Here is a 238,220-nt window from a genome sequence, read left to right as displayed (position 1 = left end):
ACAACTCAAATACACAATCCAATCATGTCTCACAACCAACCATAAACTTCAACAACAACTAACAACTTCAACAACAATTCCAATCTTTCCTCAAAACATAAAATGAGCTTGGTGTGTGGGGGAAAGGATCAACCCACACTAAGAACTCACATACCTTGAAAGGGATCACCCCCGACGAAAATCCACATTGCTCTTTGACGGAAACTTGTTGATCTCCTCTTTCTCCTCTTCTTCTTCTCCTTCTTTTCTTCTTCTTCTCTTCTTCTTTTCAAGCCCTAGCTTTTACTCTTTTAAAGATGGGACAAAATGATCCAAAGATCAGCCCTATACAACAATATAATCCCAAAAGACTTGGCTAGGGAAAAGACTAAAATGCCCTTAATTTTCCGGACAAATTCTCTGCCAACTGCCCAACTTTCAATGGCTATAACTCGCTCATACGAACTCGGAATCGAGCAAACTCAGTGGCGTTGGAAAGATCATTCCACAAGCTTCACAAGCATAACTGGAACTACTCCTAACTCATCCTGAGCTAGGAGTTACGACTACTCAAAGTTGGCCAAAAACTCACTGATTTTCATACTTAGCCAAATTCCAGATTTTCAAATCCTTTCCAAAAATGAAAAATTTCAAATTTCAAGCCTCTTCTTAGCTATTTCAAATTGTCGGATATTACATAAATGATCAATTTACACATATATATTGCATAGACACAAAGTTAAACGATCAATTTTTACATACATACAATATTGCATTCTCGTCTCTAACTATTCGTTTGTGTATATTCTTTGCGAAAATGGTCTGAAATATATTTGAACTTTAACCGAAATTGCTGTAACGATACCAAACTTTAGAAAGGGCATGTTACCCCCCTGCACTATTTAATAGTGTATTTTAAAGGTATATATATGTCCACGTGGACATTATAAATATTGCATAATTATAAATAGTAATGTGTCCACGTGAGCATATATATACCTTTAAAATATACTATTAAATATTGCACGGGGTAAAAGGTCCTCCATAAAGTTTGGTATCGTAACAGGAAATTTGGCCAAAGTTGGAGTATTTTTCAGACCTTTTTCCCAAATTCTTTTAGATACTTTGTCTTATTGATTTTTTTTGGGAAAAAGGTCTGAAATATATTTGAACTTTGACCGAAACTGTTGTAACAATATCGAACTTTGGAAAGGACCTTTTACCCCCTGCACTATTTAATAGTGTATTTTAAATGTATATATGTCCACGTGGACATCATAAATATTGCATCATTATAAATAGTAATGTGTCCTCGTGGACACATATATACATTTAAAATACACTATTAAATAGTGCAGGGGGTAAAATGTCCTCCATAAAGTTTGGTATCGTAACAACAATTTCGGTCAAAGTTAAAATATTTTTCAGACCCTTTTCCCATATTTTAAAAAAAAAAACTAACCAAATTAGTTTTAGGAACTAAACTAATATATTTTAATTAATTAAAAGTAAAATATTTTGAGCCAAATTAAATCATACCAAAAACACTAAAAATGTGTATAACATTTGATTTGATTTTATATATGATTAAATTGGTTAAGTTTGCTTTTGATATCAACTGAAAATCGATTCGAAAAAACATGCATATCCCTATTCTCCAACTCTCTCTATTCTTTTCTATTCTAATTAATGGTAAAAAATACACCTATGTTAATATTTTTTTCCATAAATTTCATACCTCAATTATCTGTTCTTGTCTACATTACCATTCTCCTTTATAATTTGTTTGCATGATTGTTACCTACTACTCCCTCTGTCTTTATGTAAATTACATGTTCACTTTTCATTTTTTAGTTATCCCTAATTTCTTGTCAATTTTGGCAAATCAAGAAAGGACAATTTTTTTTACCTACTATACTCTCAATTAATGATTTTGAAAAATGTAGAACTTCTTAAAACTCTTAAATTTTTAATTCATCTACTTCATAACCAATAGGGGCAAAATGATAAATTCATTATGTCAATTTTTGTTTTTTTAATAGGTGTGTCAATTCAAAAGTGAACAAGTAATTAGGGACAAAATGAGTATAGTGTATTGTGTTGATAGTTTGATTACAAAATTTATTTTAATTATTACTTAAATTTTGTCATAGTGCATCATAAATTCATCAAATAACAATGAAAAATCTCATTTTATGTAACAAACAATATGGTGTGATGACATTGATACCCTTCCCTCATTTTATTTTTAATAATCTCATTTTATTCTTTTAATTATTCATATACAATCTATACAGGCCAAAGTCATTTCCGGCCCCTCAAAGTTATCCTCATTATTAATTTAGACACCTCAACTACACCTAGTACATATTGAACACCTCTACCACCCCAGATTTGAACCGTCTAAGCATTTTTTTTTATCATTTTTCATAAACTGTGTGGACCGTGTATTTAAGCTCCCCACGTGTATCCGACGTGTATAGAATGACCATTTAACAACTACCACGTGTATCCGACGTGTATTTGTATATGTCTTAATTTGGGAAGATTCCTAAATCATTAACTTTGACAGAACACTTCTCTCTCTCTCTTCGCGATTTCTTCCAAATCGAAGTTGTCCATCTTCACGATTTCCTCCAAATTGAAGTTGGATTCGTCTTGTTCGTGTTACGATCTTGAAGATTTCCTTGTGTAAGTTAGGATTGTTAATGATTTTTACATGCTTTGTTAAATGAATTCCAAAAGGCTAGGGTTTTGTAAAAATATAGGGTTTGTGATTTTTGCGAATATTTTGTCCCTTCTTTACTATTACACAGAAAATATGCTTTAAAGCTTTGTTTCTTAATTGTTGTATGGGTTATATGAGTATATTCTGTTATCTTAAGCTAGGGTTTGTTTGATATTTTGTAGGGCTAACAATTGACTATGGAGGAGATTATATTTACAAAGATTTACCATGGTGGAATCTTATCTGAGATATATGTCCCTACTTATGTTGGAAACTGTGTGTCTGCACTCAGGTATATTATTAAGGACCACTTTTCCATTTTGGAACTACTGTATTATACTAAAGAATTGGGGTATGAAACTGTTTGAGGCTTTTATGTAAAGGATTTATTGAATAAAAAATGGGTCCTAATTACAACTGACCAATATCTCCTACACCTAATTAAAGACTTAAAACATGAGGACACTTTTGAAGTATTTGTATGTCATGTATTAAATGAACTCTTACTTGACACTAAGGGACCTAGAGGCTATCTAACTAATGTTGGTGGTGAAGGTGTTGATGTTGACCTTGATGAAGAAGGTGAGACTGTTAACTTAGGTGGAGAAGGTGAGGTTGTTGACCTAAGTGGAGAAGGTGAGGTTGTTAACCTTGGTGGTGAGGGTGTTGATGTTAGCACTGGTGAAGAGGGTGTGGATGATAACTTAGGTGGAAAGGGTATGGATGATAACTTAGGTGGAGAAGGTGAATCCGATTTCTTGAGTAGTGATTCAGATCTAGATATACCTTCAGAAGATAGTTTAGATATTGATGAGGAGTTGAGAGCTTTTAGACAAGAAAGAAGAAATAAAAAACAGAGAAAAAAGGCTACTGAATTTGAAGAAATACCAGTTGGAGAGGCTGGTGGTATAGATAGAGGCTTTGAGGATATTAGGAAAAATAAAACTAACAAATATGCAGGAAAATTAGGTGGAGATGAGGATTATATTGATAGCTCTGACTGTTGGAGTAATGAACAACTAGATGTGGATGTTGTTAGGGGAGTAGATATACCTGCTAGAAGGAGAAGCAAAAAAGTTAGGTATGATAAAGATTGTGAAGTTTCAATATTTGAGCTTGGAATGGTCTTTGAGGGTGCAAATCAGTTCAGGAAAGCAGTGGCAGATTATGCTGTAGAGTACATGAGGCAGATAAAGTTAAGACCTAATGAAAAACATAGAGTGAGGGTGAGTGCAAAAATGTTAACCGTAAGTGGTTGTTATATGCTTTCATTGACATGGACTCGGGTGATTTCATTGTGAAGAACTATCATCTTGTTCACAAGTGTATTCTATTAAACATGAACAAGTTGTGTAATTCAAAGTTAATTGCTAGAAAGTTTAAGGACAGAATTGTATCTCAACCATACATAAGAATTTGGGAAATTCAAGATTTGGTTAGAAAGACATTGGGTCTCTATGTTGGTAAGACTCTTTGTTACAAGGCTAAACAGAGGATTGTGAAAGAAGACATGGGTGATTAAAATGTGAAATTTGCCAGATTATGTGACTATGCAGATATGATCAAACAAACCAATCCTAGAAGCTCTTGTTGGGTAAAAATTGATAAGAAAACTGAACCAGGAAAGAACATTTTTATGTATTTTTATGTGTGCTTTCATGCATTTAAGCAAGGATGGTTGGAGAATTGTAGGAATATAATTGGATTTGATGGTTGTTTTATCTAAGGGTGAGCTATTAGTTGTTGTTGGAAAGAATGAGAACAATCAAATGTATCCCATTGTCTGGGCAGTTGTGGATATAGAAACAAAACATAGTTGGAGCTGATTTATAATATATTTAATTGCTGATCTAAACTTGGGAACTTGTGAAGGTTTGACTGTAATGTCAGATATGCAAAAGGTATTGATAACACAGTTTCTTATATTTTAGTTTTAATTTGATCTTTACTATTTCAATTACTTATTCTGTACATATTTTTTGTTAGGGACTTATTCCTGTCTTGTTAGAGTTATTATCAAATGCTGAGAAAAGAATGTGTGCTAGACATATATGGAGTAGCTGGCATGCGAACTAGAAAAGAGAAAAAAGAAGGAAACAGTTTTGGATATGCTCAAAGGCCTCCTTTGAAGTCAAGTTTGGAGAAGAAGTTCATGTAATGTCCAAGCTAGGTAAGAAGGAAATAACAGAGAACTTGCTACATTATGATCCTAGAAATTGATCTAGGCCTTTTTTCCAAACTCACTCCAAGTGTGATGTTGTAGAAAATAACATGTGTGAGACTTTCAATTCCTGGATCTTAGCTGCTAGACATAAATCAATTATTACCATGTTAGAGGCTATTAGGCATAAAATGATGAACAACCATATAAACATGTTCAAATTTGCTGAAACATGGATATCAGACATTGCACCTATGGCAAGGGCAATACTAGAAAGAAACAAGGAGTATTCAAATATCTGTAATGTCCAATGGAATGGGTTGAATGGTTTTGAGATTAGTGAGGGGGAATATTCATTTGTTGTTGACTTGAAGAAGAAGCATTGTGACTGTAGGTTGTGGATGTTGAGAGGTATTCCTTGCCCTTATATTATCTGTGCTTATTATTACTTGAATCAAGATCCTGATCAACATGTAGAGCACTGGTATAAGAAGGAAATATTTCTCAAGGCTTACAACCATTTCATCCAACCTATTTCCAATATGAGGATATGGCCTGAAACTACAAATCCATCAATAGAGCCTCCAAAACCAAGAAAAATGCCAGGCAGACCTGGCACGAAGAGAAGAAAGAGTAAGGATAAGCCAAAAAAATGGGGGAAACTTTCAAGAAAATGAGTAAAGATGACATGTTCCTTATGCAAGAAAACTGGTCATAACAAAGTTGTGTGTGCAAGAGTAAGTAATACTTCATATTCACATTTGTAAATTGCTTAAAGTTTATATATATTATAATAATATATTTTATTTTGTGGTGACATAGTATGGGAGCGGGAGCACTTCTCAACTTACAAGTCAGGGAAATTCAAGCCAACAAAGTTATTCTCAACAAAGTTCTGTTTGTGCTGATACCACTGTTATGCCAAGAACTACTCAAACAACAGTAAAAATAGATTTAATAATTCATTTGCATTTTCTGATTATTCTACAAATTATTCATATATCCTTATTTATGCTATATAGTCTACAATAGGAGGTGCATCACATTCTACTTTCAGAACCACATATGCAACTACACAAACATCGGTAAGATTAAATTTAATAATTCATTTGCATTTTTTGATTGTTCTACAAGTTATTCATATATCCTTATTTATGCTATATAGTCTACAATGGGAGGTCCATCACATTCTACTTTCAAAACCACATATGCAACTACACAATCAAGTTTTGTTTGTGCTGACACATCATTTGTGCCAAGACCTCCTCAAAATAGGGTTCAAGTTGGGACTGGAAGAGGATTGGGAAGAAAAAAAGCTAATGCAAGAGAGACCCCATTTGTTACTGAAAGAGATAGTTCTTCTAGTCAACTGCCATCTTTATCAGGTCACAAGAGACCATATAATTCTGCCTCATTTGTTGTTGCTACTGGAGGAAACAGAAGGCCTGCAACTGGTTTTGGTGTTTACTTTGATCCTACAACTGGAGCCCAAGTATTTAATGTGTGTTCACTTAATATGTTTACTATGTTTTGGTGTATATTCTGATAGCCATATTATGATCTTACCTTACCTTATCCTACACTTTCTTTATTATATTACAGCCTGGTACATCAAGTGAGAAGATTTTACATGGGCCAACAAAATTGAAGAGTGTTTCACCAACCAATATAGACATTAACTTTAAACCTCGTAGCCTAAAATGGAAGGGAAAAGATGCAGTCGACACCTCACAGTTGCAACAAATGAAAGCAAACAAGAAAAACTGGAAGTAGTTCATTTGGAAAGTTGTTATGATTTTGGCCCATGTTAAAATGGTCTTCAACAAGCTACTCTTTAGTTTATTTTGAACATTCGTGTAATGTATTTTTGAACCATGCCTTTGTGTTAGCAAGACTATGTATTTTTGAACCATGCATGACAATGATTTTTTATTACCTCTCAATGCATTTGTGTTATGTATTTTTCAACCATGACTTTGTGTTATGTATTTTCCAGCCATGCATTTGTGTTATTAGCTCAGTTTTTGAACAACAACTGCACTACCTCTCAATGCATTTGTGTTTTTGTCAATAAGAGTAGTTGATCCCAGAACTAATTTCATAACACAGGGCCAGTTAGAAAACAGAGGCAAGTTACAAAAGAGACATTGATCAATTCACATTAGAAGTTACAAAAGAGACACTAATCCATTCGACACTGATCAATTCACATTCAAACTTCCAATTTGATACAAAATATGAACTTAATAGACCAATTAAGTACAACACTAATTGATCTAGAATAGCCTCTTAATTACTTCAAAATTAAACAATTATGTACAACACTAATTGATCTAGAATAGCCTCCTAACTACTGCAAAACTAAACAATTAAGTACTACAATCTTGAACTACTATGAACTACATAATATTAAAGAACCATTTTATAGTTAGCAGACAAAGAAAAACAATCACAACTCGGTTAAATTTGACATTTTCTCAATCCATTTGGAGTTTAACTTCCTTGAGCTTCTTGTTCAATACCATTATCTTCTCTTCATTTTCATTCAATTGAAATTTCAAAGAATCCCTTTCTTCTTCAAACTCTTTCACTTTTCTCTTTAGTTGATCAATCGAATTTTGACCATCTATGAATCTATGCATTAAAGATGATTCATCAGCATTTTCAAGTGACGGATCAATCCATCTAAAATAGCCACATACACCATTTTCCTACAAACCACATAATAGTAATAAATATACAAACATGTTGATTTTTCAAATAATATAATAACAATAGTTTTTGTTCGAATAATTACAAACTTTTGATGCTTTGCATCCAAAAAATCGACGACTGGGGTTCAATGGAGTCCTCGAAGTTTTCAGTCGACAATAATAACCACACTTACACACATCGACTTCCTCGATATTCACTGAACTTTGCGACATTTGATAAAAGAAAATGGCTTGATTTAGAAGAGAGAAACTTGGATATTTAGAGAAATAAGAGAGAATTGAGGATTTAGGGTTCTAAAATGGATTTGGGGGAAGAAGAATTGGGGATTTTATATCCAATTTAAAATTTTAACGTTGGATGTCTTAAATGCAGGGTAAAAAATGGGAGAAAAAACAATTCACACTCCCTGTATGCGTGAATCACAAACGATTTGCCATGTAGGCAAAAAATGCTTAGACGGTTCAAATCTGGGTGGTAGAGGTGTTCGATAGGTACTAGGTGTAGTTGAGGTGTCTAAATGAATAATGAGGACAACTTTGAGGTGCCGGAGATGACTTTGGCCATCTATATATATTTATATATATATAAAGGAGGACCATAGACAAGGTGATATGACACCTCTCTATGGCCTCCATTTGCATTTAGCTTTTTTCTTCTTTTTTTGGCTTTTTTTTTTATTATTATATTATAAAAATAAATTACTTAAATTTATTACAAATAAATATTTTATTGATGGAGGAACATTTATAACAAAAACTCTTCATATTCTTTTTTTATTTATTTGTCTCACTTGTAATAAAAGGAGAAACATAATTTATCTTTTTTTGACTTTTTTTAAATTCAAATTAATTATTGTATTGTAAAAATATATTACTTAATTTATACAAATAAATATTTTATTAATGTAGGAACATTTACAACAAAAAACTCTCCACATTCTTTTTTCTATTTTTTTTTATCTCACTTCAAATCATGAAATGATAATAATTTTTTTTTACATTTTAAGTATTTTTATCTTTATTTTTTAATTTATTCACAAGGAGTTATTCCCATGACTTGCCCCTCTTTAATTTTTACTTTTAATAATATTGATAACTCTCATAATTTTTATGTCCATGACCTCCAAACTTAAATTTGTAAGTTTATGGTGTCTTATGGTATTCCTTTATTTTGCCTATAAATTCATATTAGTTTTATGAAGATTCACATTCACAATAATCCTTTCTCTTCATCATATTGGTTTGGTTTGTAGCAAAAAAGAAGTACATGAAGGTAAGAAATAATTCATTGAAAATTTTTATTTTTTATTTCCTCTATTTTTGTCTATATAAATTCGTATTTGGTTTGTGAATGAAACTAACATGTAACAAAAAAAAAGTGCACGAAGTTAATAAATCATTCTCAAGTCCTTATTTTTTCATTTCTTCTATTTTGTCTATATTTTCATATTTATTTTCATGAAGATTCACATACAAAGTCATTCTCAAGTCTTTATTTTTATTTTTATGTACTTAGACATGCTTTCTTAATATTTTTTAATGTTTGTATTATCATTCATCAAGCAAGTATGATTAAAAAAAATCTCTGTAATTCTTAATAATGTTTTGTCTGTATGCAATTGCTCTTTCTAATAGTTAGTTTTCCGAATATAATATAGTTTGATTATAATATTTGTTAGATTTCAAGAAATAATAATTATTTAGTATTGTTAGTACTATTGAAAAGATAATATACAAATATATTACATATAGTTTAAATTTCGTTCTTTCTTTTGACATAATTATTTTTAATTGGTATATGATATTTTTTTTTATTCAGTTGGTTGCATATAATGAAGAGTTTGACATATGGATCAAAACATGATGACGGATTTACTTGCAAAGAAAGATGATAGAAGGAAAAAAAAAATGAAGCATAATTAGAGATTATTTTTTTACTTTGAATTGTATTAGCAACTTAGTTACTTTTGCTAGAATTTTCTAAATTTTGATTTGTATAAATAATTTAGCTAAATGTATTATATTGTCAATGCTAATTATTTGATCCTTTATTATTCTACTTTTTCTTTGTTATGAAGCAAAATTAATATAATTATCTCATTTTAACAACAACAAAAAAATTTATGATGATTAGGAGTTTCATTTTTATTATAATTATAAAAAATTAATTGAAAAATGAAATATTATTTTCATGATTGTATTTTTTGTGTATGTAACAATTCTGTTTTCGTCACCGTTCTTTTTGCTTTGAAATGTATTTATAATTTTTATGTAGTCATCAATTTTTATATTTTCTCTGTTCATTTTTTGTATTTTCACCCCTTATTTTTATTTATTTATTTTACAAATAAAATCAATGCATAATTAGTAAATACATTTAATGTCTAATAAAATTATACATTTGAATTATTTATAACTCATGTCTCTTCATCTTACTTGTAACTTTTAATATTAAATATTATTCATAACTTTTGTATGTTTCAGTTTTCATAAATCTTATAAATATTTAATTAATGTTTAAAAATTATAATAAGCAAATATAATAATAATGATATAATAAGAAAATCAATTTTGTTTTCACAAAATTAGAGTTTGAATAGAAAATTAGTACTCCTACAACAGATAGAGGAAATTAAAACATAAAAAATATTTTCAACGTAATACAATATATTGTTATTTCAACATATTATCTCTTATTCCATTTACTTCACCACGGTGAATGTTTTGTTCTACTATATACATATACAAATTTTTTTTATATTTTATATGTTTTAAAAAAATGAAAAAACCTATGATATCACAGATGAAGAGAAATATTAATATTATCTATATATTCGATACTAATGTAAATATTACATATTTCATATTATTATCTTATAAATATTTCATATAGCCGCGCGAAGCGCGAATAGTTTTACTAGTATTATCTAATTTATGAAAACAATACTATTCAAATATTATATTTATTAATATAATATAATAAATTATGAAATAATATGTTATAACCAGTCAAACATAATGTAAGGAATTAATAAAAAGATTAGGTCTTCATAAAGTTCGCAAAATATTTATCACTTCAAAGTTCAAACACTAAAACACACCCCTATTCACATTTTTTTTTTTTTTAATAAATAGAACCAATCCACACGTTATGCCATTAATTGATGACCCAAAAAAAAGAAAAAAAGAACATAGGTTATGTCGAAGGCCATAGGTTAAAATAGAGTCCAAGAGGAGCAGCACGAACCACAGAGGTTCTTCTTATACTCCCAAATAACTTCGTTTTTTTTTCACTTTGGCGCCCTTTCCGCTAAAATCCCTCAAGATTCCTCTCACTGTTAACCCTCTTTCTCGCTTCCAATTTCCATTCCTCTTCTCCCTTTTTCTATGTAGTCAACTCATACTGTTTTCATAAAGCATAACTTATTTCTCTTCAGTATCTATCTCTCTTCTCAAATGGCTTCCGAGGAACAGTTGTCTGCAATTAAGGTATGTATATGTCTTGTCTGCAAGAAAATTGAGTTTTTCTTGATGTTTTGGGTACCCTTTCTTGGATAATCTTGATGGGTTTTGTTAGTTCTTGATGTTCTTTTCTTGTTTTTTATTAGGGTGCTAAAGTGCTCATGGTTGGTGCTGGTGGTATTGGGTGTGAGTTGCTTAAAACCCTTGCTCTTTCTGGGTTCGAAGACATTCACATCGTAAGTAAGATTTGCCTTTTGTTTTGATATTTACTTTTTATATGTAGTTTATGATGATTAAATTTTGGGTCAAGAAAATTTAGGGCTTCTTTGCTAGGGTTTCTTGAATACGTTTAGTTGCCATGTGAGTTAGGGGTTTTGCGGGTTATTCCACTGTGGGCTGTGCATGAGGAGAAATTGTTGTTTTTTGTACTGGGGGTGACATAGTGAAAAGCTTTCGTCTCGGACATTGAATATATGTGAAAATCCATTAGAATTGGTATGTATTAAGAGAACCTGACCGACAACTTCAAGAGAGAAGTTACTGCATTCGACATTTTCTCCTCAAGATTGTTAGTAATTTGAACCCAATGGGACCCTCCCTGGGATTCTATATTTGCACTGTGTAGAGAGATTTACTATGGGGTTAGCAAACATCTCTCTTTGTTGGATTAATGACTAGCACAGTTTTCATGCTTTCTAAGCAAATTGATATAGTAATAAAAGAGAGAAATAAACTTCACATCCAAAGTAAGATTTGCCTTTTCTTTTTTGATATTTACTATTCAAAAGTAGTCTTTGATGATTAAAGTTTTGGTCAAGAAAATTTATGGCAACTTTGCTAGGGTTTCTTGAATACGTTTAGTTTGCCTTGTGATTGTTAGGGCTTTTGCAAGTTATTCCTTTGCGGGCTGTGCATGAGGAGAAAGTGTTGTTTTTGTACTGGGGCTTACCTAGTGAAAAGCTTTGGCTCCGACCTTGTATATATGTGAAAATCCATTAGAATTGGTATGTATTTAGAGAACCTGACCAACTGCTTCAAGAGAGCAGTTGCTGCATTTGACATTTTCTCCTCAAGATTGTTAGAAATTTGAACCCAATTATACCCTCCCTGGGATTCTATATTTGCATAATTCATTGATTATGGTTGTCATGGTTTGGGAATGAAGGGACATGCTTGTGAAAGTTACAGATTAGCCTTGGTTACATGAGCAATCCTGGTGGCACTGTGTAGAGAGATTTACTATGTGGTTAACAAACATTTCTCTTTGTTAGATTATTGACTAGCACAGTTTTCATGCTTTCTAAGCAAATCGATATTACATAAAAATTATATTAAGTGTTGTAGCTGTTACGATGTTTAATATTAATAATAAATATTAAGTGTTGTAGCTGTGCCTATTTTAGCTTGAATATATCTGGCTACAGCTTGCGTTAGATTCCTAGAGTTTTAATAGCTGTTAGAAATATATGCATGCAATCTGATCATCTTTGTTCTGCAAATAGGAAAGAGTTTGTCTTTATGTTTTTTATACATGATTTCCATTGTTAGATGGGTGTTGCCGTTGGAATTTACAAGACTCAAGGCTTGCTTGAGTGAGATTCCACTATGTTGCTTGGTAGGTTGTGGAAGGCTGCTGATTGCAGATTTTCTTGAAAAAAATAGAATCCCTGCATCTCAGGCCAAGAGGGGGGGGGGGTGTTGTAGGTGCTTTGACTTTTAGGGGTAGACTCAACCACTTATCTTTTATCATTCCATTGCTCTCAGGCTATTCAAATGTACATTTTGATTCTGCAAAATGATGAGAGGGCTTCTGCACTGTGTGGTGGGGGGGTCTGCCTCATCTTATTTTGATTCACATTTCACTGTCCTGTTACCTTGTGGATTAATATAAATTTATTTAGTAAATGCTTCTTAAAACAGAGTCTTGCCATTTATATTATGTGAGTCCATTGTATTGCACTATGCTTGCATGGGGCTTTCTAACCTGGTTTTATGTCATTTTGTCTATTTGCAGATTGACATGGATACAATAGAAGTCAGTAACTTGAATAGACAATTCTTGTTTCGACAAAAACATGTTGGTCAATCTAAGGCTAAAGTAAGGAAATCACATCAATATTTTTCCGGTTTCATTTTTCATGCCGATTTTGAATCCTTAATAGCATACTCTCTAAATTTTACCAGGTTGCTAGAGAGGCTGTCCTAAAATTTAGGCCTCATATTAAAATTACACCATACCATGCAAATGTAAAAGATCCAGAGTTCAATGTGGATTTTTTCAAGCAATTCAATGTTGTGCTTAATGGACTTGACAATCTAGATGCTAGGCGACATGTGAATCGCCTTTGTTTGGCATCCGGTGTCCCATTAGTTGAAAGTGGGACTACAGGCTTCCTTGGCCAGGTAAAATTTAGATTTTCAGTTTTATTTGATGGGGATCAGGCAACTAAATTTCATTTGGCATACTTCTGTTTCTATCTTATATATTTGCTAGTCTGTATATGTCTTGACATCTTAAGATCTCTTAGCAACATTCAAACTAGCCGTGACCAGCCTAAAATGTTATAAAGGAAGTTACTTGAAATGCAATTAAAGAAATGTGAAAAATCCATATTTCTTGAATGTGGTATTCTTGGGTCGTAGATTGTTGTGGTTATTTAATTATTATCAATTGGAAGTTGCTACTCAGTACTCACTTTTATTTGCATCTTCTAGTGAAATATTTTGATGTCGAATGTACAATGCGAGACTTAGAAAAGTAGACTGCTAAGTTTGAATGGAAAAGAAACTCTGTTTGTAGTAAGATATATCAAGAGTTTTGTAACTATTTTACAGAAACTTATTGAATATGCATGTTGATCATTGTTACACTTGTTACAGCCAGTAAATTTTGATTCCTTTCTTCCAAGACTTGCTTGGAAAATTGGAATATTCGCTACTTGGGTGGAGTTAGCCAAATTTGATCAGATTATATGTCTTATTCAAAAGAACTCGTGCAAAAACTTGCTCTTCATGCTAACAAGTTTCTCATTCACCTCATTCTTTTGAAGGATGGAGCAATTTTCAGCTTTTATTTTTGATTCAGACCTTCTAGCCAAAAGGTCAACCTGTTTATGCACCCTCAAAGATCATAGGGGAAATACATAGTCCTGTAGCTTTATTTATGTTGTTAAAGGTCAAACGTTCTTGTCTGGCTGCTCTTTTTTTGGGTTTAGGTTCCATAGTGTATTACTGTGTTCTGCTGTTTCTGTTTATCAACTGACTGAATATCCTTTTTGACTCTTACTAGTTCTGTGATTCTCATTGTCGAATCTTTTTTTGTGACAGGTCACGGTACATGTGAAGGGTAAAACAGAATGCTATGAATGTCAGTCTAAACCAGCTCCAAAAACTTACCCTGTCTGTACAATCACAAGTACTCCAACAAAGGTACTGACATGTCCTTAATCCTTTTTTTTTCTTAATGTAAATTTGAGCTGAGCCAATCTGTGTATCTGTATTTATTTAAATATCATTCCTGTACTGCCTCTCTCACAATCTCAAGCGTTTTTGCCTAACATTTTGCTTTGAATTGTTTTCTGCTTTAGTTTGTTCACTGCATCGTGTGGGCAAAAGATCTGCTGTTTGCAAAGCTTTTTGGGAACAAGAATCAGGAAAATGACCTTAATGTGCGTTCTACTGATGCTTCGAGCTCATCAGAACATTCAGAGGATGTTTTTGAACGTAGGGCCGATGAAGATTTTGAGCAATATGGGAGGAGAATATATGATCATGTTTTTGGTTACAACATCGAAGTAGCATTACGTAATGAAGAGACGTGGAAGAACCGTAACAAGCCTAGGCCTGTATACACCAGAGATGTATTGCCACTACGACCAGTTGGACAGAATGGTAACAAGGATAAAGCTTCAACCGGTGACCCCTCTTCAGTCTCTGCAATGGCATCTCTAGGCCTTAAAAATCCTCAGGATTTGTGGAGTCTTAAGGAAAATTCTGAAGTATTTCTCAAGGCATTGAGGCTCTTTTTCTTGAAAAGAGAGAAGGTTTTGATCCCATTCCCACCTTCTGATTATTTTTTGATAAAGTAATCAAATTTTATTAGAAGAAGGAAAAAAATGCCATTTCATTTGATCCCATTCCCACCTCCCGATTCTCTTTTCTTGTATATATGCTTGGATTTCTTTTTCATTTAGTATATGTTCAAATTATTTCTGTCTTTACCACTGTTGCAGGAAATTGGCCAGTTGGGTTTTGATAAGGACGACCAGTTGGCTGTAGAGTTTGTCACTTCTGCAGCAAACATTCGTGCCGCTTCTTTTGGGATTCCGTTACATAGCCTTTTTGAAGCTAAAGGTATTGCTGGCAATATCGTTCATGCCGTTGCAACAACAAATGCCATCATTGCAGGCTTGATTGTGCTTGAGGCAATCAAGGTGTTGCAAAATGATGTAAAAAGCTACAGGTATGGTTGGTTCCATTATCTCTGCTTTAACTGCAGTTCTCTTTATTTCTACGCAGATAATTATATTTTGGAGATCAGTTAAAATGACCAAGATATCAGATACTCTTGCCAGCTGTGAGTGATCTCCACATGCTTTTTATAAAAGCGATCTCGACAATGCTTCCAGTCCTCTTTTCCCACTTCCCACTTCCCACTTCCCACTGCATTTTCCTTTTTATTTTTGATTAAATTTGTGGAAGTGCAGCTTTTTCATCTGATAGAGATCAAGTGAAAAACAATTTAATCAACTCTCCAACAATTAATCATTCAGGGAAGCAATAAATTCAGTGGTTTAATAAGTACTAATTAGGATTACTGAAGTGAGTGACAATCTAATAAAAAAGTTTAAACTGTTAGAAAGGAATGATGACACTTCTATTATCTATTTTATGTTCGCAACATGTCTGCTAATGTGATCATGATTTTTCTGTTTGGTATGGAGATATTTTTGTTAACCAGTGGTGAGACTCGACTTAGGACTTCTGCATGATCTATGAGTACCAAGCTAAAAGTTTTAAGGCTTTAAGCTGTGAAAAAGAGTATTTCTTTTTTAAGTATTTTCGAGGTCTTGAACCATAATTTATTAATTCTTAATAATCTATCAAAACATCTTTCTAGAAATTGGAACTTGGTCTCTTTGATGCAGAACTGATAGGAAAGTGAAAAACAATTTTAAGTTGTAACTGAAATACTCCTTCCGTTTCAAAAAGAATGACCTCCTTTCCTTTTTAGTTTGTTTAAAAAAGAATGACCTCTTTCTTTTTTTTGGTAACATTTTAATTTCAGCTTTCCACGTGGCATGTTTAAGACCACAAGATTAAAAGACAATTTTGTACATTTGACATAACTTTAATTTAGGACCACAAGATTCAAAAGTCTTCTTTATTTTCTTAAACTCCGTGCCAAGTCAAACTAGGTCATTCTTTGTGAAACTGAGGTAGTATGAAATAGTAATGTAGTTTTCTTTCTAAATTTAATGATGAAAGGGGGTTTCAAGAACAATTTGTATATAGTACTAGAAATATTAATTGAAGTACATGAATGCAACGTGATTGGTGAAAACTGTTTATTGTCACTTATGCCAATGTAGAGATAAGTCTGAGAAGTAGAGAATCTATAGTTTTGAAAAATTTGGATGGAATGAAATGGCCCCAAATAGTGCTTGCATATAGAGGATTCATATAGTGGATCCCAACTAATTTGTGATTGAGGATTTGTTAATTAATCATATACTTGATTAATCACTATGGAAAATAGTGCACCAAATCAAATTAATATCTAATAGATTTTTTGCACTAAAGGATGTGACATAATGGTCAATGGAGTCAGTGCAAACTTTGGAGACTAAGATTCATCCTAATAGAGACAAACCACATCAAGTGATTTCTCTCCGCCTGTCTTAGCCTTGGTGAGCAAAGTATTGTGTTGATGGAAGGTAGCATGTACAAATAGAATAGTTGAGGTGTGCACCAGCTGGCCTGAATGCCATGTTAAAAAATAACTAATAGCATTTGCTAAAATATACTAACTAAATAAAACTAATTGCATTTTTTAGCAAATGGTAAAACTGTAGAAAATTTAAAAGGCACCTTTTTGAAGTGTCGTTCAATGCATGCCATCCTATTTTTCCTTATGCCAACCTTCCCCCCTTCCCATTCAGAAAAAGTAAAACTTAGCAACCTTTCAATGCCTTGTAAAAGCTAAAAGAAGGAAAACTATCAAAATACTTGGGAAACAACTTACCATTTATCTGTTACCATTTTTAAGAAAAACAACTTACCATTTACTGCAAGGAGTTGTCAAAAATGGATTTTACCTAATGTTTCTCCAAAGAGTTTACTTAACCCTTCTTTTACTTTATGTTATTGGCTAACAAAATAAAAACAAAATTCCTATCTAAACTAATCTATCAAGTAGTTGAGCTTTGAGAACTTCTTGTGCTGTATAGAAGTGTGGTACATGAAACAATGAGGACTATGTCATTTTGTTTGGTACTGTTTTATAATATCATGTGCACTTCCTTGCAGGATGACTTATTGCCTTGAACATCCCTCGAGAAAGATGCTTCTCATGCCAGTGGAGCCCTTCGAGCCAAACAAGTCTTGTTATGTTTGTTCCGAGGTATGATCTACTGTAATGTACAATAGATTGTGTTCCCGCCTGTGCTACCTTATGGAATTTTATTTTAGCCACTACTTTTTGATTGAATGCAAATCAATGAACAGACACCTTTAACGCTTGAGATTAATACTCATCGTTCGAAGTTGAGGGATTTTGTTGAGAAGATTGTCAAAGCAAAACTTGGCATGAGCCTCCCATTGATCATGCATGGGGTGGCACTTCTTTATGAGGTGGGCGATGATCTTGAGGAAGATGAGGTTGCAAATTATGCAGCAAACCTTGACAAGGTAAGACACTGTCATGTCTTTGTACATATGTGAAGTAACTTTATTGTTATTGGCTGATAAGACACTTGTCTGTGTGAATACAAAACCCTTAGGTTCTATCTGAGCTTCCTTCTCCGGTTACTGGTGGCACAATTCTCACAGTTGAGGATCTTCAGCAAGAGCTTAAGTGCAGCATCAATATTAAGCACAGGTCCTCCTTGTTCTTATTATGTGTTTGTAGACTTATCTTGCTTAATGGAGGAAAGAGAACTGTAGTGTATTTCCTCCAATTTGCCTTCACTTTGATTTCTACTTTTCGTAATGTTATTTGGTATTAGCAATAGAGTTAGCTGATGATCTTTCAGAAGTTAAGCTGTTGGTGAAACTTGACATAATAGGTGATTCAAGCTTAACAGCTTAACTACTGGTCAATAATTGATTGGGCAGGACTCATGTTTTAAGAAAAGTTCAATTTCATTGATATATAAATGGCTGGGCCTCCTAATTCTTAAATAGGACCTTGATACTGGAAATCTCTTTTGGTAGACTTCTTGTATAATGGGCATTGCCCCATATTTTATAAACATATCCTCTTATCTAATTGAATACAGTCAAGGCAGTATGTCTAGTTGTGAAGTTAAACTAATAATTAAAATGGGAAATAGGTTAGATGTTTTATCAAGATGCTACCAAATGAATGGGCCTTTGACATTTTTAATTCACTTATTAAATAAAAATACGTTAACATGTCACTATCCACTAGATTATGATATACTCTACTATGAGCTTTACATATTAGAAAGGAAGCTGGAATTTCCGTCTTGACTCGATTCAGTTTTGATTGACATGTTCATAGCTTATTTAGGGATTTTGTGATCTCGGTTTTCCCTGTAAAGAGATTTCCCATTATTGCCATGAAGAATATTACTCTAGGAAGCTATCGTCAGTGACTTCTTTGATTAGATATTTTTTGTTGCAAATTGCGCTAATCACTGCTGGATTTGTCAAATTTTTTTTCCGTATGTATACATAGGGTAGATGCTTCTTCACCAACTTGGTGCTATGGCCCAAGTCATGTGGTGGTGCTTTGGTGTAATTGTTTGTTCCATTTTCTGCTTTGATGTTTTCATTTTGCTTCCGAAGCTCACCCATTTCATAATATGAGACGTGATGCATTCGGAAGTTGTGTGTAGTGGATGGTTTGATCTCTTTCCTTCTGTATTCCTTTTGGGGGACTTGTCTTGGTGTGTTGTTACATTGCTAATGAACATAATTGAGCGCATTCAGTAGGCAAATACTTGCTTACTGTGTTTATTTCATCCATTGATCTAATATCCTGAAGATTATTTACTTTTCCCATTCTTTTGCTCCACAGCCTCATTTGAACTGTTTTATGATTAATTTTTTGCAGAGAGGAGTTTGATGAAGAGAAAGAACCTGATGGAATGGTTCTCTCAGGATGGACACCAGCTCTTGCAGCAGAAAAGATCAAGACATCGGACAATGGCCCGAGCTCGTCTAATGCATCTCAGACAGTTCCGCTGGAGTCAGAGGATAATGATGAGATAGAAATTATTCTCAAAGACCCTGAAATTCTTGCTGCTGGGAAGAAAAGAAAGTCGGCTGATGTTTCAGTTGCTGTCGATTCAGAGATATTCAGTGTCACTGGTGAAATGCTGACTAAACGGAAGGTGGAAGAGGATGATAGTCATAATGATATTGTGATGGTTGATGGAAATTCAGACCCCAACAAGAAAAAGAGGGTGCAATAACTTTTTCTTACATCTTAATTTTAGCTGTGCATCTGTCTAACTTTGTACAATATAGGGAGAAACATTGATTCTTTGCCCACTTCCTAACTTATGAGTTGTTCTTTAGGTGCAAACTTTATAAAGTTTTGATACTGGCATGATGCCTTCAGTGACTCCAGTTCTAATTTTCTGACTTGGAGCTGTCTTGATTCCAACCTGACAGACATAACCGTCTAAAGAATGTGATTCTCACTATTTTACATGGTACTCTCAAATCAGGTGACTTACTATTGTGTCTCCTGTCTTAAGTTACTGTTAGTCTGCCATGACTGCCTTGCCTTTTCATCTTTTTTCCTCTTCGCATGTTAATGTTTATATTGGCTGTATGAATTATACTAGCAGTAGAAAACCCCATTTGATGGCCTCAAGAAAGTTGCAACAGACCTTGAATAACAAACTGAAAATGGTAGCAAAATGTGATTTTATTTACTCAAGAGCCTTTCAGTGCAAACAGTCACATTCAATGAGCATTAGACCCATCAAAACTGTGAAATGCACAGAGAGTGCAAGAGAAACTATGAAGTTAATAATATATACAATAACACGTTTTTATTCAGTACGCAATTTTTTTTTCATCTACACATCCAGCATTTTAATGTTAGGAATACAAAACAATCAAAAAGATAACCTCTAGCTATTGTAACGCATTCTTGGAAGCAAAACTCCAACAAAAACAGCAGAAAAGTCATCAGTAAAAGAGCTGGCTTCAACTACATATACATATAATTCACCTGGGACATACCAATTGACATTTTTGTAATATCATCTCCGTCAAAGTGATCATGGCTATCATCGCCCGTTAAGTGCACCAAATTGATCAAACATTTTTGTTCCTGAATGATCGTCAATTGTTTGAAGTTCAGCAGGATTTCTTGTCTGCTCAGGTGTAGAAACTGGTCTGTTGTCAGGAGTCGAAGGAGCAGGGACGGGGGCAGGAGTAGGGGTAACTATAGCAGGAGAGACTGGGGAAGAAGATGCTTTGTTTTCTTCTTCAGCCTTCCCTTGTAATGAGGCTTCTTGTAGCTGCAAAGCATATTCCAAGTTCCACAGCACATCACCCATGCTAGGTCTATCAGTACCATATTCTGCCAAACACTTTTCTGCTGCTTCACCAAATTTCTTCATTGACTCTGGGTTAATTTGTCCCACAAGAGTAGGATCAATGATCTTGTCCAACAAACCTTTTTTCTTCCATTGCATTCCCCATTCTGCTAAATTCACTTGCTCTCTTGGAAGTGATGGATTAATGGCAGGACGAGCGCACAAGGCCTCTAGAAGTACCACTCCAAATGAATACACATCAGACTTGTCTGTTAACTGCTGTTTACGGAAGTACTCAGGATCGAGGTACCCAAAACTTCCCTTCACAGCTGTACTTACGTGAGTCTCGTTGGCAAGGCAATCTTTTGACAGCCCAAAGTCAGCCATTTTAGCGACTAAGTTCTCATCAAGAAGAATGTTGGTGGTTTTGACATCTCTGTGGATAATTGCTGTAGATGCACCTGTATGGAGGTAATGAAGCCCACGAGCTGAGCCAATGCAGATTTCTAGCCTCTGCTTCCATGTCAAAGGTGGAAAGTTCTTGCCATAGAGATGATCTCTGAAAGGACCATTTTGCATGAACTCATAAACCAGTATCATCTCTGTGTTTTCATCACAATAACCAATCAACGACACCAGATGGCGATGTCTGAGCTTAGATAACATCTGAATTTCAGTCTGGAACTCATTGATACCTTGCTCAGATTGTGGATTTCCTCTCTTGACAGCTACTTTTGTTCCATCATCGATTTCTCCATAATAGACATTGCCAAAGCCACCAACACCAATTATGGCAGTCGATTCCCAATTGTTGGTGGCGTCTGACAACTCAGCAAATGAAAAATATCGGCCTAGCCCCATGTTTGAAGAGAAAAATTGGCTCTTGCGCGACAATGAAGCCTTGCTTCCCGCCATAAAGCTTGTATCTCCAGCATGAAGTGGAAGCAACCAAGAGGAGAAACTGTTCCTTTTTTGCCAATCTTGAGGCCTCTTTTGCCACTTGAAAACTATAGCACCCAATCCTACAAATGCTCCGAACATCATAGCAAAACCAACATAAGCCACTGTTTTGCTTGGGCCACTACTCTTCGTTCCATCAACACCATATTGCCCATCAAGACTACCCATAGAATTATTCATCCGAAAAACCTCAAGCCCATTCAGGATTGCATTCTTGAATCCTTGGACATCGTTCACCGGTGAAACCTTTACACTAAGAGGATTAGATGCTGAAGAGGCATCTATTACAAAGTCCTTGTAAAAAGCTGTGGACAACCGCTGTGTCAAAGATGACAAGTCTAGCCCGGAAATTGCCATCTTATCATTAATGTACACGTTGAAATACAGTTCATTGAGCGATTTGCTAATGATATCACAGAAGTGAAGGCGAATGAGGTATGTATATGAGGAATCAATATCCATCATCCATGATATGTTGAAATTGGGAATGGTAGTTTCTGAATCAGCCATTTTCACTGCTGAACTGTAAACTGTAGGAGGAGCAATTAAAGGCGACCCTCCTGCCGTTGGATACTGAATCACAGAAGGCTGAACAGTAACCGCCTGTCCTGTGGCACTATTACGGAATGGTTCATCGGATAACCAACTTCTCCCTAAAGTGTCATTTGTTGCATCAAGGTATGCACCTCCAACATTAAGCCTATAGGTTGTTTCAAAATTACTAGTGGAAAGATCAAATTTCTGTGAAACGGGGAAAAGGAGAGGGACAGAATAGTCGAGTAATTTGCCTGGTGCAGTAACAAACTCAATGGCGTTGGCGAATGCAATTGAGCCTTGGGAAGGTGCAAATTTGATGGCATAACGCTCTGTTGTGACATTTACAAGAAACTCTTTCATAACTGGTTCGTTTTTCTCCATTTGGTAGTCTCGGAGGAGAACTAATGTATCCACTGAAACAGAGAATTTGGCTGTTTGGAGATTAAATTCATTGTTTTGTAAAGGGTAAAAATAAAGACGGATCCAATGCAAGCCTGGACTGGTTACATGAAATGTATAAGTAGCTTCACTATCGAAAATATTCGCGCTAAGGTACATAGGTGAAGGTACATTTTTATTGTCAGGTGCAGAAATGTGAAGGTCACGTCCGCTATAGGCTAAATATTTAGCTGTGGTTTCATCTGGTTGAAATGCGCGATTTCCTGGAAGAGTAGTAGGAGAAGTAGATCCACAATTAATAAGGTAGTTATCTGAAGGTGTGAATGCTGGAAAAGATTTCGCAGGTGCAGTAGAATCTGATTGTGCAGAAACTGGAATTACACTCGAGGGGCCGATGAAAATGAGGCAAACAAACGCCACGAGGATATTAGCCATTATTGTAGACGGTGGTGGTGGTGGTGATGGTGATCCTCTTGGCATTTTTTTCATCTCCAGCCCCTCCTGACGAGGATTTGGGGATGAAAATTGAGAAAAAAAAATGTCTAATACTATGGAGGGGGTATGAAAGAGAAAAAAGAAATTGAAATCAGTCTATTTTTGCCAATATTATCGCCATATTTGTGGGGTGTGGAGGTTTTTGGCTTTGGTTTCGAATTTCTGTTACCGTTGGCGCAATTATTTTTCTTTAAGCTTTACAATGTTTTAGTGGTTGAAATGCTTAATCAGCCGGTCTTTTCTCTCCGTTGTTCGTTTTCATTAGCGTCTAAGAAAAGAAGTTCGCAAAATTATAGTAAAATTGGTCAATTATGTTCATGTATTATGATAAAATAAATTGAACAACTTCACTCTGCATTAAATTTTCGATAGGATCTTATTTCACTGCAAAAGTCTTATTTTTACCCTTGATCCATAATGGAGCTCCAATTGAGAATCTTAGTCTAAAATAGTGGTCTTCATGAAGAAATTTAAGATATATAGGGCCTACTTCATTTTAAGTTAGAACTCTTTTAACAGTAAATATAAATTCAAGACAATTTACTATTCCATACAAGAGTTTGAATGGACAAAAGTCTAATAGAGAGCAAAACTTAATCATTCCGAATATAATATGAGCACATTTGATTCCGGCATTTTCTATTACTCTATTAGTAAATCAAAAGTTCAAATTCGAAGCAAATCATGTTACACTTCTCTTTCTATTTTTGGGCAAAATTAAGTTATTTCATAATATAAAAGAAGATTATTTTTTCCCAAATCGACAATATGAGATAACAAAACCCCGTGTGTTGAAAAATAAGTTTAAAATATAAAATATATAAATCAGAGAAACTTTTTTATAATTTTATTTTTGATCACTTCTCTTAACATGTTTTATCTTTCAAATGAGTTAATTTTTAATTTTAATATTTAGAAATTGATCTTATGGTGGGCGAGCGGACATAACTTGTAGAATATTATGAATAAAAAATATAAATTTATGTCCCACACAAAAAATTATTCATCTTGAGGGGCGAAAATTAAAGACGATGACAAAATAAGAGCAAAAGTGCAAATGAGTTCGTTCTTTCCCCTTTATTGGGCTCTGCACTGGGCCTGAATAAAATTGCGCAACCCCACGGCCCAACAAGAAAGCTGATCCGTATTATTTCCTTACGAATAGCATAATTAGAAGATTATATATTTACAAACAACGGCAAATAAATTGGTATTTTCTTAACAGGGATCTATACGTTTCTTGGTCCTCAAGTCGAGAGGTCACTCGGATATCAGAAATCAGTTCAGATCTTTGAGCTTAAGCGCCATGGCGACCGAAGAAGACGCCGTCCGACGCCGTACTGCACTAGCCGATTATCGGAAAAAGCTCCTTCAGCACAAGGAGCTTGATGCTCGGGTTCGGACAGGTGCCGTTCTCAGAAATCTTAAACCCTAGTTCTCTTTTTCTGACATTGATTACGGTGGCTGAAATATTTTTTGTAGGTTTAATATCACTAATTGCTATTATTTACTCCTAAATGTGGTAAATTTCATGGATATTAAAATTCATTATCGATGCTTAGGACTTTTCTTATCATCAATTACTATTATTTGCTCCTAAATGTTGTAAATTCGCGAATATTGAAATTCAGTTCCGATGCTTAGGGTTTTTGTTCTTTCGATGTTCCTTTTATTGTAGGTAAGATTAGATATTGTGTTTTCTGTGGCAAAAGAGTAAACATATTGATTATTGACACACAACTTTTAATGTTTGTAATATAATGCAGGATTATTGACACACAACTTTTATTGTGTTTTGGAAGGGTTAAATTTAGGCTAAGCTTCTCATAATTCAACTTCTCCAAAACTAAAATTAAGATCCTAATCAGTGGGATGATTAGAAGTATTTATAATAATGAGCAAATGGGAATGCTGAAAAAGATCAAAATATCCTTAAACTAGAAGTTCAAGGTCTAGTAGGAACCATCCCACTCCATTTTTGCCCCCCGGCCCAAATCACTTGACCGAACTTTTCTACTTTGTGCAACACATTTTGTGCTGCGGCACAAATACGTGCTATAGTTTCAAGTTTAATGCACTTTAACACTAATTTTGGTTTCTTTGGTCCTTCGTATGACTACCATGTCATCTTCCAATAACATTAGCACATGAAAGTATTTGTAAAGTATTTCCAAGCCTTCTAGGTCATCTTCTATGCATGCTCCCTTGGATGCTATCACGCTACCAGTTTCCAACAATTCAAATGACCAATGATTACACTTTTTACTTGCTTCAGGTAAGTAGATCATAAATGATTAGCATAGGGGTAATTAGTCTGTATTTATCTTTAGGCAAAGCTTTTGGTGATAAAAATTGTGAAAAACCAAATAAGACAAGACAATGCAAGTGAATAAGTCCATTAAACTACATGTAAAGGTGGCCTACTGTAAGAATGATTCATAAAGATTGAATTTAACAAATGTTCATATCTTTTCGTAGTTGTCTAGAATTCTTGTTCGTCGGACAATAGATTCCTTTTCTGATAATTAACGGGATCTTTTTGGGGGAAACCATTCGCTAGATCATGCCAATTTGTTTGGTGTTTCCATTTGTTAGATTTTGTTTCTTCACTATTATGCCTTTCTACTCCACTAAGTACAAGTGCGACTGGGTTGGGTTGTCATACTTCATCAGTCAACCAAGTATAGCCCGATGATCTATTTAAGCATGCTTTGACGTATTTTAATCTAATAAAATCATCTATCCTTTTGTTCAGAAAGGGTGGTGTAGCTATTCTGATACAGATCCCTACTATAGAACCCTCATAAACCAAAGCTTCTTATTTGGAAATGGGAGCGTATGCATGTGCTCGCCCAATATATTCTCCGACTTTGGCCTTTGTTTCTTGGAGTTTGTATAACCTCGATAGTTATACATCAGAGATTGAGATATATGGATCAGTTTTTTGTTATTAGTGATCCGGGGCTAGTGATACATTTTGTAGTACTTCATGACTGTTCCTTGATTTTTTATTGTTTTTCACAGCTTGACTAATTCCACGGGATACCTGCCACCTACCATCAGCAACAGGTGCCAGGTAACTTAGTCCACCAAAGCTAGGACATATGAGAAGAAATCACTTAGTGTTTTTTTTTGTCTTTGCTAGGATTTGACGGTTTTGAACTTGAAACCTCATGGCTCTTAACCCACTTTGTTGACCACTAGGTCACACCCTTGAGTGTTGTTCCTTGCTATTTCTTCCTTCTATTATGTTGTGTTCCATAATCTAATAAGCAACTTAATTCTTGGTCTTCTTGATCTTCTATTACTGATTATAAAGTTACTCTTCTCAGTGAGAGAGAACTTGCGGGCTACCAAAAAGGAATATGCTAAAACAGAAGATGATTTGAAGTCACTTCAGAGTGTTGGACAGATCATAGGAGAAGTGCTCCGACCTCTAGATAATGAGCGTTGTAAGTACCCTTTACCCTGACTAATATTTATTTACTTTCTTGCTCCAAGGAATGCACTATTGATCACAAAGTGCTTATTTTCCTTTTTTTTACATGAAATAAGTTACTAAGAAACTAGCATGAAGCTATGGGACTAATCAGTATCTTCCATTACCTTTTCAGTGATAGTAAAAGCTAGCAGCGGTCCGAGGTATGTGGTTGGCTGTCGCAGTAAAGTTGACAAGGAAAAACTGACTTCAGGCACACGAGTGGTTCTCGATATGACAACACTTACAATCATGCGGGCACTCCCCCGTGAAGTTAGTAGTTCTATTTTGCTTGCAAGCGTTAAACGTCTGGGCCTACATTTAAAATTATTACATTTGTCCATCCCCAATACCTTATGATGAGAAATTAATGGCAGGTTGATCCTGTTGTATACAACATGCTTCATGAAGATCCTGGCAACATCAGTTACTCTGCCGTGGGTGGACTGTCAGATCAGATCAGGGAGCTGAGAGAATCCATTGAGTTACCTCTAATGAACCCTGAGCTTTTCCTCCGGGTTGGGATTAAGCCTCCAAAGGTAAATCATTCAACATAATTTTTCCGCGTTATTATACATTTGTCGGCATGGACAGAAATGCTTTTGCTTGTAATATCACTTCTGAGGCGACCGAGGTTTTTGTCTCAGGGTGTTCTTCTCTATGGGCCACCTGGAACAGGCAAGACATTGTTAGCCAGGGCAATCGCTAGCAACATAGATGCCAATTTCTTAAAGGTCTGTGTACTAGAGTTTTAGTAATATCTCCAGTCTAATAGCATCTCATTATGTGGCCTTTTACAATTGGTGATTGCTGCAGGTTGTATCAAGTGCCATTATTGATAAGTACATTGGTGAGAGTGCAAGATTAATTCGGGAAATGTTTAACTATGCTCGTGATCACCAAGTAAGACTTCAAATAGATTTGCTGCATATATTGGGAGTGTTCGACTTGACGAATGATTCCGGAGTTGCCTTAAAATGTTGACACTTATTATCTTTATTTGTAGCCCTGCATCATATTCATGGATGAGATAGATGCAATTGGTGGACGTCGTTTTAGTGAGGGAACTAGTGCAGACCGTGAAATCCAAAGAACACTCATGGAGTTGCTCAATCAGTTGGATGGATTTGACCAGCTTGGAAAGGTCTGTATTGATCTTAAATGTATATTTCCAAGAAAATGTGTTGTGATTGTCCATGATCTAAGATGTGCATGCTTTCAAGTTTCTCTTTGAACTCTCTTAGTTTGATTTTCCCTGCCGTATCAAAAAGAATTCTTCAAGTTGGGTTTTTTATTAAGGCAGGAGATTAGTCACTTATAAATATACTTTGGAATCTGTGCATAAAATGATACACCATTTAAATGACCCTATGCTTATGTTTTCTTTCTTGGGTTTTTTTCTTCTTTTTTTTTGGTTTTTTGGGGGGCGGGGGTGACATTAGGGCTTAGATTTTTTTTATTTTCAACTCTTGAAATTTCAAGCACAGAATTACACAGTAATTTTTTAACATACTCCTAAAGAAGAGTAGAATGCATGAAACAGGAGGAAGATATTGTTTGTTCACCTGAACCTATTTAATCATTTTTTTTTTTCAGGTAAAAATGATTATGGCAACAAATAGACCTGATGTTTTGGACCCAGCTCTTCTTCGTCCTGGTCGATTAGATAGAAAGATAGAAATACCCTTGCCTAATGAACAATCAAGAATGGAAATCCTCAAGATCCATGCTGCTGGGATTGCCAAACATGGTGAAATTGATTATGAGGCTGCTATTAAGCTCGCTGAGGTTTGCTAATGATGCTAACAAGAAACACTATTGTACTGCTTCTATTGCATCAAAGTTTCTGATGATTGTTTTACCTCAGGGATTTAATGGGGCTGATATGCGGAATGTTTGCACTGAAGCCGGTATGTTTGCAATTCGTGCAGAGCGTGATTATGTCATCCATGAGGATTTCATGAAGGTAATTTTTTCTTTTCTTCTGAAATTTATGTTAGGAAATCGGTAATTTTTTAATTTCACTGACAGACTGTTTTTTGAGTTCCACTCTATTGAGGTCTTCACTCTACCAAAATGTTGGTGGTGTTAATTAAAAGAGAAATTTAGTGATTCATGGTAATTCTATATTCACATGCTATTATGTGAAGCACTCTGGTTTAGATTTTATACAACTACCCTGTGTACCACGCTTAGGGGTCGTTTGGCAGAGTGCATAATTTTAAAGAATAATGCATGCATTAGCTTTGTATAATAGGAGTACCTTGTTTGGTACACTTTGTCAACCTATGTATAACTAATTAGTTACACTTTATTGTGTATTGAGGTGTGTATTTTTCTAATATATGGAAATTCATGGTATTAGTAATGCTTGCATTTAGCATAATTAAAGACCTCATTGCCCCTCAAAGTTTTTTTTACATTTTTTTCACCACAATTGTGGAGGGTATCTTGGTAAATAATTTTTTTATGCAATGCATGCTATTTGAATACACCAAACCAAACAATGCATAAGAAATAATCTATGTATAACTAATGTCTAATACAAGCATTTTACTAACACAAATGTACCAGTATAAACTCTATTTAGCATTATTTTTGTAGACCCTACCAAATGACCCCTTAATTTCTTATTTTAAATAAAGAACGCTTGAAATTCTTTCTCTTAGGAATGTAGATCAGTAAGTCGTATATTTCACATTGGAACTTTGTTTCGGAAGAGATGTTGTTTATACTATGATAGTATTATGAGTTAATTTCTTTTTCCTATTTGTCATTATTTGAACTTTGTTCCAGAGAGATACCTTGTGTTTTCTACTACTTAAATGAGTATTGTTTTTCATCTTCCATTGCCTGAGACAACTTTCTTGTAGGCTGTAAGGAAACTGAATGAAGCAAAGAAACTTGAATCAAGTGCTCACTACAGTGCTGATTTTGGTAAGGAATAAGCATGTGGGTGAATGCCATGGACCAATTTCAATGGTATGATAGCGCTGGATGCGGTCTTTGGTTTGCTGTACCATTTGAGTTTGTTTATTCCGTATTTTAAATTGTGTAATGCAGAAACCTCTTTCTCTGAAAGCAGCTGCATTTATTGTGTTTTCATTCTCATGATGTTTGTTGAAGGATTGGTAGAATAGAATACGGTGGATGTTTATTTACTGTTTTTTCGTTGCTATGTACTGAATTCTGATTGGCATTAGGCCCAAAAAAAAAGTTTTAACAACAACCTAGTGTATACCCCACAAGTGGGTCTGGAAAGGATGGGGTGTATGCATTATCTTTACCTCTTAGCTTTACAAAGGTTGTTCTTGGTACACAGGCTATTCAATAAAAAAAAATATTTTCACTACAGGTTTGAAAAATACAAGAGTAATACAGCAGAGGGATCCAATCAACTCTGTTTAGCTCAGGATCTTTGGTAGTATAATTAAAACTGAGGAAGCACAAGCGATTAATTAATTGTGAAACCCAGTATTGTGTTCTCTTCCAATTTTATATTTTGTTGTAAAATAACAAGTAGTCATTCGGATTTAATAATTAACAACAGAGTACCACCATAATTCAATTCAAAATTTAAAATTGATGTAGAAACTCAGCAGCAAAGTAATCAATAACTATGATATTTGCCAAAGGCAACTTGAGCCAACACAGTGAAACACAGCAGCCTCTAGTGCCACTGCAATGCATCCAAAGCTTGTTGGTGAACTTGTTTATCACCGGCTGCCACTACATTAAAACCTGCTAAGCGAAGTTAGGATACAATTCACATATCAAATTGGAGGGCATATTTTTAGACATCCAAAGGTTAGCTTGTGTATATGAAATGAGAACAGAGCTAAGAATTACTTGTGGCTGGTGAACCAGCAGAAGCTTTCCAATTAAAATGTTGTCCTTTCCAGTCGGTTATTGTTCCTCCAGCACCTTCTATTACTGGTACAAGTGAGAGGAAGTCGTACGGCTGAAATTGTTTTGTTTTTTTTTAATATCAGCATAAGAAAGTTAAAAAAGCAATTTAATGTCACTGCCCACTGGCTGAGGGTCGAGGGATGTAAAACAGCAAAAATTTCACCCTGCATCAATATATTTATCAGGCAGTAGGGATATATTGATATACCGAAACTCTAATCAGTTACCACTCCATTTGGCATGTTCAATGAGAATATGGTTGCTGTCCTCTATAAGGAAGGAAAAAGCTCATACACATATTTGGCAAGTTTAATCATATCTTTATTAATCTAGGCAATAGTGCAGAGAGCAGAGTAGCTGACCTTAAGACCAGACTCTATTACAAGATCCACAAATCCAGAAGCCAATAGGGCATAAGCATAGCAGTCACATCCGTACAGTGGAACTTTCACCTGTAACAGAAATACAGGAAGAGATAAGAATTCATAGTGGAGGAAAGAAAGTGCAACTTATTCATTCTCTTCTTCCTCTTTAGTTTCCTCCTACTCAGATCTTCTCGTTGCCCTTCTTGTTCCTTCCTAAGTTTTTGCCTATCTTGCCATAATATTAAATACCTTGCTTCTAACACGAGCAAAGGCAATCTCAGCATCCCCTTCGAACAAATGTGGGCTAGTAGTGTACCTGAACTTGAAAGAACGAAAATGAGAAAGTAGATGCAGCACATATTGGTATCCCTGATAAGTTGAACTGATACACAGAATACAAGTACTCAAATAATGGTTGGCAGCTAATCTTTAGAAGGGGCCTCAATGATTGGGAAATAGATGAATTTGCTCACAGATGCTTGACAGTGTTAAATTCTAGGGAAACAAGAAAGATTCAATGTTTTGGACTGCAAGCAATGATGGAAAATTCAATGTCAACAGTTGTTACACTATGCTACAGAAACAACACTGGATGTATGAATCAGATTGGCAATGGAAAACAAAAGCAAAGGAACTTGTCTAACACAGGATAATCTACAGAAGGGAGGCATTATTTTAAGTATAGATGCTACACGTGTGAAGAAGAGTTAGAAACAGTCAATAGCCATCTCATTCATTGTGAAGGCAAGGTAGTGTTGGGAGCTACTCAACAGGATTTGTATTAATTGAGTTATGCAACCAAATGTAGGAGCCTACTGGAGAAACATCTGACAATGGCTAAGAGTCAGCAGTCAATACGGAGAAGAATTACCTACATGTCTTTCTTATGGAAAACATGGATGAGTATTTGAATTTCTTAGAAGAGATGGGACACATATAGTTCTTTTTCTGCTTCAGGCAGTAGTTTAGTCTGCTGTATTTTTACCTTCTTGGTACCTTTATTTATAAACATTTACCTTCTCAGAAATAAACGAAGCTGAGTAACAATGTTGTATTTTTGGAGAGAGGGTTCCAAGGAGAAACATACATGTAGGCTTTTGAAAGACTTGAACAGTTGCGTGTGGATATTTCTTGCCCATTCAAGGTAGTTCGTCGCCCACTTAAACCAATCCACCTCTCTCTCAGTACAGGCTGGTCAATAACGCCAAGAATCTAGAAAAGCAGAAATGAAGAGAAGATCATATATAGACCAACTTTCGAAACCACAGATTACCTGCATAGTGAGTCTCACAGTCTTACCGCAGCATAATATAAAAGGAGATTACCTATGGTATCATAGGCTGGAACTCTCATTACATCAAGGGAAAGCTAAATAAAGTGGTTCAAGAGCCAAACACAATATTCCTAACACGAGCGAGCCCAGATGGCAATAGGGAAAAAAAACACCTACACGATATTGCGTTGACAACTACTAAGATATAAAATACAAGAATCTACATGATATTGCTAATTTCTTAAATAAACATCAATATTCTAAATTCAGGACAAGGAAACGTCTATACAATCATACAATACATTCAGGAACTATGCATATACCAAATGATTTAGAACTTTACTATTGTGAGACAAACGAAACGAAGAGGTGATTAAGCATGTTCTAAAAATGGATATTCAGTTGTATTTAGTCCACCAAACACAAAATATCATGTTCTCAATTTTCCTTTCTCTGTTACTTTCTGTTATAAATTATGAGTACCTATCTCCTTTTACTTTTTTACAAGTTAAACATGATTATAGGTTCTACTAAGAGCAAATTTTGTTAGCTACAGTTACAAATCAAAAGTATGCCAACGGAAGCCTTCTTAGTGTAAATACTTGACTAGGCTTCCCACCAACAAATGCTGTCACAATGCCAACAGAATTTGGGAGAAACATTGAAAGTTGACAGGACTTAAAAGCAAGCTTTCATTGATCTAGTAGCGAGCAAGGTTTTTTATTGATATAAATACAATCAACTGGCTGGCGATTCATACCGGTTTACCTTTGTACAACAGAGCAATAAGAGTGCCAAACACAGGTTTCCCTGCAAGTAAAAGGTATCCATATGAATGAATATTTGAACTATAAGTTGAACAGAGTTGATATGAGAAAGACAAGCAGGTACCTGTAATGAAACTCTTAGTACCATCTATTGGATCTAAAACCCAAACATACTCTGCAGTTTCCTCTTGACACCTCCATCCCTTCTCCTCTCCATAACTATCACCAAGCAGTTTAAATACAAGTTTTCAACATACAAACATACATATATGGCTTGATATATGAAATAGAGACGAAATAAATCAAATATAGACAACACACTGGCCATGACACATTGCAAAATATCAAGAACATATACGGATCTATAAGAGTTGCATTGACTCGTATCTGTCAAATTAAGTCGTTTTCCTTAGATTTTAGAACAAATATGTCGGAGTAGGCATCTCTAGCTTGTGGAGCTCCTAGAAGTGTGGAAGGTATGCAACTACTACAAGGATTATCTTATCATCTCGAATGAATGCTCTTTTCTCAATTCTGACCTTCTGTATCGGCATCATACAAGTAAATAGACTGAACTGTACCAGTTAAAACTTAAAACTTACAGAGACCTCACTTGTATTCTACTACAGCCTTATCAAAGTTCAGAGGCAAATGTTTAAAAAGTTCAATTCAGGGGGAGGAAAATGTCAAAGATTATACAAAGCTTTTGGCTTCTTGATATTTGTTGCAAGCCAAAAAGACCTTCAAGTAATTGGTTTCACTGACTAAGATCATATAACTCTACAGTATCTCTACTTTTTCTAGACAACTTTGGTTCTCGGTAGAGACACATAGGCATATCACAAAATAAGTTTACAGCAAGTGCATAACCAAAACGAGATGGTGACCTTTCTCGAATGGCAAATATAAGATTATATTCGCAAATCACAAGTATCGTATGCTAACAGTGATACTAAAGCAACAGCGAGGCCAAGCTGAAAATGCTCATTCCTACCACAGGCCACTTTCAGCTCCGGCAATTGAATTACTAAAATAGGGAAGTTTTAATTTTTACAAACACGCATTAGAAATCAAATACTATCATACTGGCACTATCAAAACTTGTGCGAGCTTAACTAACTCACATTGCATGGGAAGGGAAATTCTCTTGAATTATCTTCACCATGGATTCCTCCGCCGCTTGATCAGCAATTGTCACCGGACCTTAACCACAAATTTATTTATTTTTTAAATTAAAAAAAATCACTGGAAAACTGAACTCCGCAAGCAATTTATCCGCGTAAAATCAAGGAAAAACTCACTTAAATCTTCTTTATCGAGAATATCGAAGCTCTTCCGGAAGTATTTGCGAATGACTTCACCAGCAGCATCAGCAATTTTGTTACTAACAGCTGCGAATTTGTCGAGGTCTGAGTCCTCAACTCCTAAATCAGCAATCTGTGCTTGATTAGGGAGCACACAATTCGAAGTCATCATAGGCGACGCCAATTTGATTCCGTGCGAGATCGGAAACGAATTGATATCGGAATGTGGAAAAGCAAGCGAACCGGAGACGACTTTCCGGCTATTACAGCCGGAGAATGCAGAGATTGATGAGGAAAGAGGTAAAGAGTTGCGGGGAGATAGAGAAAGCATTTGCATCTGCATTTGGAAGGCTTTGTTTAATAGGCGGGAAAAGGACGGGTTCACGAGACAAAGATGGGGTGGGAGTTGAGAGTGAGAAAGAGTACTGGTGGCGTAATGAATAAAGCGGCTTATTGAAAAGGGCAAGTATGGAAGATGATGTGTTTTCCACCGTCCGATGCGTATAACGTTTTTTGTTTATTGTTCTCTTTTTAAGAGATCATCTTATTTGAGTCAAACTAATAATTCGAATCGATAATAAGATTGTTAGGTTAGTGGTTCATATTATTGGTTTGTTGTTTTTATAATTATGCAATATTCTATGATTAATGGGGTTATTGCCTTAGTGGTTCAGGTCCGTAACCCAACAGCGCTGATGTTTTAATAAAGGCATATTCATGTGGAGTTTGAACATCAGAATCAATTACTCTCTCGAATCATTCGTCTACAAGAGGGAAAAGTGGTAAAATCTTTACCTACATTAGTTAATTGCTATTGAATTCAGTGTCGCTATAATTTTAGAGACATTTATAAAGAGTGTTTTTAACAACGACTAAACTATTATTTTTTTATTAATTATCGCTAAAGATCATTTTTGATATAATATAGGCTCAGTATAAATTCACAAGTGAAATTTGTAAAGAACAATATATAATCTTATCTTGTTCATACTTTAAAAAGTAGATACCGTTTTCGATTAATAAAAGGTGAAAAGCAGTAGATCAACTTACAAGTATCTCTGATTGAGGTGCATCTTCATCATCAACTATACACTATAATATTATTTCACACTTCTCATTTTTTCTAAATTTGAATACTTCAGAGAGAATAAAAAATCACTATTTATAGGTGAAAAGGTCTCACTTAATCAATGTATAGAATAAAAAATACTCCATGTTTCACAAAAAATAATTTAGTTTAACTTGACACGAAATTTAAGAAAATAAAGAAGATTTTTGAATCTTGTGATCCTAAATTAAAGTTATGTCAAATGTATAAAATTGTCCTTTAATCTTATTGCCTTAAAAATGTCACGTGAAAAACTGAAAGTAAAATATTATAAAAAAAAAAAATCGTTCTTTTTTAAAGAGACTAAAAAGGACTAAAAAGAAAATGAGATCATTCTTTTTTAAAAGGATGGAGTAGTAATACAATTAGATAAATATAACAGATATTAGAAAAAGAAACTAAAGGTTATATGAGTTGTATAAAATCTAATCACTTTAACCCGACAACCAAAATCTTATCAGGTTTTGCATACTATTAACCATGAATAATCAATAATTTATATAGGCATTCCTCTTTGTTTGGATGATGGAATGAATGTGGTGTCTGAGCCAGATTTTACTCAACTCAACTAACTCCACGAAATACTTACCACCTCCCACTGGAAAGGCCAAATACCAAATAGCAGCAGGTGGAACTGAAACAAACCGTACATTTATGTATATAACATCAATTGAACAACTTACACCACTGCTCTACGAGTACGATAGCATATACTGAACAGAAGTAACTACGACGATATAAAATTAAAGAGTTTGCACATCATAAATACAACATTTCTTATTCCATTTAGGTATTGGTTTTTATCTAGTGATGATTATGATGACCGGGTAATTTCTCCTTGATCTTCTCCATCATACTCTTCTTCTCATGCTCTGGAGCAGTAGTTGACATCCCACTCGTAGTGGTCGTTGTGGCTCCAGTCCCAATACCATGGGCGTGGGCGTGGGGTTCCTCACCCTTGTGCTTACCACCTGTTAATTTCTCCTTTATCTTCTCTTTCAGCCCTTTCTTCTTCCTCCTCCCACCTTGTCCGTCATCCTCCGACTGCACCACAGTAATTTAATAATGTTATAAAGGCAATAAATAGCTTGTGATGATCACTTCAGTAATTAGACTAAAAGGGAAATAAAATTAAGTTTAAATTCTCTCTAATTAGAGTAAAAAAATATAGAATGAGAAGTTGAGAAGGCATGTATGAGATGGATATAAAAAAATGCAAGATATCATACCGAGCTAGAACTTGAACTGCCAGAGCGGTGAAGCTCCGTCTTGTGATGCTGTTGCTCCGATTCTGTTGCTTTCTGGTGCAACTTTTCACCAATTGTCCCAGCACCAACAACTAAGCCGGCACCAGCAGCAGTACCAGCACCTAAGCCAGTTGTGTGGTGCGATTTTTCACCAATTGTAGGAGCACCAGTACCAGTACCAATACCTAAGCCAGCTGTGTGGTGCAATTTTTCACCAATTGTAGGCGCACCAGCACCAGTACCTAGCCCAGTTGTGTGGTGCAATTTTTCACCAATTGTAGGAGCACCAGCACCAGTACCAGTACCTAGCCCAGTTGTGTGGTGCAACTTTTCACCAATAGTTGTCGGAGCAGCATAGCTAGCTGTTTGTGGCAATTTTTCACCAACTGATGCAGCACCAGTGCCGCCGGTAGGAAAAACAGTTGGAGCAGTAGAGCCGGCTGTGGTTGCAACACCAGTAAGGTGCATAGGGTTGCCGTACTCATCGGTCAGCTGCACTGGATGACCGTATTGGTCAGTCAGCTGAATTGGATTTCCATGTTCATCACGTAAGTCCGCCATATCCTTCCTTCACAAAAGCTAGATAATTGAAAACAAAATTTGGAAAATCAGATCTTCTTTTCTTCTCTTCCTTGTTTTTAGATTATGAAAAGCTAACTGGTGATTTTTAAATTTAAAAAGGGAAGAGACGGTGGAGCATCAGCGGCTTCTGCATGAGTGCGTTTAACTGGATAGTTACACGTATGCAGGAACAGCACCGTCTAAGCTGCCACGTAGGAGATTGACGACACGTGTTTCGGTGAAAAACGACAAATGAATATCAGATTGTATCGTTTCGTTAGCAGTAGCTTCATTCTGCTCATCTAATCGACCGGTAAAGGACAATACAATTCTCATGTATAAAGGGTAATTCCAGTACATAAATTATCTTTAGTTCACGCAACATTTAAGAAAAAGACCGCATTTTAAGGAGGCGTAATCAAACTTATGTTAGGAGCTCTGCTCCCTCCCCCTCCTAAAAAAAAAAAAATTGTTATATTCATAGATTTAAATTTGTGACCTATGAATTATATTGAGATAATTATATTTACTTTTTTTCTTAATTATTTTAAATAGGTTTGCGGGATTTAATTAATTATTGCATGTCATTAACATTTTTAAATTATCATTGTGTTTGTTGTTAATAAAGTTATTTTTAGGCTCCTTTAAGTCGTTGCACTAAAATGTTTTGGTTTGTTAAATCCAAAATCCCGATACTCTCCTTCCACTAAATTTAAATTATGGTAAGTCTCCATGATATCATAGTTGAGCGGCACTGTTACATTTCATGTTACGTTTATATGTTTCTTTTTCAATTCAAAAAATTGTTTTGGGATAGAGAAGGGAGAAATAGAGAGGATTATAAGGTGAGAAATCAAATCTTCACCAAAACAAGGTGAAAGTTCAAATAGGATTTGCCGTTAACATTTCAGTCTATTGAAAAGAAAAACTATCCTCAAGATAGACCATTTCAGTTTATTTTCCTTCTGCTGTACTGTTTTTTGGTTAGTGCAATCACATTTCAGGCAGAGACGAGAGAATTTGAGTTACTGCTTTATGCTGGACCCGTCATTTAGAAAAAAATGATGTTCCTGTAACAATAATAATACTAGTAGTTGATAGCATTTTCGTAAAATGGGGATTGTGAAAGGTGTAAGCTCTGACTGATTCTTGAGCACAGCACAAAAGATAAAGAAATGACAAAACTATATATCCCACATACCATGGCTAAAAAATCATTACATCTTCAGGCAGGCATATAAATTGTCAAGTTACCTGCTGCAAGTTTAGAGATAAGTACTTAAAGAGCATACAAAAGTCTTGGGGATAATTTCATGCCCTTGACAAGGAACAACCAAATTTTGAATGTACAACATGATAACTACACTTTTTTTTTCTTTTCCTATATAATGAATTGATCATTCAACTTGTAATCCCAATTTCTTACATTGTATACTTCGGAACCTAACCTAAATTCTGGGAATCCATATCCGCCAGCAAGAACCTGACGCTATTATATGCCTCTCTTACTATCCTTCCAAGGTGAGAGAGCTGACCTGTGCCACCTGTGGAATTGACAACAATGCAATTCAGTAGTCAGAAATGAGAATAGATACATTACTAGAGAAGCATCTTTGTGAGTTATATCTATCAGAACATCCAACTGCATTTCAGAAGAATATAGCATGCAAGAGAACATTTAGGATATTCCCAGATGAAATTTATTCGGTAAGAGCATTTATGTTGTTACCATTATCATCCACCGCATTACTCCTTGCTCGATCTTGTCCAGAAAAAACCTTTTTTCCTAGTAGAAGGGCTCTCGGAAAAGGATTTTGACCCCTTCGAACCAAATGAAAAATGACGCAGCAAGAAAGGCTTTCCTGAAGAGCTCTTCATACTGCTGGAACTCGAGCTCATCTTGAGACGCCTTCCACCATGTACACCACTTTTCTGTCGATCAAATAAAGCAAGATTGCCACTAAAATCACTGTCAACAACCCGATTCCCGAATCTCTTTCGAGCTTTCAAGTCCATCTGACTTTTCAATGCTTTTTCTGACATCTTCAATGCCTGCTTCTCCCCAAAAGTACAAACAGGACAAGCTGGGTCATACTTGTTGAATTCTGGCGTCATACTCTCCAAACACTCAGCATGGAAAACGTGGCCACAAATTAGTACAGAAACAACAGCAAGTTCATTTGAGGACCATGAAGATCTCTCTGTTAACAGTTTTGTACAAATGCCACAGGTTTGGAGATCTATAGAAGGTGAACCAGAACTCCGACCACTAGCTCTGCTCATCTTGTCACGATGGAAACCCATGGATTCACTATCAAATGACCACCTATCTCTACGAGGATTTGCAAGCAGGTCAGAGAAGGCAGGAACAGACCATCCATCTGATGATCCACCATTTGAGCCCCTGGTTGATTCATTACTCCAACCAGGGAGCATGAAGGACGATGATTCTTCAGAAATTGAGAATGTAGGTGACTTTATTCCGGGTATATGACTATCAGAAACTCGTCGTCCCAGCTGGTGTCCGGAAGAATATTGAGGCAAAGGAGTAGAATTGGCAGGAAGCAGTTGACTTTTTGTTGATAAAGGAGATGCAGATAATGACGAAACAGAGGGATCTGATGAAGACAGCTTTAAAGGAGAGGGGCATGGCACTGCTGATGACTCAAATGATTCTTTGACCTAAGTACCAAAAGAAAGGAAATCAGAGATGTCAAAAACATACGAGACATGCCCAGAAAGTATCTTCAGCCAAACTTAAGACTGCCTTGTTATTACCTCTGTGGAATTTCTCACAACCAATGTATCTGCAAGAGCAAGAAAAACTACTGTTAATCTTACAAAGTACAAAAAGCACATTATTGTCAACCAATACCATACGTCAGTTTCTCTTTCATGTTCATATAGAACTCAAGGCCGGGAAACAGAATATCCTATTTTAATGTCCTTGAATCTTACAGGTCACCAGAAGAATAATGCAAATGACATTCCATTTACAGAACTGACAAACTAAAAATCACCAAACTTTGTTCCTTCACAACACATGGTCATACTCAACCTCTGGTCACAATCAGACCTAGAGAGTACAAAAAGAGACGGACATCACTTAGATATGTAAAATAAGACATGTATAATCACACGTCTGGTTTGGTTAAACACCACATCCAACCAACATGTCTGGGGTTCAAATCAACAAAGGAGCAATGACGGGAGAAGGCCACTGTTGATTTCCAGACAAGAGGGCTTTGGAGTTTACCATATACAAAAATTGCAAAGCAATTTTGGAAAACAAAAATTCAGCACTACTTCCTAACAGCTGCAAAGAATGGTCACCAAAAGCAGAATGAAAACCATATCCAAAGAAAGAAATATCAAGCAACTTCGCAGAACACAACCATTTATTGCATAATCTCATTTTTAAGATAAAAGAGGGGGAGGAAGTGAAAAAGTAATCATCTTCTTTCAGTAGTGTATACTTAACTAAAAATTCAAATCAAATTTTTTATTCAAAGAAAACAATAATGCTTGGAGATAAAAGTCAGCAGCACAATAAATCATGAATTAATTTACAAAAAAAAAAAAATGCTTGGGAGATCAAAAGCTTCTACTGGTCCAAGCATTTGAACCCCAACTTCATGGAAACTAATCCAAATCTTTTAAACACCAATTATTTATATTTACACTAACAGAACAATAAGACTCAAGGACCACCTACATCATTTGAGCTAGTGACAAGTCAATAATTTACTTTTCCAGGATGAATGAAGTCCAACTATAGTCGAATGATGTGAACCAGCTCATATCACTCAATGGCAATTAAGTCTAAGGTTGGATTTCTTAGATTAACCTTGAATAGCATCTCACAACATAAAACAAGAATTTAATGATTTTCTCAGAACAGCCTGCAAAAGCAAACCTGTAAACATCTATCCAGTTCAGCTCTCTCCTTATGGAGTGCGAAAACCATGTCAAGAACTAGACTATCCTTCACTCGATCTCATAATGCATACACATAGAATTGAAAATTCATTTTATGCACTTAAGGGGGGGAGGGGGGGGGGGGGACAGCATGCAAATCAGAGAGAAATGAAAAATGGATTGCAAGCTCTTCAATATACAGATTCTCATGTTCCTTTTATCTTCATTTTGGAAAATCATCAGGTATTAGCACCTCCATCAAGTAAGGTAAAGAGAGAGCCATGTTGTGGTTTACCAGATAGAGGAAGCATCGAGTTCCCCGTGTTGCAATCAGAAGCTGGTGACTTCTGCAATGCAAGTGATCGAAAACTATCCAATGGACTACCCTCTTCAGAGGCATAAAGGGTTTCTACAGTTGTTCCAGATTTAAACTCTAATCTATCATTTCCACCAACTCCATCAGAAGACCAATTGACTGATGTCTCCTCTCCAGCAACACGTCCCCGATTATCCCAACGAAAGCTCCATGAAGGCGAGTATCGAACATTGCTCTGTAAAGTTTCGCTGGTTGATCCATTTACGACCGCTCTATCTTTAGCAGCAACACAACAAGCTGAACCCATGTTTTCTTAGGTACAAAATGTGAAATTCATAGGCAGCTAAGAATCACATCAATGATAACACCAGCAAGTTCACTCAACAATGAATACTTGAGAACTTAATTTTCTGAAGCAATAAAGAGAAAATGAAGTCAAAACTCACAAAAACAAAGGATTGACACTCGAAACTTGTATATGTGCTTATGTCTACATTACATAATCCTTTTGGTACACAAAAAATAAGAAAAAGAAATATCAATGAAAACAAATAAAAAATAAAGCAAATGGCTCCAGATATGCTGTTTTAATACATTTTATATTACCTTGACTATCTCAAGGCAATTCAAGATCCCATCCTCACAACAGAACATCTTATAACAATTGGTGGGATTTTAAAGAAAGTTCAAGACCTTACACTCCAAACTCGGACAAATCACTCTGCCCCCAACAAATCCCACATAGAGCACTCACCCAAATATACACCCCTTCCAACACAATACTTGTTGATCTACAGAGGATGCTATGGGCACTACAAAAGCTGGGAATCCAGGCACACTCTTTAAAGAGAGAATGCTTTCTGTAAAATAAAATTTCACATATCCTATATCAATAAGTTGATAATTTTGGAATACGACAGTTCAAATTTCTTTTGCTCAAAATCAGACATCAATATCATGAATCGAATGATGGCTTCATCAAAGAAAAACATGCCCGAGAAAAAAAGCATCATGGTGAAGAATTGCAAATCAGACCAGATGAAACTTCAATTAGCAAATCTGGTAAAATAGTGAGTAGTCTCGAAGACCCTTCTTAATAATTAATATGCACAAAAGCACCATATGCAATAAATACAGCTCACAGGATCCTCATAACACCGCGAAGATTTATTTCACCGGGGAAAACTAATTTTTAAAAAAGGAATGAAAACCTAAGAACATAAAAACAGAAGCTAAAGTCGATTTCATCAGCTAATTTGTGGGAAAAAATATTGCAGTTCAAACCCAGGCATAACAGTCCAGAAAAAAAGCCCTAAAAGTAAGTACCGAACACTATGGAGGTCACAGAGATCCGAAATAGCAGCGGAGAAAAACAGTCATAACAGTCCAGAAAAATGAACACAAATTATCTACGGAAACATCGGAATTTCCATATATATATACTCATCAAACCAATCCTATCTATTCATAAAACTCACACATTTCTACAAATAAATCGATTTATATTCATACAATAAAACACCGACAAATACTTAAATCGCCGTGAGAAAACAAACCGGCGTGATCGAACTTACCGTTTCACCCGTCCGGCGGCCGTCGAGTACGGCGGAGTGAAGATGAGTTTTAGGTGGGAAAGGAGGCGTTATGTGTGAGATATGTAGAGAAAGAAAAAGGTTTTAGAGTGAGAAAAGGTTCTGATTCTTCTTCTGCCGAATTGCAGAGGAGAGAGAAAGACAAAAAGGAGTGAAGTCGTTTTAGACGGCTAATTTGGAACTCCGTCCAACTATCTGTAGCACGTTTCTGCCGTGAAGAATCGTTCTGTTTTCACGGCGTTAAAACGAGACATCTCAGTGGCACTGCTTTGTTTGTTTGTTTGTTTTTTGTTTTTTTTTTACCCTCCCTCTCCTATACCTTTTTCTTTTTTGGTGCCTCGAACTCATAACTTTCGAGTTGGAAGTGATGGGTGCTTACTATTCGAGCAACTCCTTCTCGTGTCTGTAAAAGTTACTCTTTTTAACAAAAAAATAATATATAATAATAATAATAATAAATAAACTATATGTAATTTAATGAGTGAAATCTAGAAAAAATAGAGTAATTTCAGTAATGAAGTCTGAAAATGACGAGGTATACACACGTTACTTCTACTTTAAAAGATAAAAAACTATTTTTAATAAATTTTTGATTAAAAAATAATACAAAGCAAAAGAAAAAAAATTATTAATAAAATACAACAATAATAACATACTGAAGCAAAGAAAGTAAGAAAACATAGCTACTCCTATAAAAATATGAAAATGGAACAGTAGCTACAAAAGTCTAATTAAATAATTAAAAAAATAAAGGGCTTACAATAGAATATTTTTCGAAGGGCAACAACTGTGGCAGAGATTACAGCGGGTGTGTTATTCTTAAGTGAAAAAAAAAATTGTATATAGATATAAGCTGGTGTTGCTAGAAGTGGTACGTTGCGTTTCAGATTTTGTACTTCAGGATTTATGTGCACTATTTCTTTATTTCGAAAATTTGTCAGAATGGGACAGTGAAAAAAAGGGAGCTTTAAGTCTTTAAAGTGATTTCTTATATCGTACGCGGAGTGCGCAGTACGCATTCCATAGCTTACAAGTGACAAGGAAGTATCATAAAATTTGAGAAATTAATTTTGGGATTGATTCCTTAATTTTGTCATGTGAATGGCATATTCATCAATAAATTGCAATTAATTTGGGAGATCTACAAGTTTTTTAACCACTTTAATGCAAGCAGTAGTTATTTTAAATATATATTTAAGCTTCAATGATAAAAAATTTGTTTGAAATATTACACCTAACTATTTATTTATTTTCTTTCACATTCAATATATGCTTTTAAGAGTTTCACTAATTCAAAATTATACTAATTTTTTTTTTATATTTAAGGTAATTAAATCATCCCTTAAATCAATCATATCGTTCTAAATAATTTCATTTCTCAAATCAATATTGCATCACAGAAAAAATTAAATAAAACTACTACAAATTCTTCATACAACATATAAATCCGAGGTAGGATATATTCCAAGTCAGTATAGAACCTAAAGTAAACATTCTAACTCGACTGAAATATAGTTTCAATAAAGGGTAAATTACATAAATCCCGTAGTTTTAATATGAAATTACAATTTATCCCTAATAAGTTTCTAATTACAGTAATTCCTTAAAAATTTAAAAAATCGGATACAATAATTGAAGCTCGGATACATTAATATGTAACTCGAATACATTAAATATTGTCTCAGATACATTAATATGTAGCTCGGATACATAAAATATTGGTTCAGATATATTAATATGTAGCTCGGATACATTAAATACTGACTCGGATACATTAATATGCAGCTCAGATACATTAAAGAAATAACGAATTTTGAAGATTTTTAAAAGTAATAGGGGATAATGGAAATAAGTGAAACAAAAAGTGTGTATTTATGTAATTTGTCCTTCAAAAAATTGATATGTGATTGTTGATTTTTCAATTTTAGCACTTTGGTGTATATAACTTTAAGAGCTAAGTGTTAATTTTTTCCGTAAATTATGAGAAAAAAAAGGTCTAGATTTGACCATTTTGCATATAAATTTTGAGCATATATTATTCTTCTTTCATTATCAAATCTTTAATACATGGCGACAAATTATGTTAATGAGTCAACCAAATATGACTTCTTCTACAATAAGCTATTACAATAATAATAACAACGCAATCAATAATCATAAACAAGGTTTGAATGAGTGAGGATACGTATTATTATTCTTAATTATTCCTAAATTTTAAGGAGGGAAAAATGTTTTTAATAGATTTTCTCCCTCAAAGTAAAATATATTATTAATCAAGTATGAAAAAGAAATTTAAAAAATTATATTGAAAATAATAAGAAAATATAAATTATACTCGCCATCTAACTCTTTACACATAAAAGCGAAATTCACTATTTTCTCTAACTTAAATTATTTTATTCCTATTTTGTCAATTTATTTGATATATTTTTCTTAGTCCGGTTTTTAAAAATGACTATTTTATTTTTAAAACTTCTTTTGACTTTTACATGACATATTTAAAATTACAAGAGTTCACAAAAAAAGTCTCACATACGTAAAGGGATGAGAAATTGGTCTCATTATATGTACTTAGAGAAATTCCTCTTCTTAAGCTAGTTCTTGGGGTTAAGTTATATTTAGATGTCATATCTTTTCAAATTTCATAAAAAAAATTATATATCAAACTAATATAGGTAAAATAAATTGAAACCGAGAAATAGTATTTATATTGAATTATGATGATTTTAGGTGGGGAAAAAGATGTTGAAAGTAAATAGCTCCCTGTCAAATCAAAATGTGAAAAGATCGCACTATAAATTCAAAAACAGAAAAAACGAGATGGAAAAATAAAAGTAATTGGTCAAAAGCAAATACTATGACTCATTGGAAAATGTGACATCCAAAAGTCTATAGTTTCCCAATTTATCTACACGTATGTAAAACAACAATTGCATCAAACCTTATGGTAAAAGTTAAATTCAATAATTTGATTATTTTTCAAATTAATGTGTTTTATTTTCGGAATCTAATTGCAATGTTGGCAAAAATTCATTAAAACATCAAGATGGATTCATTTATTTACCGAGTAATTAATTTAATTATCAGTGAACAATTATTTATAGCTATTATCTCCGTCGCAAATCATACTTTCTCTTAAAAGAATTAGTAAAGAAGTGTTAATATTTTATTTATTACTATCATTTATGTTTTGCGGTATAATTTATTTTTATTAAATATATACTTTATTTATTTGAAATATTTAATTTTTTTAATAATAATTACTAAAATAAATTAATAAATAAATATTTTTTAAAATAATTATAATCTGATTTAATAACAAAAGAAGCTTCACAACGGATACTGCATTTTACCAAACAAAACATTAAGCTCGTGTATATAACATTACCTCAATTTCTTCTTAGATGTCCTGTTGCAATTTTTGAAAGTCAATTTGACTAATTTTCAAAGATAAATTAGATTATTAATTTTTATATTTTAAAATAAAATTTTAGATATTCAAAAATTACATGAAAATACTATTAATTGCAGCTTTTTTCATATCAATATGTTATACCGTTTGACTATAAAAAAACATAACAGCTAAAAGAGAACGGTGAAAGTAATATATATATATATATATATATATATATATTCCACGTTTACAGACTATAAATAGTAATGAGCAATATTCTCGTTAAAGGTTTTGTGTTTCAACCACTTTTATATATGAAGAAATATTTGATAACGATAAATATAAATAATGTGACGTTTACTTGTTTAGGAGATTTGTCAATGTCAGCGAATGAAAGAATAACAAGTTTATGGCTATTTCAATAATACGTGCCACTTTCACCTGTCACCTTCATGCAATTTTGTAATTTTATATACCTTTGAACTTTGTATAACGCAAATTTGTTGTTTAGTGCATAGAGCTGGTGTGTTTGGTAAGATGGATTTTAGTATTTAGCATGTAAGTAAATTTATTATTCAAATAGTATTCATGTTTAGTGAGATCATGTGTGGGGTGGGAATGGAGCTACGGGTTGAAAACAAGGTGTGTTACAAAAATACAATCAATCTAAAGTGTCATTTGTAGAAATTTATTTTAATTATTTTAGTTTGAGAAGTTATTATCTCATTTTTAGGAAATTTATTTTTAATTAGAAAAATATTTTATATACTAGTATTATAACATCTTATACATGTAAATTGTAATCGATCAGAGGTCTTGGGTTTGAACTTTGAGTATGAAAAAATTCTTGGTAGGATGCGCTTCTCCTTGAAACAAGATTAATTTGAGTTTCAATATAAATATATACACTGAATTAAAAAAAATTAATTTTGTGATTGAAATAAAAGTTGGCTTTTTATTCAAAAACTTTGGTCTATCTTAAGAGACAAGAGGATATAATTTACTTCTAGTGCTATGTTGGCTTCTCATACTTTGGTCACCTTTTGCTTTGCATTTGAGCTTTTTTATTTTTTGGTAGTCGATAGTGTTTTAATGTCTCATTAGATGTTGATCAGAAGAAAAAAAGAAATGTCCAAAAAAGTATGACAAATGTAGTATGATGGGTTATTCCATAAAGGCAATGGTGTGAGTGTGACCTAAAAATCTTTGATTCCTATCATGTATGATACATTTGCATACTTATGTTGTTATTTTGAAACGTCCAACAATACTTGTTTACTTTATGAAATCAATGGATAACTATAAACTTAGTTTCTAATTTACCCTTATCATTAATTATAATTTTTTTTAAGAAGTGTGCAAATATTGCTAGACTGAGAAAGTATGTATTTGGGAAAAATGAAATACCTAACAAGTATTAGTCAACTGATCAAATCATTCATCATTCTCTAATTTACGAAATTATAGAGAAAGAAAGAATTAAGTCCTAGGGCCAGATACTTGAAAAGCTTCTACTCAGAAAGAATTTTTTTTCTAAGTATTCACTTAAACAATAAGTTGTTTTAAAAAATGAAATGCTAATTTTAAAATGTACCTTAAATATTTACAAAAACGTACCTATCTCCATCCATCACTTACGTGCCGTGGGGGTTGGTTAATTAAGAGAATTAACAATATAATTTTGAAAATGAGCACGACTTGTATTTATTAATCAATATTATTTGAAAATGATTAGTCCAAATCGTTCAACCAACACTGATGATTGCGTTGGTACGGTTAAGAAAATAATTGTAAGAGTACTTTAAAATACTTTCTATTCTAACACTATAATTTATAAAGGCGAAATGGTCTAATGGACCCTTGTACTTGTATCAGTTTATATTCTGAACCCTTCTACTTACCCTTTTATCATCTGGACCCTTAAATTCAATAAAACACAATTTATCGAACCCCTCTGACCATTGACCACGCTTATGTGTCTTTAAGATGACTGAATTGGCAAAAGTGTGTGACTTCACGCTCATATCAATAATTTGTATATTAGTTGGCAAAAGAGAAATACCTAACAAAACGTAAACAAATATTAAGCCTAATCTTGCACGTAATTCTAATTCCTAATTATTTCCTACAGAATATTCTTGTTCTTATCGATCTGGTGAGAAATGTGGTTGAGCATATCGTCAAACTGATCAACTAGACACGAGCATGACCCATGTACCTTAAAATGTGTAAACAGATGCGAAAAGTTTTGTAAAAGGGTATTTGAAAATTAATATACAAGCATGAAAAATAATTTGTGACCCATGCACTTTAATTTTTCGACGAAGGTGGCCGGGGGGATGGGAGGGGGCTACGCCAGTAGTTGTAACACCACGCGTACGCTTAACCTTCCCTGATTCGTTTGATTGGAACACCTCTTTTTGCTTTGTTTTGAATAGTATACACGGAGATAGTGATAAGGTCTTGTAAATTCTACCCTCTTTTGCCCTATTTTGTGGGATTATACTGAATTTATTGTTGTTGAGTGTTGTTATACACGAAATTGCACATTTTAGAGTAAGCTTTTTCTTTTTTGAAGTACATGCATTCAGGTAAACTCTTTAAATGTAATTATGTGTGTATATATATTATCTCCCTTTTACAGTTTTTTAACCTTTTAATTCATCTTTTTCTTGAATATTTAACACTAACTGAAGCTATTCAATTGTTGTATGATCCATCTAAAGTAATTCTTGGGCCCAAAAGAATAATCTTGTGCGTGTTCCTTATTATTTTTAAGTGCCTTATACACGCTTAAATTGCTGAAATTTCTCATGTAGTCCCTTTTTGGGACAGGTATTTACTAAATGATCCCTTTTAATACTACTCTTGCAATTTATAACGTTTTTAGACCATGGTCGGAACTTGGAAGATTCATTTGAGAAACTTAATTTTATGAGGAAATGTTGGATCGCAATCTGAAATCTTATGAACGTTAGATGATAATCTGATGTTTCGTTAGGACCAAGATCTATATTTGTACAAGTACTGAATATATGGACAAAATCTAAATAATGGCCTACATTTTGAGCCATTAAATTGAAGAGGAGTTTTCACAAATATACAGCCCCAGCACAATATTTTGCTCCTACACAGCTATATATATATATATATATATATATATATATATATATTTAAGTTTGCATCCACATACTCAACATTTTTTTTTGCAACGATGGTGATAAACCCTTTATACATTATTATATTGTACAATATTTAAACACTTATACAATAAATAATGTATCAATCATGTATATAAGTGTGTAATAATTTAAACGATGTATGTTTTGTATACAAGTATATAACATGCATGCCATTAACTACTAGCTTCATATAGACGATCTATAGTGATTTTTAGTTGCTCATGCAGTTTTTGTTCAAAACCAATCCAAATCTCCACCAAACGAGTTCAAGTTTCGTACACATGAACTTTCATAAACTATTTCCAACAAGTTTAAGCAGTATTCACTCCAAATTTCTCATTTTACGACCTAAATCTTACAAAACTAGTACTCTAACTACGATTTGTCGACTAACAATCAAGAGGTGGTTAGGTTAAAGAAAAGAAATAGGGAAATGACCTAGCTTTCAAATTATATACAATATTGACCAATCCAGGTAAGGATTAATTTATATAACCTATTATTAATTAATGGGGAATTTTCGTAAATAGCCACTATAATAAACTTAATTGTGCTCCATAGCTACAATTTACATATTTACGGGATGTAGCTACAATTTAAGTTGTCTCATTTGTATAATTCGCAGGTTTGCATAATTCGCGGGTACATTTGTATAATTCAATTATTTTTGTATAAACCCGAAATAACGAATTTATACAATTACAAACATCATGAGTGTAAACAATTATACAAATTATATGATACAAATTCTGAATTATACAAAAGTTATACAAATTCTGAATTATACAAACGTGCGAACTATACAAAACTAAAAAATTGAGCCACGTAATTATAACTAAAAGTAGGTCGCAAATTGTAATTAAGGCAAACTATAGCTATGTTAACTACTCTCTCTGTCCCAATTTATGTGACTTACTTTCCTTTTTAGTCAGTCCCAAAAAGAATGACACATTTATATATTAAGTAACAATTTAACTATAAATTATCTATTTTATCTTTAATGAAATGATTTACAGTCACATAAATTTCTATCATTCATTTTGGACCACAAGTTTTAAAAATCTTTCTTTCTTTCTTAAACTCCGTGCCGAATCAAACTACATCACATAAAATGGAACGAAGGGAGTAATTAACTAGTATATGTTTGCTTAAACGCGTAATTTTCCTTATTAATTATTTACACTAGCTATTTAGTATTAATCTAGAGTAACATAAAATTTTCCTTATTTTCATATTACTTATTTAATTTTCAATTCACAATTACATGTAACAATCTTTGCAAAATATATAAAGATCATCATTCTAAATTTGGCATGTTTTTATTCAAAATTCCCCTAAACTATTCGTAGTCTTAATTACCCACCCGCAATCTCTTCCTAATAAAGTAAGATATACTCGTCCGCCATGGAGAAACACAAATTTAAACCAAGCATGTATTTTTAGACCTCCTGTCGGAATTCTTGTCTCTAATGCCCGTTAATTAAAAGAACTTATTTCGTTATGCACAATTTGCGAACATATATATAGATAGATTAACCGTTATCTGATATACAAAGACTAGAAGATACTCCCTCCGTTCATTTTTAGTTGTCATGATTTCTTGTTTTCAGAGTCAAACTATAAGAATTTTGACTAATATTCTACGATCATCATATTGATATTCGAAAGATTGCAATTTATAGTACTTTTGGTATAGTTTTTGAATATTAATTATTTTGTTTAAAAATATTGAATTAATGTAATCTAATTTAAATTTAAAAATTAGTCAAATTGACTTTTGAAAAAAACAACATGACAACTAAAAATGGACGAATGAAGTACATAATTCATTTATTTTCTTATATATATATATATAATAAATACACGGATAATTAAGTATATATTACAGACAAGAAGAAAACTACATATCCAGTACTCATGCAAAAATATAAGCAAAGTTTACAAGGATTAGTATATCGATCGATATTAAAGTAGTACTATATATAACTGCAAACATATATAGTAGTAACGTAACACATATGTAGTATTAGGGTAACTCATATTCAACTATCAGACTAATTAGGGTTTCCACAAACCCTAATTATAATATGACCTCGATCATGATTAATTTGGTATGAGTTTGAAAGGAGGTTTGGATAGAGCAGGTGTTGGATCATATCTTCCATAATCCTTTGTGTTCATTTTAAGAACCCTTTCATGCCTTAATTGCTCCTCCTGTTTACATACAAATTACAATTATTATATTTAAAAGTTTTAAAGGAGAAAAATCAAAATATTTTTTAAAAAACTTGTTTTTAAGTAGAGTGAAGGGTCAAAAACAAACCTTTAACTATCCAATTTTTCGAATTTCATGTGTGACCTATCAAGCATGCGACTTTTCTATAACTAACATAACTCAACTATCAATCGTTTCATTTTCCTACCTTAACGATGGTGAGTCCAGGTAGGTAAAAAAGAACAACTAATGGTTCAGGTGTACTGTTAAATAGTTGGTGATAGTTCATGTATGAAAAATGTACACCCAGTGGCTAGAGGCGTATCCAAGATTTCGGGTAGATGGGTGCACGATTACGAAAAAATGTATCTTAAATATAAATTTGATCGATTTGACTTTTAGTTCGTAATATGAACCATTAAATTTTAAAAATTATAGGTCCAAAATATATAATACTACTAGTTTTAAATTTTAATATACACATTTGATTTAATTATATAAAAAATTTACAATGCTAAATTTTTAGGAATTTTCAATGTAACACACTTGAAAATTTTGAAAGATTAAAGGAAAAAAAAAACAAAAGCAAAATTAGTTGAAACGTCAAAAATGTAACTGATAACCACTTGGAAAGGTGTTAATCAAAGAGACAAGATAGATATAAGATTTAAATTTATATCCTCACTTAGAGAGGTGTACCCAATCATCATCGCATTAATATATGATACTTTGAACATGGGTTCACACATCTATATTTAGATATTTTTTAAAAAAGATAACACTACTATATGTGATCTAGAGAGGGGAGCATGGGTTCACGTGAACCCACGGCACCCCCTCTAGATACGCCTCTGCCAGTGGCGGAGCCACATGTAGTTGAGGGACACCCCTCGTCGGAAAATTACTACACACTGTGTAGCTAGAGTAAAAATATTTTTTATGTATATATATTATATATTGACACTCCTTGAATTCTACGCGATTTTACTTCTTTATATTTTGACACCCCTTAGTCGAAGTTCTGGCTCCGCCTCTGTGTACACCTAATATAGTTCAGATATGAAACTCAAAAAATAGGATATTTTAGCTGTGTTTTTGATCGTTAACTTTTTTAAGGTATGCAATTTAAATTTTCTCCAGCTTCATGAAGGGAAAAAAATAAAGAACTCTAATCAAGAAGACCAGAGATCAGTACTGAACTCTTTGGCCATAATACATAGCATTTGATTAATCATGATTACTCAAGAAACTGAAAGTGATTTAACTTACATACAATTTATTAGACTTAATATTCCAAGAAATTGTTAATAAAATGATGATTATATTATATACTAATTAAATACAAACCTCATGAGTTGCACTCAGCTCTTCCTGATCAAAGTTGTTCAAAAAGCTCGACTGTCGACCTGCTGCATCAAAGTAATTGTGCCACATAGTCTTACTTTAATTTGCCTTAGTCTTATTGTTCTTGAAACTCGAACAAGATTAAATATTATAGCTTAAACAAACCAAGTATAAACCTAATTAAACAGCATTTTATAAGTAATTACTATTATAGTACTAAATCAAATTCATCTCTACATGCAGGAGTTTCGCCTAATTTGGCCTATAGTATTAAGTGGCGTAGCCAGAAATTTTAACCAGAAGACCGGGAAAAAATGCAAGAATATGATTGTACTTAGTATATATATCTTGTTGATTCTAAGTAAAGAAACCTAATTATATATGAGTCATTATAGTTAAGTTCATGTACCTGCAAATGAAGTTGAAAAAAGGGATGCAGATATGAGAAGGAAGAAGAGACTAATTTTCTTGATTAGCATGAGACCCCCCATTATCAGAAAATTTTATAAACTATTCTGCAATTCTCTCTTTTTCTCTGGCACTCTCTCTTTTTAAGTATAGAAGCAATGATGCTTTACTTTCTCTATGTTGCACCATACAACATTTAAATATATAGTAGTACTATTGGCATGCTTTTGGATAGAAATTGAACACAAATATTTTATTCTAAAGAATTCAATCATCCTTATTTGCTTTTGGTATTAAATTTGGAAAATTATCAAAAAGGTGAGTGGCACCACTTTTCTTTTTGTTGGGGCACTATTAGTCTAAAGAGTTAGTGGAATTAATTATTTAATATTATATCGTTTAATTAAATCCATAACAGGGAGCATGGACCCCTAATACAAGTTTCATTGTATCCCATTTTGTTTTTAGTGTTAAATTGTGATAATAGACCGAAGAGTCATTAACATTGACAACGTATTTATTTACTAGTTTCTCCATAACGATACATGTCTTGAACGATCATAATATATATAAATAAACAATCATCGAAATTGAGGAAGTTGCTTTAGTAATGATTTAAATAGAGTGATGATGCTTCTCAAAATAATTAATGGGATAATTATGAGTTTGAATCATTTGGATATCTATATATACACACACACTTTATGTATAATATACACAACATATACACTATTAATATATATGCTGTGTATACTTGGATCATATTAGTAAACTAGCTAGTTGACCGAGGGTAAGTTTCTCATAATTAATCCTTATATATGTTTATCAAAAGAGAGAAGATAGTACTATTCAATTACTCCAATGACAATAGTGAGAACAATAATTTGTACTTGTCAAAGGATAGAATGTGTTGATTTGTCTTTTTAGGTCTAGCTATTAGTTATCTATAGATTTGAATATGTACGAGGGAAAGCAAAAGAAACCACCTTGAACTAATATTAGTGCGTAGTAACCACAAAGCTCAATGGGAACAATGCTCGATGAATAGTAGGGTCTTTATAGGATGTGTTTTTGACATGTAAGTGGAGTATTCAGATAATATTATTACAGGTAATATAGCTTTATTGTTATCTCTTGTCTCATCAATGTGGGATTCATTTCATTCATCACTTTCTCGTGTCTAGATCTGGACTTTTTTTTTATTCGGGGCATCAGTATTTAATTATCCGGTGCATGCACATCCCACGATTGTTCAGGACCTGGGGGTGCTGACTAGACCGGACCTGACTCTTATATACCACATCAAATTAGGCTTCAAGTTAAACTTACCTCTAAAAAATTAGTTCAAATGGAACAAAATTGTTCAAGCCTTATTAGAAGATCATGAAATTTCATCCCTCATCCACGTGGAATTCATTCTATTCGTCAATGCGGATACATATATTAAAAATTCTACTTAATATCTACTACCTTCGATTAACATAGAAACTTGATAACTATTTATCGAAAACTTAGGTGAATGGAAATAAATTGTATAGGGAGTATGCATTAGTATCTTTTAGAGGGGAGTAAAGGTGGAGGTTACGAGGTGAAATTCGAAATTGAATCGTAGTCAATAAAATAAAGTTTATCACTTATGATTTTTACTTCACATTATTAACCGGTAAATTAAATTCCATGGAAGCATCCTTTCACTGGTAAATTAGGTAAGCATAAAATAGTTTTTTGGGGATTAGTGCTATCAATTATCCAATACGACAAAGAGAACCTACCAAATGCCATATTGAAAGGACATTCATGGTGGAGGATAAAGTGAAGCTAATTAAGCATATTATTGGTAGATAGTGAATTCTTTCCATTTAATTTATTCATTTAAAGGTACAAATAAAGTTATTTGATATCCCTACCTGTATGTTAATTATTTAGCAACTTGTCAACTGGTTATTGTAAACAATAATAATTCTTGATAAATTAATGGTACTAGAGAAAGTATCACACTTTTTTCCAGTGAACCTTTTTTTCCCTCTAATTTTAAAATGAATTTTTGATACTTTTATAAGTAATTTAAATGCATGAGACAATAATGTTCACTGAGAAAAAGAGAAATATTTCATAGTCCATAGCCAATTCACAAATGCATAGGATCTCTAAATTATTTTTTTGCAATCCTATTTGTCATTGACATGATATTTCTACTAGTCCTATTGGATATAAATACAAGCAAGTGCTTTAGTACTATAGGTAATTATTGACTACATTATTCTCAATATATTCAACGAAAATTTTATAATTATGGCTATCTGGGCCAACATATGCACAAATCGATTAATTTCATGAAATATCTTCAACATCACATTAGTATATGGGATTGGATAATTTTATCCGCTAAAATTTGAACAAATGAAAAGAAATCAATTTTCCTCTTTCCTGCCCATCCAATAATCATACCTTCAATCTTTCTTACCCTCCTTTCTTTTCAATTCTCTATTTCAAATAACAATGCGCAAATTTGACTTTTGACAACAATTAACAGATTGAACAAAAAGATTATGTTTTTTATCCAACTAAAAAAGTTGAAAAGTTAAAATAGTTCTTAGTGCTATGTATTGCAAAAGCACAAGTAATTGAATCAAAGTGTCTCAAATTATCTGTTATGGTTCTCTTTTACACTTCTTAAAAAATGACAAATGATTTAAAATTACTATTTTAAAAAAGAAGGACAAATAATTTGAAACAAAGAGTGAAGACCAAGTCTCAATTGTTATTTCCTTCTTTTGCTTTTTGACTACACCTTCCCAGTTTTTCAAGCTACTCCTATGGATCCCACGTATCATAAAACAAATTATTAAATAAACTAAAGTAATGCAACTATCAGCATCTCATCAAATAATAGATTATTATTTAAAAAATAAACAATATCCAGCAAGAAAGCTTAATTAATATTAAAAAGAAGAAAAAAAATGAATTGTACCACAAGAAAGTCAAAAGAATGCACTCAAGAAAGCAAGATTAGACTAAGATCGAGCAACTAGCTGTTGTACGATTGGATATCGATCTAATCTCATCACGCTCCCTACTCCTATATACCAAACCAGTACACTGAAATGCAAATACGAATCAGAAATGTGGTCAACATCATGAAGAATAAAGAGATACAGTCTACACGAATGTTTTCACAAGAAATATGTCAAAAATTGAGATTTTGGTGACAGAAGGATCAAACTGTTTCTGAAGAAGAGAGAGATACCTAAATGTAATAACAGAGGCGCACAACATTGAACAAATCCCGAGCACAGATACAGCTGTTATAAGTCTCTCTACACCAAAAATTACTTTTCATTTAGAGGATGGACCACTATTAACCATGTCTGCGTTTTCACTGCGCAAACTGCTATCTCTTCTGTACATTGGTTTCGCACCCTGGGAGAACAAAAAGGAACAGTATTTATTTACATACCATGAAAGCATCTTAAAAATTGATACTTTTTAAAACTACTTACTACTCCCTCATCCTAATTCGTATGTCTCTCTCTCCTTTTTGTTTTGTCCCCAAAAGAGTCTTGTTCTATATATTTGGTAAGTTTTTCAATTCCAACATCCTACTGGACAAGTTTAAGACTATACACATCTATCATAAGATTCAAAAGTTTCCCGTTATTTCGTGCCACAGTCAAACAAAGACACTTAAATTGGGAGTATCTTTTATCACCCAAATGATTATTGATTTTTCAGTTATATCTATGTCACTATTGGTCATACATCAAGATATCCAAAGCCGTTACTGAGAAACTACAATTATGATCATCTTTTAGAAACTTCTAATGATATTTTCCAGGGACGAACGATACAAGTTATGAATACAAAGTCTAAAGCTATCTTGTCTTGCTGAAATGCTTAAAAAAATAAAAAAACTTTGATCCACTCACCTGAAAAATTGTCCCCAGCTTTTTCATGGCCCTAGCACGTAGCCTGACAGTATCCTTAGGAACATTGGGCTCTTTAAGGACCTAGGCAAAAAAAAGAGAAGCAAACAAGTGAGCTTGATAATAAACATGAAGAGGCTCTTCAATTTGGAGTTAATATACTTGACTGAACAATCAACTTTATAAGGCAGGAGCATCTGTAGACTGTAGCAAGTCATAAATAAGTACCCTACCGCAATTCGAGCAACAATAGGATCCACCAGAATTGGATAAAGAAGAATTGGCAGTTCTTACCGCTTGGCAAACACGCGATAAAGTTGACTCAATATCCACGACGTTAATTTGCCACAGTGATTTAATCATGATATCTTTCTTTTCTTCCATTGTTTTGATTGCATCCTCTACTTTGTTCTCCTCATGGTACTTCTTTTGCTCTTCTTGTATTTGAAGTAAAGAAACAGCCCCTGGGAAAAAAACAGAAGGCATGTTACTGCTAACTGTATTAATCAGAAAAAAGGGGGAATTTCACTGCTAAATGCATCTATGAGAAGTTGAAAAGAGTAAAGCCTGTTTCGACACCTGAAGCCGCCATTGCTTGTGATTTTATTAGGTGTCCTTTGTCCCTTACCCATTCTGCCAAAAATGGCACCTTCATGAATCTTTTAGTTTTCCCAATTTCTCTGGCTGCTTGCCTTGTGTAGATATAGCCAATAGTATGCAGCATGGCCTCACCAAAAGCTGAAAATATGACCACGCAGAGAAAATATCATTTCAAAAACTGAAGGTCCTTGATAACTGATGGACACATTGTATACTAACACAAACATTAATAACTGATCTTCCATCCCCAAACCTTTACCGCCTCTAATATCTGATCTTGGATTGCAGAATCGCATTACAAAGACTACAATGAAGAAGAAGTCCTCAAAGTACACAAATCTCCTGGTCTCTTAATTTTTTCCGAACCAGCTCATCAAAAGCATTTGAAAAACAGTGCAAGCAATTTAATGAAAAGCTGCTACAAGACAAGAATACAGCACCTACTCTTCCAAGAAGGCCTTCAGGGAAAGTCAGAAGAGAAGGCTTTGAAAACTCGACAGTAATCAGAGAAGAAAGACACAGATTGCTGTTCTAACCGCTGTCAGAGGATGAAAAGTGATGACGTAGTTCTAGAAAATGGAAAAAGCTAATAGGAGATCCAACTCAACTAAAAAGACTTGCAGTCAATGGCAAGGCTGTAGAGAATTTTGGAAGCATCAAGGAAGAAATCTTATAATTTTGTTAGGATCTGTATACTGAAGAGGAGAGTTGGGGATCCTAAGTATATATAATTTCTTATTCACAAATTGGATAGCCACTTGAACTGGTGTTAGAGGATGAAAAACATATGGACTACATAACAACTATGATGATTGAAGGCGTTAAAACAGGAATGAGGTAGACCTAAAACACATGAAACGAAGTCGCCTCAAAATATCAACCTTTTTCTCAAAATTCATGAGAAGCTAAAAGCAGAACATAAGGGCGCAAAAGATCTAAAAAGAGCATACCAGTTAACTTGGATTAATGCTTAGCTATCATTACACTTGCATTAGGTCCATTGTTTGTGGGAGCTTTTAGATAAATTAGAAAAATGTATGCTGATTGCTGATGCAAGAATTGGTATCAGATTTAGAGAACTTCAACCTCCTTTTTTTTTAATCTTTTGCTAAGTAGAGAACTTCTACCTTCAGAGGAACCCTAAATGTCTTAAATGAAAAATTATTATGTAATGGAATTAAATAGGCCTAAAAAGAGTAGCATGCATATAGTGGATGTGTTATGAGGCCAACACTAGTTCAGACTATGGCGCGCATTAATTGATTTAAATTTTAAAAGAAACAAATAAGGGACAAGCAGGTGAAACAATCTAACCAGCTTGAGCAAGATGTTGTGCTTCTGATTGTGCCCATTGTAAGAACTCATCCTTCCGGCCTACTACATATGGCTGAAGATGTTCTTTTAAAATTGTCGTGAGCTTCTCTACCCTTTCCTTTTGCAATTTCTGTAGTTGAAAGAGGATTGCCTCAGTCTATCGCATGAACAATTGAACTTTTATGAAAACCCTGTGAAACAAGAATACCTTCAATTTCTCCTGAATGTTCTGCCTACGAAGCTCAGGAACAACTTCGTCCTCTTCATCTTCAACAGTTTGTATGGAAGCCAATCTAAGCTCCCCGACATAATCAACAAATACATCGCTCCCAAACAGCATCCCAAATACAGTTGCAGGGTGCATCAGATCCCTTACAAAGGAGAGACAAAGTAAACACAAAATAGTTTTTGCTAAGCCTAAATTCTAGAATGGGAAAGTAAATGAGTCACTATTTTACTGATGATCTTCTTAACGTCTACTCCACAAGATCATTAGAAGGATTTTCAGTTTTCTTACCGTTGGGACAAGTTGACTAGGAGCCTGTTACTAGGTTTTCAGAAAATTTTTTAGTATGAAGTATGACAAAAATACAAAAGGGCCAACAACAAACGGATGTAGCTTTAAATTAAAAGGTGGATGAAATAAGTTAATGCAGCACTTCCTATTTCACACTTACTTTGCATCTTCTTTACCATATTTGTCATAAAATTCACGTTTCTCAGGATCACTCAGCACCTGATAAGCCTCCCCAAGGACCTTCAAAAGTGAACAATAAGCAGAAGAACAATGAGACAGAGGCAAAGGAAATGTAAAGAAGTTTTGTGACACCGCTCCACTCACACAAGCATTCCCTCCATCCCAATATATTGTTAAGCATTTTGACTCATCGGATTCTTGGAACATGTTCGAGCACAGTGCTCTGTTTTCAACTCACACACACAGCCAGATGAACGCATGAACCCAAATAGGAGCTTTAAAAGATTGAAACTTCTGTGACGTTGATGCATTCAAAAAATTTAAAGTATGGCAACTCAAGTGTCCAATGGTACCTAGTTGACAAGTAAAACTAAAAGATCTAACAGATCTTAAAGGTTGTACCTGGAAATTACGAGCAGCTTGTGGGTCCCCAGGATTCTTGTCTGGATGTGTAGTCCTTGCCTGAAATAGAACTACTATTAGTGCAAGGAACTATTTGACTCGAATCCAGAGATCTTTGTGCAGATAAATATCAAGGAAAGTTAACTGTCCAAAAGAAAATTTTCAAGGATGACTTAAGGTTCCTTGCAAGTGTAAGCTACATAAAAAAGTAGTTCCAGGCTAACTCTAGGAATCCCCTGATCTTTATGCATCGCATACTTGAAGTGCGGAGAATGTCTTGGAATCAGTCACGTATACTAGTAGCAAATAGTTGTCTTTCCCAACTAACCATTGATTTATTATAGTTACAACGTGTTAGTTTGCAACACAAACTTACTTGGTGCTATCCAGCCTAGAATTTCAAGTGATCCTTTCGTCTTACATCTTCAGCATATAGTTGCAACATTGGGATTAGAAATGAAAAACACTAAGGAGCATGGCTTTAGGAACTGCATCAATGCTGATAGCAGAAACCCAACCTTGTTCAGATGGCGGGAGATTGTGATAAACAGACCGATCAAATGCACATAAACAACAATTACATCTCGATTCCAAGAAAGTGTGGTCAGCTATACGAATCCATGGCCATGTCACTTCATTTAAGCCTCAATTTAATCTCTCTAGCACGAGAGTTCTCTTTATTTTCTACTAGCACATAAATCTCTAACTAGTCTAACAGACTCTTGCAGACATTGGAAATAAAGTAAACTTAAACATGACTAAGAGAAATGCACATCCGAGTAGGAAATAAAAAACGATAACTAAACTAAGTTGAGAGAGAAAGCAAGAAAATTCAATTTCAGGGAATTCTACATGTTTGTCACATCAAAAGGGTAGATGATCATCTAGTAATAAATTCAACAAACGATACGAGTGCATTCTCAAAATTGAAAGTCTCCAGAAAAAGAAAACAATAAGCTAAAATGCTATATCACCTTGAGATAGTAAGCTTTCTTAATTTCAGCAGGAGTCGCGGTTACACCAACCCCCAATATGTCATAGTACTCTGTGTGCTTCACCATATCTAATCAAATGCAAACTTCCAATAGACTTAAACCTGCAATCACTCAACTGAGAACAGAAAGCAAATAACAATTCACTCTCAAAATCAAACACAGACGTAAAAAATCAGTCACAAGGTAACAAAAATTCAACAACCGAACACTAAATATTTAACCCCAAAACATTGCGAAGACATATTCCCTCCTTCCCAATTCAAGTGTCTTACTTTCCTTTTTGGTCTGTCACGAAAACAAAGTCCCTTTCTATATTTAGTAAGTTTTCCAATTTCAACATTCTATTTAGCAAGTCTAATACCACAAGATTTACAAAACTACACAAATCTTTAATTTATGACCACAAGATTCAAGAATTTCCCTTTATATCTTAAACCCCGTGGGCGGCAATCAAACTAAAACACTTTAATTAGGACAGAGGAAGTAAACAAAACATCTTCAAATCCAAAAACAAGAATCTTGATTACTGAACACATAAGTGAGGGGATGATGAAAGAAACAAGATTTAGAATATGGGATTACCACCAAATGGAACATTGAATTATCAAAAGAAAAAAAGAAACAAGATTAGTAATAAATCAAGAAACTCACTGTGTTGCCAATTTGATTGAAGGGTCAAACTGATAGTGATTTTACAGAAATTTGAAACTTGGGTTTTGATATTAATGTATAAATCTTGATGATCTTGAAATAATTAGACGTGTGGCTGTAAACGCGTAAACCAATCGCCGATTCTCAGAAATTCAAGAAACCTTAACCGCGGATTCTGCTAATAACATTTAATTTCATGATTCTTTGTTTACAGATTACGACAAGATAGATTCTTTGATTCGTTAAAAAATCAAAGATTTGTTCTTCGCAGGATTGAGACCGACAACCCGCTTAAGGAATGAGTTGGGCCTGTGATAATGATGAAAAGGCTCACTCAAATTACACAAATATTCCTACCAATATTTACTATGAGCAACTTTCACATATAGCAAACACAAAAATCATCTTTGTATGTTATAGTTATAGTTTGCATAATTGCGCTTACCATAACAAACATAAATATGTATATTTCACTATACATATACAAAAGAAAGCAGTTGTATATAATTTGTTTCTGTTTCGATATACATATATAAAAAATCAATTGAATAATCTGTATTTGTAAAAGCAAGAAAGAGAGAAAGGCAAAAGAGAACTAGGCAGGGGAATATTTGTATTGTATAATTATAAGTGTATAGGACGAAAATATATGTATTTGCATGTGTATATACAATTTTCTCTCGTTTTATACAAACAGAAACACAATTTATACATTTCTGTTTGTATAAGCGAGAGAGGCGAGGGAGAGACTGGCGAGCGAGATCTGGGAGAGGAGAATGAAAATATATGTATATATATAATTTTCTCTCGCTTTATACAAACACAAACGCATTTTATACATTTGTGTTTGTATAAAAGCGAAATAGGCGAGGGAGAGAACGAGAGTGGCGAGTGAGATTCACCAAGAGAGAAGCGAAATAGCAACAGTTTGTTATGGGGTACAATTAAATCAAACTATGTTTATAGCATTTAATTTGAATTAATAGTTTGCTATTATATACAATTTTTCCATTTACTAATCTTCTTTGTAATTTGAAATAACTATACTTTATCTTATTTTGTTAGTAATTTCATGCTAGATTTAAAATCATATACATATATTTAGCGAACTTTGCATGTAACTGACTTGAAATATGCTTTACAAATTATTAAATAGTGAAAATCACACTAGATGCACGCTATATACATGTATCTGGTGTGATTTACATATACTGGGATACCATATTCCGGGGAGAATTGTCTATATGTCCTAGATACAAATAGATTCACTTGGATATAATATATCTAGAACAAACTACACCTAATTTTTCCCACCATGTATCCCAAGATATATGTATCTCGACATTTCTAGACACACCAAGATTTGATAAGATTTGTAATATTGGAAATTAGCATGTATCTAAGTGATTAGCCTCTAAACTAGTGAAATTTCTATAAGTGTTAAATATTTCAATATTTCATCAACATCCAGTTACTAAAATTTAATATTTAAAAGAAAATACCAAAATAAGGAGTATCTGACGTCCTCGTAACAATAGCACCTTCCAATCATGAAATTAATCTAGACCTTTATAGCCCATTATCTGGCCCAACCCAAATAATTTAATCGTGAGCCAGCAAATAATGCTTGATGGGATGACATTCATATGTTTTTGCCTAGAATATGCATTATATACACATATTTTATATGTAATATGCATTATGCATACACTCTGAGTATGTGATTGTTGTATTTTTTACATAACTGTGTGTATCTTTTTTTATATATTTGACTAGAAATATTATTTATTTTTAGCCATCATCGAAATGTATAACTTCCACATAAATATTTTAGTAGGTACAACTTAGATTCAAATGGCATGGAAGACGAAATTATGCAAAGAATAACAATACATTAGTTATATAATTAAAATAGAAGACTGTAACGGGAATGCTATGGGATTTGAAGAAACTCAATAAAATGAAATAAAAATTCCACTAGACTAAAATCTAAACTATATTATGAGATCGAATGTTGGGCATCTAAGTTTCAACAAATTATGCATAAAATAAATCTGCGGAAATGCTAAAATATTAAGATAATGTACATTAATCATACAAAAATAAATCAGATTCAAGATGATCATGACATAAGATGCTAAGTAGTACATACTAAATATAATGTTTGAAATATATTATAATTACAGAAGGTGATAAAACGGGACGAGATAAACCTAAAATCATATGGATGAAAGGTGATAATAAAGTGAAAAATTTTATTATTAGAAATTATGAAATTTATCGATAATTTCCAGCTAATTCATTGTTAAATGGCTCCTAGCTAATTAATTTTTCTTATAATCTGTCACTAATTCATAGCTAAATAGAATTACATTAAATTTTTACTATTTAGCTACGAAATTTTATCAGTTACTACTAAAGAGTAGTGGATGCATGTGACAAGGGACCATATATTGTCCAAAAAAAACAGTTCTTTTCTTGGGGATAGTGTAACTGCATACGGCTTTGCCAAGTAGTAGTCATTAATTAATTATACTTGGAAGATATATAGAGTATACTTTACCTTTTTAAGTCTAGTAGATAAACTGAAAAAGCCTAGCTAGAGAAGTCTTATTGCTCTTCCTTTTCTAAAAGCTAGGATCTTCAGTTTTAAGTCATTTTTGTGCATGCCTATCACTGCATTGTTTATTTTTTTACAAAAAAAAATTGTCCAAATTTTAACCCCCTTTATTACATGAGATATCTTCGTTTACTTTTGATAAAGAAATATATTTTGAGTCCAACACAATTTCAGAACTAGTTGTTCGTGAGAGAAAAATTGATCAAAACAATATAAAAAGTCCATGTTCCAACTATTCATTTATTAAGTTGTATATTAGACCCTGACTGGTCGTTTGGTGCCTAGTTAAGACGTGAACTATTCATTTATTAAATTAAATTCAAACATAATTATATGGGATTTTTTTATATATGATGATTAATTCTGTCAGTAAAAATTTCACACACTTGATAACAAGTTACAAAATTGTATTGATAGTGTGTACCTCCACTCATTAACACTTGAACCACTATGATTCCAAACTTTAACTCAAAATCCCATATTGTAGACAAAAAAAGGCTAAGATCTAAAGTGGAGCCCATATTGTGTTATGTAGGCTTTATCTCTACAAAGGAAATTAAGACAAGTAGAAGGGGACCCTATTAAGAAAGAGAAGCACCTAATTCCTCTGTTGGTGCAAGAAATGGCAGCCTGGGAAATTCTGGTAATATTCTTTTGAAACTTTCTGCAGAATCGAAGAAATGGACTTCATATTTTAGGGAAAATGCTCATTTTGTCTTGTCACTATTCATTACCATCAACACATAACAAACTTTATGACTATGTATTCTTCATTTTTACTAAAAAAAAATTTGGTGCTTTCCACGTCTTAATTTGCTAAATTTTGTACTTTTCTCTAGAGGAGTGATTGTTCTGTGTAAGACATGTTCAGAAAAATCGACCAAAATGAGCTATTTCACTGCCTCACACTGATACTATTCTGGATTTTATGTTACATGGCTATCAAGTCTCGAGTTCGAGTGCTCACTTATTCTTGACTTTTAGTATGTGTATATATTACTATCCTTTTTTTCCTGCACTTTCAGGTGATTAGAAGCAGGGGCGAAGCCAGAGGTCGGGCACAAAGAGGTTCAACATTAGTATATATATAGAAGGTCAACATTAATTTTTATGTATATATAGTACTTGTCGAATTTTCTTAATTTTATTTATTTCTATATTTATTTAGGACTTTAAAAATACATCGTCATTATAATTTTATTTATTTTTTATAATATTAAGATTTAGGTCATCCAAAATCCCAAAGGATATTTATACATGAATATCATATAAAGATGACATGATAATGTAAAAGTTATTTATATTGATGATGTGAATATTACTTAATTCAGTTAGTAAAAATCTTAACTAACCTACTTATAAGAAGTTGAGTAAAACTTATATGTAATTAATTAATTATGGAATTAGGACTTCCATATACTTGTAATTAATTACACAGAGAACCTCTCTGTTTTGGCTTCTTTAGAGGCACAAAAGTCTTCATATTCCCACCAGAACATCATATGATAGATTTATATATATGCCTCTATCAGGCTCTTAATTAATTAATTACTATTTTACTCAATATTAATTTATCACTAATTAGTTATTAAGCAAAACAAAACAAATAGACAGTCTTTTTCTGCATTGATCATGTGAAGACTTTCAAGTGTATGGCTGGCCACATGCTATCACAAACACTTTAATTTGATTTTGTTTTTAAATAATTAATCTTTGCTAATATTTTATGAAATCTTGAATGAAAAAAAAAAAAGACATGACATGAGATTTCATCATCTTTGTCCCTTTTGTAAAAAATCATGGGCCTAATTTAAAAATTAAAAAAAACTGCCATTAACTTCCTGCCACTTCATTATACAGTACACCATTCTCCACCAGTCAACATGAATAAAATTAGAATATTATAGAAAAGTATCCTCGATCGCGGAGATTGAGAATTTAAAGTTTATGCGTCTGAGTTTAAAATTTATTGTAACAAACTATTTGATTACATGATTTAGATCTAGTTTTATACTGTTTTGGTGAGTTTCTTTAAATTCAGAGAAGATTAACTTCATTTGAAGTAATATTGTAACAAACTAGTTATCTTCTGCTACTTGCAAGATCATTTATATTGTTAAAATTATGTGACCATTTTATGGAACAATTTAAATTATTACAGTGCATATTTTTAGCTATTTAATTATAATTTAACACTCAATTTTACGTGTGTATCTTTTTTTTTCATGGACTAAACATGTGAATAATGACTATTTTAATCCCTCGTTTAGTAATAATTCTTACTTTACTCCTTGTAATATTTAACTAAACACATTTAATCTTGAATCAACACTTAAAATATGTGTTTTTGATCCATTTAATTAGGAAATATGTGACACTTAGTCTATTTAAGAATCATATTACTCTCAAATATATATGAGGTAACCATACAAATTTAACATAATGAATCAGTTGGCACTCAATAATCCATAGTCATAGAGGTTATAAGCGCACAATCAATTAATCAAAGGTTAAATATGTTTAACCAAAAACTACAAGGACCAAAATAAGAATTTATCAATATTTAGGGACTAAAAGTGCTAATCTCCCCCCACCCCCCACCCCCATACCCAACCAAAAAATATATCAACGAAGAAAAGAATTTGCAAATATGTACTCTCTTTTGGTGCAATTTTTCTGTACTGCAAGTCTATAAATATTTCTTCAATAGAAAATTATCAATTATAGCCAAACATATAGTTTGAAGCATCAAAGAATTTTTCTTTTTGTGTTTATATATCATTTACATTTTTTTAATGCTAAAAGAAGATGTTTTATCAAAAAAAGATAAAATTACTATGAAAGACCTAAGATTTGCTTAGTGGATAGCCACTTATATAAAATCTTAATTATAAAAAGATAGCAAAGTATTGTTTGTGGCTCAAGTATTTTTATGAAATTAATTTATTGTAAAGAAGAATATTTTGACAAAATTAAAGTTATTATTCTCTAAACAAACAAATAGAGGGAAAAAACGAAACCATTGGATTTCAAATCTTTAATTTTTATGATGCCTATATTCGAGATGATGGAAGAACGGTGCTCTTTAATTCTCTTTAATTTCTAAATATACTTTATTTGTAAAGAAAATTTTAGTTGTACGTCAACTCTATATTTAAAATATTACTACTCCATTAGCTTTTGAATGTGCTTTACTTTAATTTCCTCTTTTCTAATTGCCAAGCTTGTGAAAATTTTCCCAAAAAGGGTATTGATTAAATATGATTGAAAAAATATGGTCTGGTCTGAATCTTCTCTGAGTTTAGCTTTAACACTCATATTGTTTGAATTTTTATAGGATCAGATCATTTAAAACATAACTTAGGGTAGTAACTTATAAAAGTTAAAGTTAGAAAGTTGAACAATTTAAGACTAGTAATATATTGTAACACTAAGAGGTCATTTGATAGTGAGATAATTAGTTCTGATTATAATCTCACTAAAATATCATGATTAGTGAGATTCTTTATCCAATATTTTAATTATAATTTTTTTATTCTGAAATTAGTGTGATGGCTTAAATCACATTTGTTGCAGTATTTTCTAACATATTTTATGTAGTATAACAATTTCGAAATTACAATTTTGAGATAAAATAACAATTTCTCCCTTCTCCAAGGTTTTTAAAGAAAGAGTAAAATTTAAAATAGAAGTTTATCTCTATTAAACCAAATACATATTTGATATTATACCATGTATATTTTATATATTTCGGCATTTTCGCCCAATGAACCAAACATCTATTAATGAAAAAAATAAACTCACTCACTCTCGTCATTATTTAAATCATGACCCATCTTGTTTTTTGTTGCTTTTGACAAAGGTTAATTCGAGTTTGGGAGAGGCACTTTGTAATTAACCTGTCATTTCATGTGTGATTAGACTAATGTAATAGGGATTTATTGAAATAATTCAGCATTATTGAAAGTGATTAAGGAAATAATGGCCGTTAGTTGAGCGTTTAGTTTGTGACTAATAACATGACACCATTAGTCATGTCTTATATTAATTTATTGTTTCTTTCTTTTCTGAAAGGATAGAACTAATAAGAAAGAAGACTTCAAAAAATTTTCTCCTATTACTTTCTATTAGTTTAATAAATTTTATGAAATACCAAGAAATATTTTTTTCATCTTTTAGATATCTCGAATATAAAATTTTCTTTATTAAGTAAGCAATTTAATCTCATAAAAAGACTCGACGTAGATATGAAATTTAATATTGCATCCTTAGTATATCAAACAACGGACGGAAAAAACAAAACAAAATCAAGTTGCAGCCCCATTAATTTGGCATATTCCAACTATGGGCACTTAATTTCTTCACACGAAATGAAAAGTGAAAAGAAAAAAAAAAGTAGTAAAAAATGAAATGAATGCATTTCATTTTCACTTACCTAAGTCAAAGTTCAATCAATTTCTATGGATTACTTGTTCATTTTCCTGTTCAAGAAATATTTGGGGGTATATAAATACTGATTTTTAGTAGAATAAAAATAATTGTCAATTAAAAAAATTAACAAATTCTGTTAAATGGCTATTTTGATCAATTATTTAAATAATGATGAGAAAATAGTTACAACCTAATGTTTTAAGTGTAGGGTTCCAATTACGTAAACTTCCCCTTTAAAATGTTTTTTCATATTTTATAATTTTGTCCAAATATAGGACTTGAGAGTGACAAATACATTTTATTTTATTTTGGTTTTCTCAAAAAGAATGTTTGTAATATATACACTTCATAATAAAAATAATAATCATTTACTCCAAAACAAAAAAAAAAGATCTTCTCCTAATATATTCATCAACTCATCTCGCTTTTAAAAAAAAAATTGGAAAAAGAAACTATTCAATATTTTTTGTTTCATCTAGAAGCATGTAAATTTAACATGTTGTTGTCTTCTAATAATAATAATAATTATTATGTTGTATTAACACCGTATAAAATTTTCATTTTTAATGGGGGGGGGGGGGGGGGGAAGCATCGTATCACGTTGTATTGTTCCTGTAACATGGACTTAATTATGGGCATTATACAAGGATCTAGTGATATTACTTGTATATAACTAGGATTTGTACTTGTCCTGAAAACTTTGTTCCCTGCACGTGCCATTTGTTCTTTACCTTTTTTTTTTATCGTCACAGTTTTCTCTGTTTTTAAATCGATGATTTATTAAAAATAACCTCTCTATTTTTACAAAATAGAGGTAAGGTCATACAATTTACCCTCCTCAATGTTCTCATCACAAAGTACTTATTCGAAGGGTAGAAGTGTGCTTATCGGTTTTATGTTGTCTTTACAAGTTTTCTCTGTATTTGAGTTGATGATCTATTAAAAAGACTTCAATTCGTTCTTTGCAAGATAAAAGTAAAATTAAGTAAAAATTGCGTATGTGAACTCTACTTTTTGGAAATTACAAAATTTTCTCTAACATATCACTTTTGTTGCATTATTTTACTTACCGAATTTATGTTGTCTTTCCTAAATATGTTACAACTCCATTGTAAGTCTAGGTCGATTCTTTAAATCTAATGTACCATATACGATAGCGTTGCTTTATTGCTAAAACGTGACATTATACTTTATATGAAAAAAAATTCAAATAATCTATATTAATTAGTGGTTGTTATAAAAGCAAACAGAAACAACAAGAATTTAACAAATATCGACCAATCGAATACAAAATAATATTAATTGCATCAATTTTTCCAAAACAAAACAAAAAGGCCCTATGATTTGGATGCTTTGCAAAGGAATAGCAAACACATTTCACATGCAATTTCCTTAAGAACGACTAATTAGATTCTATAATTGACACTTCAAGGGTGTGTTCGGTACGAAGTAAAATAGTTTTGAAAAAACTTATTTTTTGTGTGCAAAATATATTATTTCAAAATTGTTTTGTATATAATTTGACTAAATACTATGAATTATGAGATGAAAGATAGGGGTGTGCTGTTGTGGGAATGGGTTGAATTTGATGTGTGTTGAAGGGGTGAGGAGTATATTGAAATGTTATTTGTATAACTTATTTTCTTACATATACTAAGAAATCATTTTCCTAGTCTTAAGCAACTTATTTTTTCTAATAATGTTAAAAATATATACTCTAATAAATAGAACATAAAAAAAAATGAAATAATTTCCTCCATACTGAACACGCCCTTAAGTTTAGAATTAACTCAATTATTGCTAAAAGTGTTCCCAACGTAACTAGGAAAACAAAATTTGTTTGGTTTCTTTTTTGGGTGGCTAGAGACTTGTGTGTAGAAGTAGTCAGTAATTTAAATTTCATCGGTTCGGAATTACATGATGATAACTTCAAGTGTTAATACGTAGACGATAACTTCAAGTGTTAATAAATAAAAATTCTAAAATTTATTCATATGTGGTGGTTACGCTATATATATCAATTCATTGACAAGACGACATCTTCTTTATTTAAACTTGTATCAATCAGCTTTTTAGTTGATTGATAGCTAAATATGCTCGTCTTTATTTGTTTTTAAATAATAATAAAAGTAATGTAATTTGATATAAATGATAATGAAATTCTTTTGTAGATTTTATTTAGTGGGGAGGTGTTTTCAAAAAAAGGAAGGAAAAATGATGGACTGTAACTGCTCAGATCAATTGTAGTTTGTACTTGTCTGAAGTAGGGTTGTATATAGGTCGATTAGTTTTTTTTTTTTAAAAAAAAATCTAAATCAATTATGTCAGTTTATTAAATTGAAAAATCAAATCAAATCACATAAAGTCGAGTTTTTCAGTTTCAGTTTTAGTCGGTTCTTTCGGTTTTTTATAACTATACGGTGTTTGAAAAAAAGATCAAATATATTTTCACTTACCTATGTGATAAGCTAAACTTTAAAAATGTTAAACGAATAGAAATCTTCGAAAAGACGATAAAATTCACATGAGTACAAATTATTTTTTTTTTGAAATATCAACGTTCAATATGTTAAATTAATAAGATCACAGGCTACAATCAAACTGAATACAAAAAGAAATATTTACAAGGTAAATTGTTAACTACGAATTTGAAAAACTATAATAATATTATTGTAATTTTTTATCTTAGTACAAAATAAAATATTTACAAAGTTTTACAAGCCCAAATTTGAAATAATATATATAAACATTGAAAACTATAAACTAACTAAAAATATATTAACAAAGTAGATTATAAATAATATTTTTTATCTATAAATAAAATAAAATTATATGTTTATATTATGTCAGTATGGTTTGGGTTTGATTTGACTTTTTTTCTTTGAATACCAAACCAAGAGTGGTCGTTTTTTTTTTTCAACGCCAAATCAACCAAACCAAATCACAAATTTGTTTTTGTTTTTCGGTTTGAGTTGGTTCGTCAATTCGATTTGACTTTAGAATTTGACTTGTACACCCCTAGTATGAAGAATCAATGATCATCGCAACAAAAGCCAAAAATATCTCAAAAATCATTTGTGGGTGGTGTCTATGAACCACTTTTGTTACATGACTAACTATTTACTAGATTCTGCTAACAATATATTCTTGTTCAAAAAATATGTTCGTAGAGACAACTTTATATCATCCTATCAATCGTTGGTTTGAATACTTTTTTTGTTTTTATTGTTATAGTGAAATATTGTTATAAAAAAATGTAAATGTACAATACATAGATATTTCATATGTTTAACATAACATTGTTTGAAGTTGTATCCATATTTTCATCAAGTCAAATAATTTAATTTTAGAAGTAATGGCGTGGAAAATATTAATCATCTAATCTACATATGTAAAAAAAAAAGATCTTTATATCAGTAACATGACCCTCTAGCTCCATCCTGCTTAGAGGCTAAAAATAAAATAAAAATATGTATCGCGTAATCATAATTAATAAAAAATACTCTAGTTTGTACAAAAATATGTATCTTGTATTCATTTATTGCGAATAAATTTTTATCAAAACAACTCAAAGGAGATAATTTAGTGTGTGTACCAAACTAAACCGTAGAGTAAGTAAAAGAGAAACTTTCACATATAGCAAACACAAAATTCATATTTGTATGTTATAGCAAAGTTTGTATAATTGAGCTCCATAGCAAACATAAATATGTATATTTCGCTATACATATACAAAAGAAAGTAGTTGTACAATTTGCTTTGGTATACATATACAAAAAGATCAGTTGTATAAAGTGAGAGAAGCGAGTGAGCGAGCAAGATCTGGAAGAGTGGCGAGCGAGATCTGGGAGACGGGAGAGAGGGGAACAAAAATATGTATATATATACAATTTTCACACATTTTATACATTTGCGTTTTTGTATTAAGTGAGAGAGGCGAGTGAGAGAGCGAGATCTGGGAGAGTGGTGAGCAAGATCTGGAAGAGGGGAGAGAGAACGAAAATATATGTATATACAATTTTCTCTCGCTTTATATAAACACAAACGCATTTTATACAATTTGCGTTTTTTGTATAAAGTGAGAGAGGCGAGTGAGAGAGCGAGATATGAGAGAGTGACGAGCGAGATCTGGGAGAGGGGAGAGAGGAGAATGAAAATATATGTATATATACAATTTTCTCTCGGTTTATACAAATACAAACGCACTTTATACACTTGTATTTGTATAAAAAACGAGAGAGGCGAGGGAGAGAACGAGAGTGGCGAGCGAGATTCACCAGGAGAGAGGTGAAATAGCAACAGTTTGCTATGAGGTACAATTAAATCAAACTATATTTATAGCATTTAATTTGCATTAATAATTTGCTATTATATAAGTAAAACAAGGAGCAATTCTTGAAATTGTTATTAATATACTACTACGATTACTACAAATCAAGAAAAAGACTTTCCAATTACAACTGCATAATTCAAGGAAACTGAAAATGAGATTACAAACCCCCACATTTACAAGAACACCTATATTCCTCGAGAGGATTTATTCTTAATAAAATAATAATACTACTACTACTTGACAAAAGAGAAATCTTAGCAAGATCACTAATATTTCTACTACTTGATGATAATAATACATAAAAAGAGGATTCTCTCTGTTTGATTTTTTTTTTCCCTCATCAACCATGTGATATCCGAAATTAACTAAATTTTTTTTGAAATTCATTGGCTCGAATAATATTGCCACGTCAGTACTGCAAGACATCGGCAGTCATAATGGGGTGATTGGCAGATAGATAATTCCAAGAATTGGTCACGTTGAACCCATCAAGCATAATGTCATTTTGTGCAAAATTGAAGCTATAAGGCTCATTGTGGTCCATGACGACAAGTCCATTACAATTGTTGTTTGCATCCAAAACTGCAATGATTTCATTAAGTGACTCAAGCCTACGGCTAAGTTCACTTAATTGAGCTCTCAATATTGAATTTTCAGCCTCAACATTAAGATAATGTTGTGTGGTAACATTCATACTGGTCAAAATCTGGTTATTTTCTTTTCTTAAATTTGATACTTGACCCATCAAATCATCCAAATGTTTCTGTTTTCTCATTCTTGATCTTCTTGCTGATTCGCGGTTCGATATCATTCTTTTTCTCTTCCTTTGATCCATTAATTGCTGAAGATCTTCTTCTGAACCCGAGTTTTGAAGAAACGATGAACCTGATGATGTACCACTTGACGAAGCCATGATCCAAATTTTTTCAAGAATAATTTCAATAAAGTTAAAATTAGCAGGACCCAGATGGAGTTTTTGATTTAAAAAAAAAACAGAGCAGAATGAAAAATATTTTTTTTGATTTAAGTTTTTTTATTTTTATAGATTAATAAAATTATATAAAAGTAGTAGCTATTAAGCTGGCGGGGCTATGAAATGAAGTAAAACCAGTAGAGAAAAACAACAGAGAAAGATTGCACCAAATGGGTCCTGCGCCTGTATGTGGAATTTATCATAAACCCCGAAAGAAACAGTTCACTCAGAATTGCAGACATGAATTTCAAAAATTAAAAATAATTGGGGTAGCATTAAGATTAGTTTAAAAGATTTAAAAACAAAAACCCCTTTTATGATTTTGTTTAGTAGAAGAAACAAAAAAACTTTTTTGGGAGATTTTGGGTGGTGGAGATTCCAAGAAAAACTTGAAACCAAAAAAACAGAGGAAAGGAAGAAGAATTAGAGAGAAAAGGAAGGAGAAAAGAGAGGAGGGGTTAAAGAAGGTGTTTTGGCTGGGATTTTATAGCAGAAAAAGTGGGTGTCAACATATTAAAAAAAATTGTTCAAATCGAAAAAGTTACAACTTTACTTTCAAATTTATACGAAATAACTTTTCACTCGTTATATATTAGGATTGTGGTAATAAAATAAAATAAAAAAAATAAATATATATATACACACACAATATAGTCAATAAATTAATAAAACATTTCTCTGATTAAATTTATTTGTCAAATTTTAACTTGTAACACCTATTAAAAAAATAATATTGATATAATGAATTTTCTATTTTACCTCTATTAATTGACAACATATTTATTTACTAAATTTTTCAAAGAGGTTAAGTCAATGTTAATATAAATTATTTTATTAAGAATAAAATAAATTTATAATAAAATAATGTCATATTGAGGATCTTTAATCACATAGGTGAGACTTTGAGAATGTTTTTAACTTGTTCATTTTTATTGGAAAAAAAAAGTGAAATATAAAAAAGGAAGTTTGGAATATAGTGTAAGAAAAGAAAAGTAAGAAGGATGAAAGGGACATGTGGGGTGGGAAGAGAAACCTCCACGACCGTCTAGATCCAGCTGGGGAGCAACAACATTTACTATATTTTCTTCTCTTACCTTGTTAATCCTCCAACTTGCACCAAATTTCAGTTAAGCCCCACATACCTTGATTATTTTTTATTCGGAAAAGGGCCAAAAATACCCCTGTACTATTCAAAAAGGTTTAAAAATACCCCTCATCCACCTATTGGGTTAAAAATACCCTCAGTCAACCTTTTTGGTCCACTAAAACCCTTTAAACTAACAGCCTTATATTTTTTAATTATTATTATTATTAGTTATTATGTGGCGTATTTTTATTGGTTAAAGTAATTCCAACCCACTAAACTTTCTCCTACCCATCCGACCCGACCCATATTGACATCCCTGACCCAAACCCAATTAAAAAGATCCATCAGAAATAAAAAATTTGAATCATCTTCTCTCCCTGAACCTAATATCCTATTTTTCTTCATTTCCTTCTTATTAACCAATTTCAAGATCAATTTCACCTAAAATGGCTTAGATTTTCAGTGCAATACTTTGTTGAAGTTGAGGGATTCAAGTTGGAACATTGATTTTTGAAGTCTTCTCTCTTCTAAGTAGGTCGTTTTTTCATTTTCATGGCTTAGAGTTTCTGAAATTTCCATGTAGTGTTACTCTCGTAGGGATTCAAGTTGGAACATTCATTTTCATTTTCATGGATTATCTCCTCTCCCCCTAAACCTAATATCCTATTTTCTTCTTTTCCCTTTTCTTATTAATCAATTTCACCCAAAATGGGTTAGATTTTCAGTGCAATAATTTATTGAAGTTGAGGGATTCAAGTTGGAGCATTGAATTTTGAAGTCTTCTTCTCTTCATTCAAATATCTGAATCTTCTTTTGTTACTTATTGTGATGTAAGAGAGTCTTGAATGGTTGTCAACTTTTTTACTGCTGCGAAACCTACAAACGATGGTCGTAGGTTTGTTGTCGCTATGAGACAACGAATGGTTGTCGTTATTGAGAATGGCAAGGTAAAAATTATTTTCCATCTCATGTGACAATGTTTATTCACATTAAAAAAAATCATTGGATGTCATTCGTCAAGAACGCAACATGTTAAGGAAGACGTGAATGATATGTCGAAATTGACAAATTTGAATTATGTATCTACCTTGAGGAGAAAGTTTCAAATTTGGAGTTCAAAGACAAGCAAAGGAGGAAGATTGTGCTATGGTCATGGTTTTTTTTTTTCTTTGATGATAATGTCTTGAAGTTGTTGTTTTTGTTACTTTTCTCTAGATAAGTTTGTGATATGAAAAATTGTTGATGGTGTCTAGTTAGTGTAATGTTCTTAATTGTAATTTCTATTATTGTTGGTATGGTAGCAAAATTGTGTTTAGTTCGCAAGCTTCATTGTAATGTATTTCGTTGCTAATGAAGTGAATTAGGATCAATTTTGTGTTCATTTTTAGATCAATTTTTTTATCTCATAATGGTGCATGCACTTTAGTTGAGTTCTTGCTGCTATTTTTTCTTTATAGTTTTTGTGTAGTTTTTGGTAGAATTTAGGTACTGTTTGATCGAGTTTAGGTGTTAGATTTGAAGCTATTTTTATTCTAATTTCATAGATTTGTTATTCTTCAATGCTTTTACAATTTTATAGTTTGGTGAATTTCTCATGTTTAACAACTATAAGAATAGCTTTGAAACTAAAATTTTATTTTTCCGGAAGTGTAAAGTCATTTTGTGGAAGCATTGTGTAGTATCTATTGTGGTGCTTTAGAAGTATTCTTGATCTGGCTGGCATGTTTCAGCAGTCAACTACTCATCTTTTCAAATTAACCAACAAATTGACAAATTCTTATTTGTATCAATGACACAGTAAAATTGACTTATTTTAAGTGTTTTCAAGCTAAAATAACTTTTAAACACTTTTGGAGTACTTGAATAAGTTAATAGAAGTGTTTTAGTTAAACTTATTAAAGTTACACATGTACTAACCAACAAACTATGATATAAGTTATGAGGGGTAGTAAATGATGCACATTAACAATATCTAGCCATTGCAATACATTTCTGAATATTCTGTTCATACAAAAGTAAGCTAAAATATGCAAGATGTAAACCATCCACAAATTCACAATGTTCTTCACCCTATGTTGAGCACAACAAAAATAATTAAGGATGAATCAATACAAAATCATTTAACAAATTAGCAAATTCTTGAATTAGTCACCGCAAAATATGTACGTTTCCTAAATGTTGGTCATTTCGTCTCTAATCTTGCCTTCTTAGTCTTCAATTTACCAACTTTTTTTTCCTTCTCTGCAACCAACTGGTTTGAGGTCATTGCTGCCTTGCCTTTCCAGGTAACTTTCTTTGGTGAATAAGACAGATTGGTAGGCTCCACGACACCAAATTCATCTCCCTTGAAGCTAATTTTTCTAGTACCAATTGGTCTTCGTTGTAATTTTTTTTGTTGAAGCCTAGTCCTTTCTTCAGATATCACCTTCGGCCTCAAAATTGGTTGGCCGTCTTCATCTTCATCTTCCTCTTCACCTTCCCATTCATCATCACCAATGGTTGAATGTTGAGCAAATTGTTGTTCTTGTTCAGAAGTTTGACTTTCGTGTACTGTTGTTAAGGTCACATCTTGCACTTTATGGGAAGATCCTTCACCCATATTCTTTATCTTCTCGTTCACCTGCAACAACAACCATGAATATTTCAACGAATCAAACAAGCAATAAAATTAAGAATATTTCAGTTTATAAGCATTCAAAAGTAACAATATTTTACCAAAGGAAAAGTTCTGATGTTGTGACCTTTGTTACAACAATATCCACATGTCATTAAAAGTCCTTTTCTTGAAGATGACCAAGCCCCTTCTCTTTTCCTTGCCTCGTCCTTCTCTCTCTTTCTTTTCAACTTTGGTCTACCAACCATTTTATGTATTTCTGGTGGTTCCATTGCATGTTCTGGTTTCACTTTCCAGAATTTTTCACCTCTAACTGGTTGTAGTTTATGCATATAAACTAACATGTAAGCTTCCTTTGAATACCACCAATGCACCTCGCTCATCGGATTTTTTTTCTGGTAAATCAGAGCTTTGATGGCATGGGAACATGGTATTCCTGTCAAATCCCATACCCTGCATGTGCACCTCTTTAATTGAAGATTGACGGTATGCTTGTCTTCACCTTCATGCACTTCATATCCAAAGTCTCCATTAAAATGAATTTCACACCCTTGTGCTATTTCTCTGTAATCAGTCAGCAAATCCTTGGCATATGGACTGATTTCATCTCTCCAATTCCAACATTCCTCCTCACGATCTTTTAGTAATTTCATTACCTTTCAAACAACGAAAAATCCATAATTAACATGCATTCGTTAGTATTTTTTATGAGTCCGAGTAACATAGATAAAGTAATGACATAGTATACTTAAAATTTTATACACATCAATGTTATAAATACAGAAAATTGATAGTAATATAAGTGACAAAAATTCTAGTAATGAAAAAAATTATCAAAAACAAAGTAATAGTTAAATACCTTGACTCTTATCTCTTCCAACATCTTGATAATTGGTTTGTGTCTTGCCTCTAAAATCCATTTATTGAATGATTCTGTAAAGTTGTTGTCAACCATTTGATTCTTGCATTTGGTGTCAAAATAAGCTCTACACCATTTTTGGGGTGGGTAGCCTATTAGTTCTTTGGCAGCCATTTCAGAAACAGTCCCTAAAATTGTCAATTGGTCATTGAACTCTTCTCCATAAGTGCTCCAAGCACACCACCACATTAATTGTTTCATTAGTACACCCCTCCAGTTCTTACTCCAGTTAGCTTCTATATGTCTAGCACACCATCTGTGATGTGATTTAGGTAGTACATCATCAACAGCACCAATCAACCCCTATAATATCCAAACAGTTAAGTAAATAAGATAAGATTAGTAATTAAAAAAAACTTAACAACACAAATGTAAATTAAGTTGAGAATCTATAACCTTTTGCATGTCTGATATAAATGTAACTCCTTCACCCTCCCTCAACTCTAAAGAAGATCTCAATAGCTCCATAAACCACTTCCAAGTTCTATTTGTTTCTTTATCCACCACGGCCCAAGCAAGTGGATAAAAGTGTTTTGCTGAATCTTGTGTCATAGCAACCAATAAAATTCCCTTACATTTTCCTTTCAAAAATGTGCCATCCAAACCTATTAGAGGCCTCAATCCTGCTTTCCAACCACTTTTCAAAGCTTGAAAGCACACATACATTCTCAAAAATCTCCTTTTTCCTTCTGTCAAAGCATTTTTTGATATGTTTATAACCACATCTGTACCAGGATTACTATCCCTCAATTCTTGAGCATAGGCCTCTAACCTATTGAAATCATCAATGAAGCTACCCTCTAATTCCTCTAAGACAAGCTTCTTAACTCTCTTCATCTTAGAATAACTAATATTCAGTTTAAATTTCTGATCCACGTCCACCCTCATTTGTTTGATCTTGTACTTGGGATCATTTTGGACTTTGTTCTTGAAATAATGTGCTAAAACATCGGGAGTAGCTCTTCTATTATGAAATGCTGGATCACATTTATGTTTTGTCTCCAAAGTCTTGATTTTAAATCCTTGATCTTTATTATCCTTAGATATCAAGCACACAAAAGGGCATCCAGTATCACATACATATCTAAGTCTAGTAGTGTCCGATTGTTTTACTTTAAGACCAACTTTATTAGCAACTGCATAGAATCCCACGACTCTTTTAGCTTCAAACAAATCTTTAAAACTCATGCCTTTTTCCAAGTGTAAAAACTTGTCAAGCTTTTCATTAACATCTTGAGTTCTTTCCTTTCTAAAGAGTTCTAATTCTTCACTGTCACGATCACTAGAGTTAAGTCCAACATTTTTCTCCTCATCAGATGAATCACAATCTGTTCCAACATCTACCGCAATATTATGACACTCATTTTGATCAATAATGTTAGGAGTAGAGACATGTAGTTCACCTTCATCTATAGCATATAATTGAAGCTCACAGACCTGGTTAGACAATAAAGGTTGCAATGATATAATGCTAGGAGATGGAACAAATAATTCATTCTCATCCACAACATATAGTTGAAGCTCACTGAACTCAGTACACAATAAAGATTGTAGTGCTATAATGCATGCATCATTCTCAATCAGAAAGTATCTACCAGAAGGCCCATTTACTAGTACCTGCTTCACCTTACTGAAACCTAACTTTTCAGTATACTCTGCGCAAATATCTATGTAAGATAGTAAATCCGCATCAAAATCTTGCATAATGTGATTCAACTTTATAAGATACAACACTTCAGGTTTCAACACCCACTTGCCTCCATAGTTAAACACCAAATCGATCTTCTCAATCATTCTTCAAAAAGTGTACATGAAAAAAACAAGAAAACAGGGACCCATCAGCATCATTCAAAGAATAGGTTAAAGAAGTTAATATTTATTACCCTAAAATACAGACAAGAATAAGAGAAAGGGTCCACAACAAACTATAGAAAAATAAACAAAATATTTTTTGAATAAACTATTGCAAAAGAGAAAGAGAATACACCATATCAATAACTAAACACAATATAAAGAAATAATAAAAATCAAAGTTCAGATAATAACAATTGAAAAGGGACCACTAAAAGTCCAGAACTAAGAAAAGAAAGACGTAAAAACATTCAAAATATTCTAGAGTAACACTACATGAAAATTTCAGAAACCCTAAGCCATGAAAATGAAAAGACGACCTACTTAGAAGAGAGAAGACTTCAAAAATCAATGTTCCAACTTGAATCCCTCAACTTCAACAAAGTATTGCACTGAAAATCTAAGCTATTTTAGGTGAAATTGATCTTGAAATTGGTTAATAAGAAGGAAATGAAGAAAAATAGGATATTAGGTTCAGGGAGAGGAGATGATTCAAACTTTTTTATTTATGATGGATCTTTTTAATTGGGTTTGGGTTAGGGATGTCAATATGGGTCGGGTCGGATGGGTAGGAGAAAGTTTAGTGGGTTGGAATTACTTTAACCAATAAAAAGACGCCACGTAATAATTATTAATAATAATAATTAAAAAATATAAGGCTGTTAGTTTAAAGGGTTTTAGTGGACCAAAAAGGTTGACTGAGGGGTATTTTTAACCCAATAGGTGGATGAGGGGTATTTTTAAACCTTTTCGAATAGTTCAGGGGTATTTTTGGCCCTTTTCCGTTTTTTATTTAATAACAACATAGTCAGTGTAATTCTATCAAAAAGAGCAAGGTAAATAAATATTGGATGACCACAAGAATTTTATTTTTATTTTTTTAATTTCCCATTCGATGTCTGAAGCTCACATTGGAGCTCCAATTAAATTCGGATCACGCTCTACATGGCCATTCGGGGGTGACGCTCCCAACATGATTTTCTCCATATCCAGAGCTCGAACACGAGACCTTTGGTTAAGGATGAAACACTCACACCAGTGCACCACAATTCATGTTGGTGGATGACCACGAGAATTATTTCTTCTTTTGTTTCTTTTCTTTTTTTACTAATTTTTAGTTTATTTTAAATTTATTGTTTGATTTTGAATAATTTTAATTAAATTCAATGTTATGTTCTCTATTTTAAAATAAGTAAATTGTTGGGTGTCCTAAATTTTTTTCACATAATAAATATACATTTGTCTTTAACAGTTTACTTATTTAAGGTATATCTTTCTATCATTTCCTAACTTTTACGTGTAAATAGATTATTGTAACACGTGCATCCGTCAATAATAAAAGGAATTGCAGTTCACGTTATTTTATTTTTAAACTTTTTGACTTCTTTTAATAATGATGATAAATAATTATTTATCTCTAATTTAAATTAATAGATATAATGTTTATTCACATAAAAAAAATTTGGAGCAAATACAAGGTGCGTAAAAGCTTTTCACACCCATATTAATCACTTAATGATTAAGTTATGTATATTTAAATTTAATTAATAAATTTAAGTCATTTATTTTAATATAATATATAAATAATAAGTGCAAATAATATTTATAAAAACAAACTATTCAAATAGGGACTTGCTTTATTCTCCCATCTTCCATAAGTATATTGCATCACTAGAACTTTCCCAAAAGTAATTACATAATTTAAAGACACAAAGTGACATTTTCCATTTCGGGAAATAACAAAAAAGAAAAAAAAAAGATGTAATTATCTCCAAGTGTCCAATTCTTTTTTGAGAAATAACTTTATAGTATAAGAAAAAATAATACAATTACAATAAGTTTGATCGATCATTACTATTAACTTTTCCCATTTTGTGTTAAACTTATCGAAAAAAACTTTAGCAAATGTTTGGTTATTAAGGAATTTCATCTAATAAATGTGTCACAAACTTATTCTTATTTTATTTTTGTAAACATTTTTAAGAAATGATTTTATAACGATGGAGAATTAAATTATTACTAAATTTATTCATTTTTTTTACTTCTTGTGTCAACATATTATTGGTGCTGGTAGTTAAAAAGTTTATTTCCGACTATAGTTAGAAAAATAGAACTTTTTTTTTCGTTAAAAATAAATAAACTTACAGTAAACGTTTTCACTTTTCTTCTTTTCATCTTTTTTTTTTTTCCTTTTGAATTAATTTGTATTTTTTTTCCTTTTAATTTATGCTTTTTAAGATTTGACATTATAAAAATACACGTGTCACCTCGATTACTGTGATATCATTGTGAATTGTGATGTAGGTAAGCAGTAGTATTAAAAAAGCTTTGGAATTTGAAAGCAGCATACCCGCATGAGAGGAATTGTCCGAAATAGCCCTATATGATTCAGATTTCCGTACATATTGGGGGTAATTGTGTCATTGAATATTAAGATTCCTTCAACCTTTGAGTCTGTGTTTGATCTGCAGATTTCTGGCGGTGCCACTAGGAATTTCAAGACAGGTTAAATACTCTCACGGAATTATATATTTTGATTATTTTATTTTTATTTAGAATTTTAATATCTTTTTAATAAATTTCTTTCCATTGTTTTTAATAAATAAGATTTTCCTTAATCTTTCTTTAATAGACACTCACTTTTATTAGTTCACTTTACACGTTTTAAGAAACAACGATTGATATGAGTATTTTTACCATATAACCATATTAATTGATATTTAGTATAATTTTTAGATTTTTTTTTTTTTGGAAAATAAGAAACTAATGTTAAGAATAAAACACAAAACTTTGTTTGCTTTTTTAAAAAAAATATGTTAAAGTGACAAATAAAATTAATAATATATACTTAAAATAGGAAAAAATTAAAAGTAAAAGTAAGAGAAATATTAAAAGCATTCCTGAACTTGGAGAAAATTATTAGTTTTGTTTCCGAACTCTTGACAGCCTTAAAACACTCATTTACTTGGCTAACTAAAGTTAGATACACTTTTGATTTGCTAAATGACATAGCAAGTGGTCTCACTTTCTTGTATGAACATGTGACTCTTAATAAAAAATCGAGAGAAGTGATAAAAATACGCCTAAATTTTACCAAAATTAAAGATATATTTTACTCGTATTATAAAATTAGAAATGTATTTAATAAACTCAACGCGAATTATCGGAACGTACAAAGTTCAAATTTTAAATTCATAATAATATTTTATTGCTCTTTATAATTCATTATTTTCACTTTTAATCTCAACCAAAAATGGCTTGAAGATCAACATCATAGTGTGAGTGTAGAAGTGGAATCTTCAACAGTTTAAACTTTAAAAAGCAGTTAAAAAATGAATAAAAAAGAATTGGTGTCCCCTACGAAAATAATGTAAGATGATGGAAATTAAATGAAGAGAAAAAGACAGCAACGGTGGAGCCATTAGTTTTATTACTCGTAAAACAGAAAAAGTACATGGGGTCACTATTGCTGCTGAACTTATTATTCTTTATAAATATAAATATAATCGAAAAAAATTATTGAGTATAAATTAAAACGATGTATCCCTCTGTTTCTAATTACTTGTCCATTTTTAAATTTGCATATCTATAAAGAAAATAATAATTAACATAGTGAGTTTACCATTTTACCCCTATTAATTATGAAGTTAATGAATTAAAAACTTAAGATTTTCAAATAGTTTTACCTTTTTCAAAGTAATTAATTGAGGGTATAATAGGTAAATTTGTTTTGTCTTTTCTTGATTTGTCAAAATGGACAAGTAATTAGGGACAACTAAAAAAAGAAATATGGACAAATAATTAGAGACAGAGGGAGTATTAAAAATGTACACATGTACTATGTATTTAGGATTAATTACAGAAATTTCACATTTTAGTTTACTTATTACCAATATCCCCTATAAGTATTAAATCTCCAAAATCCCTCATTTTCACGCATCAGATTAGTGTATCTCGCACATCAGATTAATGTATCAGCGCATCAAATTAGTGTATCTCGCGCATCAAATTAGTGTATATCGTGCATCAGATTATTGTCATGTATAAAATGTACAACAGATTAGTGTATCATGTATAAAATGTAATGTATCTTACTTAACGATTAATGTATCTCGCGCATCAGATTAATGTATCAGCGCTGATATTATTGTATCCGTTTGAGAAATTTCTGTAATTATAAACTTTTAAGAGATAAATTGTAATTTTGCCTTGAAAATATGTTATTTCTGTAATTTGCCCTAGTATTTATGCCAAGTTTGCTTGAATTTTGGTTATTCTGAATTTTTGAACAATATGTGATACTATATTTACATACAATATTTTCATCTAGGACCATGTACAAGTACAACATTAATGTAAACTAATCATGTTAAGTCACTTAAGTAACATAATCTTATTTTAATTATTATTTTTTTGTGTAGCCAAGAAAGAAGCTGGATGACATAAATTATGACTAAAACAAATTTGGGCACGTATCCAAAAGTGAGAAGACAGTATCTTTAAAAAATCATGGTAGTGAAAAGAAAAAAAACAACAATAAAGTTATTATCTTTTGAAATATCGATGGGGAAGACCTCGTACTCACGACACGTGTCTCAAATCATATTTAAAAAAAATAAAAATATTATAATTTTTTATTATATTAAAAAAAGTTATTTTAAAATATTAATTAAATTATGACAATAAAGAAATAACAGACAAGTAATTTGAGGAAAAGGGAGTAATGTTCTATTTAGTTCCTCTAGGAAGTAAACTTCAAATATATAAAAGATCTTTGTTTTTGCTTCTTACTATTCTCTTAGTTCCTTTATAATCGTCATATATATTAAAAATACTTATTTTATGATAGTTATTAATTTAAACAATCAAGAGAATTAGTTATCTTTTTCTAACTTTGTCCTAAATCATAGATCAAACAAAAGTCAAATCTTATTTTGACAAGTGACAACTAAAAACAAAGGGATGAAGAATTTGTTTGAATTAAAGTCTGTTTGTGATTAGTAGAAAAGCGCCGTCAATTCATTGTGATAAGTTTAGAAATTTTGTTCTCCTAACCAATTAATTTATCTTTTTTTTTGCGTGATTAATTGAAGTGTTTGATATTGATGGAACTCATAGTTTTAATAATTATAAAATTAAATAAGACCGTCCATTTACTTATGTGAGCCGCAAAAGGCAAGTTCCAGTAGCAGAATGACAATCACTGTCTGGAGTGCAATGTGGTACATTTAATACGTTTTCAATTTTAATCATTTTCTATCCATAAAAAGAAGAAACACTGATTAATTATAATTAATCATTCACTCAAAAAATGTTCTGATGCAATGTATAGTACGTACATTTGGTCCTTCCAATCAAATATACTTGTCGACAAAATTATATGGTCGGTCATTATTGTTTCATATGACATTGGTGCTATAACTTATCCCACAATCGAATGAAAAAGACATTGTGATTTTTTTATATGCTTTGAATAAATAATAATCGTACTATTATAACTAAACTTATGAGATTGAGTTGAATTTAGTATTATCATATTTTAAAAAAAAATTATTTAGGGTAAATTTTGATCTTTTATTCATGACTCTGCAAAAGAATTACACCATCTTACACTTCCACGGGCAAAGCCCAATCCTCACTAGCTCATTACTAAAAAAAGAGTAAATTCAAACTAACACACAACGAATAAAATCCAGGCCCAACCCAATTTGAATACGGATATAGATCTATCTATTTCAGAATAGGGTTTTCTAAATACGTCATCTTCACTTCTCTTTGTTCCCTCGCCGCTTTCTCCTTCTCTTCTGTTGCTTTCCATTTCTTCACCTACAATGTTGTCTTCTTGGACTAATTCAGCTCTTTGTCTCTACTTGCTAGGGATTATCAACGTGATGTTGATGTGTTTCCTGGTTGCTGATGAATCAGCTAATAAGAGTAAGTATCTTGTTATCTGAGCTCGTCTTCCTTTTGACTTCATTGTTCTTTTCCAATTGTGCTCTCAGGTTTCATGGGTTGTGCTCTTTGTTTTTTGCTGTCAGATCTTGTCTAAAGGAGAAAAGCCTCTTCTATTGGTAGGTCCTCTCACTTCCGTTCCTCCTTTTCCTTTTCCTCCAATAACTGCTCATTATCTTCCTGCAAATGGTCATGTGACAGAGTGCAAGGGTAGCTCTGCTCCGCCGCCCTTTAGAGTGTTGTTGGCTTCCACCAGGTTTAATAGTTCCATTCCTCCAAATCCACCATTTTGCCGAGTCTTTTTTTGCTGACTGAAATAACATAGGCTAAATAACATTTTCTTTTTGGAAAAATCACCTCATATATTTATTTAAGGCTTAATATTACAGCCTTTAGGTGTACCATTTTTATATTACTACTTATAACAGTTTAATTACAAATATTAACAGATTAGTTTTAATTTATAATTTAATTTAATTAATTAGTTATTATTTTTATAATTACATTATAATTAATAAGTAAGAGAAATAACATTAATATTAGAGAATCAATTTATCTCTTCCACCATTTTAGGGATTTTTTTCCAGTTTTCACATAGCAATCCCCACCTTCCTCTTTTACCCACACGTAAATCCTACATCCCCACCCCCACGTTTCTCTTTTACAGAGAACTAACTTTTTCTCTCTCACCATCTTCAGCGCTCGTCTTCTTCATTCAAAAATAAAATCAGTAGAACTCCCACATTTATATGATTTAATGGTGCGATGAGATCTACACACGAAGAATGTTAAAATTCTTGCAAAGTGTGGTTCCTCTCAGTCGAAGGATCAAAAGGAGAAAAAAAAACGAAGCAAAGAAAATGGTGAGTCCGGCAAATCAAAAGGGAAAGAAGAGGAAGGGGAAAATTGTAGAAACCCCTTTTGATTCGAATTCTGATTTTGTTAGTGAAATAAAAAAGGAAAAAAGCAACAAATGTAGAAATTGTTCAATCTTCAAAACCATCAACAAGAAGAACAACAATAAAGAAGGAATCAGAAATTCGAATATCCAAAAAAGGCAAAAAAAGTTGTTAGGGTAAGTATTATATTTAATTTATTTTCACATTATTCAAATTAGTGATTTTTTTGCTAAAAATATCACATTATGCTTATTGTTGTTTCGAAACTTTTGTTTGGGTGAAACTTGTACGAAATGTGAATAATATTTATATGAATCTCACTTTAATATATGATTTTGGGATATTATATAAAATGTGATATAATATTGGTATGCAAATGGTATGAATTGTGTTTTGACATTGGTATGAAATTGGTTTGATATCAGTAGCCAATAGTATGAGTTGTTAAATTGGTATGCAAATGGTATGAATTGTTAAATTACTCTGTTTTGTATGAATTATGACTACTATTGATATGAAATTGAGATTTTTTCTAATAGGAAAGTTTCTTTTTCAATTTCTTCATTAATGTATTTAAATTTTTAACATTGGTATGAAAATGGTATAAAATGATTTTTCTTTCAAATTTTTTTCAGTGATTGTGGTTCGTACACGTGTCTATTTGCTGAATACATCAGTAATGGAGTTTTTGATATGCGTTCTGTTGATATCGATGCAAAGTGTCATCGTCAAAGGTATGCCACAATCATATGACATTATGGAAAAACAAAGAATGATGATGGCGCGACCAGTGAGAGTGAAGTAACTAGCACTGTTGCTAGCAAATTTGATGGACCCCGCATAACAAAAGAACATGCTCCGAATACCAGCAATTATCCCACACCAAGACCACGGAGATCAAATTTGAGATAGTTGATTGCACCTTAGACTTTTTAGAATTACAAGGTTTTTTTTTAACTTTTAGGCGATATTTTTGTGTTTGTTACAGCTTTAAGTATTTGATATATATAATATCTAATGTTTTATTTCAAAAAGATACCATTACATATGAATTACAGATTGACTATTATAATCACAGGATACTAGTTATATACAGACTGCATTCCAAATAGATACACCATTCTAAAGATAAATTACACATTGATTATAATAATTCTCGGGATAACAGTTATATACAAAATGCATACAAATTGGATTCAACATTTAGAGTTTATGATTTTACAATGTCTTATTAACTAGAAAGAAATCATACTACTAATTTAGAGTTCATGAACTAACTATAACTTATAATTGGTATCCAAAATGTACACCTTTGGCATCCAAATTCATATTCTAACACAAAAAATAAAAAAATAAAAAATAAATGAAGTTGGTATTCAACATGTATAAATATCTTGTATAAACGATTATGCCAATGTAAAATAGTGATAATTGTATTTTGTAACAACCTCAATTACATTTTTGTTTTACATTTTTTTCATCCTGGACAATTTACAACCTAACTGTAAATTATATTGTCTTAACAAGCGTGGATTAAGTATTTTTAAAGATGTATGAAGTTGTATACAATCTGTATAAATACTGGAATAAACGAATTTTACAATTTAAAACAGAGATCATTAAATGTTGCATCAACATCAATTACATCTGGTTTTATTTTGTTTTTTTGAAAATGGATAAAATAAGACTTTTTAATTAATTTTAACAGATTAGAGTGAATTAAGGAAAACAAATATTCCTAATTAGTTTGAATCTCCTAAATTTATGCTAATTAAAAATTATCATCAATCAATTCAAATTTAATTAATACATATATTTCCATTTTTTCAGTTTTTTTCTTTATTATTTCTAATTCCGTTTTTTTTTTTAAATTTTCGTTTATCTTTTTTAAAAAAAAAGTTTTTTCCAATTAATAAAAACATTTCTTTTTTTTTGTTGTAAATTTGTTATAACCTGAAATTTTTAATGCTATAGCTTGAAAATCTAAATCTACTGTTATAACTTGAAAATACTACTATAATATATGTCATATATGAAATTTACACTTTCTTTTTTTTGTTACCTTCTGGGCCTTTAATTATGTTGCTTATGAAAAATTTAGTATTATTATAGCAGACTTCATCGACCCAATTATTATTAACCACTTATATGAGGACATGTGTATATATATATATATATATATTCTACTTTAGTAGAAGCATGGGTGGAATAGTTGGTATCAACATACCTGTTTTTGGTCATTAAAATTTTAGCTACGGGTAATTTTGACTTTTCATTAAATCATTGTGTACGTGTCTTCTATCCAGCACTTGAAAAGCCACGTATTGCTTTTCTATTTTTTTTTATTTTCTATATCTAAAAATCTTCCATAACGTTGTTCCTTAACTAAAGAAAACACCGATCGCCGACCACCGAGATTTTAGGTTTGCTCTTTTCAATTTTTCCCAAATTTGCCTCTCCTCTTCTCTATGTCTATTTTTTGTATTTTCATTCTTTGGTTGTACCTTTCTTTTCCATATGTATGTGCCCATCTTTCATTTGAATTTTATAAGTTATTTTTAAATTTGAACAGTTCGTTGTACTGTAAATCTTAAAAAATGCTTGTATTGTTGTCAGAGTTGGTGGGAAAGGAGATTTGGAAGAAGATGGGTGATTGATTTATGTATACCAAAAATTATGAGGATTTTGCTCGATTTTGAGATCGTCGAGAAGATGCTCAGGGCTGAAAATAAGCTCCTAAAGCACGTACATTGTTGTTGTCTTCTCCTTAGAGTGTTCTACTCAAGTTTTTGTTTCACCTTCAGGTTAGTTGTTCATTCAAATTATTGAAGCTTAAGTTACCAAAAAAATAATTAGTATCATAGTTTTATGATAATTAATGAACTATTCAGAGGCGATAAGAGCAATTTTATTCGCTAGACTGACATTGTTAATCTTTAATTTTGTTACTATATAGACAATTTTAGCATATACATTGATCCTTTTTCATGTGATTTTACATGTGAGTTTTGAATTGGTCAGAGATCTTAATAATATAGATTAATATGAATTTTTCATGGAGAGTATATATTCATTCATGAAGTACCACTAGGGGTGACACTTGAACTTGTCCCGAATTTTTCAAAACTACACTTTAACTATGCAGATGTCTTATTATCCCACTAAACAATCTTGGACTGATATATTACATCATTTTTTGTTCACCTTACATAGAGAGTGAGCAACCTAAAATAACTACTATAATTTTATTTTTACAAGTATTTTATTATAAAATATATTGTCTTATTATTTTTAAAAATTTGTTGTCATCTCCATTAAAGCTTCTCACTTTCAATGTCACCAGTTTTACTACAACGTTATCTTCCTTTTTTTACTACTATTAGTTTTACTCTCTTTAATTTTAAAACTTTATCTACATATTTTCTTACTTTTCGAACAATTTGATTAATCCATTAGATTTCAAGATGATTAGGAGGTATCATATAGTTTTTTTATCCGATTTCAATCAAGTTCTTTCAATTTTCGAGTAATTCATTGATTCTTTTAAAATTATCATTTCTAATTTTGAAGTTATATGAAAAGGAGTAATTGATAATACCTTCAAAATTTAAAATTTTCTTAGATAAATAATTAGTTTTGATAACAATAATTCAACAAAGTCTAAAAAATAGTATGAAAATAAAGAATTTGATTGGAGAAGAAAAAAGAAAAACAAAAGGGGGGACAGGGGATCAATTTGACATGGGGAGGTGGGGTGAGGATGGAAGGTGAAAAACAAAATGGAAGGATTGATCAGCTTGAAGGGGTGGGGTTGGGGGGGGGATGAAGTAGAATTTAAGGTGAAATCAAAATTAAAATAAGTCAAAAACTAAGAGAGAGAGAAAAACTTAAAATTTAAAATAATAAAAAAACTAATTAAATTAACACGTGTCATGTAATGATTTGTGTGTGAACAGACTTGCTTCTTAAAATCTGGGGCTGATCGAAAAATAATATAATAATATCAATTTATAATGTTTAGTGGGGTAATAGGACGATTGCAAAGTTCAGGTGTTTTTTTGAAAATTTGAGACAACTTTAATGGTGATTTTATGTCTTTTCTCTACAAATAACATCATACATAACACATGAACTATCTCTCCTAATACTTCCTACCAAACGACCCTTAAAAGTAAAAAGAGTAAAATCTTTTTTGACCAATATTACTATTTATCTTTATTTTCCTTTTTTGTACTTTCTTTTGCCTCATTTTGACCCTAAAGGGAAATTTCAATCTATTTTTTTTATTATTTTATAGATATTGTATCTCCTCTTTTTGTTGTCCTTCAAATTTGCTCTCGTGACATAAATTGTAAGATTTCATTTCAATCGTGAATTGATTACTGAATTCTAGTACAAGAAAGTGATAAAGATATCACTTTGTAAAGAAAAAAATTAAAGTGTATATATATATAAATATATATATTATGGTATTTTAAAAAATATATTTTTAAGTTTTAATTGATGCATTTTACCTTTGAACCTTTAATCCAAATTCACTAGTCAAACAATTAAATCATAAATTATTACTGAAATCTAGAATAAAAAAGTAAGTAGAGATATAACTTTTTTTAAAAAAATTAATTAATTAATTAAAGTAAATATATTTTTATTGTGATATTTTAATTTTAATGTTTTTTTTGGTCTTAATTAATGCGTTTTACATTTGAATTCTTAGTCAAAAATCAACAATCAAACCGTTACAATTAGGATAAAATTTAGTTTTAATTATAATTTGATCATTGGAATCTAGTACAAGAAAGTGAATAGAGATAATTACTTTTTAAAGAATGAAAATTACAGTAGATATATTTTTATATTGGTATTTTAATATTTTCAGGTCTTAATTAATGGCTTTTACCTTTAAAATCTTAGTCAAAATTGATCAATACAATTAGGATAAAATTTCATTTCAATCATAAATGGATCATTAAAATTTTGTATAATAAAATAAATAGAGATAATCACTTTTTAAAGAAAGAAAATTAAAGTCATGTATTTTTATTGTAATATTTTAATTTTAATATTTTCAGGTCTTAATTAATGCATTTTACCTTTAAATCTTTAGTCAAAATTCAAAAGTTACAATTAAAATAAACTTTTATTCAATCATAAATTGATCATTGAAATTTAGTATAAGAAAGTAAATAGAGATATCAACTTTTTAAAGAAATTTTTTTTTAAGTTATATATATATATAATTGTGGTATTTTAATTTTAATATTTTCAGATTTTAATTAATGCATTTTACCTTTAAATTCTTAGTCAAAATTCAACAATTATAATTAGTCATTTCAATCATAAATGGATCATTGTGATTTTGTACAAGAAAGTAAATATAGATAATCACTTTTTAAAGAAAGAAACTTAAAGTCATATATTTTTATTGTAATATTTAAATTTTAATATTTTCAAGTCTTAATTAATGCATTTTACCTTTATATTTCTAGTCAAAATTCAACAGTTATATCTCTATTTACTTTCTTGTACTAAATTTCAATAATCAATTTATAATTGAATAAAAGTTTATTTTAATTTTTAACTGCTGAATTTTGACTAAAGATATAAAGGTAAAATGCATTAATTAAGACTAGAAAATATTAAAATTTAAATATTACATTAAAAATATATGATTCTAATTTTCTTTCTTTAAAAAGTGATTATCTCTATTTACTTTCTTATACAAAATTTTAATGATCCATTTATGATTGAAATGAATTTTTATCCTAATTGTTTTGTTCAATTTTGACTAAGATTTTAAAGGTAAAAGCCATTAATTAAGACCTGGAAATATTAAAATTAAAATACAACAATAAAAATATACGTACTGTAATTCTTTAAAAAGTAATTATCTCTATTTACTTTCTTGTACTAGATTCCAATGATCAAATTATAATTAAAAATTAAATTTTATCCTAAATGTAACTGTTTGATTGTTGAATTTTGACTAAGAATTCAAATGTAAAATGCATTAATTAAGACAAAAAAAAAATTAAAATTAAAATACCACAATAAAAATATATTTACTTCAATTAATTAATTTATTTATTTAAAAAAGGTTGCATCTCTACTTACTTTCTTATACTAGATTTCAGTAATAATTTATGATTTAATTGTTTGACGGGTGAATTTGAATAAATGACGTATTTAAGAGTTAAGTTACAACTAACGGTGGGAAAACACTATTAGTTTAATTTTTGAGGCATTTTTCATTTTTTAAATTAACTTAATTGTTCAGTTTTCAAGACTACTTTTAGAGTGTTCTTCCAATTTTACCCTTCATTAGTTAGTATTGGAATTAGTGATTAATTAATACTTAGCTATTTTAATCATAAATTTGACAATTATTAATAAGGGTAAAAATGAAAAATTATGTTCAATCTATGTCTTAATTTACTTTTCTTAAAGGGTGTGAAACACCTCAAAAATTAAATTAATATGGAATGGAGAGAGTAGTAGGTTAGTTACGTACATTTGTGAACTTATTGCATTATTACTGTTTTACTCGAAGTCAGTAGCTTTAATTTAGATCCACCAATTTATTACCTCTTTATATCAGGTTACAAATTAGTGCCAATAATGTAAATTTACCTATAGTTACTTTGTAAATGACCCTGTGAATATTTTTTACATGGTCTACCAATATATAGAAAATCTTACTCAATAAAGTAAAGCAAAAGTTTGATACATGCAAATCAAAAAATAAAGCACGTAATTATTTAGCGAGAATAATAAAATAAATGAATATTATATTTAACGATGATAATAAATATGAATATTTATAAATAACACCTTATATAATAACGACTCTAAAATAATTGCTACTAAATATTTTTGCGGCAATAGGGACAAGATCGACTTCTAAAAAACCACTCTAAAATGCAAAGTTCACGGTAGACGTGTGAGAATTTATCAATGCAAGAAACCTTTGAACCTGTTGAAAATTCTTCCCAACAAATCGAACAAGTATCCGATAAATTAGAACCCTTAAATATGCTAGCTTCAAATCTCATCTTCTTCATTCTGACTTCTTCCCGTAGAGCTTCAAACTTCGCGATCCTTGAATACAATTCTATTCGAGCCCTTTTCGACGACTCAAGATTATAATTTATGTCCATATTGTTATATATCTCCATGAATTCGTCATTGTGTATACAAATACTTTTTATAATATCCAAATTTATATACGTATCAAAATTCTTCACGGCTGTCCTACTAAACTCCAATATTTTAGAAATCAATATTTCCTTATTTTCCAACTTATCAACGTCTAAACAGAATGGGACATTCATCAATAATATTATTTTTGATATAATGTTGAAAACATCGTGTTTGATACATGAATACTATCGTAAGAAATCCGAAAGGTGTATTCAGCTTTATGATCTATAATGCAGAAAGTTGAAATTATTTTTGTGGAATGGAGTTTTACGCAAACAGTAACCTTAAGTGGAAAACCATCATTGTTACGGGATTTTTTGTTGACATCCTATTGACACGAATTTAACATTAAATTTGTACCACTACGCTGTGATTGTGAGCATGTAACACATACTTTAATACCTGCATTGAACATGATATTTTGTTCTTGGCTTGGACTTGCGGGTAAATCGACTATAGTTAATATTTTTGACATGATTGCTAAAATTTGTAGAAGGGAAAATCACGAAATTGCTCGTTAACTCTTGCCTGGGCCTAACTATTCCCGTGATCAAACTTACTTACTACCCTTCAACTGTTGGTAGAAGAGGAAGAAGTTGTTGTATATATAATTTACAGCCAAATCGACAATTTGATTTCTAATCCTAATAGAATTGGATTTATTTTTTTCCCCAATTCGATATTTGTTCCCTTTTTCTCCTAATTTATGATAGTTTCTGCCGTTACTTTCCCCAGTCCTAACAAAATTGTACTTAAGAATTTCCTTCTGTACATCTTGTATATAATAATAAAATATATTTTTTTTTAAAAAAATCCAAATCCCACGTGTTTTTTCTCCTTTTATAGGAGCGTTTGACAATGAGAATTATTCTATTTTTGGGAATAATTTTTCACTTTATTTGGAGTTGGATTCCTAATTTAGAAAAGTTTCCAACTTCTATCTTCATAAATTTCGATTTTTATTCAAATAAAATGTCTTTAACTTTGATTTGTCAAAAAGTATAACCAAATGTAATTATACTTTCAATCTCTAACTTTATAAATTCAAAATAAAGTAAAAATATATTTGAAAGCTATTGACAAAGGCCTAGTATGTTTTGACTTCAAATGATAACTTTGTAAAAGTTTTCTTTGACCCTTGTATATGTTCCTTTCAATTGTAATTTTCCCCTTTTTTTATATTAGCAATTAGACAAATTTAAAAAGTTGTTTACGGTTTTCTCTTAATATGACGATTAACTAAGAGTTATGTGAACTTTTGGGCTGTCGCTTGAATAGGCTTGGCACACAAGTCCAGCCCAACCCTACCCTTTATTTAGTAGGCTTGTACCAACATTTTTTTAGCCCTTTTAGAACTGATGCTCAATTAGAGCTTAGGGGTGTACAAAACAGAACCGATCAATAAATCGAATTAAAAATAGTGCCTTTGGTTTATGGTTATTGGATTGATGGTTTTTTTTTTTAAAAAAAAAACAAACTATTGGGTTATTGGTTTGTTTTGGTTTTTGAAGATTGGTTATTGGGTAAACAGATAACCTATAGTAATTTACTACTTTACATGTACATAAATATTAAATAATAATCGCAATACCTTACAAGTTATTGTTTTTGCACTTTAGCCTTTAATTTACACTTTACAATGACTTTGAGTTTAATACTTCACATTATATAAAACGTCAAAACCTAAAGTACGAACCATATTCCTCTTAATTTCTCTTTGTGTAACACTTGTATAGTTCTTTTCGTGCTTGTTATTAATATTTCTATTTTACGAAGCATTAGTAAAGTTACATGTGTCAAATTGTTGGAGAAGTCATATATTTGATTTATAAGCATTTTCTTATTAGTTAAATCGAAATCGAACCGTTGAGGATCAAAACTGATAAAAAATACTTTTCTGATTTGATTAGTGATTTAGCATACTGAAAAACTAAAAACTAATAAACCAAACTGATGATACATAAACCGAACCAAATCAATCAATGCATACCCCATACTTAATAACTCAGCCTCTCTTGACCCGCTAGCCTCGGGGGGTTGGGCCTAAGCCAGCGCATTAGATCACGAAAAATTTAATTTTTGGGATAATTACATCAAAATACCATTCGGTCAATTTAATTTTAAAAATGACCAATTTCTTTCAGCCTTTGTTGTCGTCGTCTTTGCTTCACCCAACTTATTTTTCTTCTTTTAAAAAAGATAGATGTACAACAAACTGAATCGTTTTGAGCGAATTGTATATCAAAAGACTTGAGATATTGAGAGGAATTCACATTTAAAATTTGGTACTGCTTAGGGGTTATTTGAATTGGTCAAAATTGAATAGTCAGTATATAGTTCATGTATAGTCAATGTATACTTATACACACATATATATATATATATATATATATATATATATATATCTTTTTGAATGTATCATCATGTATAATCACTGTATATTTTATATGATTTTGGGTATTTCAATAACTGTGATTTGATTGTGAGCGAAAAATGTCTTCTTTATAGGCTTACCAAGAGGTGAAATACTTCTTCATTTTCTATATAGCAGAAATAATAAAATTGACGAGTATTATATTTAATGAGAATAATAAATAAAAATATTTATAAACAACACCTTATATAAATAATATTAAAAGCTTTAACGACTCTAACACAATTATTGTTAAATATTTTTACGGCAATAGGGACAAGATCGACTTGTTAAAAGCCACTTTAAAATGCAAACCTCATGGTATACGTGTGAGCATTTATTAAAACAAGAAACCATCGAAACTGTTGAAAATTCTTCGCAACAAATTGAACACGTATCCGATAATTTAGAGCCTTCAAATTTACTAGCTTCAAATATCATCTTCTTCATTCCGATTTCTTTTTGTAGAACTTCAAACTTTGCGATCCTTAAATTCAACTCTCCTTGAGCCCTTCTCCACGACTCAAAATTATATTTTTTGTCCATATTGTTATATATCTCCATAAATTCTTTTTCGTATATACGACTACTTTTTATAATATTCAAATTCATGTACGCATCAGAATTCTTCACGACCATCTTACCAAACTCCAATATTTGAGAAATCAATATTTCCTTATTTTCCAACTTATCAACATCTAAAGAGAACGGTACATTCATCAATAATATAATTTTTGATAAAATGTCGGAAACATCGTTTGATACATGAATGCTATCGTAGGAAATCCAAAAGGTATATTCAGCTTTATGATCTATGATATAGAAAGAAGAAGTTATTTTTGTGGATTGGCGTTTTACGCAAACAGTAACCTTAAGTGGAAAACCATCATTGTTACGGGGTTTTCTGTTGACATTCAATTCACACAAATTTGATCTTAATTTTGTACCACCGCGGTGTGATTGTGAGCATGTAACACACATTTTAGTACCTACTTTGAACGTGATATTTTGTTCTTGGTTTAAAATTGCGGGCAAATCGACTTTAGTTAATATTTTTGGCATTGTTGCTAAAATCTGTAAAAGAGAAAATGGTGAAATTGCTCGTGAACTCTACTTAGGCCTGACTATCCTCGACGATCAAACACCCTTAAACTGCTGGTAAAAGAGGAATGAAGTTGTTGTTTATATAATTTACAGTAAATCATAGTCAAATCAAGAATTGATTTCTAATCCTAATAGAATTGGATTTATTTTTTCCCCAATTCAGTATCTGTTCCCCTTTTCTCCTAATTTGTGATAGTTTCCACCGTTTCTTTTCCCAATCCTAACAAAATTGTATTTAAAGAATTTCCTTTTGTACATCTAGATAATAATAATAATAATAATAATAATAATAATAATAATAATAATAATAATAATAATATTATTTTTTAAAAAAGAAAAAAATCCAAATCCCACATGTTTTTCCTCCTTTTATAGGAGCGTTTGACAATGAGAATTATTCTATTTTTGGGGAATAATTTTTCACTTTACTTTAAAACTAGTGTTTGGTTATAAAAGAAATTAAAATCCAACTTGGAGTTGGATTCCTAATTTGGAAAAGTGATTCAAACCAGTTTTCCAACTTCATATTCATAAATTTCGAATTTTGTTAAAATAAATTTTCTTAGTGATTTGTCAAAAAGTATAATCGAACACGATTATATTTTCAACCTCAAACTTTATAAATAAATAAAAAAGTAAAAAAATACTTGAATTCTATCGACAAAGGCCTAGTATGTTTTGACTTCGAATAATAACTTTATAAAAGTTTTGTTTGACCTTACATGTTCCTTTCAATTGCAATCTTTTTCTACTTTTGTATTAGCAATTAGACAAATTTAAAAAGATACTTACGGTTTTATCTTAAAATGACGATTTAATTAGAGTTATGTGAACTTGTGGGCTGTTGCTTGAATGGGCTTGGCCCGCAAGTCCAGCCCAACCCTACCTTTATCTTAGTGGGCTTGTACTAAGATTTTTTAGCCCTTTTAGAACTGAGGCTCAATTGCCCAACCTCTCTTGACCCGCTAACCTCAGGGTTTAAGACAAGGCCAGCCCATGAGATCAGGAAAAATATAATTTTCCGGATAATTACATCGAAAAATCATTTCGGTCAATTTAATTACAAAAAAATGACCAATTCATCTTCGACCTTGAGCGAAGTATATATCAAAAGACTCGAAATATCAAGATGATTTCATATCTAAAATTTTGGAATCGAAATGGGCTATCATTAGGTCTTGATTGGACTGGGCTGGGCCATCCCATTTTGACATGTCTAGTTGTGGCTGCTTTAGTTCCAAACAGAATTCCAATCAGTTATTGGGCCTGCAATGTAGTTCTAGGTAGCCCATAATAACAATTATAGTGATTGTTGAAATATATACAATATACAATGAGTGTTTATACACAAATTATATACTGATTATATCCTACATACTTTTCTAAGTAAAATTTAAGAATTAAAAATTGATTATATCTTGTTGGTGACTTTATTGGACGGTTGTGTCATTTAAAAGTTCCGAATTTAATTGGCAGAATTGGAATTTAGAAAAAGCTATCATAATATTCCACTAAATCGTAATAGTACAAAGTATACCGAAAGAACATTAATCTTTTTGTATTTTATCATTTGTGAAAGAATATATCCATTACTAAAAAAAATAAAAAAGATGTAAGTTCAAATTGAGACGAAGCATAGTATTTTTCTTCATCTTTTTTTTTTTTGTTTTCTTTTCCACCGTTTTAAATAATTAATGATAGCACATGCCAACAAAGTAAAAGCATGGTCAAAAAGAAAACGATTGGGTCACTAGTGTCTGCAATTAAATGCCACATGTCAAAATATGACAGTGTTATCTATTTTTTTTAAAATTATTCTTTAGTGTTCTTTCATACTTATTATATTAGTAATTGATTTCTTTCAAATTTATTCATATTATTAATAGATAAATGACTTTTATGTAATTAAAAAGATATATGTAATAGATACTAATTAATTAAGGATAAATTAATAAAAATATTCTTATTTTAAAAAAATTGTTATTATTTTTTTGTAAGTCCTAGCTAAAGAACTATTTAGCATTTATTGCAAATAAATTATGGTTAGTTCCTTTCTTTTTTTAATATTGAAATGAAATTGAAATTATACCCAAAAGTGCCCGAAGCCGGCGTTGAATTTTCTCTTTTGAAAATTTGTTTATAATGGTCCCCTATGCTTGAGGTTGATTTAAATTGGTCCTTGAATATATCTAAAAACAATTTTAGTTATTTAAATTCGTTAGAATTGAACATTTTTTGTCTTTGTCGAATACTTGTTAAATTTAACAGGAACCATTTTTCATATTAAAGATAACTATAAAAAAAACGGACCTTTTAAATGTGAGCTTATGTTAAATCCTACTAATTTTTTCACAATTCCTACTATTTTTAATAACTTAAATTTGTTAAATATTTGATGAGACCAAAAATTACATAATTTTACCAAATTTAAAAGATAGAAACTTTTCAAAAAATATATTTAAGAAATAATTTCGAACCTCTTTCAAATGTAGAGTATTAGTATGTTTATCATTTTCTCATCGTGGTGTTAATAGAGTATGCCAGCAAAGAATTCAAGAAATATTGGCATTTGAAAATGCAAGTCAAAAGTGTCACATACTTTTGAGGAGAAGACCATTTTTTTTTTATTCTCAATTCTTGTTTGTTTCACCAGGAAAGTCAATTTTTGTAATTTTATACTATCATTGATTTTGATTCCTTCTTTTAAAAAATTATCATCATTTTGTTGGTTTATGACTTCATTAAGGTCAATGATTTTTCTTAATTTATTTTTCAGAATACTTTATCATATTTCCCTGTATAGTATTTTTGTTATGATTATTTTAATTTCCTTTTTAATTTATCTATCACTATGGTATAAATAGTGGGATATGTTATCCTAACATAGCAACCAAACAAGACACCAAAATTTTATCTCTGGACCATTATTTTTATATCTCACACCAAACGACCACTTAAAAAATATATATGTTATATATATACACTACTAGTATATTTTTTTTAATTTAATTTAATCATAATCGATAGAATGAGTCAGAACTAAAATTTATATTTATTGTTGGATGTTGGATTTGTTTAGCAGCCTTTTCTGTATGCGCATAACATGTGTTTGGTGGAATTAAAGTACTACATATACGTGTACAAAAATGTACTACCTAGCTTGCAATTTATTGATGATATATGATATGTCTACTAGGACAGAAAAATTATTTTTTAAGAAGAAATTTTTATTTTATGATGTTTGGTATATTAAGAAAAAATACTTTTCATAAAAAAAATTAAATAAAATTCCACGCTTATTGTCTGAAATTATTTACTTACAATTATTTTAGCCTTTTTAATTCTGTATTTTTTTCTCTGGTTATCATCACTTTGACATTATTATTAATCTTTCATCACTTATTTTTTGTTTTCAATTGGTTAATATTAATATTTATGAATAGAGTAACATGGCCTACTGGCTATCACCACAATTTTTTTTATTTATATATATATATATATATAATAGAAGGGGAGGAGGAGATATCAGCGCCGGCATTCAAGGAGTCACCCATATATTATTAATCTATCTAAAAATTTACATTATTGGTGATGATTTAATTTTCTGTCGCGTAATTTTTTTTTTGATTTTTTCTTCTATTACAATTTTTTTTACACTCGAGCACTTACTTCAAAAGTATTACTTCTCTTGTTTCAATTATTTGTCTTTTGTGATTCTGATACGTCAAATGTATCACAATATCCTTTAATTTTATAGTCTTGTACATATAATTTGAAAAGTTGAAATTAAAAGACTATCAAACAGAAAAAGGTCATTTTTTAAAGAATAGACCAAAATGGAAAATAGGACAAGCATTTAGTGGAGTAAATTTTAGGTTTAGCAAACATAAAAATCATATTTGTATGCTATAGTTATAGTTTGTATAATTGCGCTCCATAGCAAATTTTATGTTTATGACTATTAATCTGTATATTTCAGTATACATATACATAAAAAATAGAGCAACTTTCACATATTGCAAACAAAAAAATCATATTTGTATGTTATAGCAAAGTTTGCATAATTGCGCTCCATAGCAAACATATATATGTATAATTCGCTATACATATACAATTGAAAGCTATGTATATTTCGCTATACATATATACAAAAAGAAGCAATTGTATAATTCGCTGGCTCCTCTTCAGATTTGTATAATTTCACTGGCAGGCTATTTGTATAAATTGTTGTTAGCCTCTCGTTTGTATAAATCGTTGACAAAAATATTTGTATATCGAAAATCACTCTCTCTTTCGCTTTATACAAACATAAATTATACATTATATTTGTATAATCTGTGTTTGTATAAAATGAGAAAGAGAGAAAGACAAAAGAGAACTGGGCAGGGGAATATTTGTATTGTATAAGGCGAATATATATTTGCATGTGTATATACAATTTTCTTTCGCTTTATACAAACATAAAGTATATATTATACAAACATAAATTTTACATTATATTTTATAATATGTGTTTGTATAAATCGAGAAAGAGAGAAAAGCAAAAGAGAACTGGGCAACAAAATACTTTTATTGTATAATTATAAGTGTATAGGACGAATATGTATGTATTTGCATGTGTATATACAATTTTCTCTCGCTTTATACAAACAGAAACACAATTTATACAATTCTGTTGTATAAAGCGAGCACAGAGGGAGCGAGCGAGAAAGGGAGAGTGGCGAGCGAGAATTTGGAGGAAGAGAGGCGATTGACAAACGTTTGCTACGGGGTGCAATTAAATCTAACAGTAGCTACTCCATTTATTTTAGATTATAAGTTTGCCATTCTGTACAATTATCCCTAAAAAATATGTATTTGGGTCTATTTGTATATTTCGGTATACAAATGGGTCCTGTATTTGTATATTTTGGCATACAAATGAGTCCTGCATTTGTATATTTCAGTATACAAATGAGATGACAAAAAACATGAAATGTTTGTTGCGAATTACAAATAAAAGAAACTATGACTATAACATTTAATTTGAATTAATAATTTGCTATTTCATATAATTTTTCCTTTTTTTAACACATAAATAAATTTGTTTTTTTCTTTTTATATATAAAAACACACAACATATACATACCTATCAGGCTATCACAGATTCACAATAAGGACTTGTCACTGGAGTAAAATACTGAATTCCTTTACCGTTAGAATACTGCCAATAATTCAAGAAATTAAATTGAAGTCTCTGTGACCTCTTCCATGTATTATAGTACACTTTGCAGAATTTCTACCCAACTTAATAATGACGTGACCAAATTTATGTAGGTCCAAATATGTGATTATATGATGCATCTTTTAACTTTTTACTTTAAAAAATATAGAAAATTTCACGTCTGATCTGTTCATATAATCGATTTCAAGTTCAAATAGAGAAGGACTGTGGTTCAGAGATAATTGAAAACAATTATCTCTATAACTCATAAAGCTAGGAGTAAAGCTATACGATACATATAGATTATATTGAATTTGTTATTGTTTTATGAAAAAAAAAAAAAAAAAACTCATTGTTTTATTCGTAATTACAGAAAATCAGCCAGTTGGATCTTACGTAAAGGAAAATATTAAAATATCTTGCGTGGTCACCTAGGTAAATTAAAAAATCTGTCTTTGTCCTATTGCAAAACTGTCCATTTTAAGCGTTCTTTTCAATTTTTAGGATTAATCCATAATATATTGTTTTCGGAAATTAAAATTAGCATTATTATTTTCTGAAATATAGAGTACCATTGTCCATTTATCTATCATTGCTCTAATAAAAAAGACTATACATGCTGACGTGGAGGAAAAGTGTAATTTAATTAATTTTTTGTATGATTAATGTTACTAATTTCCTTTAATTGGGTTAAATTTTACGTAAAATGAAACGAATATCTTAAAGTCAAATTCAAGAATTATTGATTTGTTTAGCTGTCTTTTCTGAGCGGTTAACCTAACTCATTTAGTTGGTAGGAAGGATAAAGTGTGTTTGTAAATTATGGTGCCACCGGATTATAGAAATTAGTTTTTAAATTTGTTTGTATTTTTTTTACTCATTTCCTTCCCATATTTTAAATAAAATACTAAGGGTCTATTTAAAAAGCCACCAAGTAATTGGAATTGATGTAATTAGTAGGGTAGTAATTACACAATTCAGTGTTACGCTGACATATTTGTTTGTCACAGTGTAATTACAATGTAATTATAACTGTACGGTTTGGTTCAGTGGCAAAGCCAGAAATTTTACGAAGGGTGTCCAAGAATTGCATAAGTAAATAAAATTAATGTAACACATGAGTGTACTAAAATTTTGTAAATCAAACTACGCTACATTAAATATAATTTATTTTAATTAAAAAATATACCAAAAAAATTAAAATCAAACTACATAATAATTAGCTTTGACGTTCATGTTTATATAAAAGGAAGTGAACGAACAAAGAAAAAAAAGAGAAAATTCAGTTAGAATGAAATCACTTTTATGCTTCAAGATTTTACGAATCTCTGAGGATTAACAATGAGACATGAAAAATAAATAATAGAGTCAAACGAATTTTCTTTTAAAAGGAAATTTTATATGGAGCCTTTTTCACTTTTAATAGCTTTATAAAAAAAACAAAAAAATAAAAAATAAATAGGACTTACTTATTAACTTTAAATTAAATAATTACTTTTAAATTTTATTAAAAATTTTAATGGAAAGAAAAAAAAATTCAAATGTAGGTCTCTAATTTAATATTATTTTAATTGATAATATTATATTAATAAATTAGATGTTAAAAAGACCAGCCAACGAGAATTGAACCGGGTGAACGCTGGCCATTAAGCTTTCGCTGGGGAACTGAAACCAATGCGCCAAGAGACTATTGTTTTCAAGGTGTCCAAAGTATGTTATTTAACCATTTAAAAGATCATTTTACTTATATATACGATGTAATTTTCCGATGAAGCATGTCCAATTGGACACCCTAAGCCTACTGTAGCTCCGCCCCTGGTTTGGTTGCACAAGTGTAATCATAAGGTTATATTGAATTTGAAATTAATTATTTAAAATTAAAATTTTATATCAGACAAATAAAAATATTTATAAATAATATTAAATTAAATATTTAAGATATATATTATCTCTTGAAAATATATTAATTAATAAACATATGTTCTTAACAAATTTATAAAAAATAATTGATTTATATTTTTTAATAGTATATCTTAATTAAATTAATCATAAAAATTAAAAATACATAATTTCTATAAACATTATGAAATGCATGTTTGACAAAAAGATTAATATTATAAATATAATATCATAAAATTATAAAACATTTGACAAAAAAATAATCTATCAAGTCTAACTTAAAAAAAATAGCTTGTTATGTAAAATATCAAATCAATAGCATATAATCACATAAAGTAAAAGTTGAAAATAAAATATTAATAGTATAATTTATTTATTTTTTTGAAAATATCTTTGAGTACCCCAGTTATCATGAAAATGAAACCAAACAATTCATTTAGTGACTCCATAACCACTTTGCCTATCTATATCAAAATTTTGCAAAAATCTAATTTCCGATTAAACTTTTCTAACTTAATACACCTAATTTTTATAGTGCTCTAAATACATGTTTCCACTTCATTTAATAGGGGCTATAGAAAACACATATATCATCTTCATTTCATATGTATCTCTTCCAGCAATACTTGTTTACCATCATCTTTAATGCACCTCACTTAATTTAGATCGCGAGCTCTCCCTTTCTCAACCTCTATTGAAAAAATAAGAAAATAATAATTTCAAAGAACTTGATACTCCCTCCGTCCCTTTTTAGTTGTTCACTTTAGAAATAGCACACAGATTAAGGCAACAATGATTAGCACAACGAAGTTATAATTTTACCCTTATGACAACTTTTCACTTCAAAATTACAACCACTTATTTGAATTCAAGTGAAATAAATTGGAGGGAAACAACATACACTTTTACAATTTTCAAGAAGTGTAAATAAGGGTATAATAGGAAAAAATTTGTTGTCCTTTCTTGATTTGTCAAAATGGACAACTAAATAGGGACAACTAAAAAAAGAAATATGGACAAGTAAATAGGGACGGAGGGAGTACTTGATAGTGTGAAAAAGGGGAAAAGAAAAAGGAAATACTATTTATTTATCGAAGGTAATACGTACATGGCAACAAAAATAAGAATAAAAAAGGTGAGAAAATGATTACTCAATCAATCCATTTGGCATTTTTTACTCCAACCCACTGTCGGCACATTAAATAAAATTCCTACCACGACACGTGGCATCTTTTTAGGGTCCCACAGTTTCCTATTTCTCTTCAAAATCCAATTTATACAGCTCACAAATTAACCAACCAATTTCTCTCTCTTTCTCCTCTTTCTCTCTCCTATATCGCCGTCGTGTTATCCGGTGATAAATATATTTTCCTACGGCGTCTGTAATTTTATTATTCCCACAAATACCCCTTCCTCTACGCCACTCTTCGGTTACACTTTATTAATTTTCTTCTTTCTTGCCTATGCAATTAATTTATTGCTGTCTTTTCAAAGGTAGATGCACCAAAAATTCAAGAAACAAGATTTTATGCAATGTATTTTTAGAGTTTTTTCTTTTTTCGCCCACTTGTCTTGCTGATTTTTTGAAGTGTTTTACAGGAATTTTGTGATTTTTCGATTTGTTGGAGTTGGGATTCTTGAATTTATAGTCGCCGCCGGCAGCCATGTCGGGTCCATTAGATCGGTTTGCTAGACCTTGTAAGTTGATTTTCTTGAATTTTACGTGTTTTTTCTTATTTTCAATTTTGAAGTGCATTACTGGTCAACTTTAGTCTACAGTTATTTTTCTTGATTAAAATTAGGGCTTCTTGAACTTCTTTGAATTTTTCAATTTGGTGACTGTATTGGTCAGATGTGTTGGTGGTTCTTGTTGTAATTCTTTTTACCATCACAAGAACGGACAAAAATATATTATAACGAAAAATTGAGAAGAATAAATTTCAAAGGAGACAAAGTTGTTGTTAATTCTTGGAAAAAAATGTAACTAATGCCTTGTTTTTGGTTATGTCCTGTCTGTGTCTGTTTAGGGCATAAGATACAATTGCTTGCAAGTTATATTCTTAAGATGTAAAGAAACACTAAAGAAAATTGGAAAATCATGTAGTAGAGACGGATTGCTACTTGGTTCTGCACTTGGTGAATTCTAATTGACTTGTTCCGAGGACTTGTTTGGTCTAGTTTGTTTTCCCTACTACGCCTCCGCTTTATCTTTTTCGATAGTCTGGAGTTGATTTTCGTGCTCCTATTTTTTTTTATAGGCTTTGAGGGGTCATCTACACATGATGAGAGAAGAGAAAGAAAGTCTGATTTTGAGAATTCAGAGGATGAGAGGAGGACGAGAATTGGTTCCCTGAAAAAGAAAGCATTGAATGCATCAACGAAATTCAAACATTCTCTTAAGAAGAAAAGTAGTAGAAGAAAAAGCAATGGACGGTTGAGCTCACTTTCCATAGAGGATATTCGGGATGCTGAGGAGCTACAGGCTGTTGATCAGTTTAGGCAATCATTACTTTTGGATGAGTTGTTACCTGAAAGACACGATGACTACTATATGATGTTGAGGTAATGTCCTGGTACCTTTAGCATCTACATGTATGTCTGCCCAAAAGTGATAAGATCTATGCTGCATTGAGTTAGTGTGATACTTAGTGTTTAGAGACATTTGGATTATATCTTTGATGTTTGAAACTTTATTCATATGGATCTTCTGTGGAAATTGGATTTGTTTGTCAACTTTATTAAAAGACTTTCTTACAGGCCTGCCACAATTGGAACAAAAGATAGATCAAATGTGAGTATAGATGTTTAAATCTATACATACATGCATGCAGGCGTATGGAGAATTAAGCAGGATCTGGGTCTGGAGTTTTCTGGTTGTTTCTTCTTGGTGTTGTCCAGTTTTAGCAGCATTCCAATTTATTAACAATTGTTCCATGTGTGTTGCAGGTTCTTAAAAGCAAGAAAGTTTGATATCGAGAAAGCCAAGCATATGTGGGCTGATATGCTTCAGTGGAGGAAGGATTTTGGAGCTGACACAATCACGCAGGTAATATTATTCCTCCCCAATGTATTGGCTAGGAGCCTAGGACAATGTTCATTATTATATACTTATCATATCTTTGTCGAATCGTTTAGACTGAAATGTTTTCTGTACTTAATTTCATCAGGATTTTGAATTCCCGGAGTTGGAAGAAGTGGTAAAATATTATCCTCAAGGTTATCATGGGATTGATAAGGAGGGAAGGCCAGTATACATTGAAAGATTAGGGAAAGTTGATCCTAACAAACTCATGCAAGTCACAACCATGGATCGTTATATAAAATACCACGTAAGGGAGTTCGAGAAAAGTTTTTTGATTAAGTTTCCAGCTTGTACAATAGCTGCAAAAAGGCAGATCGATTGTAGCACTACTATTTTGGACGTTCAGGGAGTGGTAAGTTACTTTTGTCGGTTTTTCTTTCTCTAACCTTGATGATTTGAAAAACATTTTTTGTGCGAACAAGGTGTTATTCTTATCTTTATTCTTAATCATTGGTTTCTCAGGGTTTGAAAAACTTTAGCAAGAGTGCAAGGGAGCTCATTTTGCGGCTCCAGAAGATTGATGGTGATAATTATCCTGAGGCATGATTTTATCCGCACCTGAATAAATATTACTAATGAGGGTCTCTTAACTGTGGGATCATTCACACATTTTCCTATTTTTCTTTGATATGTGCAGACGCTTCATCAGATGTTCATAATCAATGCTGGGGCTGGGTTTAGGCTCCTGTGGAATACTGTTAAGAGTTTTCTGGACCCCAAGACGGCTTCCAAGATACATGTCTGTCAATGCTTTTCTCCACTTGTGTTGTCTCCGTTTTAAAAAATGTGGTTGCATTTACGTTACTTTTGTTTTGATGTCTCTTATAGGTTCTTGGGAACAAGTATCAGAATAAATTGCTTGAAATAGTTGATGCTAGGTAAAAAGAACTGAATTCTTAGCCATTGGTCAAGGAGTTTTTTCTATATTTATTTGTTTAGTAGTATTGCTGACAATCTGTTCAATGTTTTTCTGCTGATTTTTTATGCAGTGAGTTGCCAGATTTCATAGGTGGTAATTGTACATGTGCAGATCGAGGAGGTTGCATGCGTTCAGATAAAGGACCATGGCAAAATCCAGATATATTGAAGGTACTTTCAAGGCTTCACAGCCGATGTAACGTTATTTTCTGATAACGCTCTGTTCGTCACATCTTCAGGAAGATGTTTTTAAAAATGAGAAACCATCTCTTTTGGTGACTCAGAGATATTATTTCAAACTAATGGAACCCCACCCCGCCCCATACCCCCCACCCATTTTCTTTTTGGGATGTAGATGATTGGTGAAGCACGACGTGCCAAGCAGCTTGTTAAAGTTCTAAATAGTGAAGGGAAGATAGTTTATGCTAAGCCTCGCTACCCAACGGTAGGATTTCTGCCACATTTCCAAATTATTAAGAAATACTCCATATTGTTTGCTTTCCGGAAGGTTGGTACTCATATTCTTTATTTTTGCAGGTGAAAGGTAGTAGTGACACCTCTACTGCTGAATCTGGATCTGAAGCTGAAGATATTGCTTCCCCAAAAGCTGTAAGGAGTTATTCACATCTCCGGCTTACTCCTGTACGAGAAGAGGTATACTTTCCATTTTCGCTTAATTTCATGAATTGGTTTTTCTTTTAGTGTTTCACTTCTTTTGTGCTGAGGGTCTATCCAGAACTGCCTCTTTGTACCTCACAAAGGTATGGGTAGGGTTTGCATACATCCTACCCTCCCAAACCTCACTTGTGGGACTACACTAGGTATGTTGTTGGCTTTTCTTTTACTGAAAGGGCATTGTTTGGACATCACTTTATAAAAAAACCTTCTGGACATCAAACCACAATTGATATCTGAACGTTCTTGTTTGAGATGAGCCTGTGATTCAACCTTGTGTCACTTAGATTAATCACATTCACGTTCCTTGTTTGATTATGAAGTTGGGTATAGTATTTGTTATTGTCATATTTAAGGTTTGCTCTCCATCAAACAGGCTAAGGCTATTGGAATGCCTGGCTACACCTCAAACTTCCCAGGATATGATGAATATGTTCCCATGGTTGACAAGGCTGTTGATTCTGCATGGAAGAAGGAACCATCCCTTCAAAGACCCTCCACCCCCAAAGGTTAGAATTATTGAGAAGAGAATGCACTGCTTATGTACACACTATGAAAGGGGGAGGGGAGGAAGCATAAGCATCACTGAATTCATATAGTTAATTTAACTGGTGTTTTGCACCTAATCATGGAAAAAAGAGAAGCTCACTTTGTTAGGTGTACAATTCCAAGGTTAACTTGGAACACATTATGCTTCTTGTTGGCTTACTACAACAGTTTGTCTTGATAAATTTCTTCATTTGTATTGACATTATTTCCATCTCTATTTACCTTTTCCAGCGATGCTTCCACCAGCAGGCTCTGAAAAGCCTGTAGAAGGTCTTCATGCTCGAGTTTTAGGATTTCTTATGGCCTTCTTCATGACTGTTGTGTTGCTTTTCCGCTCAGTTACATGCCGTGTTACCAAGAAACTTCAAGATGCATCGACTGTTGAGAACCAAGATGTTCAAGACTTTACTTTTGATGCCAGCCCTAAAGAGGAGTTTCGACCCCCTTCACCTACTCCTGCCTTTACAGAAGCTCAACTGCTCTCCGTTGTTCTCAAGAGACTGGGTGAACTTGAAGACAAAGTAAATACTCTTCAAGAAAAGCCATCTGAGATGCCTTATGAAAAAGCGGAATTGCTAAATGCAGCTGTTTGCCGGGTGGATGGCCTAGAAGCTGAGTTAATAGCAACCAAGAAGGTAACAGTTTTTGATGTCTCTCTAAATAGGCAAAGGGAAATCCCGTTCTTGAGTTGATAACTTTTTTCCTGCTTGTTTATGGTTGAACAGGCGTTACATGAGGCATTGATGAGGCAAGAAGAACTTCTCGCTTACATTGACGGTCAAGAAGTTGCCAAGTTCCAGGTGAGCTTCTGTTATTGCATGGTAGTTGAATATCATCAGAGTAGGACTTTAGCCTAGTTAGGATTTTGTTGCCATAATATCTTGCGTTTTTTACTCGCTGAGAAGAAAAACTAGTATGAGAAATCAAGTTTTTTGAACAGGAATGCGCGTGCATTTTCCTCTTTGTGCTATTAAGTTGGTGTATTAGTGTGGTTCCATAAATTGAGTTTTGTTCTAATTTGCATCCATAATGCCTTGTTCTGCAGAAAAAGAAGAAGTTTTGCTTTTAAGATGACGATGGTTCAGGACGGGGATCTCGGATTTTCCACTGTAGTATCTCAAATGAGATACATATTTGTAATGTGTTGTCAAAATACTCCCAGTCATTGTGCAGTGCATCCGTGTTAAGTAATTCCTTTTTGGATCGTGTATTTCATTTACAAAATGAGGTGAACACTTGCTCATAATGTGAAAAATTATATTTTCTTTTAAGTTTGTTGTGTGTTTGTTTTTGACATTCTGAAGTAATATTTGAAATGATGATATAAAATGAACAAAGTCTGGATCATATAGCCGGCTCTAACTTGTTTGAGACTGAGGTGTAGTAGTTGTTGATGTAATATTTGAAGGTGATGTGATTCACAATCACCTCATGCCACCTTATATTCAAGTAGAAATGCACTAACTTTTCTAAATGGGTAGTGATTTTTAATTCCTTAACACTTAACCATCTGTGTGAATTGAAGTGAAATAATGAAAGCTAAAAGCTCAATTAAAACAAACAAACAGACAATATATTAGAAGAGGTAAAATGAACAATGTTGCTGTATCAAGACTGTAATATGAACAAAAGCAAACAGCAAACTGCTTCCATCTTTATTTACAGAAAAAAATACAAGCTGATGTTCTGTAATGTGCCATAATATATGGCATTTACAATTAGAGCTCCAATGGAGAGGGTGAACAGTAAATCTCGCCGAAGAAGATAGAACAAAGCTACTGCAGTAGTGCTGGTGAATAGCACAACAAGTAATGTAAACAATGTTCAAGTTTACAGAGTTAAATTTTACAAATATGTGAGAGATCATTCAAACAAACTTTCTTGGGCCAAAAAAATAAAATCACCATCTCTACATCTATATATCTAAAGAAATTCAAACTTAAAAAACAAAGAACTTCTTCTTCTTCTTCTTTTTCTTCTCAAGGACGGATAGGAGCTCTTGTTGACGGACAAGAGCTTCATCAAGAGCCTGTCAGTTTAAAAGTAAGCAAAAAAAGATTTAGTTAATGGTGACGAACAAGAGCTTCATCAAGAGCCTGTCAGTTTAAAAGTGAGCAAAAAAAGATTTAGTTAATGGAGTATGAAAGATTCCTTCTAATCTGAAGAAAAACAGATAATACCTTCTTGGTAGCTAAAAGTTCTTCCTCCAAAGTACCAACCCGGTTGATGGCTGCGTTAAGCATGTTCTCTTTCTCAGGTGGCATAGAAGAAGGTTTCTGGCTAAGAGTAATGACCTTATCCTCGAGTTCTTCCATGCGTTTCATCATGCTAATGTAATCTTTTGTCGAGATGACATGTCCATGAGTCTGTTCTTTAATCATGTCAGCACTATACAAAGAACCAGCCAAGAGTGTAGCATCTGTAAGTTTCCTTGGCATGTTTTTAGTCATCCGAACCAATGTCACAATTCCCATCACTAAAGTCATCACTCCACTGAAAACAGGGTTGCCAAATCCTTCTGATGACTTACAAGCATCGTGGACAGGGAAGAAATCTGTTGCTCGAAAAAGGAATACATGTTAATATAGCACAGAGGAATGAGCAGAAAGAGAAAAGTACTGAACTCAACCATGAGGTAAGGATTGCTCAACATCATATAACATTTCCTCAACATCAAGGGGGATTTGTATGTACCTTTAGAATTAGCTAAGTTGCCAACTTTTACTTGTTTAGGCCAAGTCGCATAGACAGCCTTGTCCACGATAGGGATATCAAACTGAAAAGCGAAACCAAAACGTAGAATTTAGAAGTCTGAATTAGTCGGAAAAGTTGTGTCTGATGAAGAAGCAACTTACTTCCTCACAGACAGGGGAAAGCTGGCCATTATCCCTTTGAACCTTGGAAGAGTCAGTTTCCTTTCTAAAAGAAGTGCTCTTCTGCAACATTGAGGGACTTTGTTACTCATCCAATATATAAAAGTAACTGAGAAAAACAGCAGAGATACACACCTTGGTGTTGGCATTGTCATCCTCTGGGATAGTTTTCTCATCAATAGAGATTACAATTTTGTGTGAACATTTATGCTCACCATTGCGAACCATCTGTGCATCAAATCAATCACAGATTTCAGAGGAAATTGATACTACTAGCAGTCTTAAAGGTACAAATGAACCAAAGGACTTACGAATTAGGAATTCATCTTATAGTATTACTAATCTTATGAATGCAAAAAATTACAAAGTTGAAAGTTACCCTCATTATTTCTGGATCATTCCATGGACCTTTATCAGAAACCATGCATCCTCCTTTATCAGCACAAGTACATGTTCCACCTAAGAACTCCGGCAATTCGCTGGTACAATCAAACAATAATTAGGCTCTATGCAGATAGATAATCTAGTCTGAAATGTATAATTTCACCTCAAGTTAAGAGTTACCTTGCGTCAATTATTTCAAGCAACTTGCTGTGATATTTATTGCCAAGAACCTAGAAAAAACACAATAAGACTTGTGTTATACTACATGACAGACAAAAATAGTGCTTAGACTTGTGGTTGAGTATGAGCTTACATGGATCTTTTGAGTGGTCTTTGGATCAAGGAATGACTTGACGGAATTCCATAAGAGCCTGAATCCAGAGCCAGCATTGATGATGTACATTCGGCACAAGCTCTAGAAATTGAATACATGATTTAATTAAACATGAGGACTTAAAAACTCTTATTTAACATATGATATGAATGGCTGCCCTGTTGTACCTCGGGGTAATTGTTGCCATCAATAGCCTGGAGGCGTTGAATGAGATCCCTTGCTGACTTGTTGAAGTTTTTAAGTCCCTGAGGCAGGCATTCATGTAAGTTATACCGAAAAATGAGGCAGGTTCACAGTGATTGATTGTGAAAAATTTATCCTATGATCATACCACTCCTTGGACATCCAGGATAGTTGTGCTTGTGTCAATGTGTCTTTTGGCTGCAAGTGAGCAGGCTGGCATCTTCTCATTAATGGTCCTCTCGAACTCCTGTACATGATACTTGAGATATCGGTCCATTGTTGTGGCTTGTAATAGCTTGACCGAATCTACTTGACCAATTCTTTCAATGTAAACTGGTCTCCCTTCTTTGTCAACTCCATGATGGCCTTGTGGATAGTACTTTAGGACCTCTTCCTTTTCCTTGAAGTCAAAGTCCTAATCAAGATGCACAAAACATCATCATCATCATCATCAGTTCCTAAAAACTTGAGATTCTCAGTAGCATTATCAAAAATACCTCTGTGATGGTGTCTGCACCGAATTCCCTCCTCCACTGGAGCATATCAGACCACATCTGCTTTGTTTTCTCAATGTCAAACTTTCTAGCCTTCAAGAATCTGTCATTTTTCACATGTTATTTATTATACACGGAAAAGGTCCAATTATGATCTGATGAGAAAGGTATGTCATAAGAAAACAAGTAGAAATGAGTTTGGACACCTTAGCATCAAATGGTAGTCATCATGTTTAGCAGGAAGTAATTCTTCAAGGATGAGAGCTTGGCGTAAGGCATCAACTGCCTTTAATTCCTCCGCGTCATGCTCATCTTCTAAAACAAGGACAGACATGACTCTGCTGTTTCTACGACCCCTTTTTGTTAGAGAATTTCTAAACTTGGTGGAGGCATTAATTGCCGCTTTCTTGATAGATCCAAGCCTTGTCTTCCTCTCATCTTCTGCATCCATATCAAACTTTTCTAGACCTGTGAAACAACAAACATAAGCAGATGCCATATGCTACCTAACAATCAACATGATAGCCATAGACTAACAACAACACAAAACTTACTTGGCCTGACAGGTCTTTCAAGAGGTCCTGACTTGTACTCACTCATGATTGAATGTAATCTCCTGGAGATAAATTAGAGGTTTAATCTTTTCTTTTCTTGCTGAATTCCTACACCTTTTCAAACAAAAAGTTAGAGAAGAAAAAACCAACAAAAATAGGCACTTGAGATTTCCTCAATATATATAAGAATTAGTCCAAAAGCAAAACAAAGTTAATTCATGATCCCAAAGAGACAATAGTTCAATCATCAACCAAACCAATAGGGGACAATCTAACATTGCACACCTTAGGAATGAAGTCTTTGATAACATGTTATGAAAATAAATATCGAACCTAACTCAAGCTAAATAACATAACGATACGACAATTCAATCTCTCAACCGAAGAATCTAAACCATTAATCTTATGACATTCAAGAAAAAGTAGGAAGAATATTATTATTATTATTACCAGTGACATAAGTGTCAGGGACATTTGAGAAAATTGGTAGAGAGTCGTCTTATATAACCGAATTATTAGTCTCCGAAAGTATTGCTGTCCCAATAACTTAGCTAATGGACAAGCGATAATATTTCTTTCTATTTTTCTAATCAGATAATAAATGCTGATTTAATTTGGATACATTAATTTGATAATAATTACTACTACTTTTAATTTGACGAGGTCCTCACATTAGTCAAATATACAGCTAAGCTAATATCTTCTTCGTGTTTTATGCGTAATGCAAAGCACTATCTTCAAAATATAGGTACTCTCCCCACGCTTATAAGCCTTACATTTTTTTTTTGGCTTTATCAATGTCATTGTCATAAATGACACGAATAATTTTTAAGCTATTGTACTTTTTTTCTTTCCGTGTCAAATTATTCGCATTGTCGGTTTCAAGTTTGGATAAATAAGGAGGATTGTTATTATTGATATTTAATTTACCTGTTTGAAGTGGAGGAGAACCGATTATTACCTTATCCAACTACCTATATATAGACGATGGTTGATCCTTCTACAATCACTTGAAAAGAAATAATATTGTACTCTTCATGATATGAGAGTTAATTATTCATGTAAGTAAGAGACTGAAAATATAGTCATAAATTATAATAATATGTTACATAATAATGCTGATGAATTATCATGTCTATAATTATTATGTTACATTTGGTTCAAGGAATAGCAATAAATTTTCCATTATTCCAAAATATACATGTGAACCAAATTATTGAAATTCATAATGCATTCATAGATTGAGAATTATTAAGAGATTGGTATAAATACATATGGGTGAGAGAAGGAGGTTGGTGGTTGATCAATTTATTTTGTTCAATATAATATTTAAATTTGCTAAGGGGTTAATTGAAATTGATGATTAATAAACCAACATTATCAAGCTTAGATTACCTCAAGTCAATTTGTCAATGAATCTAACATTATGCTGCTCCACTAAGTGGCATTTCAAGCTTGCAACTTGTTGGCAATGGATTATGGATAGTGTATCACTAATTATTATATTAAATGTTACCTTATAGTATCAAATACTGAATTAAAAAAAATTATATCTTGTGATTTCTTTCTCTTGATAACTGGCACCAAAGTTTATCATAAATTTTACTATGTCAAAAATAAAATAAAATTTAGCTCTACAAGAATATTCTCATAGAAAGGAGGTTGACTTCTTTGGTCACTTAACCGTACAACACTTCTTTAGTTTAGCTCTCGATGAATATTTACTTTAGATTAGCTTCTTACACTATGATCTTTTTAATAGTAGTTTATATTCATCGTCAACAATCATATAAGCTTTCATTAAAATTTGAGAGTGAACTTATGAAAAAAATAAACAAATCAAAGCTAGTCATGTTTGTATTAGTTTGTGCAAGGGGAAAAGCCTCATTTATGATGGTAATATGTATAAATCTGGCAAAAATGTTCATTCAGGGTGTTTGGATTGACTTATTATAAGTAACTTTTGGCTTTTGAAATCCTTTTTATTTATAGATCTGATAATTATAAAAAGTGGTTTTAAGCACTACTTTTAATTAGGCAATAAACATACAAAAATAAGCTAAAAATCAAAAGTCAGATAGGATCAACTTATAACTTTTAGCTTATAAGCTACCATAAAAAAATAAATCCAAACACCCCTTAAGTACAAATCTCATAGTTAATTTTTTTTTTTGAATTTTTTACATGATATAATAAACATGTGCTATGTTTTGACTTTTGTACTCTGAGCACCTTCAGATAGATTGAAATAACAGATGTATCAAATTGTATTAGTTGATCAATCTATATTACCATGTATTTATCAAACTATATTTGTTTATTTGTTGGTACAATTGATATTCGCCATATACAATATGTATCAGTGTGTATTCGTCTTCTCTCTAGTATCTTTCACCCTCTCTTCTATCTGCTCGTCTTTCTCTTACAGTCGTTTATATTATTTGTATCTTCATATACACCTGATATTTGTTAAGTCAACTCAAATTTGCGTACGTATGACTGCAAGTGATACAAGAACAAATGAATACAAGTGATATAAAAATGAATGAATACAAGTGAAACTAAAGCGAATGCATAGAATTCCTAGTATTTTTTGTTGTTTATATATTTGTATACACGCAACCTGCATGTGTACATGAATACAAATGATAGAAGAATGAATGAATACAAATACAATTAGAGTGAATGAATATAGTCTATGGTAGTTTTGGTTGTTTCTATCTTTGTATACATGCAGACAATATTCATCGATACAACATGTATTCGTTGATACAATTTGTATTCATCAATACAACATGTATTTGTTATACAACCTAATACGTCAGACATCTAAAATATATAAAATATATAGAGAGACATATAAATACATAATATATATATATATATATATATATATATATATATATATATATATATATATATATATATATATATATATTATCTATTTTCATAAATTAATTTTAATTCGTCTCTTTCTTTAAGAAATGGGGTTTAGCCTAAAGTCCATTAGTTTACTAGTGCTAAATTAATATTAAAACCCAATTTTTTGATGAAAAATATATAAAAACCAATATATTGCAATTATATAATTATAAAATTGTGAATATAATTTAGTGATTTGGATTGATTTTTTTCAGCTTATTTTTAATAAATAAAATAAAATAAAATATAATCTATTTATTTAATTGATTTAGTTGTTTGTAGCCATCTTTTTCGTACCCTTGTAGTAATATCATATGTTATCCCTAATCAAAATCTTTTAAAAAATAATAATCAAGAAAACGATATTTCAATTTAGAAACATTTTTTTAATGACAGATTCCTATTAATCTGTGCAAACCCTTGCAATTTCACAAAGTCTAAAAGCCTTTTTGGGTATCTTTACTCCAACAATGGCGGCTACACACCTTGTCTCACACTCTCCATCACTTCACAAGTCCCTCAAATACCCATCAAATGCATCACAAAAACTTTCTTTTTTCAAACCCAATTTTCCGTTGAAGCCCATTTCAAGAAATCTTAGCGTAAGGGCATCTGTATCAACTTCTGAGCCCCAAACTCAGAAATTTCAGCATTGTTTCAAGAAATCTGAAGATGGGTTTTTGTATTGTGAGGGTGTTAAAGTTGAAGATGTTATGGAGACCGTGGAAAGACGACCCTTTTATTTATATAGTAAGCCCCAAATTACTAGGAATGTTGAGGCTTATAAGGCGGCTTTAGAAGGTTTGAATTCGATTATTGGTTATGCTATTAAGGCCAATAATAATCTCAAGATTTTGGAACATTTGAGGGGCCTTGGCTGTGGAGCTGTTTTGGTTAGTGGGAATGAACTCAAGTTGGCACTTAATGCTGGATTTGATCCTACCAAGTAATAATTCTATTGTTTACAATCTTTGTTTCTTGAAATAATTATATTCTCTAGAATCTTTGTTTCTTGAAATAATTCTATTGTTTAGAATCTTTGTTTCTTGAAGTAATTCTATTGTTTAGAATCTTTGTTTCTTGAAATAATTCTATTGTTTAGAATCTTTGTTTCTTGATAATCTTGTTAGTTTCGTACTATATCCCAATCCCATAAACTGGTATTCACTAATTTGTAACACATGTGGAAAACCTTCAAATTTACTTTCTTGAATATACTTTAGTGTAATATATGTTCGAGTTGTAAACTTGGTAGTTTAAGACATGAGAAGTTTTACCAGTAGTAAAGCCTGCCTTAGTTTTTTGGTTGGATGTAGCTTGGGGTATTTCTAGTTGTCTGGGGCTGAATTAGAGGTAGGTGTTTATATCTTGTGCCTGTACTAGTTTAGGAAGATCTGTCATATGTGTGGAATTAGTGTGCCCAAAATCTTGCTGGAAATCAAAAAGAATTTCTAGTGGTTACATTTGTGAGTTGCACCAAGAGAAAATTGTTACAGAAAGAAATAGAGAACCCTGCTTCTTACCCCTACAAACATTTGTAACTTGCCCCGAAACAAAGGTAATGTCTTTTACCATGTACTTCTCAAATTTGTTGTGCTCCTTTAGGGTCTATATCAAACTTTGGACTCAAGCACTTCCCAGCTTTTTGTTTTTTATGTAAGACTTTCTTTTATTGTATTAGAGGTTATTTCTTACTAAGTTAGCTGGTGACGTATACTTTCTTTAGATAGTATCACCTCTCACATAACATGACTTCCATTACTTCTATTTAGCTAGGACACTGTAATGTACTTGATACACATTGTAAGGATTTGCAGAGGACATTGAGCAAAAGCTTAATCTATCCTCTTTGTTTTATACATGGTTTTTTCTCTTTTGTACATTTGAGTTTAATGTATTTACTTTTCATTTAGCCACTCGCCGTTATATTGCATTAATTTAACTCATCAACTTTTCTCGCATAGGTGTATTTTTAATGGAAATGGAAAGCTGTTAGAGGACTTAGTGCTAGCTGCCCAAGCAGGTGTGTTTGTAAACATCGACAGCGAATTTGACTTGGATAACATTGTAGCAGCTGCAAGGTTGGCTGGGAAGAAAGTTAACGTGCTACTCAGGATTAATCCAGATGTGGATCCCCAGGTATTTACGTGCCATGATGAGTATAATGCTTGGATGTCTGCTTATTCCACTACAATTCCTCTCTGTGCCTCAACTATTTGGCAGACATTTTATTACTAACATGATCAGGCTAACATTCAGTAATATTTTATACTGGCTGATGAATCATTGTGCCTTGTAATCATTTTGTACTGACTTCTTGAGTGGGTTAGGTTCATCCTTATGTTGCCACCGGCAATAAGAGCTCCAAATTTGGCATCAGAAATGAGAAGCTGCAATGGTTTCTAGATGCTGTCAAGGCACATCCTCAGGAATTGAAACTTGTTGGAGCTCATTGTCATCTTGGGTCAACTATCACCAAGGTAATATTAGGATTGTCTGCATTTAATTATTTATAACATGAGTTTCTCTACTTTGTAGAATTCAGATTTTTGCCTTTTCTGCTCTTCTGTATTTGGATAGTATATTGACTTGGTTGTTTAATATCTTTAGTTATGTGTAGTACCAATGGGAAATATGAATCATGACCTATCTTCTAATGCTTTATTGGGTTTCATTTATTTGGTGGCTAGCATTACCTTGTTGCCATCTACTCAACACTATAAGATATAAATATAATATGAGTTCATTTATAACTTAAATTAATACTCCGTGCCCCCATTTACCCCCTCTAGTTCTTTCTGTTACTTTTTGGAGGGTTAAAGTCATAATATATATTATTTTTTTGATGAAGTTAAAGTCATAATATATATATTTGCTTGTTAAGACAAATATTTGAAGGGGAAAATGCAAGAATTTAGCTGTCATTCCATATGCATATCAGACTTCCCTCCTAGTAATATCTCAGCCAATCTACAGTTTGTAGAAGTACGATTTACATGTTTAACAAGTAATATGTTGGTGGATCCCTATGTTACATTTCTCTTCAGGCGAACTTGATACCATATTTTGCTGATCCTTTATTCTGTTCTTCCTCTCCATTTTAAATATACTGCCCTGTGTATATATCTTTTAGAAAATATTTTTGTTTATATAAAATGTAATATCTCCATGGTGGATGACATTTCTCCCAGTGTTTTGTTGACCTAAAACTTTGTTGTCTTTTCCAGGTAGACATTTTTCGAGATGCAGCTGTCTTGATGGTGAACTACATTGACGAAATCCGATCTCAAGGATTTGAAATTGATTACCTGAATATTGGAGGTGGTTTAGGGATTGATTACTATCATGCTGGAGCTATCCTTCCTTCACCTAGAGATCTTATTAATACGGTAAAATTTCTACCTCATATAATACAATATGACATGTGCCAGAGTGTTTTTAGTAGTATGAGTTACCCCAAGACTTGTTCTTAATAGTGACTTTATTTCACTTTGATTCTTAATTTACTTGTCAAAAAAGCTTTGGAACATACCTGATACGATTGTTACTGTACTGGTGAGTTTAAGCAACGAATAATATATGTCAACATATGTTTCTCTTTATTTTCCCATGGAGTGGTCAATTGAGCTGGCTACTACAAGCTTCTCTTTCAACTGAAGTTTAGGGGTTGGTGATAAGTGCATTGACAGCAGAACCACCTTGATTGCCACGATTTATAGTGGGCAATTTGGGGGAGAAAGATAGATTGCTTTCGCATACTGATGCTCTACTTCTCAAAGTTTTGATTGATACAGTGCAAGGCTACACTGTATATCAGCTTGCTAGAATTTTTAAGTTTTGACTAAAATTGATGTTAGTGCCCAAACTGTGGGTCTAACCTGGGTTTAGCTGACACTTCCTTTCATGTGTATTGCAGGTACGAGAATTGGTCCTTTCTCGAAACCTCAATCTCATTATTGAACCTGGAAGATCACTAATTGCAAACACATGCTGCTTGGTTAACAGAGTTACTGGAGTTAAAACCAATGGGACCAAAAACTTTATTGTGATTGATGGTAGTATGGCTGAGCTTATACGTCCAAGTCTTTATGATGCTTATCAGGTGAGGCTGCGAACTATTTTTCTTGCAGCTATCAGAATTGACTCTTCCTTCTCTCTCACACATATTAAACTAATAACCAGTCTAGCTTATTCAAACAGCTCCCCTTTCCCTTGATCTGTATTCATGACTGTTATATGTCGTTTAATGGATGTCAAATGATATGCTTTCAGTTCATGTTGTAACAGTTGGATGCCGTTTTCCTCATCCCCCAAACATCCCTGGTGTCCCTGCTCCTTTCTCTTCTGAAGTTCTCCTATTCTTTAGGGGGATTTAGCAATTATTTACTTTTCAAAGGTGTTTACTTAAAATGCTCGCGCTGTGGAATTTTTGTGATGTGCGTACTCCAAAAATCTTATGCTTTGTTCTTGTTGGTGTTCATATTGTTCAACTTTTTGAAGTAGCCTACTGTTGGTAATTATACTCATTGTATAAGCATACAATTTGGACCTCACTCTTTATTCACACTGTGCATATCTGATTTATGATTGTGTGGATTTTATGACCTTCTCCTGCACTCGTGCTCAGTTAATGATTTGTTGATTGCAGCACATAGAGCTTGTTTCCCCCCCACCTCCAGAAGCTGCAATTGCGAAGTTTGATGTTGTTGGTCCTGTATGTGAGTCGGCTGATTTCCTGGGGAAGGACCGTGAACTTCCCGCCCCTACTAGGGTAATTTGTTTTGAACTCTCATTGCCTGCTAGAACAGGACAAGGTTTAGCTTCTCATTTAAAGATTTCTTGATACACATTAAAGGCATACTAATTATGACATTTGGATTCAGGGCACTGGTTTGGTAGTTCACGATGCAGGTGCTTACTGCATGAGTATGGCATCAACTTACAATCTCAAGATGCGCCCACCAGAGTATTGGGTATATTGTCTTAACCTGTTATTAAAATGATGTTTTGCTCCTAGTATTTGTTTCTGGTGTTCCTTACGCCCACTAATCTACCCTCAAACCGTGTCATGATGGAAAAAGACTTGGTGTTCTTGTCAACATCTTGTACCCGAAGTGGAGTACATGGCTACATTAACAATTAACTTGGTCCTAAATCTTAAGCTGGTATTTTGTTGTGAAGAGTTGAGAGTCAAGCTTCCATATGACTAGTATCTATTGACAAGATCTATAACTCACATGCCCTTTTGCTTTTTTAAAGACTGCAAAAAAAAAATATCCTTTTAAATGCTAACTTGGTGCTTGGCTGGATTTTGCTAATGATACTACTGCTACTCACAAGATAAGAGAGTTGAATGCAACTTTTTGCTTATATCATTCTGAATTTTTTGTCGTTGGAAGCACTATCCGCGGTTTTCTTAGTTGCTGCTTAACGTTATCAAAGTGATCACAACAATAGTATACTATGAATCTGATAGTCATAGCAACATCTCTTCTCGTATGACATGTAACTTCACATCCAAGACATGCATTTGATCATCTTCACTATTGTAATATTGATACAAAATTTTGAAATGGATTGTGCATACTGTTGTTTGTAGGTGGAAGAAGATGGATCACTGTCCAAAATCCGTCATGGGGAGACATTCGAAGACCATTTAAGATTCTTTGATGGTCTGTAAAATTATGGTTTCTTTTAAGCACTTAAACATGACAGGATGTGAAACTCAGAAATTCCTCTGGTAGTTTGGTTCCTGTCAATGTTGACAATTCTGTATTCGGATTGTTCCAATTAATGGATTTTCCCTATGACTTTCCACCTTTTTTTCTCGGTTTTCTACCTGACGTCTAGGACCTGCATTCGAGTTCACTTAAATCTGAACTCGCACATTCCAAATAGAAGTGATTTTTTTTTAAAAAAAAAAGCTTAGACAAAAACTAGCATCATTTGCTATGAAGAATATGGTAAAGACCCTAAAAGTGCTTAGTCTAGACACTATTTTACTTTATTTACTAAAATAATTATACATATGTACCTGGCGAGCGAGATTGGGAGAGGGAGGAGAGAGGCAAGCGAGACAGAACAATAATTTGTATAATTCGCATTTCGTTTGTGTAATTCACAGGTACGATTGTATAATTCGCGTGTTTTTGTATAATTAAGTAATATAAAGTTTGGAATTATACAAATATGATAAAAACTTGAAATAACGAATTGATATAAACATAAATATTTGAACTTTAAACAATTATACAAATTACATTATATATTATATTATACAAAATTTGAAAACTACATGTTTATACAAACTTTAAAAAGTTATACACAAAAAGATTGAATGTATATGATGATAAAACTAATAAGGGAAAATTATATATAATAACAAACTATTAATTAAAATTAAATGTTATAGCCACAATTTCATTTAATTCTAATCCGTATCAAACACTTTGCCATTCACCTCTCTCCCCAAATTTCTCGCTCGCCACTCTCTCTCTCGCCTCTCTCACTTTATACCAACACAAATGTATAAATTATGTTTGTGTTTGTGTAAAGCGAGAAAACGTTGTATATACAGATACATATCTTTTCGTTCGCCTCTCTCCCTTGATATCTTGCTCACCACTCTCTCTCTCACATCTCTCACTTTATACAAGCACAAATGTATAAATTGTGTTTGTGTTTGTATAAAGCGAAAGTAAACTGTATATACAAATACAAATACATATTTTTTCGTCCTATACACTTATAATTACACAATACATATCTCTCCCTGCCCAGTTCTCTTTTGCCTTTGTCTCTTTCTCGCTTTATACAAACACATATTATACAAAAAAAATTCTTTCTTATTTGTATACAGATTCCAAATACATACTTATACAATTGATTCTTTTGTATAAGTACACCAAAATATACATATAATAGCCATAAAGTTTGCTATGGAGCGCAATTATACAAACTATAGCTATAACATACAAATATGATTTTTATATTTGCTAAACCTAAAAATTTTCCAACTTAAAAATCGAAGGAAATCATCGTCATATACAAATACAAATCAAATGAAGAATTGTTAGTTGCGAATTATATAAATGTGGCGAATTATACAAAAGTGACTAATTATACAAACGAAGTCAGCTCACGTAATTAATAGTTAATGTTAGTCGCGAGTGATAATTATATCAAACTATAGCTATAATGAGTAATTAAATAGTATAAGTTTGCTTAACCGCGTAATTTTTTCCCTTCTCTTTTTATTAATTATGTAGATGAGGATCTTTTTAAAAATTATTAAATTTATCCTTTTTTTCTTTTACAATTATAATAAAAAGATAATTAACTAATTTCATTGTAAAATAAAAATTGGAGTTTCAACGCAACATAAATATATTAATAACAATTGTGACAAATTGTTTGATCGATTAATTATAGCAATTCATGGGACGTATTAATTTTGACTGATTAATTAAAGTATTTCTATTGCGATAAGGCGTAAATAATTGATCGATTAATTAAGGCAATTCATGAAACGTTGACTGGTTAATTAAAGTATCTCTATTGCGATAAGACGTAATTAATTGTTCGGTTAATTAAAACAATTCATGGGACGCAACTAACTTTGACTGATTATTGAAGTATTTCTATTGCAGTAAGGCGTAATTAATTGATCGATTAATTAAAGAAATTCTATTGCAATGGGTCATAATTAGCTTTGACTGATATATTAAAGTTTTTTAATGCTATAAGACGTAATTAATTGATCGGTTGATTAAAGTAATTCTATGTGATTGGGTGTAACTAACTTTGATTGATTAATTACAGTGATTCTATTGTGTCGAGTCAATTTATATCACATAAATTGGATAGAATTAATCAGTTACACCCAATCACATAGAATTACTTTAATCAACTGATCAATTAATTACGTCTTATCGCAATAAAAAAATATTATTTTATCAGTCAAAGCTAGTTATGACCCATTGCAATATAATTGCTTTAATTAATCGATCAATTAATTACGCCTTATTGCAATAGAAATATTACAATAATCACTCAAAGTTAGTTGCGTCCCGTGAATTGCTTTAATTAATCGAACAATTAATTACTTCTCATCGCAATAGTGATACTTTAATTAATCAGTCAAAGTTAGTGAAGTTTCAATTTTAATTAATCGATCAATTAATTATGCCTTATCACTATAGAAATACTTTAATTAATGAGTCAAAATTAATTACGTCTCATGAATTGCTATAATTAATCGATCAAACAATTCTCCTCAACTGTTATTAATATATTTATGTTGCGTTGAAACTCCAATTTTTATTTTACAATGAAATTAGTTAATTATCTTTTTTATTATAATTGTAAAAGAAAAAAAAAGATAAATTTAATAATTTTTAAAAAGATCCTCATTTACATAATTAATAAAAAAAGAAACCCAACTACAAAAAAGTGAAGATTATTACTAGGACTTCTTTTTCACAAGATTATGCACTACGAGTCAAATAAAAATAATACTAATCAATATTGGGTGTTTAAATTAAAATTTAAAAACAATTTATTAGAAAGTGAGATGTTTAATTAAAGAAAAAAAAAATATCATCAGAAATTCACGGAAAAAATGGCATGGCGCTGCTCCGCGTCAAGAGTGGTTTTGGATTTTTCTTGAAGTTTTCGCTTCATAGTCCTCACTTGTTTCTTCCCATTTATAGTCCAGTCCAGTCCCCCTCTCTACTCTTTCACTGCTCACAATATTCAAAACCGCCTCTTGTTTTCTTCTCTCACAGTTTACAACCCTAATCTCTGATCTACCGCTTCAAAATTTCATTCATCTCAGGTTTTGTTTTCCGATCGGTAATTTTCACTGCTTTTGTTGATGCATTTTAGTTTTGATTGATTTCTTACTGCATTTTTTCTAGCGATGTGTGATGTATTGTTTCTTTAATAGTAAAAAAAAGAAGAAGAAGAAGCGTTGTTAGAATTCTCTATTTTTTTAAAAAAATTGAGAATTGATTTTATGATGCATTTAGTTTTGACTGATTTCATTGATAAAAGTAGTTGTTCATATCATGTGAGTTCTGATGATTACTAATTTCTTACTGCATTTTGATGTAAGCTTTTCTAGAGATGTGTTTCTCTCAGATGTTTTGTTTCCTTAATCAGTAAAAAAAAGAAGCTTTGGTAGAATTCTCCAGTATTTTAAATTGAGGATTGATTTTATGATGCATTTTAGTTTTGACTGATTTCATCTATAAAAATAGTGCTAGTTCGTATCATATGAGTTCTGCTGATTACTAATTTCTTGCTGCGTTTTCCTTTTAAGTTTTTTTTTTTAATCTCAGATGTATTGTTTCCTTAATCTGTTAAAAAAAAAATAGCTTTGTTAGAATTCTTCATTTTTTTAATTGAGGATTGACTTTATGATGAATTTTATTTTGTATTGTTTACATCTATAAAAATGGTTCATGTCGTGTTAGTTCTGTTGATTCTTAAATTCTTGTTATATTGTCGCTTGTCGTGACGTGTTCTGTTAATTCTTAAAGTCTTGTTACATTCCCGTTACACGCTTGTCGTGACGTGTTCTGTTTATTCTTAAAGTCTTGATACATTCCCGTTACACGCTTGTCGTGACGTGTTCTGTTGATTCTTAAATTTAGTCGTAGTCAAGTACAGTAAAAAAAATAGTCAAATGAGAATTGATTATCTGATAACATTTTAAGTTGTGTTAATTTCATCTGTGGAGAGTAGTTCGTGTTGTGTGAGTCCTGTTGCCTCTTAAATTTTCGTGGCATTTTCTTTACAGACTTCCTGGGATATGTTCTTCGTTAATTTGCTCAAATTGAATTTGAATTTTCTCTAGCTCAACTGAGCTATAAATACATAAATTGCCCCCTAAACTTATCCCGAAAACTCAGTTATACACTATAACTTTACGAGCATCCTTTTACCCCCCTAATCTTTTTTGGACTGGAACTAAAACCCCTTACGAAGAGAATCCTGGACATATTTTGTCAAGTGTTATACACGCGCCTAATGTGTATAACACCACTTATCCACAAATTACTTTGCCATAGGAAGTTCGCATTTCCTTCCATAGAAAGTTCGCATTTCCTGCCATAGAGAGTTTGGTGTTTCCTTTACGAGCATATTATCTTCAATGCTCTTTGTTTTTTCCATTTCTAGTTGTTTCTTCCTCTTTTCAATCTATGTCAGAGCTTTGTCGAGAGCAATTATATAATGAAGATTCATATGGTAAAAAGCTGAGATGAAATTTTGGTGTTGAAACAAAATAAATTTGAGTTCCTTAAATGGTTTTTGTACAATGAGAGTAAATTTTTATCAAATTTGCTCAATTAGTTTATCTATGGTAATTCCTGACGAATAAGTGAGATCAAATAGCAGTGGTTTTTGCATTAATATTTGATAGTTTATCTTAACCCATTATATTTGGCTGCCAAATAAGCCAGGTGAGTGGCTTGTGCTGTTTATTGCCTGCTTGGAATGAGTGGCTGGAGCCGTTTATTGCCTGCTTGGAATAAGTGGCAACTAGATAGTAGTACCTGAACTCTTGCATGATAAATTTCTAACCTTTTCCTATGTTTATTGGTAATATTGCATAATTAGATATGCAGTTGCTCTATATTGTTAAAATAGGTCGCATTTGGTTAAATATCCCTGTTCTAAGATATTATTTTTCCTATACAGCAGTAGTAAACTTGAAATTAGTTTGTCTAAACTTTTGAACTCATTGATTGAACGCGTTTGCATCTCCTTGTAGACTATTTACTTGCATTTTGAGAACACATCATTGATAAATTTGGTGCCTATTGTGTATTTCAGGTTTTATTGCGTTTTGGCAAAAACCGGTCGGTCGATCTTAGGCGCAGATCAGTATTATTCAGTTCAATCCAGGTCTCTTACTCAGTTATGGCCAGTGAAACAAAGACCGGCGTTTCCAATGGTAACGGCAGTGCTCATTTTACTCCACAACGGACTTACCAGGTTGTGGTTGCTGCAACTCAAAATATGGGTATTGGTAAGGAGGGGAAGTTACCTTGGAGACTGCCTACAGATCTCAAGTTCTTCAAGGGTATCACTGCGACTACAACGGATCCTACAAAAAGGAATGCTGTTGTTATGGGAAGAAAGACTTGGGAAAGTATTCCTATTGAACATCGCCCTCTTCCTGGACGCCTCAATGTTGTTCTCACACGTTCAGGAAGTTTTGACATTGCTACAGCAGAAAATGTTGTCATATGTGGAAGTTTAGGCTCTGCTTTGCAACTATTGGCAGCCTCACCTTATTGTCTCTCTATTGAGAATGTGTTTGTTATAGGAGGTGGCGAGATTTTCAGGTCAGCTTTCTTGCTGCTTCCTTTTTTGGCTAACCTTTAATGCTAATTTTTCAACATATTCTGCTTCTTGATGCAGAGATTCCCTGAATGCTCATGGATGTGATGCAGTCCATATCACTGAAATTGAGACTGATATAGCATGTGATACTTTTACTCCTGCTATTGACACCTCGGTATTTCAACCCTGGTACTCATCATTTCCTGTGATCGAGAACAAGATTCGCTATTCTTTTACCACCTATGTTCGTGTGAAGAATTCCAGAGTAGAAACTGTTAATCAGTCTAATAGTGAAATTCCTGAGAATGGTTCAGATTCTTCTAATATTGAGGTTAAATCGTTTTCCTTCTTGCCTAAAATGGTATTTGAGAAACATGAAGAATTCATGTATCTGAGACTGGTTGAAGAGATCATCTCGAATGGCATGCTAAAGGATGACAGGACAGGCACTGGTACTTTGTCGAAATTTGGTTGCCAGGTAATGAGAAGTATATAAAATTCAGTTGTCGTTCTCAACAAAGATAAAGTTCAGCTCTGTATGTTTTTTTCTCTCTTCCTTTATTTTGGGTGTGTTTGAAGAAGTGAGTACATCAAATATATAATAGGGAGAAGGGAGTACTGCAAGTAAAATATTGTTTGGAGAAGGATTCACATTTGATCATAATGTGAATAAGAAAAAGGGGAAGGACAGGTGAAGCTTTGCATGTAACCTTGTGCGGATGAATATCAAACAAAGTCTTCTCTATTTGCCTTCCCTGTTTATATGTACGGGTAATTTAATGCCTATTTGGTGTATCTGTGATAATGTTGTGATGTTTTACTATTGCTGCAGATGAGATACAATTTACGCAGATCATTTCCCCTTCTTACAACAAAGGTATCGTGTCATATATTTGTTTGTAGTTTAATGTGCTTTTGATATAATCCGTGTCCAATTTTTCCTACCACTACAATGTGAACTGCAATCGCAGATCATTTGACTTATTTTGTTTGTTATTTTGGGTTTCAGAAAGTTTTTTGGAGAGGCGTCATTGAAGAACTCTTGTGGTTCATCAGTGGATCAACAAGTGCTAAGGTTTCTTTCTGTTCCTCACTGATTGTATAATTTGGGTTCTGTTTCCTTGCCAATAATGCTTTGTGCAATTTGTTATGGCACATCTCGGAGATAGTTACCATTTTGTTTTAATGATTTCTGGCCCATTTAGCTTGCATAACTAAGATGTTTTTAGTTCAGGTCCTACAAGAGAAGGGCATTCATATTTGGGATGGCAATGCATCCAGAGATTATCTTGATAGGTAAGATTTTATCTCTTCTTGCTATCAAGTCTATTATAAATGTTGGACCATCTTAAATTTGGCATTCCATTTCAGTATTGGCTTGAAGGATAGGGAAGAGGGTGATTTGGGACCAGTATATGGGTTTCAGTGGAGACATTTTGGTGCCAGGTCAGTCTTTGAAAACTTACTCATCATACAGTTGGTCAAAACTCTAGAGTTATGTGGTAACTTGTTCCATTGAACCTGCTATATACAGGTACATTGACATGCATACTGACTACAGTGGCCAGGGGTTTGACCAATTGGCTGATGTTATCAACAAAGTTAAAAACAATCCAGATGACCGACGCATTATTCTTTCAGCTTGGAATCCTTCTGATCTTAAACTGATGGCGCTTCCACCTTGTCATATGTTTGCTCAAGTTAGTGTTGTCTTGGTTTTGTTTATGGCAGAACTTATTGTTTATGTACTAATCTTCTCTTTCATCTTGTGGTTGTAGTTTTATGTTGCCAATGGGGAGCTATCCTGTCAGATGTATCAGCGATCTGCCGATATGGGTTTGGGAGTGCCATTCAACATTGCATCTTATGCCTTGCTGACATGCATGATAGCTCATGTTGCTGGTATGCTGTCAGGATACCTCTAGCTAATTTCTCATGTGCATCATGTAATAACTAGCAAATTTCCTACCTGCTTAAAGACATGACTAGACAAGAATTCTGACTAAGCAAAACAGATACTGCAAAAACTCATTTACTTGGTGAGGCATTTGAAAATGGAACTTTACCCTTCTCATGAGACTCAATCCTTGTCCTTTATGAGACAATCCTATGCCTTAATACTTCTAGCCAAGTTTCTAAGTAGTACTGCTTGGTGAGATTGCCAATTACTTTGTATGTGTATTGTTAAATACAGATCCAACTTGAAAAAGGATATGGAACTTTTGAACATTTGATTTGTAAATTTTCATGTATATTGATATTGGAGACATATCTTTTGATGGTCATTCACTGGTCATTCTACATCCAGGCTCCAGCCCACTTCAGTTCCTTCTGTTTTACTATTCGCCTCATGATGTTTGCTCTACCTTCTCTTTACAGGTCTAGTTCCTGGTGATTTCATACATGTCGTAGGAGATGCTCATGTTTATCGCAATCATGTCAGACCTCTGCAAGACCAGCTTCAGAAGTTGCCTAGACCTTTCCCAGTAAGTAAAGGAATACTCTTTTTTTTTTCCTGTTATAATCTCTATCTCTCCCTCTCTAACTGCAGTTGGTTCTGAATGGGTGTAGGTGCTGAAGATCAATCCGCAGAAAAAGGACATAGATTCCTTTGTTGCTGCTGACTTTGAGCTTACCGGCTATGATCCTCACCAAAGAATTGAAATGAAAATGGCAATATGAAGTTCCATGCAGTTAGTCCTGGAATTCCTCTGCTCTCAGGATATGTGGCTCATATTTTGAGGCAAGTGAATGGAACTACCTATTTTCTCTTTCCTTCTTCCTTTGGTACTTACATGGCCTAATTTTCACTGTTCAGGGTCTAGATAAAAGAATCTGATTTTGATATTAAGTTTTTCTTTTAAAAAAAATTAAATACGTGATAGATTTCCTTAAGGCATTGTCTGAGATCCATTGCTTGAAGTTCTCAGTGTAAGAGAGCAAGTATGATGCTCAAACTTCCCCATTTTCCTTCATCTGGTAACTGTTGCCTTTAAGAGGGGGGGACCTCTAGTTGATGTTGTGTAAGCTTTTGTCTGTTACTGTTGCAACATTGTCATCATGAAATCGTACATCAGTTGAACCATTTCTGAGGCATTAGGTCTCGCACTTGATTAGGGGGATAGTGTATTGTCAAGGCTTCCTTTTTGTTAGTTGGAAATATGTTTGTCATGTAAGAAATTAATGTCCGGCAAATATAGAGAGCATGTGTACCTTTTTTTTAATTTGTATAATGGTATGTGACAAGCTTAAATGGTGGCTTGTTTGGGATTGAGTAGTAGTAGTAGTTGTTTCTGTATTCTGCAGGCTTAGGATCATGTACTCTTTCACCTTTTAGGGGTTCTGGAATTTGTCCATCTATAACTATACTTTCAATTTTAATTTATATTGTATTTTTTTCTTTTCTTAACGAAGTGGTTGATGCTTACTGTTTTCCTTGCTTAGTGGAGAGCTGATATTAATGTTGTTTGTACAATTTTACAGATTGGAGAACCGAGGATGTCTTGAGGAGTTGTTTTATAATTTGAATCTTCATTAGTAGTATATTTGAGGAAAAAACATCTAAGTATTAGGATCTGCGAATCCTTTAGCTCCAAAACAATGGATGTGTGGTTGCTAAGGTGATTTAGAATGCTAATGGCTTTCCTTTTGTGTTGAGACTTTACCTTTTTGGCTTTCTATGACAATACCCTTTCTCTTATGCGATGTATTATTTATGTTTTCGCTCATTTATTTGCGTATTGTTTCATGGCTTTTGTTCAGCTTCATTTGTGTCTGAGCATATACATAACAGGGTGGGAGATTTGCGTATATTGCTACTAAGATTAGTATATTTGTGAAGGTTGCTATATGAACTATCTATGGAGTCATGGAATGGCAGTGCTTAAAGGTCTTTTTTATAATTTGTGTATTTTAACTGATAGTCCTGGAGGTGTCAAATGGACAAGTTGATCAAAACTTGAGCTTCTCAGAACTTAAAGGTCATCAAAGTTGCTTGTGTCAAAATGACTTGAATCAATGGGGAAATATCATGTCATAATTCAACCCAACCAATGTGACCTAATATCTCTTTTTTCTTTTGTTTTTGTATAGGAGTATTTTTTTTTTTGTGAAGGTTAATGTATTTTTGAAAGTGAAATTAAGTTTTCTTCTCTTTACAGTAAAACCTTACTGAATTATATTCGGTGAATCAATAGTTTCTGGTCCCGACTTGGATCAATGAAAAAAATCATCTATTTCGATAAGATAATATATTTTCAAAATACCCTTATATGAATATATGGTGCCATTGATATTATAAATTAATATTTTTTTTTAAAAGTACAAATATATTTAAGACAATTTAGTGAAATATAATCTTATTATTTTTTGTTAAAATTTAAATATAATTAAAGTTCACCTCATTGCTTCCAGAAGTTCCAGTGTTGTCACTGTATATCTTTTTAAGTACATGTGGAATGATCTCTTTTTGTATTCACATAATGCATTTATGTATTTGATCTGTCATTGTTGATTTTGTGACACCTTTTTAATGAGAAGCCATTATTGGATATGATTTCAAGAAATTTCCTATATTACTTATAATGAATGTTTTTAGTAAAGATACAATGAATAATATTTAATTATGAAACAATGAACATTATGTATATTTGAAGAAAATAAAATTCCTTAAAGTAATAATTTATATACAAATGAAAGACCCAATAATGGAGAAATTTATTAAGTTATAAAGAAGAGGTAGGAGGCTTTATTCAATAACCTTAAAATTCTTGTATCTCTCTCAACATTGAAAATATGTATAAGCCACCCTTATTAACCAAATTAAACTAGGATTAGAAAACCTAATTAACTAACAAATTTTAATTAAACATAATTAAAATAAATATCATAAATAACAAATCCTAAACTTTTAAGGAATCCTATAATTAATCACCATAAATAACAAATCCTAAACTACCCAGGAATCATATTATTAGTTTATTTCCTACAAAAATGAATTTATTTTACCAATAAATCATTAAATTCTTGAATTTATTTTACAATGAATTATTTAACAAAAAAAATATATTACAATAAAATCACACATATACATTGACCATTATGCATAATGATTTTTTTTTAATATGAGTTCAATAAATATAATAATTTTTGGATATTTATTTATTTTTAATGTGAATTCAATAAATACGATACATGAATTAGTAAGATACAATGAACTTTAATTAACCTTCATTAAATCTCAAAACACTAATTTAGTAATTAAATAATTGTTCTACAAAATAATAATAATATGTCATAATCCGACATATATTAATTTAGTCAGGTTTAATTACTGTAACTAAAGCAATAAAAACTTTCACAAATAGACTAAAAAAGGAAAAAAAAAACCCCAATTCTATAAGAATATAGCTTGAGGTAATTCATATTATAAAAGCCAACTTCATTATAACCAATTCAATTACAAAACAATGCCTATATTACCAACTCTACAAAACATTGCTGCAGCTAAAGCATCAGCAACAGCTTCAACTGCTTTGTTCAAAGAAGCTGGTACTGATTTGCTTGTTAGATGTTCACAATCACATGGCGGTGGTATTCGTCTCAGAACAAATTTGTGTAAATTCAATGAAAATCATATCGTAAATAATACTATTGGTTTTCCAATTATGGTTATCGTGTCTATAAAACGACATTCATCACGTTTGTCTTTTAAAGATTATATCTATGATCATAGAGCTATGCAAACCTTTTGGATTCCTTACGATGATATTGTTTCAGATGAGGATGCAACAAATATTATATCAAAACTAATATGTTTGATGAATGTAATTCCCATGTTGGATGAGCAATGTATAAGTTATAGTGATACTAAGACAAGTACTAGCATGATGTTGACAAACAAGGACATTTTGATTTCAAAGATTATGAATTTTGCTAGGGGTATGAAGGAATGTCCATCTAATGAAGATCATTGGTACATGACTTTGGGGATTACAAAGGTTACTTATTTGCCCCATGAGAATTTTATGAATTTGTATAACAAAATGGGACAAGATTATAATTGGAATGCATGGAAAAAGACTCAAGAGGTGTTGGATTCAAGGATTGCGGCGTTTGAATTGTTGAAGAAAATTGGAATCAAGAAGATGAAATTTCGAGCTAGTGAATTTAAGGATTGTAATTTACTAGACACATGTTCGATTTGTCGTGATGGATTCTTAGAAGGTTGTATGGTTTCTTGTATTAATAAGTGTTGTCATGTCTACCATGATACTTGCATTTTGGAATGGCTTTTAAGGAATCGATCTTGTCCTTATTGTCGATCCAAGTTAGCATAAAAATTGTTTAGTCTTAAGTTTATTTCTTGTTATTCGTGTTTTTTTTAATGATATCTACTGTTGTTAGTATAGTGAATGCTGTTGATTTAATACTATCTTGTCGAAATTTATCATCAAAGGATGTGGTACAATGGATGAGACTGTTTCTCTTTTAATAAAAGATTTTAAATATGACAACATCTTTGGTCTATGTGACACCAAATTTGAATTAATTGAATAATAATTATTTGTACAAGACATTCTCCTGTGCTACCAATTAAATTTTGTTCTAGTTTGCTAAATTTTTGGAAATATTACCCTAAAGAACTTATCTTGACAAATAACTGTGCCCTAATGTTTGAATAACTTATAATATTATAGATCATAGTCTAATATTTTCTCATGATTTTTAATTTGTTCGAAATAGATCTTTAGACAGTGATTTAATAGTTTCTAATGTGCCATTACCATTATCAGTCCTTACTCCTTAGTTAATTATGCCGTAACCATTTCTAAGTGCAAGTCTTCTTCAAATATTTCCATTGGTCCAAACAAAGAAATATAATTTTCAATCATAATTTAAACGTTTTCAAAAAGTAATGGTTGATATAACAAGTGTAATTTAACTTCTTTTTTTCCCAGAAATTTATGGCTATTATAACATTTACTTTAATGTCTTTAGACGTATAAAGTATAATTTAGACGTTGATTCTAATTATTGAAACTGATTTAATTAAACAAAATTATATTGTTGTTATTGTTCTCTTCTCCATTGTTTTCAATATAGATCACTAATGTATGTTTTACGTACTTGATATTACTTGAGTTGGTAGTCTATCGAAAACAGTTTCTCTACCTTGTCAAAGTAAGGGTAGGACTGACAATGAGTACACATCGTCCTTCTAGATTCGATTTACGAGATTACAATAAATATGTTATTGTTGATTAATCAAACAAAAATTAACTAAATTGAAACTTTTTTACCAACCAATTAATAATCTTTATATAGACATGACTCTTGGAATCTTGTTTCAACTACAAACATGTTTTTCGCATCCTCCCCATGAGACATTATAAAAAAATCAAAGTGAAAAATAGTGGGTTGGTGTAAAAAGAAAAAAAAGACATAGACCATAGTACTTGTGGAGTTCATTTAAATAATTCAAAAGTTGCAAGATTTTTAGGACGAACACCACCAGAGATAGTGGAATTCTTTTAAAAGGTTAATTTATTTAACACTCAAAAAGATTTGAGAGAGATAGAAGTATAGAACAATAGACAAGTGTAACAAATAAAAAGCTAAAATCTTGCTTTTCAAAAAATAGGAAAATATATTTCTTATTAGAAAACTTAGTAATGAAAGGAAATATATGGTATTAAGTTAGGTGCAGAAGTAAAAATCTTTTTTCTATAAATAATCATGGTGATCAGACCAGCTTGAACGTATGCCAAAATAGATATTAGATAAAATTACTTTCATCAAAAGTCGAATAGATGAAGAAAAAGTTTTGTGATATTTTTTTTCCTTCTCTCTATTAAGATTTAAATTCCTATGATTTTTATCTGCTTCATTGACCGGTAAGCAATTAATGCAGCAAGTAAAGAATAAAATATTAAAAGTTAAAAATTAAAAGAAGTGATATGAAAAGATTGAAGTAATTCTCTGGAAGGATGAGTTCCATACAAGTGTGGTCTCACCAAGTCAATTTTTAAATCTACTTTTGCAATTTTCTTTATGCCTTTTTAAAAATCTAGAATTAGTGAAAATTATCAAAAGCATCTGATTTTTAGAACAGAAAATCTAGAATACTTCCACCACTGTCCACAAAATATTCTTTTTGGTAATTTTTTCCAGAAAAAATAATAGAGTATCAGTGATGGGTATATAAGCATCATGCTTTTTCATGGTTCAAATAGTTTGTATGTTTTTTTTTTTTTTTTTTAATTTTCCACTTAATGTTCGGTAAAAAATATATTCTATATTGAAAATTCAAATTCGTTTTTTTTTTTTTTAAAGAGTGACGGAATTATATTTATCGCATTACAAATTCTTTGGTGGTCCAAATAGATCAAATGTGAATACATGAAAATGACTGAACATTCTCCCTTTGGCATATTTCTACATGTTTATATTTTCAACTATATTCTTGGAATTAATTTAGGAAATCCATATGACACTTTATTAGATTAGATTCTCTTGCCTTAGATCTTTGTTCATATTTCCAAAAAGTGGACAAGGTTAATATTGAAAATAAAAACTCAGTCTTCTAAAACCAAACACAAATAGGGAAATTGATAAGTTATAAATTTATACACCAAAAGTAAGTTTATGATTCAAAATATTAACAAAGATCTAAGGCAAACTTACATTTACAAAAACCTCACAATGGCTTTCATCAAGCTACATGGAGGAGGGCTTAAGAACTAGGAGTACTATACATATATATAAGTATATACTTTTGTCCTTTTTCTTTTATTCTATTTCAACGTAAACATAGCCTTGATGCTTGCATTAAGATAGACTGTCTAGTAGAAGAGTGCAAAGCTATGATTCATAAGAAACAACAGCTGAAAACTCTTGGTCCCTCAAAAATTTTTGTTGTCTTGCAATGAAATTCTCAACAGTTTTCCTGAATTCATCATTGCTCATCTCGTCTTCTGGATACGAGGTTGTTGGTTTTACACTGTCAGTGTTTATAACTTTCCGGGATCTTACTGTAGCTGACCGTGTCAATTTTTTTCTAGGTTTTTTCTCATCATGGGATAAAGGTAGAGAGTTGTCCGAATGGCTACGATGGATTTTCTTTTCTAATCGCCTTTCCAACAGTTTCCTCTGTTTTTTGCTCTGTTCACAACAAGCCTCTTCTAAAGCAATACTCTGTTTTTTGCTCTGTTCACAATAAGTCTCTTTGTTCATCGAACATTTTTGCTTTAACTCATCGTACATATCGATTTTAAAACCATCATCTTTAGTAGAGGACTGTCCTGATATGAAGAAGAGGATGATGACAATTATGTTTCCAAGAACAAAGACGAATCGAGGACTAATGAGGGTGACACCAAGTCCCTTGAAATAATCCGTTGAGAGATTGAAATTGAGTGGCAATTGAGTGGAAAATCTTGAGATTATGGCGAAAAATATGCAGAATTCGATGAAACGGAACAAAGTTGTGACTCTTTGACGCTTCTTGTACCTTAGCATAGCGTTTGCTTTCTCTAATTTGATGTTTAAGGATTCCATGTTTGTTTGTTTGTTTTAACAAGTGAAAGAGTAGTTAGTGGATTTGACACTTGAAATTGGATGAAGAGGAAGTTGATATGGATAGTGAGGAGCAAAGTCCTCCTTTGTTCTTCTTCTTATTTTATGTTTGTTTTGAGATTGTGTGGATTTTAGAGGCAACGTTGGAGTATATATATATAGGCTATACAAGTATATATTCTTTGTTTTTTTTTTCTTTTTATTTTCTCTTCTTTTTTGTTTTACGTCCACAATAACAACATACTCATGTATCCATCAGTAGAGGTTGGGGTGTAAACACATCTTACTCTTTCTAGGCAAATAGTTGTTTATAGAAAGTAATAATTATCAGCAGTACAAATATTAAGAATTATCAAAGTAAAAAAGTTATAGTCATAATAAATTGAAGAATAAAATAATGCTACCATATTGATAATAATATTCATTTAATTTTGTGTTGCAATAGTTGAAATAGATTCTTTCATATTTTCACTTTACTTTTTCTTTTTTTATTCGTTTCACATTTCAGTAAGGAAGTTCCAATTCTGATATTTTTTAGTCCAAACTCCAAAGGGACTGTCACCGTCAACACTCTTACAGGTTGTTTGGTTTAAACTTCGAAGACTTTAGATTAATTATTCTAGTATTATTTTTTATCGATTGTTTAACTCATTATATTAAAAATAACATGCATTGTATAAAGGTTTTCCTAGATTTTTTATTGTTTTATCCCGGAATAGCTAATCTGAATATTTAGTTCACTTTGTAACTTGGATAACTTGTACTAATTACTGATCTCAATATAACTTATCACAAAATTAATAACTAAATAAAAGATAACACAATAATATATTTTTATCACACAATTGTTTATGTTTGTCTAGCATACCAAACAACTGCTTTACTTTATCACTTAGGAAACTTATTCGATGTATGTCTAAGAATAATTATAGTGCTTTTGGTATATAATACATAACAATTCCTTATTCCCATTGCCTCTCTGTTGTTTGGCATAGCAACTCAATTGCTGGTTTTAAGTGATACTATTTGGTGTACAAGTGGATATAATAATTTAGAATATGGTATAAGCATTTTCCAACTCAATTATTTGGATAAGAAGAATTATTCTTTGTTCTAATCAGACACATGAGGGTATTTAATTTATGTGAGAAAGTCCTATTTGGATTATGCTATAATAATGTTTTGCACTAAATGGCTACTTGATATATTAGGCTATGTTTTCGAATTTTGCCAGCATTACATGGGTAGGAACTAGGAATGGTGCATGCTGCATAGATTAAACAAAGAATCTTTTATCTAAACAGAAGAAACTGTAATTCTTTGGAGTCGGAATTTTTATTAAGAGGTCTAAAATATGAAGAAGTAAACATACAAAAAAGTTAAAAAATGAAAGGAATAAATTATTTGGCAATTGTTTGGTTTACATACTAATTATACAGAATTTATAATGTATGAGTTATTTATGCGGTGAATAATATTAATAATGTAAAGATCATTAAAAGCCCAAATATTAACAGAGAGGGTTAGTTATGAACAGATTAATTACTTTTAGAAACCCTTTATGACTTTAGTTACTCTTAGCTTTTATAGCCAACCAAGCATTAGAGTATGACTTGAGGCTGTAAAAAAGAGAGAAAGGGATTTAGCGGGAGTTGCTTCAGTTGTATGCCACTAGGTCCTTATGGATAAGGGGATAAATTCACGATTGTATGTCACGAGGTCCCTATGGACGAGGGACAAGTTCACTATTTTATGTTTAATATCATAATATTCTAAATTTTTTAATTTATTTTTTAAACTTCGTGTTAAATCAAAACTAGATAAATATTCATACTAAAAATGCATATCATTATAACATTTACAAAATTAAAACAAATTAAGAAAGTAGAGAGAGCGCCTCACATGCGGCCCTAATTTTTTCATAGCATAATGAGATTCTATTTTAAAATTTATGCCTGTTCTTTAAAAAAAATAATCATTTTTACTATTTAATTGTAGTCTCAACGGAAAGTAAAACTTATCCATTAGTTGGGGAACTGAATTTAAACACTATAGTACTAGATTTTCGTTACATTATTTGGCTACTTTGCTAGATTAACCTTTTTTCAAAAAAGAAAATGAACTGACATGACACTTTTGATACTTTCATCAATAATAATATATGCTAATGTTAATGTATTTCCAGGTGGCAAACTTGTATCCAAGTGTACATATATTATTGGAAGTCCTACCTCCTTCCTTACAAACTAAGAAATTAATCATTTGCCATCCACATAACGGTTTTCCAACTTTTTTTTTTTTATAAAAATATCACAAGAAAAATATTTTTCTTTTAACTATGGTGGGCTCTTAATTGTTGAATTGATTTTACGTGGCAATTTAATAATAAAAGATCGGTTTGTACTTTGGTCAAGAAAAGACCTTCCAAAGAATGTTAGCCATTTCTTAATTTGTATCACTCAAAAATATTATCTTGCACGTCAAATCTAATAATTTAACTTTATATATTATAACTTAAAGAAAAAATATATAATATTTTATTATGATTAAGTGTTAAAAATCAATAATTGTATAATTATTGATGCAAGGTAAAAAAAATTATTGATCTTAGACCCCACATCTTCACATTTTTTTGATTTGTTGAGTTACTTCCTTTGCTTTAGTAATTGTTTTCTTAATATCAAAAGAAATTAAAGCTTGAACCCTACAACATTTAGTTAATTTGTACAAGTTGTTTAAAAGAGAAAAAATATTTAAAAATATTAAATAGTGCTAATAGCAGTGGAATTCTCGCGGATCATAAGAAGCTTAAAAAATTGAAGAAGCAGACCATGGGGTTCATTGAGTGGGCCAATTCAATGAATGATTGGCCAATTAAAAAAATACTTTTAAAATTATATTGTATTTTCTTTTTTTAATTATTTGTTTTTCTCTAAAGGACTAAATTTGCTTAATTATTTAAATTATCAACCGATTTGATGGATTACCGGGAAACATCTCCTCTTTAGCAGCCACATCAATAAATCCTAATATTTGCACTTTGCACCTTTGAAAAATCATAATATGAAAAATCTTACATACGCTAAGTTTTAGTGCTTATGTTATGCACGATAAATACTTTTCAAGAACTGCTAATAAAATAAACGATATTTTTTTCTTTCACTATGGTTTATAAAACAAAAAATATCTAATTTATTTTAATGAATTATAAGGCAATATCTTAATTTTCATTTTTTAAAAAAAAATGGAAGAGAAAGGATATTTCTCTTATTACACTTGCGTGTAAATGAAATTCATTTTTCGTTTGGGATAAATAAGTACTATACAAAGCATAAATAAAGTGCAGCTCATGAATTAAAGTCTTTTTTTTTTCCTTTTGAAAACTGAGTAGACTCCAAATCAGATCAAACTTTATATGAATAAACAATATACAAGACAAAAGGCAAGATTATTCTCTTATTCTATCCTAATAATATTTTAATTACAAAATCATGTGTAAGTGCAACTTAGTGCAGGGGGATCTAGTGGGTGAATCTTCTCGTTTTTTTAATTTTTTTTTATATAAATAGATATATTTTGAAATTTCTGAACATAAAATTAGAGGTTGGCTAAATTAGTGATTGAGGGAGTTCAAAATCTACCTTGAAATTCAAATTTTAAACACTACATCTTTATTTTTCAAATTTTTTTATTCAATTATAAAAAATCTTGAATCCACTATATGTGCAAGTATATTATTCTTTCTATATCTTAGTACAAACTTTTTGTGCTTCTAAAAGACCTTTTTACGAAGAGATAATAATACAATCAATTAAATATGACCTAGTTATTAGTTTGATAAATCAACCTCATAGGCTTTAACTAATTTCTTAGTATTAATTATTTCCAACTTAACAAGAAAAAAGACGCTTTGTTTATTTTAATCTTACTTTCTTATAACTTTTGGACAGTCGTGGTCTCGTGATGATTTGTCGATAGGAGGATAATGCCTTAATTTTGTTTCTTCTAGAAAATAAAATATATATATTTTAAGAAAATCAGAAATTAATTGCATTATAATAGATTTACTATTGTGTATGACATAATTAAATATTAAGGCTGCTTTCCTAAGTTTCTTCCAGAATAATTATTTTAAAAAAATAATTAACCAGAAATCAATTGCATTAAGGGTCTGGGGTAATAGGTCCACATTAAAGTTTGATATCGTAACAGCAATTTCGGTCAAAGTTGGGATATTTTTCAGACCCTTATCCCTATTGTGTATGAGTAACTTAATATTCTGTCTGTTTTCCTGTGTTTTTTCTATAATGTTTTTTTTTTTTTGAAAAAATAGAAATTAATTGCATTAAAATGGATTTACTATTGTGTATGACATAATTAAAAATTCTGTTGATTCTGGCTAGTGGATAATATGCACACTTTGGATTTAGAGTATTTCGAGTTGGACACCACTTTCCTTTTGATGTATTCCTTCCTCTTTTTTTCTTCTCTATTTTGCTTTTTTGAAAGGAATTTGTTTTTTATGGTGAAGAAATCCTTTTGGTTTGAAAATTTTATGAGAAATACTTGATGATAAACATATTAGGAAATTTTTCAGAGCTTGAGGCATGTCAATAACACTATCCTTAAGAATGTTTCGTTCGTATACTAATGTTCATTTAAACATTAGATATCATATTATAGGTGGAGGAACAAAACTATTCCCATTTACAAGTAGAAATGTTACTCCTGCTATTAGAGATTTATCTTTGTTCTTGAATTTACATATGTTGTCTCTAACTTCTTATTTCTTTTTTAATGACCTAATAATGTACTAATAAAAACTCTTGATGTTTTCTCAAGATGTCTTAATTTATGTTGATACAACATCTGAAAATAACTCTTCTTCCCTTAAAAATCTTTGTTGTCTTGCAATGAATGCTTCAACAGTGTTCCTGAATTCTTCGCTGCTCATTCCATCATCCACCGATTTTACACTGTTAGTGCGTATAACTTTCAAACATCCTACTGTAGCGGACCGGATCAATTCTTTTCTAGGCTTCTCATCATGACATAAACTGGTAAAGCTCTCTGAATGGCTACGATTAAGTTTTTTTTCTACTAATTGTCTCTGTATTAGAATACTCTGTTTCTTGCTCTGCTCACAGTAAGCTTCTTCAATAGCAATGCTCTGTTTCTTGCTCTGTTCACGGTAAGATTTTTCTACTAGAATGCTCTGTTTCCCCTGTTTCTTTCTCTGTTCACAGTAGGATTTTTCTACCAGAATGCTCTGTTTCCCCTGTTTTTTGCTCTGTTCACAGTAAGGTTTTTCTACTACTTTCCTCTGTTTATTGCTCTTTTCATAATTCATTGAACATTTTTGCTCGTACAAATCCATTTTAACATTGTTCGTGGAACCAGACGAATGTCCTGATTTCAAGAAGAGGATGATGACAATCGTGTTTCCAAGAACAAAGACGAATCGAGGACTAATGAGGGTAACACCAAGTCCCTTGAAACAATCGATCGAGAGCTTGAAACTGAGTGGCAATCGAGTGGAAAATCTTGAGATTATGGCGAAAAATATGCAGAATTCAATGAAACGGAACATTATTGTCACGCTTTGACGCTTTTTGTACCTTAACATAGCATTTGCTTTCTCTAATTTGATTTTGTGAAAATTTAAGGATTCCATTTTTTTCAACTTTCTTAATAAAATTTGGTTTCAAGTGATAAATAATATGTTTGGTTTGGTTTGAGATTGTGTGGATTTTAGAGGCAACATTGGAGTATTATATATATAGAAGTATAAAGTCTTTATTTATTATTCTTTTTTGCCTTTTATTTTCTATTGCTTGAGGGCATATTCGAAATAACTAGATTTGTGTCCGATATGCCTGCTAATGGAATAAGCCACATTTGATTTATACAAACAGTCACTTTTTCCAGAAGAAGTTGGCCATTTTATAAAAATTAGATCAATATTCCAAAATCTAAAAGTGGCACATAGTCTTGATGAGTTCAAAATTAAAATCTAACAGTTAGACTAGTGGTCTGAACTTGAATTAAATTTTAATTAGGAGGCCACAAACTATTTCAAATTTGTGTTGGTCGATAAGACTATTAAAAGGGTGACTCACTCCTTCCCGTGAAACATTTCATTTTTAGAATTCAAATCTAATATCGTTGATAAACAATGGATGTGTTCCAACCTTTTCAGCTAAAAGATTGGTGATATTTCTCTTGTTTTCTTTCTCATTTTGTGTTAATATTTGAAATAGATTCTTGTCGTTTTTCACTTACTCAATTGATGGGGTTTAATTAAAGTGATATACAAGTGGATATAATAATTTAGAATATGGTATAGGCATTTCCAACTCAATTATTCAGATAAAAGGATGATTCTTGATTCTAATAATTCACATAAAAGTGATGGACCCTAATGTTTAATTTGCTTTCATTTAAATTACGAAACATAGAAATAAAAAAGACAAGCAGTGAAAAAGTGCAGTATGGATTATCCTATAATGTTTTGCACTAAATGGCCACTTGATGTCCTCGAATATTGCCAGCATTGCATGGATTAAGGAAAAGATCCTTTATCTAAAAGATAATCAATAGGAGAGGAAAAACCGAAGAAACGTGTATCTTGACTATATTTTTCGATATCTACTAGCTTTTTTTTGTTAATACAGATATCTGAGTAGGTGTCTATTAAGGCTTAAACAATAGAGAAGAAATTACTTTGAAGCTATGCATGAAATATAACAATTGATACAAGTTATGCGATGTATTATTTATACAGATTGAATGTGGAATATGAGAGGGAGTAATTTTTTAAGAGCCATTTTTAATACATCAAATCAGAAAACAAAGTATGAATATCTAAGATGGTAACCTTAATCAAATATAAAATAAACTCATTTTGAAATTAATTTTTAAATTAGTTATCTCTTATTCTTCGTATCAAACGGGCACTTTAGGGTTGCAACCTTATCTATTTAGTGGGAATAATTGGCATCCTGTTAATTGTAATATTGATATGGTACTATTCACTAAGTACTAGATTTTCGTTCCATTATTTGACTACTTTTTGTCCAATGAGGTGACTTGAAATTTTGGACACTTCCAATTCAATAATATATGAGTTAGTTAATGTATTTCCAAGTGGCAAACTTATATCCAAGTTTACGTTTTTGTTTAATTAAAACTCTCACCTCCTTCCTTACAAACTAAGAAATTGAATTTGTCACATTATGGCTTTCCTACTTTTTTTGTTTTTGTTTTTTTTGTTATAAAACTCTCACACGAAAAAAAAATAAAAAATATATATATATATCTTTTGATTATGGTGGGAACATTATGGTTGGATTGATTTTACGTGACAATATTATAATAAAAAAAGACCGTTTTGTTCTTTTGCTTTGAAAATACCCTCGAAGAAAGTTGGCTATTTCTAAATTAATACCACCCAAAAATAATCCTCTTGCATTTGATAAACAAATATTTAGAATGTTTTACCATAAAGTAATGAAAATATATATCTTACATTTTTAGTTATAGGTATGAATAAATTATTTGAGAGTGGGTTGGAGACTCTAGACGTTCCAACTTTTGGTTGATAAATCAAAAAAGAATTAAAAGACCCGACTTCTTAACTTTTTTTAAAAAGATCATTCATTTAACATCTCACTAATACTTGGTATAAATAATTGGGATTGGACCCCATATATTCACTTTTTTATTTGTTTTATTACTTTGTACAGTTCGTTGAAAAGAAAAAAAGGGGAAGTAATTGATAAGAAATTATAGTGTATTTCTTGAATGGGAAAACAGTCTTAATTGTGATTTAGAATTGACATCCATTTCATTATAAAGTAATTTATATATATCCCTACTGTTACACATTTGATCCAGGTATATGTTGGGTTCGAAAGTGATTAAGGAGTCATGCGCACAAGCTTACAATTGCAAATCATAGAGTTGATAAATCAGATAACAAAAATTTATACTAAAACATAATATTATTATATGAAAACTAATATAAAAGAATATTATTAAAACTGATGAGATATAAATCTCCCCATGAACAAAATTCTCTAAATGACTACATTGTGGATGTTATTGTGTTATGCTATGAGAATATGGATCTTCAATTTTGTAGATTTTCAAACTTTTCCTCTAAGGAAAGAATAAACCAAATATGGAAGAAATTTTTTTTTTCCTTTTAGGATAGTTAAACATTTATGGTAATACTTTGTTTTTCCCTTTTGTAAAAAATAAAACTTAAAATATGATAAGAAAATCAGGGCAAAATCCTAACAATATATACTCTCTTGGTCTAACGGGAGTAAGAAAAATAATTTTAAATGTACTTTTTTGGTTTATTATTTTGATGTTCAAATATTTTTCCACTCATTTTCTTGTAAAATTTATCATAGATGCCCCATTAAAATAAATTCCAATATAGTCGCAACTCAAACAATAATAATAGAGATATATATAAAACTCAAAATAGCTGCTGGATTTAAAAAGTAAAAAGAAAATGTCTGAGAAAAATAAAATATCTCTCATCTTTGATAAAAGGATCATATATACTCCTACAGAGATTTCTTTAAAATTGAAAAAAATTAAATAAATATCTTCATTTTTCATTAAGCAAAAAGGGGCTATATAAGGCATTTTGTAATAGGAAAAATATATATAAGACACCATTATAACGATAAAATTATAAGTAACCCATTTTTATAACAAAAGATATATTAGTTCTAAATTGCAAAATTGAGATATATATCAAAAACATTTCTCCCCTCGTAATTTCGTTAAAGTAGGGTGGGCCGTGGGCCCATGAGTGGGTCAATTCAATGAATGGTTGGGCTTGAGCCCCGATCTTATAGTGGGAAACATAGAAAACTTAGTAGGCTCCAAATTTATATTGATTTAAAAAAGAAAAATCACCCCACACATATATTTAAGGGGTAATATTATAGATTTTAAGTCTACTTTTAAATTATTTTATTTTTTTGGTAACAACTGTAAATATATTACCATAACCACCAAAAAGTACGAATACAAATGAAGAGCACCTTTCTCTGATAACAAAGAACAGGCCTCCTACCAAATCATAAGAAAACTAAATACACATAAAATGCTGAATAAAATTCCTACATTTCATTGCTTTCTTGGAACTACTAAGTAACTGTAACCTTTCTCTGATTTCCTTCTTTATCTGTGCAATTGCCTCATCTGTCTGTACACATGTGCCTTTGTATCGCCTCCAATTTCTGGCACGCCAAGTGTGATAAATGATATTTTTAAAATATTATTGCTTATAACAGTTTAATTACGGATTATAGCATATCACTTTTTATTTATAAATCAATTTAATTTTACTTCATTAAATAATTAGTCTTTTATAATTTTATTTTTATTATTAAATGATATAAATAAAGAATCTACCATAATTATCTCTTACACATTTTTACAGATTTTACCTTGATTCTCGTTCTTTTGTTATTGACACATTTATTAACATATCAATTTTAATTTATAAATTAATTAATTGTATTTTATTAATTAATTTATATAATGTTAATAGGTGAGAGAAAGAGAAAATTATGAGAGAGAATAAATTCATAATTATCAATTACACCTTTCAAGGGATTTCTTTTACCTTATGACATGCCACACCCTACCCCACTTTCACATACCCAGTTCTTTTTCCATCCACGCCAATTTTTCTTTCTCTTCCAACTTCTCCATTGTTCTTCTTCTCCATTCAAACGAAAACTGCCACTCAACTTGATCCTCTCAAAGTTGAATTTATCAATGATGTACATTAACAAGATCCAATATCAAAGTATGTATTCCTAAATTATTGTAATTTTTTCATAATAATTAATTCACTTTCTTTTTTAAATTAATTTTTTTCAATATTTTTTCAGTGATTGTGACATGTACACATGTTTATTTGCTAAATGTATTAGCAGTGAAGTTTTTGATATGGGTCACATTGAGGTTGATGTAAAATATCGTCAAAGGTATGCCACAATCCCATGGCAGTATGTAAGAAGTGAGAACGCTGATGACACAATTAGTGAGAGTGAAGTAACTAGTATTGTTGCTAGCAAAGTTGATGGACCGAGCATAGCAAAAGAACATGATCTGGATACTACCAATTATCCTATACCAAGACCAAAAAGATTAGTTGTCAGATAGATATTGACTTAGACTTTCATGATTTTAGGATGTTATTTATTTTTTGCTTCAGTTTTTGGCAATAATATATACTATGCATTATTGTTACTATGAAATATTAAACAAATTTTATTGATTTTCGTTCATGATATTTGAAAATGAAGAGTATGTTTTATGTTGAGTATATAAATATACATTGTTAGGCTTAATTAAACCCAGATGGATAAAAGTTGGATACCAATTTCATGCAGTATTAGTCATATTTTTCAACTTGGATACAAATTGGATATCAACAGTAGCCAGTTTTAGATTGAGATTTTAGTTTGAAGAAAAACTGCATATACAAAGTAATAAGAATTAAATATCTTAAAATTCTATTTAGATATCAATTGTATACATTGTTACAATTAGGTTTTCGAAATGGATACCAATTGGATACAATGTTAATTAGTCTAGATTGACTTATTCAGTCAAAATCTTAATTATATGTTGTATTTTCAGCTGAATACCAATTAGATACCAATTTGATACAAATAGACTTAGTTTTTCTAGTTGGATATCAATTTGATACCCAATTGGACACCAGTTTGATACTAATTAAATACCAATTGGATACAAGTAGAACTTAAATTTTCCAGTTGGATACCAGTTTAACATCAATTACATTTTTTTTCTATTTTCAAGTGAGATATTTGTTAGATATCAAATGGATACCAATTAGATACAACATTAACTTGTTTTAGGTTATCTAATTTGGTTGAATCTCAATTACTTGTTGATTTTTCAATTTTTTCAATGGGATATCAGATAGATACCAAATGTATACCAATTGAATATAACATTAACTTGTTTTAGACTGACTAATTCTGTTGAAATCTCAATTACATGTTGGTTTTTTAAATTTTCCAACGGGATATCAGTTCGATACTAAATGTATGCCAATTGGGTACAAAATTAACTAGTTTTAGGCTGACTAATTTAGTTGAAATCTCAATTACGTACTTTTTCAATTTTTCCAATTGAATATCAATTAGATACCAAATGTATGTTAATTGAGTACATCATTAACTAGTTTTAGTTAGCTAATTCATTTGAAATATCAATTTCATGTTTTTTCAATTTTTCCAATGGAATATCAGTTCGATACCAAATATATACAGATTAGATACAACATTAACTAGTTTTAGGTTGGCTAGTACACATAATAAATGTTATGAAATTATAATTCATTAACTTAAAATACAAAATAAATAAAAAAACATGAGTTTGTCACAATAAAACGACCAAATCAAAAAAAAAATTATGTCTTTTTTTTCAGCAGGGTAATTTGAACATGTCATCCAGTTGTGTCCCTCTCGATGACATGTACTACACGTAACCTTAGACCTCTTGAGCTTCACATCAGCAAGCCCTTTCCAACGTTCAAGTTGTGGTCTTCCTACATTTCTTTTTGAAACAGGTGGCAATAATTTATGCTCTGACACTCTTTGAATTGAATATTTTTCTATTCCATCATAAATTATTGTGTCGTTATTACAGGATACAAAAGTACAAATAACTTTTATACATATGTTATATCAATATAAGAATTTCATACCATTTTTATGCATACTTTTTATACCTATTTCATGCCAAAAGTAAACACTGATTCATACCAGATTCATGCAAAAAAGAATACGAAATCCTACAATTTATAAGTAGTAATTATATTTTATTAAATAAACAATATATCAATTTCATCCCACTATTATGCACAATTCCAACCAATATAATGCCAAAAATAGAAATTGAATCATACCAGATTCGTGCCATAAAAATTATAAATTTTCATACAAATTTGATCTTACTATTATACCCGTTTCATACAAAATTTACGTCAATTTTTATACCAGAACCATATCAAAAAATTAATAATACTTCTAACAATTAATTGTCATTTATTAGATAAATAGTATACGAAATTCATTCCAATATAATGCCAAAATCGTACCAACATGATATAACCAATATACCAATTTCAAAAAAAAATTATGTAATTTTTTTAACCAGAAACATACAAAAAAATGAATGTTCATACCAAAATCTATACCAATTTCAAAAAAAATTTATGTAATGTTCATACGTCATAATTAAACCTATTATACACAAACAAAATCTGAATAATTTTTTAAGTAACCAGTATACACAATTCATTCAAATATAAGTCCAAAATTGTACAAAAATGGTATGACAAGTATACCAATTAGAAATAAATTCTATGTAATTTATTTTTACCAGAAACCATAAATTAAAAAAAATTCATACCAAAATCTTTTGCATTTTCAAACAAATATTATGTAATCTAAAAAAAAAGTGTTCATACCAAAAACGTCACAATTAAATTCTATTATACACAACCAAAATCCGAAAACTTCTTTCCAGTATCATTGTTCTTAATTTTATTTTTTTTAAGCTTGAGTTGTATAACAATACAAATAAAAAATTGCAAAGAACACCAATATGAAGGATCCCATCTACCACCGTGTGCTTATTAATATTGATAAGAAGTCGTCCATTACAACACAAATGAAAATTATTGGATAAAATCAACTGAAACTAGTTGTGACTGACGACAAATTACAGAAAAAATTGAGAGGAGAGATAAACGTTTGAAAATAATAATAATAATAATATGTTTTTTGAATGAAATTTAATTGATTTGAGTAAAAAAAGGAAAACAAATATTCCTTTTTTTATGAATCTCCTAATTTTATGGCACATATTAATTATCATTAATGAATTCAAAATTAATTACTACTAACATATCCGTAATTACTACTAAAAAAAAAATCTGCTTTTTGAATTACTGTTAACTGATTGAGTAAAAAAAGGAAAACAAATATTCATACTTTGTTTTGAATTTCCTTAATTTATGGCAACTATCAATTATCCTTAATGTATTCAAATTAATTAATATAACTTTATCCATTTTTTTTCCTTTTAATAATTTTTAAAAATTATTTTTTACAATTATTTTAAAACTCTATTTTTTTTTATAAATTGTTACAACCTGAAATTTTTTATTGTTACAACTTAAAAGTATTATGATACTGTCATAGCTTGAAAATATTAGTCTTATATATGTCATTTATAAAATTTTCACATTTAAAAATACAAGAAAAAAGGCAAGATTGATTTCTTTTTCTATCCTAACAATAGTTTAACATTATAATCATCTCTAAGTGCAAACTTTATTGGAAGAGATATAGATACAATCAATTAACTAAGACCTTGTTCGTTTATTAAACCAACCTCTTAGATAATGACATTTTAATAAAATAAGTCTTAGCGTACGCGTTTTATGCGTCCTTTAGATCTTATAGTAATAAGAATATATTTTTTTAAATAGTAATATTTGAAAGATACATTTATTTAATAATATACTGTAAATATTTAGAAATAAATTATGAATTTCAAATTAATAAATGATCATGTATAAGAGTACGATTCAATACAATATTTCTTCTTACAAATTGTTCTATTACTCATTTCCTTGAACAAAAGTATCATAAAAAAACCTTATTTGCTTAATCTACATCTATAATTACTTATCTTTACATAAATTAAAATAAAAGAAATAGTGTAGCTTTAACTGAAAAAAGTATATTTAGTGACAATTTTATTTATCATAATTTTTTTAATAAAGTGAAAATCAACATTTCTTAGAATTTATTTGTAAAAAATTGTGTTGAAACTTAGAGCAATAGTTGTATTACCTTTACTCTTTAGCCGTCTTCTTAGACTTTACCTAATTTCTGTCGAACTTAAAAAAAAAAAAAAAAAAGACTAAGAAGAAGAAAGAGAAAACGAAATTAATTACTTTCTACTTTTTAGTAGTCTTCATTATTTTCATTTCTATTATTTTAAAAAAAACGTGAACACTTCTACCATAAATTTTAAAAAATAAAACAATAGAAGTTTCTTCTCATATTACTCCCCCATCTCCATACATTTCTATTTATACGTTGTTCTTAATGAGAAAATAGATATTTCTACATACTTGTCATTTCACAAATCAATTTAAAAAAGACATTACTTTTTTTTATATTTTAACATTGAGAGTTATTAGTCTTGAAAATATGAATTTGATCAATATAAGAAAACTAAATACTTATTTGATGTTCATTGATCAATTTAATTAATTCATATTCATTTATCGAAAATTTATTTCAAAATAACACTAAATAAGGTACAATGATAAAGTTAAGTATTGTATGGTGAAACTTTTATTTTTCTTTCCATGGAAGTGATCAAGTTCGATTTCCATTACCACACATTTGAGGCTCACTTCTGTGTGAATTGAAGATTCTCATGTTTTAATTAACAGTGCCATTCAATCAGCACGCACATGAACATATGATCGTCCAAAGTGACAAAATTGATACTAACTAATATTGTGAATGCACTTACATTTGTTTTCTCAAAAAAAAAAAAACCGATCACATAATGTGCTAGTTAAAACTCTGTTATTTCTTCCTTGGTATCTGTATTTATCTTCTATCTCTTATGTTGAAATTGAAAACTCTTCTTCCTTCAATAATCTTTGTTGTCTTGCAATAAATGCCTCAACAGTTTTCCTGAATTCGACACTGCTCAGCCCATCCGAGGTTGTTGTTGTCATCGCTGGTTTTACACTGTCAGTGCCTATATTTTTCAAGCAACCAACTGTAGCTGACCTCATCATTCTTTTTCTAGTTTTTTTCTCATCATGAGCCAAACGTAAGGAGTTTTCCGAATGACTACGATGAATTCTCTTTTCTAATCGCCTTTCTGCTACAATGCTCTGTTCACAATTAGTCTCTTCAACCAAAATGCTCTGTTCACAATTTGCCTCTGGATATGAGGTTGTTGGTTTTACACTGTCAATGTCTATATTTTTCAAGCATCCAACTGTAGGTGACCTGATAATTATTTTTCTAGTTTTTTTCTCATCACGAGACAAACATAAAAAGTTTTCCGAATGACTACGATGAATTCTCTTTTCTAATCGCCTTTCTGCCAGTTTCCTCTGTTTCTTGCTCTGTTCACAATTAGTCTCTTCAACCAAAATGCTCTGTTTTTTACAGCAAGCCTCGTTGTTCATCGAATATTTTTGCTTGTACTCATCGAATTTAACGTTGTCCGCGGCAGATGAATGTCCTGATTTGAAGAAGAGGATGATGACAATTATGTTTACAAGAACAAAGACGAATCGAGGACTAATGAGGGTGACACCAAATCCCTTGACATAATCTGTCGAGAGTGGCAATTGAATGGAAAATCTTGAGATTATGGTGAAAAATATGCAGAAAACGATGAACATTGTCACTCTTTGACGCTTTTTGTATCTTAACTTAGCATTTGCTTTCTCCAATTTGATGTTGTGGAAATTTAAGGATTCCATGTGTATTATTTTCACTCGAAACCAAAAATTAATTTGGATTAAGGAGAAAAGGATGTTAATCTTTTATGTTTGTTGTTGAGATTCAGGGGATTTTATGTGGGAGTATATATAGCTAACAAGTATTGTTTTTTTTTTTCTTCTTCTTTCTCATTTTTTGTTAATTGTTGAACTTAGATGCTTGTCGTTTTCACTTTTATCTTTTTCTTTATAGGCTTTTTTAGGCTACATTGAAAGAGATTAATAATATCTTTCCCGAGCTACGTGACTATATTCATGAAAATAATATTAGTATCTTTTTTCTAGTGCATCTTTTTCTGATTAATAATTTTATATGTTTATGACCTTTATTTGTTAGATAAAGTATGCACACTTCTACATGTGTTCTATATTCACGTTATTCACACCTACCAAATATATTTATAACCTTCCATAATGATAATTTTCTCAATTTGTGTATTGAAATTGTTATTAGTACTCCATTTGTTTTAATTTGTTTGTCTACAAAAAGTCTAAGAAAGTAAAGAAGACTTTAAATACTATATTTTAAACGAAAATTAAGTGCATTAAAATGTCATTTAATTTTATGATTTTAAACATATAATATGAAAAGTTAGCATTAAAGAGTTGCCAAAAACTAGAAGAGACACTTTTTTTTAAAACAACGTAAAGTAAAACAAACAAATTGAATTTAGAGAAATATTAAGTTTTCTTCTAATCAGACATATTCGTGGAAGTCATATATGAATATCAAATATTAATTTAACTTTTTTTTATAATAACTAATAATTGTCCAAATAATACCTTGTATTATCAGGCTAAAGCAACATGCCAAAATAGGTAAGTATGATTAGCACACTGTACTTGTAATAATTGTTAAATATATTAAGTATATGCTTAATTAGCATAGTGTACGTCTGTACCGGGGTAATAATTATTTTTTTCCCTTTTTTAATAAGCTTACTTGAGACATGGAAACTTCCCATAATACATGTGTTAGTTAATATATTTGCAAGTGTATATATTTTATTGGAAACCCCACTCTCCTTCCTTACAAACTAAGAAATTGTTATTTGCCGCATGCCAGTTCTCCTACTATTATTTTTTGTTATAAAAGTTACACAAAAAATATATAAAGAATTGTCAGATCAATTATTTCTTTTATGTCTCCTTGTGATTCAAATTCATAATCTTAAAATTGAAAGTGAGTGAAATTTGATATCCCAACAACTCCTTCAATCTTACTTTTTGTCTATTCAGTATTTTACTTAAGTCTTTTCAAAACTTGAGTAATTTAAATTTGTGTCAAAATTTTCAATTAAAATATAGTATCCATATTGAAGCAATTTCATTTCAAAAGCTCAGATCTAAAATCTTTAACTAGAGATATAATAACATTTACAATCATACCTAAATCTTTACCGGTCAGACTAATTTTTATGTTTATATTATAATTATATTAATTCAATAAAGACTGCTTTGTTCTTTGAGTTCGGCAAAGGTTTTCCCAATAAAGTTAGCAATTCTTAAATCAACAACACTACTAATTTTAAGAAGTCTTTTTTTCCTTAAATTTTGTATCTAATCAAATAGTGTTATATAAATTGAAACGGAAGTAATATAATATTAAGCATTGAAATTTTAAAACAGTAATGTGAACATTTAGTTCAAATGAAAGAACTTTCCGGTATGATATTTGAGACCGTCAAAGGGGCAGCATTTCGTTATAAAGCAAAAGGAAGCAATAGAAACCACTTCTTTTTAATTTTATTTTTTTCTCATAAAGGAAACCACACAATTCTCACTTTTAACATCTCACTATTACACGGACAAAATCATTGAACTTGTCCCCATATTCTCACCTTTTGAATTTTTTAGATTTGGAGTGTGTTTGGTTTTTCTCATGTTTGGTTGGGTTAGATGTTTTGGAAAAAAAATTTCAAACCAACTCATTTTTCTCAAATTTAAGGAAAATTACTTTCCTTCAAAACTTAAGGAAAACATTTTTCAAAACTCTCATCCAACTTCAAACTACAATTACTTTTTTGTTGAAAAAATCAATTTATTTTGTCCCTACCCTCCAACCAACCCCCCCTCCCCCCAAAAAAATAAATAAATTAAAGCTTGTTTTTAAATTCAATTTTTTTACCCATCCTCACCCCTACCCCTACCCCCACCCCCTCCCAAAAAAAATAAAAAATATTTTTAAAAGATATTTCTAATTTCAATTTTTTTATTGTTTTTAAAAAATATTTTCAACTTCAATTTTTTATTTTTTCATCCCAATCCTTGATCACCCACGCCCCCTCCTCGGCCTGCCCCCCCCCCCTCCCCCAAAAAAAAATAAAATTTGAGTTTGTTTTTAAAAAATATTTTCAACTTCAAAATTTTATTTTTTCACCCCTACACTCGATCCCCCCTCCCCCAACCCACCCACTCCCTACTCGCCACCCCTACCCAAAAAAAATAATTTAAGTTTGTTTTTAAAAAATATTTTCAATTTCAAAATTTCATTTTTTCACCCTACCTTGACCCCCCCCTCACGCACCTCCTACCCATCCCCCCCCCCCCCCCCCCAAAATAAAATAAAATAAAGTTTGTTTTTAAAAAATATTTTCAACTTCAAAATTTTAATTTTTCACCCTACCCTTGACCCCCCCCCCCTCACCTCCTACCCAACCCCTCACCTCCAAAAAAAAATTCAAGTTTGTTTTTAAAAATATTTTCAATTTCAAAATTTCATTTTTTCATTCCTACCCTCGACCCCTCATCCACCCACTCCCTACCAGCCCCCTCACCCCCCAAAAAAAAAAAATATTTAAGTTTGTATTTATAAAATATTTTCAATTTCAAAATTTCATTTTTTCACCCCTACCCTCGACCCCCCACCCACCCCCTACCAACCCCCCTCCCCACCACCACCCCAAAAAATAATTTTAAGTTTGTTTTTCAAAAATATTTTCAATTTCAAAATTTCATTTTTTTCACCCTTACCTAGCCCCCCCACCCCACCCACCCCCTACCAGCACCCCCCCCCACCACCCCCCAAAAAAATAATTTATGTTTGTTTTTAAAAAATATTTTCAACTTCAAAATTTTATTTTTTCACCCCAACCTTCGACCCCCTACCAGCCCCCCGCCCCACCCACCCACCTCCCAAAAAAAAAATTAAATTTGTTTTTAAAAAATATTTTTAATTTCAAAAATTATTTTCTACCCTAGTAAAAATAAAAGATATTTCTCAAAAAAAACTCATTCATAAATCAAATACTAAAAATCTTTTTCGAAAAATATTTTCTACTCAATAACCAAACATGAGAAAATAAGTCAAAAATCAACTTATTTTCCTTCATACCAAACACACCCTTGATTAGTAATTATCTTCTCAATATTAAACGAATAAAAATCATGGCGATTAAATATAGGAAAAAAATTATAATTAGACATACTTCACTAAAACAAATATTATTATTACCTATATTACATATTTTATCACTAATTAAGAGTTTTAAAATATTACATATATTGAGTAAAATACACTTCGATACATGTATTTTTGCTACCATATACACAAAAATAGAAAGAGAGGCAAGCGAGATCGGGGAGGGAGGCGAACGAGATTAGTATATATCTCAAATACATGTGAACTACACTAGATACATACTACATATATATAGCTCAGTTATCAGCTACATGAGAAAGTGGTGAGCGAGATTTGTATACATATGAATTCACTTGGATACGATGTATCTTAGAACAAATTACACCTAATTTTATCCCTATGTATTTGAAGGTACCAAAACTTGGCAAGATACATAATATTACTAACTAAAGTGTATATAAGTAATTAGCTCCTGGATTTATGCAAGTTAACTTTAAATATACTACAATTTTATTTTTTTAAAATAGTTAATGGAAATAGCTATAAACTTACATTTGTTTTCTTAACTATTTTTTTTTTCCCGATCACCTAATGTGTTAGTGATATTTTTTCAAGATATCTCTTTATTTAAAACTTGAAAACTCTTCTTCCTTCAATAATCTTTGTTGTCTTGCAATAAAGGCCTCAATAGTTTTCCTGAATTCGACATTGCTCATCCCATCCTCTGGATATGAAGTTGTTGGTTTTACAGTGTCAGTGTCTATATTTTTTCAAGCATCCAACTGTAGCGGACCTCATTATTCTTTTTCTAGTTTTTTTCTCATCATGAGCCAAACATAAAGAGTTTTCCGAGTGACTTCGATGAATTCTCTTTTCTAATCGTCTTTCTGCTACAATGCTCTGTTTCCTCTGTTTTTTGCTCTGTTCATAATAAGCCTCTTTGTTCATCGAATATTTTTGCATGTACTCATCATACAAATTGAATTTAACGTTGTCCATGGAACCATCTTTAGCGGATGAATGTCCTGATTTGAAGAAGAGGATGATAACAATGGCGTTTATAAGGACAAAGACGAATCGCGAACTAATGAGGGTGACATCAAATCCCTTGAAATAATCTGGTAATTTTTGAGTGGAAAATCTTGAGATTACGACGAAAAATATACAGAATTCGATGAATCGAAACAACATTGTTACTCTTTGACGTTTTTTGTACCTTATCATGGCATTTGCTTTCTCTGATTTGATGTTGTGGAAATTTAAGGATTCCATGCTTATTCAAATGAGTTTTGATTAAGGAAATGATTTTGTTTTTTAAATTCTGGGGATTTTAGGGGTAACGTGGGAGTATATATATAGGCTATACAAGTATATATTTTTTTTCATTTTTTTGTTAATGGTTGAAATAGATGCTTGTCGTTTTCACTTTTTCTTTTTAGGCTTCATTGAAAGATACCAATAAATTTCTTAATATTTTTTTTCCAAGCTGCGTGACTAATAAATGAGAATAATTTAATTTTTTTGAGTGCAGCTTCTTTTAGATTAATATATATATATATATATATATATTGTTGTTCTTTTTTTTGTTTTATCGATTGAGAGACAGTTTAGGTTATGTAACAGTATTTTTTTTCTTCCAAATTTCCAATTATTCCATTGTCTCTGTGTTTACTACAAGTGGTTATAATATTTCATACTGTTTAGAACAATGGTTATAATAATTTTGAATATGGTATAAGTAGAAGTTACACAAATCTTGCTAGTTAATGACCTAATTATTTAGGTATTTTATCAGATTTTGGTGCCTTAAGATTCGTATATATATATATATATAGATATATATATATATATATTAAATTTAGGTGTAATTTGTTCTAAATACATTGTATCTAAGTGAATTTGCATGTATTTGACAAATATGACAAATCTCGTTCGCCCCTCTCTTATGTATCTAGTGTGTATCTGGTAGCAAAAATACAAGTATCTAAGTATATTTAATTCAATCGATGATAGAAAACTTTTAATTAGTGGTAAAAAAGTATATGTAATAATGAAGTATGTTTAATTAGATAGTTTTTCCTTAAATTATTATATATTTAATCTTATTTCTTAATGAGAAAACTTATGTCTAGGTGTTCATATCTTATTGGACACCCACCTTCTTCCTTACAAACTAAGAAACTCTCACAAGAAAAATATGTAGTACTGTATCTTTTTATTATTATTATTATTATTATGGTGGTGGGCTCATAATGGTCGGATCAATGTTACCTCCTTTTGTTTTTTATTCATATTTTATTTTAAGGCACGATTAATTTAAATTTGTAATAAAAATTACCTTTTTTTTTTATTAAGGGGTCATATCGAGGACGATTTCAAATCTAAAATCTTTAATTACAGATGCATAAACTTTTATCACTATACCATAATCTTTAATAGTAGTCACTAGTTATATTGATTTTTATTTTACAATATTTCAATAAAATACTATTGTTTTGTTCTTTGAGTTTCTGAAAAGCCCTCCCCAGTAAAGTAAGCAATTCTTAAACCTAAACAGCACTCTCTTGTAGTGGAGTTTCTTTTTAATAAATAATACCCCGCGATTTTATAGCAAATTAAATAATATAATTTTAAGCATTATAAATTTAAGGAAAAGCACATATTACTTATTCATTTATAATTAACTTTGAATATATATACATTCTTTGATATAAAATAATATAAATATTTAATGCAAATAAAATAATTTTCGGATATGATATTTGTGACCGCGATGGAGACAACAAAGGGGCCAACATTTTCGTTATAAAGCAAAAGGAAGCAAAAGAAGCCACTTCTTTTTTATTTTATTTTTTTCCTCATAAAAGAAACCACACAATTAATATCTCACAACTACATGCATAAAATCATTGAGCTTGCACCCCATATTTTTAACTTTGATTTAGGTAAAATAGTCCGAGAGACCCTTATATTTAGGTTTGTTTCGATTTAAGTATTCAGTTGGTAACGTCATAGGTAAAAGAGTGCAGTTAACAATTCGAGTCAAGTATAAAGATATCTCATGTTATTGCTCAATAATATAAGAATAAAAATCATGGCAATTAATAGTTGGTGGAAGTAGCTAACTCAATAATGTTATGTACTCACAATATTGCTATCCATGAAACTTTTAGATTTTGGATAGATATAAATGGCAAGGAGTGGACAATGTCATTAAAGGATTTAATTATGTCAAAAACTTCAAATAGTGGTGATTAAGATTATTAGTTAAAGAAATAATCTTGCTTCAGATATTAATCCTGAGATGGTTAGACCTTAAAAATTTTAGTTTGTAGATGTTGACATAGAAATTTAATTTGTATTCATGTTTTTAGAATTTTGTACTCAGACCACTTTAGTTATGTGATGTGTTGAGTTAGATTTGTAAAAATTAAACTTCATACACAATGTTTGTGATGTGTTGAGTTAGATTTGTAAAAATTAAACTTCATACACAATGTTTGAAATTACATATGACTGAAGTTCATTCATTTTTATCTAAAGATAAAACCTTGTATACAATGTTTCAAGTTAGACTTTATTAAGATTAAAGATATACACAAATTAATTAGATAAAACCTTGTATACAATCTTTCAAGTTAGACTTTATTAAGATTAAAGACATACACAAATTAATTAGAGACGTCTCGGGTATTTCAAAGTAGATACACATGTAAAAAAATAAATATACACAAGTTAATTAGAGACGTCTTGGCTTCTTGGGTATGCATGCACTTTACCTGCTATACAGAGTTTGTTAAAGTATAATTGGGTCGGTCCATCGAGTGGGCCAATTTAATGAATGATTGGGCTTGAGGGCGGCTTAGAAGCCCACATCTCTGGCCTCCATTTGCTTTTTTTTTTAAAAGAAAAAAAAAATCTCTAAAGGATATTTATTTGCTTAATTATTTACATTATCAAACTTAGAGCTGTCAAAACGGGCTTAGCCTAAGGGGCTGGCCCAACCCAACCCGTTATTAGGGTAGGGTTGGGTTAGAATTTTTTAAGACCATTTAAAATTTGGGATTATAAGTCTTTGGCCCTTGAGGCTTGATTGGGGCCGGGCCGGGGTCAACCCATGAACCAAAACTTTTTATTTAAGGATAACTTACAATAATCTCACTAGTATATAATCTAATTACTTAAATACACACTATATTGTAATATTATGAATCTTATCAGATTTTGGTACGTCTAGATACATGTATCTCGAATTATATGGACTCACAATTAGGTTAATTTGTTCTAGATACACTCTATCCAAGTAGATTTGCATGTATCTCGGATACATAGACAAATCTCGCTCCCTCACTTCACCATCTTGCTTGTCACTCTCTTATCTCGCTAGCGTATCTGGTATGCGAGATACATGCTAATTACACTAGATTTTTTGCTACTGTTATTGAAATAACACCATTGTTTGCCATATTTGATTTGAAAATCTTCTCATTTTCTTGATGTTATAGAATTATAAGTTTGAAAAGAAAAAAAAAAAAAGGGCTAGCCCGCCCCCAGCCCTCGACCCTTCTAGGGTTGGGTTGGGTTGAGAATTTTTTAGGCCCTTCCAAATGAAGGGTTGGCCCGCCCTATCCCTTCAAATTCTTTGGCCCTCAAGGCTTGGCCCGGATAGGGCTGGGCCAGCCCTTTTTGACAGCTCTAATCAAATTGTTTGATGGATCAGTGGGAAACATTCTCCCCTTTAACAACACCCTAAAAAAATGGAAATTTGATGGACTCTAAAATTGTAAATATAATTTTGATAAATTAATAAATTGATATATTAAGTCGTAGAAAAACAAAAGATAAATATACTTTTCTTTTTTCTTTTGATCATGCTCTAAAACGATCAAAATTTTAAATGAATCAAAGGAAAGTCTTTTGATCTTTGATTCCCAATAATCGAGGGAGGCCAGGTGATTTGACGGAAATAGAAGGCAATAGGATTCAAGACATTATGTAATTCGGCTTAGTTAATCAAATCATGTCTTAAAGCAATTATAACATTCTGTCTAATTCTCTAATTGCAAAGTTTTGCTTCTAAAAGGGCCTTTTTAGGAAAAGATAAGGATAGTATGAATTAACTAAGACCTAAGTTTGTTTATTAAATCAAACTTAATTAGGTCTTAATCAACTATTAAGTACTAATTAACTATGCAACAAGATGCTTTACTTCTTCTAACTCTTAAGACTGGCAAGGCGGCATGGATGATTATTTTTTTATTTTTTTTCATTTGGTGTTCAATACCCATATTAAAATCCGATTAAATTTGGATTCGCATTGGGAAGTCCCATATTGGAGCTAAAATGCTCCCTAACAAAGGTGACTCCATATCCAGGAGACTCAAACACGAGACCTCTAGTTAAAGATGATTGAGTACTTACCAATCCATCACAACACTTGTTGATAGATATAAATGATTTGTTGACATGAGGATACTGATTAATTTTTTGAAATTACAGTAGTAATATTTGAATGACATACTTAATCAATGTGACATATATTATAAGTAATTAATGTTGATTTGCAGAGTAGATTAGAGTATTTTATTTTCGGGTTGATCCAAATTTTTAACTCATTTTATTTTTAATAAATAATTTACAGTTATAAATTTTAAGGGAGGGTGAAAATAAAAAGTTGAAATTGAAAATATTTTTTTTAAAATGATTTTTTTTTTTGGGGGGGGGGGGGAGGTCGGGGTGAGGGTGGGGTAAAAAATAAAAAAATTTGAAGTTGAAAAATAAGCTTTAAATTTATTTTTTCAACAAAAAAAATTTGTAATTTGAAGTTGGAGGAAAGTTTTTGGAAAATGTTTTCCCTAATTTTTAAGGAAAGTCATTTTCCTTAAATTTGAGGAAAATGAGTTGATTTGGAAAACATTTTACCCAAATAAACATGAGAAAATTGAAAAACATTTTCCGAAAAATATTTTCCTTCATACCAAACACACCCTATATAAAGACCTACTTTACAAAAGGTTTTATTAATCGAATACAGATTTTACTAGCGCCAAGATTTGATAATCAAAACATTCATTTCAATTTTGAAGAATCTTTAATGTTTCTTTCATTTGCTACTTCTAACATGAGGAAATTTGCTACAAAATTGCTAAATTAGAGCTAAAGGAGGATGATTCTTCAATAAACGCCATGGTGTATTAAGGAGTAAAATTTGGACTTTGAATGGCAATCGGCGATGATAGGAGATATCTTATTACTGATGAAGAACTTGTACTGCTTGAAATTAATCGATGAAATATTTCGAGCGATTACCCTATATATTTTAATCGTACGTGAACAACAGAGGAAAGCTATTCTTATCTTAAAGAGAAGATGCAGTAAGTTAATACAAGTGTTTTTCTAGTACTACTCTTTGTTTTGTCATTGCTTGTATTATCATAAATAGTACTAACAAGCTTTGGAATGCAACTAACTGACTGGCTTGATCAAGGAATTTTCTTGTACTGTTTCCAGTAGTCTTTATTCGTTGCATCCATCGAGATCAGTGTTTGATTAGTTTGAATGTCATTTCGTTCGTAATCCAATTTCATGTGAATATTAATTCTACTGATTTTTTTGTAATATTTCAAGTAATTTAGCCATGGCTGCAAACAACTCTTGTACAAACTTCCGATTTCAAGAAAATCAAGATCCTAGATGTTGTTCCATTGAATAATACTGATCAATTCTGACTTACAGGTTTGTGCGTGGTTATCTTGTATTTTAATCATAGGAGCGGGAGCGCTAGAGTTTTAGTTAGAGTTCAATCAAAATTCAATCAAAATATTCCGAGACATATGATGTTGCATTGATGAAATACTGGAAGAAAAAACAAGAGCAATAGAGGAGGAGATATAATCGATTTGGAAAATGAATTATGTTACATGAGGGAAACTTACTGTCACGGACTTAGAGTCTCACTAAAGTGCCGTGCGGCACTCGATAACTTACTCACTATTCTTTCAAGATCTTGTAAGCCCAAGTAAGCCTTTGAAATTAAGATCGCTAAGAGAATGTAAAGAAAGACTTAGAAAGACTTGGAAGAAGGCTTTGTATTTGCTTGATACTTTACAACTTGGTTGATGATTTTGCAAATGGAATGCCCTCTATTTATACTACTCCCTAAGAGACTAAGTGTAAATAATAATTACTTTACAAGTCCCTACAATATTTACACTTTAGTACACATTCTAGAATTCTCTATAATTTCTAGGGAATTCTAAAACATTCTCGAAAATATCTAGGGGTTTCTAGAGTTCTCCATAAGCCTCTCCATAACTCTAGATTCTTCTCCCCTATTCCGATGCCGAATTTAAACGGTGAAGTGGCAGAATATGACATCAGCATCAGCTTTTATATATATAGTTATAGAGATGAAATTACAATATATCCTAACCCACTAACTGAATATTTCCACATTAATCATCGAGGTAACTAACTAATGAATTAGTTAATCAGCAGTAGATAACTTAGCATTTGAACAATGTTGCATTAATCTAGAGATGTTTGATTTGACGGTGTGATATGTATGAACTATCTATCCAAAACTCGTAAGTTGTTTTTTTCTAAAATTCAAAATGCGTAAACTTAAAATTGTTACAATAGGTAATCCGACGGCCTTGATATTTTTCATTTTATATGTGCAATTAGACATTAATTATCATTAGGTGAACAATCATGTTTAGTGTACATAAAATTAATTAATTTATTCTAAAAAATCTATTTTGCATGAATTTATCAGAGAGAAGATTATGGTGCCAGCTGATAAGCAATTCATCACATTGATATATTACTAGTACCTTGTTTGGTACACTTTGCTAACGTATATATAACTAATGCTTGTATTAGTAGTAATATACTCTATTGTGTATTAGAGAGTGTATTACTAATATCATGCATGAATTTCTATGCATTAGTAATGCATGGGTTCTAATACATACATTAGCATTATTAAAGACACAATTGCCCTCAAAAACTTTTTATACATCCTTCCCACAATATTTGTGGAGGGTATATTTATAAACAAATATTTTTTTCTAAAAAATTATACAATGCATAATATTTTTAGTACACCGAACCAAACATTGTATAAAAAAAAATTCAAGGCAATGAAGCGATATCAGGCGGTTTAAGTTTAACCTATAGAAATGTCAACCGGCTCCGCCTCATCCAGCATAATAGTTTTTAAGAAAAAAATTCAATCCACCCCACTCACTGATCCGCATAAATCCGATCCGCCGCGCTCCGCATGGATATATTATTATTTTTTCTGCATAAATTTTCCCATTTTAGTATGATTTACTGGCTGCTATTACAAATTTAAATTTTTATTACATTGTGAATTTAAACTCGTAGATATTTATCTATCATAGTGTTGAAGTATATATATGATTATGTATCCATACTTAAATGTCTTAGTATAGTGTTGGATCTTGGCTTATCCTTGTGTTTGTTGCAACTTCAGTTTTACTAATAGTAAAACTTATAAAGTTTGGACTATAGCTGCTTTAACAATGGAGATAAGGAGTTTTGGGGGAACAGAAATTTTTTGAAACTCTAGAAGATCAAACATGGGGTTGCCTTTTATGTTATCACAATAGAAAATGACAAATAAATACAAATCAATTATTTCTCTTCTTTAGAACATCTCTGCTGCAAATAGTGTTGTGGAAAATAAGTTGATTTGTGTGATATGAACTATATTGTAAATGGAGGCAGATTCAAAATTTAAACTTTAAGATTGAACTCACTACACACGAAATTATGGGTGTTTGAAGTTCTTGTATTAGTTTTTGTTAATTGTTATATATAGTTTTCATGCTGAACAACTCTAGTCTATATAAATAATAGAAGAACTTAGGGGTCTTTTGGTGTGAAGGGTAAACATAAATAGTTTTGGGATAAATATTTAGTGGCACTTAATTTGGTGTTTGATTGAGAAGTTTGGGATAACTTATTACAGGATTAATAAATAGCAGCAGGATAAGTTATTCCTCCCAAAGGGTGGTATAACAATCCCATCACAATTTGTGATGGGATAAACTTATTAAATGACAAAACTACCCTCAAACTTACTCCAGCTTTAGCTGTTGTTTTAGTTGTAGTTTTGGTTGGTTTGTTGTAGGGATTACTGCAATTTTGGTCAAGTTTCTGGGTTAGTATGAAGATGCAAGTTTATGTTATTCCAGGCCTATTGTTCCTTTGCTAGATGAACTAGCTTTTTCTATTGCTTTGATGCAAAGCTTTTGTTTCAGTTTTGACAAATATTTTAGTGAATATTTACTGAAATTTTACTCCCGCTTTAGCTGTTGTTTTAGTTATAGTTTTGGTTGTTTTTCTATCTTGGATGAATTGGGTAGTTAAATTGAGTTTTAACTAAAACTCTACGAAAAAATATATACAAAAAGCTAAATAAGAGGTATTTTTGTAATCAAATCCCTTATTTTAGGAAGTATGCAATGGTTATTATTTTTAGTACAACAAACCAAACAATCAATAAAAAATAATGTCAGAATAACTATTTCAAGTATAACTAATTCTAGCATAACTTGTATTCAAACCAAACGATAGAAAAACGAAGAAATGGGCTTTTAAGCCCATTGTCTGTTTGGACCGTCATAATCTCAATCACGAGAGACGGCTGGCTGATTCACGTAAAAGGCCTCTTTAGGCCCATTTATTTTTTATTTTATTTTGGGTTAAAAATTAGCTATATAGTCATAATATCTAACATATTTAGTCAAAACAATAACACTTTAAAATATTTATTTAAAATGACAGAATGTCAATATTTTCAAAAATAATTTGTATTCACATTTTATTATTTATATTTCCTTTTATTAATCAAAAGAGTCCATAATTGGATCAATTTCTAACCAATAACAAATTAAAAATAAAAAATCAAATACAAAACTATCCATTATATCTTCCCACATCTTAGACGTTTCCCACTTTTCACGTTTTGCAATTAAAGTTTTTGTTTTCCCCCAATTTTCACGCTCTTAGATTCTCTTTCTTCAAGTTTTTGCTCACATTGAAACACAAGGTATTCAAAGCTCGATTCTTCAACAAAATTGGTGGATTAATTCAAGGGATTAATCGGTTGGTAAAAAAAATTTAGAGATTAATTCAAGAAATTTTGAATTTGGTAAAGGTAATATCGATTAGTTATTTAGATTTCTTTTGATTTGTTTTCAATATCACCGTCTATGATTTTATTTAGAATTGTACATATTACGGATTTTCAGTTAATTTTGTTTATTTTTATTCAAGTTTGTTTACATATTCATCTAATATTTATGTATTTCAGATTTTTAGTCGTTTAAAATTTTTTTTTCTAATTTCGTTTTAATATTTCAGAAATTCCTCCAAGACGTGATTACTAGCATATGAATGGTGGTTAGAATCTCTTCATGGTATTGGCACTAAGGGATCTGGGATCAATTTCAATGACCCCATTAAAGGTGCCACAAGTTTCCCCCAAGTTATTCTTAATGCAGTTGCTTTCAATAGAACTTTGTGGCATTGGATTGAATCGGCTATTGCATTTGAGGCAAAGGCTATGTACAATACGAGATTCATTTCAATATGGATGCTAAATTGTATGTCAAATTGATCTGTAGTTCTTGAAGAATCATATTTGTATTCATTTATTTTTTTCACAGCGTAATGTATTTTTTTCAAAATTTTATATCCTTTCCTAAATTGTATTCATTCCAATATATATGTGTATTTGTATTCATTATGATTTTCATGCTTGGATTTGTATAATGACATTTGTATTTCTTTATTAGTTTGTATTCATTCCAATAAGTATGCCAAATGAAATACAAATTATTAAAATTTCGTTGACAAACAACTTTGGAAGAAGAATTCCCAATTCAAATTTCGATATAATCGGTGTTCTCCAAAACTGAAACTTTCTTTTTTTATTATGTTTTCATCATAATTGTATATCAACAACTTTTGCATTTTATTTGCTCACTTTACCATTCAAATTAAAACTTAAAACTAATATTTTACTTTCATAGTGAAAACTAAAAATTGTATCCGAGTGATCAAAATTGTATTACATAACTGCCAAATATATTTTTCTTTTATTTATTACAAAAATGTTACTGATTGTATCCCAATATAATCTAATCATTACAAATAAATACGAATTAAGAAAGGATACAAACTTTTTTGTATTCATTTTGCGTTTGAAATACAAAATGATATTGAAATACATAATTATTTTTGGAATACAAACTGAGCTAGAAAAATAGTTGCTACAATTTTAAAGTGAAATACTAATAAAATAACAAAACTGGATATTGTAATATAAATACAATTATTTTAATACAACTTATTCTATGTTTTTCGAAAACAATATTTTCAGTGAAATAATAATAATATAACAAACTGGAATATAAATACATTTTAGTTTGAATATAACTTAATTGTATCGAATACTTAAATGTATCCAGCAATCACTTCAAGTCAACAAAAATCTGTATACAACCTCTAATTAGTTGATGTTTTTTACTCCTTAGTTGTACGCTGTCCAGAATTGTTATGCTTGTATCCCTGTATTACAAAACATTCGTAAAATGCTATAAATCCCAATACATAGAAAGATTTCACTGATTTAATCAGGAAAAAAAAATAACAATTATACTCGACATAAGCGAATATTTCATCCAAACAAGAAAAAAATTGAAAAAAATACCTGATTGTTTTTCAATTGTTCACTGGATGCGACAAATTTATAGTCCTCAATTTTGAAAATTTTCGTTTCCAAAATTATGCCGTATTCAACTTGAGGAATCTTTGAAAGCTATAAGATGAATGATTTGGAAGACAAACTAAATTATTTTTAAAAATAATTGATGTTCTTAAGAAGAAAGAAAAAAAAGTCTCGATAGAAAGAAGGAGATTTATAATTTTTTCAAAAGGTAACTGATTTGTATTTAAAACCTTTTTTACCTTTTTTGAATTTTTTCGTTCCATGATTTTCTCTTTTCTGTTATTCATTTTTGTATTCTTTCAAATTAATCAAAATAAAATAAATACATAACTAATCTATTAACAAACTAAAATAATGACATTTTTAATAAATAATGAAACTGTTGCTAAGGAGTCCCACTAAAAGATAAAATATTGTTATTTTGAAAATTTTCCCAAAAATGTTTTGTAATACAAGTCATTTGGTTGGAGGGACAAAAACAAATACTTAACAATTTCTGAATAAAAAGTTGTATTATTGTATCTCCATTTGGTTATGAATATTACCTACTTCTATTATATATATATATATATATATATATTGTAATCAAATATTTTAAAACAAATTCAATTTTTTGAAAGGATTAATATTTGAAACGTGATCATGTAAATATTTTTGTTCTTTTTATTTCTAAATTCAGTTGGATACAACAATTGATAGGAGTCGAATTCTTGGACCCCTGCACCTATTTTAGTGGAGCAAAAATCATGATGCTGTAACACATTTATTATCACTTATCACTATGCCATTTTCTGTAATCCCTTTCGTTATTAATTTCGTATCAGAACAAAATTATGAAATCATATAATATATGAAACACTCTTATATATTATTTTTACAAAGTAGGGATAAAGTTGTGTACATATTATCTATTCTAAATTTCACATATGTGATTTCGCTAAATTGATCAGGTTGTGTTTGTATGGAGGAGGAAAATATTTTTTCTATGAAGCCAAGCTCCTTAAAAATGAGGAAAATGATAAGTTGCATAAGTGACGTTTCAAGTTTACTGTCTCCTCTCCACCCAGCCAACTCCCTAACCCATCCCCAAACCCTTACTTTCCCATCTATACCCACCTCCAAAACGTGTTGGAATAATTAATGTTCTCTTGCTTACTCACCAAACATTAAAAAGTAAATATGAAATTATTTATTTTCCAAGAAAACATTATTTAGGAAACTAATAATGCCATGAAGTTCTAAAAATACTAAAAACATGAGTCATTTTAAAAAAATTACTAATCAGAATTCTTACTTTAATCTTGCGCTCTTTTAAAACCATAGTCCAGGTACAATTCAGTGGTAACACAATTTGTCTTACACCTTTATTAATTAACATTTACCTCTTTTTGAAACCATAATTTAAGTCACAGATTCAGAAGAAAATGAATTATAGAACGATGGATGAACAATAAAATGGGCTGACATCTGGGTTGGGCCCAGTAACAAATTGTCCAATGATAGGGACTCACCACGAGCTTCTTTTATATCAACCGTTCATAGGCTTTCAATTATGTTTAATCCGTTTAAAAAAGAATGTTTATTTTTATTTTTTAATTAACTTTCACATATTTAAAATTATAAAATTAAATGAAAATTTTGTATTACGTATTTTTAATTTTAAATTAAAAAAATCTATAAGAATCTTGATTTTTTAGATTTGATGTCGTTAAAACGAAATAAATAAATTAAAACGGAGGAAGAATTTAGCACAATTCATTGTGAGCCGTTGACGCTTCTCTCTTTGCACAGGGGATAATAATAATAATACTACTACTAATAATAGAGAATTTGGCAGCGTATGATAAGGAACCGTTGTTTCATTCTTCTGCAATTTTGGGTCCCATTCTTTTTCCGGAGGACTAGCCAAGATATCATAAATTAAATATATGTCAAAGATATTTTGCATAAAGGAAAAAAATAATTGATTTTAAATAATAATATTGGAATTGTTATACAATTCGTTATACTATATGGAATTGTTGTCGTTAGTACATCACACAAAATAATATAAACTTTCTTATAAGTAGACAGTATTATTGATGTACTAAAAACAACTCAGCGAAAGTAGTATAACCAGAAATATAAATAATTATGTATTTATTATTATTATTTTGAAATAAACTGTAAAATAAACAAGCACACATATATAGACCCGCCCATCTACGGAGTCAAGTCTAGTGAGCCTCGAGTTAATACTTATCTAGTTAGACAAAGACCAGATAAAAAATGCATACTTTCTACCTTTAAAAAAAAATATGTAATCATATTTAACTTCTCCCTAATTACATTTTGAACTTATTGTATAACATAATTGATAATCACATTTTATCCTTGAAATTTTTTCTTATTGTCAATTATTTTTATCAATTATTATGTACTTATTTTTCAAAATTTTACTATTTTTTTTAAATAGTAAATTTACAATTACTTTCTACTTATTGATTTGTCTAATTCAACTTCAGTTTGTCTAATTCACATACTCTAGTTTTAATTTTATTTTTAATACTTCTAGAATAGTTTTGAAACCTTCAAAACTATAATCAATAAAAACAAATCTAAGAACTAAACATTTGTAGTGTTATATAATGTATAATAATTTATTTATATTTATTGTGTCTTACAAAATATTACAAGAAATATTATACTATCAATTGAAAAAAAAATGAACAATAAAAAATAGGCAGAGTATTTTTCTATAGAAAAATGGTAAACTTTTAGTAATGTTTATAGGAGCAGATATTATTTTTAAGTACCTAGAAGTCTACATTACAAACTAAATATTACTATATTAATTATATAAACTTGAGTTTTGAATCTATGTTTCTAAAATTATATATTATTTAAATATTTTTCATATATAACAATATAATTTTATGTTCGGTAAATAAAAAAAAAAGAAACAATACCACATAATAAACAGGGAGTGAAAAAACAGTATAAATAATGTAATTATTTGTTGAATAATAATCACCCGCTTAAATAGTGTTACTTCATTTGGAGAACTTGATCAGAAAACTTTTTTATATATATAAATCAATGCAGTAAAATTATCTTTAGCAAAATAATCTATTTAGTCTTTAGATTATATGAATAGCAGAAGTGAGTAAATGACATACATATAAATATGGAAAGATGGGTGGAATCTTCCAAGTTGTGAAAGAAGACAAACACATTTTTACATTAAATCTTCAATTATCTAACTAATCTCTAACATGCATTGTCTCACTGTCTCCTTCACAATCCACTCCTAATTAATTCCATCTTTATTTATTTTTCAAGGTCTTTAGCTAATTAATTCAACAAATACCCAATAAAATGATAGTGTTTGAGTCAATTTAAGTACCTTCAACTTAATTTATATCACTTTATATGAATCATACGAACTGTCTCCATGGTAAAAATGTCAAATTGGGAAACGATCGACATCAATGCCAAAATACTAAGTGGCATACACTAATAAAGTATATAACATTATCAATTCAGAGGCGGCTCTAAGGCTTGGGAAATTTGAACGACCCAAATTTATTTAAATTATTATTATTAATTTTATTATATATTAATATAATTTATATAAATAAAATTGTTATTGTATATTTTTTATTATTATTTGTTTGAGAGTAATTTTTATCAATAAGTTCATAAATTCTCATAATATTTTCACTCATTATTTGATATATTTGTTTAAACTTCTAATTTTAAATTTTATCCTTTTTATATAGGAACTAAGTTATATATATTGATAACATAATGAATTTTTTTCAATCTTTTCTTAAACTACGTGAACACAAAGATATTCATGCATAAGTTTTCTTTTCGTTTTAATTTAATATATTATATGAAAATTTTATAATTTGTTTTAGATATTCACGTGCTACTTAATGAAATGAATTATATCATTTAAAAAGAATTATATCATTTAAATTGATCAGAAATTTGGATATTTTTGTTAGTATACATGCTCAAAACTTCAACTATTAAGTTATGTATGTTCTTTTCTTTTTCTTATTTGTGATGATAGCCAAATTAAAATTACAATTTGAGTTTTGAAGCTTAACATCGATAATCCATCACTCTTATTTTTTGTACTCTTCTTCTTCTTCCTTTCTTTCTTTTTTTTTTTTTTTTTTTTGTGAAATTTGATATTTTTTGTCTTAAATGATTAATCTATTGTGTAGAAAATAGATTTTCTTGTTAGTATATAAATTTTATAAAATAAATTTAAAGGCATCTTAATATAATTTTGTCTTAAGCCACGAAATTTGCCATAAAATTTGTTCCGCCACCCCTGATTATCATCATAAATTATATTTGAAGATTTTGGTCTGGAATTGTCAGCTAATCTCCAAGTAAATAATGTCTGACATAATTTGGACCCTACCAAATATTTAACGGACAAAGATTAATATAACACTATAGTATATAAAATGACATTCATGAGTGTGAAATTGTATATAGTGTGCATATTTTACTATTTTCTTGCAAATCACATGGTTCATATAACTCAATATTAGCAATGAAAAGACAGGTGTTTGGCCTGTAATGGGTCTCTATTGTCCAGATCTTGGTGGACCCTACCTACTATGACGTCTGTCAATTAATCTTGGAAAAATAACTGTTGCACGACTTTTCCAGTCTAATTTTCAGTGATTTATTTAATAATGACTAAGTTTTATCACTTTTATAATGACAAAAAGGATTTCTTACTACTCCCTCGGCAAGCAACTTTCCTTCTTTTGCCCTCTCTCCTGCCCTTTACTTTAGGGCATGGAATTTTGGAGTGAATGAGTGCAACAAAACAAGGAAATAAAGCGTTGGTATTCCCTAATGAGTAGCTTTAGGAGAGAAAGGTCCCCCTTATATTCTCCATCCTATTTTATATTAATTGAATTGATGGGCCAATCGTATCAAACATTCATTTTAAATTTTGAACGATAAAAAAAGTCTCATGAGAATTTTATCAAAGTAAAATATGAAAAAAATGATTATCAAGTAAAAGTGAACAAAAAGAGTAATATGAAGATTTTATCAAATATTTATCTTAATTAAATTTTGAACGATAAAAAAAGCTTCGTAAAGAATATTTTATCAAAGTAAAACATGATTATCAAGTAAAAGTGGACAAAGGGAGTAATATGAAGATTTATCATGTATTTAAAAGCTCAATAGTGATTATAATTTGAGGGACTAAATAAATTTAAAGAGTTGTTAATATATTCCGAGAAAATAAAATATTGTATACATCTACTATATTATAAAAGGGAGTTTAGGTCCAATTCTACTATATTATATTCAAGATTGAGACTTTTTTCAATCTTGAATATTATATATTATATTTATTATATAGTAAAACTTGGGCATAAACTCCCTTTTAAAATAATATAGAATATGTATGTATATATATTTATATATATCTCACAAATGAAAAAGTGTCAATCAAGGAAGCAACATATATCATTTACAAATGACTTAGAAAACTTTAAAATATTTAAAAGCTATATAATAAAATAGGTTGACTCTTAGAATTCTATCAGGTTCACATATATTGGGATAGAAAAAATAACACATATCATTTTAATATTACCAAAAAAGTATTATAAATAATAATAATTAACAACTTAAAATATCTGAAAGACATTTTAAAAGGGTTAATTTTGTAATTTTATCCATATCACATAAATTAGGACAAAGTGACCAGTAATGTACATTATTTCAAAGTTACATAAAAATATTATAAATCACAATAATTAATAACTTCAAACATTTAAAAAAAAATATGAAAATTTGGATGACTCTCCATATTTCATTTGTGTCACATAAATTGAGACAACAAAAATAACATATATTGGGTCCATTTTAATTTATTTGTCTTATTTTTTATTTTTTTATATTTAAAAAATGCGTAAAAATACTATAAATCATAATAATTGACATAAAATATGTTTTGAAAAAAAATACAAAAAATTTCACTGATTCTTGAAGTGAATCTATCGTAAAAATACTATAAATCATGATAATTGACAACATAAAATATTTCAAAAATGTTGTATGTGAGTAGTCTTATTATGCCTTAAATAGCGTCAAAGAAAGTACAGGTTTGTGATAAAAAACTTATTCATTTATCCACGCAAACAATTGCTTCAAAAACTCGATTATTAGCCCCAAAATATACCATTTATATTATTGGGCACGTGCATAGCACGGGCAACATTATCTAGTTGATAATAGAAAAGTTATGGGGTGTATAAGTTAAATAATATTTTGTAAATAGGGATATGGAAATGAGTATAAATAGAAAGATTAGCAAGGTTTCTCGTGAGAGTTCACAAGCCAATAAAGCTGATCACACTCCCCTTTGTATGTCCACTCAACAACACAACTTCTTGTGATTCACTTTCAATTCTAGATCTCCTTAAAACTTTTTCTGAATTACTTTTCAAGATTCTTGATTCTGCACCACTAGCAATTTCCATTTTTCTTTCAGTGATTTTGGTTACTTATTTGACATTCTTGTTTTCAAGATCCAACATCATTACTTTCCAGGTTCAAAATCTTGTTTTTTTTCTTTTTCTTTTAATGCTCTATATTGTGGAAGTCCACAGGTCAATTTTTACGATATGGGTTTACCACTTACCTTTCTTGTAATATGGGTGTCAGTCCATAATATTTTATCAATTTTAGAAAATATATGTGTGAAATACCTAATTTTACGTAGAGATCATGGGTTCATGTGCGTAAAGATTCATGTTTTTGTGGTAATGCTATGAGACTGAGCATATAGCTAGCTTGGGTTTTGGGTTTACCGACCATTTTTTTTAATTAGTGATATTTTCTTTATGTATTTTATACTTTTCTTGGTTGCTTAAAGATTACATATACTTTGTTGAAATTTGAGTAAATCTATTTGATTTAGATCCATTGATAAATCTTAATCTTATGGGATTGCTGATTTGTTGATTGGCTGCAGAAATGGATACTTGTTGTGTGCCTATGAAATCGACGGTCCATTTGGGGAGAGTGAACACTGGTGGCTTTAACAATGGAGAGAAGGAGTTTTTCGGGGAGAAGATCAGAGGGAGTTTGAACAGCAATCTCAGGATTAATCAGCTGTCGAAAAGTTTGAAACTTGAGAAGAAGGAGAACAAGATCAAACCTGGGGTTGCTTACTCTGTGATCACTACTGAAAATGACAGACAGACTCTGGTACTAATCAATTCTTTCTCTTTATTAGGACATGTCTGCTTCAAATAATGCCATAGTAGTGTTGTAGATAGGGTGGAAACAAGCTGATATGAACTATATTGTGAATGGAAGCGAATCCAATATTTAAGATTTTTAGCATTGAACTCACTACACTTATAAGATTATGGGTTGTGAGGTTAATTTTGTTGAAGTTCTAGTACTAGTCTTTTGCTATATATTTGTTTCATGTTGAAGATATTGTGTTCAGTTGAGCCTACAATATTTATCTCCATCAGTCTGTGATTGTGATTGTTTGTTGGACCTATTTAGTTCGTAGATATGCCACGTCTTGAGAGACGCCGGGCAAATCCAAAGGATGTGGCTGCAGTCATACTAGGAGGAGGAGAAGGGACCAAGTTATTCCCACTTACAAGTAGAACTGCAACCCCTGCTGTAAGAGATTTATCTTTGCTCATGAACGTTGTCTCAATTTTTTGTTTTAGATGTCTAATGTCCAGTTAAAACTCTGGTCCATTTGTTGATTTCTACCTTAAACAGATAGATTAGAAATAGATAGAATATGTGTACAAGATTGCAAGTTGATGTCCACTCTGTGGTCAATTTCTTAAGATTCTGATGTTTTGTGCAACATGGCACCAGGTTCCGGTTGGAGGATGCTACAGGCTAATAGACATCCCAATGAGCAACTGTATCAACAGTGCTATTAACAAGATTTTTGTGCTGACACAGTACAATTCTGCTCCCCTGAATCGTCACATTGCTCGAACATATTTTGGCAATGGTGTGAGCTTTGGAGATGGATTTGTCGAGGTTTGAGACTACACTTTTGAAATTCTTGAAGGAAACTGGATTAGTCTTGCTAGATATCACAGCTGAGCTAATTAATATGAGTAAATTTGTTGGTCCTCCAAGTGATTTGTTCACACAAAATCTGTAACAATTTCGGATGATTTTTTTCATTGTTTTTCTGCTTTCTTGCTTAGTTTTACCGACTGAAAGGAATTCCGTCATTAAACAGGTACTAGCTGCAACTCAGACACCTGGGGAAGCAGGAAAAAAATGGTTTCAAGGAACAGCAGATGCTGTTAGAAAATTTATATGGGTTTTTGAGGTTTGTTTCTACAACTCTTTAGGACACTAATCCACCACTGCTCTCTTCTGTCCACCTGATATAATTTCTGAAAAATGTTTCATTATTTTTTCCTGAATCAGTTATTATGTACAGACATATAGTACTTTTGTGTTTACAAGGCAACCAATTCTTGCAGGACGCTAAGAACAAGAATATTGAAAATATCGTTGTATTATCGGGGGATCATCTTTATAGGATGGATTATATGGAGTTGGTGCAGGTATGTCCACTTTAACTACGTATGCACTTTTTGTTTGCCTTTTTTTTTTTTAAACAACAAAGTTTCTGACTGCCTCCGATCTTCAAACAGAACCATATTGACAGGAATGCTGATATTACTCTTTCATGTGCACCAGCTGAGGACAGGTTTGTTTAAATTCCAATAAGAAACAACTAGTAATGGTTAAGTGAATTGAGTGAGATCAGAAACAATATGGAGAAAGAGTGCTTCTCCTTTAATATTCATATGCATTACTTCGAAGTAAAAACATCACCACATTTCTTTATACCTTATTGTGATTATGTTAAGCTGAGATTTAAGCTTTACTTATCAGCCGAGCATCAGATTTTGGGCTGGTCAAGATTGACAGCAGAGGCAGAGTTGTCCAGTTTGCTGAAAAACCAAAAGGTTTTGATCTTAAAGCAATGGTAGGTTTAGTTGAACTCTTTCTTTTAGTATATGTGCTGATTTCTTTCTAAACAAATTTGCCAAGATTATTGAGCCGATGTAATCTCCAAATTCTGTTACAAATTCTGTCGCAACCTTTTACTATATACAACAACATTCAGACTAGTGCTCCTTTAGAATTCAACTCATTTATTTCTTGTGCTGCAGCAAGTAGATACTACTCTTGTTGGATTATCTCCACAAGATGCGAAGAAATCCCCCTATATTGCTTCAATGGGAGTTTATGTATTCAAGACAGATGTATTGTTGAAGCTCTTGAAATGGAGCTATCCCACTTCTAATGATTTTGGCTCTGAAATTATACCAGCAGCTATTGACGATTACAATGTCCAAGTAAAGGATCTTGGATCTTTCAATTGAAATTATTTTTATGAATTAAGTACATTAGTTACTCAACTAAAAAAATTAGCTGTAGTTTTAACAAATTTATGCTATCTTCTCAGGCATACATTTTCAAAGACTATTGGGAGGACATTGGAACAATTAAATCTTTTTATAATGCTAGCTTGGCACTCACACAAGAGGCATGTTGCAAATTAATCTTTATACTTGTCACCATATGCAATGAACTAATTTTGACTTCAGTGCATAATCCAACTGATTAATTTCCATTGCAGTTTCCAGAGTTCCAATTTTACGATCCAAAAACACCTTTTTACACATCTCCTAGGTTCCTTCCACCAACCAAGATAGACAATTGCAAGGTAAGTGGGTAAATTGTGCAAGTGTTTTGCATTAACTGGGGTTCTAATAGGTTTTGTATTCTCTGCTTTTCAGCTTAAGGATGCCATAATCTCTCATGGATGTTTCTTGCGAGATTGTTCTGTGGAACACTCCATAGTGGGTGAAAGATCGCGCTTAGATTGTGGTGTTGAACTGAAGGTTTGCTTGTAGCCCTAATTTTTAATTTATCCTGAACAAACAAACACATTTATTTTATTTTCTTTAGTTTGTGAAAAATGCACTACTAGTTTATTGTTTCTAGTACATTTTGTTGTAAACGTTTTACAACCACAGGATACTTTCATGATGGGAGCAGACTTGTACCAAACAGAATCTGAGATTGCCTCCCTGTTAGCAGAGGGGAAAGTACCGATTGGAATTGGGGAAAATACAAAAATAAGGTAAATGGACATTGAATATTTCATGAAAATGACACGAAAATCCTTTTTTGACAAATGTATTTCAGAATTCTTTAATTTGATGATTATGGTTTCACTCGTACAGGAAATGTATCATTGACAAGAACGCAAAGATAGGAAAGAATGTTTCAATCATAAATAAACATGTAAGCTTCTTTAGTGTGTCTTATTTTTCAACTATAGTAGAATATTATAGAGCGGAGGTTAGCTTCCTAACAACTATTGTTCACACAGTCAAGTTCAAAACACAATAGAGCACGCAACACACATTGTTGGTGTGTGCTTCTTGCTCGCGAGAAACGAAAACTATAGGGACTCTATTGACAAGATCCACGTGAAAAAGAAAACTGTTGCAAGCTATAGAGCACTTATATATTTTTGAGACATAATTGATTATTAGAATTAACTCTCTTTTCTTTGAAACTTTAGGGTGTTCAAGAGGCAGACCGACCAGCGGAAGGATTCTACATACGATCAGGGATAATCATTATATCAGAGAAAGCCACAATTAGAGATGGAACAGTCATATGAACTAGGGAAGCACCTCTTGTTGAACTACTGGAAATCCAAATCTCAACTTGAAGAAGGTCAAGGGTGATCCCACAAAAACCTAGCACGTTCAGCAATTGACTCCCCGAAGGAAGCTTTCTATGCTCATGTGAAAACAGCAAGTATAATCGAGACACGTGTCTAAAATAAAACTGAAGTTGCACTTCGCCTAGTTCATGTTCTAAGAGTCACATTATGTAAAATAGCATTTTGAACAACACAATGGTTTATTTATTGCTCAACTTACGCTTTTCGTATTGTAAAAAACTCTACTTCTAAAAAAATAAATCTCTATGCATCTCTTATTGTGCATCTTTTCTCTATTGATATCTATTTTTAGGACCATTTGTGCCTATTGTCTATTTAAAGTTCGCTACTTTTACATTGAATAGCAGAAAAGAAAAAAAAAAAAGTCAGTAGAATTTTTTTGGGCAGTTAAATGGGTGTTCTACTGTATAGTTATTCAAAGAACAAAATGTGAAACTATTTCTTCTATGCACTTTTAAGTAATGGAAACCATGTAATCTTTAGATTTTAAGCGAAAATTTAGTAGTAATGGTGGCATAATATACCTTGGCCTGCATAGTTACATGGTAGATGTGTCGGTGGGAGGAAGCAGGTACTCAATATATTCAAGGTACGAAAACCCTTGTCCATTTTTTCTTTAACTTCGCATATGGTTGACCAGTTTAATGTGATCAATATTTACTTTTGATTTTGCAAAATGCGAATCATTTACCAATAATGTTTTCCTTATCCCCTGGTCTGTGTGAAAAACACATTTAAGAATCTATGATGTTGGTTTTAACAAATAAGATCTTGTGTCTGAAGCCAAAAGATGTGAAACCTATATCATGTAGATGGGTATATAAAATAAAACGTCGCATAGATGGGTTGGTGGAGAGGCATAAAGCTCGTTTGGTAGCTCGGAGATTTACTCAAGAATATGGTTTGGATTACGATGAAACTTTCAATCCAGTGGCAAAGTTTACAACTGTTTGAGTCTTACTTGCACTTGCTGCTAGCAAAGATTCTTGCACCATATGCTCTCCATGTTGGAAAACACAAGTTACTGAATATAGAAATAGACCAAGTTGATTGTTTTCAAGAAAAAGTGGCAGGTACAATCTTGAACAACCAAATTTCAAATTGGGTTTACATCATTGCAAAACCAGGTGAAAAAAAGGAAACATAGGAAAAGTCATAATCAATTAGAAGAAAAATAACTTCTCAAAAGTATTATGTTGTCCGAGCTTGAATAGAGGAGCATGTCTAAAATTGTCAGTCACCGGTGTTCTCCAGAAAGTAAAGTTGGCATTGTTTAACTGTCCCATGAACTCGGTTTCAGCCACAACAATCAAGACTGCACATAATCAATCACGATAACAGTTTTACTCAGAACCTCTTTGGCATGTAATTAGTGTTGTAAATAGTTGCATACACGCAGATGAAGGAAGCCAGACGAGTAGCTTATTTGAGAAACAAGGTATCTGTGCATCGTTATGTTTAAATACAAAGTACCACCATCTAGGCAAATACAGAATCCAAATAAAAAATAAGATAAAAATACTTACTAGCGCCAACTATTTAAATCAAGCTCCAAAATGTACCAAGTCACCGGATACTGTTCCATGATATGAAGCCTAATAACTCTTGCTGATTGATTTTTCAGAAATTCTTAGTGTTCCAAACAACTAAAGGGCCTTTTTTATGAAATTCACATGGCTGAAAACCATTCATTGCCTTACCCATGAGGGCCATGGCACCAAGGCTTGGAAGTTGCTTCTTCTGGAAATCATCAAGCTCCAACTTTGAGGTTTGAGGCTCACAAACCACCACCGGTTGGGGCCTCTTTGGTGCATTGGTAGTCCTACCATGAAGCAGCCTTTGAATCCAAGAATGAGAAGTCAAAGCTTCTAGATCTTTCTTGATAACACTCATAGAAGCAGGACTAGAGTTCATTGCTAAGTTTGCAGTGTTGTCGTGAACCATCAATTCTTTACCATGACGTTTACTAGATGATGCTAATTCAGAGTTAGCTATGGTTCCTTTAGGAATTTGGCTGAGGAACTTTTGTGATTTCTCATGAGACGTTTCTCCTACTAAACTGGAGCTTTTAGTACCAAAAGCCAAAGAACCGGAAGCACTCACTTTGAGGCGCTTAACCCATCTACTAGCTGGGTCATGTCCAAGAAGCCCTTCAGGACAGAAATCAGTTCTTGATGAACTGGGTTGTTCAGCACGGGCCAGTATTGATCCCAAGTCGAAACTTTCAGTTCTGGAAGAACTTGCCTCCATATTATCAGTTGGAGCAGGCAGCTCTAAGTTTATATCCAACTTGAACTGTTTGTGTCCAGCTTCTTTCCTGGAGCCTTCAAGTGCAAGTCGACGGGGTGAAGTTTTGTCCATTTTGTTCACCTGCAAGATATCTTATGGTCAAAATTAATCAAGATTCTAGATTACATGCAATACAATGGAAATGTGAATATTATGAACTATTTGATGACTATAATTAATCTATGGTTACAATACAGTGGAGCACATGAAGCATTTATGAATTCAACTACAATCACTAGCCATCACTAAGCCTTGGATGATTTGGGGAGATTTCAACTCAATCTTGTTTTCTCCTAACAAATTGAATGGAGTTCCAGTTACTAGTGTGATTGCAGAACATTTGCTCACTTTCAAACTTGGTTGACAACACGATCAGTAACATTTTCCCATTTGGTTTTAACCTTATCATACAATGAACAGGAGTATCTGACCAACTCATTATTACTTGATTTCTCACATCAGACTTGGAAACTAGCAGGTAGGAAGATAAATATGAAAGCAGTTAACGATACAAAATTCAAGATAAACCAAATACCCTCTTGAAAACCTGGCTAGAAGATAGGAAGTTATGAAGAACTAAATAAATCTCAAGATTACCTTCTTTGCAATAGAAGAACTTGTACCTGCAAAATTAGAGGAAAGATAGATTCATTAAACGAGTAAAATTACGTACACTCAAACACTACATCTCAAATTAAACCTCTTTTTCTTTTCTTTTAAGTTAAAAATCTCTGACTAAGCCTTAGAAAGATCACTTGATTCATTGATCAGTTACTACTTAGCAAGACAATGAACAAAATAAACTCTATTTAAACCACTAGCGGAGGATAGCACATACCACAAAGCTGGTTCTTCTCCTGAAACACATCCATGTCCATGGTATCAGTTTCAGCTGAAGATTCATTCTTTAACACAAATTCAGAAGGCTTTCTGTCTTCTATATTTTCTTTTCTTTCACTGCCTGTGAGGCAATTTTGAATTTGAAGCTGCATTCCTCCCTTATAATGACCAAAAGATTTAGATGGGCTATCACGATTACTTAATGATGCTTTCCCATTAATTTTACTCCACATCCTTGAATTACCGATTACATTATTTCCTTCAAACAGACCAGCATCTGCTCCTTTTGTGGTTAACATACTATGGGTTGTCTGAGAAACACAGGGACGATATCCAGCCATTTCCACTACAGAGTCCATGGTATTGCTTGTTCTCATTGTCTCTACATCAAGCAAAGGATGTGGTAGCTTTTGTAACTCTTTTGATTCAGTTTCATGGGAAGGACTAGGTTCATTTTTTAACAACCTGACAAAGGAACAACCTGGGTTTTTCTGGAACTCTTCTCCACCAAATTTTGGAAGAAGTTTTCTGCTTGTGGAGGGTGCATCTAGCAAGAATGAGTCATTCTGCCTTAATTCTGGAGTGACCGATCTCCCATGTTCATGCTCCAACATTCCCAGTCTAGGCACTTCTTCTTTTGCAGCTAGGAATGATCTACTTATGAAAGCTTTCTGTGTCTTTTCCGATTCTTTAGTTATGTAATGGCCAGGATCTCGGTATGGCACAAGATGAGATGCTAAGTGACTTGGATTATCTATGAAAGGCCTCGATGCAACAGTGCCGCGACCAATGTCATATGGATGAGTCTTGCCACAATCCAAAGGATCCTGGAAGGGAGTTTTGACATTTTCACAAGGATTGTGCATTGGTAGGGACCAATTGCCTAGAGTTTCTTTTGCAATGGTTCTTGAACTTGTCTTGTTAATGACTTCAAACGTTTGAGTTTCAGATTCTCTTAATCTTTTGACGGATTTAGAGGACATTGTCTCCATTTTAACAATTGACTGGAGAGGCTTAGAATCTTGGTCATTTTCCTTGTTTCCAAGAGCATGATTTTGTGTTTCTGCCATAGAATTGTAGCTTGTTCTAGTCCAATGTGCCATCCAAACAGATTGAACTGAATGTGTAGACTTCCCGGTTCTACCATCACAATCTGAATGTGATTGTTTAACATGATCAGACATGATATCTTGGCCTTAGATCTTGCTAATGTAACTAGAGTTTTCCTTCAGTTGTTCATCAAAAGGATGTCTCCTTTACCTGGGAAAGAAAATTAAACAGCAATAAATCAAATTATAATTGTTGAACTATGTGATCATCTCATCTAAAAACTTGACATATATAGGTCCTGTTGTCCCATACCGCGTGAGTTCAAGTCGACCATCTCAAGCTTTTAGATATTCAGAGAGAGTATGATTTTACTTACATCTTCAACAATAATCACACAATATTTTCCTTCCACTGTTGTTAGTTGGATCATGGATGCTAGTAAGGAACTCAAAATCCCAATTTGAAAGACAATCATCAAAAGAAAAATTGAGACATCAAATCTCACCAACTATTTACTTAACAAGTCACACACCTTCTTAAGATCCACAATTTTGACCATTACATCTAGGTTCACACCCCAAAAAAATAAAATATACTAAAAATCACAAGAATTGCTAAAGTTGTTCCAAAATACAACAACAGAAAAGCTATAAAATAAAGTATTAACCAAGATTTAAGTCTCAGACATGTATACCCAAAGTCAAAATTGCTACAAAGTCAAGTAAAACTGTTCCAAAATACAAATAACAGAAAATTCAAGAATGCTACAAAATCAAGTATTAAACCAAGATTCAAGTCTATTCCATAAAAAAGAGATCAAATCTTTGACAGTAATATATTAGCAACTGAAAAAGGAACTCACCAGAATTTGAAGAGGGTAATCTGTTACTATGTAAAAAAGAAGAGAAGAGAAGAGCAGAAAGTAGTGAAGGAAGAGATGGAAGAAGCAAACACCAGAGAAAAAAATAACTAATACTCACACAAGCACAGCCAAATAAAAAATGAAGACAAAAGCCGACTTATGAGCTGTGAACCCATTGGGCTCCATTGATCTGCACTTTTTCTCCTTTCATTTTTAGTTTTGCCATTTTTAATATATTCAACAACAAAAATGATGATATATTTATTTTTAACAAATTCAAATCTAACAAGTAAAAATAAATAAAACAAGTAATTTTACTTTTATTTTAATAAATTCTTTATTTCAAAGCATATAATTTACTTTACTCGGCATTTAAATCAACACACAGGAGGTGAAGAAGATTAAATAGATGGGTTATATTTTATATGAATGTATTTTAGTCTAGTAAAATTTGGATTAAAAAAGAAATCGGGTAAAAATTAGTTGAAATTAGGTAATTTCAATAGATCAAAACATCCAATTCAGGCATATATTTGTTATAAGTTTAATAATGACAGATGAGAAACTTAACTGATAAATTAAACTAGAAATGTATTTTTTTTAACCCTTTTTCTTTTTTTTTTATTTGTCTATTTTAACAAATCAAGAAAAAAAGTAACTTTTTATATTCTCATTATTATTAAATAATTAAATAAATGACTTATAATCAAATTTATTTTTTAAAAATATAATTAATAAAGTAAATTTCTAATATTCCTCCGTCCAATAATAATTGTCTACTATACTATTTTGGATGTCCAACAATATCACACTATACTAATTTTATACTTAGTTTTTAATTTACCCTTAACATTAATCAGTCATTTCATGTTACATTTTTCAAGACATTATAATTATTATATTCAAAAGGTGATATAGTAAAACTAACCTTTTAGTAATTTTTTAAAAAATATGTAAAATCATTAATGAACATGTATTATTAATCCGCGAGAGTATATAATACTACTTTCTTAAGGGAATGTCGTAGAATAAAACATAGGGGGTACGGAGTAGCAATTACTCTATTCGAATAAGTTCAAAGAGGACCAAAAGTAAATTAATGGTTCATATTCTTAGTATATGTAGATAGTATCGAATAATCTTTTGAAATTAAAGGTAAATGGCTCTATCATCGGATTCTTTGAGAATATGGGAGTTGTACTATATTTAGTAACTTGGTCACGATTACTAATTAAACATTACAAGTTATTTTCATTGTATCCGATAGATATTTGTATTTACATAACAGTTGATAAATAATTTTTAGTGTCAAAATAATCATTTTAAAAGTTATAGTGTTTAACTAAATAACTAATATTGTGGAGATGAATTAACGTATCTAGATATGTATATTTAAAATTATAATATTTATCTGTGAGTTACATTGATAAATTAATGAGAATACGATTAAATAAATATGTATTTAATATATTTCTTGTAATGCATTTATTATTTATTGGAGATTTGGTTTGTGATCTAGATTAGGTAAAATGAATTGTTTCGTGTTTAGGTTAATGCTTGCATATTTGTTTTTTGAAATAGATTAGGTAAAGATGAAATTTCAACCATGTTTGTTTAATTGGAAAAAGGTTTAAAATATTTTGAAATCAAGTGAAAATAGAATAAAAACATCTTTAGGTTAATAATTTGAATTTAAAATATTTTTATTGTTAATAATTTGATCACAATATAAATTAATTAAGTTTCAAACGCAACCTTCAACATCTACTTGTCGACCTTCTTATTATGGTCGAGATGTCGATATCTCCAACTTGAAGGAGGAGAATTTTTTTAAAATAAAATAAATTAATTGATATATATCCCCAAGAATGCAAAAAATATCTTGTACATTTTGAGTGCTGACTTGTCGAAAGTTTTTGAATATCCCCAGAGGCCAACGAATTCATATGAAATCATGAGGCTCATCTCCACTCACTTTTAAGGGTCATTTACTTGATAATAGGGGAATCCAAACACATGGACATTCTTCTTTTTTTTTGGTCTGTTAAATAAAATTTAAATCGATAATAAATATCTCATTTGGCAAGTTTAAAAGCCACGAACCTAATTCTTCTACCAGGCATATTTATATGGTTTTTATTATGCCACGTCATCATAAGTCCATTTCAATCCCATCCAATGTACTAAACTTATAGTAGTAGTATTATTTTATAATAATAATATGGTACTCCTATTTGTTTGTTTCTTTCTTATTGATGGAACAATGTAATTGGGATTTACAAATTGGCTGTCCACAAAATAAAAAGAAACACGACAACTATTTGTACCGTCTTTGTCACGTGAAATACCATGCAATTGTTCATTAATTTATTGTTTACAGTACGTAAACGTGACAATTGATTTGAATTTATTTTGAACGGTTGCAAATTACAAGGGGGCAGGGGCCGTGGGAAACTTGCCTATCAAAATATGATTAGTCTATTTTATTCAAATATAAATGAATTATTAATCCACTTATACATTAATATATTAGTTCATTCTGATTGGTTATATAATTTAAATTGACCCAAAAAAAATAATATTTTTTGCTTATTTTATATGTAGCATACAGTCATGATAAAGAAAAAATAGTTATTAAATTACTTAGATAAATTAATTAAAGTTTAGTGAGAAGTTGATGGTTGGGTATGCCTTATTTTTAAACCCATTTTATGATAGGGTTTGGGGAGAAACAAATTCCCTACTCTTAGTTAAATGCATAAATGGAGAAATGGAGAACGCCTTGGAGATTGGACAAATTGATTCAAGAAGCACAACAAATAGTTGAATCTCATGGATTTATCATCAGTCATTGCTTCAGGGAAGCCAACAAACCTGCTGATATATTAGCATCCAGGAGTTATAGTGTTGATGCAATACATGAGTTCAACTCTTTCTCTGATCTCTCGAGGGAAGTTAGGGGATTAATTAACACAGATAGATGGGAGCTCCCTTCCTTCAGAATGCAACAGGTTAAACCTTCTAATTTTTTTTACAAACCTCCCTGAATCCTCTTTGTCAAGGAGTCACGTTAGTAGAGTAATAGCTAACTTAGACTCCCCCTTTTTTTGTGTTAACTTGTAGAGTTTATCTAACTCTAGTTCTACCCCAAGATCTTGTATTAAGTTTGGTATACCAAACTTCAAAATGTAACTCTTTCATATGATCATATTAATGATCATTGGAGGCAGTTTTAAAAATAAATAAAAAAAACATTTCAATCTAATTCATTTCTGATCAAATTACGTTGGTCCAGTTCAAATTCAACTAGGGCCCAATTCGTTTTAAATATGGGCTTAACTAGGAAGTTCAGGTTAAAATTTTGGTGTACCCTCGTTGGGCTCGGGTCGTTGAAATAAATATGGGCCGGGTCACTTTTTGAGAAGATCCAGGCCCACTTTTATGTGTTTGGATTACTTCGTTGATTTTCTTACGCAAGAGAAAATGTTTCTTTTGTAGCTTACCATTTTATGAATTTTATTTATATTAATTAAGGGTTGTGCAAATATATATTTATGGTTCATAAAGTAAAACTATCATCCAAAGTTTCTAAAATTTAAATTGTGGTTAAAATTTGTGTTTCAAGGTGATATCTAGATCATGATTTAAAAAGTTCATAAATTGCAGGACAAATAAAAATGGATAATTGATATTTGATAGTATTTATTGTGACATACTTATACTAAAGATTGACTGACTTAATGAGAAATCAAAAAAATACTTATCATAAATGAAAAATCTATGAATGAGATCGACAATTAGAAATTTAATAGCTTAGTTGATTAATTAACACATAAAAATTTGATTTCTCACCTTGTAATTTCCAATTGTTAAAAAATTATAATAATTGGGAATTATTTAATTGAAATCCAAGTAGAGAAGGAAACTACCAATTTAACTAATGTTTATTTTTAAAAATAAATAAATATTATAAGCGGATAAATAGAAAATGTTGTTTGTTTATTTAGGGCATAGTAAAATGAGAAATAGCAGAAAGGGGAGAATTGTCAATTGAAAAAGAAAAAGAGATAGAAATTTCTTCACTCGTCGGTAGCCATTAAGAGCCACAGATCCGATCTTATTTTTCTCTTCCCTCTCTATTCAACACTCTAAATCTCTTCACTAAGTGAAAGGTAATCTGTATTTTCAATGTTAATCTAACCCTAGATGTTTATGTGATTTTTGTTTTAGATCTGATTCTTATCATTGTTTGTAACATATAGATTCTTGTTTATTCATGGGTGGGTGATCATAACTATGTGCATCTTTAAGATTAGAAGAACTAAAATGAGTTATTTGAGATAACAATTTGCAGCTGGGTTCTATTTGACCAAATGGGTTTGATTTTAGGGTACCGATGGATGATTATAAGGTGTTGACTGGATGAATTTTGAAGGGGTGGGTCGGTTCAATCCGAACTTGTCAAAGTTTGCTTTGGTTCAAAAATGGGTGTCATAGTCTGGGAATCTTTAAGATTAGGAGAAATAAATTGTGGTAAGGCTTATTTTCGTTGCGTGATTTGGAGTGTTTACGTTTACTGCTGGGTTCCATTGGAACAAAATGAGCTTGACTTTTAGGGCATTAATGGAGGATTTTAGGTTGTTAAATTGATGTATTATGATGGGTTATAGTACAAAACATTGAAATGAAAAATCACTTTTCCATTTATTTTGTTTTCTTTTAATTCTAGGTACATAGTTGACTTGCTAAAAAAATAGTTTATTGTATGATACATTTAAATTATGAGTATCCTACACCCATTTATTTTGTTTTCTTTTAATTGTAGCTACATAGTTGACTTGCTAAAATATAGTTTATTGTATGATACAGTTGAATTATATCTTATATTGGGAGGACTTGTATAATTTCTTTTTTTCCCTCAAAGAAATTGAACCAGCTGGAGGACTACTAGCTGAAGTTGAACCAGCTTCTTCATTGAGTTTGTTTTAAATCTTAAATAAGTGCATCACTCACTCAATCTTGCCTAATTTGAGAGGATATCGATGATGTTGTATCTGAGATTGCAAACTTCTTTTTTGTTCTAGCCTTATTTTCAAGTACCTTATTTGCGATAAAGTTTTGGTTGCTCTAGTTGATTTTTTTTAAGGTCTGATAGTTGTGTGCTTTTTAATGAATTCTTGGAGGGTGTTGTAACTTACTGGTAATAAGAAGGTGGTATTGTCATTTGTTTGTCAATGATTGATATTATGGTGGGTGGTCTAAGCAATCAGTTTTTTCACTAGTGTTAATCTCCTCATGATCTAAGCATTAGTAGAATCTAAAGTCCTAATTCTTCTATTTCTTAACTTGAGCAAGTAGTGTACTCAGTTGACAATGTCTTCCTTGTGTTGATCTTATTACATTTATGTGGCACCTTCTAGGATTGTGAAGTTTAGTTTCTATGGAGGGTGTTGGAGGTGATGGTGCCTCAGCGGCTACAGCATTGAACCAGCGGAGGCATGAACTTTCGAAACTTTTCCAATACTATTTAGATAAAACTACTCCTCATTCTACATATAGGTGGATTGGAACTTTTGTCTTAGCATTGCTTTATGCTCTGCGGGTTTATTATGTTCAAGGATTCTATGTTGTTACCTATGGCTTGGGCATCTACATTCTTAATTTGCTGATTGGTTTCCTGTCACCTCTTGTTGACCCTGAGCTGGAACCTTCGGATGGACCTATGTTGCCAACTAAAGGTTCAGATGAATTCAAGCCTTTCATACGTCGCCTCCCAGAGTTCAAGTTCTGGTAATAATTCCTGCTTTATGGTTTTTGCATTGCTTAATTCTCGGAGAAAGGGTTTGTCACCTGTACATTATATATTATCTTGTATCAGAATTGCCTCAGTTTGCCTTGTCTCATAGTCAAACGTTTGCATTGGGCTTAGCTCTCTTGGTAAACTTTGGAAGTAGGAATTGATGCAGTAGAACCTCCTTGCTGTGTATACTTGAAATCTGGACGAATTTTCTAAGCCAATTTACCTTTTGTCATATATAACAGTCACTCCTATACTTATGTTGCCCATTCTAATGTTTAATATTTGGCTTGGCTGCGCTAACATTAACTTTATATCTTGAACCAGCTGCATGACCATAGATTCAGCTATTTCTAAATGTTGCCTAGAATATTCAGCATTAAGTACTTAGCTAACATTGAGACTAAAAAAAGGAAGTTGTACCTCGTTAAAATATGTTATGGTTCTGTTTACAGGAACCTTTTCCTTTTCTTGACTTGTTACACAAGATCTTACTTCAAAGATCTCATAAATCATAGCAACTAAGATGCATTTGACCTGCACAGATGGACTTGGATATTATGTCCAATTTTCAGTTCATAAGTTGCATTGGCTTATGTGATCCCTGATGGATCTGTCCCATAAGAGTTTTGGGACCTTCAGGAATTGGGAGGTTGCCAAATTGGTTACTGACACCCTTTCAAAGAAATATTTACCCAATGCTCTGACAGCCTGACATCTGTTTTTTCCTTTTGGTTCTTGCTTGTTTTGTAATCTTTTCTGATTACTTTGATTTCTTCTGTCCCACGGACCTTTACAGGGTCTTCCACCACCTCAAAATTAGCACGGTGGATAATTTATTTCCTTGTCTACATGAATTTATTGTTGTGAAACACTGCTGTATTTTTGCATGATTTGCATTTAAGATCTTGTGCTGGCTAATGTTTTGCCTGTGAGAAACAGGAATTGAACAAAGGTGGAAGATTTCTTTTTCTTTTAGTAGGGCGTTGCCAGACAGGCCTGATTAGAGCGGAATGGATATAAAATATTCATATAGCCAATCCCTGTCAGTCTTAAGAAAATAGCAACGCCAACCAGTTTGGATTGAGGTAGTTGATTGATAGTGTTAATGCCAGAAAGCTAATTCAATGCGGTGCTATGCTTAAGTGACTAAGTTGGGTGTGAAGTTGCCCTGTATCTTTTGTTATATAGTTGGCATAGCATAAGAGAGTTTTATGCATGTTTTAGGCATTTAAATACTTTCTTGAACCTGGTTAAAGAAAAGTAATATTTTGAACCTTTTGGTTGTAGCAGCAATATTTATTATTTATCTCTTTCTTTTGCCCCCCATCTTTCTTTCAGGTATGCCATAACAAAGGCTTTCTGTGTGGCATTTGTCATGACTTTCTTCTCCCTATTTGATGTTCCTGTGTTCTGGCCTATATTGTTGTGCTACTGGATTGTTCTGTTCGTCCTTACCATGAGGCGACAAATTACACACATGATTAAATACAGATACATTCCTTTCAACCTTGGAAAGCAGGTAATCTCAATAGCTATTGAGTAGTTTTATATCTCAAATAGTACACATTATCTGCTGAAGTAGGGAATTTTAGGTTACTTATCTCATTTTGAGATGTTTAACATGATTTCTTTTGTTATTGCAACAGAAATATTCCGGGAAAAGGCCATCAGCAAGTGGCAGCAGCCCAAGAGCCGACTGAGCTTTTGCCAGATTTGACCAAACGGAGAAAGTGTAGTAGGAAAAAACAGAAAACAAGATGGATTGCTGCATATTTTAGTTAAAATGTGATTTGTACTTGCATTAATCTCTGACACGAAAAACGGGGAAACAAATGTATTAGTTTGTTAGCGTTCTTTAATTGTTTTCTTTTCCAGTTTTCTGATCATCTCTGGTAGTCATATAAATCTAATTTTGGGACGTATAGAACCAGAGTTATTGCTTTGTTTGCGAAAGAAGCTTCGTATATCGAGGTTGGAGCAGGGTCTTTTGTAGTTACTGGCAGTGGATTTTCATTTGCATATGAAATTTACACCCTTTCAACAACATTACCTTGTGTAGTATAATTTTACAAGTTGGGTTTTGGACGGTATAGTGTAGGTAGATCTTATCAAGGTGGAGGTGGTTTTTGATGGATCCTTGACTCTAGGAAAAGCAAAATAAGACAGTTTGGAAAAAGAAAGTGAAGAAGTCGTGATAAAATATTATAAAAAAACATAATAATTGGAAGAAAAAGGAACAATATAGATAAAATAAAATGATATGATAAACAAAGTATAAGAAACACACAACAATAGAAACTGAAGGACAAGAAATTATGAAGAGGAATACTACTACTACTCACTCGTATATAAGTCCAAGATGCAATTGAGTTATTAAGATTCCTCATGTGCTACTAATATTCTCATGTTACAAACTTGTGCAGTACTAAAAGTAGTATTTTGTGAAGTGGGCTCATTGCTGATGTTTCTCTTGTTGAAGCATTACAAGTAAAGTTGAGTTCGATTATATGAATTCTTAATGTTAATGTCGTTTCATTTAAGCTCATGCAACTCCGGTGTGCGTTCTTTCTCTGGCTGTTTCAAGCTAAACTTCTATATCAGAATAGAATCCTTCTTAGTGTCTCGATAAAAAAGAAGATGAAAAGAAAAGTAAAACATAAGAAAGACTTGAGAGACTGTTAAAATAACAACATACCCAGTGCAATCCCACAACACAAGTGAGTCTGGGAGAGTGGTGTATACGCAACCTTGCTCCTACCTTGTGAAGGTAGTCGGTAGATATACTTCATAGATTGTTAAAAAAGAAGAAGTTACATGAAACATAGGAGATATTGCAAAAGAGAAGTAAAAAAGTTAAAATCTGGGTAAGCGAAAGGTTTCTTTTCAATAAAATCCGCCCAGAGAAGTAATCCAATACAAGAATCCTATGTATTTGTCAAGATGCCATTCTATTTTTTCTGATATATGTATAATGTGTTACAATATGACATGGGTTCATATTTAATACGAGTATCTCTCCTATAATCGATCAGTAGGACTCAAACTATTAGCTATATATAAACCATAGCATGTTACAAAATGTGTGGCAGAATGAAACTACTTCGCCAAGCTTACTCTTAGTCTCCAGAAGTTAAGCTTGCTCTCTGAACTTCTTGTAAATATCGCCTTTATAGAACTTTCTTGTTCTAAGCACCAAAATGTATGATACAATGCACCCTACAAAACTTGCTGCAGCAATTATCAGAAAAGAAGACCTGTAACACTCTATACCGATGCATGTTAAATGATCCCCTGGCTTCCTGAAAAGTCCCAAAGCTGCCATTTGCCTCAAAGCTTCCTTGTCATAAAAATGACCAACCAATCTAACATTGAATACATAAGCTCCAATTGGGCTAGCTGCTCCGCCAAAGTTGAGAAGTGTAGCATAGTGTTTTAGGCCAAAAAGTTCTGATATGATGGAAAATATCAAAGGTGCCATAGCTCCAAAGCAAAACCCAAGAATAGCCAATGCAACATCAAGAACACTTGGCACACCCATTGCTATAAGAATATGACCAAAGCAAGATAAAAGGAGCACAAAAGTAAGCATCAACGGACGAGGTACTTTATACTTTGTCAAGAAAATCTCAGAGACAAAGCCAGAGACTACTCTTCCAAGATAACCCCATATACTCACTAGTGAAGTAAATGTTGCAATACTCGTGTTAGGATATCCTAACGCCTTACCAATTTGACCTATGTTATCAATAGCAGTCAACGTACCACCAGCTCCAAAGATAGTAGTAATAAACAAAATCAACATGTCAATGCTCAAAAGTGCTTGCAAAATCGTATAATCTTCACCTCTCTCCGGTGGCTTAAACACGTTCTTGAACCATAAAACTTCTTTCCCCTGACTTCTCGAAGGTAACTTCCCTTGCTCTAGTCCTTTCAACGGCGTAAAATCATCTAAAACTTGTTTCCTATTCTTCCCAATTCTCAATTCTTCTCTGATTACAACCACTATAGGTGCAAACAACAAAAGCAACATGATACAAGAACTCAATCTATATTCAACTAAAGTGAAAGCTACCCTATTTTGCAAAATGGTGACCATTAACAGAAATCCAGCAAGACCAAGTGATATATAAAGAAGCTGATAAAAAATATTCACCTCATTTTCTTGACGATTAACGCCTTTCATAACCCTAACATACTTAAGCAAAGTACAACAAACAAATGGTGGAAGCCAAGCAATTAACAACACTAAAGATTTCCCATTATTCCCATAAATAGCATGAAACAATTGTGTTATAATTGCACCACTTAAACCAACAAAACCCTTTAACAATCCAATCACAATTCCCCTGCTTTCAGGGAAATTCTTAACACAAGTTACTAAAGCACCAGTATTAGTAAAAGTTTGAGAATTTGCACCAATCATTAAACATAAACACATTTGCCAAACCTGGGGTTTGACTAATTCATCACCGTTGACTGCTAACCATAAGTAAATGTACCCAGAAAAATTCATCAATGACCCAATTAGAAGAACAACCCATGGTGGGCAAACTTCATTGATTAAACCAGCGATGATTCCTACATTGGCACCAACATCCTTAAAGAAAGATAACAGATTTAAGGTTGTTTGATCATAACCCAATGAAGATTTGACATTTTGTGAGTAAAGACCAAATAAGTAAGTGCCACCAGAAACAGACAAGATCAAGATTGAAGCGAAAACAGTGAACCATCGGCCATTGAAGAAAGGGGTTGGGGTTTTACCCAAATTTCTCAAACTCAAATCTGCCGTCATCAGTTTTCACTTTGAAGACTCCGTCAGATCGGCCAAGTTTCGATCTGTAAACACCAGCCGTTTTGGTCAATGGCTTTGAAGTTTCCATTTTCATGGCAAAGTTTGATAGTTTATAAATTGGTTAAGGAAAAAAATAATAGAAAAGTCCGACTTGTTTGGTACGTCCGATGAGATAGTCATAAAATTATTTTATCTCATTTAATAATTTTATTACGATAAAACAATTTTGAAATTAGTTAATATTTATAATCAAATATCGAATAAAATTGATCTCAAATTATATCCTGAGATTAAGTATATTTATTACTTCTCATTACGTATCTTTTTCCCCATATTTTTTGGGGATAAAAATTAATAACTTACTTTTGTTAAAGTTTTCCAAAATTGGTTGAGGGTATGTATTATTCCCTCTTTATATGATGTTGAGTAATTTGTTCAACAAAAAAGGATCTAATATTCACATATGAGATTATGTTTGGCATAAAGGAAAAGGTATGGAGAAAAATAAGTAATTTTTTAAAAATTATTTGGCAAGTAAATAAATAAAAAAATTATATGTGATTTAATAAGATATTATAGGATGGAATGTGAAGGGTGAAAAGTAAGAGTTCAGAGAAGTGCTGGGTGGAATGATTAAAAGGTGAAAATTGAAGGCGTTCGATAGATAAACGACAATAAATTTAAAATGCTATTTATAAAACTTTATTTTTTTAATGATTTTTTTCTTCATTTTTAACAAACTTATTTTACTAAAAGAAAAATATCTTCATAAACTAAATATAAAAAAGTACAAAATATTTTCTGAAATAATTTTTCTCCCCTCTAATCAATATAAATTTGTCCATATATAGTTAGTAGCATCTACTTCTATTGATGGTCCAACTTCAAAATTAGGGTGGGCAACTTTCACAAAAATTACAAGTAGATTGTATGTTGGACTTAATCAATATGTACTTTATTTTCATTATTTACATTTTGTGTTGACAAAAATGTAGTGAGCATTTGGAATTATAATTATTATATGATGCAATAAACATGTGGAATTAACTCTTTTTTTTTTTTTGTTCTTATCCTCGCTGTAATAGATAATATTTAGGTAAATAAATTGACAATTTTGATTAAGATAAAGATCATTTACCAAACAAAAATGGATAAACTTTTAATGAAAAGTAATCCCATTTTAGCATGTACTTGTTTTTTTTTCTATATCATGTAATTCATCTTATTTCTATTAAAAAAAACTTTTAATGAAAAGTAATCCCAGGTGTAGGATGAGCTGTAAAAGAAAATTTGAGGCAAGTAAGCCTAATTACGTTACGAAATATAACGGCTATATTTCTTCGAATTTGAAATAGACGTCCCTTTAAAGTCCATCACAGCTCTTCACTCATTTAACCCCCCAAATTCTTCACTCCACAATTCTCATTTTCTCTGCAAATTCACATACAAAGTAAGCGAAAGCGTCTCAACAATTCTTCAAGGTACCCTTCTTTTTTCCATCCTGTAATCTTTTATCCTGTTGATTCTTTTCTGGGTTCAAGTAGATTTTAAGGCTGAGTTCAGGGCTTGTTATCTGTTGATTATTGCAATGAATCTTTAGGAATTTCTTATAATTTTGAATTGTTTCAAGATTTGATGTCTTTTTCGTTTTTCTCTATCTGAGTTCTTGAAGTATCATATAGCCGATCACAAATGTTGCTTAATGGAGTACTAGTTATAGTCTTTGTTTTCTTGGGAAATTTTGTTACTGAAAATTAGCAATAAAGAAATCACAAGATTGGGATGTTTTTTACATGATTTCAAGAATAGAACAGAATTTGATGTCTCTCTCTGTTTTCTCTATCTGGGTGTTTGCAGAATTATCGTAAAGATGAATGACCTGATGACGAAATCATTCTTAAGTTATGTTGAATTGAAGAAGCAGGCTATGATGGATCTTGAAGCAGGGCCTGATATTGAGATGGGTCAACTCGACCCGACTGATGAAAGGAACCTCACAAAATTCTTTGAAGAAGTTGCTGTAATTAAGTCAGATATGGAAGAGATTAACAATCTTCTTGTCAATCTTCAAGACCTTAATCAAAAAACCAAATCAGCCCCGAGTGCCAAAATTCTTCAAGGACTTAGAGATCAGATTAACTCTGACATTATTACTGTTCTTAGGAAGGCAAAAATCATCAAAACAAGACTTGAATTGCTTGATAAATCCAATCTTGACAATCGTGGCGTGTCAGCAGCGTATAAAGAGGGAAGCCCGGTTGATCGAACGAGGATTTCAGTGACTAATGGTTTGAGAATTAAACTGAGGGATATGATGAATGATTTTCAGTGCTTAAGGGAAAACATTGTAGCAGAACACAAAGAAGGCTTAAGGAAACAGTATAGTAATGCTAACGGGAAGGAACCGAGTGAGGAGGCGATTGAAAAGATGATGGAAGAAAGGGTTTTTGAGGGTAGAGTAGAAAAGGGGGTGGTGGAGAACCAGGATAGGCATGAAGCTGTGAAAGAGATACAGAAAAGCTTGGTTGAGCTGCACCAAGTGTTTCTTGATATGGCTGTTATGGTTGAGACACAAGGTGATCAAATGAACAATATTGAGCAAAATGTAGTTAATGCTGGTGGATATGTGAATGGTGGGATGAAGGAGTTAGATCGTGCTAATCGAATGAAGAGGACGAGGACTTGGGCTTGTTGGATTGGCGCGTTGGTGCTGGTTTTCTTGTTGATATGCCTTATTGCAATTCTATTTTGAATTCAGGGTGAGAAAAAAGGCTTTGAGGATCTCTATCACTTTTGCTTCTTTTTGTTCTGTTTCTTCTTTTCAGTACGTACATCATGCTTCTGTTTCTTCTCTGATGGCGATGGACAGAGATCTCTTTTCTCTTATAGACATAATAGGGTTATGTGATGAATTTATGCTCATCAACTGCTTGTTTGTATGTAAAATAGATTGAAAATGATACATCACTTTTGGAGATTGGAATATATTGAATTTGATCAAGATAATAGTGTTTTTGCAGTCCTATTGTCTCTGCTACCCCTTCGATTTTGTATTCTGTTATGTCATTGATTTCATTTCCTTATTATTAAGTACAGCAAAAGCATTGTTAAGGAATTTTGTGATCCATTCTTTCGCAACGATTATGGACAAAGATATAAGATACTTTCAGTTCTGATGATTTTGTTGGAGAACCAAGTAAATAGTATTTCTTTACTATGAACATTAGTTCCTTTTTCATTTTACGATAGGATAAAGTTTTGTGAGTTCGTTATTATAGTGAGGTAAGGCATGACAAAAAAGTACTAAGTTTTACCGAATCGTGTTAGCTATACTGTACTCTAGCTCCGCGTCTTAAGTTCAAGTACAACCACTAATGAAGTGAGGAATCTTGGATTATATTTTTTGATTTGGTTTCCCACCTGGTGTCATTGGGGATCAAATAAATCAGAATTTGCGTTGGGAAGTTTCACAGTGATGGCTAAAACGCTTTATAATAAAGTCGACTTGTACCAGCCAGCAAGGTCGTACACGAGACCTCTGGAGTCCTTTTCACTCAGTCCACAACCTTTGTTGGTGGAATCTTGAATTATATGCCTTAATATACTGAGGTAAATGCTGAATCTACATTTGTAGAGGTCCCTAATTAAGTTGTTTTGCACCTTCAAAATGGTGAGGCAGGGTACTTATCACTGTGTCATGGACTGCAGTTTTTTGGATTTGTATATAAAAATTTATTGAAAATTTTGTACATAATTTAGTATATATGTTGAAGAAAAATCCAGTCACATAGCATTATTTTCCTCAAAATGGGAAATATATTTGTAAGTAACAAAGCCAATTTTGCACTTTGTAATGAAATCTATCCAAATTGGTGGAGATAGAACCTGGAACTACCTTGCATTTTTGGGTTCCAACGATCAGTTCAACTAAACCTGCTGTTTTATTTCTTCATGGATTTATTGCCAATGGAATTTTCACTTAGTACTCTCCTTGAGTTCAGATTTCGCTGTCTACGTCCCTGACATAGTTTTTCTTCGGAGACTCCTTCACCATTCGTCCTGAACGGTCAACGAGCTTTCAGGTATTGAATTGTACAACCATATCATCTAATCATATCATGTTTAACAAGTTTTGACTTTCATTTTTCGAACTTACTAAATGTAATTTTCTGGAAATATAATTACAATTGCTAGTCAAATATACAAAAGTTGTCGACTATTATTTTGGGTGACAATTACTTGTTTTTTTTTTCTTTCATGAGACAAACAGGCAGAATGTTTGGCAAGGGGGATGATGCAATTGGGTGTGGAAAAGTTTAATTTGGTTGGATTTTGCTATGGATCAATGATTGGGTTTAAGGTGGCCCAATTGTATCCTTACATGGTCATTTCAAGTGGAGTTAATTGCAAAGCAGGTTATGTTTGCAAACCCAAAGGAGAAAGAGGAACTTGTTGAAGGTTTAGTGATCAGAGAGTGACAAAGACGCCATTATTAACCCTAATTACTCCCAGGTTTGTTCAACATTTAACAAATCTGATTATTCTTTTCTATATATTTTACACAGAGGATTTATATTTTATGTGGAGAGGATGACAAGATTTTTACCAAGCCGATTACTGATGACATGAAAGAGTTAGTCATTTTTCCTGAAAATGATTTCGAAACTCATAAATATCAAATCTATAAATCTGATGTGGTTTTTTTTTAGTACAATGATTGCAGGAAGTTCGGTGAGATTGCGATACTCGAATATTTTACCTGGAAGGTGCAGGACATCTAGTTCAAATGGAGCGATCATTTTCTTACAATCAATGTCTCAAAAAATTTCTTTCCTCAAAGTGATGCAAATATGTGATGGAGCTGCATTTTTATAATAAATATCGCCTGAGAAATTTTAGTATGATATTGTATTTATATAATAAATGTCACCTGAAAAATTGTAGTAGTTCAACTAGTTAGCTACCTCAACTTTTTGATGGGAAAGACAAGCACAAAATAAATGTCTACGACAGGGCAATAGCAGAAGAAAATTCAAGTCAAAACTTTTCCTTCTATTTGAACCAAGAAACGACAAAATAATGCAAGAATAAACACTGTTTGGGGCAGCAAACAATCAACCAAGCAAGCAAAAATAAATAATCAACACAAGAGACACCAAATTTAACGTGGAAAACCTCTTCAATGTGAAGAGTAAAAACCACAAGGCCAAAGCTCCACTAAAATCAACAAGAGTTACAAAAGTGTTCTCCAAAATGGTCACCAACGAAGTGTCAAACAATGGGCAACACAACTACAAGATAGCACCAAAAACTAGAGAAATAAAAGAAGCAAAAACACCAAACCCGCAGCTATTGTTTACGAGCTAAAATCTGGAGCTACAGGACTCCAAATCACCTTTTCTCAGTTCCCAATCAAAGATCAAGTTGAAAGGAACAAGCTGTCCAAAAATCAGCTTAATCGAATAAGAAAAATGAAGCGGGAATCGCGATTTGAAATTGGTTGCTAGGGCTTGTGCGAAAATCTGCACTCTCTCACTTTTCTCTCTATATGACTGCTCTCAAACTCTTGTGATTCTTTTCAAATAAGACCTAAAAGAAAGTCTTACATATGCACCATAATATTGGGCTTATGGACAAAAGTAGGTTAGTCAAATTTGGGCTAAATGTATCCACAAAGGAAAGGAAGAAAGACCCAAAACCTTAAATTTTCATTTATCCACATAGAAAGAAAAAAAGGCCCAAAACCAACACTTTCATCATATTGCAACATATTGCAAGGGGTTCGATTTCCTGTCTTGTTATCCATTTTCCCTTTTACAATCCCCAATTGTTATTATTATTACTCCATTATTGTTATTGTTATTAACAACAGTAAAATCCCTCATCAAATCTGGTGAATTCTCAACTGAAATTTATAACCATTCAACATTTAATACAATAGATAATGATATTTTACATTGTGAATATACTCTAATACAATCTCAGTAAGTTACTAATATAAAAATTAATTAATGGCTGTAAATTAAAATAATTTCAATTTCAATTTTCTCCAGTAGGAGTAACAATATTTGTTGAGCCTGATCTCTTGAAATGGGTCGGGGCGGGCCTTAACCAACTTCGCCCACCAATCATATTCTTGGTAAGAAATGGTGCGGCGTCCTCGTTAGATAGGCTACGTGACCAGCCCACCCTCTTTGATCTATTAGCACCTGGTCCGTAACACTTGTATTCTCCATAGTATGAAGTGCTGCCACAAAAAATACAAACAAATTATAACCGTCAAATACAGAGATGGATTCAGAATTTTAAGATAATGTGATTTGAAGTCATAGGCCTTAGTGAATAGTGAAGGGAAATGTAGTCGTTACAATTTGTTAACACGGGATTATCAAATGTAGTTAAATAAACAAAAGTGTAGGGCCGGGAATGTAGTGGTTACAATCATTAATTAACATCTCTTAATGACAATCCTAGGTTCTCTGTTTGATACGAATACTTGCAATATTAATTAATCTCAAGGTGGCTAAAGATTTTGTGAATACAAATGCTTACCTTTGCTTGGTAGAATCTCCCCAGTCATTCCATCCCTCTGGCTGTATGATATTAGCCATAAATGTGTAGGCAAAAACCACCCTAGAGTATGAACCCCATGGTCTTCCTAGTGAAGTGTTCCCTCCTGTACCTGTTATCTTGCAACCTAAAAATGTAAATCCTGAATTTTCTAAAGGGGACTCTCTGCCTTGAGCTGTGATTGCCCCTGCTGCAACTGAATGAATATGGCACCTCTGCCAAAATTTGCAAATACATTTACTACTACAAAAATATAATTTACTTTGAACTTATTGATACACTAATACTAATGAGTTTAAGTTGTATGCACTGACAATGATCGTCAAAGATATTTACACAATCAAATCATTTAATTTCTTATAATTAATATGTTAAATTAACATGTTACACTACATTGATACTATAATTTTTTTGTATATTGTTAAACCCTATCATTTAAATCTAATTATAATTGTTGAATTATAAGAACTTACTTCATAGAGAGAAGCTGCGCTTCCGAAAATAAAATCAACGGCCCCTTCAATGTAACAATTGTTGAAATAATGCCTACCAGCATCGTCTAACAATGTATCTTGATACGATTGAATTCTACAACCATAGAATGCACCTCTATCTCCTTTAACCTTTAATGCCACAGCTTTGCCACTCGTTCCGAATAAATTCTACATAATAAACGTCAAAATCAGATAAATAAATTGAAACGAAGCAAGGAAGTGAGCATTAATTATTTACCTGTATTGTCAAATATCTTGCAACAAAATCGGAAGCTAATACAGTGAGTGTAGGAGATTCAGTTATATCTCCACCGTCACTAGATGTAATTATTGTATTAGAAGCCTCTGTTCCACTCAACGTGATGAATGGCTTATCAGCAGGCACTATAATCTTCTCTCTGATAAATCCATGCAAAATAGATTTTTTAAGAATTTAATTAATTAATTTTTATGTACACTGACATATGAAAGAATTGTTCATCTAATGATAATTAATGTCTAAATTGCACATAAAAAATGAAATTAATAACTTGAAAAATATCAATGCCAGATTACCTATATTGTAACAATTTTAAGTTTATGCGGTTTGAATTTTAGAAAAAACAACTTAGATTAATGTAACATCGTCTGTCTAGATATTTTTTTGGCGGCTAGATCGAGAACATATACTATATATAACATAACATGAAAAATGATTTTAAGAAATCTTTGATCATTATAGTTAAATGTTATTACAGAGATGTCTCACTATAGTTATAAATCAATTTATAATTAATAGAAATACAAAATTTTGACTAAAGCTATTGTATTCTGCCTAGCTAAAACTCTAGTCTCTGTTCCTAATACTCCCTCTGTTTCACAAAGAATGACCTAGTTTAACTTGGCACGAAATTTAAGAAAATAAAGAAGACTTATGAATCTTGTGGTCATAAATTAAATTTATGTCAAATGTACAAAATCACCCTTTAATTTTGTGGCCTTAAACATGCCACGTAGAAAGTTGAAATTAAAATGTTATTAAAAAAAAAGAAAGAGATCATTCTTTTTGAAACAGACTAAAAATGAAAGGGGGTCATTCTTTTTTAACAGAGGGAGTAACAGGTTAAAAAATACAAGATAACCACGAACCTGTAAGTTCCAGGTTTAACCCAAATGAAGAATAATTCAGAATTATTCGATGGAACAGCATCAATAGCATCTTGAATATTTTTGAAATCTCCATGACCTGATTGATCCACTCTAATTAGAATGGCCGTAGAAAAATTTGTACTAGAGTCGTTTGCAGCCATGGCTAAATTACATGAAGTATTACAACAAATGAGTAGAATTAATATAAGATGAAATTGGATTATCAATGAAGTAGCATCCATGTGCAATTAATATTTCAAGTAATTAAACAGCGGTCTCGATGGGGGTGCAGAGAATAAAGATAATAGTAAATTAATTAAGAAAAGTAAAGTTGATTAAAAAGCAGAAACATTGTTAAGCTTTATAAAGAAGGTTTCTTCCTTAATGAACGCCGGCAGCCGAGAATTAGTGTCAAAGGATTGGTGGCTTACTTTTTAATTTGCAGATTGATTAAGGTCTAAGTTGTTCACCATTCACGTTAACCATGGAATGCATGCATTCAATTCAACATTAGTGGAGTATAATATATATATATATATATATATAATCTTAATATAAACAACTTGGCGGAGAGGCTATTAGGTTTTGTAGAATAAATATTACTGTACATGTTATTGTTGTGTATATGGCTAGCTATTTATATATTACATGGCAATTGGCATGGACTCACATTTAGGCCAGTCATGAGCTCGAGGAACACAAGGCAAAAATCCGCACCATGACACCACCACAACCAAAAGTTTGGGTGTGGTGTACGTGTGAGAATGACAGAGTCGAATTTAGGATTTCAGCTTTACGATTTATGAATTTTATAATGATGATTTTAAGTAATAGTAACTAGGTTTTAATTTTAATATTTGTACAGATTTAATGAATTTATTAACACAAATATATTATTTGAGCAAAATCTACTAGATTCGCCTGAATCCACATAGGGGCCGAAGCACCTTGCCCCTACTACTCCCCAAACGTGTAAACAAGTTTGCAGGTCATTCTGCCTTGTAGTTTGCAACCAACCAAACAAGATGAAATGGTTACAGACAGGAGCGAAGCCCAGCTTGTAGTAGTGGGTTCATCCGATTCCCCTTCAGCAAAAACTTATAGTAGTACAATATATAGTTAAAATTATTTTCTAAGTATATATAGTAAATCTCCTTTAGCTATACTTATTCAGAGTTTGAACCTCCTTAGCGAAAATCCTACTTCCGCTAGAGATTGTAGAAAATTTAATTTATATGCGATAATGTTAGCTTTATTTGAGTAGTCGATTAAGAAGAAGAATGCTATTCGAAGTATTATTAATTGGTGAAGTCCATTTTACTCATCAATTTGATGGTTGAAACATTCCTTAGCTTAGCTATATATAAATTATGATATTCAATAAAACTGGTTAACCAATATCCTGTGATGCCGGGCATGCAGAGTCTTCAATAGTAGTTACTAATATTTTACAATTTTAAAGTTGTTGGTAGAAGAATTATAAAGAGTACATAATAGTTGGAGCAGAGATACTGGTATGGTTGTATGCGATAATATGGAACATTTTAATATCAACCAAATCAGCAGTACACGCCAACGTTTTACTTGTTTCTGAATCTACAAAGTGATGATATGCATGATGTAATTGCTTAATTATAAACGCCGATAACTAGTTACATAAGTTTGCAAACAAAAGCTCGCAGTCGTTTGTTCATGTAATTTGAAATTAATATCGAAATGGGTTTAAAAAGAGTAATTTAGATAGAACCGATCATTTTGTTCATCAATTTTTTTATTTTTTTTTTAAAAATAAAATAAAATGTTTTTTCTATTAATTGCCAATCAGAATTTTCACTTGTTGTGCATTCTTGTGACAGCTTATTAGTAAATGTATTTTATTTTTAATTTATGAAATTTTTTAGATCATGATTACACTATTCTTTTGAAGAACATCGAAAATGTTAGACTACAGGCTAAAGTCTCGTGAGTAATTACAAGTCCTAGATGATAGTCTAATGATTTTTATGTAAAATTGATAAATAAATATTAGAATCAAGTCTAATATAAACCGAAAGGATAATTTCTAAATATTTTATTTGCATTACTTCTAAAAATACAAAGAAAGTCTGAATGCGGCTCTAAAAAATAAAACATCATTGTAAATCAACATTTAATTGCACGAATTATCCTTTAAATACGTTTTGATATTTATTTTCAAATAAATTATTCTTTAATTTTTGTTTTTTTGAAATAAATTAGTCCTGGTTAGACATAAGTTTCTTAAAGACATAGGACATAACTTACGAAATATTATAATACAAAATTATAAACTTATGGTTAGTAAAAAGTGAATTGAAAGACCAACACAAATTAGCGTTGAGAAGTGTAAATGGCCCGTAAATGAGGCCTTTCCGGTACTTGAGATTGTTCCGGTCCAAACAGATAATGGGCTCTTCAATTAAAAGCCCATCTTTTCAATATTAGCACCGCAGCCATCTTCTATAAATCTTGAGGGAAACCCTAATTCTCACAACATTAGGGACTCTGTTTCAGCACTCTCTCTTTTAGCTTTCAATTCAATGCAGGGTTTCATTTTTCTCTTTCTGTTTGTGTTATTTTTGTTGCATAATTTGATTACGAAAGAGGTGCGATGATGAGGTTATTGAATAATCTCGTTAATCTGATAATAGCTGAGGAAAATCTCTCTATCCATTCTTAATCCACTGAGCACCTTCTCTTCTTTTAATTTCTTTTATTTTAGTTTTCCAGCTATCTAGGGATTTTTTTCTCTTAAATTTCATTTTGTGTTTCTGTCTAGGAATTTGATATAATAAAAGGAGGGAGGGAGGTGTGATGATGAGGTTGTTGAATAATCTCGTTAATCTGATTATATTGCTGACGACAATATCTCTATCCATTCTTAATCAGCTGAGCACCTTCTCTCTTTCTTTTTTTGCCTCTCTGTGTTGTGTAGAAACTTGAAAATTATTGCGGTACATTATTTGAAAGTTTCCATACTCTAATTTTAGTATTTAGTTTCTAAAATATTATATTATTATCATGCTAATTTAATTTAGTATATTAAGCTTTTAATTCAGTATATTGAAGTTTGATTTCTATTTTTTACGATATGATAAGTCAACTTGGATTAATATCTAAATATTTGAAAGAGTATTATGATTTCAACAATTAAAAAAAATGTATTAACACATTATACACTTAGAAATATATATTCAAAATAAAGTATAAATAATTTCTTTTTTTAATTAATTTTTCAAATACATTTTAATTAAAATAGAATAGTTAAAGTTTAACTTTTAAACATTTAATTTATACTGAGGTATTTTAATAACATATATGTTATTTATGTAATTATATATTTTGATATGATATTTAAATATAGATATGTTATTTTTAAATATTAAATATAATATAAAAAAATAAAATATATACCATATCGCGTCCACTCTTACACCCAAAAAAAAAAAAAAAAACTTTCTTAAAAGCTTGAAAATCTGAACATGAGTTTTGTGATCTATATTCTATGAATCTTTTGATCTAAAGCTTACTGTGATTTGTTGGCGTTGATGGTGTGAAGCTATGAATGTTAATCGATAAATGACTAATAATTTCATTTTACCCCCTTAATTAACCTGGCATGGGTTGTCCGGTATTTTTTTACATGTTGGATTGCACCAAGCTAGATCCAGGTGGTAGGGCTAACGTTACGGAGGGTATTTTTTATATCAAAAATAAATGGAGAATAAATGTGAGCTATTTTATATTTTTTGTGTCCACTTTTTTTTTTAGTTGTTCCTAATTATTTAATTATTTTGATAAATAGACAATTTCTTTTACCTATTATTATATCTTCAATTAATTATTTTGAAAAAGGTGAACAATTTTCAAAATCTTAAGTTTTTAATTCATCAATTTCATAATTAATAGAAATAAAATGATAAACTCACTATGTCAATTATTATTTTTTTAATAAGTGTGTATCAATTCAAAAATAAATAAGTAATTATGGACAGTATTGAATTGTTGAGAGTGTTTCACACCTTTTTAAGAAAAGAAGACTATGACATAAATTAGACATTATTTTTTATTTTTATCCTTATTAATTATTGCCAAATTAATCTTTAAAATAATTCAAAGCAATTAAAGTATCTTGAAAGCAATACCTTAAAGTATATAGAAAACAATACCTCAAAAGGAATAATGGAAGTCGTATTTACTTAACTAACTAGGAATTTATTTACTTTTTGCTTAAGAATTAACTAGGAATAATTGTTAATTTAATTATAGCAATCGAAAATGAGTAAAGATCTTTCACCATTTTAACTCCTCTTGGAGTTGGGTTTGAAATCACTGATGTGTAAAATGGTTTGTTTCTTTCGATATTCAGTATTTTAATTTGGGAGCATGGTGTTTCAATGGAGGAAGGAGATTAAGAAGATTAGAGAGATGAGTTTGGGGTTTTAATTTGGTATAAATGGATTGGGTTCGGATTAAAAGAGAAAATCGGGTCATTTTAATTGAAATTAGGTAATTTTGGTTGATTTGGGGTTTTCGAAATTGAGTAATTTTAGTTGATTTGGGGCATTTCATCTAATTGAGGGGTACAAGTGACAAGTATGGTAACGATGAGGGTAAGAATAACTTCATTTTTAACGAGAGTATTTTTTACCCTTTTCCATTTCACCAAATGCACGTTGATATTATTAATGAATTTAATATTAAATATATAATTTCATGTTATTCACCAACTTGATAGTAGTATGTGCGTAAGTCTAAACAAATACTAAACGGATCCAAAAACGGATAAAATGTATGAATCTGATATAAAATTGTTTTTTTTTTTTTAAAAATAATTCGTTTCTTTTATTTTTGTGTAGTGTTGATAGTGGAATAAAACTGAATTGAAATCATTGATAGCAATTAAATTGATAAATAAAATTATATTTTGTTTGATTTGATTTTAATAATGTAAAAAGTTATAAAATTGATTTGTTTGTGATTTTGATTAATTACTGATCCAAACCAGCATATCTAACACATTAGACTCAACAAAATACAAACAACTTGGAAGAAAGATCAAACTTTTATCCAAGACATTAGGCCATCTAAAACAAAATAATTGAGAGAAAAAGATAAATATGACTCTGCTTTTGTGTAGTTCTGTCGATATTAGGTCCAGCAAAGTGCAAACAATCACAATCAGAGGCTGATGATGGAGATAAATATTGTAGGCTCAACATGAAAAACGTACCATTAGACTTTTCTTATTTCCTTAATAATTGAAAAAAACCCCACACCGGAAGAACATCATCATCGCGATCACATCCATTACATCTTCAGAGGAATTGATGAACCTTGACAATACAGTAGTATTTAGAATTTCCGTATTCATGTCATACGAGCAGAAAGATTTCTTGTCCTGCTTCATGTAGAACAAAACAGAATTGTCAGCAAAAGCAATAAATGTCATTAACTCCATCAAGAAATTCAACTTCATGATCCGTGTTGTTTCATCCCATCTCAACTTTTTGTAATCATTTAATACCAAAACACGGAGCTCATCATTTACTTGTTCAATGAATGAGAGCTGGCCATTCCAATCCATGAGACTAGGGCTGGTGAAGAAACCTCTGGGCAAAATAGTATGACCAATGTAGGTCTCATTAACCATATCCAAAACATCAATTTCTATATCAGTACAATCATCAATATGCCAAATGCAATAAGCAACTCCCGTTCTAAAGAAAACCTGAATTCCGTTCCTCTTATTGTTTTCATGATGTAAGTTAGGTAGCTTCACATCTCGCCAACAATAAGTACTTTTATCCCTCCCAATTCCAAGAGAGAGGATTTCATAACCATGTTCATGAACAGAAACCAACTTGACAGCTAAGCTATCAAAGACGAAATCCAAGGCGATGCATAAACTAGGATTTAGTGGATTGGGGATATCAAGCCTTTGTCGTAATATAGAGCATTCAATGCGGTATCTCTTAGTAGAAGAATCATGAATGCTAGTAAATTTCTGGAGATATAAGCCTTGACTACTCGTAGTAGTAATGCTAAACTCGACTTGGTCTCTGTCTTCGTTTTCTAGGTCCTTCAAAGTGTTTTCTGTCTCCTTCAAAGTGCCTGTCAGATCATCCAAGTTTAAACCAGATTCTGAATTTCGATAGTGAAGGAAGGCGAGATGAGGATGAAGAAAAAGGGTATTCCATAGCTTGCAAACAGATCTAAATTTGAACAATGATGAGAGTGGCAAGTAACTCAATATGTAAAATATTAATTTATCAGGAAGCTGCGGGTAATTCTCCTCCTCAACCATTCTCATTCTCATTCTCATTCTCTTTCTCATACACATTCTGAACACATGAAAATCAAATACTCCTTTGTTAGAGATCAATTAACCAACCAACAATATTCAGATTTGTAAAATAAACTATGGACAGAGATTAAATCAAATTAGTAGATACAAACCTCGATTGATTTCCTAACATACATACGATTATTTATAGTACATAGCCCCTTCCTTTTTGGTGTCCCAAACCAATATCAATAAGGAATACAAAATATTATGTGGTATATTTAAGGTATTTTTATGTCTATATATTGATTTTGAACCTTTTAAATATAAGATTAGAGGTTGACTTAGTGGTCGATGAGTTTCATCTTGAGGTTCCAAGATCAAATATTAGGCATTACTCTCTTTTTTTTTCAAATCCCCTTAATGGAAATCTTGAATGCTCAAAAGTCTATATTAAGGAATTGGGACTTTTATTTATTAATTTTTTGCTCGAAAAAACAAGTTCTACACCTAGCAAACACGCGAGAGCGTCTTTGTATTTTAAAAAACTTTAGGCTCTTTTTAAACTTTTCAAAACAGTCTTACTAGTTTTTTTGGAACACGTCCTTCTTCATGTTAACAGAATAACAAAGCCAGTTGGGGGTCTCTGTTTAAAGGCAACCAATTTTTAGACAACTTATAAAAAAAACAAGAAAATTATTGTACTCCCAAAAATGTGTAAACCCCTAAATTTTAATTATTTTTTTTATGTTTGGATAAAACGGCACAGAGGACATTTTTATTCATTTCACATAGTTTAAGGATATTTTTTACCTTTTTTATTTATTTTATTAAAGGGTAAAGGGTCAAATATGCCCTTAAACTATTCGAAAAGGTCTAGATATACCCTCCGTTTAAAGTTTGGCTCACTCATGCCCTCGTCGTCCAACTTTTCGTCTAAATATGCTCTTATGGGCGTTAGTTGGCCTGCTGGACATATCCAGCTCATTTTCCATTTCTTTAAATGCCACATGGAATTGCCATGACTTTACCACATGACATTTATATGAAAATGGAAAGGGATCAATTATGCCCCTAAAAAATTCGAACTCATAAACACTTAATCCGACCCATAAATCAACCCCCTTTTAAATAAACTACCTGACCCGTTTTCAACAATTTTGTTTAAATTTTTATTTTTTTCGGTAAATCCCGAAAATTAGTAATTGATTAACAAAAAATAGGAAAAATATGAAAAAAATATAAAATTAACGCCAAAAATTTACAAATAAATATTGTAACCTTAAATTCAACAATTTCAACAATTTTTTTTTTCCGATAAATCCCAAAAATGAGTAATTGATTAAGTTTAGGGGCATATTTGACCCTTTACCCTTATTTTTAATCAACTACAAGACTAATTTAATAGTCATTGTAAAAATTACTCACTGATCTCTTGATGAAAATAATATTTATTAATCTCTTTAATTACTTTTTCACACGGAGAATTTATATTTTATGTGGAGACGACGACAAGATTTTTAATATGACCATTTTCTGACGATATAAAAGGGTAAGTCCCTAGCAACTTTAACAACCATGGCTGAGTTGTGGATTTATTGAACAGCCTTGGAATTCAAAATTAATGTTTTAGTTTCTCTGATCTATATCGAGTATCTAATATAAATCATTAAAATTGAGTGCATAAAGTTGGGAGAAAATATAACAATTCAGTACATAAAAAACGCAAGACATCTGCTTCAATTGGAGCGACCACGTACTTATAATCATTATCTCAAGAAATTTCTTTCATCCTCGTGAAGTAATTCTGCATGCGAATATGTGACAACTCTACGTAAAAAGTGATTTAAGTTATATAGGCTGACAATGTAATGAATTTATGTTAATTATTCTTGTGATTTTAAGTCAGTTTTATAACCTAGAAAATAATTGTTATCTAGGTAATTGTTGGTGTCTCATTAATTATTCCTTCAACTACGATTCTTTTGTTCGATCAAATTTATTAATGATAAATTTAATTTGTTAATATCGACCGTCTCAATTGAGTTTTGATATAATGATGTTATTTAATATCACATATTAGAGTGCTTAATCACTTGAGTTATCTTTCATGAATTTCACTAAAAAAATAGATAAAGGTTAACGAATGAATATCAATCTATTATTATTATTTTGTCCCCAGGGTGTATATTTTTAAATTGAAGACGATGTTCTTGAAGAACTTGAGGTTAAAAAAGTGATTCAGTATGGACTCTAATTTGGTACTATTAGAAAAATAGTAATCCGTGTTATATGCCTATTTTATTTCATTTTATATATGTATCTCGTTCTTCCCTTTGATATATATATATATATATATATATATATATATATATATAATAAAGATAATGATATATTTATATATTCAAACTTTTTGTTACCTACAAGTTCAAAATATGTAATGAAATATCGCCATATAATACGAAACATTGGGGATTATTATAAAAGTAATTAAACAAAAAACGATGCAGTAGTCAACCGCCGTGAAAAATAAGTTAGAATTATATAATTCTAATCATTTCAATTTTTAAACTAGACAAGGTACATGATTAGAATTAAATAATTCTAATAATTTCAATATTTAAATAAGACAAGGTACATAAAATGACATTTGGAATATAATATTATAGCTAGCCAGCTCAACTTGTAATTGTACATACACGATATTAGCTAGTAGCTAGACTAATTGTTTGTAAAATCTCAAATCATATATCATCTTAATTAATAGTTTGAAAAAATGGGAAATTTATTTGTAATTTTGAAGCCAATTATTCATGTTGTAATGAAAGCTGCTGGAATGACATCCCAATTAGTGGAAATAGAACCAGGAACCACAATGCATTTTTGGGTTCCAACTGAATCTATTCATCCAAACAACAAGTTAACAAATAAATCTCCAGTTTTATTTGTTCAGGGATTTGTTGCCAATGGAATTGTTACATGGCTTTTTCAAGTACTCTCCTTATGTTCAAATTTCGCTGTCTACGTACCTGATTTACTATTCTTTGGAGATTCCATCACCACTCGCCCTGAACGGTCAACAAGTATTCAGGTAATTATATGATTATCTCATCTAAAAATTTAAAAAAGTCTTTAATAGGTTAATATTTTTTTTCATAGGCGGAATGTTTAGCAAAGGGAATGATGAAGTTGGGTGTGGAAAAGTTTTCTCTTGTTGGGTTTAGCTATGGAGGAATGGTTGGGTTCAAGTTGGCTCAATTGTATCCTCATATGGTTGAATCTATGGTTATGACAAGCGCAGTTATTGAGATGACTGAATCTATAAGCAATGCTTCTTTGAAGAATATTGGGTTTACAAATTGGCCTGATTTTCTTTTGCCTAAAACTGTCTCTGGAGTAAAAATGCTTCTATCTATTGGTACTCAAAAGTTGCCATGGCTTCCTGAATTTTTCTACAAGGATTCTCATGAGGTAACCAATTGTTTTTATTGTTGGATTTGTGAATGAGTTGTGACTTTTGAAAAGGATTGTGATTTTTTCAGAGGACTTTCGTGATAAGATACAATAAATACATATTTATACCATTATTTGTTGACTATAAATAAGGTGTTTTCCCTATTTTTTCAACCAACAATTTTTCAGATCTTCTAACATTAATTTAAAAAGGTAAAAAGGATAAATATACCCCCGAATTATCGTAAATGGTATGTCAATACCCTTTGTTATACTTTAAGGTTGTATTTACCCTTACTGTCAATATTTTAGGTTGTGTATACCATTGACACTAACGGCTGGACACGTGGCTACATCTCAATAAGGGTATACACTACCCAAAATATTAACGATAAGGGTATACACTACCCAAAATATTAACGATAAGGGTATATACAACCTTAAAGTATAACGAAGGGTATTGACATACCATTTACGATAATTCGAGGGGATATTTGTCCTTTTCCCCATTTAAAAATAATCTTGCGATTTACTGCTATTGAATAAGTTTGTTTTGCTATATTGGTGAGTAAATTGTTCAATTCTGAAAAATATATATTTCATAACTTCAGATAAACTAATTGGAATAATTTTCTTGCGGACAAATTGTGAATAAAGTGGATTCGATTTTTATGTTATTCAAATTTATTTTATTTATTATTTGCTGTTCTTTTGAATACATATTGAATAACATACGCGTAATTGATCTCTTTCTAAAGTTGATTACATCACAACTTTATTGTCAAAAAAACCCACAGGATTATGATCTAAATATCAACTTTATGTTTACAACTATTTCAAGTCAAAGGTGGATGAAAGAGGAAGAAATATAAGCGGCCACAGCCCAAAAAGATTAATAGTCATAGTCAAAAGTGGTCAAACACTTTAATTTGAATTTTTGATGCAGTAAACATAGTATGTTAGGTTTCTTAACTCATGTGCTAATTGCTAATTTGCTATAATATCTTTTGACAATTCATCGTTTAGAGATATGTAAATCAGTTTTTAGCGAAACATATTGACTTTAAAAAAAAAAGTTTTTAGTAGGGAAAAATCTACTTTTGATTTTTAACTTTTTAAAAGTCATTTAAAACTTTTTTTAAGTTACTTTTTAAAAATGACTTAAAAATAAGTTTGATTAATTTTTAAGTCAATTCAAATCGGCTCTTGCACGACAAATGTCGTAAGGGAGCACTTCTCCTATGTCATATATACAAATCACAAGTTATTTTATCTATAATAAATCTAATTAAACAATCTATAAAGCACAATAAATTACTTGTTATGTAAAAGAAAATATCTATATGCATATAAGTCAAATTGACAGGTTTGTACTAATGATTTTAATAGAAAAATGTTGTATAAGCAGACAATGTTTGGCAACAGAAAGAAGAAAGTGGAACTTCTTGAAGCTTTAGTAGTCAGTGACAAAGATGCCACTATTAAGACCCCTAACTACTCTCAGGTTTGTTCAGCCTTAATTAAATGAATCAATTATTTGTTTATGATAAATTCAAATTGACAATATTCATAAATCTCTTTGTTTACTTCTTCACACAGAGAATTTATATTTTATGTGGAGACGATGACAAGATTTTTAATAAGACATTTTCTGATGACATGAAAAAGTAAGTCCCTAATTGAGCTTTAGATTTGGTGATTAATTCTGAAATTCAAAATTAATGGTTTTATTTGTCAGATATATCAAATATCTAATAAGAATCATTAAAAATGAGTGCAGGAAGTTGGGAGAAAATGCTACAGTTCACTACATAAAAGATGCAGGACATCTGGTTCATTTGGAGCGACCATACATTTATAATCATTATCTCACGAAATTTCTTTCATCCTCATAAAGTGATTGATGTGTATGCAAACATGTGACAAATTTATTTAATAGTGATTTAAGTTCTATAGGTTGACAATATAATGAATTTATGATAATTATTGTTGTGATGTTAATCAATACTCCCTCTATTCTAAACCGAATTTTTGAGTCTTTTTTCATTGTTTAAAGTTCAAAATAGATGTTTGAATTTTTTTTCATATTTGCCCCTTCCTCTAATGAAGTTTGATATTTCTAGGAGATAAATTGCACCTTACAAAATTGTATTTATAATTTTACAAAAGACAATAATATAAAATATAATTTAAATTATATTTTTAAATGTTTTTCTTAACAAGTGTATATCATCTTAGAAAATTAATTAATATGAAATACAAGCACGTAAAATGATTGAAAAATTGACAATTGATGATGATAGAAATAATACATACTATATAAATGCACATGTACCAATATCGCCATATAATTTGAAATGTTGGGTATAATAAAAATAATAAGACAAAAAAAAAGGCAAAAAGAAAAAAAAAACGTCAGCCGTCGAGAAAAATGAGTTAGGATTAAATAATTATAGTCTTTTTAATATTTGAATAGGACAAGGTACATAAATAAAAAGATAAGACTTTGTCAGCTGGAATATTTCTATTATAGCTACCCAGCTCAACTGTCTTGCAAGTTGTACATACACGATATTAATAAATGTTGTCGTGTGGATATTGTGCACGACTAATTGTTTATAATATCTCAGATTAGATATCATATTATTTTAATAGATATTGTGTACGACTAATAATTGTTTATAATATCTCAGATCAGATATCATATCATCTTAATTAATTCATCCAGAGAGAAAATTAAGAGTTTGAAAAAAAATGGGAAATACATTTGTAATTTTGAAGCCAATTATTCATGGTTTAATGAAAGCTGTTGGAATGACATCCCAGTTAGTGGAAATAGAACCAGGAACTTCAATGCATTTTTGGGTTCCAACTAAATCCATTCATTCAAACAACAAATTATCAAATAAACCTCCAGTTTTATTTGTTCATGGATTTGTTGCCAATGGAATTATGACATGGCTTTTTCAAATACTCTCTTTAAGTTCAGATTTCGCTGTCTACGTCCCTGATTTACTTTTCTTTGGAGATTCCATCACTACTCGTCCTGAACGATCAACAAGTATTCAGGTATCATATTGATCATCTTATCTAAAAATTTAAACTGTTTGTTAATATGTATAATATTTTTAACTATGGATTAATTAATTAATTAATAAATAGGCGGAATGTTTAGCAAAGGGAATGATGAAGTTGGGTGTGGAAAAGTTTTCTGTTGTTGGGCTAAGTTATGGAGGAATGGTTGGGTTCAAGTTGGCTCAAATGTATCCTCACATGGTTGAATCTATGGTTATGTCAAGCACAATTATAGAAATGACTGAATCAATTAGCAATGCATCTTTGAAGAATATTGGGTTCACAAATTGGCCTGATTTTCTTTTGCCTAAAACTGTCTCCGGAGTCAAAGTGCTTCTATCTATTGGTTCTCACAAGTTGCCATGGCTTCCTGAATTTTTCTACAAGGATTTTCACGAGGTACGTAGTTAAATTTATTTAACTAATACTCATTTCAGATTTAATTAATCTGCTGTTATTAGTATACATGATTGTGTTTGATGATCTAATGATGAAAACGTCTAATTATGATCCAAATAGCAGCTTTATGTTTACAACTATTTCAAGTAAAAAATGGATTGAGGAAGAAACCGAAGCAGCTCCCAAAAGATAATTAAAGTTAAAGTCAAAAGTCAAAAGTGGACAAACAACTTTATTTTGATGTAATTAGACTAGGCATCTTAACTCATGTGCTATAATATCTTTTTGACAATTCATCGTCATTAGAGATACAAGAACCAGTTTTCAGTGAAATATCGAAATGACAGAATTTGATTATTTGTTTTTACCATCGGTAGAGACGATCCTAGAATGTTGTCTATGAATTCGATAGAATTTCAATCATTTTAGTTTAAATTTTATATTTATTTTGAAAGTTTATTGCATATGTATATAAATTATTAATATTAAACTCAATAATTTAAAAAAATTAAAATCTAAAATCCAAAAGTTGACTTAATATGAAATAGAAAAACTAAATAACTCGTGATGTAAAAGAAAATATCTATGTATAAAAGTCAAATTGACGTGTTTGTACTATAGTTTTTTTTAATAGTAAAACGTTGTAAAAACAGGCAATGTTTAGCAATAGAAAGGAGAAAGTGGAACTTCTTGAAGCATTAGTAGTCAATGACAAAGACGCCACTATTACTGCCCCTAACTACTCTCAGGTTTGTCCAATCTTAATTTAATGTTTCATTTATTTTGAATAACGAAAAATCAAATTGCCTAATTTAACAGCCATTTTCAATTTTTGTAGTCATTTTCAAGATTTCTCCCTGATCTCTTGATGATGAAAGTAGTATTTATTAATCTCTTTGTTTACTTTTTCACGCAGAGGATTTATATTTTATGTGGAGACGACGATAAAATTTTTAATACGACATTTTCTGATTACATGAAAGAGTAAGTCCCTAGCAACTTTGGGAACTATATGGCTGAGCCTAGATTTGTTGAACAATTTTGGAATTCAAAATTAATGTTTTAAATTTATTTATCAAATTTATCGAATATTTAATAAGAATTATTTAAAATGAGTGCAGGAAGTTGGGAAAAAATACGACAATTCAGTATATAAAGAATGCAGGACATCTAGTTCAATTGGAGCGACCATGCACTTATAATCATTATCTCAAGAAATTCCTTTCATCTTCGTGAAGTGATTCTTCATGCGAACATGAACATGTGACAAAATTTAAGTTATATAGGGTAGTAATGTAATGAATCTATGTTAATTATTTTTGTGATGTTAATCGGTATTATTACCTAGAAAATAATTGTTATCTAGGTAATTGTTGGTGTCTTTAATTATTCCTTAAAGTAATGTTGTTTTGTTCAATCGAATGTATTAATGTAAATTTAATTTGTTAATATCAAAAATCTTGATTGAGTTTTAATATAATGATGTTCTTTAATATCGCATATTAGAGTTACTTAACCACTTGAGTTAGTTTTCATGATTTTTACTCAAATTGACAAATGGTAATGAATAAATATCGACCGATTCCTATTTTGTCCCTAGAATTTGTTTGAACCACTAGTATAGCATGGGTGTATATTTTCAAATTGAAAAATATATTGGAACTTAATTAATGTGATCATTGATCAAAGTGTTGATGCTATGAATGATAAAGGCATGGATCGAGTTGAATCTTAAAATGGAATATTATTATTAGAAAAAAAAAAAGAATTACGCGCCTTCAATTTTTTTGCTTTTCATTTTTTGCCATGTCATTTATTAAGGTGATATTAAATTCATACGAAATGAAATTAGAGGGTAAATAAACGTCCATGTAGTTTAAGTGTTAAAATAAGTTATGATGTCAAGTTCGGGTTTTTTTTTTTTTTAGAAAACACATAAAAAAACCAACTTTAAGAAAAGGAAAAGTTGTTGTTTTACTTGTGGAAAACCAGGTCATCATGCAGCTCAATGTAGCAGAAAAGTTAGAAATGACAATGAAAAAGGTTATCCTCCCAAAGCTAATTTAGCTAAAGGAGATGAAATTATTGCAGTTGTCATTTCTCAGGTAAATCTTGTGGCACATGTAAAAGAAGACTCTGGGGCTACTCAGCACATCTGTGCAAATCGTGAAGCATATGCCTCCTATATACCATAGGAGATGACAGTGAAGTAGTCTACCTTGGAGATTCAAGAACTGCTAAAGTCATGGGTAAGGGTAAAGTGCTCCTGAAACTCACTCTGGGAAAAACTTTAACCCTTATGGATGTGCTACATGTTCCTACAATACGAGTAAATCTGATTTCTGTAGCTTTGCTAAATAAAGCTGGAATCAAAGTGATTTTTGAATCTGATAAGATTATATTAACGAAAAATAATGTGTTTGTGGGAAAAGGGCTATTGTAATCAGGGACTCTTTGTACTTAATGTTTTTAATAACAATGCATCTACTTCTGCTTACATGGTTGAGTCTATTTCCCTGTGGCATGATAGATTAGGACATGTTAATGTCTCATATATTAAGAACATACAGTCTCTTGGTTTAATACCTGATTTAGATTCGAACAATTTTGATAAATGTGAAATATGTGCTGAAGCTAAAATTACTAAAAGATCATGTTTTTCAGTAGATAGAAAAACTGGATTATTATCTTTGATCCACACTGATTTGGGTGATTTGAAACAGACTATGACTAGAGGTGGTAAAAGATATTTTGTGACTTTTATTGATGATTTTTTCAAATTTACTAAGTTGTATTTGCTTAGAAATAAGATCGATGATGCATTTGATGCTTTTATTGCTTATAAGTCTGAGGTTGAAAATTAACTTGGTAGGAAATCAAGAGAGTAAGATTTGATAGAGGTGAATAATATGTATCTTAAAATGTTTTGTGTGAAAAAGAAAGAATTATTCATGAAGTAACCCCTCCTTATTCACCTGAGTCTAATGGAGTAGCTGAAAGGAAAAATAGAACTTTAAAAGAAATGATGAATTTCATGTTAATTAGTTCTAATGCTTCTGATAATTTGTGGGGTGAAGCTATATTATCTGCATGTCACTTACAAAATAGAATTCCTCATAAAAGAACTGGTAGAACTCCTTATGAATTGTGGAAAGGTTATAGAGCTAACTTGAAATATTTTAAAGTGTGGGGTGCCTTGCTAAAGTTATGTTGCCTGATCCTAAGAAGAGAAAAATAGGTTCTAAAACTATTGATTGCATGCTTATTGGATATACTGAGCATAGTGTTGCATATAGATTTCTTGTTTTGAGAAGTGATGTGCTTGATTACAATACTATTAATGAGACAAAGAATGGTGAATTTTTTGAACATATCTTTTCACTGTATGATAAAAAATTTCATGCACCTGTTGAAAAAAATAATGAGAAATTCACTAATATTGAGGAACTGCGAAGGAGCAAAAGGCCTAGAAAAGAATATTTTTCTTATGGAAATGATTTTCAAACTTTTCTTGTTGACAATGAACCTTTAAATTATTTTGAAGCTATATCTTCTTCTGATGCTAAATTTTGGAAAGAGGCAATAAAAATTGAAATTGATTCAATTATGAAAAATAAAATATAGAATTTGACTAACTTACCTCCTGGTGCAAAGCCTATTGGCTGTAAATGAATTTTCAAAAAGAAACTTAATCCTGATGGATCTATAGATAAATATAAAGCTCAATTAGTAGCAAAAGGATTTTCTCAAAAACAAAATATTGATTATTTTGATACATTTGCACCAGTGACTAGAATTTCTTCTATTCGAATGTTAATTGCCTTAGCATCAATTCACAAGCTTTTTATTCACCAAATGGATGTAAAAACAGCTTTCTTAAATTGTGATTTAGAAAGAAGAAATTTATATGACTCAACCTGAGGGATGTATTAGTCCTGGACAAGAAAATAAAATTTGCAAATTAATTAAATCTCTTTATGGCTTAAAACAAGCTCCTAAACAGTAGCATGAAAAATTAGATGAAGTCTTATTGAAAGACAATTTTTCCTCTGTTGAAGTGGATAAATGTGTTTATACCAAAATTGTAGACAATGATTATGTGATAATATGCTTATATGTAGATGACATACTTATATTCGGTACAAGTTTAAATATTGTGAAAAGTACCAAATTAATTTTGTTTACTAATTTTGATATGAAAGATCTGGGTGAAGTAAGTATGGTCAAAATGTGATTGATAAAGTCTCTGATTTACAATTAGAATTATATGATTCATAGAAATATTATATTTCACCAGTAATTTTGTAAATTAAATTTTATCGATCTAAGTTTGGTTCATAGTCCAAAGAGACACCAAATCTATTACATTTTGTCCTGAAAATTCAGCAAGTTATATTTTTATAAAAATCTTTTGAAATAAGTGGGGGATTGTAGGCAAATCTTTTTATTTCAAAAGATTATTTTATTAAATGTATTTACAAAGCCAATTAATTAAATTGTTTTGAAATTGTTACTTGAAGAAATGGCAATTACTTTTATTAAGGCAAGAGTTTATTTCATCACTTACTTCCACATGCCACTTTGCATGTAAGTGCTTGGACAAGTGGCATGTGGTACCATTTCCCTTTTACCCTATAAATACTATTGCTTCTTCTTTAGAAAAGTAAGCAGAGAAAACATTCTGCTGTGTTCTCACTCTCTCGTTTCCTCTCTTTTTAATTGGGTTTATTTTAATTTATTAATGTTTATTTTATTATTCCTCTAATAACTTGCTGATGTCAATTAATTTGCTGATTTCTATATCCTCTATTTAAGATAGGGAAGTACTTGTTTAATTATGGGGAAACATTTTACACCGTTGAAATAGTTTCTTAGGACAGTGCCAAACACGACTCAAGTATTAATTTTATGCACTATTATTATTATTATATATATCATCGTAATAATTTTATCTTATTTTCAGGACTACCATTTTACTAAACAATAAAGTTATTTATTATTATTATTGTGATATTTAATTAATTTCCCCAACAGGGCTGGGTATGGGAAATAAAAATGGATCCATATTTAAAATTTTAATTTTAAAAAATGCATTTGTAAATAATTACTTAGTATAAATTAATTTTAAGAAGTGTTAAAGAAAAATTTGTGAAAATAATTAATAATAAAAAATTAATTAATGACGTGGTGCTGATATGGCTATGTTGTGGCACTTACATGGCTATGATGTGGCAAGTGAGAGTGGTATAATAATCTCAGAATGACTTTTAATTCACTTCAAAAATATTAAATGGTATTTAAACGTCTGTATAATTTAAGTACTAAAGTAAGTTATCCGACCAAGTTCAATTTTTTTTTTTATGCATTTTCTCAAAAATTTATGGTACATCATGTTATTTCACGTATTTAGGATCGATGCCATACTGGAATAATTATATTTTTAAAAAGTATTCTAAACTATTTATTTTTAAGTAAGCTTATGTCAATATGAGATAATTAATGCGATTGTAGCTTGACAGTTCGCCCGAACTGCGAAAAATCATAAATTCACATACATCATAAAGTACCTACTAAATTCACCGATATTTTTATTGTGATTTGAATATTTTTTAAATTCGCCGATATTTTTATTGTGATTTGAATATTTTTCCATTTTTTGAGTAAGGAGTATTAATAACAAACAGGACCAAACGAATATAGAATTTTTTATGGATAATGTTAAATTATCAGAAAATTAAAAAATCTATAATATTTTTTTTATTTTAAAGTAAACTAATTATTTCTTTTTAGTTAAAATATATTAAAGTTAAAAAGATAAAATGTTTAAAAAGGTAAAATAGCATAGATAAAATACGGCCAAAATGATTTTTCCATTTTTTATATAAGTAATGATTAAAAAGGCTAAAAGTGTGGAAACGTGTCAAAAACTAAAATAGCAGGCACCAATGCCTTCGCAAATCGCAATGGCGCAACTTTATTCGTTGAATTCAAATAAGGTGGCTGGTGTCCGTGTCTCTCCTATTTATATGTATTTCGTATACGAATTGGCAATACTCGGATAATCCAAAGCGCAAATCTCACACAAATCTGCAAAATCAAAAATATTTTTTTTTATCCAAAAGTAGGCAATGGAAACGGTTATGGAAGATGAAGAGTACAATTGGAGCGAAGTGAAGCTTCATTCTCTCATACCCGTAGTGCCGGAGCCGGAGCTCGACAGAGAAACCGGCGAACGGCGTCGCGGCCGTGATATAGTGATCGCTATAGATCATGGTCCTAACAGCAAACACGCTTTTGATTGGGCCGTTACACACCTTTGCCGTCTCGCCGATACGCTTCATCTCGTTCACGCCGTCTCCAGTAAGTTCGCATCCTTATGAATCTCCGTTTTAATCAATTGATCTTAACAACATTTGTTAATATACAGCTCTATTTGTTGCTAATTTTGTTTCAGGTCTGAAAAATGAGATTGTTTATGAGGCTACACAGGGACTCATTGAGAAGCTTGCTGTTGAGGCTTTTTCGGTTGCTATGGTTAGTCTTTCTATGTGGCTTTACAGTAATTATGTGCAGATGGCAAATGATTTCTGATTGAAGTATTAATTATCAGTGTTTGGATAATCTATTAAAATCTTCATTTACTCTGTATAATAATTAAAACATTAGTTTGATTTTCCAATTGGATTAATAAATCTTTTCGATTGTACCTTGGCCATTATCTAGTAATGTTTGTATTACTTATCATATATGATAAAAATGATTAGGATAATGCAATTAACAAAAGTGATTACCCTTGGCCATTCTCACAACTACATTCCTCAACCTGATTAATGTAAACATCAAAATTGATCTACTTCTCTCATAAACCGTGTTGTAATAACTAAGGCACCATTACATACCGCCAAAACATTTTCTGGAAAAAATGAACCACCTCACATTTGAACATTAAAGGTTCTCAAAAGATTAAAGAGACACCATTTTCCCTCGCAACATGGAAGATACATGCTGCAAAATTCTTGAAGATGAATATTTAAGGACCTTCCGTAATTGACATAAGAAACAATAGTTCCTTTGAATATTTAAGGACATTCAGTTGCTTGAATAAGGAATGTTTCATGTTAGGAAATATATATAACTGTTTATCAGAAGCGAACTTTAACATGTTTCATCACGATTTGATTTAGTGGTCTTCTTCTGAATGGGTTTTCATCTTGATTATTGCTTGAGAAGCTTTAGCTGCTCATATGTAGCTTTACTCTGCTGGAAAATACCATGATTCAAATGGTTTGATGGGTTTATTTAGCATGCATGCAGTGACGGAGCCAAATTTTTTAATTAGGGGGTTCAAAATCTGAAGAAATAGACACACGAAGTAGCCTAAGGGGGTTCAACATCTACTATATATACATAAAAAAATATTTTAACCATGTAAAAATAATATAATTTTCCGCCGAAGGGGGTCGGATGACCCCCCTAAAGATAGGGTGGCTCCGCCACTGCATGCATGTAAGTTTTCATAACTATATACCATGAATTAGGCTGCGTGTGAGAGTTGATTCTAGTCAGGTGCCCAACCTGTTACTCATTGTTTTGAGCTTATAAATAGACACACGAAGTAGCCTAAGGGGGTTCAACATCTACTATATATACATAAAAAAATATTTTAACCATGTAAAAATATATAATTTTCCGCCGAAGGGGGTCGGATGACCCCCTAAAGATAGGGTGGCTCCGCCACTGCATGCATGTAAGTTTTCATAACTATATACCATGAATTAGGCTGCGTGTGAGAGTTGATTCTAGTCAGGTGCCCAACCTGTTACTCATTGTTTTGAGCTTATAGCTAGTTTTTATTTTTATAAGTCTAGAATTTGATTAGCAGTCATAAGACATCATGTTCTAAAGCCTTATGTCCCTGACTGAGACGTGACCCTGAGGGGTTGAAGATTTTCAGAAATTTATCTAGTTGTTGCTTGAATGATACATGTGTCTTTAATTTTCTAATTATTTTTCTTAGTTATTTCACACATGATATGTCATTTCTTGCAAGTTTTAATTTGTTATGCAACAGTATCTTCATGAGTTTTCTCCATTTTTTTCGTTTATAGTTCTGTTGACAATTGAAATATGTGCAAGTTTGGTTTTGCTAGCACATTGGAAAATATTCTCATGGCATATGCAACATATGCACTTCCAGTTCTACTGTGGAGATATTTTTCTTGCCGATTTTCCACTAGATATATTTTTTTTCATTTTAAAGCCTTAAGGCCATGTAACAAGAAGACCTTTTTTCATCACAGAAGAATGTATTATAAACCCTGAGAGAAGTTTGCAATTGTTGGTTTTATTGAATTTGAACTTGGTTTCATTGAGTTTGACCACATGTAAACCAATAATCTCTGTAGTTCTGGTTTCATAGGTATAATTTCTAGAAGTTGATAACATAGTAAACTCAATTCTTTGGATTCATGTTGAAATAGGTGAAGACAGTGGCTAGGATTGTGGAAGGAGATGCTGGAAAGGTAATTTGCAAGGAAGCAGAAAGGTTGAAGCCTTCAGCTGTGGTTATGGGAACCAGGGGACGTGGCATAATCCAAAGGTGTCTATCTCTCTCTCACACACACACACACAAACACCTGTGTATGCATTGGTTACTAATTGGTTGTTAAGTCGATTACTGATTTTTCTGGTTAATTTCCCATTAGTGTACTGCAAGGAAGTGTCGCTGAGTATTGCTTACACAACTGTAAGATAGCACCGGTCATCATAGTTCCTGGAAAAGGTATAATGTTTACACAATTCTGTTCTTTAGTATTGGTTCGTATTTTCTTTTTTGAATATGAAGCGTAGCAAAAATCTAAACTAGTCTAAATTATTGCCAAAACAGAAGCTGGGGAAGTCTCTGTGATTTAATGGAGCTTTCAAAGTTTGAGGAACTTACTCTGAATTGATGTCCATCCAAGTAATGCTGATTAGGATGATATAGTGGCAGCAGCTGTATTACTAGTGGCAGGTTCTTCCTTTATAATGTCCGTGCTTATATAAAAAGCTTATGCTATCATTGATGTAAAGTATTTTTATCTGGTTTTAAATTGTGCTTATTTTATGTCTTCAGTATTTAAGTTTGTTTATAATACCAATTTATATTGTGAATAGTTGCTGATAGCAGTGAAAAAACTCATCTATATACACATTGGATAATGTTCCTAAGAGATTGATGACTTACCATTTGTGCTGGAATACTTTAACAATTTCTGTCATGAAGATGTAAGACATCACTTATAGACCCAAGAATCATATAAGCAGGAAAAGCATAATTCAAGATCTATCTGCTTAGCTCCATTAGAAGGATTCTGAACTAAATATACTAATTTAGATATCCCGCTCGTTCTTATTCAACTTAATCATTGTACTCCACCTCTATTCTATGGGTATTTTTATAGTCTTAAAAATGACATTTAACAGCCAAATCAGCCATTCCAGACCTGCCTTGCCTGTGTTCTTTCAAAACTCCACCAAAATCATGTCTAGTCCAATCACTTTTCCCCTGCTCATACTATGAATAGCACCCTTAACCTCCTCAACTTTAATACTTCTACAGTACCCAATATATCGATGTCTCTCGAAGTGCTCCTAATTACCAAGCACAATGTTCCTGTCCTCTTCTTCATTCAAGAGTTTGTGTAAGTATGTCTGTCATCTCCAAGTATGTCTGTCATCTCCGTCTAATGAGTGCCTCTTATGTTCATAGATTCTAGAGGGATTCTTTAAGAAGTTGAGAGCTGGGGAAAGGGCATAAACATAAATGTTATGTAAAATTGTTGGTTCAAGTGTGCTGTACTATACACCAGAAATTATGAGAACCATCTTAGAGTTTTAGGAAACAATGATTCTATTCCAAAAATAGCAGATTCTATAACAACATTCTGCCTTTTCGAAGACAGAGCACTCGTGGCACACACTTGGCCCTTTGCGAAGATTTTAAGATAAATTGATACTACCTAGGAAGAACCACAAACCAAAAGCTAGCTATTGAGATGGGATAGCCCGAGGCTATATAAAGCTCACATTAGCACATTGCAATACAGATGGGGGACTCAAGTCCCATTCCTTACAATGGACCAGAATAAACTACAACATTCTGCATTCGTCGTCCTCGACGGCTCTACACTTTCACTCTACCACAAGTAAATAGCTCTTTCCAAGGTAGCCATTTTTTAGTCAGGTGTCCAAGAACCTGCCACTAGCTGTGCGCTAGATGCTTCTAGCCCCGAGTGGACATTGCAATACTGGTGTCAACATCCATGGCACGGTGGGTGGTGACTGGCTCCTGATAATGTTGATACAATCTTGGGAGAACCACACCCCAAAAGCTAGTTATTAAGGTGGTAGAGCCCAAGGCGGTATAAATCCCACATCAACATATCGTAGCCTTAGTGGGTCCTGAAAGATAACAAGTAAAACCATCTTTCAGCATCTATTCCGGCAAGAAGAATCCAGTAGATTTTGTCTGCAGAAGAGGCCAGGTCCCCCTTGTTCACTGAAAGTGAAGGTAAGCAATTGTTTTAGAACAAAGAAATAATGGCGAAAGGCACAAGATGACATATACTAGGCCCAATAGTGTGCTGCCTGGTCTCGGATGAATGCCTCTGATTTGCTCTGAACCATCAAAAATGAAAAGATACCCTCCTGAACATAATGGACTATATTCCATTATGCTGAATGAGAGATTAAAAACAACAACAAGGTCTTGCAACCCCCCTCCCTTCAACCAAAAAAAGAAGGAAGATGCAAGCACGAAAAAAGAATATAGAGAAAAAGAAACTCCCTCACTGGTGGAGTGGAGTAATGAGTTAGATTACATGACAAGCAGTCACTACTTCTAGTTTGCTTAATGATAATCCACAGGAATCCATTCTTTTTGTATTCAAAGCCACCAATATGGCATCTCCATGTATCTCATCAGTGGAACTTGGATATGATTTTGAATATCTTTCAATCCCTTGTATAAACCACATAAACTACTTATTTCTTTGTCCAATCGATTAAAACAATATTTGACAGACTGATGTGAAATATAATGATGCTCTAACTACAAAGTGCATTTTAATTCTGTGATATTAGCATGAGCTGCCATATGATTAGTGACTAATTTTTTATTTTTTTTTATAATAGAGAAGGAATTAATCCTAATAACTAGTGGTTCAGATGTCTCAATATCACCAATTATTTTGAAAGAGAAAAAAAAAAGCCTTTTTTCTCTAGGTCTTTATCGACACGTCTTATTCTGTCCCAAAAGCAACTAGGGTAGCCACTATGGTATTTTTTTGGCTCCCTTTCAGTATAGTCATGGAGATGGAGTGCTCAACATTTCCATTCAGGTAATAGTCAAAAGAGTAACAGCTTGTGCCACTTGATGAGTATGACCCTTAATAATCAGTGTTTGCAATTTTTATGCTTATCATAGAGCTATAATCGACTCTCTTAGTTAAGAATTCTGGAAGAGGATAATTTGTACCTACAACTGACACGAAAGTAGAAAATAATATAATCATAAGCAGTTTTGATTGATTACAAACGTAAGGTACAATACTACTATAACGACAACTACTTCTTAGTGTCAAATAAGATGGGGTCTAGTTGGTTATATGAACACTGACCAATTAGGTATCATAAATGACAGTAAATAGATAAATATGGATATCTTACGAAGTACTACACAATTTATTTAGAGTAATAGAATAAATAATTAAGCTATTGGTCTGGTTGAGAGATTTCAGCTGATTTATGTTGCAACCTAGTGATAACTTCATGTCCAAACAAATTATTTCTGAGATTCAAATTTAGCGCTCGACACTAGTCCTCAGGGATTTCTTGGTTATGAAAAAAATGAACAAATTTTGCACTTCTGTTCTGATGCAGTTTCTTTCTTTTACATCTCCAGGAGTTGATTTTGTGTGCCTCTATATATATATAGATGGAAATTAGATTTATGTATATATAATTTTCTAAAAATTTATTTTCTTTTCTAGCTTCTTTATACTAGTGGCATGATTGGCTGCAATTGTGTTTTGATTAACTGTTATAGAGAAAGATATGATTTCCAATGAACAGTGTCATAGTATTGCTTTGATACTCTTGAACTGCAACATTTACATACAGAATATACTATGTTATGTACTTGCAAAAAAAGAATCAGGATTCATGACATCTGAGGTGAAGTCATTCAAGGATCTTGAATGACTAGAATTGTAAGGTCACATTTCCATCTTCAGGTCATGTCCAGCTTCAGCGAAACCTGCACAGTGATCATTTTTTTTTAACTTCAATACTTGAACAAAAGCCTACTGCGATTATTCTGGTGTTAAATTTCAGATTAGTGATAGATAGGGCCATAGGTTCCTCCAAGTATGGACAAAGGTTCAAATTTCAGTATAGGCAGAAAGAACACTAAGTGATTTCTTTCAATATGCGTACGGCTTGTTGGGTAGTAATTACCCGATACGTGGGTGATAGTAGTTGGTGGATACTCGTGGAATAGTTGAAGAACACGCTAATTGCCCAGACACAACTGTTATAAAAAAAAAAAGAAGGAAAAATAGGGCCCTCCAAAGACTCGAAATCTTAATAATGTAGTTGAATAATAGCTGTTCATTTTTGTTGGATGGTTAGTACCTGCCTATCAATCAACTACTTTGGGGAATTTTTCGCCGTGCAAAAGTAACACAGTTTTGATCATTTAAGGTGGAAGACAGAAATAAAGGGAAGATACCTAATCAGCAACCTTTTTCAACAGGAGTTTAAATCAAAGAGGACCCAACTATTCTCGAAGCAATATGATAGGTTCTGGGGCTCTAACATGGAAAGTAACACCCACCTTAATTGATTTTTTATCTTCTTTTTGGTGAAGTATCATAAGACAGGATAGAAATATTGACTAGACATGTCACTTGTGCATACCTGTACACGGATGGGGAAAAAACTGTGCTGATCTTCCTTGTTGAAGCTCCATTGCATACATGTTATCTAAATCAGTGTCCCAAGTTTGAAAGCTCTGAACTTGCTGTATGTCGAATGAAACTTTTGTTTAGCAAATTGAAAGAGAAAAAAAAGGATATTAACTGTTTATTGACTAAGATTGGTTCAATTAATTACATTGATACTGGATGAGTCAAGAAACATTTCAGGAATTGGTACAGGAGCACTAGTGGTTCTACGTAGTGCCAGTTCGTTTAGATTTAGAATATCCATTTCTAATCCAGAACTTGACATTATTTGCTGCAATGAATTGAACTGGCGTTGGGCCATACTAAGCATTTCAGATGATGTTCCAGCTCCCACTGTGGAAAAGGTAGATGTGCTAGTTGCAAATATCTGGAGAAATAAATGTGAAGTAAGAACATAATTTTATTCTGAAGAACGAAATAATTTCTTGATATGATGTTCCCTTACATCTTTGTTGAAGAAATTGTCTACGTCGATATCAAGCCTTGGATTAACAGCAGCTAGTTTCATGGATAGGAACTGTCATGATAATGAATCGTCAAATCTTGAATCTCAATCATAATTTTTCTAGCAACAACATCAAATACATAAAGGACTATTGTTTTTTGATTTTTTTTTTTACCTCTACTTGTCTTTGGAGAGATTGGACGTAGTTGATTATTTCATCTAGCATTCCTGCTTTCCCTGTTATCTTGTTACAACCTGGTACTAAATCTTGCAGAAATCTCATTCTCTCACTTATCTTTTCCCTTCTTACCTGCCAAAAATATGAATTAACTTGCTGGTTAAGTTGTTCGTTAGAGTAAAATATTACTGATGATTAGTAAAAAAACACTTTGACCGAATTTGCAACTCACTCTTTCAGCCAAACTGTGGCTATCAGTGGCTTGACCTCGACGTGCTCTGACATGGATATAGTCGAGCTTTTTATCATCGGTAATTTTGGACTTCTCCTTTGAAGTATCAGAATTTTCCTTACCGTTGGTACTGTTATTGGAGCTCCTTTTGTTGCTTTTTTTCTCTGTTGTTACCTTGGAAGAATCATCCCCCTCTTCGATGCATTCTTTCAATTTCTTGTCTTTGGTTTCCTCTTCTGCAACCTCCTGAAAAATGTCCACCAATTATAGCTTACAGGACTGTTGAATTGTGTGAACAACTGGAACAAACGATAAATCTAATTGCATATTTTGAATTACGTAATTATATTATATATCAACACGTGAGATGTGGATCTGATTCTTTATATGAAAGTAGTTTTTTTCTTTTTGGGTGGATGTGTTGACTATTCTAATATCTTAGTTGAGTTGTGTGACTATCTATCTATCTAAAAAACTCTTTTTGAATAAGCAGGCGTTTAATTACTTAACTATATTATGCCTCAACCACACCGAAATGCAGGGCTTAAACATAGGCGGGATAGAGAAACAGTTCAGTTGGAGTTGAACATACCTTGAGATGTTGATTCTTATCTGCTTTCCTTTTCTTGAAGTTCTCACTGCCTCTGTTAGAACGCATAGTCTCTTTGGGTTTAACAGCAGAAACAGCATTGTCCGCCATGGTAGGCGGGCAACTTGTAGTTCTTGAAATAGCATAATTCATTTCAGTTGGGTGTGACATTCCTCCGTGTCCAACTCCAACTGGAACATAACCAAAACCATTATTATCAGTGGTCCCAAAATCACCCCAATTGTTCTCCATACAGGGGTCTGGCTTAATTGCCCGAGTCACAAGCTCATTAAGACTCTGATCATTTACATTGATCAGCCCATGAAATTGTTGAGCTTCAGACGTTTGATGAAAAGAACTCATCAGTTGATCATTTTGTCCATTAAAATAACTCATCTCTTGTTGCTGCACCTGTTCTTGATGCCATTTCAGTCTAGCTCGTTGTCGTTCAAGCACATTGCTTCCATTTCCTCCATTGCTGGTGGTGTTGTTATGTAGCATTTCTGGTAAAGCAATATTCATCAATAATAGAGATCCTTTTTTCAGAAAGAGTTAAGAGAAGAAAAAGCTGCTACTTGTCCTTTGTTTTACTTTGCGGAAAGTAACAAAGGCGATTCAAAATTGTAGTAGAAAAAAATATTAGGTAGCTTCCTAACGCGTTCCTTGTTTTTTACGTCCTCTTGAACCAACTCCCTCTTTATTTCTCTTCAAGTACTATTTAGAATAGAAGAAATTGTGTTCTTCTATCTTCCTTTTTCTGTTATTGTGTGTGAGAGAAAGAATAGAGTAGAATGCGTGAAGCTTAGAGGTATTAGGAAAGTGGGGTTTATATAAGTATGACAAAAAGAGGAGAGGGTAGAAAATATGAGAGAGGGAAATGCGAAATTGTATTTACTTTCTTTTGATTTAACTGCATACGAAATACTTTATATAAAGAGAAAACATGTTATGATATTTTACGGCTATAACGTCATATATTAATGGAAACCGTGTTTCTGACATAAATAATAAATAAATACATTTTAATTTAGCTCGACTTTTTACTGGGGCAGGGGTCATGGAACGTAACCATACCAAAGTGGGCCCGGGTAGACATGACTAACCACGTGAGACTGTCCCGCGAGAAGGTAAAGTTTGAGAGAGCTTTTTTGGGCCTGAAAATGAGAAATACAATTGGATCTCCCACTGATACGTGTCAATCAATGGGCCCGTCAAAGGTGACATGTCAGAAGAATGACGTGGACACAAGCCTAATACTCCCTCCGTCATATTTTATGTCACTTTTTTACTTTGCACTTGCATTAAGAAATGATGTAATTTTATCTTTTTACCCTTAATTTTTTCTTAAGTCAACTTTATCAATAAATGACAAGATTAATTAACAATTCTATTAAGGGTATAATAGGTAAAATATGATAATTTATGCATAAATTTTATAAAATGACAAGTATTGTGGTCCAGCTATTTATAAAAAGAGATGACTGAGTAAAAAAAAGCGGATAACGGGGTTCTCAGAATTCTGTGCGATTGGTGTTTGGTACCTGAAAGTTAGTGAAATACTCTCTCTTGCTTTTATATGATGATCGTGCATCAAACGATTGTTTATTATTGGAGCGAAGCAGTGAGAGCATTATGATGGATCATTTTAATTAAATACCGTAACAGCAGAATCTCAGATATTACGGGGTTGTCACTTGCTAAAAATAGAATTCCGTTCGGTTTAACTTATTTTTATAGTTAATTATTATTTCCCAAAAGAGGAAAAACAATTACACAAATTTTGAAATAGAATTTGAAGTAAGCAACACTAGAAGGTATTAAAAATAATTTGAAGTAAGCAACTCTAGAAGGCAACCTTCTTTTTCCTTCTTACGAACCACCCTAGATGTGCGGAGCTCGTTTCTCTTTCTCCTCTTTTTGGGTAAAGCACACATAAAAAAGAGTTGGGTCATCAAAAGTTTGATTCTAGAACGAAAGGAATGTATAACTAGGGCAAATCCCCACTTTCTTATTCGTAATGAGGGGGAAAACTTTAATTAGATATTTTTATTATAATTTGGATTGCAACTTCTTAGTTGAACAATTTAGACTAGTTTGGAGGTAAGTTATGAAGGGGTAGTTTGGTAGCTGATTTGGAAGTGAGTTATGCTGGTACTAAATCTTATGTAAATAATATCATGTTTGGTAGTTGATAAAGGAAGTAAGTTATTTATGTATCAAATTAAGAAGTTGCTTGATTTGCAATTTAGAAATCACATAACTAATACAAGTAGTATAAGTTACGAGGAAATCTATTTATGCATGACAACTAATACATAAATATATCTAAACACCGCATAAATAATATATAAATTCTAAAGAAAATATTATTGCATTTAAGCTTGAGAGAGCCTTGCTTAATCCCACAGGCCACAAGATTTGATGATATGTGTGATTACCAAATTAGATAGTCACGGGTGATTCATTAATAATAATTGAGTATTTAGTAGGTCATTATAATTAATCAAAAACAAAAGTTTCCAAAAAGGTAGTAATAGATAACATAATATAAGAATTAATTTGGATAGTGTGATGGAGGACCACTACAAAAGTTTTTTTTTTTTGGGGGGGTGGGGTTGGGTTGGGGTGCGGCCTTTGGCAGATTTTCTATTGCTATCACTATCAAGAGACAACATAATCGAGGAAAGATTTGGTTTCATTTTCATTTAGCTTTCTATGAATTTTGTGACCACTGCTTTCCCTTTAATTAATATCCTAATTTTTCTTTCACAATTAGTAATTGTATCTTGTTTTTTAAGTAATTATTTCATGTGAGGTTTATTTGATCAAATATTTTCTGTTAGTGTTTAGTACCATTAACTAACAAACAGTTGGGTCAACTATGGCTGCAAATGTTAAATCATGTTAGCTAGCTAGCAATGCGTTTATTTCAGCAAAAGAGACTAATCAATAACCTCTACTTGCTGTTGATATCACAACATCACTATATGTGTGGACATCAAGTGGTATATTTTCCTTCAAAATAAGTTATTGGTTAAGATATGCTACTTAATTAATTAGCATATTTATTATTTGCTAATAATTACTAGCTTCATATTTATAATTTGGAAAGCACTCGAAGCTTCTCTCGGATTATCAAAAGATGCTATTCGATAATATTCCTTACTAACCCTAAGAACTTGTCAGTTTATATTTTGTCTAAGAATGATGGATCAAGCACACCACACCAGTGTGAGTCTATTTTAATAAGTTAGGAAAGTTGTTAAAGGATGAAGAATCCACTACGGGAAGAAAAAAGGGGATTAGTGACAGATTAGCTAAAGATTATTAACAAATTTTATGTGTTTCTAGTAGTGGTCAATTAATTATGAGAAACTGACAGAAAGAGAAAGAAAAAAGTGGGATTATTTTAATAAGTTAGGAAAATTATCTTGGAAATCATAATAAGATTGGTCTCTTGTCAAAATTATTGTTTGACTACAACGCTACGTACATGTGCTTTTGTTGTTAACCATCTATGGACCATGTATCAACTTAATATAAACAGCAAGCATATGATTAAAAACTTGATAAATCACCAAGTTTGCAGACTTAAAATTAAAGTTATTGATCCTTATCTTTAATAGTAAAAAGCAAATCATTTAGAAAGGTGCGTAGAGGATATAGTGGTACCCCCATGTATATATTGGTTGAATTAATATTAGTCCAGAGAGGATGAAGGCTACTACCATTATCCTCAAATGGCCACTACTGGGCCACACTTCTATTCTAAAAGCCACAAACTTACTTCGGGATAGTTAGAATTCATCGATCCTTAATTAGAAGTCTTTGTATTAAGTTTTTTACGTTATAAAAACGACCTCTTCTCTTTTATTTTTATTATATTTTACGTAGCACAAATTTAAAATAATCGGATCAGTGATTTTGACTATTTTTTTTTCTCTTACACACAGACCTTACACCAAAATCAATAAGAGGAATGGGGCCATTCTGTGTGTCTTCCTCAATCTCTATTCTTCTATCGTTTTCTATTGTGGGCTAAATTAACGGAAAACTACCGCCTTCTACCACTAGCACATATATCCCCAACCTATATACCAATTTATTTAATTATTACTACTTGTTATTCGATATTATTAATTCTTCCACCCCACCCTCCACAACCCACACCCTGCCCCCTTCGTATTCTTGAATATATTTTTTATATATTGATAAACAAGACCACGTACAATGTACCACCACACAGTAATGCTTTTGTTTTCATGCACCATTTGTCCATGTGAAAACATGGGTAAGATATGTTATTGGAAACACAAAAAGAAAAGAAAGAAAAATCTTTAAACGAAGTAAAAGAAAAACACAATCTATCATTAGCTAAGAAAAGTAGTAGATAAAAGAGGTTGTCATCATATCAAGAAAGAAATAAGATAATACGGCAGAAGTGAAGTTAGAATTCAAGTTCACATTAGATAGCATTATATAATAGTCTCGATCAAAACTACGAACATATTTGTATTAGGAATCTATTGAACATGTACAAATAATTTATACAGAACTAAGTAAGCTAAAGATAATTTAAAATTCATAAACATAAAATTTTAAAATGTTTGTTTATATATTATAAAATACTAATAAAAATGAAAATGAGCCCTTGAGGTTTAGAAGAGGCTAATGAAGTCAATTATAAGGGCTAGCTGACAGCTCCAGACTTCTATGTGCATGACATATAATTTCTATTTCATATATTATAATTATTTATATTATATAGAAAAGCAGCACACAGAAGAGAAATAAATAATTGATAATATATAGAATTAGGTAGGTGTATTTATAAAACCTCTTATCATATCTTGCATTCGATTGGGGATGAAATGATGAAAGAAATGGGTATAACGTATGGTAACATATTAATGGGCTAACCAGATATGAGATATGGGTACTCAGAAATATTGCAGCAGATCCGAGGTTTCCTAGGAAACCATAGTAACTAATTAAGAGTCTAGAGACTACTATCAAGGATGTGGTGCAAATGAGCCCGCTCCTTCCTGGTCTCGGGTTTGAGTTTTGGGTATAGAAAAATCTTTGACGGGAGCACTTAGCTTCGAGTAGGCCTATACGTAGCACAAATTCAAAATAATCGAGCTTCAATATAGATATTGAACACCTAGTGGAAAATCAAAATTTAATATATTGCAAGACGGAATTTAAGAATTAGAAGTATTTTGACCTTAATAACGATTGTTTGGTTAATTTATCAAATATAAGTAGCAATAATTTACTTAAGAAAATACTATCAATATAGCTCCAAGCAAATAGATACAAATTAAAGCAAAACAGATAAAAATTAAACTCTCGTAATGTTTTTAAATTCTCGATAATTTGGGTATATATAGGGCATATGTTTGCTCTGGGTAATTTTCCCTATTTCATACTCCCTCCGATCCATTGTAGTTATTATCTTTACTAAAAATAGATGTTCAAAACTAATTATTGTCTTAAAAAATCAAGATATAATTAACTAATTAATTAGTATTCACCTTTTAATATGGTGAAAAAGAGAGTAACACTAAATAAAGATTAAAAATAAATAAAGATAATTTAGTTAAACTACTTTTTTTTGTTAATATTTCTAAGTG

At 31.5% G+C, this 238,220-nt stretch overlaps 27 protein-coding genes, 2 non-coding genes and 3 pseudogenes across 32 annotated transcripts; 15 read left to right on the top strand and 17 right to left on the bottom strand.

Annotated features, from left to right (window-relative positions):
• The first annotated feature begins 4,978 nt into the window (after window positions 1-4,978).
• Window positions 4,979-5,545, top strand: LOC125815101 (uncharacterized). Its single transcript, XM_049494488.1, has one exon. It carries the CDS (start codon window positions 4,979-4,981, stop codon window positions 5,543-5,545), a length of 567 nt encoding a protein of 188 aa, XP_049350445.1.
• A 5,285-nt stretch (window positions 5,546-10,830) lies between these two features.
• On the top strand, window positions 10,831-19,958 carry LOC125816638 (SUMO-activating enzyme subunit 2). 2 transcript variants are annotated; one of them, XM_049496258.1, is made up of 11 exons: window positions 10,831-11,071; window positions 11,191-11,280; window positions 13,059-13,142; window positions 13,229-13,447; window positions 14,372-14,473; window positions 14,632-15,087; window positions 15,277-15,506; window positions 17,573-17,666; window positions 17,771-17,953; window positions 18,046-18,143; window positions 19,344-19,958. In XM_049496258.1, the coding sequence occupies exons 1-11, from the start codon at window positions 11,039-11,041 to the stop codon at window positions 19,702-19,704; spliced, it is 1,950 nt and encodes a 649-aa protein (XP_049352215.1). In that variant the 5' UTR covers window positions 10,831-11,038; the 3' UTR covers window positions 19,705-19,958. The 2 variants fall into 2 exon arrangements, with proteins under 2 accessions (XP_049352215.1, XP_049352216.1); XM_049496259.1 differs by having other exon boundaries at window positions 10,963-11,071; window positions 11,191-11,284.
• Window positions 19,959-20,303: 345 nt separating this feature from the next.
• Window positions 20,304-23,226, bottom strand: LOC125816632 (probable receptor-like protein kinase At4g39110). Its single transcript, XM_049496250.1, has one exon. The coding sequence runs from the start codon at window positions 23,167-23,169 to the stop codon at window positions 20,533-20,535; it is 2,637 nt and encodes an 878-aa protein (XP_049352207.1). The 5' UTR covers window positions 23,170-23,226; the 3' UTR covers window positions 20,304-20,532.
• Window positions 23,227-24,337: 1,111 nt separating this feature from the next.
• On the top strand, window positions 24,338-29,882 carry LOC125816668 (26S proteasome regulatory subunit S10B homolog B). Its single transcript, XM_049496290.1, has 10 exons — window positions 24,338-24,581; window positions 26,508-26,627; window positions 26,790-26,926; window positions 27,031-27,192; window positions 27,301-27,387; window positions 27,470-27,556; window positions 27,660-27,797; window positions 28,250-28,441; window positions 28,521-28,619; window positions 29,527-29,882. The coding sequence occupies exons 1-10, from the start codon at window positions 24,482-24,484 to the stop codon at window positions 29,599-29,601; spliced, it is 1,197 nt and encodes a 398-aa protein (XP_049352247.1). The 5' UTR covers window positions 24,338-24,481; the 3' UTR covers window positions 29,602-29,882.
• A 208-nt stretch (window positions 29,883-30,090) lies between these two features.
• LOC125816674 (bifunctional phosphatase IMPL2, chloroplastic) lies at window positions 30,091-34,755 on the bottom strand. The gene is made up of 9 exons (XM_049496299.1): window positions 34,269-34,755; window positions 34,092-34,170; window positions 33,092-33,186; window positions 32,961-33,010; window positions 32,015-32,139; window positions 31,177-31,243; window positions 30,925-31,014; window positions 30,503-30,614; window positions 30,091-30,394 (listed from the first exon to the last, which is right to left on the bottom strand). Exons 1-9 carry the CDS (start codon window positions 34,612-34,614, stop codon window positions 30,324-30,326), a joined length of 1,035 nt encoding a protein of 344 aa, XP_049352256.1. The 5' UTR covers window positions 34,615-34,755; the 3' UTR covers window positions 30,091-30,323.
• Window positions 34,756-36,183: 1,428 nt separating this feature from the next.
• On the bottom strand, window positions 36,184-37,188 carry LOC125816682 (embryogenic cell protein 40). The gene is made up of 2 exons (XM_049496308.1): window positions 36,609-37,188; window positions 36,184-36,423 (listed from the first exon to the last, which is right to left on the bottom strand). Exons 1-2 carry the CDS (start codon window positions 37,185-37,187, stop codon window positions 36,184-36,186), a joined length of 819 nt encoding a protein of 272 aa, XP_049352265.1. The 5' UTR covers window position 37,188.
• Window positions 37,189-38,390: 1,202 nt separating this feature from the next.
• On the bottom strand, window positions 38,391-43,263 carry LOC125816661 (uncharacterized). The gene is made up of 5 exons (XM_049496284.1): window positions 42,996-43,263; window positions 41,401-41,831; window positions 39,966-39,994; window positions 38,917-39,869; window positions 38,391-38,731 (listed from the first exon to the last, which is right to left on the bottom strand). Exons 2-4 carry the CDS (start codon window positions 41,726-41,728, stop codon window positions 38,934-38,936), a joined length of 1,293 nt encoding a protein of 430 aa, XP_049352241.1. The 5' UTR covers window positions 41,729-41,831; window positions 42,996-43,263; the 3' UTR covers window positions 38,391-38,731; window positions 38,917-38,933.
• Window positions 43,264-51,404: 8,141 nt separating this feature from the next.
• Window positions 51,405-175,193, bottom strand: LOC125816710 (protein CASPARIAN STRIP INTEGRITY FACTOR 1). Of its 2 annotated transcripts, none has more exons than XM_049496333.1 (4): window positions 175,187-175,193; window positions 53,558-53,648; window positions 53,152-53,213; window positions 51,405-51,803 (listed from the first exon to the last, which is right to left on the bottom strand). In XM_049496333.1, exons 2-4 carry the CDS (start codon window positions 53,637-53,639, stop codon window positions 51,693-51,695), a joined length of 255 nt encoding a protein of 84 aa, XP_049352290.1. In that variant the 5' UTR covers window positions 53,640-53,648; window positions 175,187-175,193; the 3' UTR covers window positions 51,405-51,692. The 2 variants fall into 2 exon arrangements, with proteins under 2 accessions (XP_049352290.1, XP_049352291.1); XM_049496334.1 differs by having other exon boundaries at window positions 53,152-53,210.
• LOC125816713 (chaperone protein dnaJ 10) lies at window positions 56,475-62,233 on the bottom strand. The gene is given in 10 exon segments (XM_049496337.1): window positions 56,475-56,976; window positions 57,483-57,563; window positions 57,774-57,943; window positions 58,059-58,217; window positions 59,394-59,523; window positions 59,602-59,764; window positions 60,065-60,150; window positions 60,493-60,552; window positions 61,467-61,602; window positions 62,147-62,233. Coding segments are annotated over 9 exon segments (1,020 nt in total). The 5' UTR covers window positions 61,554-61,602; window positions 62,147-62,233; the 3' UTR covers window positions 56,475-56,892.
• On the bottom strand, window positions 73,658-75,016 carry LOC125816700 (bZIP transcription factor 11-like). Its single transcript, XM_049496325.1, has one exon. It carries the CDS (start codon window positions 74,433-74,435, stop codon window positions 73,932-73,934), a length of 504 nt encoding a protein of 167 aa, XP_049352282.1. The 5' UTR covers window positions 74,436-75,016; the 3' UTR covers window positions 73,658-73,931.
• On the bottom strand, window positions 79,687-80,303 carry LOC125815100 (uncharacterized; annotated as a pseudogene).
• On the top strand, window positions 106,938-112,131 carry LOC125816640 (phosphatidylinositol/phosphatidylcholine transfer protein SFH8). 2 transcript variants are annotated; one of them, XM_049496261.1, is made up of 15 exons: window positions 106,938-107,130; window positions 107,236-107,334; window positions 107,895-108,198; window positions 108,583-108,682; window positions 108,804-109,070; window positions 109,181-109,258; window positions 109,356-109,457; window positions 109,547-109,596; window positions 109,708-109,807; window positions 109,992-110,081; window positions 110,174-110,290; window positions 110,688-110,820; window positions 111,092-111,495; window positions 111,586-111,660; window positions 111,906-112,131. In XM_049496261.1, exons 2-15 carry the CDS (start codon window positions 107,301-107,303, stop codon window positions 111,927-111,929), a joined length of 1,878 nt encoding a protein of 625 aa, XP_049352218.1. In that variant the 5' UTR covers window positions 106,938-107,130; window positions 107,236-107,300; the 3' UTR covers window positions 111,930-112,131. The 2 variants fall into 2 exon arrangements, with proteins under 2 accessions (XP_049352218.1, XP_049352219.1); XM_049496262.1 differs by lacking the exons at window positions 106,938-107,130; window positions 107,236-107,334 and adding an exon at window positions 108,394-108,427 and having other exon boundaries at window positions 107,973-108,198.
• On the bottom strand, window positions 112,483-115,748 carry LOC125816643 (phosphatidylinositol/phosphatidylcholine transfer protein SFH12-like). The gene is made up of 13 exons (XM_049496266.1): window positions 115,683-115,748; window positions 115,335-115,596; window positions 115,132-115,231; window positions 114,783-115,049; window positions 114,619-114,696; window positions 114,431-114,532; window positions 114,298-114,347; window positions 114,113-114,212; window positions 113,869-113,961; window positions 113,716-113,796; window positions 113,555-113,636; window positions 113,041-113,414; window positions 112,483-112,889 (listed from the first exon to the last, which is right to left on the bottom strand). The coding sequence occupies exons 1-13, from the start codon at window positions 115,726-115,728 to the stop codon at window positions 112,800-112,802; spliced, it is 1,725 nt and encodes a 574-aa protein (XP_049352223.1). The 5' UTR covers window positions 115,729-115,748; the 3' UTR covers window positions 112,483-112,799.
• On the top strand, window positions 119,009-124,417 carry LOC125816654 (diaminopimelate decarboxylase 1, chloroplastic-like). Its single transcript, XM_049496276.1, has 8 exons — window positions 119,009-119,550; window positions 120,569-120,743; window positions 120,935-121,084; window positions 121,832-121,993; window positions 122,521-122,706; window positions 123,253-123,375; window positions 123,488-123,577; window positions 124,204-124,417. Exons 1-8 carry the CDS (start codon window positions 119,075-119,077, stop codon window positions 124,282-124,284), a joined length of 1,443 nt encoding a protein of 480 aa, XP_049352233.1. The 5' UTR covers window positions 119,009-119,074; the 3' UTR covers window positions 124,285-124,417.
• Window positions 127,219-133,656, top strand: LOC125816649 (bifunctional dihydrofolate reductase-thymidylate synthase-like). Its single transcript, XM_049496271.1, has 12 exons — window positions 127,219-127,457; window positions 129,444-129,958; window positions 130,035-130,434; window positions 130,789-130,833; window positions 130,966-131,031; window positions 131,191-131,252; window positions 131,328-131,402; window positions 131,491-131,656; window positions 131,735-131,858; window positions 132,336-132,442; window positions 132,528-132,699; window positions 133,440-133,656. Exons 2-11 carry the CDS (start codon window positions 129,531-129,533, stop codon window positions 132,636-132,638), a joined length of 1,584 nt encoding a protein of 527 aa, XP_049352228.1. The 5' UTR covers window positions 127,219-127,457; window positions 129,444-129,530; the 3' UTR covers window positions 132,639-132,699; window positions 133,440-133,656.
• Window positions 138,649-139,544, bottom strand: LOC125816689 (uncharacterized). Its single transcript, XM_049496316.1, has one exon. It carries the CDS (start codon window positions 139,512-139,514, stop codon window positions 138,819-138,821), a length of 696 nt encoding a protein of 231 aa, XP_049352273.1. The 5' UTR covers window positions 139,515-139,544; the 3' UTR covers window positions 138,649-138,818.
• Window positions 144,385-145,206, bottom strand: LOC125816681 (uncharacterized). Its single transcript, XM_049496307.1, has one exon. The coding sequence runs from the start codon at window positions 145,204-145,206 to the stop codon at window positions 144,385-144,387; it is 822 nt and encodes a 273-aa protein (XP_049352264.1).
• On the bottom strand, window positions 154,252-155,130 carry LOC125816695 (uncharacterized). Its single transcript, XM_049496321.1, has 2 exons — window positions 154,829-155,130; window positions 154,252-154,576 (listed from the first exon to the last, which is right to left on the bottom strand). The coding sequence occupies exons 1-2, from the start codon at window positions 155,128-155,130 to the stop codon at window positions 154,252-154,254; spliced, it is 627 nt and encodes a 208-aa protein (XP_049352278.1).
• LOC125815099 (uncharacterized) lies at window positions 159,133-159,813 on the bottom strand (annotated as a pseudogene).
• A 2,060-nt stretch (window positions 175,194-177,253) lies between the features above and the next one.
• On the top strand, window positions 177,254-181,368 carry LOC125816648 (glucose-1-phosphate adenylyltransferase large subunit 1). Its single transcript, XM_049496270.1, has 14 exons — window positions 177,254-177,515; window positions 177,825-177,947; window positions 178,155-178,325; window positions 178,534-178,626; window positions 178,784-178,867; window positions 178,958-179,013; window positions 179,202-179,295; window positions 179,483-179,668; window positions 179,779-179,859; window positions 179,953-180,039; window positions 180,113-180,217; window positions 180,353-180,459; window positions 180,563-180,623; window positions 180,907-181,368. The coding sequence occupies exons 1-14, from the start codon at window positions 177,282-177,284 to the stop codon at window positions 181,006-181,008; spliced, it is 1,584 nt and encodes a 527-aa protein (XP_049352227.1). The 5' UTR covers window positions 177,254-177,281; the 3' UTR covers window positions 181,009-181,368.
• A 1,056-nt stretch (window positions 181,369-182,424) lies between these two features.
• LOC125816637 (F-box protein At2g16365-like) lies at window positions 182,425-185,435 on the bottom strand. Its single transcript, XM_049496257.1, has 3 exons — window positions 184,202-185,435; window positions 183,961-183,986; window positions 182,425-183,444 (listed from the first exon to the last, which is right to left on the bottom strand). The coding sequence occupies exons 1-3, from the start codon at window positions 185,385-185,387 to the stop codon at window positions 182,695-182,697; spliced, it is 1,962 nt and encodes a 653-aa protein (XP_049352214.1). The 5' UTR covers window positions 185,388-185,435; the 3' UTR covers window positions 182,425-182,694.
• A 4,675-nt stretch (window positions 185,436-190,110) lies between these two features.
• Window positions 190,111-193,625, top strand: LOC125816696 (protein RER1B). The gene is made up of 4 exons (XM_049496322.1): window positions 190,111-190,287; window positions 191,536-191,905; window positions 193,254-193,434; window positions 193,562-193,625. Exons 2-4 carry the CDS (start codon window positions 191,556-191,558, stop codon window positions 193,613-193,615), a joined length of 585 nt encoding a protein of 194 aa, XP_049352279.1. The 5' UTR covers window positions 190,111-190,287; window positions 191,536-191,555; the 3' UTR covers window positions 193,616-193,625.
• A 1,375-nt stretch (window positions 193,626-195,000) lies between these two features.
• On the bottom strand, window positions 195,001-196,758 carry LOC125816644 (uncharacterized). Its single transcript, XM_049496267.1, has one exon. It carries the CDS (start codon window positions 196,708-196,710, stop codon window positions 195,046-195,048), a length of 1,665 nt encoding a protein of 554 aa, XP_049352224.1. The 5' UTR covers window positions 196,711-196,758; the 3' UTR covers window positions 195,001-195,045.
• A 1,357-nt stretch (window positions 196,759-198,115) lies between these two features.
• Window positions 198,116-199,707, top strand: LOC125816678 (syntaxin-112-like). The gene is made up of 2 exons (XM_049496304.1): window positions 198,116-198,191; window positions 198,568-199,707. The coding sequence occupies exon 2, from the start codon at window positions 198,581-198,583 to the stop codon at window positions 199,460-199,462; it is 882 nt and encodes a 293-aa protein (XP_049352261.1). The 5' UTR covers window positions 198,116-198,191; window positions 198,568-198,580; the 3' UTR covers window positions 199,463-199,707.
• A 670-nt stretch (window positions 199,708-200,377) lies between these two features.
• On the top strand, window positions 200,378-213,006 carry LOC125815098 (uncharacterized; annotated as a pseudogene).
• Window positions 202,740-205,144, bottom strand: LOC125816675 (putative pectinesterase 11). The gene is made up of 5 exons (XM_049496300.1): window positions 204,903-205,144; window positions 204,013-204,172; window positions 203,754-203,942; window positions 203,263-203,495; window positions 202,740-202,957 (listed from the first exon to the last, which is right to left on the bottom strand). Exons 1-5 carry the CDS (start codon window positions 205,142-205,144, stop codon window positions 202,750-202,752), a joined length of 1,032 nt encoding a protein of 343 aa, XP_049352257.1. The 3' UTR covers window positions 202,740-202,749.
• Window positions 207,528-207,610, top strand: LOC125816946 (small nucleolar RNA U30). Its single transcript, XR_007442268.1, has one exon. It is a non-coding gene; the product is annotated as a small nucleolar RNA U30 (small nucleolar RNA).
• LOC125816947 (small nucleolar RNA U30) lies at window positions 207,731-207,815 on the top strand. The gene has a single exon (XR_007442269.1). It is a non-coding gene; the product is annotated as a small nucleolar RNA U30 (small nucleolar RNA).
• A 976-nt stretch (window positions 213,007-213,982) lies between the features above and the next one.
• On the top strand, window positions 213,983-216,554 carry LOC125816679 (uncharacterized). The gene is made up of 5 exons (XM_049496305.1): window positions 213,983-214,297; window positions 214,366-214,677; window positions 216,068-216,163; window positions 216,259-216,326; window positions 216,440-216,554. Exons 1-5 carry the CDS (start codon window positions 213,983-213,985, stop codon window positions 216,552-216,554), a joined length of 906 nt encoding a protein of 301 aa, XP_049352262.1.
• Window positions 216,555-217,332: 778 nt separating this feature from the next.
• LOC125816714 (uncharacterized) lies at window positions 217,333-219,369 on the top strand. Its single transcript, XM_049496338.1, has 5 exons — window positions 217,333-217,728; window positions 217,822-218,133; window positions 218,787-218,882; window positions 219,050-219,117; window positions 219,255-219,369. The coding sequence occupies exons 1-5, from the start codon at window positions 217,414-217,416 to the stop codon at window positions 219,367-219,369; spliced, it is 906 nt and encodes a 301-aa protein (XP_049352295.1). The 5' UTR covers window positions 217,333-217,413.
• Window positions 219,370-224,185: 4,816 nt separating this feature from the next.
• On the top strand, window positions 224,186-227,286 carry LOC125816699 (universal stress protein PHOS34). The gene is made up of 5 exons (XM_049496324.1): window positions 224,186-224,493; window positions 224,588-224,667; window positions 226,614-226,732; window positions 226,839-226,915; window positions 227,021-227,286. The coding sequence occupies exons 1-5, from the start codon at window positions 224,262-224,264 to the stop codon at window positions 227,044-227,046; spliced, it is 534 nt and encodes a 177-aa protein (XP_049352281.1). The 5' UTR covers window positions 224,186-224,261; the 3' UTR covers window positions 227,047-227,286.
• A 2,944-nt stretch (window positions 227,287-230,230) lies between these two features.
• Window positions 230,231-233,376, bottom strand: LOC125816659 (transcription factor HBI1-like). Its single transcript, XM_049496280.1, has 7 exons — window positions 232,588-233,376; window positions 231,996-232,241; window positions 231,761-231,895; window positions 231,586-231,657; window positions 231,289-231,507; window positions 231,094-231,196; window positions 230,231-230,431 (listed from the first exon to the last, which is right to left on the bottom strand). The coding sequence occupies exons 1-7, from the start codon at window positions 233,104-233,106 to the stop codon at window positions 230,391-230,393; spliced, it is 1,335 nt and encodes a 444-aa protein (XP_049352237.1). The 5' UTR covers window positions 233,107-233,376; the 3' UTR covers window positions 230,231-230,390.
• Window positions 233,377-238,220: the final 4,844 nt, after the last annotated feature.

Source organism: Solanum verrucosum, unplaced genomic scaffold, assembly GCF_900185275.1.
Source record: "Solanum verrucosum unplaced genomic scaffold, falcon-dt-bn FXZP01000261.1, whole genome shotgun sequence".
Taxonomy (NCBI): Eukaryota; Viridiplantae; Streptophyta; class Magnoliopsida; order Solanales; family Solanaceae; genus Solanum; species Solanum verrucosum.
This window is presented reverse-complemented; position numbering and strand designations above follow the sequence as displayed.

Coding starts and splice junctions, on each gene's coding strand:
- LOC125815101 (XM_049494488.1), top strand. CDS start 4,979: ATGTGTGAGACTTTCAATTCCTGGATCTTAGCTGCTAGACATAAATCA.
- LOC125816638 (XM_049496258.1), top strand. CDS start 11,039: ATGGCTTCCGAGGAACAGTTGTCTGCAATTAAG. Junction 17,667..17,770: donor CTTGTTATGTTTGTTCCGAG/GTATGATCTACT, acceptor ATCAATGAACAG/ACACCTTTAACGCTTGAGAT. Junction 18,144..19,343: donor AGCATCAATATTAAGCACAG/GTCCTCCTTGTT, acceptor AATTTTTTGCAG/AGAGGAGTTTGATGAAGAGA.
- LOC125816632 (XM_049496250.1), bottom strand. CDS start 23,169: ATGAAAAAAATGCCAAGAGGATCACCATCACCACCACCACCACCGTCT.
- LOC125816668 (XM_049496290.1), top strand. CDS start 24,482: ATGGCGACCGAAGAAGACGCCGTCCGACGCCGTACTGCACTAGCCGAT. Junction 27,388..27,469: donor TAGATGCCAATTTCTTAAAG/GTCTGTGTACTA, acceptor TGATTGCTGCAG/GTTGTATCAAGTGCCATTAT. Junction 28,620..29,526: donor TCCATGAGGATTTCATGAAG/GTAATTTTTTCT, acceptor ACTTTCTTGTAG/GCTGTAAGGAAACTGAATGA.
- LOC125816674 (XM_049496299.1), bottom strand. CDS start 34,614: ATGCAGATGCAAATGCTTTCTCTATCTCCCCGCAACTCTTTACCTCTT. Junction 34,171..34,268: donor TCTCGATAAAGAAGATTTAA/GTGAGTTTTTCC, acceptor TTTGTGGTTAAG/GTCCGGTGACAATTGCTGAT. Junction 33,011..33,091: donor TACTAAGAGTTTCATTACAG/GTACCTGCTTGT, acceptor TTTTACTTGCAG/GGAAACCTGTGTTTGGCACT.
- LOC125816682 (XM_049496308.1), bottom strand. CDS start 37,187: ATGGCGGACTTACGTGATGAACATGGAAATCCAATTCAGCTGACTGAC. Junction 36,424..36,608: donor GCAGTTCAAGTTCTAGCTCG/GTATGATATCTT, acceptor ACTGTGGTGCAG/TCGGAGGATGACGGACAAGG.
- LOC125816661 (XM_049496284.1), bottom strand. CDS start 41,728: ATGGGTTCAGCTTGTTGTGTTGCTGCTAAAGATAGAGCGGTCGTAAAT. Junction 39,995..41,400: donor CTCGATGCTTCCTCTATCTG/GTAAACCACAAC, acceptor TTGCTCTTGCAG/ATACATTGGTTGTGAGAAAT. Junction 39,870..39,965: donor TTGTGAGAAATTCCACAGAG/GTAATAACAAGG, acceptor TTTGGTACTTAG/GTCAAAGAATCATTTGAGTC.
- LOC125816710 (XM_049496333.1), bottom strand. CDS start 53,639: ATGGGGGGTCTCATGCTAATCAAGAAAATTAGTCTCTTCTTCCTTCTC. Junction 53,214..53,557: donor TTTTTCAACTTCATTTGCAG/GTACATGAACTT, acceptor ACTTTGATGCAG/CAGGTCGACAGTCGAGCTTT. Junction 51,804..53,151: donor AGCTGAGTGCAACTCATGAG/GTTTGTATTTAA, acceptor GTATGTAAACAG/GAGGAGCAATTAAGGCATGA.
- LOC125816700 (XM_049496325.1), bottom strand. CDS start 74,435: ATGGCTTCGTCAAGTGGTACATCATCAGGTTCATCGTTTCTTCAAAAC.
- LOC125816640 (XM_049496261.1), top strand. CDS start 107,301: ATGTCGGGTCCATTAGATCGGTTTGCTAGACCTT. Junction 107,335..107,894: donor AGATCGGTTTGCTAGACCTT/GTAAGTTGATTT, acceptor TTTTTTTTATAG/GCTTTGAGGGGTCATCTACA. Junction 110,291..110,687: donor TTACTCCTGTACGAGAAGAG/GTATACTTTCCA, acceptor TCCATCAAACAG/GCTAAGGCTATTGGAATGCC.
- LOC125816643 (XM_049496266.1), bottom strand. CDS start 115,728: ATGAGTGAGTACAAGTCAGGACCTCTTGAAAGACCTGTCAGGCCAA. Junction 113,962..114,112: donor ATGATCCAGAAATAATGAGG/GTAACTTTCAAC, acceptor TTTGATGCACAG/ATGGTTCGCAATGGTGAGCA. Junction 113,797..113,868: donor ATGACAATGCCAACACCAAG/GTGTGTATCTCT, acceptor TCAATGTTGCAG/AAGAGCACTTCTTTTAGAAA.
- LOC125816654 (XM_049496276.1), top strand. CDS start 119,075: ATGGCGGCTACACACCTTGTCTCACACTCTCCATCACTTCACAAGTCC. Junction 122,707..123,252: donor GTCTTTATGATGCTTATCAG/GTGAGGCTGCGA, acceptor TGTTGATTGCAG/CACATAGAGCTTGTTTCCCC. Junction 123,376..123,487: donor AACTTCCCGCCCCTACTAGG/GTAATTTGTTTT, acceptor ATTTGGATTCAG/GGCACTGGTTTGGTAGTTCA.
- LOC125816649 (XM_049496271.1), top strand. CDS start 129,531: ATGGCCAGTGAAACAAAGACCGGCGTTTCCAATGGTAACGGCAGTGCT. Junction 130,435..130,788: donor TGTCGAAATTTGGTTGCCAG/GTAATGAGAAGT, acceptor CTATTGCTGCAG/ATGAGATACAATTTACGCAG. Junction 131,032..131,190: donor GTGGATCAACAAGTGCTAAG/GTTTCTTTCTGT, acceptor TTTTTAGTTCAG/GTCCTACAAGAGAAGGGCAT.
- LOC125816689 (XM_049496316.1), bottom strand. CDS start 139,514: ATGGAATCCTTAAACATCAAATTAGAGAAAGCAAACGCTATGCTAAGG.
- LOC125816681 (XM_049496307.1), bottom strand. CDS start 145,206: ATGGAATCCTTAAATTTTCACAAAATCAAATTAGAGAAAGCAAATGCT.
- LOC125816695 (XM_049496321.1), bottom strand. CDS start 155,130: ATGGAATCCTTAAATTTCCACAACATCAAATTGGAGAAAGCAAATGCT. Junction 154,577..154,828: donor TACAAGCAAAAATATTCGAT/GAACAACGAGGC, acceptor ATATCCAGAGGC/AAATTGTGAACAGAGCATTT.
- LOC125816648 (XM_049496270.1), top strand. CDS start 177,282: ATGGATACTTGTTGTGTGCCTATGAAATCGACGGTCCATTTGGGGAGA. Junction 177,948..178,154: donor GTAGAACTGCAACCCCTGCT/GTAAGAGATTTA, acceptor ACATGGCACCAG/GTTCCGGTTGGAGGATGCTA. Junction 179,860..179,952: donor GCTTGGCACTCACACAAGAG/GCATGTTGCAAA, acceptor TTTCCATTGCAG/TTTCCAGAGTTCCAATTTTA.
- LOC125816637 (XM_049496257.1), bottom strand. CDS start 185,387: ATGTCTGATCATGTTAAACAATCACATTCAGATTGTGATGGTAGAACC. Junction 183,987..184,201: donor GGAGAAGAACCAGCTTTGTG/GTATGTGCTATC, acceptor CTAATTTTGCAG/GTACAAGTTCTTCTATTGCA. Junction 183,445..183,960: donor GTTCTTCTATTGCAAAGAAG/GTAATCTTGAGA, acceptor GATATCTTGCAG/GTGAACAAAATGGACAAAAC.
- LOC125816696 (XM_049496322.1), top strand. CDS start 191,556: ATGGAGGGTGTTGGAGGTGATGGTGCCTCAGCGGCTACAGCATTGAAC. Junction 191,906..193,253: donor CTCCCAGAGTTCAAGTTCTG/GTAATAATTCCT, acceptor TCTTTCTTTCAG/GTATGCCATAACAAAGGCTT. Junction 193,435..193,561: donor CTTTCAACCTTGGAAAGCAG/GTAATCTCAATA, acceptor TTATTGCAACAG/AAATATTCCGGGAAAAGGCC.
- LOC125816644 (XM_049496267.1), bottom strand. CDS start 196,710: ATGACGGCAGATTTGAGTTTGAGAAATTTGGGTAAAACCCCAACCCCT.
- LOC125816678 (XM_049496304.1), top strand. CDS start 198,581: ATGAATGACCTGATGACGAAATCATTCTTAAGTTATGTTGAATTGAAG.
- LOC125816675 (XM_049496300.1), bottom strand. CDS start 205,144: ATGGATGCTACTTCATTGATAATCCAATTTCATCTTATATTAATTCTA. Junction 203,943..204,012: donor CAAGATATTTGACAATACAG/GTAAATAATTAA, acceptor TTTATTATGTAG/AATTTATTCGGAACGAGTGG. Junction 203,496..203,753: donor GCGCAGCTTCTCTCTATGAA/GTAAGTTCTTAT, acceptor AAATTTTGGCAG/AGGTGCCATATTCATTCAGT.
- LOC125816679 (XM_049496305.1), top strand. CDS start 213,983: ATGGGAAATTTATTTGTAATTTTGAAGCCAATTATTCATGTTGTAATG. Junction 214,298..214,365: donor AACGGTCAACAAGTATTCAG/GTAATTATATGA, acceptor TTTTTTTCATAG/GCGGAATGTTTAGCAAAGGG. Junction 216,327..216,439: donor TTTTCTGATGACATGAAAAA/GTAAGTCCCTAA, acceptor AAATGAGTGCAG/GAAGTTGGGAGAAAATGCTA.
- LOC125816714 (XM_049496338.1), top strand. CDS start 217,414: ATGGGAAATACATTTGTAATTTTGAAGCCAATTATTCATGGTTTAATG. Junction 217,729..217,821: donor AACGATCAACAAGTATTCAG/GTATCATATTGA, acceptor ATTAATAAATAG/GCGGAATGTTTAGCAAAGGG. Junction 218,883..219,049: donor CTGCCCCTAACTACTCTCAG/GTTTGTCCAATC, acceptor TTTTTCACGCAG/AGGATTTATATTTTATGTGG.
- LOC125816699 (XM_049496324.1), top strand. CDS start 224,262: ATGGAAACGGTTATGGAAGATGAAGAGTACAATTGGAGCGAAGTGAAG. Junction 224,668..226,613: donor AGGCTTTTTCGGTTGCTATG/GTTAGTCTTTCT, acceptor ATGTTGAAATAG/GTGAAGACAGTGGCTAGGAT. Junction 226,916..227,020: donor CATCATAGTTCCTGGAAAAG/GTATAATGTTTA, acceptor TTGCCAAAACAG/AAGCTGGGGAAGTCTCTGTG.
- LOC125816659 (XM_049496280.1), bottom strand. CDS start 233,106: ATGAATATTGCTTTACCAGAAATGCTACATAACAACACCACCAGCAAT. Junction 231,896..231,995: donor GCCACAGTTTGGCTGAAAGA/GTGAGTTGCAAA, acceptor TATTTTTGGCAG/GTAAGAAGGGAAAAGATAAG. Junction 231,197..231,288: donor TTGACTCATCCAGTATCAAT/GTAATTAATTGA, acceptor TTCGACATACAG/CAAGTTCAGAGCTTTCAAAC.